This window comes from Drosophila elegans, unplaced genomic scaffold, assembly GCF_018152505.1.
Source record: "Drosophila elegans isolate 14027-0461.03 unplaced genomic scaffold, ASM1815250v1 contig_149, whole genome shotgun sequence".
NCBI lineage: Eukaryota > Metazoa > Arthropoda > Insecta > Diptera > Drosophilidae > Drosophila > Drosophila elegans.
In genome coordinates, this window is record NW_024545513.1 from 23178755 (window position 1) to 23399710 (window position 220956).

Below are 220956 nucleotides of genomic sequence, written 5' to 3' on the forward strand. Positions count from 1 at the left end.
GTAAGATGTGGGTTACAAGCCAATTATTTTTGAAAAGAAAGAAATCTAAAAATTTTACTTCATTTTATGGATCGATACAGTTCAATCAAACATTTTTCAACTCTTCAAAATAGAAAACCTCACACGACCTGAAATTTGCATTGCTGCTTTCAATATATATATAGATACTATATAGAGAGGGAGAGACAAATCGGGCAACAGCAACATCGGGTGAATGGGAAACCAGTGTTTACTTTAGCCATGCGCAGTATCTGCAATGCGCGGCACCCCCAGCAACAGGATTACTTTTTCATAGGCAGAAGTAGCATCTGCTAGCACCTTCACTTTCCATTCGGTCCATATACTCATATACCCTTGCAGAGATACTTTTTTGTCGAAATTCACATCTAGGACTTTTGGCAAAAAAAAAGAATACTATAGTTTTTTTTGTTGTTACTTGCTTACAATAACACGCATAGCTAAAATAAATTGTGTTTTGTCAATTCTGTTTCCCCAGTCAATTCTGAAAAAACTAATTTGATGACCAATTTTTTAATTGACCTATTTTGGCTTAGTTACAACAAAAATAAAGAGAAATGTTTTAGTTTCTTATGTCTCTAAAATCCCAAAAAACATTTGTGTTTTGTATCAAAAGCCTGGGAAATAATTGTCAGAAGTTAGAATGTCATATGTACATCTTGGATTCGTGATAAAATTTGCAATCACTAAGCATGCACAGCTAAAATGTGTTGTTTTTCAAATTTTGGCAAAAAATGATAATGGTAACCCCTTACAAATAAATTCGAAAATTGGCAATTTTTTTATATTTATTTTTTATATCAAAGCAAAATGAAATTTTTAGTAGCTCGATCGGAATGGATTTTATAGGTTGCCACCTATATAAAACAGCCACTGGTTTGACTATGCGTCTTAATTTAGGTTACAACTATAAGTTACAACTATAAGACTCTTTATTTTGTTATATTGTCAAAAAAAAAACCAAAAAGACCGTAAAAAAATCAGTTTTTGAATAAAAACCTGGAAAATAATTGTCAGAAGTTAGAGTGTCATACATCATTGGATTTGTCATAAAATTTCCAATCAAAGGGCATTCACAGCTTAAATTTTTTCAGTTTATTAAGTTTTGGCAAAAAATTATAATGTAACCCCTTATAGGAAATGCGAAAATTTACCGTTTTAAAAACCACGGCATTAAACAGTCGGTTTTTGTATCAGAACAAAATGAATTGTTTGTAAATCGATCGGGATGGATTTTATAGGTCACCAGCTGTACAAAACAGTCAATTTTATGGCTTTGCCAAGTTTCTACGAAAATACTCTTAAGAAATGTTTGTTTTTATTAAATATCCAAAAACCCAAAAAATGGATTTAAAAAATCGGTTTTTGTTTCAAAACTCTAGCAAGAAATGGTCAAAGGGTGGAATGATATACATCGTTAAATAGGTGATAAAATTTCCAATCGATTGGCATTCACAGCCAAAAACGTTTATGTTTGCAATAAATGAGGATAAAGTTTGAAAAAAATTGAATAAAATGAATTTCACAAATCAAAATTTCCATAAGACTGAACGTTTTCAGCAGCTGGTCGATTTTGGAAAATTAATTTCATGACTTTTTCAAAAACTAAGCAGTTTAATTGTGAAAGCCATTTCGTTGGTTAATTAATTAATTAATACAAAGATGTATGACATTCCAACTGTTGACCATTACTTTGTCACAAAAACTGATTCCTTAAAAGTGTTTTTTTAGGTTTTTGCAAAATAAAAAAAAAAATTCTCAAGAGACATTAAAAACATTTGTCTAAAACTGAAATTGTTTAATTCTCATGTCTCTCTACATCAGCGATCACAACGGTCCAATCTATTGAGCATATAGGATAGTGAATTGCCGGCACAGTGGCAGCAAAGCGGCGGCAGAGCGGCGGCAGAGTACCTAAAGACTCAATAACTTCTAAAACAGTAGTACGATTTATGACCGAAACAAACATATAACAGCCCAATAACTTCCCTGTACCATGTCTTAAAATAAAATGTTAGACATTCGCGGTTTGTGGGCGTTGCGTAAGAAAACCTAGAATCTACTTGTCAAATCCCAAATCTGTAGCTTTTAAAGTTTTTGAGATCTCAACGTTAATGCGGACGGACAGACAGACGGACAGGGCTAGATCGACTCGGGTGTTGATCCTGATTCAGAATATATATACTTTATGTGTTCGGAAAAGCTTCCATCTGCCTGTTACATACTTTTCAACGAATACAATAATACCCTTTACTTCTACAAGTAACGGGTATAAATAAAGTAGCCTTTTTTAGTATTCGGAAAATATATCATTCTTGTAAAATATAATTTTTGTTGCTTACATTCGTTTAGCGGCTGGGACTCGATATGTACCTGCAAATTCAGAATTTCCCTCTCTATTACCAGCTTGGGGAAAACTATGTGAACTATTGACCTCTCGCTCTCTTTCACAACAGGGAAATATGTGAAAACAAGGCTATAACTGATGACCAAGCTGAAACTTTTTAGCTAACTACTTGTAAAATTATTCTGTAGGATATACCAATTTTTTAGTGATGTGGTCAATTTTGCCTTAAACGACGATGGTAATGGATCCTATCATGCCTTGTTAAATTATGTCGTTTCAATTCGAATAAAGTTTAGCTTTCAAAAATAACCAGTTAATAAGTTGGGACGACAAAATATTCACTTAAATTTGTAATCATATTCAGAAACACCTAAATTAAATATGTTATTATGCACAATACTTACTTATCTATTCAGAAATCCGGCTATATGTGTATATTATGTTTATGAACCTAATATAATCGAGGGGCTTTAAAAGTCAGTAAGAAAGTGTTGTTTAAGTTCAAGGCGAAAAAACCCTTGAGAAATCTTCGAAATGAAATGTTTCTTAATATTCCTTAATGGGGTAAAATTGTTGGGTTTCAACACAAACCATTTAGATGTTTTTCAAAGCATAACAAACTATATTTTTTTTTTTGTTGGCTAGTTCAAAGTCTATCATTTATTGCAATTATTCTTACCGTTGGCCGTTTAACAATCCAAATTGCTCCAGAAACGTTGGAGTCAAACTATGTATGTAGGTTCACTAGAACTTTATAACGACAGCGATATTCCAATGTTTGAGAACATTTTGAAGAGAATTTGTATATTTGCTTCTTCGCTTTCTCTTTCCAGCTTGTGTGTATATTGGATAGATCATTGGAAAGGGGTATGCATCGTTTTGACATTTATTTAGTAGTTTGTTTTATTTATCTAAATTTTTAGTTTTTAATTGTATCGGATTTTTATTCAGAAAGGCATGCTAAAATAATGCCCGTGATCGGGGGCCACTCGAAATCTCTATAAAAACCTTGGTGGTCCAGAATTGTATGTCCCGGAATGTTGTGGATGTGATGTTGGCGATGGCGATGGCTGTCCCTGCCGCAGCAGTTCAAATGGCGAATTCGATCGCTGCATGAAATGGTGATAGTTGTTTGTTGGCAGTTGGTGCTTCAAAAACAAAGTAAACAATTTCATTTTTAATTTCATTTAGGAGTGCTGTACAACTTACCTGTATATTCCGCAGAGTCATTGAGCCGACAGCACTTCCAATTATGTGAGGACTGGGGCCATCGCCTAAATCCAATTGCAAGCTCTCGGACATGTCGTTGTTGCTGCTAACAGCGCGTCCGCCCATGTTGCTGGCGCATCCGCCGGCCCCGTTGTTGGTCAGGTGGAGCTGACCCAGCGAGGCGGTGGCCATCGCCACGTCCGGCATCATTTCGGACAGATGGCTGTTGGCCGCGTCCAGGCCACAGGCGCCGCCCTCGGCGCCCATGTCCAGTCCCACCAGCCCGTTGCCGTGCGGGAACCGAAAGTCACCCTCGGTGATCAGGGCTGGTAGATCGTTGCGCTGGTGTGCCGCCGCCGCCGCCGCTGCCGCCGCCGTGAGACGCGAGTAGCTGCACTGTAGCGTTGGCCCCGATCCGGAACCCGATCCGGAGCCCGATCCCGATCCCGAACTGGATCCAAACGCATTGGCCACACCGATCAGGCCGTTCGAGTGGTGACGTGGAAAGGTGAGATTTCGACTGTAGCAGGGATGGACTGCATCGTTGCCGCACGACGTGGCCGCCGATGAGGAGGAGCCGCCGCCGCCGCCGCCGCCACCGCCGCCAAGGGGCGACAGGAATGCCGATGGCACGGCAGTGTGTCGCGGAACGGAGCAAGTGGCCGCCGGCGAGGGTGGCGGACTTTGATCCTCGTCCTCGAGCAGGGAGTCATCCTTTTGCGAGGTCGACGCACCGCCCGTCTCCTCGGCATGGTTGTCGTTCCGGCCCTGATGGTTGCTCTGCAGAGCGATCTCTAGCAGGTCGGACACCTCGTCGGGCAGATTGAACTCCCTGACCACCCGCAGCCGGATTTGCCGATCGATTTCGCTCTTCGAGGAGAGCGGCAACAGCAGAGCCCGCTGGCACATGGGCGACTGGCGCAGCTTGTGCTCCCGCTTGCGCATGGCCAGCAGTGTTTGGTTGTCCGGTGGCGGAATCACGGCGGCGCCCACTAATATATCCACATTGCCATCAGTGCTGCGGTTCTCTACGGTGCTAAGATCACTATTCGCCTTTGAGTTCATGTGCGAGACCATGTACAGCGTGTCCGGGATGTCGGGAGGATGTCGACACCGTCGCATTCGCATCAGTTCGACCTGATGGTGCGACGACGACATTCGATCCTCCAGCAGCGCCTTAACCTCCTCAAAGTAGGGCATAAACAGACGCGGTCGCACGTACAATCCCTGGTTCTTTCCCCCCCGAATCCAGGCATTGATCCGCAGATTCTCCCGCTCGTCGCCGATCATGTGCGAGGGGGGAGTGCTCACGAGACCCCGTCGTATTGCCTGGCAGAGGACCTCGCAGTGCGGCGGCAGGACATGGTCCATGCGCACCAGGGGCAGCAGCTCCGAGAGGATCTCGCGCAACTCAATGTCACTCAGGTCCCGCTTCTTCACACCCTTGCGTGCCACCGAGTGGGCCGTGTGGGACAAGAGATTGGGCTCCCTGTCCTCCATGCGCCGGATGAGCTCCTGCTCGCCCCACTTGAGGACGGCCTGCAGCACCTCCAGTTCGGAGGCCTGCAAGAAGTTGCTGTGCAGAATGTGTATCAGCTGCGACTTGTCCAGTTGATGCAACACCGGCGACGAACTGACGGCGGCGAACTCCTCCCTCAAATACTGACAGGCCTGGCGAAAAACCCAGGCGGATCCGTGCGGCTGGCAGCCCCACTTCAGCACTGTGGGCAACGTCTCGATGGACAGCCACTCGAGTATCAAATCCTCACAGCCCTGCGCCAGTATGTCCAGCTCCAGAAAGCGCCCGATCTGGTACAGCTCCATGGCCTCCTCGAGGGTCGTCGGTCGCACACGCCCCGTGTTGGTCAGGGCATGGACCTCGCCAAGCGAACCGGCCGATGTGCCCGATCCCACGCCGCGCAAAATCAACGTCAGGTCCACCGAGTCCAGGTAGATGGCCTGCAGCAGCACCCGTGCATATCTTTTTGGTATAACCGTCTCGTCCAGCACGATGCGTGTGGGCACGTGCAGCGAACGCTCCACATACTCGTCCATGTTGCGTGTACGACGCGCGATTAGATTGCGGAAAAACGGTGAGCGTGCACTCAGTATCGCTTTATGGCAAGGAAGCTCAATCTTCGGCCGGAAGCCGTACTCCGAGGTGCCCGAGTCCTGTCTGAGATAGTCGTTGCTTCCGTCGGCGGTGAAGACGAGGGCGGCGTCTGCATAGTCGCCGGTCTCCAGCAGATAGCGCAGATCATGCTCCAGCGGATTGGGAGTGCCAAAATCCTTGCCCAGCTGGCGCAGCAGGCCAATGTCAATGTTCGGATCGTGGGGACACAGATCACCGGTGTATAGGTAGCGCAATAGTGACGAGAAGAGCTGCACATCGATGGGCGATGTGGGCAACTCGAGACATATGCGCGCCCCGAAACCGGGACATCCGGCCAGCAGATCCCGAAAATATACACAACGGGCCGACAATATCGAACGGTGGACCGAGAATATCGTTCCGCGAAAGACAAGATCACAATCGGTGCACAAGTTCTTCTCATAGATGGCAGCCAGATCCTGCTTGAACGTCGCTGCCGGCGGACGGGCCAGTTCAGCTTGCACCTGCAATCGAATTGAGAATATCAAGTTTAGAAGCTGTACACCAGTTGATAACCCGACAATGTTTGCTAACCGACAAATCCCTCAGCGCTGACAGTGCCTCGAACTCCTCACACAATGCGGCCAACTCGACGGGCGCCCAATCGGACACAAAGTCGCGCAGGACGCGTGCATGGTCACATGCCTTCGAGGAGCGCCGTCGCCGTATGAACTTGCGCTTGAGGGTCGCGAAGCCAGTGGCCCGCTTTCGCCGCTGATCGCGATGGTAATGTGCTCCTCCGCTGATCACGATCCCCGGCGCTCCAGTTGCATTCCCGCCGCCACTGGGGCCACAGCCACTGCCACTGCCAGTGCCACCGAGGCCATAGGCACCAGATGAGGACATATCCGGCATGCCGGCCGATAGGTTGCCATTGGAGCTGCTGGAGTTACTGTTCCCGGCACTTCCCGATGAGGCCACCGTCGGATAACTGCTGCTGCTGCTGCTCGAAGTGTTGGCTCCCATCTCGAGTGCTTTGGCTTTGGCTTGAACTTGGACTTGGACTTGGACTTGGGATCTGGCTCTGACCGAAATCCAATACAAAACTGGATGCGAGCGCGATACCTTTTGTGAGTGTTCTTATGCAGGGCATGCACACTGGATTATATGTTGTACTTTCATGCTTAAAAACGTTTGGCTGCCCTTCTCTATATGCTTAGTGGCAGAGAGTTATCAACAACCGGGTTCTGAAATTAATTAAGTAATTAAACATATATATGTATATAAGGCATGGTTTGGACGAGTTTGAAGCAGGAAAATGTGTCAAGTACCTTATTTGTGCATTTTTTCTTTCAGCATCCTACAAATTCAGCTTTTCGGACTTCGATCTGCCTGAATCTGAACCCTCAACAAATCGGTGTCTTCTCGTGAACATGATAGCACGCGATAGATATATCTGTAAGTTGGAAAACCAATGCATTACGTTAGTGGACCTCAAAAAACTTTCTATAAGGATCGAGAATATTATCTTACTTATATGTTTACTCTTTCTGTAATAAAGAATACTGAATATAGATCAATATTGAAACCTCTAGGGTTGTGCCAATAAATCATATTATCTTTTTTAAGACCCATTCAGCCCAATTCATTAATAAATTCTCTTTTAATTTGTTGTTTAGTGATTTGTATTCTAAAGAACTTATTTACCATTTGAGCTAAGCCGGAAAATGAAAATAAAAATTGCTGTTTTGAAATGTTCACGATAATTTGACGATATGACGAATTGCTTTAATCATATTGTCCATGTTTTATTATTTTTTTTTTTAACCGGAAGTTATAAGAATGAATTTCAGAATCATGGTGCTACGGTCGTATTAAGCAGATAATTTTGTACAAGGCCTTACAATTTTTATAATCTGTGTAAATACATATAAAAGATGAAATATTAGACAAACATTGTATCTGAGCAATTGATTATTACAATATAAGAGGCGTCATCATATCGACGAAACTTCCATAAATAATGTTTATAATTTTAAGGTTTATAACTTTAAGAGAAATTAGGAATGTCATTTATTTAAATGCAAATACACCTTATTTTGTGTGTGGTGTGTTTAGAAAATTGGTACATTTTACGTTTTGCTAAGTGATGTTCCAAAAAAAAAAGTGCAAGACAAACCTTTGTTAGTTTACATTAAGAAATAAATTAATAAATTAATAAACGGGAAACAAGTTATTTAGGATTCAAATTATGACCACGCCTTTGCCGCCCTATGAACCACACAGTTCTGAATTCGTTTTAGAATAAATAACTTTTGGAAAAAACCAACAAGACATTTATGGAAACAAGTTAAAGCACAAATTATTGTTATGCACTTTTTACAAACCTATGCTTTTGGCGTTCAGTCTTCGAAATCCAATTGTTTATAATGTTTTATGGAAAGGCATACTGATTCCGATTTGCCAGCTTAAAATATGTCGGTAACGAACGTTGGCAAACTTTAAACACGCATTTATGATTATATTTGCATCACTGGTGAAAAGTGACCTAGAACAGGACCGTTAATGTAAATATTAGCACGTATATTTTAATGAAAATTCATAGGTACATACATACCGACATGCCCAAATAAACAACGCAAAGTGCTGTTATATTATGTAGGTTTTATGAGTATTGTCTACATTGACCCACATATGTATGTACCCATAGGTATATATGTGCGTATGTTAAAATGTAAATGGGACGTTGGCGTTCCAACGAAACAATAAAACAAATTGTAGCAAATCGGGGTGACTTTTGTCTTGTTGGAAAACTATTTCAGATTAGAAAAATTGTAAGAAATCATGACAAATTTTTTTTTTTTCTTTGAAACCTTTCTCTGGTACACTTTTCAAACACTTAATATTTGTTTCGTTTCAATAAAATTCACTACATACATACATACTTATGTATACACGAAGTTGCCAATACGATAGTCAAGTTGACATGGAGCGTCCCATATGCACATATATACACACATAACAAATAGTTTTGCTGTTTAGGCATATACACATTCTAGTAAAAGTTACTGAACATTTGTGACCGTTAGATAAACTCATTTGTGTAACTCATTTATGGACAACATTGAAAATTTAAATGTACATATACCAAAAATAGATAGGCATACATATGTATAGAGAATCGCACTGTTGCACATGTGCAACTGAACATCTATTAACATTTTAATACATGTGAATATTGTAGTTTAAACTCCGTTAAAAAATGCTTTAGTATTAACGAAAGTATCCAAACTGTGTTGACACCGTTTACAATTATTAAATATTAATGAGATCCGCACATATATTTCCACATATACACATATATACCAATATGTATACATTTTATGTTCACTCTTCACATACGTAAGATGAGAATTCTAAATTCTGTTGCTGGGCACAAAGTTTTCTTACATTAGCGAACAGTTAAACAAATCATTTATTAAATCACTTGGAAAACATACTCTTTGTTCGCCACTTCAGAAATACACCAGTTATAGCATTTTCACTTGACAACTTAAACTCACATAAGCAGGAACAAGAAGTCGATACTTGTTATGATGGATTATGTTCAATGGTTACAATTGCATGTCCAATAATTCACATTTTATTTTAGGGTTTCATCAATTGATTATTTTATTTACATGCCAGTATTAAAATGTTCTGAAAATAAGTGTGCCCGTCTTTATTAAATTATCGACAAAGACTGGATACCAAACGATTAAATATCGATACCGATAGAAACGCTCCCAAAAACCCATTCAGTTAAAGTTTTGTACTTGTTCTCACATCAGCGAAACTCGATTGTAATACACGCTTATTCACACTACTTATTTGCTTATAAAAAGTATCGATAGTCAATTATTGTTTAATAAACTCGTAGTCACAGTTTTTATTAGGAATTTAATAAACGCAAAATCTATTACTAATAAAAACCTTATTTTCAAATACTAAGACTTACCTATCGAGAACTTTTTATTTGCAAATAAGCCAAATTGACAGTGATCCCGTCACAACAAAGCTAGACAAATATGTTTTTAACTACTTAATTACCTTCGCAGTTATTATTTATTTAATTTGTTTATTTTTGGCTGTCAACAAACTCATCTGATTGACAGTGAGCCCGTACCATAATTCAGAGTCTGGTCACACCACAAAGATTACCCCCCGTTAAATATGTGTTCGACTTCCCACAAAACTCATCCCAGGGGAATGGTTAGGAGTTTTCGAAAATGTCAAACGTCTATTCTCACAAATCACCAATTCATCAAAAAAGGGCCTACGTAGAATACGTGAATACGTAAAATCTGACTATTTATATTTTTTTCACCTACACATACGAAATACGAATCCTTTCGGCAAATATGTAGATGTATAAATGTAATAATAGATTTAGTAGTACCATAACACTAATACGGAAAGGGAAGGAGTATTTTAGGAGTACAGACTATTATAATGTTTGTCAGATGTTTTTATGTATGTACATACATATATGTATGTACGTGGGTAGCATCACCAGGCATATTTGTAGATAAACTTTTTTGCCTCTTTCGAATTTCGCTAATTAGCTTTCGCAATCTTATAGCAGTCATATGTATGTATATATGAACACACATACGTGTATGTACATATATTTGGCATACTGACCCTGGTCCTTCGCAGTTTATTTGCTAAGTGTAAAGCTATCAACAAAAACTTTCTCAACATTATCATACCTATGGAATGTTATATCATGCAACAAATTCATGATATGGAAAATAACAACATTTTTGTTCTCTATAAATTTACTAAAAGCTTTTGCTCCAAACGACGTTGCAAACTAATGCCAGTTTAAGCTCTTTCCTATACCCGCGATTTTGGGACCAGTCATGGATGCTTTAATTTCATGAATTCGTATTTGACAAGCGTAAGCGGACTATTTTAATTTCACGCATTCATAAAACTTTCATCATAAAAACAGGTCATAAGTACATAGATACATACATATGTACATACGAAGGTTTTTTAGTGCATTACCTGAAATAAGTAATTATTGTTTAATCCTGTAACGTTTAAATTGGGTTAATTTCTTACATTTTTGGGCTACGATATATGTAGTTAGCCCAGCAGACAGCCTTTCCTCGAAGACCGTTTTAGAAAAAAGCTTTGCCTCACCCGGTTCGTATCGTTCGAAAACCAAATTACAGGAAAAATTACCATTAGCTTTATCGCCATTCAAACATTCTTATCTATAATTGGGGTTATAGATTAATCATTTTTCCCTGGTAGCAAGTTAACGTCCTATCGTCAAATAAAAATGCAAAAAATTGTATTTAAATGCGTAATCATGGATACTTTTACAACTACACACAGAGTGAAATTTTATTCAACAACAGTTAACATATTTATGCATATATGGAGGTATGTATTCAAATTTTTCCAATATAGCTGGCAAATTGAAGAGCAAAAACAGAAGCATATTTAATTGCGGATAGTGATGCTCCACCGGGGAGCACAAGCATTATGTGATGCCATTTCTGGATATTTCTGATGTCTCGCTTAATTTACCGCGCTACTAACTTCAATATGTGCGGGTGGTTAATCAATTATTTAATCCTTGGATTGCATATACTTGATCAGATCGATGACGCGGTTGGAATATCCAAACTCGTTGTCGTACCAAGAGATCAATTTAACGAACTTGTCGTTAAGAGAAATGCCAGCCTTGGCGTCAAAGACAGACGAGTGGGTGTCGCTGAGGAAATCGGTAGAGACGACCTCCTCGTCGGTGTAGCCGAGAATTCCCTTCAGAGGTCCGTTGGCAGCCTCCTGAACCTTGGCCTTGATCTCATCGTAGCTAGCTCCCTTGCCCAGACGGACAGTCAAGTCGACGACGGACACATTGGGAGTGGGCACACGGAAAGCCATGCCAGTCAGCTTGCCGTTGAGAGCCGGGATAACCTTGCCAACGGCCTTGGCGGCGCCAGTGGAAGCTGGGATGATGTTCTGGGCAGCGCCACGACCGTCACGCCACAGTTTTCCAGAGGGACCATCCACGGTCTTCTGGGTAGCGGTGGTGGCATGGACGGTGGTCATCAGACCCTCCACAATCTCGAAGTTATCGTTGATGACCTTGGCCAGGGGAGCCAGGCAGTTGGTGGTGCACGAGGCGTTCGAAACCACCTTCATGTCCGGGCTGTAGGCCTCCAAATTGACACCGCAGACGAACATGGGTGCGTCGGCAGATGGGGCCGAGATGATGACCTTCTTGGCACCGCCCTTCAAGTGAGTGGATGCCTTGTCGATGGTGGTGAAAACGCCAGTGGACTCCACAACGTATTCGGCACCAGCGCTGGCCCAGTTGATGTTGGCCGGGTCGCGCTCGCTGAAGACGGTGATCTTCTGGCCATTGACGACCAGGAAGCCGCCCTCGGCGGACACGGTGCCCTTAAAACGTCCATGGGTGGAGTCGAACTTGAAGAGGTACACCATGTAGCTGACATCGATGAAGGGATCGTTCACAGCCACCACGGAGGCGCCCTTATCGATGGCGGCACGCAGCACCAGGCGACCGATGCGTCCAAATCCGTTGATACCAATCTTCGACATGGTTAACTCTTTGTTTATTCACTGTGTGAAATAAAAAGTGAAATCTAGTTAGTATTTGACTTGGTAGTTATCCGCGGAGAGAAGAGGTCCAGTACCTATCGGCTTGCCAGCAAGGAATCGACTGTGATAACTGAGAAATATTGAGCGTAGACCTAGGCGAGAAAATTTTCAAAGTCAGATGAAGGACGTTTCTGTCACACGCAACCACCACAAAAAAAAGCTTTTGCTCTCAAATTTATATTAAAGCTGAATGTTACCCAGTAGACTTTCTTATTGCGATTTTTTGGAAATCGGATGTTGTTAGCAAATTTATATATATTTACGTGACATTGAAAATTATCAACAGGTAAGAAAAAAAAAAACGAATACAAACGAAGGAGTAAGAAAACCATCTTAAAACCATTACGCTAGATTATTGTATGTATGATAAACATACAAAGTTGAACCGAATTTGGTTTTTTAATTATCCCGATAATGTTAAGCAAAAAATTAGTTTTTAAGTTAACAAAAAATTATATACTGTAAAATTATAGTTGACCACACAAAAATTGCAAATATTTTTTAATTGGTTGCCTGAAAAATGTTTGCTATGTTATACAATTTGCTCAATTTTGTTACTGGAATTTTTGAGCTTTTGAGAGAGCAAATTTTGCTCGTCATACACACATGCGAATTTTGTATTTGAATGTATGTACATACATTATACATAAGAATATGCATTCATACTAAGTGTGGTTGCCGGTAGTTATGTGCATATGTTTGCAGGTACATATGTATATAGCCATGTCTTGATGAATATTAATTGGAAATAATGAATATAAATACTAATGGTACTTTGTATGCGTGTATAAATATGAACAAACTTAATGATATAATTTGGAACTATACACGTATGTCTTATGTACTCATTTGTACATAAATATGTATATAATTACATATACATACATATTGTTTTAAACTGCAGAAAAATTAACATTTGAAGGTCATATGTATATTCTTAACTGCTCGAATATGAGAACACTCAGGTAATGCGTTATATACTCAAAAATTATTTTTTGTGCATACGTAAATAGATATGTAATGCCTATGCAATCAAAGCGTCATTTCATAAAACGGTAAAGCGCAAGATAAACAATTAAGCCTAGTACATAGCGTATTGTACATACATGGGTACATTCATCTTAAATAGGTGGCAACGCTGAACTAAAAACAAATTTTAACCTACATATATAAAGCCCACTAAAAGCTTGTGCCAACTTTAAACTAAATAAGAAAATATCTATTCAATTTCCCAGTTAATATCTACTTTAGTATTGGTTATTTTTTATCCTGGTGGCCTATCGATAAATAACTGACAGCCAGTTCTGCAACGCTACAATTTCATTTAATAAATGGCTTATCTATTTTTTTTAAATTTTATTCTATCTTTAATTTAATATTCCCTAAACTCTGGAAAATTTTCTTAAAATTTTGTTTTAAGGGTCGGCAAGTTTAATGTAAAACAAAATCATATAAATAGTCATTCAGTTTTATTTTTATAAATTACGGTAATTCCAACTTATATCTTACACAATAAAACCGATATTTTTTCGCAACTGTGTTGTTTTCGATATAACGTCGAAGTCTTTTTCTGTTTTGCTGGTTCTATCAGCTTGCATAATAATATATACCTATAATACTTTCTTTCCACTAAAACTTAGTTTTTGTCGATGTCTATGCAGCCAATTGACGGATTTCCATATAAAGCAACGCCTATTTTAAAAGTTTGTAGAAGCCATATATTGCCACTACAAAAATACTTAATTTGTATTACACATATAAACCTCGAATCTCCAAAAAGTATGCTCATATTAAAACATACAAAACTTGAATCTCATATTAATGTTTGCTTCATATATTCATGTAAAATTGAATCAAATTAATTAAAATTTTTAATTTGATTTATATAGACTGTATCTTTTTATTGTTGGGCACAGTATAAATTTTTTTGAAAACATATGAAAAGATATCGATATATCGATATTTTAGAGCGATATAAAAAATATAATTTTTCTATAAAAACAGAATATTATTGATAAGATTTCTTAAATATATTCGACATTTCTAATTTCAAGTCCGACTTTTCCAAAAAAAAATGTAATACATTGTGTAGTGCATAAATAATTTGGAAATTTTTTTTTTGCAGCGCAATGATAAATTATCTTGTTATATTGCTTCCGGCGCATTAAACTTAAAGTTCCATACTCCTTCAGAGACAGATTCATTATCCACACTTACTGTTTTAAAAATTTCTCATCTAACTCAACATCAAACTGGGATGTTAAGTCCGCATGTCTTCAATACACAATATGACAACAATATGACTTTTTGTTCATTTTAATAATTTCCAATTTGTATTTGGCGGGACTTTTAAAAAGGAATCTGTTGTAAAAGAAGCTTTTTACTTTTTATATTTTTATCACTCATACGTACTGTTGGCCTTGATAACAAAATTTATTTTGATACGTTTAGTTTCCTAATATTTTGATTTGTCGCAGAGTTATAAAGGCCATTAGTTACTTTTTTTTAAATACTTGTCATAGTACACAAGCTAAAAATCGCATCTATAGATTTTGGTATGTGCATTGGCTTCAGTTTGTATCACTCATACGTACTGTTGGCCCCAATAAAAAAAAATATTTTGATAGTTTAATTTCTTAATGTTTTTATTTCTCGCAGAGTCTTAATAGTTACTTCTGGAAATACTTGCCAGAGAACACAAGCTATAATAATAATCCGATGAAATCCATTCGATTCTTCTAGTATACTTTCAGAACTATCATTTTGAAAAGGATTTACTCGAAAGTTGACCTCAAAAAATGGCTAAAAACGGCGCCGGCTAAGAGATTTATGGGAACTGGAACTGATGACGAGCTCATCGGGTCGCTTAATGTCCTCCGACAATCAATAATTGTGAAATGGTTGAACCGCAGGAGGTTCAGCAGGTGGTATTTGACCCGAGGCAAATAGAGGGTTGTTGATCCCCGACGACATATCCGGTTTGGCAACCTAGAAACCTCATTACAGATTGACGTCACGAGCTGCAAAAAAGAATTTATCTCCGGTTACAGGCTCGAATCCTGCTCCTGCCCGAAGATTTTTTTCCAGCAAATCCTGAACATAATCGTATTATTTTTCTAATGTATCAGAACAATAAATTCTATTTTGATATTAGATCATTTAAAAAAAATTTTAAATCGAAATGCGGGTATTTATCATTATGTGAATATCAACACAGCTACTAAACAACAACTAGAATACATTAAAAAAAAATAAATAAAAATATGAATAATAAATATATAATAATAAAAAAAATGTTAGGCGTATCAATAACAAAAACTTTTTTAATTTGATACTGAAACTAATTCTGTTACTAAGTAAAAACCGTCATTTTAGATTCCTTTTTTATTTAGTTATCCTTTATTCTGTGCGACAATAGCAACGCTCTTCTTTAACTTTATTCTACAATCGTTCCGCATCCTGTATAACTTCCAGACTGAATTATCTTTTAGGACTATAATGTTGCGGCAAGTCAAAGTAGATATGAAATGACCAAGTGTTTAATTGAAAAAAATTTAATTTGATTGCATATAAATGTATGACTATTAGCATGCCAGTTTTATTAACCCGTTAATCCTGACAGACCAAACTCTTAATTAATGTTTTTCGGCATGTACATATGTATGTCCACACGTACATTAAATGATATATGTATGTAGCATTTGCTTAACACAATTTTCTTTATTATTTATTCTAGATATAACGCTGAGTTGACGGCTATGACACAAATTATAAATTAATGTTAGTAATCTTCAGTTTTCAGTTTTAAATATGTATGTTTGTATGTATGTTTATTACATGACCATGTTTTATTTAAATTTCAATTGTTTGTTGACAGCATTTAATTATTGTTAATAACTAATTACAAATAAACCATTTTATTAAATTTGTCGCTTTAGGTAGACAAATAAAACAGTAATTAAATTACAATACATATATGCGCATATATATGATCCTGTGGCATATACATATAAACATAACGTATACATAATTAAATTTACATGGAAACACACATACATAGAGAAGGGTTCTGATATTAACATACTTGAGGATGCGTGTACCCATAACAAAGTACTCTAACAAAAAAAAAACAGTTAAAAATAAAAAACACGTTACTATATTCCTTTTTGGGCTGTGATAGAAAAATATTTTAATTAAACTTACTGCTGGAGTAAAAAATTCCTGACAATTCGTAAAGTGCGTACGTAATTATTATTAACCTTAGATGGACTTACTTTGTCGATTTGACTACGCAAATTCACGCAATTTTCATTTTTTGCAAAATAGACAGACAAACTTGAACTATTCCTTGTTTGAGTTAAACAATAAGATTATCATATTTTTGTTATATTTTATTATTTAAATGTTACAAAGTTTTCTTTTCATAATTTATTCATAGTTTTGAAACAGCATTAGTTTTAAAATGGCCGTCCAGAATGTCCAGAATGTACTCTAAAAATAAGTAAGTCCATCTATGGTGAAAAAGCAGAGCTCAAATAACTGCAGCTGTTGTAAGCTTACCAATAGTTACACATATACATAGGAATATTCGGTACAATATTATCAAGCATCAAAAGTTGGTAAAAATACACAATTTTGTCCATTTTAAATGTTGATTTCGATTTTTGATTGGTATTGGTAATTGGTATTGGTTTAGGGTTTCTCGTTGCTTGAAAAACTATTCACTTTAAATCACAATTTACCTATCGGACCAACATATTATTGTAAAAAAATACTACAAGAAGGTCAATAAACTATTCAGTTTATTACAATTTTTAATGAAACATGGTATTTGTAGGATTTCAGAATGCTGGAATTGGTTTCCGCGAATTTCCTATTTCCTATTACCTCTTAAAATTAATTAAAAACAAAAAAAAAAAGTAGATAAGAACTTGATGATTCAGTATATTCGTAAGACAGCAAGACAATATCAGTATTTGCACAATATAAGCTTTAGTTTTTGCATTCTACAATCATTTTTGCATTTTCAAACCTCATATAAGCCATATTTGTAAAACCTCATAAGAATTTAGGAGAACAAATGAACAAAATTCAACTGTATCAATTGTAGTGAGAGGATGAATTGAATGCTCAAATTATTTCCATGATGCTTTAATGCCCTTACTGCCGCAATTCTATGAATGTATTTGTTAAGATTTTGTTAAACATTTATAAATGTATTATAAGATTTAAAGGTGTTTTTCAATTTATTGTTATAGCTTATATGGCCATCATATTATATATAAATAGTTTTCCACTTTTTTCACTAATGCATAGTTTACATATATGTTATTTAAATCATTCTTATTTTTGTTTGTATATAAATTAGGGACTTAAACATAATAAGACAAAAATTTGTTATAGTGTTTTGTTTACTTTTTTCATTACTTGATTTATAAAGTTTATTACGCAATTTTTTTTGTTTTGTTTGGTTTTGTTTTGTTTACTTTTAGGTTTGCCGTGATTTCTTTTTTTTTTTTGTTGTTTTTATTTTTTAAATGCTTTAACTTTATTTGACTTCCCTTCATCAGGATCCACATTCTGAAGTTTATGTATTATACGCAAAAGAATATGTATTTACTTGTTGACATACATGATTACAATGATACCTTCTTTTTCTTTTACAAAGTGCAAACGACTGACTGACTGACTGACGCAATACGCAATACGGTGTTGGCGAACTCCTGGGAGTTCCATCAGTTGCACTCACCACTGAAATACGATTCGAACTAAGTTTAATTTACGTACTTTTTAAACTGTAGCTGTAACCGGAATTCTGACTAAACAACTGACTATCAGCGGGCCCATCGTTTTCGTTTTCGTTTTCATTTTTGTTGTTTTTTCTTTTTTTTGTTTCAATTTTCCATTTACACTAATAATATTCTTGTATGCGTGTGTATGTCTATTTGTATGTTGCTGCGTATGTCTGCGGTTTTTCTTTTCTTTGTTTTTTTTTTTTTTTTTTGTATAATTTTAGTTAATAAGTATATAGCAATATAAATAATGTTGTATATAAAGTTCTTTGTTGTTGTGGTCTACGTTCTAGTCAACTAGCTGCGCCCACATATTCAAAACGTCCGGCACTCATTTAATATTAACCACAGAGGTAACACCGAATCATCATTTACATTAGATCACAATGTAGATGATGGGTGGTGAAACACTATCCGCAGACTGCGCAACCGTTGACCTGACCCCACCCCACCCTTTAATGCATTTTGAAGTTATTTTTCTTTTTTTTTTGTTTTTTTTTTTTTTTTTTTTTTGTTTTTGTTTAGTTCCATACACGCAAGAAGGAGTCCCACGATCCTGTTGCCACCGCCATGCCGTTTTCGGTGACGCCCAAACAGGATACACGGTTGTCGTGACCGGCGAGTATGCCAGACCGTTCAGCTTTCATCGTGTCCCACACATTGCAGTTGAAGTCGTCGTAGCCCGCTAATAACAGACGGCCGCTCTTCGAGAATGCCACAGAGGTGATGCCGCATATGATGTTGTCGTGCGAGTACATGGCCAGCTCCTGATCGGCACGAATGTCGAAGAGTCGACAGGTAGCGTCGTCCGAGCCGGTGGCAAATGCTTGTCCATTGGGGAAAAATGTCACCGCATTGATATCAGATTCGTGGCCGGGGAAGGTCTGTTTACAGACTCCTTCCCGTATGTCCCAGAGCTTGGCGGATGCATCGCAGGCACCGGAGACGAACGTTTTGCATTGGGGAGCCAGCGAGAGCGCCATCACATCGCCGGTGTGGCCCAGAAACGAGGTGACCTGCAGGCCGGTCTCGATGTCCCACAGGCCGCACGACATGTCACCGGAGCTGGTAACTATCTGATTGTCGTCCAGGAAGCGGCAGCATGATAGATAACCACCATGGCCCGGCAGCTCTCGGGACACACGAACATTACCCTCTCGCGTCTTTAGGTTGTAAATTGAACACATGTTGTCGAGGCCACCGCAGGCCACATAGCTGCCAGATGGAGCGTACGCACAGGTCATCACCCATGAGGATCGTAGTGGAATGGCGTGGACTTTGTTCGTGGTATGCGAGTCCCACACGATTAGCTTACCGTCCTGTGAGGCTGACACGAGGTTCCTGGAGTCGTTGCCCCAGTGCATGGCGTAGATTTTCGCCAAATGGCCGCGTAATGTACGCCGGGTACGCATCTGTATGCGGCCAATGGGTTCCAGAGAGGAGGCTGCTTGCAACAGGGATGTGTCGCAGGCGGCCTTTCGGGCATCCCGTATGGCATTTTTTAGGGATTCGGCTTCCTGCCTGAGACTGTCTAGTTCATTCATCTTTTCTTTTTATCGTTGAGACGTCTTTAGCTGATCCTTGCTTCTGCTTCTGCTACCGCTTCTTGTGCTTCTGCTCCTGCTGCTTGTGCTACTGATTCTTCGATTCGAGTTTCGGATTTGTGTGGTATAGTAGTATAGATTTATTTGTGCAACCGGCGTTCCTGATCCTGTGCTCTGCTTTTCCCCACTCGCTGTCGCTTTGGCTTCGCTTTGCAGATGCTGATGCTGATGCAGTGCTATATAGTATTGAAAAGTAAACAAATGTATATTCATAAACCTGAACATTGAGTGTTCGGAAAAGATAATGGTACTCACGCGAATTTTTTTTGTAAGCTGGCCAGAAGCTTATGTGAATGAAAAGCTTTTTATGATCACGCTTGCATACGACGATTAGTTTGTGCACTGTCTAGTATGGATAAATCAACCGATTCTGCAAGAGTTTCGTTTTAGTTTTGGTTTGATTTTGGTTTTGGTTTTAGTTTTGGTTTTGGTTTTAGTTTTGGTTTTGGAATACTATTCACGCATTCTATTCTTGTGCATTAATTCAGACGTTTAAGTTTGTCTTCTGTTCTGCCAATTGAATTATTTGATTTTTTTTTGGTTTGGTTTGGGTTAATACAGTAGTAATGTTGCTGTAGTTGTATGAATGTGCGGTTGGTGTATTTAGATCCCTGTAGAAAGTTTGCTTTGTTAAATATACTTTGCGCTCATACTTCAACTATGTTATAGTGGAAAATTCGGAATCGGATTCCTATAGTTATAGCACCTGCGATTCGATTCGTAAGGTTGGCGAAATAACTGTGCAGTCGGATATATCTTTTTTAATTTTTTTCGATAGTTTCAGTTTCACCAACCTTGCTTCGAGCAGTCTCCTGCCTTCCCTTCGTTTCGGTTTCGTTTTCGATTTGTTTAAATTGTAATTGTCTCGGATTTTAATTACGAATTACGGTCCTAAGCCTGCGCCGCTCTGCTCTGCTCGGTTGCCTTCGTTTATTAAAAACTGATTTGTTGTTATGGATATTTAAAAAAAAAAATTATCTTGAGTACAACAAGATGAAAATACAAATTTTTCTTTATGTTGCCCGTCCTGTCGTTTGGATTTCTCGCCACTGTTGGATAGAGGATAGGATATTCCTTTTGCTTTTTTTGTACACCAAAATTGCAATTTTGCACCACCACCGCTGCGTATACGCCGAACTGATGGGAGTAAGCAGCACGACCAGTGATACGCGCCGTGCGCAATTGAAAGCGCGGCAGCAAAAGCAGGTCAGAAGTCCCCGAAAGCAGGCGGTGAGACAAAAACAGTAGCGATGAATATTTGTCGCATTCGCACCAATGCCGATAGCGTAAGCGCACACATGACAAAGAGTAAGAAAGAAATAGATAAAAAAAATAATCAATTTTAAACATTGAATTTTTTTTTTTTACGGGAACAAATAAATCATTTTGTATGCCGAAAACCGTGTACGAAAACTCGAAACTGGGCCCTGATAATCATATATGTAAGCGCAAAATACTGGGACTGCATCTTCATACCTCGAGCATGAAAATTTTCATTTAGCACATACACACACATTACCATAGATCAGTAATTTTTCTATCAATTTTCATTCACAGGACTGAATACGTTGACGAGAAACGTTACTTACACGCAAAGTTAACTTTATACGCAAAACAAATTCCCGTCTTCAACTACACAAATAACTGAAAATTCTGTTAACGATGCCACCAATCTGTAACTTTTCATTTGCACTCTACAATTGGCAGCCAACACCTAGAAACAAATTAAGGGTGTAAGAAAAGAGTATCGATGTACTCGGTTGTTATCGATAGTGTGGATACATATTCGGGAACATACTGGATTCACACTTTGGGAGGAGAGAAAGATGTATCGTAGCCGATTTTTATTTAATTTAGTTTGTAGTATTCTGTTTGTATTTTTATTTTTATATACAAATTAAAATACAAAAAAGTAGTACAAAATATAAAGTAGAAAAATTTAAAGGAATGTATGTGTTAGCAAGCAAGAACTGTTGTTCATCAAAAAACAAATAACTGAATATTTTAGAAAGAATTGTGCAGGCCTAACGCTTCTGCTGGGATTTTCAGTTTTGCATGGTTCTTGAGATATTCAGCAAAACGTCTGCCGCGCAACCATAAAATTTTGAAAATTAAAACGCTCAAAAAGAAAACTTAAGAAATAAACTGTCAGGAGTCATTATAAAAATGGAGAATTTTATTAATTATCTGTTTATTTTAAAATGATTATTATCGAGAAAAAGAGTTTCAAATCTGTCTATGTCGGAACTATTTCCAGGGAAGATTTTGTGGGATTATCGTATAAAAAGTTGTATCATCGATACATCGATGGAAATACTTCTTATATATCGATAAAAAAGTTTCCCACTACCACTACCCTACTTGAAATGAATCACTAAAACGAAATTTGCACAATTTTATCAGTATTTATTTTATCAAAAATTTAAAAGCTGTAGCGTGAGTACATGTAATATTTGGAGATGCACCAACAGTTTACATCCATAATCAAAAGCAAAGAGGATATGTCTTTTGATTCATCCCAGCGAATTATTGTAGAGTTTACTGAATAAAAAATATTATAAATATGCCATTTTTTAAGGTTCAAATAATTTTGTTATGATCGAGTTGTAATCGATTTAGTTTCTTTTCTACGGGGGTAGTTTTGGTATTTCGGTAAGTTTTCTTAAGGTGTTGAAAAGTATTTCGGATGTTTGCAATCGCGGTCACACTTTTGCCGTCTGTTATTAATAATTTATTGTTTTTTTTTGTATATATTGTTTTAAAATATGTTTAGGTTGGTTTTTAAGCAATATAAGTCGAAAAGTAGCAGTCCTGATTTAACGGATGTGATTAATGTTGATGATATTGACATTAAGCAGAATGATCTACATCAAAATTATGTGAGTCTCGACCGAACCGAAGAGACCTGTTGCAGTTGCAATTGCATATTATTTGAATTTCTATTTACAATCGCAGAATGTTCAACTTTTAAGTATCAGCAACGAACATAATGTTCAGATGATTCCCGGCATTAAACGGCCAACAGATTGGCGAGCTTATGCTCTGACGCATCATCCTGGCATTATCATTATTCGAAACCCATTTACAGAGCGTGGTCAACGTTACTGGACTGCTCGATGTCTACGGGACTATCCACGAACACCAAATATTGTTAACCTGAATGAAAGACTCTTTAATGATGCAGTTAGATCGGACTGGTGGAAACAGCTTGATCAGTGCAGCGATAGTGACGAATTCCAACGCATGAAAGCGGCAATGCGTTGGACAACATTCGGATATCATCACAACTGGGACACGAAGCTTTACGATGAGCAAATGCAGTCACCGTTTCCAGAAGATTTGGGCAGTATGTGTCGATTGTTTGCAACCGTGTTGGGCTACTGCGACTTTAGGCCGGAAGCTGCTATAGTAAATTATTATCCGGTTGGTAGTACTTTGTCGGGACACACTGATCATTCTGAACCTAACAAATCGGCCCCATTGTTTTCGTTAAGGTAAGGTACATGAAAAGGGAAACACCCCTCTTTACTCACTATGATTATATCTTTATCAGTTTTGGTCAGACCGCTATTTTTCTAATCGGTGGAACGACTTTAGAAGAAAAGCCCAGCGCCATCTATCTCCAGAGTGGTGACGTTTTAATAATGTCTGAAGCATCGCGCCTGTGCTATCACGCCGTACCCCGTATAATCAAAACTCAAAAACTTTGGAATTCGACGCTGACAAATGAAGATATCAATGATGCAGATAATGGATCAAATCTGTTGGATATGGATCTATTCAAAAAAGTGGGCGACTCCAACTTTTGGCAGCCTTTTTCAAACTATATTGATGATTCACGCATTAATATTAATGTACGACAAGTGTTAAACCCAGGGGATGTAAAGTTAAGTTGAAATAAAAATATATTATTTATTTTATATGACGAATGTGTCAGCGTCTTCAGTCTATTTTTGGAGCTGTATCGGACTTGGTTCGGAAAAAACTTGAGCTTGACTAATGTGATGTTTTCAAGGGTATATAAACGTTGACTTGTTGTATTAAGCTTACTTTTTGTTTTTAATAAATATACAAATTTTCACATTAAATGAACCTATAGCAAACTGTCAACCCAATTATTCGCAATATTTTGCCCACCACTAATTAACGGTTAACGGTTATCTCAACTACACAAGTAAGATTTTGGATTTTGTTTGTTTTAAAATATTGAATAAATTTAATTTTAATGGCATTACAGGAATAATTGAGTTTATATGTTATTTCACATATAATGATCCTATAGCAAATTGTCTAACCCAATTATTAGCAATATTTTCTCACCACTAAATAACGGTTAACGGATACCTCAACTATGTACATAAATAAGATTTTTGTGTTTGTTTGATTTAAATTTAATATTGAATAAATTAAATTATAATTGCATACAAGAATAATTGAGTTTAAAAATTATTTCTTACCAAATATGTTAGATACGTTGGACATGTAAACATGAATTAATTTTTTCATCAAAATTATTTAGAAAATCGACCAAAAATTTATATTATCAGCCAATCTTTAAATGCGATTATTTATTTGTTACCCTTTTTTCCATATTTTGATAGTTATTGAATTTTTCAAATAACAGTCTTTAAACTAGTTATCATAAAATGGAAGCATTAAAAAACGTAATATACTTTAGTTAATCTTTATTATAAAAATATGCATAGATATTGCTAAATTCTGAAAACTACGAGAGCTGTTTTGAAGTACTTTTAACAATATTGAAAATGTAATAAATGTAAATATATATAAATATCGATGTTGTTATCGAACGTGTCAGTGGACGCTTCTCTAGTGGAAACGAGCCTAGTTCGTGAATGAGTATTTTTATCGAAAGGTTTTAATATTTGGACAGATGGAAAGTATTAACGGTCCAACGGCGGTCATACTAAATACCACATTTTAAAATAATAAACGATACGACGCCGTGAAATTACAGTGAAACAACGTGAATAATTGTAAAAAAAAAACGCAAATGTGAATAAATTCAGACTTGCAGTTCATATGTGAAATATCTGTGACCTTATTTACAACACACATACATAGATGTACATATGCAAGCGCGAGTTCTCAGTTTTATATGCTGGCATAGAGAATGTTTAGCATAAATTCAATATCGTGAGCATTTTCCCCAGCATTTTTTAACCATTTTGGATGGATGAGCATGTCTATGAACAGACCCTCGAATAACTGCAGCCTCGAAGTAATCAAAAGCACAACTGCCGCAGTTGGTAATTTAAACGAAACGCTCGATCGCACCGAAAATGATGCGACGCACCCAATATTGCGCAGTGATCACCGACATCAGGGTGAACTGGTCCAATGCTTGACGTGCCGCATGCAATTCATGAGTTTCTCCTTTAGCGACATTTGCGCACACTACATTTTTACGCACAATCGCAAGAATTTCAGTTGCTACGCCGCCAATTCGTACAAGTGTTTGTACTGTACGCGCGACGTTCATTATTTCCAGCGAGCCGAGAAATCGAATCCAGAAATCTATCACTTTTGTTCGCCGCGTAAACAATCTTAAACTTAATAAAAAATGGCGAGTGCCAGTGCAAGTGCTAGCAGTGAAACGGGCGACGACCTATTGGTGTACGATGGGAACTCCGAGTCGGAGGAGTCGGAATATTCGGAGCAGGAGGACACCCAAGATGGCGACAAGGAGTCGACCGGGAATGGTGCACTCACCCTAAACAGTAACACCGACTCGGGATGTCCGCTGGAATCTTCGCTGCAGGATTCCAAGTCGGCGGGACAAAGAGGTGGTCAGAATAAAAGTGCGAATAGCATTGGGGCGGTGCATCCGAATTACGGATTTGGCAAGCGGTGGTCGAAATCGGAGGACGTGCTGCTCAAGTCGCTAGTGGAGAAGCATGGCGAGAACTGGGAGATCATTGGGCCGCACTTCAAGGACCGACTGGAGCAGCAGGTGCAGCAGCGTTGGGCCAAAGTCCTCAATCCGGAGCTGATCAAGGGACCGTGGACGCGGGACGAGGACGACAAGGTGATCGAACTGGTGCGGAGTTTCGGGCCAAAGAAGTGGACCCTGATAGCCCGCTACCTGAATGGGCGCATTGGGAAGCAGTGCCGCGAGCGGTGGCACAACCACCTCAATCCGAACATCAAGAAGACAGCCTGGACCGAGGAGGAGGACAAGATCATCTACAAGGCTCACATTCGGCTGGGCAACCAGTGGGCGAAGATCGCTAAACTCTTGCCCGGACGCACTGACAATGCCATCAAAAACCATTGGAACTCGACGATGCGCCGCAAGTATGATGCCGAACGCAGGTCGGTTAATGCATCTGGCGGTGACTTGAAGAGCTCGCGAACTCATCTCATCACATTGATCAAGTCCGGTGGCATCAGCAAGGGACAATTTAGTTTGCAACAGAAGATTGGATCTGCTGACTCGGCGGCCGAATCCAATCCAGTTGTTAAACCCGAACAAACTGATGGCATGTCTCAAAGTAAAGTGAAAGCCGAGCTAACCGAGTCACAAGATTCTAATGCAGGTGAACATCAAATGGGTTCCTCCCTAGCCCACAACATGCCGCATTCAGTTATGAAAATGTCGCTGCCGCGCCAGACACCAAACATATTGAAGCGTACTCGCAAGCACATTCCCGAAACCCACCTTCAGGCTGGCCCATCGAATGGGGTTTCCCAGGACGATGTGAAGACCAACAGGCTACCGGGCTCGCCGGTCATTACGCCAATCAAATCGCTACCATTCTCACCAAGCCATTTCCTCAAGTCGCCATGCCTGACCACATTTGAGGACATGAATTTGCCAGCCAGTACTCCGGTGGCCAAGGTCTACAATCGTGTGGGCATGGAGATCAAGAAGGAAATGGAAAGTTCGTCCATCGAAACGCCACATAAGAGTAAGTATACACACACATCTTGTTTGTACATGTGTGCAGCAATTGATGATCATTTTACGTTTTTACGTTTAGGTCAACTTGGACCGCGTACGCCAACGCCCTTCAAGAAGGCCCTCGCTGCCATTGGCAAGAAAAGGGCAGGTCGCCAATATGAACCGTCCAGTCCGTCTAGCCTGGTTGAGGATCTGGCTGAGATCATCAACGAGGAACATCTGAGCAATTCGCTAACCACAAACAATTCAAATGTTATGGGTGGTGGTGATTCGTTCAACGCTGAAAACAATACAAACGGTGTGGGTCAGCAGCAGTCGCCGCATTTGAAACGTGCCAGAAAGTCACTACTTTCGACTTGGAGCTCCAATCATCTTTCCAATGGGGCCACCGCTAAGAAGATTCAACCTTTCGAAACCGAGACGCCCAGCAAGTTTCTCACTTCGCCAAGCAATATTCTAAAGGACACGCTGTGCAGCGAACAGGATCTTCCGTTCGACGAGGGCCGAAAGGAGAATAGACCATTCCATAATCGCAGAAACTACAAGTTCCGTGGTGTTTTGTCCTACGATCATGTCATTGATCCCAAATGGGCACGTGTGGCTTGCGGCAAAACCAAAGATCAACTATTTATGGAGGAGCAGGCATATGCTTGTCTTAAAAATCTTTCCTGTGTACCGCGTTCCCTAAACTTTGAGAAACAAAAGTGTATGGTGAACTCATTTGACCGTTATGGGTCGCTATAAAATTAAATTCTTGTTGCTATATGAGGTATTAACACATTGAATAAGTTTCATTTCTTAAATCATGTAGATATGGTTCCTTAAATTTCTACCGAATTTTGATTATATTTTCGATTCATGAGCAACGCATTTCAAAATAAGAGTATAAATACTAATTTGATGGTATTATTGGCACGCACTTTGAATTTTATCCCATTTTTTTCGTATATTTAATAAATAAACAATATTAAAGTAATAAAACAGCGTTAAGAAAATGAAGTGGGCTGTTTGGGTAATTGGTTTAATTGTTTAATGGCAAGCAATAATATTAAAGTCGTCTACAATCAAGGATTATGCTCCGTAGACTATAAAGATCCGGTCAAACCGCTTTCCTTATAAGATATACAAGGACGGATGGGGTATATATATGTACATATACATTTTTATATATGTTTGTAGCTTGGGATGGACCGTCCGTAAGCTTTGTTGTTTTATAAATCAAATACACTTTAACCGAGCTTGGTTGTTTTAGGAATTTATCAAATTCTAAACAGGACAAGTAAATGCTATGGCAGCCTTGCTCAAATAAACTTTTTTATTTTTCAAACGATTTTAGTGGGGGTTAGACTGCAATAGAGATTATTGAAAGATTTTCATTTTCATTTGGCCCCAAATTACATTTTAGTAAAAATAAAAAGTTAACTACTTATAAGTGCACAAGTAAGAATAAGTATTTACTAATGTTAACTTGGTACGGGTATCTAGGTACTCCCCAAACAAAACAGCTTAAATATTGTTTAACTAATATCTCTGTTTAATAAGCTTAAATATTTTGGCACCAGTTGCTCAGCCGAGTAAGGATCAAAATTAAAAGTCTCAAAAAACTGATTGCGGTGCCGGCGAAAGGCTCTCGGATTTCTGCACCAATTTCGCAGCTTCTTGACCAGCGAGTTGGACGTGCCGTAAAGGTTCTCCTTTGGATAGATTTCGGGGTACACCAGTTTATTGGGGGCAATGGGATAACAGCCGCAGAAAGTGGCCTCCAGCATGGCCACGCCAAAGAACTCGTGATCGGCAGTGGATATGACTATGTCACTGGCGAGCAGTGTCCTTACATATTCCTCACGCTCCAGATGGCCAAAGTGTACGAGCTTGGTGCCGAGCTTTTCTCTTATATTCTCAAATGCCGCTGGAACCTCCTGGTAGCTCTCGCCACAAATGGTCACCTTAAAGTTCACATCACTCCTATTGAGTTCGCAAAGCACCTCGACCAAGAGCATTGGATTTTTATCGTGCTCCCATCGATGTGGCCATATAAGGTGCAGGCACTCCTGATCCAGATCCAGATCAGAATCCCCATTTCCGGTTGGCCTCCTCTTTGGCATGCTGTTAAAGTTAATGGGAAAGTACAGCACATGGCATTTCTTCTCAATTTTCTCGCGGATCTGCCTCACTTTAAAGTCAGGCTGAATATTGAGAAAGGGCTGCACATTATCCAGAAACGATGTGCGATTGAATTGCGAATTGAAGAGCACTATATCCGCGGCGAGACTAAAAGGTTATCAATTATATAGATTGGGTAAAGGAGAACCAGATGAAGTGGCTCACCAGGAAAGGATCTCGTTTAGACCGTATTGACAGTCGCGCTGTTTCACCTCTTGCACCGGATAGACCAGCTGGTTTTCGTGAAAGTAGATAATCTTGCGACACTGGCCGAGATCAGGTCGGATGCCAATCAGCTCGGCCAGGCTCAAAACGGAGCTGGCAAACAGCACCCTGTATTCGTGATCGAGGGGTATCAGCTGCGAGAAATACAGTGCGGAGGTGCGTGCTCGCCAGTGCCATTTCTTGGCGGGCAGGCTGAATAGCTCATAATCTGCCGTGCTAAGACCTGCGAATTATTATTATTATTAAGTGGTCAGTAATCCATCAGATCCATCTTGGCGACATACCCTCGATCAATGTGTTAATCAGCTGTTTGTGGCTGCCTCCGTAGAACGGCTCGATAATCAAAATATGCGGCTTGGCGCACGCCATGATTTCGTAAAGTGTGACCGTAGAATAGTAAAAAAAATACCATCCGATTTTCAAAATAATACAAAAGCTTTTTTAATATTTTAATTAATACAACTGAATAAATTTGCCTTTACTTATTAATTTACTTATTTATTCCTTCTTCTTATATGAATATGTGTGGTGGAACAATAGAATCATACACTAATATGCCATTAATAAATAAATTTATCGAATCTGTTTGGGTATTTCCTAAACGACTGAATCTCGGAGTTGCTGAAAATGGGTTGCTGAACTGCTAAAATTTCAGCAATCGCTTAGAAAAAAACCAAATTGCATGTTTCTGAGCCAAATTCAAAAGTAATTTAATTTAAAAGCATTTGTAACACATCAACATATTTCATGCAAAATGTCTAAAACCTGTTCAATGCACGTATTTTAAGATTTAAGATCGATCGAGTAAAAACAGCCTATTATTTGACATATAAATTATCGGTAACAGCTGTTCAAACGCAGAACTGAAAAATAAAATACTGACAACTGGAAACCGAGTCTAATTTTGCTGTTTTTTTTTGCACATACACTGGGCACACTGTTTTTATAAATGCAAAATGAGTATGTATAAGTATTTACCATCGTGTCGTTATAGGAAAATTAAAAATTGTGTCATCTCGGGCAAAAATTAATGCTTAAAAACTAAGTAAAACGGAGAAAACGCTTTTTTTTTGTCTGCAGATTATACCTTCAATCGATATTAAAAGTTAAACACGCAAATTAAGCTTAATCGCGCAAGCACTGTATATCCAATTCCATCTATCTACTTATGTGTATATGTATGAAGACATTGATATAAAATAAAGAAAGGAAGTTTAGCATAAGCAATCATAGATGTAATACATATTTAAGTGCATACAAGTGTACGTATTCGTAATCTATACTGCTTTACTCTATTTTAGTGTCTGGACATTAGGCATCAACATAACTTATTAGTGCGCAGATATTGGAAAAACAAAAAAAAAAAGCAATCACAATAAAAGCTTCAATCGAAAAAAAAAAAAACATTTTACATAAAGTCATTTGAAAAACAATCCAACGAAAGCCAATTAAAATTCTAGTGTTGAACCGAGCGATGTAGTCGAATTACATATGTACATACATACGTACATATGTATGAATGCAATAAAAATAATCGAAAGTTGCACCAATTTGTATAAGGAAAATAATGAAAAGTTGGGAATATCATAATGGCTTTTGCAACTGATGATTCCGATTATTATTATTGCCAACCCAAGAAGTTACCCCTATGCAAATATACTGTGCAGTTAGAGAACTGCTGCACGTACATATGAACAGAGTGAATTGCCAAAGGGTAAAAAGCTACTCGCCATGTCGTTAAGGTCTTCGGTTGAAAAAACACCTACAACGGCAGCAGTTAAACATCAACAGCAACAACAACAAAAACAACAGCAACAACAACAACAACAGCAAGAGCACACCATCGTCGCAATTGTAGCAGGTCAACAAAAGCGGAAGTCGCTCAATTCCAAGCGTTCGTATTCCCTATCCTCGAGCGGCTCATCCACAGCCTCCTTGGGAGCCACAAGGTCCGCGACATCACCATTGGTAACCGTTACCGAGAAGAGTACTGCGAATACGAATACAACTACAAATACCCAGGCGCAGGCACAGTCACAGTCACAGGTCCAGGTCCAGGGTCAATCGTTTTTGCCCTTCTCATCGTTTTCATACTGCACCGATACCATAGCAGCAGTGCATCATCAGCGCCAATCCTACGCCCTGGTGCAGAAGCCCCCATCGTTGCGATACCAGGGGAAGCCCCAAGCACATCCACATCAACATCCACATCAGCACCAACTCCTGGCCAACTTCTCGCCCACAATGACATCCTCGGAACCGTCATCGCCCTTGGCTGCCGATGGATCCGCCTCCTCGGTCCTCGGCCCCTCCTCCTCCTCCACCTCGGAGGTTGCCTCTTCGCATTGTTGCACCAATGTCAAGGCCAGTATCACTCCGTTGGCAACACAGAAAATGCACCGAACAATACCATCTGATAAAGTAAGTCTTACGTCGCCTATACATATTTATATAAATATATCGTTTTAAGCTGCAGAGGGTATTATGTATAATATTATTCGTTGAGTAAAAGGTGCAAGGAGGTCTTTCAGCCCCATACAAAATATACATATAAACTTATCGATAATAGTTAATATTTATTAGGAATAGTTTCGATTTATTAGAAATAATTGTCAGTTTTCGATGAAGTGCCATAACAACACTAATACCAAATTTGACCTTTCTGTGTGTAAAATCCCAAGGCTAAATTTGTATTTGCTTTCTTTTTTTTTTGTGCATTTCACCCTCCTTGGTTATTCCTAATTATCATAGTTACACACAAACCCATACTTTATTCGATGAACCAAAGAACATGAAACTTCTTTAGGGCTATATTTTAAGGACGTTTTCTGACATATTCCACAAGCAATAAAATAAATAATTGGTTGACTTTTGACCAACTAAGCTAAAAAATTACGCAGTGCATTTGTACGGTCTAAGACTTGTTTAAGAATTCGCGATCTAACATTTTTATTGTTCGGGATACATTAAGGCAGATCAACAAATAAGTCTATCTAATAAATGTAAAAAAAATTAATTTTCTTCACTTTGTATATCTTAATAGTTTTTTTTTACTTATATAAAAACAATTTTTGCTTTCTTTTTATAATCTTATAAAAATTGAATGACTGTATGCGTAACTGTATTTATCAGTTATACTGACCGACTTGTTCTTCGCGTTTTTTTGTTTAAACTTTTACAATGATTCTTACGCAAACATGGGCAAATCAATTTTGAAAATCTCTCGGTTCCGAAAGCTGTAATTTAATTCAATGCTTTGGAAGGGTCATTATCATTATGTATAAATTATCAACATAGATTTTTGATTATGATGGTCACTATCCTAATATAAACGATGGAAAATTAATTTTAGTTTTATTACAAATCGCTTGAAAATGCTTTCAATGCTTTACATTTTTTTGCTTTGGTGTGCTGTCGCTTTTAAAATTTTTGAAACCGAAAGCAAAGCAAAATCAGAAGGAATGAATGCTTCTGATTTTTCAACTAATTTTCAAAGCAATTGTTTAGAAAAATATGCAATTTTAAACAATGCTTCGAGGTTGATAAAATAGATATGTTTAACTTACTGAAATGAAACCCATTTTTTGAGCCATTCAGTCTGAAAAATATCGTTCGCAGATCATGGAAAAATATAAAATTTGCTTTCAAATTGCTGACAGCAAATCAAATACTTTCACAGCAGCTCGAGTACTTTTTACAGCAAATTTAAGTAAAGAATGATACATTTTTTTTTGCATTGTTTTTATTTGAAAATTGTGTTGGGCTCACAGCATAATATGGTTGATTTATGTGCTCATAATTTTTCAAGCATTAAGAAATACAGGTGATTTTATAAATTGAATAATAGGCTTAATATATATACGAATTCGAATTTATTGACATGTATTGTATGTATTTTCAGATAAACCTTCGCCTCATACTTGTGAGTGGTAAAACAAAAGAATTTATTTTTAGCCCGTCAGATTCCGCAGGTGATATTGCACAAACAGTATTTGATAATTGGCCAGAAGGTTAGTAAAACAGTGTAAATGTTCATTCACTTACTTGTAGTTCCAATTTTTTCTTTTAAGATAAGCTTAAAGTATGGTTTAAATCCTACTTTTAGCATATACTATACTACAAATCGGGACTTAATTTGTTATTGGCGAAACTGACCCCGTAAACCATAACCACAAATATGCTAATGAATCAATCCAGTTGTTTAATCATTTATAACAAGAATGTTACAGAATTTACTTCCGCTTGAGATACACTCTATTCCCATTTTTTTAATGGTAGAGACCTTAATCCTTCGATGATTTGAGATCAACGATTTAACTAAGTTTCCAAACAAAATGGTTTAATCTTAGACAATCTTAATTTTTTCCGATCATAATTAAAAGTAAAATAATTTATGAATACAATATTTTAAAAACACTTTAACGTATCAGCTGGTATTTCACATTGCCACCTTGCTCACATTTTATTTTCGAACAAGTGTCAGGGATGCCATTTTTTTAATCCGAATTCGCGGACAACTTACAGACAACCTAATGTATAAATTTTTTTAAAATTGCGTTTCATTTTTACGATTACCCAGCTTATGCGTTTCGAAATGATTTAACAAAGGAATGGTGATTACGTAAAATTTACCCGTGAAGTAATCTTATTTTAAAGCCTCTTATTTGCCTTTTTAATACCCAAATCTCCATTATTTGAATTATTTTATTATTTGACGGAATAAAGTGTGCAGATTTTATATTCCTTGCATATTACAGCACTGAAGTCAAGACCCTTTTTTATAAAATGTATAATACATATTTTAATACTATTCTTTAATTTTCTAGATTGGACTCATGAAACTGTAGCGAAAGCCGAAATCTTGCGTTTGATTTATCAAGGTCGTTTTCTTCACTGCAATGTAACCTTAGGAGCACTGGGACTTCCATTAGGCAAAACGACTGTTATGCATTTAGTGCCACGTGATAATTTGCCAGAGCCCAATTCGCAAGGTATGTTTTTTGAATAATATAAAATCAAAATTTACAGTGAAGTTACGAGTAATAAAATTAAATAGCTTGAGCCCTAAGTATTCGAAAACAAACTTAAAATCTATTGAGATTGCGTTAGTCAGTTCGTAAAATTTAAAACATTTTTTTGGGTCATTGAAAACAACTGTTGTCAAATAAATCTTTAATAAATCCAAAAACTTTGTCCTAGAAAAATACAAAAGAATCAGGTTAATTTTTAATAAAAAAAATATTGACTGCTTCACAGCATATTCCAATCCCATTAAATTTTTATTACAAACATAACATTTATTTGAAATGTAGAAACATAAAACCAAATAAAAGGAAAAGTCTGAAAAATTAATGACAAATCGAGGCTATATTAATTGTGACTTGCTGAAGCTATATATCATGTCATCATGTCATCCATTTGTTTATAATTGGATTTTTCTCTTTTTTAGATCAAAGACAAAATAGTAAAGGCGGTTCTGGACGATGCTGTTCCACAAATTGCTCTATTTTGTAACTAAATTATTATATAATAGTGTAATATTTAAACTAATTTGAATTATAAAATAATAAAAAAAAAGTATATGTATAAATTACATTTTTGTGCAGTCAAAAAAGTATATTTATTAAAATATAAAAATGTATGTCTGGATGAACAAGGCGCTTTGTTTAAAATATTTATGTACATACAATATATATTTTATATATATACACACAGGAATTCATGAGCATGTGCAAAATGCCTATACTCTGTATTAAAGTTGCTAGACTGCATATTTATAACATGTAACATACGAATACAATGCTAATTGCTTTTAGAAATCGGACTTGTTAACCTAATTAGAAAAAGAGTAATAACAAAACTTATTTCAAATATGTCAAAAATATTGAAAAACCCAAGTACGTGAAAAAAAGATAATTTCCCCCTTGCGTTCTGCTTTTAAGTGTGCGTCTAAAAACAAAAAATAAGCATATACTTGTCAGATCGATTCTTTAACGCGATAAAGAATATTGAAGAAATTTTTGTTCTGTATATAAACATATTTAATTAGAATTTAAGTGTTTTCTTCTGTTAAGTTTTAAAATATTATCTGTAAAGTCTAACTTAAAGTCAATGATAAATAAATAATCTAATATATCCTTAAGTTTATTTTATATTGGGCATTTTTGAAGTCATAATATAATTGGTCAGGATTTGCGTTGCTGTGGTGACAATTGGAAAAAAATATTTTCCAGGATTGGAAGATTAAACGATACTGAAATAATACTAATTTTAACTGGTAGCTTGCTTCAAAGAAACTTAAACTTTCCAAGGCGTCTCGATTTGTGTTATTTGACTTTAGCCCGTTTTTAAGGTTAATAACAAATAAACTCTATTTGCATTTTTTGTTTATATTTGCGTTTGGAGACAAGACATTTTTCAGGAAGTATATTATACAACAAAGCTTCAAAACTAACAGCTGTCAATCGAAAGCCGGAGCATACAGATTTCAAATAAGTTGATTAATAAAATGATTGAATTATCAATAAAGTCTTAAAGGCTGAAATATGTTTATTATATGATCAATCGGTGTCCCGGTTGTATGCACATAAATGAAAATAAAAAATACTCTTTTATGTTGCAAAACGTAAAAGCGTACGCATGTGCACCTGAAAGACCTTATTTTGTGTTTAAATTGATAGCAAATCCAAATCTTCTAATAGAAAAAAGTTTAAAAACGAATCATATGTTTCATTTCCACCGTTCTAATTTCGTTGCTTTGTCATTGACGCTATCTTGGCGCACTTTATACATCCTTATGTACATCACATGTAGTATTTGCTGCCAGTCAGTTGGTATATTTCAGCACAACATTTTGTGGTCACACTGGGCAGATTCAGAAAAAGAATATCTTATTATTTTTTGTGTAGCGTGAATATATTTCGAATAATCCGATCACAATGACTGCCTGGAGAGCTGCCGGAATTACGTAAGCATTATATAAGTTTCTATTGCAATATGTTGTGATAGTTTTCATTTACAACGAAAACACATTCAGTGCAGTGCCGCATTACATAACATAATTAATAAAAATATTTCTGATTGCAGCTACATCCAATATTCCAACATCGCCGCTCGCGTTCTGCGTGAGGCCTTGCGGACGGAACTCCGTGTGGATGCCGCCAAACGCGACGCCAGCCATGTCAAGTTCACGCCCTGGGCAAATGGCAGGCCTGCACGTACGTATTATCCTTTAACTTTTGGTCCATGCCCATTTTGGCGAGGTAACTGACCTGCAAGGCAGCAGGCATTATATAAACCAATATAGGGTATATATGGGAAAAGCTGCAAATTGATGCAAAAGCATCATAAATAAGGGTTACAAGCTGTTTACCTGACAGTCCTGACCGTTTTCTCGTTTTCGTGGTAGGCTTAAAGTAAACTGAGAAATGTTTACAATCTAGTAGTTGTAGCATAAAAATCTACTTTTAGCTTACCATGTACCCAAGAAAACGGGCCTTAAAGCGTTTAAACATTTTGATTATGATATATGATTGATAAGAAGAAGTCTTATTAGCTTTCGAATAGCGACATATGTATATACTCATACCCTCCAGATTCCAAACAAATTTTAATCAGCTTCTATTGGATACACGCTAAATTCAAAAAGTTTCGGCCCAAATATTGGAACATTATCTGATATAAACAAGTTTCAATTAGCTGCTTTTGGTTACAAGTTATAAATCGGTAAAATACAGAAAAATCTCGCTGCCAAACTAACTTTAACTTTGAATTTTTCTGTCGGACTCAACACTGGTATTAGGTTTATAGTCGTGTTCAATTAATATTTGATATTTCGTCACATTTATATGTATTTTTCAGATGAAAAGGCTTAAAAAGTGTTCCATCAACAAATTAATAGTTTCAAAACTGTCGTAAGTGCCTAGCATTGCTCGGCTGAACCCCAATGTTTGCATAAATCTCGAAAAAGGCCTATGTGTTTTTAACTTTGTTTTCAAAGTGCCAAACTCTGTTTCAAACTACTAAGCATGTACATGCAATGTCTTAATATATATTCCAAATTTCCCGCTCCAAAGTTTACAAACCAACCGACTAATAACTATGTTATTTGAATAATTAAACTATTTACTGTGCCCATTGTTAATCTATTCTATTTTTCCTTGTTCACAGAGCGCCAAACCACCCAATCGGAATCGTAGATGCTTCTCAGTGGCCCCCAATACATGATTTGCACCAAAAGTAACATCTTTCAATGCTGCAATGATTCCAAAAACGAAAAAATTTAAATAAAATTTGAATTGTTCAAACAAGGCTTTTGCGTTAATCTTTTTCGTCATTGGGTTATTTTTTAAAGCTGGCTTATTAGCTATTTAAGCCCCCAGCAGTTAGGTACTATTCAATTTTAATAAAAATATAAAATTTCTGCCAAAAGATGCATTTAGTGTGAACTGATACAAAATAAATTTTCCATCTGGATGGATTAATTACAATGAAGTTTTGTTAACGCGACTAAGAAAAAATTTTTTTAAAAATTTTGTACACACTGCTGAACCAATTGAATTGTTACTTATATTTTGCGCTTTACATATAGACATTATTTATGTTAATTATTATCCAGTTAGTTTAGTTTAATTTAATTATATATTTTTAAGGTAGAGTATTTTGGATTATCCTTCAAAAATGATCGTTTTGCTACCACTAAGATCGATCAAACTGCCATCGAAGTGCTAATTAAATTGCAATATTTGTATGCTGATGATGTCGTACTGTTTTCTATGTCATCGGATTCGACCTTGCAATGTTTGGCGGCATTGCAGTTTCCATCTTAGATCATAAGTCCTTTAGAATGGCACTCTTTGCATTTTTCAACTTATCAAGGCGTTTCAATAAATGGTTGTTTGACGTTTCGGCTTCTTCCAGTTTTTCCAAAAGTTCCCGATGCTAGCATGTGTAAGGAAAATAGTTAATTAATAAACACGCTTATAAAGTCTTCTTTAGTCGCATCTGATTGAATTTGCATTACATACCTCACGCTGAAGCTTACGGCGCTCGACTTTCAGCTCAGCCTCCGCCTTTTCGGCGGCTTCCGCAGTGCTTTTGTATCGTATTACTTGAGTCTCTGAACGGGCTAAGCTCGATTGCAAATTGGCGATCTCCTGTTCAGCTTTCTGCAGCTTATATTTATGGTCTGAAATGATTTTGTTTGATTCCCCTGTCGGATAATATAAGAATATAAGACTCATAATATAATACCAATATTTTGCAGCTGTATTTTACCAACTTGCGATAGTAAAACACAATGTTTCTATTTATGAAAAAATTATAGCTCTAACAAACGAATTTGTTGGCTGATTACTATTACTACTTTAAATTGTTCAGTTCATTTGTTTATAGAATAATTGTCTAAAATTTGGAAAATGTTCTGCTTTATATTGACAACAACACATTTTCAATAAGGTTTCGGTGAGCTAAATTACATTTTTGGAGAGAATTTACCCGATAGATAGCTTGTTCATAGCCAAAATCAGATTCAGCACACCGAAATCTGTTAGAAATGTTTTACCATTCATAAATTTTTAATTTATTTACTTTAAAATTGCTTTGAGCGAATCTCGGTATCTCTGTAAGTGTCCAAAATTACCAATTAGATGAAGCAAAACTAGTTGTCGTGATTAAAAAATTAGAACCTTGTGATAAACGGCTTCAACTATAAAATAAATAAGTTCTACTGTGCTTTTTAAACTTAAAAGTCGGTGAGTTTAAAAATTTCTTCAGAGTGGGGTTTAATTAAAATATTTTGTTTACAACTTTATTTGTGATTATATAAAAAAAAATGGATGTGATGGATTTACACATAAATGCAACAAAATTATCAATAGAATCAGAAATATATATATTTTTCCCTATTTTTAATTTTGTTTTAACAAAATTAAAAAAATATATATAGTTTTAGGGAAATTCTGATACAGATAAATTACCAGGGAAATGCGACAGAAAGTTATAAAATTATGTATATTGAAGAAATAATATATGTTTTAAAAATTTCTTCATTTAAAAAACAAACAACTCATAATATATTAATATTTTTGTGACGTCAAATTGCTAGTTATTCACAGACACCGGGAAGACATTACGTGCGAAAAAAATAGTTGTCGTTATGTAATTTTGGTTAACATACGTTGGGCCTCGTAATCATTTTCATCGCCAAAGGAACCCTGCGATGAACTGCGACGTCCAACGGTTCCATCACTTTTATACTCCTCAAGCTGCTCGTGAAGCTTTTGCACTTCGGATAGCAGTCGCTGTTTTTCGTCGCTAAACTTTTTAAGTCTTACATCTGAAACGAAACGAATGGTTAGGCAATGATTTTGGGGCATGGCTTCAACAGCCGGAGTGACAATCACCTAAAGAACCCTGAACGGACGCCAAAACTTTAGCATTCTCAACACTCACTAGAGCTCGTTTTGCATCGCTGCCATCGGCATTTTCAACTGCCACAATCAAAAGGCCCTGTTCGGCTATCAACGAGTCGCGCTCATTTAACTGTCCTTGCACTAGCTTAAGCTCGAGATTGGAGCGGTCCAAGTTCCGTTTGAGGGCGTTGCAATCACGCATCTTCTCCTTGAACTCGCGCTGCAGTTGGGCAAACGACTCTTCCATGATTTCGCATTTGTCCTTCAGCAATTTGACTTCGTAGGCCTGTGAGGCACGATCGTTGTCCAACTGGGCATTCGTTATCATGGCTTTTCGAAACCGATCCTCAACATCCTAATAAAAAAAAATAAATAAATAACAAATATGCTTAGTAAAACTGCAAACTGCAAACTGCAAACTGCATAGAAACGAAGTGAGTCTACATACTTTAAGCTCGTGCTTGAAGTCGCGAAAACTTCTTCCCTCGTCTTCCACGGAGTCCTCACTACTCCGCCGGGATGCTGAGGCACGGGTTACATTTAACAGTCCGCCGTAGGCGAGGCGTACCGGATGCACCGAAAGCGGTTCGCTTCCCACTGCGGTGGCGTTTTGCATGTCAAAGACACGGTCAGCGCTTATTTCCTGCTCCTTCTGCTGGCGCTCGAGCTCCCGCATACGAATCTCGCGGGCTTCAGCACGCGCTTGTCGACGAGCGGCCAGTCGTGCTTCGGCCTAAGAATAAGCATTTCAATTGTATATAGAGTTAGTACATGTTTTTCTAAAATTATAATGTCAACTGATACAATGTCACTGATAAAACAGTGTCACATTAACTAAAACTAAATGGAATACTTGCCTCTTTTGTAATTTGATCCAGCGCATTATCTTCGGCATTGATTCGCATGTTGTTCCGTCGACGACCAGTGGTGCTGATACTTTCCATTGAAACTGAACTCAATTTTAACTTATTTCCTTTATATATATCGTAAGCGGTCGGTCACTGGTAAAAATATGAATAGCTTATTAATTAAATACTCTATAATTAATTCCTTAGAGTAATGGGTATTTCACAAATTCCTGAATAAAACTGTATACAGTTGATTGAGTCGGAAAAACTTTCTCCTCCTTCAAAGTTTTCTGCCTTATTGCAAGTTATTAAAATAAATAAAAGTTTTTTAAATAACTATATTATAAGTAGAAGTAATAGTAGAAATATGTAAGTCAACTTTTAACTATTTTTTGTTTTATTTAAATATTGGGGTTCTAGTTTTAAGATTACAAAAAATTTAACAAATATAACCATAAAATCAAATACAAATATTTTCGTTATAGTACGTAAAAATTTGTAGTGGCAATAGTAATTAGAAAACCATAGTTTAATTTTTGGCTGTGTTATATATCAAAATGATGTGTTAAATACTATATATAAGCAAGGCAAATACATTATTACACAGGAGTAAAAAATATACATTTGGCAGAATGTTTTAATGTGTCAAGTGGAATATGGCTATTAATTTATTGCAAATATTCATGCAGTTAAGGCACAATTGTCTATGAACTAACTTTAATTTGCAAATAATATTTACAATTTACTTCACAGAATGCCAAAAGAGAGTCGAAGAGTGGAATTAACAAATTTCATTAAACGAACCATAACAATTATGAACAAACTCCAATATTTTTGTTTTGTTATTTCTGAAAACGGGGACTCATTAAAACCCAAAATTTTGGAATGTTTTTAATGATAATATGCGTGTGATATGGAAAGCTTATCATCGGACCACAACTTGTTATCTAGTGGGGACGACTCACTTATGTAAAAAACGGGGGTATATGCATACATATGTATGTACATACGTACATAGACAACAAAAGTATTGGCGAATGAGATAGAGTAAACTTTTTCTTTGCATTGCCTTTTTTCAACTTTAACAAATTCCTCGTCGACACTTCGTAATTAACAGCACAGGAACTCAAAAACTATTAAATGCATGTCCTATTTATAAATAGGCAGTTTCTCCTCAATGATGCTCATCCCCGGAAAATACTTTTTTTGGCCACTATTTATATTTGTAAAAAAAAAACCGTATGCACTGCAGTTTTAATTTTAATGGGAGCGGCGTTACACACATCTGTTTTCCCTAATTCATTCATATGTATCTACCAATAGAAGAGTGCATCACAGAAGCACTTTAAGTTGTTTCTCTCATTCCACTTGAAATATTTATATACAAGGTGACAAATACTGTAAATTAATTAAACACACATACACATAAAAATTTAAAGAGACACCTTTAGCGAAAGAACAATCACAATTAATCACAATAGAGATGGGAAAAACATCGATGTATCGATAAATATGAGCAGAAAAATAAAGTTGTTATACTCCATTCTCACAGTGAAACATCCACTAACACGGATGACTTGATAAATATTGTTGGATTTACTGTAAAATTTTAAACAAAGAATTAATACTGCGATCGAGCAGGCCCAATTATGTAATGAAAGTTACTATTATTAAAGTATTCTTACAAAATAACCACATTGCCATATCATAGGATTGAATGATGACTAGAACACTAAACCATGAGGCAGCGTCCTATTTAAAAATCAGTTTTCTTGTTAATGGTTTTATCCCATATTAAAAAAATTCATTCAATTTAATGTAGCTACGAATGCCGTGTGAAATCCAGAGTTTATATGTGAATACTGTATTAAGCTGAGTTAGAAAATGTGAGACTCAACATGGGTTATCGATAGGCAATTGGTGCACACTCCTTGCCATCCATGTGGCACCGTAGTGTTGTTGTTATTAATCAGCAAAGCAACAAAAGTAGAATTTGGAAAGATGTCCGAGCTAAATATGGAGCTAAAGAAACTCAGGGAACTGGTAAGCTGACAATTTAACCGGATTTCGTTGTCACGACTGAATGACATTGTCATTGTAGGAACTAAAGACGAAATGTCTTGCAACCAGAATACAAACTACCAAAAATTGCAATGGTGAGCTGGACGTCGATCTGCTTCAGCTTCAAATTGAGAACAAGAAGCTTAAGAACCGTTTGTTTATTCTGAAGAAGGTAATTATTTTTACCTCCGAAGCATGCTTACGGAACTAAAGTGCTATTTTTCTATTCCGTGTAGTCCATAGCTGAAGAATCAACTGCCGGCGGCGTGCAGCCCAAGGAAAGTTCTTCAATCACTGAGCATTTGGAAAGCCTGTTTGCCCAAGCGATTGCATCAGCTTTTCCGGAATATCGAGATACGCCCGTCGTAATTGCACCGGTTAACAGTTCGTCTGCCAAATTCGGCGACTATCAGTGCAACAATGCAATGGGATTGTCGAAGAAATTTAAAGAATCCGGCATTAGCAAGGCGCCGCGTGAAATTGCAACCGAGCTGAAAGGACACTGCCCACCATCGCCAATTATAGAAAAGCTAGAGGTAGCTGGGGCTGGTTTTGTGAACGTTTTTCTGAGCAAGTAGGTATCACTGTGGTTCATATTTCTTTCAATTATATTCATTTTCTATCCATTTCTACAGAGACTTTGCAGCTCTAGCGTTGAGCAATTTATTGCGCGACGGTGTTAAGCCCCCACAAGTGCCGAAAAAACGTGTCTTGGTTGATTTTTCCTCGCCCAACATTGCCAAACAAATGCATGTGGGTCACTTACGATCGACCATTATTGGCGAATCGGTGTGTCGCTTGCTAGAGTTCCTCCAGCACGACGTGATCCGTATCAACCATCTTGGGGATTGGGGAACACAGTTTGGCATGCTGATTGCTCATTTAGAAGATCGTTTTCCCAATTATCTGAACGAAAGCCCGCCTATTAGCGATTTGCAATTGTTCTACAAGGAATCAAAGAAGCGGTAAGTTTCGCAACACTCCACCAAATGAAGAAACTTTCAAATAATGAATAAAATTTCTCCACAGATTCGATGAGGACGAAGAGTTCAAAAAGCGAGCCTACAGTCGCGTGGTTTCGTTGCAAAAGGGCGTGCCAAACTCGATTAAAGCCTGGGAACTCATTTGCAATGTTTCACGCAAGGAATTCCAGACTATCTACGAGAGATTGGACATTAGCATTCAGGAGCGTGGTGAATCGTTCTACCAATCCCGCATGCTGTCTGTGGTTGAATACCTGCGAGGCAAGGGTTTGCTGGAAAAGGATGAAGGTCGTGAGATCATGTGGCCAGACGACACAAAAACCGGCATTCCCTTGACCATCGTGAAATCGGATGGCGGCTTTACCTATGACACCTCCGACATGGCGGCCATCCGTCACCGCGTCGAGGAGGAACTCTGCGATTGGATGATCTATGTGGTTGACTCTGGACAAAGTACTCATTTTCAGACAATCTTCAAAGCTGCCGAACGCTCTGCCATATTGAATCCACGCACCCATCGTGTGGATCATGTCCAGTTTGGCGTTGTCCTGGGCGAAGATGGAAAGAAATTCAAAACTCGATCGGGTGATACTGTTAAGCTTGCCGATTTGCTGGACGAAGGAATGAAACGCTCATTGCAGCAATTGGAAAGCCGAGGACGCGACAAAGTACTCACACCTCAAGAGTTGACCGACGCTCAGGAGTCCTTGGCTTATGGATGCATAAAGTATTCCGATCTGTGTCACAACCGAATTAGCGACTACATATTTTCGTTTGACAAGATGCTTGAGGATCGTGGCAATACCGCTGTTTACTTACTTTATACGTACACACGCATTTGTTCTATTGCGCGAAACTCCGGCGAAGACTTTTCCAATTTGGCTGAAATACTCAAGAAGGTCAAGATCGAACTGGCCCACGAAAAGGAGTGGAAACTAGCAAAGACTCTTCTGAAACTACACGACATACTGATTAAGTGCACAAAGGAACTTTTTCTGCATTTCTTGTGTGAATTCTGCTATGAGGTGTGCACGGTTTTTACTGAGTTCTATGACTCTTGTTATTGCATTGAAAAGAACAAACTTGGCGAAATTATTGAGGTGAACCACAGCCGTATTCTACTTTGCGAAGCAACTGCAGCTGTGCTACGTCAATGCTTTTATATACTGGGCCTGAAACCAGTTTCAAAAATGTAAACTTTCGATTTCTGACATAAAATGGACACGAATAAAAATTTGAATTTTTGAAGCAAAATGGTTTATGTTTGAAAGGATTAGTATTTTGGTTGATATCAGTACTTCAAAAGTGTATCAATAACGACCAGACCATGTGATACGTTTTTAAAAACCTCCTCGGCTAATTTCCCAATTCATTTTTGGTAATTGGGGTTCATTTTTTGCTGTCGTTCTGATAATTAAGAACCTAAGGGACATCGATTTTTTATATCAATTTTACATACCAAGCAGCATACAAAAAAAAAATAAAATAAAGTTTTTTTCTTTTAAAAGATCGTAACTTTTATTGCATGAATTTAATCCATAAGCCGTTTTCTCTCAAATACAAATTTGTTAATAAATTTTATTTTGAGAATGAATAAAGTTTTTAGCTCGTTGAATGGGATTACACATAAATTAAAAAAAGTCACTAAAATTACCTTGGCAGGTGAGAACACGTCAAGTTAGGTCAAGATCGAATAGGTTTGGGAAAAAAGCTTAACAATTTGATGTATCATATGCGATGCTTATTTTTTAGTTAAAATTTATACAAGTTCAAACGTTCTGGCGCAGTTTGGCAAAATCATTATACACCTTTATTCTATTATCTGATCAGAAAAAAAATCCTTGACTAGGTACACGTTTACAGGAAGATGTTAACAGCACGATAACAGCTGTTAGGAATTTACATATTTTGACCAAATTTTGGAGTGTCAGGTGTTCAAAATAAATTGCAAGTGGCTGTTTTCCAAATCAATTATTTTAAAGAATGTTTTCGTGATTGAAATAAGACGGATGCTGTAAGCTGTTAATTGTTAGGTTTTTTACACCACAAAACCTTTATAATCCAATGCAAAAAAATGAGTCTGTCGTGTATTTAACCTTTTCTCAATGAGACAAATCCTCAATCATTATCTCGACATTGTCTTTGCGTGTAAATAAGCCAGTATGAATGTTTCTAAGAATTTCGGTGCTATCCGATATTTAGAAAATGGTTTTCCCAATTGGAAATATTCAGGACAAATTTCCCCTTCAAAATTTTAAAACGCAAAAATAGGTGTTACTTAAAATAAGTTATGTTCGCTTTTTAACAAATATCTTTTTATTCTTGAAAAAAAAAATCGTTTTCAAAGTGCACATAATTTGTTTTTCATAGGTTAAAATAATAACTGATGTCAACAAAACGGTGTAATCGTACTAAAACTGAAAAGCAAGTGAAAACAGTAGCCTGCCCAGTTAGAATAAAAAAATCGATAGTTTTGATATACTTTGTGAAATATCGATGTTCTATCGATGTTTTTTCACTCTACATTATTGCCCATTTCTCGTATATATCGGCATTAATTGTATAACTTTCACACCTCTACCCTGTCTTTCAGTCAGTATTTAGTCAAACAAAATAAACTACATTTGTTAGAGCTTGATAAGAATTCAGTTTGTCTTCTGTGTGTGTGCCCGTCATCAAGCAACAAATCGACGTATTTTTTGGAGTATGCTCGTACATATTTGTAAATTACCGCAAACATACGTGTTCAAATGCAGTTAAATATATAGTTTTATAAAGCGAAAAAGTTGATGTTGATATTCCAGTGCACAAATTTTGTTTATAAAATCTCAGCGTTTTCCACCGATTTTCCATTTATTTAATTATGTTCTTGTTTATGTGGCATATTGCGGCATTGCATGTGTGTATGTGTACTCCCACAGAACGGGAACAATCGCTGCTTAAATAGATATACACAAGTTAAACCCAGATTTCGGGTAACATTCGATCTTGTCTTGTTCTCATAGCAAGTGCATAAAGTAACATTTAATTCGATTTTTCTGCCTACATCTACCGCTGCATAAACGAGAGCAAATTCGTGTACATGTATTAGTCAGTGACTAATTGTTCAAAGCGCAACTCAACATGGCTGACTTTACTGTGGTGAGCAGCGATTGATGATAATGCTGCCTCTTTCTCTTTTCATTTCGAGCATTCACAGTTTTCGCTCTCGCTCTCACCCTCGCTAACGTCAATAAAAAGTGCTGGTAATTTTCCCGTCGAGTCGACGACACACGAACAGCAAAAATACCGATACAAAGGATTAATCGAAAAATTATTTCGTTTTATTTTGTGCAGCACAGAAAAGCAAGAAACAAACATATGTACAATGTGTACAATGTACATCGTCTGTGTTTTTAAGGGCGTCTACGTACATATGTTCGTATGAATCTTTATCTTCGGAGCAACTTTTTCATTCGCTGACGCTGTCACTTTCTATCAACAAAATAATAACGCCCACAATTGAATTTTCCAATTCTTGCCGTATCACTGCTGTCGTTAATGCCTATAATTTAATTTTTTTTTTCTCCGCGCAGCTAAAGTGTTCTAATGGAGACCCAATCTTAAACAAGGAAAACGATTTAAATCGAAAATAACGTTAATAAATAATAAAAAATCGAAACGAATCAAAAACTGTTGAAAAGAGTGTGCAATTAAAACAAAAAGGAAAAAAATCAAAAGCGTTGTTTTTGCAGAGATAATATTTACATTGTAAACGTCTGTCAAAAACTAGACTTCACTTAGTCAAGATGACGCAACCACTGCCCATCCGCTTTCAGGAGCATTTACAGGTGAGTAATAACGCAATATTTCGGGTTTTACATCCATAGGTCTTGTTGGAGCTGCAGCCCTCCAATTGGTCTCCGCACGTTGGTCTGATCAGAACACCCTGCATACCGATTTCACTACGACACGGTTTGATGAGTTCCCCATACATTTTCACGTGGGCAGTTGGTTACCTGTGAAAATGATTTTCTCCGAAAGAGTCGGTTGCTAGTTGCTAGAGCCAATTTAGAAATGTAAATAAGCAATACCTCTTGCGTCAAGTGCAAAGACTACAAGTCACTTTCTAACAAAGACTATATAAATTCTAATCAGAGAATATTTTGTATGGGGAATTCTAGCGGTAGACCCACATTTTTTGGTGTACACATCAAATCAGGATTCTAGTTTAGATCTAATCAGACTTCCGCCTATAAAATGTTATACGATTTCAAGCCTCTCTTTTCTTTTTTGTTATATCTATTATACATAGAGTACATGGGTAAATGCGATTATAATAAATACAAAATACAAATCTGATTAATCAATCTAACAGTATCCGCCTATTTATTTGTTCGTATCATCGAAAGAACATTTAAAAATAACATTTAAAGAGTCTAACTTTGTTGTCCTGTGTGGTGTATTATCTTTGCTTATTATTCTCCCTTTATCTTAAACTAAATACCAAATGTTGTATCTTTCGCATAGCTCACAAATGTCGGGATCAACGCCAATTCATTTTCATTCAGCACGCTCACGATGGAATCGGATAAGTTCATATGCGTGCGGGAGAAGGTTAATGATACTGCCCAGGTGGTCATCATTGACATGAACGATGCAACCAATCCCACTCGGCGTCCCATATCGGCGGACTCTGCGATCATGAATCCAGCTAGCAAGGTCATTGCGCTCAAAGGTAACAAAACAGTGACAGGCTAGCCGACCGACCAACTTCCCGATTTTGGACTACCACATGGGTTGTCCAGTTTCTCTAACTTCCAACTAAGGAGTCCTTTTCTCAGAAATCTCTAAATGCTTTAAAAACCATTTACAAAGTGCGGTCCATTGAAAGTTCTTCAAAGTTTGTTTTTTGTTATAATTAAAGTTGTTACTTGTTTAAAAGAGAAATGACAACTATAAGGCTAAAATAAATTCCAAACTAAAGACGGTTTAAGGTCGGCTGGCATTCGAGACTAGCAAAACGTATTTACTGAATATTTCTTTCAGCGCAAAAGACGTTGCAGATCTTTAACATCGAAATGAAATCAAAAATGAAGGCGCATACCATGAACGAGGACGTTGTGTTCTGGAAGTGGATATCCCTGAACACCCTGGCACTTGTCACAGAGACAAGTGTATTCCATTGGTCGATGGAGGGCGATTCGATGCCGCAGAAGATGTTTGACCGCCATTCCTCGCTGAACGGCTGTCAGATCATCAACTACCGCTGCAATGCCTCCCAGCAGTGGCTCCTTCTCGTTGGCATCTCGGCCCTGCCCAGTCGCGTTGCCGGTGCCATGCAGCTGTACTCGGTGGAGCGCAAGGTGTCGCAGGCCATCGAAGGGCATGCGGCCAGCTTTGCCACCTTCAAAATCGATGCCAACAAGGAGCCGACCACACTGTTCTGCTTCGCAGTGCGCACGGCCACGGGCGGCAAGTTGCACATCATCGAGGTGGGAACGCCGCCGAACGGCAATCAGGCGTTCCCCAAGAAGGCTGTCGACGTCTTCTTTCCGCCGGAAGCACAGAATGACTTCCCGGTGGCCATGCAGGTATCGGCCAAGTACGACACCATCTATTTGATCACCAAGTATGGATACATTCATCTGTACGACATGGAAACGGCCACGTGCATATACATGAATCGCATATCGGCCGATACGATCTTTGTTACCGCACCGCACGAGGCCAGTGGCGGCATCATTGGGGTCAATCGCAAGGGACAGGTGCTGTCCGTGACCGTCGATGAGGAGCAGATCATTCCGTACATTAATACGGTTCTCCAGAATCCCGATCTGGCTCTGCGCATGGCGGTGCGCAACAATTTGGCCGGCGCCGAAGATCTCTTTGTGCGCAAGTTCAACAAACTCTTCACCGCCGGCCAGTATGCCGAGGCGGCCAAGGTTGCCGCCTTGGCGCCGAAGGCCATCCTGCGAACGCCACAGACGATCCAGCGTTTCCAGCAGGTGCAAACCCCGGCTGGCTCGACCACGCCGCCACTGCTGCAGTACTTTGGCATTCTGCTCGACCAGGGAAAGCTGAACAAGTTCGAGTCGCTGGAGCTCTGTCGCCCCGTCCTGTTGCAGGGCAAGAAACAGCTGTGCGAGAAGTGGCTGAAGGAGGAGAAGCTGGAGTGCAGCGAGGAGTTGGGAGATCTGGTCAAGGCCTCCGATCTCACGCTCGCCCTCTCCATATATCTGCGCGCCAATGTGCCGAACAAGGTAATCCAATGCTTTGCCGAGACCGGACAGTTCCAGAAGATCGTCCTCTACGCCAAGAAGGTCAACTACACGCCCGACTACGTGTTCCTGCTGCGCTCCGTCATGCGTAGCAATCCCGAGCAGGGTGCCGGTTTTGCCTCCATGCTGGTGGCCGAAGAGGAGCCGCTGGCGGACATAAACCAAATCGTGGACATCTTCATGGAGCACTCGATGGTGCAGCAATGCACGGCATTCCTGCTGGACGCCCTCAAGCACAATCGACCTGCGGAGGGTGCCCTGCAGACGCGCCTGCTCGAGATGAACCTGATGTCAGCGCCCCAGGTGGCGGATGCGATCCTGGGCAACGCCATGTTCACCCACTACGATCGGGCGCACATTGCCCAGCTGTGCGAGAAGGCGGGTCTGTTGCAGCGTGCGCTGGAGCACTACACCGATCTGTATGACATCAAGCGGGCCGTTGTGCACACACACATGCTGAACGCCGAGTGGCTGGTCAGTTTCTTTGGCACCCTGTCGGTGGAGGACTCGCTGGAGTGCCTGAAGGCCATGCTGACGGCGAATTTGCGTCAGAATCTGCAGATCTGTGTGCAGATCGCCACCAAGTACCACGAGCAGTTGACCAACAAGGCATTGATCGATCTGTTCGAGAGCTTCAAGAGCTACGATGGCCTGTTCTACTTCCTGAGCAGCATTGTTAACTTCTCGCAGGATCCCGAGGTGCATTTCAAGTACATCCAGGCTGCCTGCAAGACCAACCAGATCAAGGAGGTGGAGCGCATCTGTCGCGAATCGAACTGCTACAATCCGGAACGCGTCAAGAACTTTTTGAAGGAGGCCAAGCTGACGGACCAGTTGCCGCTGATCATTGTCTGCGATCGTTTCGATTTCGTTCACGACCTGGTGCTCTATCTCTATCGCAACAATCTGCAAAAGTACATCGAGATCTATGTGCAGAAGGTCAATCCCTCCCGCCTGCCGGTCGTTGTCGGTGGCCTGCTCGACGTCGACTGCAGTGAGGACATCATCAAGAATCTAATCCTCGTCGTCAAGGGCCAATTCTCCACCGACGAACTGGTGGAGGAGGTCGAAAAGCGCAACCGTCTGAAGCTCCTGCTGCCCTGGCTGGAGTCACGTGTCCACGAGGGTTGCGTCGAGCCGGCCACCCACAATGCCCTGGCCAAGATCTACATCGATTCGAACAACAATCCGGAACGCTATCTGAAGGAGAATCAGTACTACGATAGCCGCGTGGTCGGTCGCTACTGTGAGAAACGGGATCCGCACCTGGCGTGCGTGGCCTACGAGCGTGGCCTGTGCGACCGCGAACTGATCGCCGTGTGCAACGAGAACTCGCTGTTCAAGAGCGAGGCGCGCTATCTGGTCGGTCGCCGCGATGCCGAACTCTGGGCGGAGGTGCTGTCGGAGAGCAATCCCTACAAGCGGCAGCTGATCGATCAGGTTGTGCAGACGGCACTGTCCGAGACACAGGATCCGGATGACATTTCGGTGACGGTGAAGGCATTCATGACGGCCGACCTGCCCAACGAACTGATCGAATTGCTCGAGAAGATCATTCTGGACTCGTCCGTGTTCAGCGATCATCGCAATCTGCAGAACTTGCTCATCCTCACCGCCATCAAGGCCGATCGCACGCGCGTCATGGACTACATCAATCGGCTGGACAACTACGATGCGCCGGACATTGCCAACATTGCGATCAGTAACCAGTTGTACGAGGAGGCCTTCGCCATCTTCAAGAAATTCGATGTGAACACATCGGCCATCCAGGTGCTCATCGACCAGGTGAACAACCTGGAGCGGGCCAATGAGTTTGCCGAGCGCTGCAACGAGCCAGCGGTGTGGTCACAGCTGGCCAAGGCCCAACTGCAGCAGGGTCTGGTGAAGGAGGCCATCGATTCGTACATCAAGGCCGATGATCCGAGCGCCTATGTCGATGTCGTCGATGTGGCCAGCAAGGTGGAGTCGTGGGATGATCTGGTGCGCTATCTGCAGATGGCACGCAAGAAGGCACGCGAGTCGTACATCGAGAGCGAGTTGATCTATGCCTATGCGCGCACTGGACGTCTGGCCGATCTGGAGGAGTTCATTTCGGGACCCAACCATGCGGACATCCAGAAGATTGGCAATCGCTGCTTCAGCGACGGCATGTACGATGCGGCCAAGCTGCTCTACAACAATGTCAGCAACTTTGCCCGTCTGGCCATCACGCTGGTCTATCTGAAGGAGTTCCAGGGCGCCGTGGACTCGGCACGGAAGGCCAACTCGACGCGCACCTGGAAGGAGGTGTGCTTTGCCTGTGTGGACGCGGAGGAGTTCCGGCTGGCGCAGATGTGCGGCCTACACATCGTAGTGCATGCCGATGAGCTGGAGGACTTGATCAATTACTACCAGAATCGGGGATACTTTGATGAGTTGATTGCGTTGCTCGAATCGGCACTGGGCCTGGAACGGGCGCACATGGGCATGTTCACCGAACTGGCTATACTCTATTCAAAATTCAAACCTTCCAAGATGCGGGAACATTTGGAGCTGTTCTGGTCACGCGTCAATATTCCAAAGGTTCTGCGTGCCGCGGAGTCGGCCCATTTGTGGTCGGAGCTGGTGTTCCTCTACGACAAGTACGAGGAGTATGACAATGCGGTCCTCGCCATGATGTCCCACCCCACGGAGGCGTGGCGCGAGGGACACTTCAAGGACATTATCACCAAGGTGGCCAACATTGAGCTCTACTACAAGGCCATCGAGTTTTATCTGGACTTTAAGCCGCTGCTGCTGAACGACATGCTCCTTGTGCTGGCCCCCCGGATGGATCACACTCGTGCCGTCAGCTACTTCTCCAAAACGGGCTACTTGCCACTGGTCAAGCCCTATCTGCGTTCGGTCCAATCTCTCAACAACAAGGCCATCAACGAGGCCTTGAATGGACTCCTCATCGATGAGGAGGACTACCAGGGACTGCGCAACTCGATCGACGGGTTTGATAACTTCGACAACATTGCGTTGGCCCAAAAACTCGAAAAGCACGAACTTACCGAATTCCGTAGGATTGCTGCGTACTTGTACAAGGGTGAGTGGTCAATTTGAATGGGCTGGATATTTTAGAACCCCTTGTACTGATCGATTATCGATTATTTGTACAATTCCAGGAAATAACCGCTGGAAGCAGAGCGTTGAACTCTGCAAAAAGGACAAGCTCTACAAGGATGCCATGGAGTATGCCGCCGAGTCCTGCAAGCAGGACATTGCTGAAGAGCTCTTGGGTTGGTTCCTAGAACGCGATGCTTACGATTGCTTTGCAGCTTGTCTATATCAGGTGGATACTTAAAATAAACTAATACCGATTGTGGTTTTTTATTAATCCGGTTTTAATAACTTCATTTTTAGTGCTACGACTTGCTGCGCCCTGACGTAATCTTGGAGTTGGCTTGGAAACACAAAATCGTGGACTTTGCCATGCCCTATTTGATTCAAGTAAAGTCAATCAAATGTTTTATGCAATTACACCGTATTCATTGTGATTATATTGCTTAGGTTCTGCGGGAATACACCTCGAAAGTTGACAAACTGGAGCTGAACGAAGCTCAGCGCGAGAAGGAAGACGATTCTACTGAACATAAAAATATTATACAGATGGAGCCACAGCTGATGATCACTGCTGGACCAGCAATGGGAATTCCACCACAATATGCACAGAATTATCCACAAGGTGCACCGACAGTAACGGCGGCAGCAGGACGCAACATGGGCTATCCCTACTTGTAGAGACTAGATCCAGGAAAATCATCAACACAACTTTAAAAACAAATGTATCAGCATTAAAGGAATACCAATAAAATAAGTGAAATAATCTATTAAATTGCATGTGCGCCAAAAATTACCAAAACGAAAACCACACCGTAAATATAAATTCAAACATTGTTAGATTAATGCAATGCAATTAACGATCCAATTTTGGGTTTCTTTGTAGACAGTATAAAATTATATGTTTTGATAATTACAGCACTCTTTATTCAAATATAACAGAATATATTACTTTTTATCATAATTAACGACGTTATTGTCAGTCGATTAAAGTATTCTTTTCAATTGCAGAGGGTTTCTTTAAGGTTGGATTTTGTTTGCAATAATTCGAAAACCAAACAATATTATTTTTAAGGTTGAGACGTTGCAGTTTTGTTTCAAAATATCTCTGCTTTGAATTTCAAATGAACAAAATGATGATTGTGGAGAGTGAATTGACCATTTGTATACAAATGTATACCCTTTTAGCGGGTACTATAATCAGAGGTTTACAGCGCATATAAAGTTATACATATTCTTGAACAGTTGTGTTGATATAAGCATTTCCGTCCTTCAGTTTTCACGCAATCAGTCTTTCTGCTTTTAAGCTGCCCGGATGAAGCTTTCGCATACGAAAGTGACATAGATAAAAGATAATACCATAAAAACCGATACATTCTGGATGCTTCTAAAAATTAGTCATATAAAATTGCGGAAATTAAATCTTACTTTTGGAATTCGGCCTTAATAAGCGTTATTTTTTAAATTTAAAAGGCGGTGAAAATAAAGTTTAAACAATTTTGCAAAACCAGGAAAAACTGAGGCAGTTCAAAACTCTTTCTGGATTGTATGTATCTTCATTATCGTAGATTTCTTAAAGATTTCTCTATGTTTTTCTAATGCCTTTGTATATCTTTGTATAGCTTGTTCTTTGTGCCTTTCGTCCATAATTAAACAAATTAAATTAACGGAAATCAAGCAACTTTGTATTTTTTAAGATACTACAAATTAAACTCGAATCATTCTCTTTCATCTTTAGCCTTTCTTTTTAGCTTAAAGCTTTCAAAAATCCATTTCAAGCGGGCGACTTTTTTTAGGGTATATTTTTGAAAATGTTCTCCAATTGCTTGTAAATGTATTCTAACTTCCGTTCAGGTTGAAATAAAGATATGATGGTGATCGTATGTTGTATTTGCAGAATTTTCAATCATGTTTGATTTAAGAGCTAAAGCAGCTTCTTTTCAGGTCGGAAATGTCCCACTCTCTGTGTTGTTGACTCAAAATAAATACAAATGTGGAACACAAAATATTTCCGCTTTTCAAAATAGCAACTTGATTTGATTTGACAGCTATATGATATAGTGTCCGATGGTCTTGAACTGCTTTAAAAAATATGACATGGCTACAAAGTTGAAAGTAAGTCGCCAATTGGTGTGATACACGGACAGAGCAGTTTATAAATTCTAGTTGAATAATCGAAAGGATATTAACACAAAAATAATGTATACAGATATCCGGGCTTTATATAGCTAACGATTGAATTACGATCAGCAAAAAGGCATGTTGAAAAGAACTCCACTCCTTTTTGAATCGGTGTGCTTAGCGTACATCAACATAGCTGAAATATATATAGTAATAATAGTAAAACAAATATATAATATTGCGGAGAAAAGGCAACAAAATAAAAACCACAAATTCAATTGTATATATTGATTGATATTCTCCAAAAATTCTTTGATCCCTGAATTGCGGCGGTGGTGGATTTGGAAACATTTTGACAAGAAAAAGATGCGTTTAGTCAAGTTAAGTTCTGAATTTAACTTATTCGGCTGCTACAAATTTTAAATCAAAGACTTTCGGTTAAATTTGAATTTATTATATTTACTCTCCACCTATATTTTGCCAACCATATTCATTAGTGATCTTTAATAATAATATTTTTAAGTCTATACCTTTAAAATATTGTTTGTTGCTGGTTTTCTTAGCTCTCGAAATAAAATTCAACTGTCATTGTTGTGGAACTTTTTAGTATGCAATCATATTATTCTTTTCACATTAACTTATCTTATCTACGAACAAAAAATGCGTATTTGTTGTAGTCGTATATACTTTAGAGCATAAATATGTTATATTATTTGGTAAATATATATGCGTAATTGTATTATTATTATTATTTAGATAATTTTAATTAGGCTGTTTTACATTCAGAATACATTTTTGTTATCATTACTTTTTACGTTTTAGTTAGATCGGAAAATAAACCTTTATGTTATGTTCTTCTGCTTTAGCTTCTGCTTCTGCTTCTGCATTTATGTATGTATAATTTCTTACAATTTGGACATTTTATGTGTTCGAGCTTGTCTTCGGTGGATGCAGAAAATGGCTAATTACATACCAGTTGTATTAAGTTTATAATATATGGGCATTTTTAATACTAATGAATTTAAATCAGTAATTAATAATTTAATTAACGGTGGATCATTCGACACATGCTTAACTCAATTACTTACATATCCATTTTAGCCACTACAATACGAATGGATAGACAAAAACCATCGCGTAACACACAACATCATCATCATACACCTCTAGCCCTTTCGATTTTTCTCTACCTATCTCATCCCTCAACTGCCAGGATCTGCCAGCCAGCCAGGATTTCAACTAAAACAAATTTGAATATACTTTGTTCTGAAGTTAGAAGTTAGAAGAAGGTGCCTCATCTAGCTAGCTCCGTATCAGTTTTCACTCCAGCCAGCTTTCTAAACTAGTTGTCAACTTGTCACACCTCCTGTCTGTCTGTCCGCACACTGTTGCTAAATGAAAGTGGATGAGCTTGAATAAAATTAAAACACTAACATATTATTTCTATACAATTTGTAGCCTTATGTAAAAGCATTTATAAAAAAAATGGCTTAATCCTATTTGCACGTTTTTATGCATATCTAAATGGTAATTCGGAAAACTATATGTATCTGTTTCTTTCGCGGCGTACTTTGTTTCAAACATGTTAGTCAATTTTCATACTCTTACTTTCCTATTTTAAAATCAGCGCGCGACGAGTCCTAAATATTTCCTTTCTTTCTTTCTTCCTTTCTTTCTTCCTTCCTTCCGTTCTTCTTTTCTTTCTTTGTTTGTTTGTTGTTTTTTTTTTTTTTTTTTGTAGGGTTTTGTAAAGTTTTCATAAAAAAAATTATACACAAAAAATATGTTTTAAGTAACTTTGAGATCATTTAAATGTATTTTTTTTATGTATGTATATAGTACAATTTTACAGAAAGCACTCTCTATGCTGAACTAAAGTCGGTTGTTCGAGTCTTTCAAAATGATTGTAACATAATATGATACACATTTTTATTATTTTGAATATAAAATAAAAATAAAAAATAAAAATAAAAATCTGATTTCGATACTGAACACACCACTGAACAATCAACGTACTGAGGCTGTTCCGTTGTCACCTGCCATGTTAGTTTTTGGGTGGAAAACAAAGAGTTCTGATGGTGTTGGTTCCTATATTATTGCTAACCCTTAAAGCTAGCCTCAACCTCACTTAAAGGCTGGTTGGTAGTAGTATATGGCTCACGGCTCACGGCCTTTGTTACTGATTGCGATTCCGATTTCGATATCGATATCGATTTCGATTCCGTTTCCAATTCCAATTCTAATTCCAATTCCGAATCCGATACCTTCGCCAGTGGCAGTGTCGGTGGCATTGCATTGTTCACCTCACGCAACAGGCGAAATTGCTGCGGTTCATCGAGTCCAAGTTCAAGCTTGGACTCGCCACCAGCCGCTTGCTTTTCGCCAATGCTGCTGAGATTGAGTGCTGCCGCCGAGCTTCTTTCAGGTTCCGAATATTCATGAGCGGACAACTTCAGGAACTGCTCATAGCTCTGCTGTTTGTGTTCCTGCTGTTCATGCTGTTCCTGCTGTTCCTGCTGATCCTGTTGCTCAGCCTCAAATGGTTGTTGCTTGTTGCCGACGCCGATGCCAATGCCAATGCATAGGTAGGCGGTATGTTGCTGCTGGAGTGTGGACTCTTGTTCTACGTTGTTCGGAGCAAGGCTTGATTCCGAGTCTAACTGGTAACTGTTGTTGTTGTTATTGTTATTATTATTGTTGTTGTTGTTGGCTTGTGACTGTTGTGTGGTTGTATAGATGACCTCCTCCACTTGGAGTGCCGTCAGGGCACCGATTTCGTTATGTTGTGGCTGTGGCGAGGTGAGGGATTGCTTGATTAGTGTCGTTACAGCTGACAGATTCCTATTCTTAATATTGCTGTTGCCACATTTGAGTTGCGAGTTGCAGTTGTTGCTGTTATTGCCGGTGTTGTTGTTGTTGTTGTTGTTGTTGGTGTTTGTGTTGGTGTTGCTCATACCAATCTTATTGTTGCTGGCATCACTGCTGGCTATCGATATCGTGTTGCCCAGATCAATACTCGCTTTGCCATCGCAATTCTTGGCGGTACTATTATTATTGTTGTTGCTGTTGTTGTTGTTGCTGTTGTCGATAAACTTGTGAACGTGTGTGTTGATGGGATGCGCAGACAGGTCAGGCTCTGCTCCATGCAGCTTTTGCTATTCCTTAATCAGACGGTATATGTGGTGGGTGGTGCCGCTGTTCTGAGCCGCCACCTCAAAAACATAGGCTATGCACAAAAGAGTCTCCTGCGTTTCGCGTGCTCGCATTACCTGCAAATAAAACGAAGAATTTAATATATGTACATTCATATGCTTGACATATATGTAAATCATTGCAGAACTTACTTGCAATATTGTAAAGTTCTCCAGCACACTGTTCATCATGTAGCGTTCCGGCAAGTTCTTCAGCTTCTGAATGAAGTTGATCATGTACTCGCACATCGGTGATCGCTGAATACGGTAGACGTAGCGATTGTTCTCCAGTCGAGAGTACTCGCTTTCCACTTTCTCCACCACCTGCTTGCCAAAAGAGCAAACGATCGTGGAGCACACGAGCACGACATTCTCGTTGCTTTCATATCTATGGTGGAAAGGATTCAGAATATTATTACAAAATTATGTTGTACGCTTAGGTTTAGCAGACCTTAAAACTAAGTAAATATTACCCTTCAAATCTGAAAGCTATTTAAAGCTTGAGAATACCAAATGGTACTAAGTTGGGTCATATTTTAAGTCAGTATTTAATAGCAACTTTAACCTTTTGTTACTGAGCCAAGTTATCAACATTATTTGCATAACATAAAATTTGTCTATCACAAGACTTTATTAAAGAAATTAAAGTTCTGTTTTATGTAATTGTTTTTTAACACCTTTGTGGATTCTTGGTTATTACTTTAACTTGGAAATATTCACATATCGTATTTTTAAAGTTTAGTGCTTTATATATATTATTGTTTTAATAATAACTATTTTTTGTTTGTTCAGTTCTTTAAAAGACAAATTTACACAATTGTACATTTAAACATATGTCCTATTACGAAATTATCTACATTTAAAAAAATATGACTAGGGAGTTGTTTAGAAAAACCTGAAAAGCGATTTATGATTATGATTAGGAATTTATAGGAAGCTAGATTAAAAAAAAACAGCTAGTGATTTATGATTCACCACTGAATTCGGGGTGACTACACATAAAAAAAAACTGTGTTGAAAATAAGCAACAGACAGTTTAAAAGTATAGGTGTGATTTCAATGCTAAATAATTTAAGCCCTGTTTTACTTTTTTTTAGTCCATCTAAGTTTTGTTTTATCACTTGTATTACCTATCTTGTTGAGAAATTTAAGCCCTGTTTTACTTTTTTTTAGTCCATCTAAGTTTTGTTTTATCACTTGTATTACCTATCTTGTTGAGAAATTGTTCATACCCAATAGTTCAAAATTCATGCAACACTTTATTGAGTGTCTAGTGTAAAATAAAAACTACTGCCATGTATTATATAATCGCTAATTGTTATTGATCTGTTATCTGTTATCTGTTAAGACTTACTGGCTGGTTACGCCATAGAAATCACCCGTTTCGCTGCCGGTCGTCAGGTCGGTGTTTAGGTCCGCCCAGCACTTAACCAGGTAGAACGCATTCTGTGGACCCTTTTCGTAGAGATCTTTGAGCCCCCCGGACTTTTCCGGAAACTTGTCGAATATCTGTCGGATATCGACAGTCTGCAAATTGCAAAGAGTTGTTAGTTCTGACTTATTATATAATTTATTTTGATAGAAGTATGGTACTTACCTCAAGCAAGGGATCGGAAAAGGATGGCTTGCCGCCCAGTTGAACAAACAGGTGACGGTTATACTGCAAAGGAATGTGGATAAATGTGAAATTATCAATCATAAATCATAAACTGGCAAAGGAGGAGAGCCCTTTGGACATACCATATCATCTCTCTGGATTTCCATGAACGCCGTGAACTCGAGTAGGCGGAATTTGTGCGTGGCAATGGCTCGGCCCTCCCAGGGCAGTTGTGAGGGCGGAATGCCGGCCTCGTCCCCGGATACGGCCGTCGAGGGCTTGCCGGCGGGATAGGGCGGCTGGGCGAAGGGCTTGATGCTGTAATCATAGAAACTATTGGTCAATGCAAATGCGTTGTATAGCCAATTCGCCGTCGGGTGGTGCTCGATGCCAACTTACTCTTGGGACGTGCTCGGCTGGAGTCCTGGCTGCCAGAATTGCTAACGGGCGAGCGAGCGAGAGAGCGAGAGAGAAAGAGAGAGAGAGAGAGATATAGGGTTAGAGATTAATAGGGTTACCATATGCGTGGTTGTATACCAAAAACAAGTGGATGAGGTAGATATACATAGGTACAAGTACGAGAGATGGTTAAACATATGGTGCGGCGACTTGTTAATCAACTGTTTCACTATAAGACATACCCAGCGATTTCAATGTTACATACGTACAGTATAGTTATAGTTATAGTATAGTATAGTAGTACACAATATAACATACATAACTCTAAGTTAGGCTCTATTTTCGTCATCGTCATCGTCATCGTCATTGTCTTCGTCTTTGTCTATATATAGTACATATTTTGTTTAGCAAGTTCAAAAAGCAAGGAGTTTTATCTTTTCGAAAACTGTTCAATGAGCAAGCGAGCGCATTAGGGTTTGGCTTAGCAGTACAACATGGGGCATGGGGGCATGGGGGCAAATCGTCGATTTTGAGTAGAGAGTAGTGATGATGGCTGTGAAGTGGAGTGAAGTGGAGTGAAGTGAAGTGGAGTGGATGCATAGAATGGATATGGATATGGATACAGATCATCGAAGGCGCACAGAGCAGAGATTGCAGCATATTGCACATACTAATTAAGTGAGAACGGCGGCGGTCAGAGTACACATACACACACACACACACACACACACATAACAAAAAGCCAAGTAAGAGCATTGCAAATCCTAAATGAGCATTGCAGATTATGCAGTGGTTTGGTGGTTCGGTGGTTTGATGGTTTGGTGATGGTGGTTTTTGGTTTTTGGTTTTGGTTTTGGTTTCGATTTGGTTTTGGTTTCGGTGCTACCCATGAGTTTGCAGAGCGTCTTTGGTTTGGAATTAATGCAACAGCGCGCAGTAGTAGTAGCTTGGTAATGAGTTGCGTGTTTTATTTTATTTGGTTTTGTTTTCGAACGGTATGACAGCATTTGGAAATCGAGTTGGAAATAATAACAGTAGCTTACGCCAGAATACAACGGCGGGTGGTGCAGTGGCACCGGCGGCGGAGGAGCAGGTGGTGGCGTCGCCGCTGTGGATCCACTTTGAGCCACTGAATCCACATTGTCCGTATCGCTGAGGCGATGTTGCTGTTGCTGCTGTTGCTGTTGCTGTTGCTGCTGCTGCTGCTGTTGCTGTTGTAGGTGATACACCGCCGCAACGGCTGCCGCATGTTGGTGATGGTGATGGGGATGCATATGACTATGCGGTAGGTGCGGCGGCAAGTTGGGATGCGAATGCGAATGCGAATGGGGATGTGAATGGGAATGGTGGTGGTGGTGGTGGTGCTGATGGTGCTGGTGGGCTGGTAGGTGCGCATGGTGGTGATGGTGGTAGTGGTGCTGCTGCCGTGGCGAAGGAGCCAAAGTCGGCGGTCCGGAGGTGGAGGCGGATGAGGCATTGCCCATTACCGCGGGATGCCGATGCAGGGGCAGGGAATGGGTCAAAGAGAGATGCCTCGCATGGTGGCCAACTGCACCGCCAACTGCACCGCCAAGTGCACCACCAACTGCACCACCAGACACCGACGACACCGATGATACCGATACCGATGCCGATAATGCCGAGGCGGCCAATGCCAGATTGTTGGCCGCTTGGGCGGAGACGATCTGCGAACTGGTCATTGTGCTCATGACCTGCAACGTCTGCTCTTTCTCATTCAACAAATGCAAGGACACACCATTGGTTTCCTGGAAGAGAGTTTCAGTTGGGTTTTGTGATTGGAATTGGGTGTAACGGGTGTATCGGGTGTAACGGGTGTAACGGGTGTATCGGGTGTAACGGGTGTAACGGGTGTAACATATGCCTGCTGCTGCTGCTCCTCCTGCTGCTTGCTGTTTATCTAACACACATCATCATCATCATCATCATCATCAAACACACTCAAATTTGTGTTCATTGTGTAAGTCAAGAATCGAAATCGAAATTGAAATCGAAATCGAAAAAGGGAGAACTTGACATTGACCCTTCAATTGGGACAACAATCAGTGGATACTTTTCACCTTTTTTTGCTCTCCTCAATGCTAGCCCATTTTTAGGGTGGACCTTGAGGACAAGTTTTTAGCTCGGCCTTGCTTTTCATGCTCATATTTTTAGCCCTAAGAACTAACATTTTCATTGTTTTTTTTGGAAGGGGGGAGTCCTACACGAATCTGATCTGAGAATATATGTCTACCCCACCGAAAAGATATTATCTCGATTTCTGAAGCCACTTACAACTTTGATTTTCGCCTGGATCTCGCGGAGTTTCCGCCGAGCAAGCACTTGGATGTGCGAGCTGACCTGTTTCCTGGTTCTCGTCTTGCCCGTGCGCAGTTTGATGTATCGTGCGATCAGTTCGTTGCGACCTGTAATATGCAATCACACAGAATCATCAGTAAATAGGTATTTTTAATAGGCCTACATTTGGCCTAATCCTACGGCATACATGGTTATTAATTTTTAATACGTATATAGGTACTTTTGTTCAAGTTTTATACGGGAAAGAGATTTGGCAAAAATTCAAACCCTAAACCACAGTGTACTCCTGAAATCGCTTACATTAAAAAATTGATTCCAATCGACTTTGCTTGAAAGTATGCACACTATTTACATATATAATATGTTCTCTTAAAACTTTTTTATTCTATTTTGATACCTTAACTTTGGCGCTAAAACATAACAGATTAGAAAACAGCATTTGCTACGAAGAAAAAACATTCCATGCTCTTTTTCTTTCAAATAAACTATTATTCGTAAAGTTAATAAGTTGTGTTTGCTTTTCATTTAATTAAATATCGAAACAGAAAAAGAATCTAGAGTCGGGAAAAAGGTATCAATAAAAAAACTGATCTTCAAAACAGATGAAAAAAACACGTCGAACTGGTTTCTAAACAAAACTAATTTTTCCATACAATGCCTTTGGCATCGGAGTTCTGAGTTCTGATGGCACAACAAGTAAAAGAGAGTCCAAATAGAGAAAAGTCATGATTATAACATTACAGCTGACTATATCTGAACAAAATTAGAAAACACTGGAAATCTGCTATTCCTATTATGTAAATATTAGTGATACAATTTACTTATTGTCATTAGACAGATTGTAAAAAAAATTAAAAAAAAAAAAAAAAAAAAAAAAAAAAAAAAAAAAAAAAAAAAAACTTTGCAGCAGTATACAAATTATATCGTTTTGTCTAGTCTACTCAGACGTTAAGTAAAGTCGAGTGGAGTGAGTTGTAAACAAAGTACGGATAACTAATTTATCTGGGTAAAGTGGTGATTACCAAGATATATGTTCATTCATGAGCACTTACCGTACATTTTACCCTCGTCGGATAAGATGATTTTTCTACGTCCGCACGGCGGATAAATAGATAAAGCCTCTTGAAAGCTCTGTTCGATGTCTGGGCTCCATACACCTTCGGCATCAGCGGACGAAAGATCCTTTTCGTCCTAAAATAAAATGTTTAAATAAAATGCATTAAATTAAAATACATTAAATAAAATGTTTAATTTTGGGTTGATTAGAACTAAACAACAAGGTAAAAATTGATGGATTTCATAGAACAGAGAACCACTTTTGATAAATAATATTTTAAGAGTATTAAGTTACATATTTAAGTATGATGGAAAACATTTTAAAGCTTTGAACTAATGCCGTTTAAAACGAAAACACAAACTTTAAATGTCAAACCACGTTTCAAACGTCTATCTTTATTGGCATTTCAAAATTTCTTAGACACACTTAATAACATGCAAATAAATCATTAGATTGGTGTGTACAATAAACGTGAAATGTAAAAGTAATTAATTTTAAAAACAATTTTTATTTATCTGTTTTTTTTCGATTTTTATTACACAATGTAAATTCTATTTTTGCTCAGAATAAACAGTTTAGTTACCTAATTAACAGTATAATCTACAGATTCTAAGGAACTAAAAAGGCAACATAAAATGAGGTAATGTACATAGACTCGTTCAAACCCTACTGAGATTGTCTTAAATTGGTGTATTCTTTTCATGCCCTAGCAAATCTGTGGGGACCACAGTTTATCAGAAAAAAAATAGTATGACTCAACGGAAAAATATTATTCTTATCTATCCACCAAGTATGAATCATAGCGGTGGTATGTGCGTTCACTAGATTTAGATTTGGCCCAGTATATTCCCAAGATTTGTATTTAAATTTGTTCTGCCCGAACTGATATTAAAGTCCTCGACTCATATACAGTGGTATTTAAAATTCAATGTGGTTCGAAGTAAATTAGTTTTTAGAGACAAATTAGTCACAGTGGGACATTATTTTTATAAATAATATATGGACTTCATTTTTTGTTTTTAATAGACGACTATATCATAAAACCACAATAGGCCATTAAACAGAGTTGGCAAATTGGCATGCCTATTTTGTTTTAAAATATTATAATATTATTAATAGAGGGTAGCAGAACCCGGAGTAAATCATAAAGAAACTTGACTTTAGTGATTTTCCCCTGTAAGACATTTATTTTATGTTTTAAAATGATAAAAAAAACGGAATCTTAAAAATTCCTGAGAAAGTTAAAATTATTAAATATCATTGAACAGAAATGTATTAATAAGTATAATAAAAGCTGTAAGGACACAACACCTACGCACTGAAAAAATGTGTTCTTAAAACTATTTGAAGTCGGGTTCAAAAATAAAACATCGACTATTTAGGTTTATTAATGCACGAATCTCAAACATGCTGATCTCAAAGAATGCTGCCCATGTTCCATAAACATTGACGCAATAGTTATACATTTTAATAAAATTCGGTCTTGCGCATCCGAATGAAAATCACAAATGTCCTTTAAAAATAATATGTTGAAACAAGGAATATTTTCCGCTATCTCATTCTGAAGAATCATTGTCGTTTTCCCGATTTCTAACTCTTTAAACATTTTATCACAGTTTTTGTGTTAAATCAAACTCCGGTTTGGGCTACCAGAACCAAAAACTAATGGATGTACTATTTTCTTATAAAATATCTAAATCGGAGCTTTAAATTGCTTTACTAAAACAGTTTTTTTTTCTAGTAGGATCGTCGTTACAAAAATTTGATTTGCCTACTATGTAGATAATTGATTAGGCATCAAATGGTTATATGGTTACAATTATTAATTAAAAAATTGGCTAAAAATGTTTTAGTTCTAAAATTAAAAATTCAAAATATATATTTTTAATAGATAACTCTCAATAGCTTTTTTTTTGTACAAATTGCAGTCAATTTCAGCAAACGATTCTAATTTTATGAATTTTGTCATTAAATTTTTGTCGTAAAAAAAATGAATAAAATTTTAATTTTCTATTAAATTGTCTCCTCTAGCGAAATGTACTTGTGTTTTCATATTTAAAAAATTAATGGCAAAGTCTGAATTTATGACGTATAAACAAATGGACCGTATATTGATTCGTGATCTTACATCGCTCATATCACCAACATCCAGGTTTTTACTATCCACCATGCTGCCATTTGTGTCTGCCGATCCAAGTGCACCTGGAGGACCGGCATTCACTGGTGTCCACGGTGATGGTATGGTGCCGGGTCCAACTGAAAACAAAATAAGAACACAACATTTATTATAAAACAAGTCATATTTTTAGATGCCCGCCCAAAAATCACAAACATAGCACTTGTGTTTTAAGATTTAGATAAGTAGAAAAAATTATAATAAAAATCACTATCTAAACTTGTTCCCTTTGAAAGTTCAAACAAGTCAAAATATTTTTCTACTGGCCATAGATACTACGAATGCACGATAAATTTATTTTATATATCTCAAACATCTTTAAAAAAGTCCGACTGTTACCAGATAAAAAGAGCAGATAAAAAGTCGATTAATATTGATTCAGTTAAACCTTTTTAATGATATCAAAATCGGACTATATCATACAGCTGTCATGTAAGCAACCACTCTGATTTCTTTAGATTTATATTCATATCAATCGGTTTATACGATTTTAGTTATTCGTTTTTGATTTTAAAAAATCGATCGACCATTTTATATGGCTTATAGGTTCATTTTTAGAAAAAATATACTTTTAAATATATTTAAAAATAATTTATATATGTATGATGTATGACTTTGATGATATGTTTCGATTTCCGACTAAAAAAACTATCCTATAAAAACGATCGAAAAATGTTTAAGTAAATATTTTGATGAGTATACGTACTCGTATACGTAAAATATAAACCCTTCTGAATGCCCTTTTCTTATAGTTATCTAAATTTAACATTTAACTCGTATATGTACATATATATATGAATATTTTTCAACCTGAAGCAAATAGAAACTTGTATAGAAATTATTATACTGATATTAAAAAATGAATTGACTTTTTGGCTTAACTTTTAAGATTCCGTAGACATTTGTTAACAACTCTTATAAGCTCACACATAAAAACTGAAGTAGACAGTGTAAAAAGTCCAGTTCAGTCTATTAATTGTGAGAATATATTTAAATTCAAGTCCAAGCATTAACACAAACGTACAAAAGTATCAAAAAGTTGTTAGAGATAAAAGAGGAAACGTTGATAGTGCGCAAGAAGCGTTTGACTCATCTTGACTTTGGCGCAGCTACTCACAAATACTGGTTTTTATCGATGCCGACTTCAGGCAATCATTTCATGAAATGGGGAAACAAGTGTATGCATAAAAGCAGCACCCGTGTTCCATGTATATTAACACACTAACACACGAAAGTTGGCGATGAATTCAGCGGCATTTCGTGAAACCAACTCGATTCGGTAAATACAGAAACGCAACGATGATGTGAAAAATTGTTTTTGTTATCAAAAAGCCCGCCAAATGTTTCAACCCACAGTCAGCGACGAACAAAATGAATGTCTATTTAATTTCAACCTTAATTGGGCCGATTTTAATACAACATTTGTATCTCTTTGTTGGTTTAAGATTCGGCGCTCAAGCTTTCGATACACAAAGACTTTTTGAATTGAATTTTGTATTTTGGAAGAGATTTTGTTTGTACACTTTTTGGGTCGAGATCAAAAATATAATTTAAAATTCAGACTTTATAATAGATAAATACCAAATAGCAGGTTTCTAAATTGGTTATTTTTAAGAGGTCAAAATCTTGCTAAGGCTCCTAAGTAGATGGTGAGTAAACAACATTGCAGCAACATTCGTAAACTTTTGAAACCAAATTCACATTCCAATCCAAATTAATTTGATCCCTTCTTTTGCTTTATTGAATGCCATAAAAATGTTATACAAAATTCCTTTCAAATTTTAAAGAATTTTCTGACCACTTCTCCTTTTTACGTTTCTTACAAAAATTGCGCTGTTGGAAAGGTAAACAAACGAGCCTAAAACTTATTTTAAAATTTATTCATGTAGAAAATAAACCAATTTAGTATAATATTGGGAACTAAACACGAAAGGAAATTCGTTTTGTGGTACCCAAAAAACATTAAATTATTGTGTTGCATTAGATAAGTTGTAAGTTGTAAGTTTCCACAATCAGGGTCAAATAAAATCAACTTTTTAGACTATGATTGACTACCCGGAACATCATCATATTGTTTCCCGGCATTTCTCTGTTTACGTTTTCGTTGCGAACGTTGGAGTTTTCACTGTGAATGTCAAGAATTTAGGGCTGCACGGGAAAACTAACGTCTGAATGTTGCATAAAACTGGAGGAACAATTTTTAATAATGCAAAAGCTTATGGCCAACCAGCCCATCCAGCAAATGGATGGTGGGTGTGTCTCTGTGGGAATAGGGTGTGTTTGGGTATGTTGTTTTTGCAAAAATGTATGGAACAGGTGATAATTGAACATATAAAGCTCAGTCAAATTATAATTTTAAATTCTTCTTTGATTATTTTAAAGTTTAGAAATACCGAAAAATTTTCCTATCATGATTTATAATTATAAATTGAATTATTTTGGATTAATTAACATAATCAATATGATTTTAAATTTGAGTAACAATCTGCGATATTCAATACGAATAATCTAAGAGATACAGGTTTTTTATTGAGTACCAATGCCATCCTGTCCATCCACTCACCCGATAATGATTTGAATTCCTCGAGGGAATCTAAATGATTGGAGAAGGGCGCCACTTTAAAGCCGATATCCAGCAATTGTGTATCAAATAAATTTTGAATTTTTTCTTTCAATTCGAAACAAATATTTTTAGTTTAGAATTTGCACTGGTGAGAGTCTAAATCTATATCTATCAAATCAAACATTTCTCTCAAAGTTTTGCTTTTATTTATCTTTATCTGTATCTTTATCTTTGTTTTAGTTGTGTTTTAGTTGTGTTTTAGTTATTTTTGTTGTTGTTGTTTTTGTTCGACTTGTTTCTTTCACAGCGTCAAAAAAAAAAAAAAAATACGATCCCGGACGGCATGAGCAAAGGGGGAAAATAAAGTAAAATGCGATGCGTCTGGTTAAGAGAAACGCGCACGTCGAACTGAAATGTGCCGTAGCCGTATACCGTATAGTTTCCACATATTTCTATTCTTTGTTTTGGCCGGTTCCTTTTTCTGCCCCTGGGCGCTGGTGCTACAGCTAGAGCTACGCCGCTGTTTCGCCCATAAACCAAACCAACCTATAGGGATGGTTCTAGGTATTTGTGAGACAGAGGATAGAATGCAGTGGCACATACCCTCGCAGCGTACTATTGATAGAAGCCTTGATATAGTATAGTATAGGTATAGTATAGGTATAGTATGATATAGTATGGTATAGTATGTGGCATCAAGTGCGACTGAGGCCGCATGGGTATAGTGGATATATGTATGTATGTAGAATATGCCTGAGGAGGCTAATGGAAATTATCTAAATTTCCAAGTCGATCGGAGAAGGAGCCAAAATATCCAAAATCCGCTCGCCAAACGCGTTGTATGGATGGGTCATTGTAATAATGCATGTACTGACACAGCCTGCAACTGCATAGTATAGTGCAGAGTGCAGAGTGCAGGGGTTGGTGGGATCGCTTTAGGGGTGAATGTGCCATTTTTCCATAATCTCGCACAACACACAATTCAAAAAGCCGAGCAAAGGGAGCGGAATAGCTGAACCGTGCATTAATGTTATCACATTGAATTTCAGAATTTCGACAGAAGCGTTTCAGGATAATTTCCAATTAGAAAACTAGAAACAGACTTTTGTGTACGGTCGTTCGGTCGGTCGGTCGGTCGGCCGTTGGGTCGGTTTTTCGGTCTACTCTACGCTTGAACTCAATTTCCTTCTGAAACTCGCAGCTGCTCGTGTTCAGTTTTAATAAGGGAATGTGTGTTTCGTTTTCCTGCTTTTCCATTTCTACCCTTAGAAGCCGCATTTTTGTTGTACGGCAATTGGAATTTATGGTATGCATTCTGCTTTTTCATTTTCTTTATGTATGCTCCGTCGCCTATACATATATGCATACACATATACATATACATATACATGCCTGTGCCTTTGCCTCCTCGACGGGACCTTAAACAGCCATATGATGACGTCCTTAGCACACTCAGGATCAAAGTTAGGATCCACAAAACGTATTTTAACAGCATTAGATAATATAAGTGTATCCCTGTTTAGGGGTGTTCTTATTTTAGTCGGAAGTTAGCAATGCACGCCTTTTAGACCCTTTAAAATACAGACATTCTTGACCTTTGCTTTTTTACAATAGGCTTCGGGATCTGAAGATTATAATGAAAACGGTCGGTCCATTTATAGGATAAACTAGCAAAATCAATATAGAAATAAGTTTCTAATTTAATAAAAATCGGAGTAATAAAAATAGGGATTTTTCAAATAATGACAAACAGATTTTAGTTATAATTGAAAGATTTTATAAGCCGAAGAAGTTTCTTTTTTGTTCAAACTTAAAATGTATCTAACCCCTCCCAAAAGTCTTTATACACCTAATAATAATTACTACACTAGCCAACATTTGTTGTCTTCAGTGGCAAGTGGAGTGGCAAAGTATTCTTAAAAATGTATCATAATTTAATTCTGTTAACTAGAGTCATGGTAAAAGGAACATACCAAATATTGTTTAATATAATTTCCAACAAAACAATTATCTTCTGTGTACCATGTCTCAACCCTTAAAATGACCCACTCATTCGCGCCATGAATATTCTGAACTCAGAATGGGGGTGGCGAATTCGCCAAATTTGTAAGGGCTAGAATGGATTTTATTCTGAAGTGCAACCAGAAAATAATTATTAATAAATCAAGTATGTTAAGCATTTTAAAATTGATTACGCAATAATGCTCCTTAAACATCAATGAATATTAAAACAACTAATATTTGCTAGTAAAGTAAAGAAGTAAAAGTAGGAACAAGTATTTGAGGGAGTGAGATGCGGAACAGGGAGCATAATTATAAATAAATTAATTTTTAAAAATATTTTTGAATTGTACTTTTATTGGTAAAGATTTTCGTTTCGAAAATATAAAGTTTGCGGCCCAAAAGACTGTTTTAAGTTGAAATCATTATTAATTCCTTGGTGTAATGCATTAAAGCTTAAAAACACCTTTTACGATCCTGACAGTCATATGGTACTATTAACACAGAGAATATAAAGAACTCTACAAAATCTAGTCATTTCAATTCAAAGTGTTATGGTCTTTCAATGTCGATTTACGCCAAAAAATATAACCGCCGTACGATCTTAGTATAATCATAATTTTTATAATTAAATACTGATGTAATGAAATAAATAAAAGTGTAACACAAATGTTTCATTTAGCTTTGTTTTTAGTAATCCATCAGAAAATAATAAAGTATTTTAAGAACAATTATAACGACTTTGCAGAGTATTAATAATTAAATTCTTTATTACACACACTAAATATTTTAAGTTGGATTTTCCTACGAAATGAAGAAGCCATTGCCAACCATATAAAGCAAATACATAAATATATATTCCTGATCAGCAGCATCTCTAGACATGTCTCAAGTTTTTATATTTGTCTTTCTTAGTAGATCTTTGACAATTATCTCCTTTTTATATTGCAGGTATAAAATAAATTTATGAGAAACATTTAAGAGTTCAAAAAAACATTGGTAAATATTATATAGCTTTGTAAATATTTAAAGAGACTTTTGAAATTAAGCATGTTGATAAGTTTAACATTAACGTTTTACATCCGATTTGGAAGCAACTAGCTAATCCTTTTATCATATTATAGACAGTTACAGTAAAATGTAATTCTATCCAACAACAAAATAGTTTAAATGACGACTATGCAATAAAACAAAAGTCATGCAGTTTACTTCCAGAGTTTGTAAATCAAAATGTCTGAAAATCTAAATCGTATTAATTGGCCATTTCTTTGAGTCATGGGCACAGTGGTCACTCGAAACAGTAAACCAAACAAATCCTAGGGTGTTTACTGTATAAAATTTGTTCACTGTGGGACAGGTTTTATGTGGATATCTTTTAAACTAAGCAAGTACAGTAAATAAACTGTAACATTCATACTTTACGTATAGTTTTATGTTTGGAGATCTCTTACAGCGCAAAATCGATTATCATTATGCAATTATATACAAAACACCTACACTTGTGAAAAAAGGCGTGCTCGAAAGCCGATCGGTTTGTTAAATATGATCCGATATGATACTGCAAAAGAAAACATAATAACCCGCTTGATGGGTAATAATAATAAGATATTGTAGCTTAAGCTTTGCCATGCAATTGAATTATTCATCTTGGCAATCGAAAGTTGGCTTCTTCGTTTTGGATATATGTATGTATGTATGTATGTATGTAGATCGGATGTTCTTATGAATGTATGTTTGTATGTATGTGTGTATTTATGTATGCATGGATATAAAGCAGTTCTGGTCTCTGTTTTTGTTTTTGTTTTGGGTGACTTTCCTCGTGAACTCTCTTCTCTCCACTCTCTATGTGTGCTTTTTTTTTGTTGTTGGTAGGGAACGGGAATTGGACTGCTCACGAGGAAAGTCACCAAAAGCAAAGACCACCACTCCGGGGGGTGATTTCTTGGTGACTTGATCTTGGCGATGGTGATTCGGATTCGGATTTGGATTTGGATTCGAATGTGCAACGGACCTGCCTGTTGTTCTGTTTTCTCCGCAACGTCCAACTCAGTGCAGCCGAGGTTGTTCCGCAGTTGCAGCAGCCCAGTGCCGCAAGTGCTCGAGCTGGTAATGTTTTTCATGCAGCCAGCTTACTTTTACTGTGCGGCGTCGCCTAGTTCACGGAATTAAAATCTGTTGGCGCTAGATTTAGACTCTGATGTCACCACCGTCACCGTCACCGTCGTCTCGGCTGGTCAAAGGCACTCTTATTATTATTATTCGTATTCGTTTGTAACAGTTAGTTAGATTTTTTGTTGTTTTTTTTTTTTGTTTTTTGTTTTTGCTTTCGGCAAACAAGTAACAGGCTTTATATTATGGTGTTTTTATTATCTATTCCCGTGATAACGGCGGATCGTTGTGGTGGAAGCAGCGTCTGGACTGGAAACCCTTTTGCTTTTTGGATTATGTGGCTTATTCGATACTTGTTTTTGCACTACTTTACTTTTTCTCGACTCGACTCGTATCGAATCAAATTTCGATTCTACGTGTATACACCACACATGCATATTCACATACTTACATCTGCAATAATTCATGAATCGGAGTTCTTGAGGAAGTGAGAAAGATCTTTTTCATTTCAGGCAACATCTTTTACTCGCCTCTCATTCTCATTCTCTCAAACACTCCCACTCTCTATCTCTCTCTCTCTCTTTTTTTCCCTCTCTCTTTCTCTCTCTTCCTCGCTCTTCCCCTCACTGGCATATATATATATATAACTGTGTATTCCGTAGTAAGAGTATGACCAGCTTTGTACAATATCGTAGTCTTTGTGCCAGCGAGAGTGTGTCTGTAAGCCTTTCAGTGGAAATAAGGCGCAGCTGCGGCAATAAGATGAAGAAAGAAGAATGGCCACCAGAGAGCAAACTATTGGATAGGTTTGTCGCTTTTTTATACATTTTAACGTTTAACGTTAGTTAATGGGGAGAGCAGAGGAGAGGAGAGCACGTAATTGAGACGGGGCTTTTAGCGATGACGATGACGATTGTGATGACGATTATATGGTGTATGTAGCTTGTAGTCTGCAGTTTTCATCTGCTTAAGCAAATAGTCTGTTTTTCTGCACAAGTGCAGTTCTAATTGTGTGTATATGCGACGACTACTGTTGTGAATGTGCAAAAGCATTCGCACATGTGTGCATGCACATCACATGTATGTACATCGCTGTGTATGTAGATATATTTATGAAATACTTTTTTTTTTTTAATTCTGTTTTGGGGCACCTAGAGGTATAGGATAATTTGGCTAAGAAATCACACACATTCATATTCTTGGCCCCACGCCTACTGTTTATGAGATACGTGCAAGAAAAAGATAAAACAAAAAAAAAATCAGAGAGAATAAGAGAGAGAGAAGGGGAACTAAAAAGTGGCCACGGTCGCATATTTAAACAAATCTTCTAAAATATATATCTTTGTAGATAGATAACATTAAAATACACAAAACGCATTGGAACAGAACAAAATGATAAAAAAAAAGAAAATAAAACAAGTCCAAATCCAAATCCAACGCAAAGAAGGAAAATGTATTTAATAATCTTAAACCCACGCACACTGTGACAGCCGCTCACGGCTGTACGAAAAGGGGGCTGAAATGAGAGGAGGCGAGGCGGCGCACACAACGATGACGACAACGACAACGAAAACGAAAAATCGCGGAAACACTGCGAAAAACGCAACGCGCAGAAGCGAGAGAAACTCATCGACTGAATCCAAATTCGAATCAATACAAAGAACGACGCCGACGTCAGCGTCGATAACACTAGCTGGCTGGTCTGGTCTGGTCTGGTATGGTTGTTGACGTTACGTTGGCTTGGCCTGGCTCTGGCTAACTCATTCTCTGCTTCTGCTTCTGCTTCTGGCTCTGTTTCTGCTCTTGCCGAGGATAGCCGACTATATAGACGACTTCTGCCTCTGCCCTGCCAGCATAACTGGTGGATCTGGTTGTTTAGTTTCCTAACCTAACACCACACAAACGCAACCAAAACGCTGCCTACGACCACAGACGCAGATCACAACCCGATCAAACCCCCAAAACCGAAACATCACCATCACACCAGGCACCATCATACCATTACAAGTGCACTGCTTAAACCCCACACTCAGGCAATTGGGGAGCCAGAAGAGAAAAAGAGCAAGAGACGTTATTACTCAACGCCCGCTCACGCTCGCGCTCTCTCTCTCCCTCTCTCTCGCTCTTACTCTCTCTCTCTCTGCCTCTCTCACGACGCCGTCGGGTGTGACTAATAGTCGCCGAGCTTGATGCCGCTGGCGCCTTAGCGCACGATTTCGATTTCGCTCACTTTGTAACCCTTGCATGGAATAGGGTGTTATAACTTTGGCCAGAATTTCGCAACGGAAGTCCTTCGTCACTCCCCACTCTCTGACCCCTTCAAACAAAATAGCGCCTTAACGAGGTGAGTAACCAGTGACGATCGCAAGTGCAATGGCCAAGATCCGCTCTCAAATCATGTGAGGCAAATGGCTAATACTCCGTTAACTACTTTTATTTTGGGGACATCACATTACGCCCATTTGGAATATCATTTCGATATATCCATTTTTATCTTGCGATATTCAGTTCTGGCGATCGATCTCTAATTTTCTTACGATCTACATACATCTTTATCTGATTATAACATGTTGCCACATTTGACTTTTACTACCTCCTAATTGTAGATCAAAAGGGTATATTGCGATCGGTGACAAGTAGGTTGCGGGTAAGAGAAAGCATTTTGCAGCCCATATAATATGTATCTTCTCGTTTAGATTCTGAATGAACGTACATTTTTGATTAAAAAAAAAAAAGGGTTTTTTATTCTATCTATCGTCTTACTAAAAATTATAAAATTATAAATCAAATATTTAACAATATGTTTAAAAATTATTATCAAGATATGTACATAGCATGGTCAATGACGCCACTGTATAATTTTTTTGAAATTGCTTCGCAAATTAACGGGTATCTAATAGTCGAAACGCTCGACTACAGCGTCTATTCTAGCTTTTTCTTGGAAAACCACGTATATACAAAAATAAATCTGCGCGACGAACTTTTAAAAAAATTATAAAAACGTGTCAATATGTAATTTTGGTTCCAATAAAAATAATACTACTACTGAAATCCCCAGCGAATTGGAAATTTACCCAAATCGAAGACAAACTCAACTTTTAACCGTATAAACAATAGCGTGATTCAATCTTAGGGTAAGCAGACTTTGGCAAAATTAGATTTAATGATCTCCCGCAATAACCAATAGCCACAGAAACACTTAAGCTGCATTTCTTTAAACACGGTTTTATGCGACATTTTTTCTGATAGGATATATCAATATCGACACCCTTGGTGATGCTGATCAAGAATACAATATTGTACCTTCTATACTTTCCGAGATCTTGACAGATCGATCTCGAGTTTGGTTCAAAGTTTGGCCCCTTTCATTGCCGAAAATCGCGTAGTCTATTAAAAAATAAGAAATCAAGTCTAATTCGTATTGCGCATGCGTACAGGCTACACTTTGAGTAACGGATTAGTTAAAGACAACTTTTCGATTTTCAAGAACAAAACTTTAAATTAAGTTTAGAAAAGTTAAAAACATTTAATTCTAAGTTTAGTTAAGTAGTTTTAAAAATACAAGATTTTAAATTATTACTTGTACCAACATCAATACAAATATTAAATTTCAAGCCCAGTGTAGAACATAACTTTAAAGATATATATATAATCCGACTTATTACAACAAATGCTTATGTATCTGTAAGTGTTTTTTATTTTATTATCAATAAAAAAATTGTTGTAGAAATGCCATTCCGCTTTCATTTCCTTACAAGACAAGCCATTTTATACTATTGGAGTAACATTTTAAGGATCTTCATAAGCAAATGAAGTGATACACTCATTTGGAACATGTGAGCCTAGAAAAAACTGTGCCTTCTTAGGATCATTAACCTCCACAATCTGTCGCAGCAACCAGAGGCGATTGTCCTCGCTCCTGAAAGTCGAGAAAGGACTCCGGTTCCAGTCTGATGTATCTGCCGACGGGCAATGATGGCTTCAAGGTGCTTGTTTGCAAAAGATGACTTGTTCCACGGTCTGGATGGAACAGAGCATGTCCATAGACGATGTTGCGCTCGAATCGAATATATGTTACACCTGCGTCCTGGTGGGTATCGAAAGGATGCTTTCAGGCGGATGGCCCCTTGGTTCAGCTGAATGCCGCCTCTTGTCCTCAGAAGGTACATAACCAGGTCCACTATCATGTAGTCCTGCCTGTGGTTCTCCAGCACCAAGGTCTGTTCCCACTTCATCGCCAAAAGGGTGCCTCCTGCGAAAGCTGCTCCGCTCTACAGAGATAGGGCGTAAAGAGGTGACTACCTCGATGGAGCAAATCGGATCCTTGGCTATCGACAGGGCACCAGATGCACTTAGCGATCGTAGAGCATCACATTGTGCCTGGCCAGCAGGATGCCAGCCCGGAAAAGGCCGCATGGAAAGAACAGGAACATGAGCTCCTTGGCGGAACCAAAATCAAGGCTATTCGTATTCTCCCAAGGAGCGTCTCAAGTGCTCGTTGATGTGGTTACGATTAATGGCTAATGGAAACCAAATGCGATAGAGGTGACTCTTTATCTGGGCCGCCGGCACCGATCCTCGACCCTGGGCCGCCATCTCGACCAGGAGGTGCTCCAGCCCGTCGAAGATCTCGCCCAGTTGACGCACCTGCTCGGCCACGGATAAGTCGCTGGACATCCGTTGGCTCTGGAAAGCAATGCTGGTGTTGCTAATGTACCCAACGGTCCCTATCCTGAACCTACTTCACCGGCCCATTCGGCATGAACTTCGATGCCCGAAGTATGTGGACAGTTGAATAGATCGAGTCTTTGACTTTTTTCCTGTATTTTCGTGTCGAAATACATAGATATGATTGGAATGGTTTTGATTTATTCTCCGTGACCTATTTTATGTTGTAAGCACTTCAAAATCAACTTTAGCCTATTCCAGCAGCCTAAAAAGCGAGAGTCAAATATTTTGCCGCATATTAACAAACGGATTGAAAACCGAACTTATTTTTAGACCTAACTAGTAAAAATTACAACTAATAAATTAGACAATATCGTTATCTAAATATAATCATAAATTTGTATCCGCACAGGGCAACGCAGATTTCTTTCTAAAGTGTGTTCGATTTCCAGGATATTGTACTGCAGCTTTGATAAATTTTCTAAATCGAAATTCTTTATACTTCTTATGAATTATAATAACGTCCTGCTTGGAGCAGGATAATATATGCGGAAATAAACTAGTCGATTAATAATCCAATATATTTTACTTTAAATGTTTGCCGTGAATTGAAAATCCAACAAGCTAATCTCCACTAGAGATCTCCATTAGAGAACCTTTAAAGGCAAAAAGGTTCGAGATATTTAACCTGCTATGTTAGATTATTTTTAAAGTTATGCATTTATGCACACTCCGAAAACTAAATGGCCTTAATTTTAGGACAAAATTGCCAGTTTCTATCAACAGGTTAAAATTAAAGAATAACGTTTTAGTCGTGGCAGCTTTTTATAATCTATAAATTTAAATTTGATACATTAACATGTTTACATTTTTGTATAAATATTTTTGGCAAGGTTTATTCTTTTAACAAAGAATTAATATTTTAATTAATGCAATTATATTAGATGAGATTAGATGACTACATCTTAAAGCTGGCATTTGTTAATTGTACTAACAGTCTAGTTTACAAAGCTTACTTACGCAATTAAAGCTATTAATCGATCTGGCCAAATTCCATAATCAAAATTTGGCTTTTATGTGCGATAAATATGATGATATTTTTACAAATAACATATAAATCAATTTTAAAGTTAAAGAGCTATAAGGCCAAAAATTAAATTATTTATTTTTTAAAAGCTAATTACAATTTCATAAACATTCAGAATTTTGTTGCACTACAAATTATTCCAGGAGTTATATGTTACATCGAGAATAGAAGTTAATGATGTTGTTTAAAATCAACTAAATAAAACCAAATAAGTCTGTTAGCATACATTTTTTTTCTAATTCGAATTTCATCTTTGTAGTTTTTTTTTTCCAAACCAACTGATTTTCGTAGAGTCTAGTAATTCTCACTTTTTAGAAAAAAAAACCTTTGATCGGTGCATAACTTGTACCGCACATACCGTAGACAATTTACCGAACTCAAACTACCTTTCGATACCGTTTAAGCCACTTAGTTTTAGAACAACAGCAGCTGTCACGTTCCGCAGACATGACAAAACGATCATTTTGCAATTGTACACGATTTACTTTTCCATATACATAATACAAACCGTTAAATGCGACATAACTCAACTGTTCGTCATTGAAAAATGCACAAACTTCTTAGTATTTATAAACTAAAAGAACCAAATTTGTATAAAGTATGTAGGAAATATAAACTTTATCATTTCTAAAGGCTTATAAAAGAATTTATACTGCTAAATATATATTTATATTTTTTTTTTTGTAACAATTGTAAGCAGTTTTACCTTTATAAAATTATGGCATAAGAACCCTTTAAATGAACTTGAATGTTTTAATTTATATTAAAAGTATTAAAATCTCATTTAGCGACCAAATTTGCATTGAGGATCCACAGAATAAAAATGTGGCATGTTTCAGAAATCGCTTTTCACTGTCTCATCTAGAAATATCTCTTAACCGACTCCAAATAAAATCCTCTCGTTCTTGACCTTAGACTATTAGCAGTTCTTTTTTTATATATTACCATTTGTTTATAAAAAACGCAGCTGACTAGCGAATACCGATCATATAAGAATGATGAAACTTTGCTTCTTTATGTACATACATACATACATCGTCTTTCCGAATTAAGACTCTGTCTTATTGATTTTTAAACAAAAAAAACAAAAAACATTTTCAAATGGAATATTTACAGGGTTTTTTTTTATGTATATAAACGATGTGGGAACTATTTTTTTGCTAGTTCCTGCAATGTTAAAAAAAATTGGTACATGTTTTAAAGCCCTTTTCCACTTGAAAGAAGAAACATATCATTTTTAGATGAATCATCTTTTCAAATTTAGACTCAAACAAAAAATTTTAATGTTTGCAGAGGTTATGTACATATACATATATAATTAGGTTTTTTTGTATACCGATTTTTTTTCTCAGTACCCCCTTGAAAAATTGGCATGAATAAACTTTGCAATAATATAATAGTATTGTATTGCAACAAAAAAGTAATGGAACCTTTTTATTTTTTAAAAGGCCTTTAGACTACTTGAAAAAAAGACACTTTGCATCCTAATATTCATATATTGCCTTTTTAAATTTAGACTCAAGCCAACCATAACATGAAACATTTTAAATGAAAAATTACCAATATTTATAAAGGTTTTGTAGATTTTAAAAGGTTTTTTTTGGTATTTATAGGGATTATGTGGGACTAAAAAAAAATTGCTAAGAATAAACTTTGCTTCCCAACATACATCGTCTTTCCGAGTTTAGACTCTTTCCTGTTTATTTTTGCGAAAAAACATAATGGAAATATTTTTTCAATAAAAATGTACCATATTAAATAGGTCTTTTTTAATTATTTATAAAACATGATGTGGGCATTTTTTTTCAGTACCTCCTGCAAGGAATACACAAATTGGTAAGAGTGGTTGCCTGAACATGACTTTGGCGAGTTATTACGAAACATTCGCTGAATACAGCGGATATATATCTCTACCCAAATGCGAGTTTCAAGCAGATCTTTGGTCCAAGTCGGAGCAAACCAAGGGGCAAACCATTCGTCTGTGTAAAAGAAATTCTTTGTCTCATACCAGCGAAGATACGAGCGACAACAGGAACGGCAACAGAACGGAAAAACGGCAAACGGCACAGAAGAATCGACGGACCGGGAACCAAAATAAATGCGCAATGCATACATGGAGCGCACACGAGAGCGGGACGGCACTACAACGTGACATTCCTTAAATTTTTGTTTGTGTTCAGGGAACATTAAAAAATATTTTTATCTTGTGCAAAAGAACCAACTTCTGATGGGAAGAATCCTTTTTTTCAAGTTTGCTGCTTTTGCCGCTTTGACGATGCCGACGATGCTGCCGTGCTCCGCTTCTTCGCCGCTGCTTTTGTAGTTTGTAGTTTTAAGGGGGAACTGGAACTGGCCAAACCGAATCCCGAAAGTTTCTAGGGAAGAAGGAACTAAGAAAAATGTACAGTGTGCCGAAGAATTCTCTTCAACATTAAACAAAAAAAAAAAACTATGGAAAAATGTGCCTACAAAGTTAACAAAACCTATCCATCGAAGTTGTCATTTCGAACCAAAATTATTAAACATATGGTTTTTATAAAATATGAAAATATTTGCATTTTAAAGCTCCTAGAAGGAACTAAGAAAAATGTAAGGAAATGTTAAAGAAATTTTAAAAAAATAAAAAAAAAAATATAATGTTAATAAAACTTATCTATCGATTTGTCATTTGGTAACAAGTAAATTTGTACATATGGTTTTTTAAAAAAATGTCCTTTGTAGTTTAAAGGGGGAACCCTGACGGAAGTCCTTAAGTTTCTAGGGAAGAAATAACTAAGAAAAATGTAAGTGTTTGCTGTAATCTTTTAAAAATTAAAAAAGAAATTGGACCTATGTGCCTACAAAAGTTAATTAATTCCTACTTATTGAATAGTAGTCTGGAACAAGTTAATTGAAACATATGGTTTTTTAAAAAAAAATATATTTTTTTTGTAAGCAAGCGATGTATGGTCACGTAATTGCTTCCAATTTCAAACTTATATATTGATAATGTAACTTCGTTGCTTTCGAATACAGAAGTACTAACAATACCCAGCTCTAGCATTAACCATATACATACGTACTGTAATAATTGTAATATTCCAATTAAAACTTTGAATATAATTTCCAGTGAAAATGTGAATGTAAATTTATAGAAATATATTTAATTTTTACAAATTTTGAAAATCTTTTTAAAATGTTAATTTGCTGGTATGATTTATTGTGAACAATTTGTAAAGCAGACATTTCCCAAAATATACCTATATATATATATATATATTTATACAACAGACCAACAATAGTTTTTTTCATGAAACTAAAGCGATAAGACCAATTTGTTCAAGAATAAATTTGTCGCTCAAGTTTGCTAAAAGCTTAGAAAAAACAAATAGTTATTAAGTTACTAACAAATTGATTGTACTGCATGGATTCTACATGTAGGATTGTTTTCTTCGCCTTACTGATCGAACTTGCTATCACGGAGAAGTTAACGTTTTGTATTGAAGTAGCGTCATTTAGTTTATGCTGAATGAAAGGCTTTACATTTATATTGGAAGGCATTCAACTCTTTCAGGGGACTTCCTTTAATGCTTTTACAGTCATAAGCTTAGATCGAACTTAAACTGCATCGACTAAAGCATTTTCGGATGCTATAATACTATCACTTAACGAGTAAATCAACGGTTTTACGCGGATATCCGAGGTAAGAAGACAGTGCCATTCTCTACATTTGAAGAAAACATCTCCTGCAAATTTTGGGTACCACATTGAAATAGTCAACTCTAAGAAAAATTTGAGCAAATTCGGGCTATTGCATTTTTGAGAGCCTAAGCATAAGCTTTAAAAAAGACTGTGATGACTTATGCGGTCAAAGCATGCTGTCAAAGCATGAATTGGCGATTCAGGAATGATCAAATAGGCTATCGACTGTTAAGTAGATTTATTATGGATTTGAATAATGTTATCTATACTAGTATATTCTGCGGGCATGATATGGTAAAAGCTTGAATTCGGTCAGTTCCAGGAGCTTTTTTTGTGTATCACCTACTTGCAAGACCCAGTTCGTTCTCTAAAGAGTTTCTTAGAATTATTTTGCTTGCAAAATACACCTTTTTACTCCAGCTTCATGTTGATAAACCGAGAGAGTCGTGTGTACTCATCATTTTTTGATTTTGCATTGTTTAGCTCTCATTCAACATAAATATAAGTAAGCCTTTTTAAAAAGACCATTGATATTATAACATAAAATCTAAATCAATCATGTTTTTAACATTGTCATCGTTGGGGGCTTTTGTTAGTTATTTCTGGTTCTTAAGTTGTTATCAGACACTTTTTTAATGTTTTAGGTTAAACTAAATGTTATAAAAAGTTTTACCGTTTCCTACTTTGCAGATTGAATTCCGCATATTGCATTTGAAGATCCGTGGATTTTTAGTTGTTAAAACCTTGGAAAAGACGTCGTTTTTAAAATTTCTTCTTACTTTAAAGTTGGTCTGGCATCACTGATCGGAGTACCCGCAAATTTTCTTGGGCATATCGAAAAACAAAAATGGCGACTGGCAGAGCTTTCCGAAAAATGAACAACAATCTTTAATTTCTTTAATCCTTTTATCAATTAAAAAAACATATTAATATTGATTTTTAACTATGATTAAAAGTGGTTACTTTTTAAGCCAGCAGAATTTGTTTCTAATCTTATCTTTGTTTGCCGAAATTTTGAAATTTGAAAGGGCTCTGCGTAACAATCAATTCTAGGGGATATTAAAAAAGTATTTAACATATCTTTTGATCATATTTATGATACAGAAACAATTGTTGGTTGACTCAGAGTGTATGGCGTTCATAGTTGAATTAACTTGTTATTCTCTTCTTTTACATAGCATCTTGTTAATGCATTTAGTTTTGGCTAAATTACTTAAAAGTGAATGCATATGAACCTTTTTTTTTTAAGTTAAGGTGCAGGATCATTTCTGTTAGTCTTCACATGCTTCGACTTCAACTAGAACACATTTTTCGAATAAATTTACACTTAGCGATCATTGGTAAAAAAAAAAACTGTTGTTGTAACCCTGCAGATGCAGAGCTATTATTATTTAAGTAAAATGTTTTATGGGGACATTTTTGTCCCTATAAGAACGTTTTTGTATTTTTGATCATCACTAGACGAGTCAATTTAGCCATGACTGTCTGCCCGCTAGTCTATTTTAAAATCTAAGGAATACGGTTTTATTTTTAAGTATCAGACAACTACATCATATAGTTAATCGAGAAATAATAGGATAATACGCTTAACATACATACATATACGCATATGAATCGAGATATATGTAGATATTTTTACGATTTCAAAAATACATTTTAAATTTTATAAAAGACGCAACGACTTAATCATTTAGCCGTCATAGGGACGTTCAAATATATATTTATATATATATTATATATATATAGTTATTTGAAAGAACATAACATTTCTGTAAAAACCTGTTAAAAAAAATATAGAGCTACAATTAAATTTAAGCTTCGAATTCTAAGGGAACACAATTACAATCTGTGTGTTTGAATTCTTTGTGGCAGGTTGCCGGCGGCAAGTTTGAATAAAAATCTGATACTTACTTTTGTACAAAAATTTTGAGTAATCACAATCCATGTTGCATTTGTGTGAAGATGTTGATGATACACGTGGCCGTTCTTAAAATTGAGGTGGTAATGATTGGGAGCTCGAGAGCTCGAATCGATTTATTGATTGAGTGCTGATTAAGTATTCACCGCACCTTTTTGGGTGCCGGCTCTTGGACTTTGTAGAGATAGAAAAGAACACAGCTGCGACAGTTGCTCAGAAGAAAGCGATCCATCAGATGGGCTAACCGCACTTAGCATTTTCCACCTTCGATTAGGACGAATCTCGCGATTTCTTTGGTTCGTCCAGTTACATGACCATTGTGTCATAAGCCCGGTTTATCGGTTTCAACTTGCATTTGTTTAGTTTGTTTATTGTTGTTTTGTGTAGTTTGTATTGTATTTCTATTTCTCTGCTGCCTTTGTATTTCTCCTTTCCGGGGGCTTTATATTGGTTATTGGTGGCGAATCATCTGTGCACTTTCAAAGACTGATAACACTGCGTATTATTATTACACGGTTTGTCATTACTGCAATTTGAATCGACATCCAAATAAGTATTACATTGCGCTTTTTTTGTATTCTTATGGATTGGTTTTGCGAACTCTTATTTTCTGGTATTTACACAGTAGTAAAACACTAACAGATACAATAAAAAAAAACTCGAAGGTGCTTATTGTATCCAGATTAGAAATTACACCGACTATCTAGAGGATTTTTTTTTATTGCCATGTGCACGTTTTTGTGGTTAACGTTAAAAATTAATTTAATATCGTTCTTATTTAGGCAAGATTTTTACAGTGACTCAGATGTCTTAATAAATTAGTTGCTTGGTTAAATTAATGCACTGCGGAAAAACAATAACAAAACAAAAACAAAAACAAAAACAAAAGATAAAAAAAAATGTGCTCAGTAGGTTAGGTGTTGGTATTATTTGTTTAGTTTTTGTTAAACTCGCTTGCTTGAAGACGACGTCGAGAGGTGTTTTTTTTTTTTTTTGAAAGTGGGTGCAACAGTTGTGCAGCTATCAGCGCAAATGAATCTCAGCGGTGATTCATAAGCTGTCAAATAAATGCACACAGAAAAAAAAAGATGTAAAACGAAAAAAAAAATAGAGTGGCCGAAAAGCGCTCCGAATTACCTGCGCATTAACAATAACGGCGCGAATCGGGATACTACACTACTATGCACTCTCTAGTTTACACACACCACACACACACACACACACACAAGCACACACGGAGGCAAATTTACACTGGCTTACATGAAATGCAATTATTATTTTACTTTTCCACGGTCTGTTTGAGATCCGGTTGCAGCTTATGCGAAGCTAATTAAACTAAACTTTGTTTACCCAACAGGAACCCATTGTCGTAGGATCCAAAAACCCATACCCATCGATAATGGTAATACCATGCGTTTTTCCGAGCTATTTATAAGTAATCTGTCATTTGGAGACAGACAACATGATGATGATTTCCTTAAACTTTGCGCTTATTTTTACCGGCACTCTGTTTGGACTACTTGTACACCGAAGAAGATAAAACATATCCGACGGATGGGGAATGGAAATCGTCATTAAAAAAAAACCGCAATTCTATTATATATGTTTTGCTTTTTTGCTGCTGCTGCTGCTGCTGCTGTCGATGTCGCTGTTGCTGTTGCTATTCGTTGTTTGTGTTGTTGTTGTGCATTCGGTTTTAATTTTAACTAATGTTAACTAGCTCTCGCAATCGAAATAACACAGACGCAAACGATGGCATAAACAGAACTACCAATGAGAAATTATCTCAAAATGTATTTCAGGCAAAAAGTAAAACAGTAAAAGCTCCTCTCATCGAGCACTCGCACTCGCATTCGGATTCGCATTCGGATTCGCATTCGGATTCGCAAACCGACCGACCGACCAGCCGAACCGAGCCGAACCGAACCGAACCGAACGAACGACCACCGCAACCGCCCCGAAACAAAAGCAGCAGAGAAGAGAGCGGAAAAAAGTGAACGAGCAGGCGTACATATGAGTAGAAACTGACAGCAAGAACTGAGTAGAGTACCAGAGTACCGGAGTTCCCCCACCCATATCCCATATCCCCTACCCCCCCATACACCCCCGGTGCCCATACCGAACATATCCAAGGGGAAAGCGCGAAAGGGGCGAGGGGTACATTCCTGCAGCCTCAACAGATTGTTGGATGCGCGAGTGACCGTTTGCTGCCACCTGGTTATCGAAGCTTCAACGCAAAACACTCAACGAAAAAATACTCGTTTCGGTATATTTCCAGTTGCTTTTTAATCAACTTCGTTTAAAGTTTCAAATACCATTTTGGCGGGCAGATGCTTTTCAATGATGGTAAGAGCCGACTTAACGTTCTAGTTTGAGAAATTTATCATGCCGCCTGCTTACCGACGGAAATTACTCGATTAGGCATATTTTCGGTTGCTTTTGAAGCAATTTCATTTCGGTGGGCAGTTTCATTTCTATTATGGTTAAGGTTCTAGTTTGAGAAAGTTAACATGAAGTGACCATTTGCTGCCGCCTGGTTTCGAAACTTTAACGCAAAACTTCGAAGGAAATAATTATTTTCGGTATATTTTTAGTAGTTTATTGAGCGACTTCGGTTGGAGTTTTAAATATCATTTTAGCGGTCATTTTGGTAAGAGCCGATCTATTAATGTTATGTTAAGTTAACATGAAGTCAAATTGTTCGCTTGATCAATGTGAACTTTAATTTTCGAACAACAAATCTGTGTCACACGAGCCTTAAGCCATTTTGGACTGCCAAACCTGAAAAAGAAAAAACTCTTAGATATATTTTTCATTACAACAAACTCTAATCATAAAATTGTGAAAGTAATTGTTTTCGTAAGAGCCAATTAACCCAATGTGAAAATTTCACATAAAATTTCGAAATCATATAAAATTTTAACAGCAATGCATAAAGCGTTTTGTGAAAATTCAGCTTTCGAAACGTGACAAGTTTTTACCAATTTAACTCAGCTCCTATAATTCTTTGGGTACTTTCTGAAAGTAATAAAAATAACTTTATTTTTAATATTACTTCCAAAAGCTGAACTCTGGATTCAAAGATAAAGCACTAAATTTTCCAGTAGATGGCGTTTTTACCATATAGCATCGGATGATCTCATTTCTATATCTATTTCTGATGCCGTAATAATTTAGATTCTTAAAACTATTTCCACCAAAGGATTAATGCGTTATTTACTCTAACAATTTAATTAAATTGTTATTAAGTTATTGCCTATCGATTACAGTTTTTTTTCCACCCCCGTTTTCAGGATCTTTAAAATACACTACAAACTTCATTTAGTGTCGTGATTTTCACGTCATACACCTTAATAAACATATGTATATACACATATAATTCATAAACTCTTTTTTAAGATGTTTTTTAGTTTTGTTAAGATACTCTTGGTTAAAGAGTAATGTCGAAAAATGACATCAAAAATGCGTTTGACCGTTTTATTAATTAAAAATTGATTTTTTTAAGGATACATCTGTTTGGAAAACTTTATGAAGAAATTATAGCTGAAGTAATTAAGGGGAGAGGCATTGAAAGTAGAACAGCGCAAATGCAAGAGTGTTTGAGTGAATGTTTACAGCGCATGAATTAATTTTTCCATGTTTTGACTAGCGTTGTGGTTGTTCTTCGAGCTGAGGATGAGGTCCGCTCAAAGATGTACTGAATCGAGTCAGGTTGAGTGTACTAAGCCTTTATTATCAAACACGGTGCAGTTGCAGTTTAATATTTGACTTTGAAGCGGGAAAAGCGCGCGCACAATATAGGGAAAAGCTGGGCTGAATCAGCGTTGAAGAGAAAAGCTCTTGGCTTATTTCAGCTAGGACTGGGTGCATTGAACTTACAGTTCACCTGACAGGTGAACCAAACTGGTTATACCTGAGCCAGTGACTGATTCCCAGGAGGGTTTTTGGGTCTGGCCGATCTGTTTGGCATGAAAAAGACTAAATTATATACAAAAGATTGTAAAAAATAAACCCCAGGTGGGTTTATATCTTGTTCTCTAGAAATATAGAAACATCAAAATAATCCAAATCCTAAGAATAACGGTAAGACCTATGGCTTCATTATAATTATAACAAATCTTTTCCAAAAACGCCGGTTTAAAAAAAAACAGAACAACGAAATTCAAACAAATTTGGAATTTTTTTTTCCGAAATTTGAAATAAGTTGTTTAAGTTTTACCCAATATTTGAACAACAAAAAAAAAATAGTTGTTTAAACAGAAAAATAAACAACCATTTTTTTTTTTAAATTTATTTGTGTCTTGGTGGCATAGACTTGAATTTATTTTAAAACCAAAAATTAGCTTTATTTATTCTTCATATTTTGACTTTAATTAAACCAAAATCAATACAAATACATGTCTTACGTGTCGGATGAGTAATTTTGTTGCAGTTTTAAATAAGTTATTAATAATGAAGTTTATTTTTCACTAAAATAAAAATATATTTAGGGTAAATATTAATATGGGTTTAAAAGAGTGTTTTTAAAATAAAATTCAATTTACACATTTGAGTCGGCTAGAGCCTCGTTTACCAAAAAAATTGCCTTGCTTTGTTGAAAAAATCTAATTTCTCCCCCGTCTGCCACAATTTACCCAAATCTTTTTGCTATTTAACTGTAAAAACTGTAGGCATTTGCTGAAATTCCCACGCTTCGAAGTGGAATATTTTAATTAATATTATGTTTCATCAACTGACTGCCTTCGCAAAAGCGGCGGCGGTGTAAACGGTACACAACAACATTTCCGCTATTGAGATTTTATGCCGTAGTGTGAAGAGGGTGTTAATGTTAAGACTGGCTACGTTCATCGAAACTAACTGTTTATTGGTGAAGGATCGATTTTTTCGATAAACGATTTATAAGTTACAATGTTGTAATTTGATTATATTTTAACTTCATCCATTCACTGGCAATTCAAAATTATTGGCGCCAAGCTTATTATTTATACATATGACAGTGGAGTGTATCATTGGCGTTCCATTATAGCTTTTACCTCTTTTCGCAAATAAAATTATGGAATTGTTTTTGTTATGAAAGTGAAGTGTTGTGGAATTGTTCGAAACAAGTGTTCTAAAAACAATCGATAATGCCAAGCAGAGCCGAAACTCGATACTTGGGTTGGGGCGATCGACACTTTGACTGCCCTGCCCTGGTATGCGTATGACAATAAATTATTATATGTATATATGTAAGTAAATATATAATAAAAAAAAGCCCCAGCCCGAGCACTATCCTCTAGAACATTTCACCACAGCATATAATGGTGGGAAGTCTCCGGAACATCCTTATCTTATCGTGCGTGGTGGACACGGGACGACCACTAATCAGAGGAGAGTATTGCTAACTCACAATATTATTGATAAACAAAGCTAGAGGCTAGAGGCCAGCGTCACACGTTAGCTCTTGTTAGCCCAACCGAAAGAAGGAGATCCAACTGTCGGCCATGTCCGAACCAGGAATCAGGAAGCTGAGTCAGGAGCGGACCCGTGAATGGCTGGCCAACCAGGCGGCCTCCGCGGAGGAGGAGGATCTGGAACTGGAGTCCATCGCGGAGTCGTCGGTGGTGGACAGCCTGGACTATGAGTACACCGAGTACGGGCAGGACGAGGAGGATGCAGACCAGAACACCAGCGAGGAAATCAGCACCATGACCTTAGGCACTCAGATTGGTAAGTTCACTTTATTATACCAGTTACTTTGTATGTATAAAAAAAAAATTTATAACAGGTAGAGGGAAACGTTTCTGACCCTATAAACTGTATATGTTCTTGATCAAAATCAAGCCATTTCCGTCCGTTTGTCCACCCGTACGAAAAGAATTAGGATTTAACATGCAGAATTTTGGTATACTTCACTAGTTAAATTGTACATATGTGTTTATTCGGGCCATATCGTTCAACTTCTACCAAATTTTCCAACTCGAACCAGTATTTTAGAACATATTATCGTAAATGTAAATTGTTGGATACTTAAAAATGTGAAGTTCCGCCTGCAGTTCGGCAGATGGCGCCACCTAAAACCCGTTTTGTTTTTTTAGAGATTGTTAAGTTGAGTCACGGGTATATCTTAGTGGGTGCCCCACTATAGCTTGTTACAATTTAAAAACTAGCAAATCAATATCTTCTATATCCCATAAAGCCACCAAGAAACACTCGATCATTAGCGACACAATACGCGATCTCATGAACTCGATCAACAGCATTCAAACGCTGGGAAACGTCAACATCAGCAACTCAACCAACGTCCATATCGGCAATGTGACCAATATCAATGGCAACATACAGATCATAGCCGACAGTCTTGGCCAGTCCCGAAGAGATCGTCGTAACGCTTCGTCTCCAAAAGCTCCCGCATCGAACTGCAATACGCAATTCGACGAAGATTGTCAGGATGAGTCGGAAGAAAGGATACGCCCAGATGTATTTATAAGGCGCCAAAGTAAGTTCAGCTACCGCAAAATATCCCTTGACATCTAAATACTACTACATATTTACAGAATTCAAAATACCAAAGGAGCTGTGCTCCATAATTCCACGACACTCCTGGCTAGCACAAATGCCCATGGAGGATCCGATACCTTTGCAGCTACCCGTTAAATATGTGGTCATCTGTGAGTAGTTAGTTAATCCTGAGTCGTAAAATACACCTTTAAGTTTAAAGTAACCTCCAACTTAATTAAATAAAAAAATTTCTTAAACTTTGTAATGGTTTAATTTAACTTAAAACATAATCCAATCGCATTTAAGTTGAAAGTAGAATATATAAATGGCATATATTAAGGACCATTCCTAACATTTTCGGTCTCTTTTTCCATTGTAAGATAGAGCTTTCTCGATGTCTTTGTTGTCCTTATAATTATTATCTTTAAGTCTATTCCTAGCATTTCTCTCTTTACTTTTTTTTTATAAAAGCTATTAAGAAAAAGCTCTTTAAAGACTTTGTTGTTCTTCTATTTGATAGGACCCTATTCTTATTTTTTCTGTTTTATAAATCATAGGGGAAATGTAAATGCAAAAATATTGCATCTATATTATAGTAGTAGTAGAATATAATCTTAAAGACTATTTTAAGCATTGTCTTTTTTATCAAAGCTATTGCTATAAAGCTTTTTAAGGGATTTGTTGTCCTTATATTTGTTCTACAAAACTTAGATTAAATTTAATTTCAATACATTTACTAAAATAAAATAATTTAAAGAATTTTTTTTTTCCAATTTACAGTACACACTGCTACCGAGAGCTCAGAGAAACGCGCGATCAACGTGAGACTTATACGAGATATGCAAGTGAGTGCTAAAATGGGACCTTTAAAAATAACAAAGTCTTAAAAAACTTAAAAATAAATTTGAATTACATTACCCTTTTTGTGTTTTCAGTGCTTCCACATAGAGTCGCGGGGATGGAATGACATTGCGTATAACTTCTTGATTGGCTGTGACGGCAACATTTACGAGGGTCGCGGCTGGCGAACCGTGGGTGCCCATACACTGGGATACAACAAGAAGTCGCTGGGCATCAGCTTCATTGGCTGCTTCATGCGGGAGCTTCCGACGACGGACGCCCTCAACATGGGCCGCAATCTGCTGGCCCGCGGCGTAGAGGATGGCCACATCGCACCCGACTACCGACTCGTTTGCCACTGCCAGTGCAATTCGACGGAGAGTCCTGGCCGACGATTGTACGAGGAGATACAGACGTGGCCCCACTTCTACAATATCGAGGAGGAACAGCAGTGAAGGGACAAAGCAAGGCACATAACTTCATGACTTCAATGCACCTGAGTTGGGCACACAATTACCTGAGTTCAATTCACCCTAGGCTTATATCACACCGTTGAAAATACAACTGTTATGCGTAGCATTTAATTTTTACTTTTGTGGAATTATGACAAGGAATTATGGCCACTAGAATTAAATACATGTTTCATAATCTTTGGAAAATTCATTTTTTGGAGCCAAAAGTTTTTGTTTTGGGGAAATTAATGTATTTGACATCGCAAAACAGTAAAACTTGATGGGCACTTGAAACAAATATAAATTTGTTGCTTTTAATGGTTCTGACTAAAGACAAAATAATTATATTTTTTATTATTTAAAATTTTTAACAATACTTTATAACTGAATTTTGAAAAAAACACTAAAAAATTGATCAGCGAACGTTATCCAGGAGCTATATTTTAAATGCTTATCATTTCTATTTATGTAATGTTTGATAGTTAGTTCAGATAGGCAATATATGTACATAATCCGTTGGCCATAATAAATTAATTAACAAAATAAAAAGGGACAGCAGTAGCGGTCTCATTGATAAGAGTGAGCTGGAGAAGTGAAAAACAATGTATTTTTTTTATAAAACATTTTTTAATGAAAACAAAATCTCTTAAATCCAACTAAACTTTAACAACTGCATTAGAAATGATTTTCCTTAAAGTTTGCCGGGGCTCTATACTGCTCCTTAATGTGAGCCCGGTAGTCCTCATCATCGTCGTGGCACTCCTTGAAGCATTGAGTGCAAAATAGGTCGCCACCACATCCCTGGCAACGGAAATCGGCGTCTTCGTTGCAAATATTACACCAGGGTAGTTCTTCGGTGCCGGTACTGGGCACCTCAATTGCAGTTTCACTAGCTTCATTTTGCGGCACTGCCGACAAGTTCGATTCGTCCACATACTGATGATAGAAAGATAATGATTTAGCTATAACTTGAATCGTTAATTATTTTATTTACGTAATTAATGAATATGCTATATATTGGGAAAGGTATGCAATTTTGGGAACCAGCTAAGGTACAAGGTATTTGCGAGAATAAAAACCTAGGTAAAGTTAAAGGTACACGGTGTATTAAAAGGAACAAAACAGAATACAAAAAAAATGTTTTAATTTCATTTTTTTTATCAATTCGGGATGAATAAGATTATGTAGAAGTTGCAGTTGCATTTTTTATAAGCACCTAAAATACCTAAATAAAATATCAGATTAGGGAAACATTTAAAATATAATAAATAACTAATTAATAAACATAATCTTCAAGATGTAGAAACTATGTTACTTAGAATAAAAAATTATGAAAATTCAAAATCAAAATGAAACAAAAATAATTTAGTACCTAAATACCCAGTTTAAGTAAGGCAAAAAGTAGCAAAGTTTAGGTATAAGTATCTGTATCTAACTGTGAAAATGAGGCGAACTGAGAGCATGAGTGGAATGTTGTATATTGGTATACTAACCTTTTTCATTATATTCCTTAAAATGGTCTCGTCATCCTCTTCTTTGTCCGATAAGTTACTGCTCATATGGGATCTCGATGGGCCCGCAACGGAATCGACTGGTGTGTCGCGGAGTGCTAGCAGTCGTCGCTCAATCTCGGAAATTGACTCATCCCGTTGCTTGTCAATGTTTTGATCCAACTGGGTTTCCTCCACAAACTGAGCCAGCAAATCCCTCATTTTCTCCTGGTCATTTCTTTGGTCAGTGGATAGGAGCAGATCCTTTCTATCGTAGTTGACTTTATGCGGCATGCCGGTCAGGTTGGCGAGACGAGTGCGAATCTCGTCGTCCGTGGCATCCACTCTTTTGTAGTCCTGCATTCGCTTGGTCAGTGCACTATCCAGGTTTTCATCAATATCTCCATGGTTTTTGGAACTCGGCGATGAACCAACTGCAGCACTGGCTGGCACCAAAGCCGCGGGCAGTTCCTCCTGCGGCAGGAGATCGCTGTGTTTGTCAGGCAATGAGTTATACATTCAGTACAAGTACATATGTTATGTGCACCTACTCAAAGAGCTCGTCCAGGGCGCCCTCTGAATTTTTCGATCCCGGCGATGAGGGCTTCGCCAGATGCAATTTGGTGACCAGCACCCCGGGCAGGGCATCACAGTCTATCACTTTTTCGGCATCGGCGCTCGCCTGCAGCTTGGACAGCCTGTCGTAGCAGATGAGGCACACGTTCAGCACCTTTCCCGTGTGCCTGGGCACTGGCATCGGCCTTTTCAGGCACTTGGAGCAGAACGAGTAGCCGCAGTTCGGGCATCCATACTATTGGAGATTTTGGTGATTATTTATATGTAAACTCTTCTAATCCATCTGAGAATTAGCCATAGGACACTTGCCTCTTTGCAGAATAATCCGTATTTTCGCCCACAGCCAAAGCAGCTCATAGTAATGGGAAACCCAGATTGCAAATCAACATAAAAAATAACAAATACATCGAATTTTTTTCAAATTAGTTACTTCCAGTTAGGGATGGTCGCGTGAGCGACTCTTAAACAAAGACAAGTCACGACACTTCACGCGAACTAAGTTTTGGTGTATGAGGTCGACAGAATTCGATTAAATAATATTAAAAGCACACAAGCAGGAGATATCAACTACTCTTGTGTAAAGTGGCCTAGATTCTAGATTTCTATTCGAATCTTTAAGAGAAACTGAGAGTAGTCAAGGAGTGGTAGTTCTATTTCTCAGTGTCTTTTCCCATTTTTTTTTTTGGTAAGTTTTATAAAGGCAAAAACATATATTATTTTTCATAGGAAACAAACATATATATTTATTTTCTTTACGTTGTAAAGTTATTTATTAGCACTGTGCAACAGCTGATATGTCAAAAGCCCAACCATTCAACTGGCGGAATGGTTGGGATTTTTGACAGATGTGAAACACCAAATCTCACTGAGCCACTATTTAAAAACAGCTGACAATAGCGCCAAAGGAATATCATTCTTAAGGTAGTTTTTAACTTTAAATAAGTCTTTACATTCAATAGAACTTTTATATATTTTCGTCCTGAGCGATTTGATACTCTCTAAGGGTTTGTTAATAATCTATAATTTTACGTACATTAATTTTAATAATTCACTCTTTTTAATCAAAAGTCGATAGCACGGCATGATCCCGGATGCACATTCACTTGTTATCGATTGCCGACTCGGACTCTGCCCTAGTGGAATCGAGGCCTAATAAAAACAGATATTAAACGATAGGGTAAAGGTCTATCGACTGCCGTGGGGTATCGTCATCGCAATTGTTTTGAGGTGTCGAGAAGTCAATTGATAAATTACCGTTTTTACCATAATACAATTACAATTAATATCTAATCTAATCAACCACCTTGATAATATTATTTGACTTGATCTGTACAATATTAAGCACGGCAAGTAACTCAAAACAGATGAGGAACCCAATTGAAATGAGAGCAAACCAGTCGGGTTTAAGAAGCAATACACTTGCAATGTTTTATTGTTTCCAATGCGCATTTGTAAAAACCTTTGAATTGCATTTGATTGCAATCGCTGGCATTCAGTTTTTACATACGTATGCACGGAGTGTTTTGTGAGTGACAAAAATAATAAGTAAATGGCCTATAAAAACCGTTGCTCTCTAACAAGAACTGCTGAAATACATCATGTGACTTTTATGCCTTGTACCAATCGCTAATTGCGTTGAACGGGTATATTTTGTATTTGTTTAAAAGTATGTAACAGGTAGAAGGAAGCTTTCGTGACCTTATAAAGTACACATATGTGGTATATAAGTACATATGCGTGTACATATGTATACCCTGTTGTTCGTCAGGTCAAGTTTAGAACTATGTACGTAAATTGCATTTTTCTGATGAATAGTACGTGGCGTTTTCCTAGGTGAAAAGTCAATGCATCATTACCGTTAGCTGCTGAAAATGATGATGGGATGGGTAATATGTCCTCTATGCGGTGGTAATGGGTACAATAACAACTCCTCCGTCAATTTGAACAGATAAATGCTGATGGCTATGAAACTCGTAGCAACACTTTGAAATTACGTGTAAAAATATTTAATTTAATTAAGTCATTTGTCATATTTACCCCGCCGAGCATAGTTTGCACTCAGATTTGTTATAGGTATTCACTAATCTGTTAGATCTAAATGAACAAACTGAATAACAGTTGAACAGAAACTCACTGGAATTGAATTAATTTATAATCATAGAACTTTGTGTTGCAGCTCGAACGATTGATTGGACGTTGACTAGCATTCTGGGCATAACACCATGGAAGAGCCGAAAATGGCAAAGTCACCGGACCTGCCCACCACATCATCCGGATCATCCGGATCCACTTCGACCGAGAACGTTGGCTACGACAAAATAGCCTGGACCAGGGATATCACAGAGCCATTGTCGGAGGAGTCATCCACCAGTCAATTGCGACCGCTGGGCACATCGATGTCATCTGATTCGGCGGCAGAAGCAGCGAATACATCCAACACATCGTATTCCTTTACCGGGAACTACCTTTCCGGCGGCAACATTGCCGACCTAAAGTCTGGCGGCACCTCTTCGTCCGCTGGCCCCGAGAGTGCGTCGAAATCCAACGAGAAGGAACAGAGCAACAAGGACCAGAACGATGAATCCCTTTACGAGTGCAATATATGCCTGGACACGGCCAAGGATGCGGTGGTCAGCATGTGCGGACATCTCTTCTGCTGGCCCTGCTTGCACCAGTGGCTCTTGACGCGACCCAATCGCAAACTCTGCCCCGTATGCAAAGCAGCTGTCGACAAGGATAAAGTCATACCGCTCTACGGAAGGAATAGTACGCATCAGGAAGATCCTCGGTATGTTCTCTTTTATATATCGGCACTGTTCTGTGACTTACTTTGCCTAGTGCAAAATCAAAAGCCTTCCTAGTAGCCCAACTAGTTACCTCAAGAAAGATTAATTATTAAGGTCTAGTTTTCAACTGAATCGAAACCAACACAACTTTACAAAAAAAAAAAATAGTTTGTAAGAAAGCCGTAAAGAATTTAAAAAATATTTCAGCAGTTGTAAAAAGGTTAATCTCTCATCATTGCAATAATATAGTTTTTATGATCACAAAATTTGAGAAAGCCCTTAGGAGCTGAAAAATATTCCAGCAATAATAAAAAAAAAAGAGGCAATCTCTCAACTTTGCAAAAAGTTATTTTTATGATCAAACATTATTAAATGGGAAAACAAGAACGTTTCCGCGTATTGATTTTAATTTGATTAGAAATCAAAAAAGTTAATTATTATGGTCCCAAAGAATTGGAAAACATTCCAGAAATTGTCAAAAACTAACTAATTTTTATGATCGGAAAATATTCTAGGATTGATTGATTAATTTTATACAAATCATCCATCTACTCTATCAAAATAAAAAATATTTCAAGTTTTGTCAAGATCGCTTGACTCTACTTTCATTTTTGAAGTATTAGATTCAAAATTGTTTATCACACTGATCATACATTTTTAATTGTTTTTAAAAATAGATTCAAACATGGAACTTTTAATTCGCCATTTCAGAAATAAAGTTCCACCACGCCCTGCTGGTCACCGTACAGAACCAGAGCCTGTTCCTGGTTTTCCTGGATTTGGATTCGGAGACGGTTTTCACATGTCCTTTGGTATTGGCGCTTTTCCCTTTGGATTTATAACTTCATCACTTAATTTTGGCGAACCGCGTCCTGCTGGTAAGTTATTCCCTCCGCTGTAACAGATACATTGTTTAAATATTTTTTGTAACGATCTTGTTCCAAATTCAGCTGCTAATCGTGGCACAACGCAATACGAGGATGAGCAAACCCTTTCTAAGCTGTTTTTGTATCTGGCCTTTTTGTGTATCGGATGGCTGCTTTTTGCATAGCAAGCTGCTGACGCATAAAAACCACAAAGCGATAACAAGAACGTATATTCAAATGTGTATGGAATGCGTCCGAAGTAGTCATATAGCAGTATCCTCCAGTTAAAGCAACAATATTCTTAAAAACGTTGGGTAAAAATCGTTGGTGTGATTAATCAAAATAATTGGAATACTTTTCGGATTAAACTGTACTTCGAGCATTTGTAAAAGCGTTATTGACATGTGAAATCCGAAAATATTTCATCAATTTCGCGTGTCCCTATGACCTTCAACATACCAGATTGAAAACTTAAAATCATTTCTTCGGTATGTTCTCGGATTGCATTGATTTAGTCAAAAAAAAGTAGTTGTCAAAAAATGTAAAAATATAATTATAATAAAATCAATTAAAAAAAAAAAAACAAAGGCCCTTATTTTCAGGAATTGTACAAATGCTAAAAACATTGCATAGCAGGGTAAAATGCAAAAAAAATAATTTATGGTTTACACATTATTTTTGTTTTTGTTATATATTTAGGAGGTTAATTCTTGGGTGTTCTTATGTAGCTGAAACTTGGTTTGTGAATCGTCTGTGTTAAGTTGTATAATAAATACTGCTTTCTATTATAAGGTTTTTTTTAGGAGAAAGGAGAAATTTATATAAGTTGAGAAAATAATCCGGCTGTTGTTGTTTTGAAAGCCATTCAACTTCCCAACCTTTAGCAAAATATCGGAATTATGTCGCAACTAAGCACATATAGACAATGGGCAAAAAAGATAGATACGAAAAATTGTAAAAAAAGTAATTAAGTTTATTGCTTAACATTAAACTGCACAACATTCTTGTTAACTTGCAATGGCCGTTGCCTCAAGAGCAAAAAAACACATATAATAAAACCGGTCGCTACTTAAAATATCTTAGCTAAGCTTGGCGTTCGGCGAAAGGGATTCCACGAACTGGACGAAACGCTTCCAGCGGTTCGTGAATTGGTGGACGTCTTCAGGTGGAGCTTGGGCTTGGCCGCAATACTTGTGGGACTGGGAAATCCGGATGATATACCCGATGAGCTGGCCGCCGATAGCGTTGATAATGAACCTTTCGACGACAATGGCTGGGTGTAAAAACAAATGAAATTGAGTGTGTAATTCCGGGATGTGCTCAATGGGACTAACACACCTTCAAGTAGTTGCGATCCATGGGCGTTATGACCCTCAATTCAAGTGTGGAGCCACAGGACTGTATTAGCTGCACCACCTGCTGATGAGAGTACCACTTAACATCCATGCCGGCTATTTCGACTATGAAATCTCCTTCTTTGATGCCGCCAAGCTGCAACGACATTGAACCACCAAAATCTGCAGTCAATCTGGGTAATCGAACACAGCACCATTTACTTACGTCGGCCAGCGAATTGATCTCGACATGCGCAATGATGACTGGTGCATCGCCGCGCACATGAAAGCCGAAATTCTCAAACTCTTCCTTATACAGATTAAATCCACCATCGTGCTCCTCGTCATCGTTCTCCAGCGGACACTTATTATTGTTGATGGGGGGCACGTTGTGGTACGAGGAGGATCCCTTCTGCAAGCGCACACATCTCGGCGCTGTCCAGTGGCGTCGCGCAGAAAATATTGCAATGGGTCCGAGGCGCTTGAAGGGATCCTTAACCTTGTGCGATGTGAAATCGGGTCCCGTCAAGGATAACGTAAATTTTGAAGAGGCTGAGGATGGCATAATGGTGAAACTTCGTACAATTATAGATCACATGGCATACATACCTTCAACGACCCGCTCCAGAAGGTCGCCCTCTTCGATGTTGTTGGCCGACGCCTGCAATCTGAACTTCTCGAACTCCTCCTGCGACTTGGAGTGCAACTCCTTCATGACTTCAGTAAGCGACGTCTTGTTCTTGAGAATGGACAAACATAAGTAAGGATATCATGTATACATGTATGAAACAGAGTGTGATGAATTGAGAGTGATATTAAAAGAAAGCTTTCATAAATAACATTTTACTTTTTATCTAATAATTTATAGCGATCTAAAGCTTAAAAAAAAATCCCCTTTCCATTATAAAAAAAAAGTGGTTTTGCAGAAAAGTAACTTAAAACCAGCTCACTTTAAACCCATTTCTTTTCTTACAAATATCCGATTCGGAAAAGGCATGCTTTAAATTTCTATTTATAAATGTTGACTGACAAAATTTCAAGCAATTCTTTTGAACATTTAACTAAAACCTTAGCTATCCGAATTCGAAAAGGCATAAATATAAAGGTGTTTTGGTTTCATTTTCTACAAATTCGCACTTAAATGTTGGTTTGTAATTTTATATTGTTTTTTTTTTTTATTTCATACCTTTAAAAAATTGTTGTTTTAAATATTTAAAAATCTGCATTTAAATGTTTTTTGTAATTTTTAAACGATTTTCTTGAAATTTTTATGATTTGACCTTAAAGCAGTATTTATTTATTTAATTTATTATTTGTGGTTAATTTTCTAAAAATCTTCGTTTAAATGATGACTGTTAATTTTTAATCGTTTTTTCCGAACTTTTAATGTTGTATACCCTTTTTTTCATATAAAAGATTTGATGAAAAATATGCAACTTACTCTGCTTTTCAAATATTTAAAGATATAGCAGATAGAGAAGTTTTTTCGTTCTTATTTTTATAAACTGCAAACTAAGTTACAAATTCCTTTTAAATTTTTGACAACGATTTCTTAAGTTTTCTCTTTTCTGCGGCAGCCAGTTAAAAACAGATAATTAAACAGACTCTATAAATAACCCAAAAAAACCCATATTTTTGGGTCTTACCGTTTGGAGGGACCTTCCAATTTACATTGTATTTACCTTTAGGTACCGGCACATCCGCTGCAGTCGCTGGGCTTCCTCGTTACTGGCCAGAGCTTCCTTCAGGTGGGCCAGTTTGTTAGCGACGGAGGTGGCGGCCTCTTCGCTGGAGATGCACTCCACCTCCTGTGAGTTGCCAATGAACGATTCGGAGGACAGTCTGGGTTGGTCCTTTTGGGAGGGCAGGGATACCTTCAGCTCCTCCGTTGCATCTATGCTGCGTGCCTTGTAGAAGTGTGCGAACGCTAACAACGCGAATGGCGGTTAGAATGTGGTTTACTTCAAATGATAGCACCTCTAGTTACCTTTGTAGAGTTCCGCCTTGACCGGCACCAGTCCAGCCCAGCACTCGGGCAGATAGGTATGTGTGTCGTTCGCCTGGATGTTCTTGTGCATTTCATTGTACTCGTGCGATATCTGGGCAGCCTCTCCAGCTAGATCGCGATACGCCTGTCGCGGGATTGGATTATATATGTATATAGTATAGCTGGGTAATTCAACAAACTGTAACACCTTTCTTATTTATATCTAATGTGGCTTACATTCTTCCTAGTGTAGAGTGAATGGTATTCTATAAAATGATGGCGATAGCAATAAATTACCACTTTCTGACTTTAATTGGTTTACTCATGCACTTTACTTTGGTCAGATGTTTGTAACGCATTGAAATTGGTAAAAAAAAAAAAAAATACCAATTGATTGCAACTTTAATGCTGAAATCTAACATTCTTTATCAGGAATTTGAAACATTTTTTTTCTTCAGATTTTGACAAAGGACTGATGACCTTAAAATTTAATCCCTGTTTGATTTTGAAAAATTCCTTTTTTTTTTGCAAGTTTTTCCATTTTCATAAGGGATCATGATTTTTTTTTTTGATAATTGGGCTTAAACAAAAGTTTTTTTATTTATTAGGAATTTTAAACAAAATGCAATTTTTTTTTAATTTATTTGCGTTGTTTGACTCTTTTGGGCAGCTTATAACCTAATCGATCGTGCAATGTATTCTATTATCAATATGATGTATGGAAGGATCGATTACGATTTGTTTTGGAAGGGTGTTAACCTTCCACCAATAACGAGAGACCAGATTAACCGACCAATTTGGTATATTATCAATTTCCTGTCTTATAATTGATAATACTTACACAACTGAATTCGGTGAGACCTATCGCCTCAATTTGCAGCTGTAGCTTCTCAAACAAACACTCCCGGGCCTGGGAAAGCATTAGGGAGACGAGGACATCAAGGACCTGCGGTTTCAGGTCCATCGAAGGGGCATTGGTGAACGTGTCGTAGATGTGGCGAAATACTCCCGCGGCACGTAGAAAACTATCGACGGCCAGGTCGAGGCCCCGCTCGGTGGTGCGATCGTGGCGGGCACCAATCTGGGTGTATATGCCTCCCAGGTTGAACAGGGTGCAGGCCTTCTCGAAGGCAATGGTCCGCTGGCACGAGGGCACGCCCGTAAGTGAGTCATACCACTCAAAGTACACGCCCAAATTGCGATCCGGCGGAAAGAATCGACGTTCCACGTAATACAGCGTGTTGTAGTAGCGGAAGAGCAAGGCGACTCCAAGGGCGTCGCGTGATGGTGTTTTGGATGCCTTAATTGAATCGGATCACCATCGAATCATTTCTTACTTCTATGCTATTGAGGGACAAATCACTCACCTGTCTCGTATCCGTCATATCTGCTATGGCGTCTATATATATGGAGGGCTCCTCGCTGTAGTGCTCCAAGATAAAGTCCGAAAATGGTTCCATAAAATTGATTTCCTTGGTTTCCTTCAAACCCAATGGTATCATGGGCATAATTCCATTATGACTGTTGAATATTTACAAGTGAATCATTCCAAATGTGTTCAACGAAATTATTTATCGTATATCACAAATTAAGTAACATTAAATGAAAAGTAATATTTCCTTGATATATGTATGTTAATAGGTGTTTCTGGTGCACTCCTTAACAATTCTTTATTTGAAAAACTATTTTAAAAAAATTTTTTTTTAATAAATAAAAAAGTTTTGAATTTGTTTCCTTTTTTAATTTTAAGATATAGTAACAGATAAAAATCTTAATACAGTTTTTAACATTTTCTAAGATAAATCGTTAGACCAAGAAATAATTTTGAAATGGGTGTTTGTTTTCGTAAGGTAAGAAATCTTACCTTTCACTTTGATAGATTTCCACCGATGAATTCAATTCGGCTAACTGCTCCTTCAGCAATTGCAAATTTGAATTGACGAAGCTCAGTTCCAGGGCGACTGTGTCCCGCAGTTTGCGGTTTGAAGTGGCCTTAAATGGATGGAATTTAAATTGAACTTTAATGTAACGGATTTGCAAATGTAAGCGAAAAGATATATACCTTATATAGATTCTCGGCTCCAGCTCGAAGGCGCAGTTCCTTGTTTATCTCTTTGTTTAATTTGCAGCGCTTGTTTTGCAGTTTGCTTCGGCATGTTGCAGCTCTTGGATCGGAACCCTGAAGGATATAGATGGTATAAAGTCAGTTAAAAAAAAAAAAATCTCAAAAAAATATTGATTATTAAAAAAAGTTCTCTTTTAATTTTGACTTTGTAACATTTAAGGTTCCTCTGTATGTTATAAAAATCACAAATGATATCCTCTAGCTCAAATTTGTAAATTATTTATTTTAATAGTAATTATATTATAACTTGAATTTAACACCCCCAAGCATTTAGCTAAGAAAGTATCAATGCAGGTCCTCGAATGTCCTTAACTTTGTTTTTCCATAAGGCTTTTAGTCGGAAAACTTAGACAAGGCTTTTGATATAATATTACTGATATTGGTATACAAAACATAAAAGCTATTTAATTCATGACTTTTCACGATTTGGCTAATCGTTAAGGATATAAACTTATATACACTTACCCGAACGAAACAAAACGACAATTCATTTTGCTTCTCGTCATCTTCATTATCCTCGTTCTGCCCAAAACTGGCGTTCTTTCCATCCATGTCTGTATCCATTTTGAGAGCTCCAATATTAAACATTTCCGGATCCAATTTAACTCCTTTTGACTGCCACAGCAGGGTTGTTTACACTATTCAATAATAAACTACTTTTAGTTTAGTGTTTACTACATTTGAATAATTATTGTAAAAACTTTAATGGGTCACTCACTCTTATAGCTATTCTTTTTTTTACACAATAAGTGGGTCTATTTTAGATCTTAAGATCGTAACCACAATATGTATTGATCTTATTGAAATTGAATTCCAAGAAAAAAAGCACTCGAATTCTTAAGCTTCACATTGCACCTTTGACTTTGAAAACATGACGAAGAGAATCAAAATATCAAATACTCCTGCACTATAAAAAAAAATATATAGAACGGATCTATGACTTGTAAATGGTGTTGCTTTGATTTATATTTATTTAGTTATATGGTTCAAGTCGCCATTGGTAAGTTTTTAGGAGGACGAACTTTAGTTAAATAGTGTTTAGTTTAATTTTGCTAGTCCTACTTATACTAGTTCCTTCCATAATGATCCTAAAATTGCATTCAGATTTGTTTTAGAAATAATGCATTTATCACAAATTGTCATTAGCTTTATTTTGTTTCAGTGTATTTCAAGTTACAGGGGATTTGCATCTAACAGATAAAGTTTTCTAGGACACAGAGATTGGACTTTGGTTGGGAGAAATTTATGGTACACCCGCGAATAAACCAATCGAAATCTTGGGCCTACACTGAAAAACAATAGGAGTTAATTTGCATTTATTGATCTTCCTCTTTTAATTGCTGCATTTTTCGATCTTTTGTTATTGTTGTTGTTGTTGTTGATAAACACCTGTCAGCACGTCGGTGATATTTTCTATGTTGATTTCACGTATTCAAAGAGCCAATCAGATTTATAGCATAAAACACAAGACACAAAACACAATATCGTGAATGGGGATCATATCTTTAAAGGGGGGAGGTGTTTCGCCACTAGTTTCACTATCTTATTCTGGCGTTCCAGCGTCTATGACATATTTATGATAATCCGTTGCGTTCCACATCATCAATAGCATACTTTTAAAGCACTGTTATGGCACAATTATTGTATATACATATTTACATTGTGCGGAGTATAAAAAATTCGTGGAGTTTTAACAAAAACTCGCAATGGCCATTTGTTGGCCACAAATTGTCACAGTTGTATGTAGTTGTAGTTGAGTGCTTCTAATCAGTGTAATATTATTTACACTGATTAAAAAGCATTTGAATTTATTATCAGATATGTTCAACTGGTCGCCACTACACTTTCCACTATTACCAAAAAAAAAAAAAGCAACAGGTTACTGTTACCTGTGGACAACCGAATCGCCAGGTACGAGTTTCCGAATCACCGTAAAGTCTCAAACTGGTTATTTACTCAAGCCTAACTATTTGGGGCCAGTGTGACCGCCACCTGTCCGTTGTAATATGCCATCCGGTTTACGAATACAAAAAAAGTGGCTTTAAATATTTAAAAAAAGTTTAAACACATTTTAAGCCAACTTAAAGCATATATTCGTGACTGTTTCGTGTGAAAATATGGTTTGACTAAAAGTTGATTGTTAATTAAGCTGTTCTAAAACTATTTTTATAATCTTCGTTAAAATAACTAACTTTTTATGTAAACATATTTTTGTTATCTGGTGTGAACCTGTTCTATCGCGTTCATTTGATTTGCATTACTTTTTTGACAAGCCAATCGTTAAATTAAATTAATGTAAGCAAACTAAATAAATAAAAAAAATAAACGATTTACTTTGTTACATATGTTTAATTATTAATTATAATTGACATTTTTTAGTTTACGTTCGTATCTTGGGTTAAAAACCCTTTAATTATTTTAATCTAACTTCGTATTTGTTCCAATTTGAATCTAACTTTTTTTTAATTTCCCAATTTAATTACTTAAAAAACCGTAGACACGATTAGCTTAAGTTTTTATTGGTTTAAATAGTCAAATATACGTTTGACGGTTAAATATTTTGTTTCAGTTTAGCCAGTGTGACCGTAAACCGATAACACATAAAACTTTCAAGAAATAATTGAGTGAAAGTGGTATTATTATTTTTTGAGCCTGAGTACGCCTTGTATTAAATTTGAAATCTTGTCCTCAAATCGTATGGAACGATAACATATCGATTAATGTCATCTAAGCAAAGCGGTAGACTTGTTTATTTGTGAAGCCAAATATGGACCTGCAGGGATTTATGCAGCAGATGTACAGTGGTGCACCGGCCATGCCCATGATGATGCCGCACCCGCTCCCGCTCCCGAATGGCTACGGATACGGGATGGCCCCTGGACAACAGCAGCCCTTTTGTCCGTTTCCCCCCAACGGAAGCTACGGAAGCAACTACGACCGGATTGTGGACAAACTGGAGGACGAAGACGAGGAGGAGAACGAGCAGCAGCGGACGCTCTTCTGTGGAAATCTCGACGAGCGCGTCACTGAGGAGATCCTTTACGAGGTCTTCCTGCAGGCCGGTCCCATCGAGGGTGTGCACATACCCACGGACAACACGGGGCGGCAGAGGAACTATGGCTTCGTTACCTACCAGCACCTGTGCGCTGTGCCCTTTGCCCTCGACCTCTACCGTGGCTTGGAGTTATTCAACAAGAAATTGACCATCAAACAGCGGGGCGTCGACAAGGCCAAGCAGTCGCCATTGCCATCGCCATCGCCATCGCTATCCTTCAACCAAAGTCGCCTGCGCAACCCGTTCATGGTGGAGTTGCCATCCCAAGCGCCGCCTACGGCCCTGCCCCCGCACCACTATCATCGCCACAGTTTGCATGGCGCCAAGCCCTACGACCGCAATCCGTTTGGCAACAACGGGGACCAGCGGCGCCGCAGCGACAGCTCCGCAATGGAACGCAGCCGGCCGAGGATGCAGCCGCAGCAGCACCACCAGCACATGCAGGGCGGGAGCAGGAGGTCGGACCAACGGCACAACAACAAGCGCCGATTACTTTAGAATCTAAGTAGCCTTTAATTACATCCATAAGTTAGTATACAGTCAAGATCACCAAGGAGTCCTCATGATCTTGTTTATCCAATCACCTTAAGTGTTAAGGATTCCGCCCAACTCCTAGTGTCTGTAAGCTGGCTATCGACACATGAGACTAAGAGCAAGAAGGTACACAAATTTCACTGTTTCATAATATTTTCACTCCCATCTTAATAGATGGGAGTCAATCTTGGCTCGTGCTCCCATCTTCGTGATTCAACTGAAACCAACTTGCAAGAAACGCAATCCGTACGGAAACATACAAAACAACATGGAATAACATGAGAAACAACAATGTATTTAGTAGTCCTTAAGGTTAAAAATACATAAGCCAGGTTGCTTACAAAAAATACAAATATATTGAAAGCAAACCCCACTCTTAAATTTTAGAATTTTGGTCAAAAAAAGCTAAAGAAAGTCGCCAAAATAGATACCGTCAAAAATTATGGATTATTTTTAGGCGCTTCTTACAAGGCAAATATCAGAAATCTTAAGAACTATGTTTTATTATCGACTATTCTTGTGATTTATGGGTCTGGCGAATCTTTTTTATACCCTTGCAGTTTTTTATAAGTTTGCAATGCAGTGAAGGAGACATTTCCGACCCTATAAAGTATATATATTCTTGATCAGCATCACTAGGCGAGTCGATCTAGCCATGTCCGCCTGTCCGTCCGTTTCTACGCAAACTAGTCTCTCAGTTTTTAAGCTATCTGCATGAAACTGTTCCAAAAGTTGTTTTTCTATTGCAGGCAGCGGATCGGACGATCGGAAAAATAAATGAAAAAAGTTATAACTGTGCTGTTTTTTAATCTACGGCTTAAATTTCATCAAATTCCGACAACTGTATCATATAGCTCCCATGGAAATAATCAAAATATAAAAAAAAAATTTAACTTTTTTTACATAGTAATTTAATGGTTCAGAATTACGCTTTTAATATTATTCAAATTGGAAAACGTTATCGTATAGCTGCCATAGAAACGATCAAATAATTTAGCTGAAAATCTTTATATCCTCAATGTGTTTAGATATATACGCAAATAAACAAAAATTCAAATGTTTTCAAGAATATTCCATTTTTAAAATAGCTGCAAGGGTATATGAACTGCGGCTTGCCGAAGTTTGCTTCCTTTCTTGTTTTTTTTGATTAAAAATGCAGCAATTCATAACAAGGTAAACTTTGGAAAAATTTATTGAATTATTCAAGGGTAGTAAGTCTTCTTGTATCTGTTCTCCCGACTTTTACCACGGATCGCCCGTGGCACGTACACCTTGTCGTGCTGGTCGAGTGTTCGTCGCCAGGGATTTACTTCCCGCTCAAAGAATCGACGTTTGGGCTCCATGGCCCGATTGTTATTATCAATCTTGTATATTTTCTCCCACATGTAGAATTCAGGTATCTCCAGATGACGCGGTCGGTTTGAGGCCAGATATTTAAAGGTCTTAGCAATAAAGTCACGTTGTTCGGTGTTCTCATACGCGGATATGTCGGATGCTACATACGGCTGTAGCTCCTCGTTGGTCCTCTGAATACTTGGCACGTTGGCATAGAAATTCAGCAGCTGCCGCAGTGTGGCATCGTTGAAGTCCACGCACTTGCCGTTTGTCGCAATCTCTGCGTAAAGTGGCAGAGGCTTCGTTCCGCGACAGAAGTTTACGCGCGGATTATCATCCTGGTGGTTGCCGTGCAGCAGCAGCGTATTCAATTGATACTCGTAAAAGCTCCACTCCCTGCCGTTCGTGATTACAGTTTGGGTGTTCATGGGATAGGTGAGTTCGTTGTAGGTGTTGAAGCCATTGTAGTTGGCCTGGGCCAAAAGCCATGCATAAGACGATTTGATGGCCAGCGAATGAAGAGCCTCCTGAAGATCGCGTTCGCCAAACGATTTCGGTCGCAACTGGAAGTGAGCCCGCGATTGAAATGAGAGCAGTCCGAAGTTCTGTTCATTACCCTTGGGCCAATAGCCTGGCACATTGGTGGCATGCTGATGCTTGGTGCTATAGCCAAGGGTGCGCGGATCGTGCTTAAAGCGGGGCACTTGTTTGCTCAACTCAATATCCTCGCTTTCCGCTGGCGTTTTCCAAGGCAGCAGTTGCTTCCGATGGCGCAGAGACAGATACGGTGCTCCCGTGTACTGCACCAATCGATCTACGCTCTGGTTTGCATCTTCCTTTTGCCACTCCCTGCCTTTCTTGGAGTTGCGCACGTTCTTGGGCGGATCTACGCCGCCAACCGCCCAGAAGGCTTCGTGGCGCGGATTGTAGTCGACCTCGACCTCATCCAAATGCTTGTGCTGCTCGCTGAGAGCCTGCAGCACGGCTCGGTTGAGCTGTTCCACAATGATCTGCGTCAGCATGCGCTCCTGTTCCACGGCACTTGGTTGGCCACCATTGGTTAGCTTCTCCAGATGCCTGCGCTTGGTAATCAAAAGAATATTTATTATATCAGAGCGGCTAGTTTATGATATTGGGCCCCTTTTGCAACAGCTGAATTCTCATCTGGGATTTATAGTGGGCCAATCAGATGATAACTCAGATGGGTTAAAAGGCGGCCTTTGCCTGACTCACTTGTAGTAGTCATGTGCAAACTCAAGGGCTTCAATGACATCCTCACGGACCGCCTTAAAGTCAGCATCCTCGCTGGGCTTGTCGCCTTCTTCCTTGACCGCCTGTGATCCTGATCCTGATCCTGTCGCCTGTGGCAGATCCTCCAGCACAGTTCGCGTGTAGTGTTGCGTGAGCGGCAGTGCATTGTACGGAATCTTGGAGTCGTTGAAGTCAACCACTTTGTAGCCGTAATAGCGGGGCATATTTATTTTGATTAGCTTCTCCTCCACCGTCGGCACCTTGCGAATCTGCTCGTGCCACTCGGAAGCATCTCTTTGCTTGCGGGCCTTGAACGACGGATTCTGGATCTCCGGATACGCCGGCTCCGCAGAGTACTCCGAGTCCGCCACATTCGCTTGCAGCGACTGTCCGGCCAAACAGCGCTTGTACGTCGTTCGCAGGGGGTTTACAAGGCTCAGTCTCAACATATCGCCAACTTCAACGCAAGTTGCGACTTACGTTTTGGGACGAACAAAATTCAGTTTACTTAACAGACATAAACGAGGTTATGTCATTACTGTTGACGTAGTGTGACCGAATATAAGCTTAAATGTCACTAATAAATGCATGCGTCTATATAGCGACGGTCAAGTAGCTACGGAGGTGGAACGATGGAATGTGAAACAAAGGGGGTTTTTTACTTTTCATTTTCTGGCATAGGTTTCCTTTTTAGCTTATTCTTTATAACTTTAGATAAAGATCGAATGTTGGGTTCGATTCCAAGTATTCTATGACATAATCACATACTAAAGGAGCCAAGGCTTTAACGTACATACTTAACTTACTTACTTATTCAGCAATCGACTAGGCCGTTGGGAATAACAGCATCTGGGGGCTTACACGAATTGACACTTTTTATTTCTTAAAATTAGAAATCATAGAAGGTGCTTACTTTTGAAAGGCCAATCTTTAAAGAATCAACATGGATGCCATGTAGTGCGAATTCTCATTTTGTGTTTAAGAAATGTATTTTGGTTGCATTTTTAAATGTATACCTTTAATTTACCTTAACTTTAAATAAATAAAAACTTGATTTGTTCCCTGTTTAAATAAATAAAACGGATAAATTTTAAATAAAACAATTTCAAAGTTGCTACATCACCGTTTCAATTTTGATGCTTATTTGAACATTTAGTATATTTTTTCTGAGAACGTTGGCATATTTGAACGGTCTTGCTGCGGTCACACTAATCGCGCATTGCAAAAAAAAATATGCACAAGTCCAGTCAAGTCAATATTCCGCATAAAAGCTAGTTAAAAGAGTAAACAACATAACGGCGCCGTTTATGCGAACATCTATCGATTGTGTTGCCTACCACTACCACCGACATCGACATCGAACGCATCCTGTGCTGCTTGCAAACTGCGTGCCAGAGTAAATCCACCGGGACGCAGCAGAAGCCAATGCGCTGTGGTTCAGTCCGCCGCCTCATTCATCCGCATGCTGAATCCGAATCCGAATCCGAGAAGAAGTCCCAATCCGAACTCTCCAGCAAAATGAATCCCTGCGTGCTGCCCACTCCGTTGCCCGATTTGGATGGCGACAAGCGCTGGCACAGCATACACCGCCGCTTCCTCTCCGACTGTCGCGAGAAGGATCCGGACGTCATATTCCTGGGCGACTGCATTTTCGAGGCGGTCCAGGATAGCGAGGCGTGGAACCAGTACTTTGCACCGCTGCACTGCCTTAACTTTAGCATACGGGACGATTGCACCGAGCACGTCCTCTGGCGCATCGAAAACGGAGCTCTGGACAATGTGAATCCGAAAATCGTGGTCCTCCATGTGGGCACCAACAATGTGAGGAACAGTGCCGAAGAAGTGGCCGAAGGAGTTCTGGCCAACGTTTCCAAAATACGCCAAAAGCTGCCCAACGCCTATATTCTTCTTCCCGTAAGCGATCTCTATCTCTATCTACCCTACCCAATTATGTGTGACTGACTTTCTACTACTTCTACTACTACTGCTGTTACTTTTACAGTCTCTTTTGCCGCGAGGACAGCAACCGAATAAGCTGCGCGAAAAGAACGCGACCATAAACGAACTGGTCAATGGACTGACCAAGGGCCAGTATCGCGTACAGACAGTTGCCATTGATACGGGACTGGTGCAGAGCGACGGCAGCATCAGTCATCACGATATGTTCGACTATAAGAACCTTACCAATGCTGGAGCGAAAAAAATTCTTGAACCCCTATACGACTTGCTTTCGCAGATTCTCAACGAAAACGAACCGGAAAACGATCTCACACCCTCCGAATAAAGTATAACCATTCAGCTATCATCTTCATCATCAACACGATCATTATAATAACCCATAAACAATTCCCAGAATGAATTAAAACAAATGTATTTTTTGAAATCTCAAAAGCAATGGAGCTGCGAGTAAATCTCACAATTAACCATAAGTTTTCTTATCGAATAGTAAACATTCGCATTATACCATTTGCAAAATGAAAAAATTTCACATTTATTTATAAGACAAAACATGATTGTAACTGTTACCCAGCAAGCATCAGAAAAAAAAAAACTTCTTAGTTATTTATAAAATATTTGCTGCAGCCAAAATCATATTCCAAACAAAACAATAGCTGTTACCATCTCGTTATTAAAAGACATTTAGTTATAATAATTTCCCTACGAAAGAAATATAAAAAGCTTCGTAAGCCTTAAAATTAAACAAAATATTGAATTTAATAAGCGTCCAAAATGTTGCGGTTTTTTAGTAGCCTTGCAAAAAAATGTGAAAAGAAAAACGATTTTCTTGAGTTTTATTAAGGGGTTTGATTTATTTTTAATTATTTTAATAGTACTAGTTTGCAAGAATACAAAATATTTAAGAAGCTCCTATTGTCTATTTCGGTAATAGTAGTTGATCTTGTGCTTTAGTATAAAAAATTAAAGATTGAGAGTAAAGTTATGGGTATTCAATATGTAAGAACTTTTTTTGGTTTCCGTGAATTTTTTATTTTCTGGGAATTTTATTTTCCAAGAAATTTGTATCCCATGATTTAAGGAAACAGACTCAGTAGACTTGGAAAGTAATAGATTGGAAACAATATTTATTAGTGCTCAGTATTTCATTTAAAGTATTCACAAAGCTTCAAAATATTCCTGACGAAAACAGGTTTGGCCAGCAACTTATTTAGATCAAAGACACAAAGCTGCGTATTCCCGGAAAGCCCCTTCTGCCGTGCACGCTGTTCTGCGACGGGAGTTCTTTACTAACTGTCACTAACTGTCCCCGATCCAGTACAATCACCATGGTAAGAAAGTTATCCTTAGGAGCTACGTGGGTCTAACGCATCGAAAAGAAGCATTAAAAGTTGTATTTTTTTAACAATATTTTTGCTTAAATTATTTGGTACATGTTGATACATTTTTGCTTAATATTAAAACAAAAAGTGGTGACAATTTTTGAAAATATATTTAATTCTTTGGCGTTTTAAAAAATTATATAGTTATTTAAAAGTGAAAACTAAATTTTTTTATTTTTAATTTTAAAGTTGCATGATTTTTGTTCGTGGAACCTTTTTATCTGCTCGACCATGTCGCCGACTAGTACACCCTGGTGTACATGGAGCACCATCCGGAGCATTTTGGCCAGGCAAATGTTGCGGCGATCATGGAAAAGGTTCGCTGTGCCCTCAAGAATCGCATGGTCGAGCTTGTGGGCTTCTGTGTGGCGGACTGTCACGATTTGGAGTACAAGCGGGATGTGTTCGTGACCTTTGAGAGCCTCAAGGAAGCGCTGATCGGCGCCATTGGCAGCCTGATCAGCGACCACGAGATGGAACACTTCCATCACATCAATCCCACCAACCAGTCGTTCATGCCCGACCTCAACTTGCCCCTCAACTTGCCATCGGCGACCGAGAAGAACAATGACACCATTGGGAGGTCAGGATAATGCCACCATCGGTGGCTGCCGACCCGGAGTTCCACAGGCATGAGAATCCACAGCACGTCACGTGGTTAAAAGGTTCATATTAAGGGGCTAGGCGATCGGGTTTTATTAAGTTAGCTTGGAGTATTCTTTGGCCGTTCCACATTATCTGGTTGTTACTTATTTTTTCGGGTTAAAAAATATATCTAAAAATCTGTGTTTAGTTTGAAATATTAATGTGGGACTAAACCGTATTTTATTCATTTTAGCCAGTTAAAAATTTAAAATTTTTGGTCGGACTGATTGATTATTTAAAGGAATTTAATTTCAACAAATAGGAATTTTTAAATAATTCTTAAGGCTCTTTTTTTGTTTTCTTTAATTAATAATAATTTACAAGTTAAACTTGAGACAAAAATGAAATTATAACAAATATATGTAACAATGAATTGTTATTCAATTGTTGTGCTAAACATTTTTTTTGTTTTTTGTACTCTAAATGTTATATACATTTTTAAAGAAGATGTTTTTCCCCACAAAACATGTGTTCTGTTTTTTTTTATGTTAAAAAATGTAGGTCCAAATAAAAAAAAATTAAGATAAGTCAAACTAAAAACAAAAATTCAACTAAATTTGATATTTAAATTCTGAATTTAATATAGAACTCTCAATAAAATATTTTGTGTAAATTCATTTATAGTATTTATATTGTAATATTAAAAAAATGTAGGTTGCTTAAAATGATAACTAAATATGTTAACAAGGTATTCGGTTAGGCAGTAAAATAATTTTTTTTTCTATCTAAAAATAATTTGTTGGCACAAACTAAAACTAAACGAAATTTAAGCATGTGAATTTACTTACGACTCTAAAAACCGCATTTACAGTTGCGGTAAAAATATTACCATTTTCATTTTCTGATAAAGCTTACTTTTTACTATACACAACAAAAAGACAAAAGCATTTTATTTTGATTCAGTTCTAGGACAGTTATAAATGTTAATGACTTACCAAATTTCACCTCTTAAAAAAATCTATAAAAATATATCGAATTTTGAGAAAATCACTGTAAGATTTAATGTACTTAACTTAGGCTAAAAAATATTTATTATTTGAATTAGTTTTAAAATTTTAAATGTTAAAAATCGTTATTTTTCACAAATTATTTCAAGAATTATTTACAATATATAATTAACGTTAAATGAAGTATTGAATGTTAGTAAGTTTATAGTATTATCCTGCAGAAAAAAATTTTAAGGTCGAATTCAAATTACTTAGCTTTAAAAAAAAGGTAAAAAATGCTATTATTTTGACCGTAGCTGTATATTATCGGTTTAGAATCACTAGACAAGACGAAACAAGTAGCTACGCAAAGTCTTTTAAAAATTCCAGGACTTTTTACATATGAATATGCCATAGGAACGATCGGAAAATTAGTAGGAATATCGAACTATATTGTTTATATAGCACCTTTTTCTTTAGTTAAATTTCTTTTTTTTATTATTACTTACTATTATAAACTTCGGCATTCCGAAGATTGCTTTCTTTCATGTATAATCCGAAATGATATAACATTATCTTTGATTTCTATTTGAATGCAATACGTTTATCAGATTGTGATTATAAAACATAAAATGTATTTAAACACACTGACTATATTATTTTATTTTTTGGAATCCCATCGTTCGAGAATTGTGTCTAATTCCGGCGAGATGGGCAATTAAAGACATCGTCTCGATTTTGGCAGGTTTTGGTTTCCCGATCGAACCACTCATTCCTCGGGCAATTGTGGCGCTTGGCCCGATTTTTCTGGCAGATATAGTAGCGGCGGCAATGTCGCGGATCCGTCAGATATTCACCATCCTCTACACCACGGCAATCCTGCGAAGATCTCAGTACATCCAACCCAATGGGCATTTCCTCGTACACATCACTTGGCGCCGGGGTTACGGCCTTTGGTTTTTTCGTTGTCGTTGGCGGTTTGCTTGTTGTTGTGATGCAGGTGGTGGTTAAGGGTCCAACTGTCGTTGCCGCCGCCGGCACCGGCCTCAACTCTCCGCCACCGCGATCGCCGTTAAAGCATCTAATCAAACCGGGTAGGTTGCAGGACTGAATCTTCGGGTCGAAGTACAGCCCACTGGAGCACTCCCGCCGGATGGCCTTGCCCCGCTGGCACATATAGAAGCTGGAGCAACTGGCCGGGTCCGCAAACGAGAGATCATTGAATCGGTCCGAGCACACGGTATCAAGTGCCTCGATCAAGTCAACCGCCGAGGAAAGTGCGATCACAAGCGTTAGAAGGCGTACATTGTCTGGAGATTGGAAAAAAATCGGAATACAATATAGTTTAAGTCGCGACAATTATTGTTTTTACAATTATCTTTTCTTATCAATTTAAGCTTTCACCTTTCACCTTTCAGTACAAAGGTAATTAAACTCAAGGGGAGTTAGGAAACTTGTATATTTTGTATTATAGCAATTAAGATAGGCAACATATTTAAAAAATTACAATACTCAAATATACCATTACGAATATTGTAAGTTTTAAATATAAGGTTAATTAATATTTTAATTTCACACAAAAAAAAACAAATTGACCTAAGGCATTTTTAAAATTTCTGAAATTTAGGAATAACTATTCATAAATTCTAAAACAATTCCAAACATTTTTTGGTAATTTTGTACTCTGGGGCTGTATTTTTTTTTGTTTTTTGTAAGTAGAAAAGGCTTTGATAATTTTAGTTACAAATTTCGAAGCTATGATGATTGTGTTTTGTTTGCTTCGCTGTTTTGAAATAAACTGTTTTAACCAGTTTTTCAAAAATCCTTCTTTCCTGCAAGTTCCTTTTAAGCCAGTCGTAATGACCGAAACGGACCTTCCTTTGCAACTTGGTGTTTTTTTTTTTATGCTACTCCATATTTCACGGAATGTAGTAGTTTCTTGCGATTTTAGCAATTCGTTTTTTATTTGATCAAAATCGGACCTCTATATCCTTCATAGAATGGGTTTAATCCACCTTTGCTAGAGTGCCGAAGCTGGGAAATATTCCTTCAATTCCGATTGATTTCTTAAGAGAAATTATGTTAATTTTTACGTACAAACTTTCATATTGCTTAAAACCGCTGGGAGTTTTTGTTTTAAGAACGAGACAGTTCTGTCAGTGAGTCGTTTTTATAGTCGTTTTCTTATCTCCGGCAGACATTTACATGGCGCACAGCATCTTCTTGAAGAAGACACGGCTAAAGCAAATACATTTTGCGCGTGCTTCGGAAATAGCGTTTATCACAAGTGAAACCATTAGGAAATTAAAAGGGAATATATTTTATCAGTGGGAAAGTTTTCGTCAATGAAGACGCCTTTTAAATTGTTTGCATAGAAGTTAAGCTTTCAAACATTTAAAAAAACAAACCTTATGCAAACAAAGAGGTATTTACTTTATTATACTCTTGCAAAGGGGAATTCTAATTGGCATCTAAATTTATATTAAAAATAAAATATCAATGTTGGATTGCAATCCTGATTACTTTGAACGAAGGTTTTATAAACTACACTTGCACTGTTTAAGTCCGGCAAGCCGAAGTTCATATACCCTTGCAGCTATCGCAAGAATTAAATATTTTTGAAAACATTAAAATTATGATTTACTTGCGTATATGTTTAAAAACATTGAAGCTATGACGATTTGCAGCTTAATTATTTGATTGTTCTTTTATATATTTTTATTATTTGTATGGGAGCTATATGATATAGTCGTCCGATTTTGATGAAATTTAAACCATAATTCTGAAATATTTAACCATTGCTATTTGTCGAAGAACTAAAAAAAAAATTAAAAAACAGCAAAGTTATAATTTTTTTTCAATTATTTTTCCGATTGTTCCTATGGGAGCTATATGCTATAGTCGTCCGATTTTGATGAAATTTAAACCATAATTCTGAAATATTTAACCATTGCTATATGTCGAAGAACTAAAAAAAAAATTAAAAAACAGCAAAGTTATAATTTTTTTCAATTATTTTTCCGATTGTTCCTATGGGAGCTATATGCTATAGTCGTCCGATTTTGATGAAATTTAAACCATAATTCTGAAATATTTAACCATTGCTATATGTCGAAGAACTAAACAAAAAATTAAAAAACAGCAAAGTTATAATTTTTTTTCAATTATTTTTCCGATTGTTCCTATGGGAGCTATATGCTATAGTCGTCCGATCCGGCTCGTTCCGACTTATATACTACCTGCAATAGAAAGACAACTTTTGGGAAAGTTTCATGCAGATAGCTTTAAAACTGAGAGACTAGTTTGCATATAAACGGACGGACAGACGGACAGACGGACGGACAGACGGACAGACGGACAGACGGACGGACAGACGGACAGACGGACATGGCTAGATCGACTCTACTAGTGATGCTGATCAAGAATATATATACTTTATAGGGTCGGAAACGTCTCCTTCACTGCGTTGCAAACTTCTGACTGAAATTATAATACCCTCTGCAAGGGTATCAAAATATAAAATAAGTTGTATATTTAATGGAAATAAAAAACCACATTTATTTGATTTTTACAGCTTTGTTTCTTGGATAGTTATCACTGAAAACCCGTTAAGAAGAAAATGACTCCTTGGGCACTTCCTCGGGACTGATATTGAGAAATATGTAATTTGTGGACGGCTGGGAAATTGTAAAGGAGTAAAAATGTTGTTCGTTAAGCTGAAGAATTTTAACAATTTGCGCCATGGAATACTTTTGACGTGACAACCAAAACCAGGCCTTCGGCAAGCGTACAGTCCTGTATGCAAATAAATACGATTAGTAAGGGGTTTTTTTTTTTTTTTTGAGTGCTTACTCACTTAATAATTGCTTGGGGAAATATTTTTTCGATGAGAGCACATAGCTGTAGGTATTTCCATCTATCCGCACTATCACTGTGTATCCTCGAGTAATCTTGATAACCTGAGCTCCTTTGCAGCTTCCCAAATGCGGACATGTCTTCGGTTTGGGACCCATCTGCCAGTGTTGTCATTAGCACATTATCAGTGGCCACGAAATCGATACTGGTCTCGATGACAAAGTACTCTGAGTGGTAGTTCAGCTCTATTTCCTGTCGCTCCCCAATGGCGGCCATTCTTGGATGATTGAGGGCAGCCATTCGCAGGGCCGGTGGAGAAAAGTCGGTGTCGGAGCAGGTGTAGATCACAGATTTACCTCGTTGGCTCACATCGTAGATTCGGCGGATCGTGTTCCTCCGGGAGAGTACATCCAAATGGGTAAATGGGTCGTCCAACAGGATGAGATCGGCATCGCTTAGCAGTGCAAGGGCTAGGCTTAGTCGCTTCCCTATACCGCGACTACAGACCGAAAGCAATTGAAACCGATACTTGTGTAGACCAAATATTTTGCACAGTGTTGTGGCATCCGATGCTAAAGTTTTGGCCACTGAGCGTCGAACTCGCAATAGCAATGTTATACTTTCCAATATTGTCAATGTCTGAAACGTGTTAGTTTCTTGTGCACTATAACCAGTCAGATTGTAAGCTTCCAAGTTTTTCGCCTTCAGCGGCACCCTATTTGAGCATACAATTCGTCCTGAGCTGGGAGAGATAACACCGAGTATGGTTTTCATCAGAACCGTTTTTCCAGATCCATTTGTCCCGAATATGCTTAGCACTTGATACCTAAGAACATAATACCAGAATTTTGGGTCAGTTAAAGGAGTTGCGGAAACTATCATCGGTTAAATGAAGTTTACCCTGCATTTATATAAAAAATGGTTTGCAAAAGTTGTCCAATAACCGATTACTTCCAGGGTCTTGTTATCAAAACGAATTTAACCTATACGATCGATTAAAAAAAAATTGTCTTCGTCTTCAATATACAAATTTCCTCAAAAAACAATCGGGTTTTAGCTGGCACCATCCTATGAACTGCATTGACAACACTAACACTAACCGCAAAGAGCGACCCTATCGAATGCAGAGCAGCGGCAGAGCACGACACGAACAGTATAAAACCGCTGTCTGCACACACACATTGACATACTCACACAAATGATGTGTGTGCATACATGTAGTATGTGTGCTCTTCGCTGCTTTTCGTGCACGAACTCCGTTATTTGAGTATGCGGTTTTATAATATAATATTATATATAAATACTTTATAACAAACAACTAATAACTTCTAAATGAATAACTAGATTTTGAAAATGTATGTATCTACCCATAGATATAACCGAAACACACAGAAACCGCCCAATGACTAAGGTCAATCAGGTCTCACAGTGACATGACAGATTTTTGCGATTTGTGGGCGTTGGAGTGGGCATGGCCACGTTTTTAAATAAGCTCTAACTTTTATAATTTCCGTGGTCTCGACGTTCATACAGACAAACGGGTATAAAAACTAAATTAAAAATGTACTATTAGTAAATTTCATACCTATTGCACATAAAGTCAATATGTTTGAGTGCCGCCTTTAAGTCAAAGAAAACGCTCAAGTGTTCCACATGCAAGACTTTTCTCTCGATATAATTACGTTCCAGAGTCCGAACACGGGACTTTTCCAATATCCTGGTATTTTCAAGATCACTGGGCTGGGGAATGTGCAAAATATTGTGGAAATGTTGGCTATCTGGACTGTTCGAATTCAATGGTTATTGTTATTCAGTATCTACACATAAGACAACCCCAACTTACTCATTGTCATTCAAATATTTCCGTTGGCGTGGCGTGTGATTTACCAAATGTGACTGGAGAAAAATGAAAATTATGATCCACACCACGATGGTCAATACGTAAACGCAACTTAAGTATCGGAAGTGATGAAACTGCTGTGCTCTGGTATCTATAGTGAAATTAAGAAGTTAAATTCAAATAAGTACCTTTTTTTTTTTTTTTTTTTGTAATGTATATGTATATTTTTATTATTCGATTAGCACACTGCTACCCAAGTGGCAGCTTAAATCTAATCAGTCTATAATCAGTACCTATGTTTATAAATCAGAAAAATGAAAAATGTGTTGCCTAACATGAAGGCGTCCATTAAAATACTTCTTAAAAATTATTTGTTTTTAATATGTGTATTTTTTTAACTTGGGAATCGGTTCTTTAATCTGATCCATAAAGTAGGTCTTAATACATAATATTTTATATACACAATATTAATATGTTATATATTTTACAATATATATAGGGTGTACCATCTTAAAATTCGCTCAAAATAATGTTATTTTTGTGAAGCTTTTAAATGCTGATAGTTGTATAATATTAAAGGTAAAAAACAATCTTACCACAACAATTTGGAACACTCTGGCACTGCGCCGAATAGACACTGGTCTCATAAATTTGCATATCGCTGCAAAGCCAAATTTTCTCCGATAGGCTGGCAACGCGCATTAGATTGTGCAGTAAGGCATAGAACGGATGGAAGTCGAGAAGAAAAAATAAAAGGTCATTGGATTCTGCGGTCAGGTTCGATTCCCATACAGCAAGGTAAATCACAATGCCAAGTGTGTTGAAGGCGAGTACGAACAGATAACCCGTGTAAATCTTTCGCAGGCCGATGGATATAAGGATGTTTGTGCTGAGCACACAGATCGACACGATAACCAAGATATAGGAATAAAGCACTGTCATTCGAAGGATGCACGGTAATTAAAAAAGCCATCTAAGTAGGACACCACTTACCGAAAATATCAGGATTCATTAGTACATCCCACTCGAGGAATAGGACGGCTATGTTAAGCGGAAAAATGGTCACTGACACCACAACTATATCGTAGATTAAAAACGCCAGTATCAAAAGGCTGATCCGCATCCCAGAAATCAGTTCAATATAGTTATAGCGACTTTCGCGATTCAGTGCCATGTAAAGCAGAGGGATGCTCCAAATGAAACAGAAACTGAAGCACAGGCTGCAGGCGAATATCAAATCGATACCATCGGTGTTCAGATGCAACTGCAAAGTATGCACCGTCGAGAAGGGCAATGGATCGATTTCCACCTTTATTCCCGAGTCAGAGCCTAGAAAGCCACTGGAAAAGTATGCAAAATTATAACGACATACATGTCAAGCATATGGAACGTGACGAAAGTGTACAATCGAGTGCGCTATAATTCCCAACGGGTTCTAGCCGCGTGAAATCACCAAAAACAATTGCTGAAGAACAATTGTACACCAAAGTCGCGCTCAGGCAAGCATGTATACAAATCTTGAACTCAATAGATCGTGAACATACACTGCCAAGGAATTCATTACCATGGCCAGACTGTTGGGTGCCGAGTGGGGCCATTTGTTGTTGAACAGAGCTTGGACCTCGCCTTCGGAAAATATGGCAGCCGCCAGAAAGTCCAAGTCGGACAACAATTTGTGCCTATGGACATGCCTGCGAATGTACATGGTAATGTCGTGACCCGGATTTAATTCAATGGCTCCTGTCTTGGCGTACTCCTCGCTCGCCCTCACAAGTGCTGGTGATGCTGGTGAATTTTGTTGAAAGATATTGATAACACGGTCACGGTCACCAATCGGAAAACTTCTTCTATCCGGTGGCTGGGAAGTGTCCCAAAAATATGGCATACAAAGTGTCCAAACGGCCACCGATGCGGGCAAAATAAATTTCAGAAAGGGCAAAAACCAGTTACGAAAATCGGCGATCAGGCGCTGGCGAAGCACCACCCAAAGGTCCCGGATCAGTGAGGTATACCTCTTCTCCAGCCGGCCCTCGATGCGAAATATTTGGGATGCAGGGTTTTCCAATTCAATACTTGACTGCTCATGGCCAAACAAGCTCAATAAGATGTGGTCAAGGCTGCATGCCTGTAGTTGAAACCTGTATATATTCAAGTTCTCTTTGCTATTTGTCAAGTTTTCGAGCAATTTAATTAACTCAGTTTGGTCTTTATATTTAATTAGAAAGATCGCGGAATAACCAAACCTACAGTCCAGCTCAATATTAGCTACGTATTTTTCCAAAAAGAGTTGCACTTCTGCGAAATTACAACTTTCGTTGCCATAAATAGTCTGTTGGGATACCTTGATAGTAGATTTGTAACAAGTAATTAATTTAACGAACTCACCAATCGATAGGCATTGTCGAACGTATTGCACAACGATTTTTCAGTTCCATATGAGAGCAGCTTACCCTTGGACAGAATAGCAATGCGATCGGCCAGATAGCTGGCTACTTTTGGACTATTGGTAGTGAAAAATACAGTGCGACTTTTCTTCTCCTCCTGGACAAAATCGAGGAACAGCGCGACCGTGGCCTCATCCATTCCATCAAAGGTCTTGTCGATGATAACAATGTGTCTTCTTCCAACGAAAGCACACAGGGTCTGGAGAATGAGTTTCTGTCCGGTAGTGAGTCTCCTGACCTGTGTTTTTTCCAAATTCTCCATTTTCAGTGAGCGAAGATAGGACTCAACTTCTTCTTTGGCTTCGGTTTTCTTTAGACCTCGCAATCTACTGAAAAATACTAGATGGTCGAACACTTCGAGCTCGGAGAACAATGTGTTGCAGGACATGGCCGATGCGGCATTTTTAAAGGCCTGCCTTCTATGAGTACCTACATTAAAGCCAGATATGAAGACCTCTCCCACCGAAGGCTGTGTCAGTCCGCACAGCATCTTCATTATTGTGCTTTTTCCAGACGCATTATCACCCAATAGTGCCACCACTTCTCTGGGATATACATCGAATGTGAAATCACGCACCGCAAACTTTTTCGAGTACTTTTTCGATACGTTACGAAACTCAATTGACGCATTATTTTCGTTCTTTGAATCGACGCTTTTTCTTTCCGGCTTTTTGAGCCATGACCTTTGACCGTTGCCTTCCTGGATTTTTTTGTATAATTTGGTCCTTCGAACTTTTCGACACATTTTTTTAAAAACACCTCCTAAATAAGCGCTTGCATTGGATTCCAGGATCAGGGCGATTAGCGTGTAAAGTAATGTCTGAAAGTAAAAACATCCAAAAGGTACGACAAGTCCAAGGTCAGAATCCATAACTTTGTAATTGATAAATTTTCTACTTTTCGTTTTTCCCGGGTAATCCTCGATGTAAAAGAATTTCTTCAATCCGCGACTGAACGACACACTGCAGAGAAGTACTGTAGCTATTACATAAAACACATGCGGCAGTTCAGAGATCAGCTCTTCATCGGACAAAAATGGTAGCGGCACAAGGATCCATATAATTGGTACCACAACAATGGCAACTTTTGTGTTGCGTATTGCTGATGATATGAAAATGATAAAACTGGTTGCAGATACTCCATATGAGATGAAGAAAAATAACAATATATGCCAAGGACTTTTGTGCAATATTCCCGCAATTCCATCCCACGCGATCTGAAAATAGGGTAGTTAACTTTTTGACTCGACCAAGCAATTATAAGCCTGAACCTTGAGAAGACATGTTATGAGGACCGAAAAAATCAGGAACTCAAGGAATCCATTAAAGAACCAGGCTGCAACTTGCAACATTCCACTGGCGTTGCTGTTCTGCATCGCAAAACGTTGTCCAATCTCGCGCTCCTTCACAATCAGCTGAAAAGAAACAAAAGTTAAAAAATATTTTTAAATAAATATGCCTATAGCAAAAAGCGCCACTCAACTGGTGCGGCAAGCAAAAAAAGATATAGCGCCATCTGGCGGTAAAGTAGTAGCTAGCACAGTCGTCATTGAACAATATTAACGAAATTTCTTAATAACTTCTAAAATAAAATACTATTTCAAATAAAAAAAAAATAATAATAATTTGCTTTAAGAATGCAAACAATTTTGTAATAAATTAAATTAAATTTTTTAAAATTCTTAAATTTATTGTTCCCAAATTGCACTAGTTATGCGCAATGAAAATCCATTTGAATACCTACATTTTGTGGTACACCACCCCTTATATTTTATAGAAATAATCATGGTTATTGATATTGACAGCTTCAAGAAAATGAATGAAAAACAAACAAACCTTAACGAGAACAGCGACAGGAAACATGAAGCCAAGAAGAATCAACAGTATGGCCGAAGTGTCTAATCTATCGAAAACTAGTACATTAGTATTTTCATTGAATCGCCGCATATGGACTTTGGGAACTCGCAGTGGGCTGTACGCACTCTCCAGGTATTTGTTGCTAATATAGTACTGCAGGGCTACAAAACCCTCTTTCAAATAATCCGAATAGCTTTCCTCGTCGTCCTCTTCGTCATCGGAACTTTCAGGATTGACAAGAAAGTTGATTTCCTTCCAGGTGTCGCCAATCCAAGTGCTCTCATAGTTGCGAAGCTCCGATGGCATAATGATCGCGAAATGCATCACCTTTGGTAGGCCATTTTTCGAGGCATCCGCATCGACATTGTGAAAGCAAACACTGGCCATATAATGTTCGGCAGAAGCGTGGGTTCGCATCTCATGGCAAGTCTTAAAGGGTACAATATTTTCTGCCGAGATGCTCAGTTGCGCCACCACAGCCTCCATGAGCACGGCGATGGCAGCATTTGAATTGGGGGCATATGCCACTTTTATTTGCGGTATGAAGACATTTCTTTTAAAACTGTAAGAGGAAAAAAGCTTTAAAAATATCAAAACAAATTTCATATTATTGTTATAATTACTTTTTCTCTTTCGCCGCCACTAACTGACGGCGTTCGTTAATTTTTTTGATCAGCGGCAACCAATTTAGCTTCAATATTGTGCCTTCCTCTTTGACTGAATAGTATCTCAAATGTTGTTCCCGTGAAAGGCGAACGGATAAAAGGAATGAAAACGAAATCACAGGCAGCAGTAACGACAGAAACAACACTAACTTATTGTCCTTTTGTTTTTGAAAATTCTTCCAAACCAATAACCAAAATATATATAGAGTACTGCAAGCCATTTAAATACAAAATAATTATTTATTTTTTAAAAACAACGACACAACCTTTTTAAGTTTCACATTTAAAATGACAGGTAAGGCAATTCGGGTTTTCTTCTTAATAAACTATATAAACTATATACAAAACTGGCACATATTCTTAGATATGCCAAAATGAAAACATAACAAATGGCTAATCCTACTCTATTTACACAAAGTTATAGTTTGTAGTCCGCATCCGTAAAAATACATTCGCTGGCACTCGTCTATAAGCATTCCCTTGACATCGGCTATGCAGGTATATCCAACTCGGCTATATTGTCGCGTTCTGAGGTTTATTCTATAGATCTGTCTATCTATACTGCAGGTATAGGCAAACATTTCGTTGGTGCGACAATGGATTGCTAAAGCATTTACTTGGGCATTGTGAAGACCTTGAAATTCGGTTTTATATTCCACTCTATTGCTGTCCAAATTGAGTACTGTGTACTTAATATTTTCATCATCTCCACCTGACAGTATGTGCAATATGTGCTTATCAACGTATATATCTATTGTATTTATTCCCGTCACATGCAGTTGAAGTTGAACAGATGTTGTGTGTAGTGTTTGATCAAAGCCGTAGATTTCTCCACTTGTTGTTGTGATTAGTACTAATCTTTTGTTACTAATCCATTGCACTGTCAGCGGGCATCTTTGTATATCTACAAAGGAAATAAAACTAAGTTCGCTTGGATTTTTGCAATTCCAGGTATAATGGGTAATTTTTCCATCAGCGCCTGCCACATATATGGAGAAATCATCCGCAGTAGAATGCTGGGCTATATCAATGGCCATTAGTCGAGCTTCGATTGTGCTGCTCTTAGAGGCAGTTATATTTTGCAGTGTATGTGTGGACAGTTCGGTTATGTAGCACTTGTTTGAGACGCTTACTTCCAGTTGGCTTATACAGAGCTGGGATCGACCTCCAACTGAAAAGATCAACCATGTACTCGAGTCACTTTCCGACCTCCAGAGATGAGCCTTTAAGCATCGAACTGTTGAAATATGAGAGTGCAATTCCGCACATTGCAACAATGAATCATTGAGTATTTTCGTGACTTTTATGATATTATCATCGCCAGCGGATATGATAATAGGATTTGCTTGACTTTTGTGGGCAAGCAGACGAATAGTGTTGCAATTTCTGGTGTGCCAGGTATTATTTTGTATGTCTTTTATTCCACTGACGACGGCGACTGTATCGTAAAGTGGACTGGTGAGGAAAAACACACGCTTTTGCTTCACATACGCTATGGAAAGTAAACCATTACTAAGTCGGTAGTCCCAGCATCGATTGCCTCCGCCGCATTCCAGCTGTAGAAGGACATCGTGTTGGCGTGACCAGGCAACAATGTGGTTATCGTTAAAACCCAAAATCAAGTCCTCGCAAGGAGCTGCCTCAACCCAAGCCAATGGGATACTTTCGCGTTGTCTGACAGTCAAAGTGCAGTCCTTTAGTCCAATGTGTAGATATTTGAGGAAAGCTTCGTGGCCACCGCTCATTACATTTGCAAAGTCCTTATTGGCACTGAGTAGTTTAAAGAAATTGGCACCCATTTTACCGTGCAAACACTTAATGGTATCCTTCAGTACGAAATCATTTCCAGGACTACGGTGGTACAGCATGACATGACCCCTACGATTGCCCAACAGAAGATAATGCTCGGCAACAAGCAAGGCAGCTGTTATCCAAGGCTCACGGTCATTGAAAAGTGCAATATGGGAATCTATGCCCAGTTCGTGGGTCTTCAATAGGAGACAATAGCCCAAGTTATCGGATACAAGAAAGAGATCTCTGCTCAGAAATTGAAAAGAGCGAATGGTGCCCTTCATTCTGATGCCATCAAAGAGTTGCTGGAAATCATTGGTATGTTCATTGAACCTGTGAATTGTTATTCGCCGATGACCACAGGTGGCTATAAGGCCGTCAAAGACCTCTAAAACCGTTCGTTTGTATATTGGAAAGTCATTTACCATTAGCCAATTGTTTTCATGAGGAGCATCCGACAGTATTCGGGTATAATACAACCGATTCGAGCTACTTAGGCCAACAATTGTGTCAGCATTTAGGAACTTAATGTTTCTGGGAAACTCATTTGCTTCACCCAAACCGTTCAGCATAATGGGGCGATATTTGTCTCGATTGAAGATTTCTTTGAGGTTCTGACCAACTAAGTTACCCGTAGAGCTGGTACTATAAAGCGTGTGTTCGTCCTGACCAAATCCCAATCCCCAAATGGGTGCTCCGAAATGTTGACGGCGTTTTAACAACAATTCACCGGATCGACTCCAAATGCAGACATAGGAATCCTCACCGCCACTAGCCACAAATATTTGACCATCTGCAAGGGAAAATGATCTATGGTAAATGAGTAATTATGTTTGCTATTAAAAGCTTACCAACTTTAAGGATGCTAACGCACATTACACGTGAACCATGGCCGAAACAACTGAACATTGGTCTAATTTCAGCGGTTGTCCAGTCGCCAGACTTTTTGATATTCCAAAACTTTACCGATCGATCGTCCGATGTTGTTACCAATAGTTGTGATACCAAATCAAAGTCAATGGAGTGGATCACTCCGTTGTGCGCTTGCAGACGCAAGAGCAGTGGATATGTTTTTAGATATGTATCAGATTGCGATTCTATGGGAAACTGAGTTTGCCATAGCAACAATTCGCCAAAGGCATTTCCGCTTATTATTGCCAGTTCGTTATAGCAATTGCCATGCAAGCGGGAGTAATAGAGAATCGAGCTGTCCGTGCATCTGGCTAATTCCAAAACTTTACAGTCTGCACCGGATGCAATATCAAATTCCAAATATAGAAGTGCACTATGCGAGGTGTGCAGGACAAATCGTGTCTTGGCTGTTGCACTGTCGTCTAAAAACATGGCCGCATTTATCCAGTCTTTGGTTTCGCCCTCGTAAATCAGCTGGAACTGGTCCTTCTCACCATCCGAGGTACACACAATAAGCGAGTATTCATTTTCACTATAAATCAGTAGTGATCTTTGTGATTGTTTCAAAGGACTCCACGCAAATCCACGAACTTTTCCCTCACGCAGGCGAACCGGCATCTCGACTTTGCCATATGATTTGTATAAAACCGCCTGGTCGCCATGGCCTGTGTATACAAAAACCCACTATTATTGTCTATTAAAGTGCATTTAATCATTTTACCCACCAACCAATATGCAATTGGAGGACACATGCAAGCCAAAAGCATCGGATATTAAAACCATAACTTTATTTGTTTTCCTTACACACGCTGGTTGATAAACACACGCAGTTCAGTGTGACCGTGCCTTGACTACATTATGTGCGTCAAGTTAGCGTCGAAGGAGTGTAAGTGGAATGGCGGATTGTGAAACAGTATTTTGAATTTTTAAATTGAGTCGTTAAGAACTTAATAAGCTTTGTAATTAAAGAAAAGAGAGCATACAATATATGTATATTCCTATATAAGAACAATACGGCTTACTTTGCGTTACGGAATTAACTATGTCTGATTTTTTTCAAAGGCTTTCCGCAAATATAAAAACTAACAGATTTATTATAATTGCTGCAGAAAAAAAACTTAGATTAAAAAGTTCTAAAATGTAGAATTATTGATCAATTTGTTCTGCTTAAAATTAAGCGGTAAGACGCCAATAAGATTATTATTTGCGTAAAACGAATAACACAAATTGATCTAGATATTTTCTCGATTATAACAAGCGGAGTGTGAATATTCTCCAATTTAAGATATTCCATATTGAGATGTATAGCACTCCTCATCAATGCCTCATTGTAACAATACGAAAATGAATTTGATTTAATTTATTAAAAATTAAATAAAAATACTAAAACATCCTTCACATTCTTTTAATATTGTCACTAAAAATGTAATGTTTAAAGCTAAGAAGATCCGCTGCTCGGCAGCAGATTCAGGGAACTGGATATAGTTGGCTCAATGGGAGGCACCTGTTTGTCCTCGTGATGTTGCAGCAACTTGAAGATGCCAGTTCCTATGCCCGCAGGCATGCCCAGGATTATGCGTTCCGACACTCCATTGATGGCGTCCGTTTGGCCGTAGTATGCGGCATCGAACAGGTGGTCTGCCGTCTTCTCAAACTGAAATGGTTTCCATGACCATAGGATAAATTTGAATGCAACAAATAGTTATATAGCGACTCCTTACCGATGCCAAATTGAAGACGCTTTCACGCATTTTGGCCAGGCCGTGCCGAGTGATGCCCAGCACTTCACCACGCGCCGTCATTTGGCTGGCCAGGAGCATGATGTGGCGCCAATCGACACTCATGCCATGCCCCTCCATGACCTCCGTGATTTCGCTCATGATGATGGTCCGGGCCGCTTCGATGCCCAGCGTTTGATATATTTCGCATATGTTGTTGCTGCGCGTACGCTCGCCCACCACACCGAATGTGGCGATGACATCGCGAAGTCCGTAGCCCTCGATGCACAGCTTATATGTGGGCGGCTGGCGGGCATCGTCGACGGCAATCACAGCACGAGCTATGTTCGGCAGTCCGGCCACAACCACATTCTGCAGACTGAGGGCCAGACGAGCCAGTTCGGCGTTTATTGTTGCCGTACGCGTGGCCTCGACGCGCACAACAATCCTCGAATGCTTCGCCACACTCTGCACTTGGGACGGCTTAACCCGCATCCGTGACTTCAATATGCTAAACACAATCGTGTCCAGGTTTATGTGCAGACCCAGAAGCTTAATCCTAGCCATATCGATGCCAATCGCCAGGTAGCAGCTATAGGGTCCACACACCACCTCCACATAGGAAGATAGCTCTGCCAATGTGGTCTTCTCAATGCGCGCCTTCACTTGCCTGGCATATTCCATGCTGTGATTGTTCGCCAGTTCCGCAGTTATGATTGGCGTCGATATGGTTTTCGTCGCATTAATGATCTCGACTATACGTGGCACACCTTGGGTGATGTTCATGGAGGCAACGCCAGCAAAATGGAACGTCTTCAGTGTCATCTGAGTGCCCGGCTCGCCAATACTCTGCGCGGCTATGGCTCCAACTGCTGTGCCGGGTTCGCTGACGGCGCGATTGTATCGATCATTAATGCGGCGCAAAAATATGTGTAGCTGCTCAGCGGTGATGCACTCGATCTGGTGGCATATGTCCTTGTATTTATCATAGCGTCTCTGCAGTTGGGTAATGCGTTTGCTCACAGTATTAATGTGATTTCTGCAAGATAAAGTTCGATTTTAAAACAAACAAGCAAAACACTTCAAATACGATAGAGTACACATACCTAACGTCTGTTTTAAAATCCTCCCGAGACTCGACGAATTCAGAGGTCTTCAAAAGGGATTCCAAGGTGTCGGGAATTTCGGAGCCCAGCAGCGGACGTTGCTTGCCATGTGGATGCTGAGCACGCAGACTGTCGTATTGATGGACCAGATCGACTGGCTTATTCCGGGTCTCCATTGAGACAGGATCCAGGCCATCGCCGCCATAAATGGTGTCCACCATTTCGTTGACTGCATTGCGCACCGTACCGTCATAGTGAACGACCAGATCCTCGAGGCACTTCACCAACCGTCGCTGCAGATATCCAGTCTCTGCCGTCTTCACGGCCGTGTCCACCAATCCCTCGCGTCCGGCCATTGTGTGAAAGAAGAACTCCGTGGGCGTGAGGCCGGAATAGAAACTGTTCTGCACAAAGCCTCTGGCCGCAGGAATGGCAGCTAAAAAATGGTAACTATTAAATATGTATTCCATGTCGAAGGCCACCACGACCACCACGATCACCACCACTTACAGTGCCTTTCGAAATGGGGAAGCGCACGATTCTCGAAGCCGTTGGGCACTCGCTTTCCACTTATCGCCTGCTGGCCAACGCAGGCGATCATCTGCGAGATGTTGATATTCGAACCCTTCGATCCACTGAGCGCCATGATCAGCGCACTATTCGTGGGATGCAGCTCGGCAAAGCATGTCTTGGCAGCCTGCTCACGGATGCCCGACAGCTCGCGCAGCATCACCGCCTCCAGGGTCTCCTCGGGGGTGCAGCCGGGCTGGCACTGCAGAGTGCCCGCCTTCAGCTTGTCGATATACTCATTGCACTTGGTGTATCCGTGTTCCAGCAACACCTCCTTGTGCTGCAGAAGCTTTTTGCTGGGCGTCACGTCGCTAATGCCGAATGAGAAGCCACGGTTCTGCAGATAGTACGACGTGATCTGAAAAAGTACGTTTAATTTAATGTTTATCTTTGCATCTATAGCATTAATTGGCTGGGCTACTGTGATGGAACTCAAGTTCTGTGATGTAAATTACACTCGTTTCTCATATAATAAAGTATGTGTACAAAAGCAGGATCTTAGAAAGCTAAAGACAAGATTATCGTACAGACTTCTATGAAGATCAGTTTGACATATTTTGATATTTTTTGCATATACTTAAACATTTCATCAAAGTGAGTTAATAGAACACGCGACAAATTTATTGCAAAAAAACATATTTTTATTTAAAATACATTTTTTAATTTGCTTTTGAGGTGGACCCTATAAAATTCATTTTTATTTTGCACATTAAACTATTCAGGGTGGTGTTTTTGGGCTCTTTTTATTAAATGTGTTAAAATCTGTGGTGCAGACTTGTCATAAGAGTCATAAAAAGGTATTTCCCCATTTATTTTTAACAAATGATTTTTCTAATTTTTCTATTCCACAGTTTTTTCTTTTAACTTTTGTCCATTTATTGTTTTGAGGACAGAAAAATTAATCAGTACGAAATGTATGCAAAAACAGATGCAAAGAAGTTTTTATCAGGTGATAAGGATTGCCATATAACATCATAAAATTATCAACAATGTGTAAAATAGGCATGTCAGCTGGATGATAAATGGGAATCGAACTCCTCAACTGTGGCACTCGTATGTTAAAGTGTTTAATCTTAAGATAAAGGACTGTATATAGTATTTATGGTCGAAGATATTATTTAATTAACCTGAAATATAAATACCCTTTAAGAGTATAAATATTCTCGGGCATTGAGCGGATTGAACCGTGCAACTAGCGGATTGATATGAGAACTCCTTTAATAGGCAACCATTTTTTACGGTCGCTAAAAATATCAGTGACAACGTATCAATTTCAGAGCAGTGCATGTTCTTAGAAGCAATTAAAAGTCAACTTTAACAACTGGGGAATTAGTGAATGATAGCATTCCGCACTGTAAGAGAACGACCCACGTCGAATTTAGTAAGTTAAGTTAGCAGTTAATCTTATCGGAAAGTCAGTCACATTGTTAAAAAAATTTCGTGCAAAATACAGATAAAAGATAGCTACTAGTAGAATGCGTCAAGGAAAACAGTGGTGTGAAATCAAAAGCCAACTTCCGACAGACAATAAAGCACGAAGAAAGCCATGGGCACAAATTACGAGAGATCCCTAATGCTAATTCTATTGGCAAATATCACCGTTTTTGGCCTGCAAAATGAACTGCCATCAAGGGATATAGTAAGTAAATGGCAGCATTTCAAATTTCATTTAATTTAACTAGTTCAATTTGAACAGCAAGGCCGAATTATATCGGGAAGTCAAGCAAAAATTGGACAATTTCCATGGCAAGTCATTCTGAAGCGAGACGAATGGGATGATCTACTGTGTGGGGCATCGATAATATCCGAGAACTGGGTTCTAACGGCCGCACATTGTGCATCTGGCCATGACTCCCTCTTCCTGATGTTCGGTAGCGTTCAGCTGAACAACGAAGGCGCCCAGAACATGACCTCTACGAACATCTTCGTCCATCCGAACTACAACGAGAATTTGAACAACGATGTGGCGCTGATCCTGCTGCCAGAGCCACTGCAATTCTCGAGCAATGTTCAGGCCATACAACTGGTGGCGGAGTCGCAGGAGTCCAACTCGTTTGTGGGCACCACAGCCACCGTGGCCGGATTCGGACTGATGGACGACGAGTATCTGGACTACTCGCCAACGCTCTTGTTCGCCCAAGTGGAGGTCATCGACAACAAGGAGTGCCTGCCCATCTTCGGCACCGCCGTCGTCCTCTACTCGACCATGTGTGCCAGAGGCCTGGGCGGCAGCAACATGTCCATCTGCAGCGGCGACTCCGGCGGACCCCTGATTGCGTACAACAGCAGCAGCGGACAGTGGCAGCAGATCGGCATCAACTCGTTCGTCGCCGAGGATCAATGCACCGCCAGTTACCCATCTGGCTACGTCCGTCTCACCTCTTTTCTTACGTTTATTGCCGAGACAACAAATGGCGCGGTTGCAAGTTGAAATCGAAAATCTGAAATCCGAAGCGACTTTAGCCAAAAGTAAAAATAAAGCATGGACATAATCAATCACTGCTGTAATTATACCCGTCAATCGTGGAGCAAAGTGGTACAAGTATATTGGATATAGGATATTGGATTTGTGGAAAAATATAAGCCCCTCTTGCCAAATATTTCGCCTGCAACATTTTGTTTTTATTAATTATGCAGTGAGTAGCTCACAATACTAATTTTATTATTAGTAGACTTATTTGTAATCTGATTATGACGTATCTACGACAGTTTTTTAATAGTAAATAGTTTCCAAAATAAGTCTTCTCAGTTTGAGAAAATCTAAATCAACCTTAAGACCTTTTCAAGGCATTTATTTTTTCTACCTACTATTTTAAATTAAAATATAAAGCTTTCAAACGAAATAATCCATTTTGTTTTATAGTTCAAGCAAAAACGTGCACACATCTTTTCTACCTCATGAACTCATTCTTGTTTTTGTTAAATCGGATACTGTTTCATTTAAAACAATTCTGCAAATAAGCATTACAAAAAAAAAAAAATTTACATTTTTTTTAATTTGCGTACTACTATTGAAATGTTTTGAAATCAGGGAAACAAACAAAGATTCTCAGAAGATTCTTTAAGTAACTTATTACATAAAACTAACAATATAAAAAAGACATAGACTGCTATGCTACTTTAAAACTTTTTCACTGTATGTTCCGATCCTATAGACTGTACTTGAGGTTTACTATATACAAATATTCATTGGAATTAATAGAAAGACGAGCTTTTGCAAAAATATTGACTAAAATTCAACAAATATATTGAAACAAGCTATGCCTCAGGAATGAACTCAGGAATGAGTGTTGACTTGTGTTCTATTCGGTTTAGTTAGTTGTAAAGAATAGTACGTACCCTGGCTAATCTCCACATCGCCTTGGTGGCATGCAACTCGCCAAAGTCTCTCAGCAGCAAGTAGAAAATGCACTGTTTTGTGCCAGATCCCATGGTGGCCTTGTCCATAACACCGCACATCAGTTCCGAGTTGCGAATGTGAACCCCTGGCAAGAGAGAACAATAAAACTAGCTGATTGCTCGACCAACTGCTGTACTACTACATGGCTACTCACATGAATCATTGCTGCACAGATCCATGTTGCGCGTATAGTTTCGTCCTTTGTTGACCATATTGAGACGCACCTCCGAGTCGTCGTTGGGTCGCATCAGCAGGCTAAACATTTGTTTGCCCGTCCACAGACGACGTGGCTTGAGCAGAGCAGGCGGTGGTAGCTTTATGTGCATCGTGGAGTCCTCGCTGGCCAAGAAGCATGCGGCCAACTGCATGGCATCCTCCTTGGTCAGGAAGACCTCCTTCTGGGTGAGCAAGTAGCCGCCGGTGATGAAGTCCTGTGTGGCGGCAATCAAAATCTCACCGTTCTTTGGCGTCACCAAATTCGATTGGTTTCCCATTAGGATTAGGGCCTCGGCTCTGGCTTCCTCCGTTTGCGGCAAGTGAAGGTTCATCTCATCGCCATCGAAATCGGCATTGTATGGTGTACAGGCGCATTCGTTAAAACGGAATGTCCTCTGTGGCTGCACTTTGGCGCGATGGCACATAATCGACATCTTGTGGAGCGAAGGCTGGCGATTAAACAGCACAATATCATCGTCGCGCAGATGCCGTTCCACGATGTCACCGCACTTCAGCTCCTGGGCCACTTTTTCACGATTGCCATAGGCCAGGTACTTCTTGAAACTCGATCCCCGCTGCTGCACATAGTTAGCGCCGGGATGCAGACTCGGTCCGTTGCGCACTAGCTCCCTCATGTGCCGCATATTGGCTGGATTGACGCGCTCTGGATAGGTCAGAATCTTGGCCACACGTACTGGAACGCCCACCTGATTGATCATTAGGTTGGGATCCGGCGAGATGACAGTGCGCCCGCTAAAATCCACTCTCTTCCCGGATAGATTACAACGGAAGCGACCCTGCTTACCCTTCAGTCGCTGTACAATGCCGCGTGTGGTCTTCTTCGGTGCCATATTGATGGGTATGCCGCTGATCTCACTGTGGAAATATAGAGCCACGTGGAGCTGCAGGAAGTCCCAATCCTCGTGTATCAGCTCGATCTTCCCACCAGTGGCCATGTGACGCTGAATTACATCATTGATCAGCAGGATTTCACTCTGTTTCATGGTCAGATCGTCTTCGGTGGTGCCCGCCTTCACTTCGGACAGAACCGAGGGACGAATGCAGGCGGGCGGCACAAAGACTCGCGTCACAATCAGATGCTTTGGATGGGCATCGTGGGAGCACATGCCCAGCAGGGCCACATCCCTCTGGGGTATCTGTTCGAAGAGGTCGAGCACCATGAGCGGCGTTAGCTCCTCGGCTGTGCTGTAGTTGCCCAGCGTTAGATTGAGGTCTCGATTTGCCTCCGTGGAGCGGAGCATTTCGTTCATGTTGCTGGTGAACAGTGAGTCCACCTTGCGTCCCTTGTACGGATCATGCAGAATCTTGAGGAGGCCGGGGCCCTTCTTCACGCCACCGTTCGGGGAGCCACAGTGCGGGCACTTGGTCACCTTCTTGGCCTTGGCCAGCATCTGGACGTGCAGCGCCTTCTTGCCCAAATAGGAGAAGTTCGGATTGTGCAGCTTCTTCTCGTACAGCTGCCTGTCCTCGGGCTTGAGCATCACCTGGGCACACGCCTTGCAGATCATCTGCAGAATGTTGATCGTGGAGCGAAAGTGCCCAATGTGGAAGACCGGCAGGGCCAGATCCAAGTAGCCAAAGTGACCGATGCACTCGTTCAGCCCCTGGCCACAGGTCTCGCACATGGCGTCCTTCGTGCTGATCCCCATCCGGCGGTCGAGCACTCCATACGGCACCGGTTGCCTCTGGGCCTGGTACAGATTCTTCGAAATGATCCGCACCAGGGCCTCCTGCTGGATCTCATCCGCCCCGCTGATTCCGAATTGCACATGTGAACTGAAGGGATTTGGTTAATTTCACTTCATTTCATTTCATTTACATCGGAGTCCGCTGTGACTTACATCTTCTTGTTCAGCGCAGAAGCGCGAAACTGTTCCTTGGGCATGATTCCAGTTCGATTTCACTCTGTGATCTATTTAATTTAATATATTTGTTTACAAATAATTAACCGGCACGATGTTCCTAAATTCGATTTAGTGTGACCGGGCAAGAGTAATCGATAACCTATCGATATATCAAGGTAATCAAAACAGGTTTACATCAAAATAGCAACAGTGAGATGCGATGAAAATGGAACGGTATTTTAGTTTTTGATATTTTTTTTTTAAATAATGAAGTGTTGGTAATTTGAATTTAAAGTTTGAAATTTCTTCACTCAAACACTCAAGAGCCTTAAATAAAATGCATTTTCCACTTAATTATAAAAAAACGAAATGTATTAGACCATTAATGTTGTTAGGTTTTCGGGTCTTGTATTTGATAAAATGTTGTTTTCCGTTTTGGTTTAATCAGCTTGTTCAGCTGCAACAGTCAACAAAAAGCAATCCGTTGACTTATTGATAAGCACCATTATCCCAAATGAAACAGAACTAGAAATGAACTTCCAGGACGTTAAGTATATAAAAATTAAATTTCTTTTATTTTCAAAACAACAGACAAGATTTCTATAATACCTTAAGTACTAAAGTTATTCGTTTTCATATGTTATCGACTCGTTTTTGAAGTCGTGCACCTTCTCATACCATATATCATCGGCAGATTGCGGTAGCTCCCCGTAAAACGTTGGAAATGGCGGGGCTTCTTTATTCTTTCGCAGTGGCAGTATGGTATCGTATATGTACACCAGACCTCCGGTGGGACCGGGCACTGAGCTGCCTTGCACCCACATCACGTTGTACTTTGTGTTAATACGCCACACACGAAGACCCTTGATAATACGCCACCGATTGCCCATATGTCCGGGCATCTTTGTACCGGGCCAGACGCGGCCCTTTTCGCCTCCTCCGCCAATGTTACCGGCACGGCGATGTGTCTTGGTGACACCGTGGGATGCAGGCATTCCTTTGAAGCCGTGACGCTTGACAACGCCTTGGAAACCATGGTCAACTCTGTACAAGAAAACAATTAAAGCAAAAGGATTAAAAAAAAACATGTATTAAATATAACTTTTTAACAACCTTAATACAAATCTTAATGACCTGACTCCTACGAGCCTTCTTTAGCGATGTTTTTGGAAAGTGTTTCGCTCGTTTAGTTGGCATTAAAGAGTATAAGTGTTTGGTTCTAAAGGTAAACATTTAAATAAAATATTTGACAAATTTTAAAACAATATAGTTAAATGAGTAAAAGCGGTTTTGAAATTTTTGCTTTCTTCAACTTAGAGATTTTTCAGATTTCCTGTTGCCTGATTTCTTATAGTCACCTTTCAATATAACTTAAAATTGTACCTCTTTTATACATGAGTAGAAAGTTGCATCAGTACTTATCATAAAAATAAAGAACTATTAAAAATGGTATACATTTTCTATGTTCTATAATCGTTTTATGTTTGGATTGACTTTAGTTTTAGAGGTGTTTGAAATTGATAAAACGAAGGATTTTACAATTTTTGATAACAAGAAAGAAAGCTTCCCCTATCAAAATAGATCAAAGCATTTGGACAGATTTTTTCTATTACAGCTATGGTATAAGTAGTTTTTTAAAAATAAATAATTTTTTAAAACTAGTATAGACTACTTACGTTTTGCCGCGAACATCGACAAAGTCACCAACGCCAAAGTGAGTTACATTCAAGGGAGTTCCGGGCACTATTTTAGCCTCTGGTGAAACTATGAATCGTGCCAGGTTTTTCTTGGGCGCAACACCCGAGTCTCGGAAAATCCCAGAGTACTCTTTGGTCAACAGAGCGGGATTTGTGGTCTCCGCGCCGACGAGAATGCAACCGCGCTTGCTTAAATTGTGGACATTGGGTGGCTGCGCAGGTAAATACTCCTCCGGAGGAATGTATTTAATGACATGGTTGTCCGCAATCTGCAACAGAGTGGTCCGTATCCTTTCGCCGTTTTTAAGCCACAAGGGATATTGACCAATTTTGCGGGCTATCAGGCCGCACCGCCTTAGGCCCGGGTTCCAAGATGCCTCATTCGCGGCTGCTTCTTTGGTCTTGATCAAATTCTCCTGGACATCTTTTTTGATTGCTGGAACGCCGAAGTTTTCACCACCCAATTCATTGACAAACTGTTTGTTCTCTGCTGTCAGATGATCATCGTACCTCTGCCGCATTGGAACGTAAATTAATAGTTTGTATAACTACAAAAACATTAATACAAGCAACATACTGTGACTTCTTTGCGCAAAAACCATTGAGGATTCCGCAGTCGGGGTCTGCTCAAATGGCCCTTTTCACGCACCTGCGTGACCGCAACTCCACAGCCACCACTAAGCCTGAATAAAGAAACATAAGTTAAGTGTTCGTTCTGTTACCAATAGTAGTTGTACCAACCTTAGGCCCATTAGTTGATGGATAACACTCCGCATCATACTTATATAATATAATTTAACAATGCATAAAAACGAGCCGGTCAGGACTGGCCAACAGTGTGACCGCAGATAAAAACATACTGCTTAAATCATATAATATACCGAATATACCATAGAAATACCATTAAAAAATATATGGGGTGTTCCTTGCCAATATAGTTAAATTGCAGATTATATGACTTTTGAAACAGAAGGACAAAACAAATTTTAAACTATTGAAAATTCACCAAAAGATTCTTTTTTATACTTTATTATTCCGACTAAGGTATGTTATTATTTAATTATCTTAATTTCTTATACTCATTTTCATTAATTATTATTTTTTTCCTGTTGCCTTGAAAAAAAAATTCCATCTTTCTTTCACACGTGCATTGCATTTTGCGCATAACCAAACTAAAGATAGCTTTTGATATATTTTAATATTTTTTGCGTTTTTTACATGAAATTTATATCTTATATTCTGTAGCAAACAATAGTAAAGTATCATTTAATAGCGTTAATTTTCTGTCAATTTTGGAAAAACATTTTAATCCGGAAATAATATTTGCGTGTTTTATGGGATACTTTTCCCAAAACATTACTTGAACTTAATAACCCTTGAATATAAAAGCTCGCTTCTAATAGATCTTATTAGCGCCAGTCTACTTACTCTATTATCTTTTATTTCGTAATGCCACGATTCAATTTCTGAGGAATGGTTGGAGTTCTGTGAAAATGTGAAACGCCGACGAACAAATGCTGTAAAATATATCAGCAAGTTTTAAAAATAAAAGACGTTTTATTGGATACCACGAGCCATCTGAGCCCTTGAGGAATATAGTAAAGCTCTTCCTATGAGTTATATGCAACTGACCACCTTCTGAGGAAGCAATTAAATACCAAAACCCCTGTTCTCACTTTCTACGCCCCTGAATAATACAAATTATAGCGACGGATATTCAAAAAACAAAAATTTGTTTCTTATTATTTTATAGTGAGTGCTCATATTTTCATTGTCAAGATGAAGAATTTTGAGTCAAATTATAGACCATACGTTTAACGGATCTCGGTGGGAAGAGGCTATTTAATTTTTGTCCTGGGGCTTCTCTGTGTAAAATCGGTCGCCAAAAACAAACACTAATTCGGAAAGTATCACTTTATAAATTTTTATATTGTTTTAAATTACATATTATGGCTGTAAATGTGAATAATGAATTGGTGCATGGAAAAAACTACACGAATAGCAACGTGACAACTAAAATTGGAGTACATGAAAAATTTTGCCACACCAAAAACTTATGGACCATCCCACAAGATGATAGTGGATGTGTCGCCGTGGGAATGGGCTATCAGATGCGCTTAACAGCACATTTAAAATACTTAACAGCACTTTTGGATAACTTGTGTATTTTTATCAGACCTACATTAATTTTTTTTTTTCTAATCGGAGATTTAACAGTCGAAGTAATATATGTGCTGCACTGGAAAACAATAAAATAATACGTGCAATTAGGGTTAAATATTATCCGTGCATTGATACGAAACTCGCGACGCGGTCAATTAACGTTTTAAGAGCAACATTGGCTATTGGGGAAATTACTCATACACTAATGTTTACTCTGTGAGTAATTTTAACACGGTACAAATGTGTGTGCGGTTGCGGTACGCGAAAAACTACCGACGGTTGCCTTTCGTAACTAAGAGCATTTCTTTTTGTATAAGTGAATTCCGATGGGCTAAAATCACATAAAGAGTGTTTCAAGTGATCCAATAGACGATTAATTTTAAGGATTTATTTATTTGTGATTCCATATATGTGCTGGTGTGTATCTATGTATATGTATATATTATTTAGTTTATTAAACAACTACATGTATACAATATAAACAAAGGATTTAGTGTTGCAGTTGATTTTCGTCCAAGGGGTATGTCCGAAATCCGAATTATGGTGTTAGTGGCCTCGCAACCAGTTTTTAGATGAATGTTTACATATGTACATCGAAATTTAACAAGTTTATGCAAAAAAATCTCTCGATACGCCTCATATTCATATAAATAGTGTTGCAAAGTGTGAAAATAAGTTATTTACCACCGACTTCAATTTATCATTAAGGGGAAACACAAATAAAAGTTATTTTTAAACAAAACATGTACACAATATCGCCACAATATAGGCGGTGTATGTACATATGCAAGCATGTTCGTACATATGTACGTGTAATCAACAACTTAAGGCTGGAATAACTAAGAAAAGCGATAAGATAAATTTAAAGGCAGAATGGTTAAGTGTTTTTAAAGCCTTAAAAAAATAGCATAACTAATTCTTCACCATGAAGTAAATTGAAAACTAGACTCGAAAATGCATAGCAACAGCTGTCTTTTTTTTGGGTGTTTTGCATTCCACAATCACGCTCCGTCAGCTGATGTTTCCCAGCTTAATTTAGTATTATAATAATTTATTTATTTAACTAATTAGACATCAATGTTAGACTTAATAATATGTTTTCCGAGCACTGGATCCAGTGACCTTCGTCTCCAGCTGGAATTTACATTATCTATATATAATGTATAACCATTTGTATATACATATATTCTCATACACAAACAACTTTCGTTTCATTTTTGAATTTTGAATTAACACAACAAGTAGAGCTACAGAACTCAATTTTTATCAAATATCCCTACACTACGTTCAGATACAAATATTTTATACATTTTGCTATGCACTGATTTCCCTTCAAGTGAGTAAGTAAACAAAAATTATTCTTGGGAATTACTGAATTCCATTCGACTGTTATCTATAACGTTTTTCCGGACATCATGAATTCCATTTGCAAACACCCTTAAAAAAACTTCTGTGACACCAAAAGCTAGTACTTTTTTCCAGAGAGTTTATATATTTGATTATTTTTATTATTATTTTGTTTGACAGTTTATTTAGCATTAAAATGCGAAGATTAATTTTTTATATAAATGTTAATTTTCAATAGTTTTATTTGGAGGTTGATAAGGAATTCACGTGAACTTTTCCAACAGGTGGTCGATGGTTAGAGGGCCTTCGAGCCGGATAAAAGCAACACCCTTGTCTACCGGTTTATGATGGAAAGATTATTTTTGTGCAAAATGGGTGCATTTTGGGGCATACATAGATGAATCTGATCTATTTTTTTTTCTTGTTTAGTTATTGATTATATATTTAGTGGCAACCTATAAAATTTATTAATTACAGTAATTACAGATTACATTTACTTAACTCATATGTACGTTTAAATTTTCTCATAGGTTAAATTTACTGCTGAATTGCTGTTTAATTGCTCCTTTGAAATCGAAACTTTGGAATAAGGAGTGTTGTTGTCTTTTTTAACCTGATTCTGCCATTATCTTCGATCTTCTAACCTGATTCTGCTATTATCTTCGATCTTCTAAGGGAGGAAGGATTGGATTGATCTGTACATCTCTATTGTATGGTAGTTGTGTTTGTTTAATATGACCGGCTGCTTACCAGACTAAAATTAGAAAACCGATATTTATGTTTGGGAGCATTTTCCATGTTAAGCAGATGGTTTCGCATGTTGATTGGAAATTATCTCATTTCATCAAGTCAGTTTTCTATTTATGTAATAGAGGGACTTATCAGCTTGACGCCTAGTTTGATTTTGATAGGGAGCTGACTAAGGGGTTATATATTGCAAGTGTGGTTAAACATGCCTCTGGTAAACGCTTGTGTATTCGCGAGTGATAAGAAGTCTGGGAAGGTGTTAGTGTACCGAAAACAACTGCTGATGAGAAGGAATCGAAAAGTAGTCGCTGACTTACCAATTTTTATCTAGCCCATCGGTCTAATTAATCTCATTGTATAATCGTTCTTTAAACACTATGGATCTTTTCGTTCTATCCCTTGTCTTAATGCTTGTGACTTTGTTTGGCACAGTTATCAAAGTTTCCAATTCCACCGGAGTATATCATTTTGGATCCCACCCTTAAGCTAAAATCCATTCTATCCATCTTGCATGGCCAAAAATACAACAACAATAATATTAGTATTAATAGTTAATTTACAACTATAAAAAATCCTACAATTTGTGCAAACTAAAGGAACACTCCAGAATAAACTGATGAGTGAGTTAAGGATCTGGGAAGGAGATATTACAGCTCTTCTCAAAGAAGACAAACTAAGCATTAAAACTTGATTGAGTTGAAATCATGTTTTTAAGTCTTTTATAACACCCTAGAAGAACTGGACACAATTGCGTTTAGAGGTCTATTGAGGAGGAATTTGTCAGTTGTCGACAAGGACACTTCATCGTATACGTTTCTGTTTAACTATAACTTTTAAATAAACGATTTATTAATAAACGTTTAATATTTCAGACACAAATGGCTGTGATTTTTTGGTTGCAACGCCCAGCTTCGTCGACAGTTCTTCGAGTCCTCTTTGATTGATGGTGGTGCCCACCTGTTGACCAGAATTGTGAAGAACAAGGAGCTTGTTATGTGGGGGCCTACAAGTTCGGAATTACACAGTTCCTCTAAAACTTCATTTTCAAACGGCCATGAAGCTGTGTCTGTGCCTTCGAATCAATCCCGATCAATCGCTGTTTCTCAGTGGCTTGAAACTTCAAACTCTTTTATTACATTATCGGCTTCTAATGTGACGCGATCCAGAGAGCTACGAAGGACCTACTTCTGACAGCTTAAAAATCCTTTCATGTTGAGGTACAACTGGCTTTATATGTCTTGTGGCTCAAAATCTTCGTTTCAAAAGGATGAGCTGGACAGGACCAAAGCAATCTGATCAGCATAATCGAATCGTCGACTTTTTGCCCCGTTTGATTTCCGACTAGTGTGAAATTCTGAGCAAGGATTCCTTCCCTACTCCTTATAAAACTAAAATAAATCACTCAAATTGTGTGTAAGTCACTCAATTGTGTGTATCAATCTTAACGCGTTGACTGGGAAACTTTTTAGTGTCGAATGTGAGCCTTAATAACTGTAATCAAGAGCTCATCATTGAAACATCTCAACACCGACACATCTTATTATTATTTTAATTGGCTCTGATCATTGAGACACGTTCTTTAACAACGTGGAAGCCATGATAAACCTCAAGCAGCAAAAAATCGTTTCACTGGTTGAAACGATGCAGCAGCAGCCTCAAAATATACAAATACCATTTCACTTATACATTCAATATAAGTTTATGTAAAAGATTTCCCTAAAAGTATTAAACTTAGCTACTTCCTTACATCTAAAATAGTATTCACAATTAGACTTAATTAATTTAAAGGCTTTTTAAAAGTAACTACAAAAAATTGATTGTGAGACGTAAAAAACAGTTGACCAATTAAAATAATTACTTTTAACAATTTGTTATTGACGAATGAATTGCAAGTTAGTTTAGTTTCTATGTAACTACGCGTTATTCAGTTGTGAAACCTATTATTCAGACCGCAAACCTTTGTTTATATGTATCAAAATGTAATTTGTATGTATGAACAGAGAATAAGTAACTCTTTTGTTCAACGAGTAACGTGACAATATATTAAAATTATTTTTGCATCAGTTATATCCACAGGAACACCAATATGCATCGTCCAACCACTGATAAAATGTATTTACACTAGAAAGTAAATATTTAAAAGGAGTAATTCTTGCTGTAAATGTTGCAAACACTGCAGTTTCAACGCCTGACAAATATACACAATATACTGGCAATTGAGAAAGAACCGAACTCTGTGAATACAAAACCGGCCTGAAACTCTTCAATATTATTAAAGCCAAAAGCAAACACAATGGGCGGCGGCAAAAATATACGCCGCGGCTTGGAGCCACTGGAGTTTGAAGAATGCATCGTCGATAGTCCAGACTTTCGCGAAAATTTGAATCGACATGAAAAGGAACTGGATCATACTAGTCATCAAATAAAACGAATAATCAAAGAGGTCAAAGATCTTATGAGTGCGGCAAAAAGTAAGTGAAAATAAATCGAATTATTTAATTTAACTGGCTTTTTAAATAGTGACAAAATAAAGTATTCGGCCTTGTCACTAAGGACACTAACCGCTCTAATCTTTTGTACAGTTTTTTCAATTAATAATATTTAATAATGTCAATTTTGGCAATTCTCATATAATCAGTCGTAAACTAAGTTTAAAACAAGCCTTTTCATTCACACATGTTCTTTATATTGACCTATTTTTTTTTGTTTTGAATATGTAGCATAGAACCAAATCAGTTTATGGTTTTAAGTAAACTAACCCGCTAAAAATGTTTCGTTTCACAATAAAAAGATTATCATTCGCAAATCAGTCTGCAACAAAGTATGCCATTTGTTTTTAATAAAACAAATCATTTTTAAATTTGTTTAATCATTTTTACTACGTACCGTTTCATAACTTTATTTTTTTTTTAATTTTTGAGAACTAGCCAAGTTGTTTTTGATATCTTGTATGTAATGCGACAAACTAAGTACTGATATCCTTGAATAAAGCATTATTTTATTAATATTTTGCTTATCCTGTAAATCAGAAACTTTTTTTCCGTCTTTTATGCTTTCGGCATACTATATAAACCTGCAAAATAATGATCGGCGTTCAGCAGTTGATACAGGTACTCTTTAAATTGTTGAAATGATTCGCATATGCGATTTGGGCATTTCCGGCGTACATTACGATGTGGATACCAATCTACTAACCGGTGGGCTTCTATTGCAATCTTCTTAAATAATTTAATTTAATAAAAATCCAATTTAATCGGCTTTTACCAAATGTGATAAAATTAATTAGAGGCGGTGTTAAAGTTTTAGTTATTGTATATTACTATTGACTGATAATATGCTTAAACAACAGTGCAATGCAAATTAAGGTGTTAATTGGGTTTTACAATTTAAAACGTTTTATTATTTTTGTTAAATTAAAATAAATATTAAAGTAATAGGCTCCTTAGGGAGAAAAATCTGATTAAATAAGTATATAAATTAATATATTTTTGTTGTGAGTACTCCCCTTATCATTTGTTATTTATTTTAATTCTTTACCAAATTGTCATTACATTTTTCCAGTGCTGTCCACTAGAATGAAACAATTGGCCATTTTACTTACCGACTTTAACTTTGAGTGCATAGGCACTGCTCAGACTGACGATGAAAATGTCATTTGTGAAAGCCTTAAACGATTCGGTGCTATTATTGGCAACATTGAAGATGAGCGTGAAAAAATGGTAAGTCTATTGACTGTTTAGTGGCGGATCTTTGCAGTTCCATAACTGCAGTATCTCCAAAAAAAATTTGATAGAACTCGATCCGCCACTGCGTTATCATATTCCGAACTCGTTTGATTTCATCCGAACAATCTATTACTTAGCTTACTCTCGCTGATAAACATATTATTGAGTCTCTGGAGGATTTTCGAAAAAAGCAAATTGGTGGCGTCAAAGAAAACAAAAAGAAATTTGATAAGAAAACGGAGAAATTTTGTCAGTCGCAGGAGCGTTTCCTGAATATGTCCACAAAAAAGCCTGAAAATACTATACAGGAGGTAAGTCATAAAAATTTGAACATTTTCCACTGACCTGAATCAAAAAACTTACGAAGGGAAAATCCGCGATACAAAATTTCGATCAATAATATATTCTCCTGTCATTTTTGAAGTGGAATTTTCATTTGGTAGGCTGTTTGGATTATTCGAGTATAAGGCTTAAATGAAAAAAAAATGTTGTTTAAAACAACACAATACAAATTGTATAAATACCCTATTAAATGGGGCGAAACGTTCATGATGATATAGATCAATAGGCTTTCTGCCGTTTCCGTTTCAAATAATTTAAATTAAATTAAATATTTGACATTAAATTTATTGTATCTGTTAGTGTCCTAAAAATCAAACAAAAACAAAACAAAACATACAAACCGCTGAAGAAATCTGATTCATATACAATTTTAATTGCTACATTTTGTACTACTCAAAATTTTTTTAACGAGTCTGCCCAATAAATTATCGTAATAAGTGCTAGGAACTCGCCCGTAGAAGTCTAAAATTCTGTGTTGCGTTGAAAATTGTGGACCTGTGCCAATATTGACCAGTGTTTTACAGTGGAAAATTCCTGTAAGTTCAATGGTTGTTTCTTCCAATTTTAAAAATAAAAACATATACAACTAACTGTTTAGCAAAAATTGAGACAGTTATCGACAGCAATATAGACAATATGTAAAATATAACAAAGTAAGTTGTTTTCAACACGCGAATCTTATTCTGTTTTGGTCCTTCGACCCTGGACTTTTGTAATATTTTGGGAGGCAGCTGAAAACGAATCAAGCCAGTTTTTCTCGAGCATGTAAGATTGTCATGTAAAAATTAGCTTGCTGCAAACATATCAGAACGCTCAATTATAGCTTATTATTGGGTTACAGTATTAACAATATTATGCACTGGTTTCTCTTGCAGGCTGATGCTAGTTTGGGCATGCATGAACGCGAGTATATCCAAGAGTCACTTAGCTATGTTTTGCGCATACAAGAAGTGCAGGAACGAATCAAATTCGAATTTGTCGAAATATTGCTTGCATTTATTTCCGGCTGGTTGGTCTTCTATCACACAGCACACGAACAGGCGGAAGATCATCGCGACTACCTGCAGGATTTAAGGCACAAGGTGCAGAAGGTAAGATGTCAACAAAATACACACAACTTTATAGTTCTTGCACCCTGTTATCCTTTAACTAATTGCATTTTGCCTAACTACATTATGAATCTTAAAAAAATCACATTATAAATATAATTGTTGTTTAAAAAGTCACAAAAGTTAATAGACTTTCTTTCTTTCTTACTACATTTTGACTAAGTCTTACAGTCGTCTATCAAAACTTTTCTCGATAATTTTGCTATTTGCTTGCAGACTCGGGAAAATTTCGAGGAAGCACGCGAAAAAGTGACTGAACTAAAAACAAAGTACATGGAAAAGCGCACAGTAAGTGGTTAAACGAAATGTTTATAAATGATTTTCTAACGTTTATTGTTAACAGAAACCCGAGGAAATTTTTACAAAACGCGGTTACCTATTTTTAATGGAAAAAAGTACGTTATTTAAATTACATTCACATTTATATGATTGTTTTCTGGTTGAGGACTATTTTTTAATATAACATATAACATATTTTGTTGTTGTTTATTTTTGGTGCCAAACTGAGCATTTTCGAAAAAGAGATATATTTATTCGTACACATATATTTTATTATAATTAAAAAAATATTATTTTTTTTATAATTCCAACACTAGTCAAAACATAATGTTCGTTTACAAAAAACAAACAAAATATAACGCCATTGAATTTAATAAAAAGTGATTTATTTGAGAAGTAATCAATAAAATATATTAACGAAATTCACTGCCATCAACTAATTCCTTATTGCGAACGACTTATAGGTTCCATTCTGAAAATCTCCCTTTTAGAGCCATTCAAAGCCACTTGGACAAAGTACTATTGCACATTCAAGAAGCAAAAGCGGGAATTCACCATGCTGCAGTTCAATCAAATGAACCACAATTTCACGAGACCCGAGGCTCGCGATGACGAAAAGCTAACGCTTTTCTCCTGCCAGCGACGGGCGTCGGAGTTTGAGAAGCGCTTTTGCTTCGATTTGACGTTTAAAGAAAAGCCAGGAGTCGTCTACACATTTCAAGCTTTAAGCGAAAAGGATCACCGGTACTGGATTAGTGCCATGGATGGCACGGAGCCAGTGAGTTAATTAAAATAAGTAATTAAGGAAGAGAACACAAGATTTGACAGCAGTAGCTCCAACCTAAATTTCCGCATAATTACATACCGATTTCATCAAAATATGTTACATTACTTCATATATAGCATTATAAGTAATTAAAAATTAATAGGCGGCTTGCTACCGAAATCTCTTCCAAACATATAACAAAACCTTAAGCATTATATATAATATTCCTATATTATCTTTCTGTACACAGACTTACTTGGCTCCCGGTAAAATCAAAGTCAGCGAGGCATATCATCTGGATGAACCCGGATTCACGTTCATTCGCAAGTGCATCAAGGTATTGGAAATCCGTGGTCTGGAGGATGAAGGCATCTATCGAAAGAGTGGCGTTGGAACCAAAATCAGCAAGCTGTTGGCACTGGGTCTGAATCAAAAGGAAACGGACGATGTGTTTGTCGACGACAAGTACCGCGATTTAATGGAAAGCAACACCATTGCGAGTGCCCTCAAAATGTATCTCCGGAATCTTAATGAGCCCCTAATGACGTATCAGTACCACAGTGACTTTATTGAAGCAGCAAGTAAGCCTCGCGAATTGCCCAATCATTGTTCCACATCATTTAAAATAAACCTTCGCAGAGCAAGAAACCCTTAATCAACGCGTGAATGAGGTCCACAAGCTGGTCTACAAATTACCACAGCCTAATTTCCAGATGCTAGATATGGTTATTTGTCATTTAACAGAGTAAGTAGTTATCTAGATATAATAAATTAGTTGAAGTGAAAAAGGGATTCACATATTTATACAATACTATCGTTTATCTATTGTATATATATAATTTATGTAGCGTTTAATTTCTTTGTTTGTTTCGTGTTTCAGTAAGCATTTTTTGTTAAATTAAAATCTACGTATTTTGCGAGACGTTTTTATGTACCAATTTTTTAAAGCAACTCTTATACAAAATTTTAACTTTTAGAATTTACAAGATTGAGAGTATAGAACAAAATTTATATTTACATTTATTTTAAAGACAAGCTAAAGCTAATTGTCAGATAATTTAGTTTCCAATAAATTATTTGAACAAATTTTTTATTGCATTATATATTAATTCATATTTTTTATTAACCTTTTAGAATTTACAACAATGAGAGTGTAAATGAAAACAGAATAATGGCATTTCTTTTAACGACAATATATAACTTTAAAGCTGATTGCCACGATTTAGTTTTCAATAATATTTTTTACTATATAAAATAACAATTTTTACGTATGTTTCAATATTTTTTTTTAGCGTTTCACGCAAGTACGAAAAGAACAAAATGTCAGTATTTAATCTTGGAGTGGTTTTCGGACCAACTCTGTTGCGCCCGCGCGAAGAATCAGTTGCCGCCATATTGGACATCAAGTTTAACAACATTGTCATCAACATCCTGATTGATAACTACGAAAGGATATTCAAGAACAAGCCCAGCGCCGATGTGAAGGGACCACCGGAGGCCACGAAAACGCCAAGTATCATGTACCCCAGTCGCAGCAGTCCACCGACTCGGATGCCACGGGCATCTCAAATAGGAAAGGCTGCTTCCACGGGTGCCATGGGTAGCAGCAATACGGCCGGCAATCCCATGTTCTTAACGCAGCAGAAAATCTACCGGGTGGTGAACAAATCCAATTGCACAGAGCCCACAATGTCATCCAGCCTGCAAAATATTCCCAATGGCGACAACTATGTGCTGGGCATGACGAGCGGTGGATCGACCGTAATCAATAGTGGCTCGGCTGGTGGTGGTGGTGCTGGTGGTGGTGCTGGCTGCATATCCCTGTCGCCGCCGATGCACATGCTGAACGGCATACTGTCGCCGACAATTGGCAGCATCAATAACCTACACACCATATCGAAGAACGAGGCCAGCAGCCGACGCTACGTTCCCAGCTCCTGCACCGATGTCGATGTGGCGCCCGACTACGGGATCATAAGTGCCAACAATGGCGGCGTAACGTCGCATCACGCCGTACCCGTGAGCAGTACGAGCAATTTTCGGCATCCGGAGTACCTGATGACCGCCACGGCCACTCCGGTGGCGCAATCGCAATCGCAGTCCGGTTCCAGCAATCACATATACACGAACACCTCTGGCGTTGGTGGTGCTGGTGGTGGTGCTGGTGGTGGTGGTGCTACCTCAAGCAATCGTATTAGTCTAAGTAACGTTTCCCCGCCAAATACTGCGATGCGAAAGGAGAGATTTCTGGGCAGCGGAGCCAGTGGGCCGCAGCAGCATCCGCCGGTGCAGCGCGGACTGCACTCGTACGGCCAGACAAAGCACTATTCGCCCCTGATGCCCACCTCGACGTCGAGCTCCAACGACAGCGTATGTGATTCACTCTCCTCCAACAACGGCCTGGGCAGCAGCTCCATTGTGGCCAACAGCAGTGGGAATGTGACTCAGCACCTGAACACTCGCAACTCCAATGAATACGCACTGATAGCGTCGCAGAACTCGTCGCTGTCGCCCCTTCTGAATCCCACCTGCGACGAAGTCGTCACGGCAACCACGTTGCCCTCAGTTAGTCTCAGTTGTGGCGGCTCCGCCAACGAAAGCTCTGACTATCCGCCTAGTAAAATGCATCGCAATCGTGACATCAACCAAATAAAACGCGATTTGTCAACGGGCACAGCGTAAGTCGACATTTTAAAGAATCACTTTTAATTCTTCTTTCTTATAAATCTTATTTTGATTTCTCTTTTTTTACGTTTGCAGTCGTGTGCGCACACTTTATGCTTGCATGGGAGAAAGTGAAGGTGAACTTTCATTCGAGCCTAACCAAATAATAACCAATGGTAAGTGCAATCAGCAATAGAAGCTTAAAATGCTGTCTTGCAGCAATAAATAAGAGAGTCAATGATTTATGGTCATTAATGTGTAACTATACACATTTGCTTACAAAATATTATATTTACATTTTACAGACATTCATTTCATTGCGAAATATATAAACCATTACCTAGGCTTATTTTAAAGGTTTTTAAAGTTATTTTTCTTGGAATGTAGGGGCTAAACCAATTTTGTATTTTACATTTTCAAAATTTTGAAAACTCTTTTAGATCATTTTGTTTTTTTTTTTGAGTTTAAGTAACTGGTTTTAGCTTAAACTTCAAATAAAAAACGTAAACCTTAATGAAAGACTATTTTTTATCTAGTTACTTTTTTTTTCTAAATTTTGGACATATTTTTATAGCGCTAGGAACTAAAATATGATCCCACACCTGAAATAACATAGTTAATATTTAATATAATCTAAAGAGAATAGGTGCATTTTGTATATCTACACATATATTTTTAAATATATAATCTTACACCTGAAGAGCGTGATTACGAAATCCAATATTAAAGGTTGTTATAAAAATAATCCAAAGTCATTTCAAAAGTCGTTTCGTAAAAGTGGAAAAATGCAATGTCAGATTATTAACATGTGATTCATTTATATTCTTTTAGTTCGGTACTCCCACGAACCTGGCTGGCTGCAAGGTACCCTAAATGGTAAAACAGGACTCATTCCGGAGAACTATGTGGAACATTTAAAGCCTCATCATTAGATAATGAGTTTAAAGAGTTCTCGCTTATTTTTTGCATTCGTCGGTAGATAATATTAAAATGAAAATTAGGAAATCTGAAAATAATCGTTGTGTAAAAATTAATTTTTGATTATGTACCCTTAGGGTTTTACATGAGATGTTTTTCATTTTATGCCAACCCATGAAACCACAATCTTACCTTATAAATATGTTAACCATTATATTACCATGACCATAAAATGTACTTATTTTTAATTATTTAATAAGGAGTATAAACTCAGTGCAACGGCAAAGATTTATTTACTAATTGTTACGCTCTTCATTTGTTGCTTATTTATACATAATTCACGTAATTTGTGCAAAAATGGATTACATCGTATCTAATATCTACTACATATACATTGTATAAAAATAAATAGCAGTGCTTCGATCACTTAAAATGTAAACTTTAAACTGAAGTCTGCCATATATCATATCAAACAAAAAAAAAAAAAAGAATAATAAATATTTTCTTAGCAAGGCAAAGAAAACGTAGAATGTTGAAAAAGTTGTTTGATTCTCAGCAGTTTGCTCCATAAATCAAGAAATTTGGGTAAAATCAGAGAAACCTTGCGGAACAAATCCGTGCAGAAAATCAAAAATATATATGTTATCTTAAATTTATAGGGAGGGAGTAACTGCTTTAGCAAATTTTTCCCAGATTGTTAATTATATTCATACAAAGGTCGGCTGATACAAAGTGAGTAGTAAGGAGGCGTCAATCTTTTGATGCGTTGTAAATAATTTTTGACTACATCAACCCCATTCTATGGTACTAAACCGCTATTGTTTTCTTTGCACAAAGCTTTGTTTATGTGCATAAATAAACAAATTTTAAAACGTAAAACAGACATCTATTGTCAAGCTGTAGCTTTTAATTTTCTCCTTTGTCATGTAAAATGTTGCTCCAAAAACAAATGTTCTTCAAAGTTGCATTCAAACGATCACATTCCAAAAATCACAAAAGAAAAATGGTTTGAAATATTTGAGCTACAATACAATGTAGAAATTTTGTGGAAAACCGAATTTTAGTTAAAAACAATATACGTTTTTTTTAAGTTAACGAAATAACACTCACTATCTAATTTTGACTTTCTAAAACTAAACATGAGTACTACAAATTTACTTACCTATTTGCAAGCCAAATCACGAAATTGTACAGCCCTCATGACAAACTTCTTTTTTGATATTTAAAAACCTTAACGTAAGTTTCAAGATAAAATTTATTTTATCATTTTTTCTTCAACGGATTCTTATATAAATAACATAAATAATTTTATATATGAAAATGGTTGCGATGTGAGTAACAAAAAAAACCCGCAAACCTTTTTGGAGTATTTGAAGAATACGCTTTAAGGTTGAGTTTTGGCCATCAAATCGCGCAATAAGTGGTTTTCTGCTAAAAAAATAGTCCCATAAATAATCCTCTTTGATATCTATAATTTAGCACCTGATATCATAATTAAATTTATTAAAAATATGTGATTTCAAAATAATTGTTTAGCATTTTAAATGGAAATTGAAGTTTCGGAAAAGAGTGTGTTTTAAAATTACCATCAGTTGTCCAATGGCAAGCCATTAATCAGTAAACTATTCTCATCGTTTAATTCTCTTGGTCCTTCACCGACTTTTGTGTGAATTATATATCTAAAAGCGTTTCTTGCACTAACATCTAATGAATCGATTTTAGTTTTCGCAGCATCCCCAATACGATGAATATTGTCAGCTTTTGGGACGGAAAGACCTCGTAAGTACGTTGCACTGTCGTCAGAATCACTTGGGAACACCCTTTGAACGGCATTCAACAGTTCGGGAACATTTTCCTCCAGAACGTATAGACAAGCATTTGGTCCAGCATCAAAAGTGTAAGCAGCATGCAAACTTCCCATTATCTCGTTGTATTCGTGTACAAAAGATGCAATCTTGTGGGACACATCGTTCATATACACGCATGGCGGATAAGTGTCCAGTGCGATGGCATGAAACTGATTTGAGTCCTTCATTGTGATCTCTGCAAATGTTTGAAAGTCGCGACTTTCAATTGCTTCCGTCAATTGCGCAATCCTCTCCGGAACGACTTTATCCGCCCGGTGCCGGATTAGTTGCGACGTGTTCACACTTTGTTGCATTCCCTTGGTCGAGGCAGTCTTTTTCCGTTCATCATTGACGACCAAAATGAGTACATGCATGTTGGGCCAGTGCTTTGACGACGCAATTGGTTTGGCCACCGAATCACTGCCATTGGTGAGCTCGCCACGGTGCCACTGGACAAATCCGCCATATAGGCTGCGACATGCCGATCCACTGCCCTGCCGGGCCACCGTGGTCAGCTCCTCGTCCAGCGGGATGTCGTACAGACGGGCCAGCGAGTACACGAGGCAGGCATAGCCAGCTGCACTGGATGCCAGTCCAGCGGCGGTGGGAAAGTTGTTAACCGATGCTATGTGCACTTTCCACGATGGCGACACTTTCTGGGAGCCATTGATCAGGGCCAGTCGATGAACTGAAAGTATCACAAATGAGGGAATGACGGTATTGTGTATGAATGCACACTCACCTTCTTTTAAGCAGCGGGTCAGACGTGAACCCTCCTCGAAGGGGACCTCCTCTCCATTTAACCACATTCGATTCCTCTCGAAGGTTTCCGAAGCGGTAACTGTGGTCTTGGCGCACAACTTGATAAAGTGCATAAAGAAATATATTTAAATACAGTGCGTAAGAAAATATATTTAAATACATTAAAGTCTGACAATGCACGTAAAATCTTATTCATTTGAATTGAATAATCCACTCAAGTTGTCTATAATTTTCTAAAAACATATTTTTTTTATACAGAAATGCACAATGCAAATGTTTTTAGATATTACTTGGAGAAGCAAACAAGCATATTAATTTATATTAAAAAATATTACCATCTCGAAATGGTAAACAAACATTTGTTCAACAATTCAATTTAAACTTTAATTCACATTTTCTAGAGAATATTCCAAAGAATTGTTTACTTGGTATTACAAATTTCAAGACTTTTTTTATTAATTTGGCATCAGAAATGGAATCCAACAAGTTGTAGTTGTTGGTTAAACAAACAGAAAAACTCAGCCAAAGAAAATGTGTGGAAAAGTGAAATTCTCAAAATAGAAAGTTTTTGAATAAAGGCTTGTTCTATTTACTTTCGCGTGTAAATTGGAACGGGTTTTAGTTTCAGGTTTATTAAAAGTACATGACATAACATTTTATATCATCCATATGCTAATTCACAGAAATAAAGAGTTTCGAGCTGTTTACCCGAGTTTTGGAATATTTACCTCATCAGTGCTAAGAGTCATGCTAATAGAGTCATTAATGGGCAGTATTAGTTCTTCGTGACGCTTTCCCCCTATAACAAATAAGCTTAAAAATTATAGCCTTTGCGGGATAAATTACTTACAATATTTTATTAGAGCTATATTCACAGGGGCCACACAAGTTACCGAAATCATCTTCAGAAAATGCACTTATTTACAGAAATCCACTCAGCCTTTAAGTTTCGGCGAAAGCGACAATTAGAGGTGGGGAAACCTCGATGCCAACATCAATATTGTAAAAACATCGGGTATCGATGTTTGGCGGGGCAACATAGATGTTTCCACCACTACAAATGACTCTCTTACTCTCTCCTCTCTCATCAACGTTTTCTTAACAGAAATGTTAAATCGTCTTTTTCATGACAGAAATGTTGAGCGACAAACTGTTGACTGCAACATTAATGTGACCGAAAGTGGTCTGCTTAAATATACCATCCCATGTCAAAAATATACTTGGGGTATTCCCTTTATTTCAAATTTCGAAATTTGTTTGTGAAGGAAGGAGGAATGGCGAGATGTGAAACACGTGTGCTTTTTTTTTTATTTTAGTAACTAAAATAGAATTTGAGTGTACATTAAAAAATTATATCTGAAATATCGTAGTCAAATATTGCATCACGCATTGTACCGAATCTCATTAGACTGTAAGTCGTTTAAGATAATGTTTTTTTACGTTGATATCTTGGGCCAAAAAGAAATGTAAAACAAAACTTTTATTTCAAAATTCTTATTTTAAAAGTTGCTAAAATAAGCTTAATTATTGTGGAAGTAATTCCAATAGCGAATTCAATGAAATAGAAATTTCCTACCCAAAATATGTATCAAGTTTTAGGTAAATAATTTCAACAAAATACACTTCAATTAGTTTTCGATTTACGTTTTTATTTTTAAACCAATGGTTTGTAGTAAGTAAACATTAGTCGTAATAAAAATAGAGAAATACATTAGCGATAAGTATAGTGCTGCGTATGGTTTTAGATTTCTTTGTGAATACTTGCAGTCGCAACCGTTCCAAGTTCGTGTATTTTCAAGTTATGAAGGTATATATTTTGGTTGTGGTGTTGTTGTGGGAGACGCGGGTTGAAGAGCAGGCGGTGCATTAACTTGGTTAACGAGAATGAATCGGATGGAGGGACGAAGGGACTAGCCCTTGAGGCTCGTCATGCCCGCACGCATCACCTCGTCGACGAGCAGCAGGTTGCTGGCGATGATCGAGCAGGAGTTGAGGATCTGCTTCTTCACAATGTAGTTGTCGTAGACGCCCAGATCCACGGGCTTCATGGGCTCGCCGGTGGCCAGGTCCAGGCCGACCAGTTCGGGGTTCAGGCGATCCTCCACCGTCAGCTTGACGATTGTGTCCTGGGCATCGTAGCCGCTGTTCACGGCCAGCGTCTTGGGGATGACCAGCAGGGCATCGGCGAAGGCCTGCACAGCCAGGCGGGACTTGCCCTTGATGGTGTCCTTGAAGGCCACCAGCTCGTTGTAGGCGCGCACCTCGAAGGCGCCAGCTCCGGGCACCAGGGCCTTATCGGCAATGGTGTTGTTGATGGCCCGCAGACCGTCCCTAATGGCATCCTTGATCTGGGTGATCGTGTGCTTGTTGGGACCCTTGATCAGGATCGTGACCGACAGCGGATTCTTGCAGTCCTCCACGAAGGTGTACTTGTTCTCGCCCAGCACATGCTCGTAGACCACGCCAGCGTAGCCCAAGTGCTCCTCCTGCAGATCGTCGAAGGAGTTCATGGCAGTGCCACCGCAGGCCAACGCCAGACGCTCCATGTTACGCCGTTTGGCGCGACGCAGGGCCAGAATGCCCTCCTTGGCCAGAGCGTCCAGGGAGATGGGATCGATGCCCTTCTGGTTGATCAGAACGAAGGTCTTGTCGGTGCCATCGCACACGGAGCGCTTCAGCTCGATCACCTTCTTCACACGCTGGTCGATGAACTCCCGCTCGGCGCGCACAAAGGCCTCACGCTCCTCGGCGGTCTTGTAGAAGAAGCCCGAGTTGACCTCGGCCTTCTCGTACTCCAACGAGACATTGGCCGTGAGAATGTAGGCGTTCTCCAGGCGCTTGGGCATGTCCGGATGGCGGGCACCGTGATCCATGACCAGGCCACGAACCAACTGAGTATCGGTGTCGGTCTTGTGCTGCATCTCCATCAGCTCCACCATGTGCAGGTCGACGGGCTTGGTCTTGTCGGCACTGGCAATGGTCAGTACGGCATCGACGCAGACATCGGTCAGCAGATCGGCCAGGGCGGGATGCACCTTGGTCTTCAAACTGGTGTTGGCCACCTCGACGAGGCTCTTCTTGTTGATCTCCACGGGCACCTTGACCTTGTCGAGCACCTCCAAGGCCTTGTCGCGGGCCTTCTCGAATCCCTCGGTCATGATGCGCGGATGCAGTCCCTCCGACAGATAGATGTCCGCCTGCTTCAGCAGCTCGCCAATCAGCATCACAGTGGTGGTGGTTCCATCGCCCGTGGAATCATCCTGGGCAGTGCTGGCCCTGGCAATCATGGAGGCAGTGGGGTGCTGGATCTGCATCTCGTGGAGCAGCACATTGCCGTCCTTGGTGATCTTGATGTCGCCGGCGCCGGAAACCAACCTGCGAAGTTTCTGGAATTAGTATGCGTATTTCACACAGCGCGTGAGAGTCACGCCTTTTTCTGTCTCACTTTCTGAATCGCACAGGGATGAATTTGCATTTTTAATGCATTTTCTCACTAAAACAAAGCCTGGCAAGAGCACTATGATTTAAGGCAAACGTTTAAAATGATTAAAAACACCTAATTTTATAGCTTTTTGGTTTCAAGTCGCAATCATTGACTCTCTCTCTCTCTCTTTCTTGCGATGACGCATGCCGCTAGTTTCGCTCTAACCTCAAACTTGCGGTTGCCGCAGCTGTGGCCAAAATGTATGTTTTGTGCCATATAAACTCAAGTTTTGACTAAAACTGCTGTCACAACTTAAAACAAAGGATATTAGAGGCAATGTCCGGTTACTTACATCTTCACTGTGCCCTTGGGGCCCAAATTGGTGCGCATCACATCCTGCAATCCCTTGGCGGCACTGATATTGATGGCCAGAGCCTGGGCGGCGCGGGCGAACTCGGCCTTGGGGTTCAGCAAGCTAATCGAAGCCATTGCGTCACGCAATTAAACAAAGATTTCCTTTAGTCAGTGAATTAAAGCAAGAAATCGGCACCAAACGAATCACGCTGTGAATCGAAGAAACCAATGGACAAGTGTGACCAGGCAAAAACAAGTAGAGACCTAAAAACATCAAAAGCTCTATCGATAGTATCGATAAAAGCTCCCCGGCCAATTGTTTTTGATGACATTCGTTACTATTCGGAATATTATAGCTTTGGAGGATTGTTGCGAAAAGCCATATAATATTGGCTTAATATGTTTTAATAAGTTAATATAATTTTTTATAAAATAAAAAACAATAAAATATATTGATATAGCAATCAAATAGCAATCAATAGCCAAAGATATGTAAGATATTAATAACAAAGTTATATTATTTGTTTTCCGTTCGAGGCTTATTTTTCGTTACTTAAAATTTGTTCAACATTTTGTTTTTATTAAATGATTTTCGAATTCATAATTATTACTGTCTAACTATTCAAAATAAATCTAATAAATCCAAATACATAGCACAATTTATCGATAGCTTAGCTAGAGACGATGCTGATTAGCAAACATAAAGCAACTGTGCGGCCAAACCCCATCTCTAGCACTAACACCAAAAAAACAGCAATTTTATTGGCAAAATCGGAGTAAAGTAAAATAAAGCAGGATATTCGAGTGCGCCAACGGCAGCGCAGCGTACTGAGAGCCCCAATTGAATCGCTAGCGCGCATCGGACAGGACGAGGACCCGCAGGCGGCGCGATGAGTGTCCTGGCGTATCCACGTACCAACGATGAGGAGATTTTCCGTCACTGCACCAAGGACTGCGGAGTGGTTACGGCCACGGAGGACTTCCAGTACTTCGCCCTGCGATGCATCTTCTGCAGCGAGAAGTTCCTATACTTCGACTCATTCATCGGCCACATGCAGACGGTGCACCTGGGCGACCAGTCCGTGGCGAATCCCGCCTCCGTTTCGCGTTCGGGCTTCAGTCTCGGCGAGCCGATGTCCCTGTCCAGTCGCAACGGCGACCTGCCCAACTTCCACGAGATCGAAGACTTAACGGACGCGGACACGGCGCTGCTGGAGCCCCAGATGGTCATCAAACAAGAGCTGCAGGAGCTGCCCTGCAGCGAAGATGATATGGCCGGTGACGAGGATGACGACGACCATCGGCTGCCCGATTCCGATGCCGGCGATGATGAGGACGAGACCATACTGCCCGAGAGCGATGTCCCGGTGGTCAGCTCCGCGCCACGGCCGCGCAAGAAGGTCACAAAGCAGCGCCAAATGGACATCTCCAGCGAGGCACTCATCGTCGGCGACGGCGACTCCTCGTTCGACGACTACGGCGATCCGGACAACAGCTACATGGACGACAATTCCGGAGAGTACATGGACTACAGCGGCTTCGACGGCGCCAACCACAGTGGCCTCGGTCCCGAATCGGACTTCCTCAGTTACGATGAGATGGTGGAGGAGTCCTTGCTGGGAGTGAGTTATATTTGTATATGTACATTTCGCTTTTATCCAATTGGGTAGTTTTAGTTGATTGGTTATATATTACATTAGCTATGAGTTTATTGAGTACCTTATTTTGTCCGTATGTTCATAAATACTGATAGTGCTGTATATTATTATTATATACTTCCATTGTATTATACTTTCATTGAAAGAATTTAAAGTATTTTAAAAACTATTTAAGCATACGATAGTTTTGCATATTTTATTACAGTGCTTTCACCCTTAATACTCTCCAATTTAGATATATACAACCAGTTTTATTTACAAATACATTTTATAGTTATTAATGTATGCTAGATTTATAAGGTTTATGACTAATAACAATTCTAAGATATATTCTTTTATTTTACATAGTTTAAACATTACGTAGGCATTCGATTCAGTTTTGCATATTCAATTACATGGCTTGCACCCTTAATACTCCCCAATTTACATGTGTACACCCAGTTTTGTAATGATTGTCTTGCTATTTTCCCACCCTTCAGCGCGACCGGGAGGTGACGATGCACATCAAGGACCGCAAGATGATCCAGTTCCTCATCCACTCGTATCAGCGCAACCCCTTTCTGTGGGACCACGGCAACGCACAGTTCCGGGATCGCGTGAAGCGCGCCCGCTTCCTCGACTGGATCGTGCTGGAGTTCAAGAGTCGCTTCAACATCTCGCTGGCCAAGGACGCCATCACCCGCAAGTGGGACAACCTGCGGACGGTCTACAAGCGGGAGTGCAATCGCATGGCCCTGGAGAAGACCAACATCAGCACGCTGTGGTACTTCAAGGAGCTGCACTTCCTCAACGAGGTCTACAGCTACAACGACAAGATGTCCGATGCCGTGGTCAAGGTTAGTGGTTCACTTTTATCGGATAGCTATATAGCATAAGGATTGGGATCCTTTAGCATTTCTTACTTCAAGAGTAGTTACCAATTTAGCAATTGTTTATTATTTGTCTTTGATATTTTTTAATATTTATCAGCCAGTGTTTACATTTATGGCATAAGAAGATATTTAAGATTTTATAAAATTCGGTTGACTTTTGTCCAAATACTTCAAATGCATTTTTTGGGTTGCCAAAGTCTTTTTTACATAAAGGTCTTGTTCGAAAATACTATTAAAAATGCAACGTTACTTCATTTTTATTTAAAAACAAGACTCGTCGTGTAATACATTGTGTTATTTTTTTATTGGAAATAGTTTTGTTTGTTCTGTATTAGGTTTCTAATTTTATACATATATTATGAAATCATTATATGATGTTTTTAATTTAAAAATTCGATATCCAGAAGGACTTTCTACTTGGTTTTAAGGTAAATTATAAATTAAAAAAACTGTGAGTACTCGGCAGAAAAGTCTGATTATTCACACAGTAATTTTATTTACCTCAACTGCTAATCATAAATTCCTCACCAGAATTGTTGAGTAGATGTAGATGATGGTTGGGGGTGGCAATGTCCGATGGATAATCAATAACTCTTGTTTTCCCCGGCAGGAAACCTCCTATCGCCGCCGCTTTTCGGCCATTTGGAATGACACGTCCACGTCCAAGCTGTTGAGCATGGTGAAGCGGTACCAGTGCTTCTACAACCGCTTCGATCCCGACTACCGCAGCAAGGAGCGGCGGGGCGAGGGACTCCACCAGATGGCCATTGAGCTGCAGCAGCTGATCGACGTGACCACCATCCAGATCTCGAAGCGCATCTCGCAGCTGCGGTTCGATTACTCCAAGCAGAAGATGGAACGCCTCAATAGCGAACGCCTGGGCAAGAAGTTCATTGCCAACTACATATACTACGACCAGATGCACTTTATGGACGACGACATACCGCCGTTCAAGTGCCCGCACTGTCCGGAGATTGTGCAAACACTCAGGGAACTGGACCTTCACATGCTCACCCACCAGCCCAGTTTGGGTGGCGGCTGCTACTGCAACATTTGCAGCATTCAGTTCCACAACGCCGAGGAGTTCGACAGCCACAAGCAATTGCATTTGCGCGGCGTGGCCGAGGTGAAGTTCAACTGCGAACTGTGCACGGCCAGCTTCCGGGAGAAGGCCAACTATGATGAGCACCTGCGGCGTCACAACGAGGAGCTGTTCCTGCCCTCGCTGGCGCTGAATCACAGCATCATGGAGAGCGGCGTTGCGGAGGAGGAGGAGGCCAGAGCCGAAAGCGAGGTGTCCAGGGGCAGTGGCAGTGGCCGGAAAAAAAGGGCAGGTCAAGCGTCCAAGTCACCCGAAGTCCTGGCCGACGATGAAGATCCAGTTAGCGGCGGAGGCAGTGACATTGCCAAGCCGTACGGATGCGAAGTATGCCGTCGCAGTTTCGCCACGCCGGGCCACCTGAATGCGCATCGAATTGTCCACCAGGATGAGCGGGAGCGGTGCTACAAATGCGACTATCCGCAGTGCAATAAATCGTTTGTGGCGCGCAACAGCCTGTTCGAGCACCTGAAGCAGCACTACAGCAACGAGGAGTTCAAATGCGACATCTGCGGCAAGACCTTCAAGTCGACAAAGAATCTGCAGAACCACAAGCAGATCCACGACAAGGTCAAGCGCTACGTCTGCCAGATTTGCGGCTCGGCGTTCGCCCAGGCTGCCGGTCTCTATCTGCACAAGCGTCGCCACAATCGACCCAACGGAGCCGTCGGCGCCGTCGGACGTTCGGGCCGTAGCAGTCTGTGAGATAGGGAGTGGGAGAGGGACAAGGACAAGGATAAGGATAAGGATAAGGATAAGGATTGGTACAAGGCCAAAACCCGCGGTCGGGGGCGGGGTCGTGGCCGCGGGCGTGGTCGCTATGTCAAATAGGGTTTAATGTAACTGAAACTGCAATTGCAACTGTAACTGTAACGTCTTTAAATTGCCATTGCAATCCAGGCAGCTTAGTTAGCTCGTTTAATATTAGTTTAAGACTCACTCGATGTTCAGCCCTATTCGCCGTTCGATTCGGTTGGAGTTTGAAGGTACTATAGTCACAGAACTAAAACTAAAGGGTTTTCAGTGAGCAAACCCAAGCACTTTACTAACAAATATTTTCAAAGCATAGAAAAGAGAAGAGAAGGTGAAAACCTCTAGTGTTTCCTTACAAAATTTTTAATGCGAACCTGTTATTGTGTCTGAATCGAAATCGCGAGCAGGGTATCTCTTGTATTATTTTGTCTAATATGTTTCAAATTAACATAATTTAACCTTAATTTAGTTGTATTTTATAGGCACCGACATACCTGTAGTCGTACTTAAAAGCGAAAAGTATTTAACAACGCCCATGAATGCAACTTTAGGCTTAAGCAAACTGGCCAACATTTCCTTCCACTTTCCACTTTGATTCTTGAGTAAGTTCAAATGTAGACAGAGAAAGAGATAGGAAAGTCCAGAGGAAAGAAAGAGAGAGAGAGCGGTTGATCTGATCGGTACTTATAACAATTAACAAATACTTAACAATTCTGTGCCAACTTTGAGTTCTTCTCCTCAAAACCACAACACAAAGAACGTAGTTAACCATGTAAGAATTGCAAACATTCCTCCCCGTCCCCGTAAATCGATGTGAGCAAGCCGAAGCATTCCAGAACTAAGTATTTCATAAAGTATTCTATATACTAACTATATATATTTATATGCAAAAACTACAAGTGCAAAAGTGCAGACAACCATTTGCCATTACACTGACACTGACACTGACGAACAGAATATAGAAATCCAAGCAACTCGAGCCGATAATTAACAGCAATAACTAAGTTACTAAGCATCTAACAAACAATTAAATGTAAGCCACTAAAAGAGAATCGAACATACACACACACACACACACACACAAATGTAATGTGCAGTGCGCGACGGAGCTGTAGGGCAATTGCCACTGCCCCATGGCACCCCGAAACGCACTGTCCTCGAACGACTGAATCTGTAATACACTTCGAGGCGAGTTAGATTCTCGAAAATCGCGCCGCTTCGTCCTGTAATCGTAACTAAAAACGTATTCGTAATCCCATCTGTAAATATATAACTCGAGCGGGCCGTCTAACTATTAACAGCAGACATTAGCCATCGCCATGGCAATATAGCATACGGAAACGAGAGCCCAATGTTTTGGGTGAAGCTTCATTTAGGCCTAAGTTCATTTAGCACAATTTCGCAGACTTCGATCTGCTGCTCACTCGTGCGAAATTAACAGAAATTAACGAAGAGACCGCTTATCAAGGCTTCACGCCGATAGCAGATTGAATTGGATTTCTATGCAGTGAGTTGAGCATTCAAACAAATTGTGAAATAGTTAACAGCAACGAGGAGACAAAAAAAAAAAAAAAAACACAAAAGCCAGAGGAGATTAATAATCAGATGAATCGTAACAAAAGTGCGCTTCCAGGAGAATCAGACGGAAACAAACACAACCTACAAAAAAAGCAAAGAGAAACTCATCCGATAAAAACGAAAGATTAATACAAAGTAGCAGCATAATGAGTATTTTTAGCCATAAGCAACGTCTTCGTAACATGTAAATTAACTGAGAGAAAAAACAAACAAATCACAATTTTATTTATCCTAGTAATATCAAATGAGATTTTAGTACGATACAATATACACACACACATATTCGAAGTATTCTCGAATAAATAGGTTTAAATAATATAAAAACTAAAAAAAAAACAAACAAACCCACTGAGTTTTATTTACCTAACTAATATCTATTTATCCGCTGCTTTTCGCTCGAAAACGCTGCTTTTGAAGACTTCTAGAAGTGTTACCACTTGAATTTGCCTCCAAAGATAACCGATGACGTCTTATCATTATCTTTACCGTTTTTGTCGCACGTCTGGAAGCTATATGCGAGTTAGGCTAGACGCTTGGGATGGACGTTATACTATGAATCGCCGCGTTTGTTTGTTTATACCATTTAAATAATATATTTTTAATTGTGTTGACGTCACAAAATGCGCCATGTCATGCTTAGTTAGGAATTCCGATTTAATTGGAATTTTGTAAAAATATATTAAACAAGTTTAAAACAAAGTCTATGTGAAGGGGTTTATAGAAATATTTTAAAGTTCTGAACCATTTTACTACTGACCTTTAATTTTACAATTTTTTTTATCTAGAAAAAAATTTTAAATATAAAATAATTTGTTTAAATGTGTTGAAAATTCTAAATGATAAGCGATTTAAATCCTTATCACATTTTCACAGATTTTATGTATTGCATAATACTATTTAAGCGGTTTTAAATACTTAAAAAAATTCTGGATTATCTTATTTCCAAACAGCTTAGTTATATTTTTAATAATTTAAATTTTTTCTAGCTTTCAAAGAAATTAAAAATTCCTCACTAAGATTTACAAGAATTAAAATTACAATTTCAGTGTGATACAGGCACTTGGAATATATAGGTATATTCACCCTTCCCCATCGAAGTTCTAGGCACGTGCCGTCACCTCCTAGAATCCGTTGTTGTTAACCCATTCGATGGCATATTTTTCTGGGTTATTATCATCACAACACTGGTTGGCTTTGGGCTTTAAAGACATACATACATAGAAGCGATCACTTGACAGGGGCGTGTTTTTTAAAATATGTATTATAGTCTGCGGTTCATTTCACCATTGCGTTGTGGAAAGCCGGCAGCGTGCCAATTTATATTTTCGTTGCGATAATTAGCACCCCGCCTGTGTTTTGATCGATCCGATCAATTAGCAACCCGCGAACAAGCCCCTCGACTTCTACTGGATTCTAGGGCTCTCCAGATACGTCGAATTTTGGCTGGATGGGATTTCTAATTTCGGGTAAACACATTAATCAGCGTATAGTATATATAGCATGCGTATGGGTACACAGTAAGAAAATCAGACCAATATCGAATCGAAAGACATAGGTCAAATGTTTAAACAAGAAGAATACAATATTTGTTTAGATAAGATAAGATAATAGTTACAAAATTAGTACAATGTTTTGAAGTCTGAATATTTCGATTCAAATTGAATGACACATTAAATATCAATGCTAATGTTTTCTTTCTGTGTACACCGATAAGATAGTCCAGAGGAAAAGAGATTTGTGTTTTTAGCTTTCGAACTGGGCGTTCTTTTAATCACTTTTTAGCCATTACTCACGGCCCGAAACAATCAACAATTACAGTACAAGTAGTATATACAGCCGGCTGAGGTCGGACAGAATGAGGGATTCCGGAATTTCGGAATTTCGGAATTCCGGTTTGTAATCGGGTTGTGGTTTTGGGTAATGGGGCAATGTTGTGCCCCCCGTGCCGAGTGTGTCCAACTCGGACACGATTCGCAGGTTGACGGACGGCACCAGGTTCTCCTGTTCTGATGCCCCTTGACTAGAGTGCCTAAATCAGCTCGCCGTGCTCGTTCACCTTGATGACGCGGACGCGGGCATGTCGCTCCGCCAGCACCTGGTCGATATTCTTGCTGGTACTGATGCCGGAGCTGATGCTGCTGTCGCCGTCGCTGCCCGTGAAGAGTCCCAGGTTGTCCTTGATGAGGTGGTCGACGGCACAGCCGTCGCACTGCAGGATGACCACGCCGCTGTAGTAGGCCTCCTCGCTGATGGTCTTCGTGTTGCGGGTGTTGCACAGCTTGCAGCGGTACACCAGCTCCATGCGGCGTTGCATGCGGCCGAAACGCTTCAGCGTCGTCGGCGACAGGGAGCCGTTCGACTGCCCGCTTCCGGAGGCAGTGCGTCCCAGGTCAAAAGGCTTGACCGCGAACTGGCACGCATCGAGGATGGAGCGCGGTATGGAGAGTGGGGCGGGACGGGGCGCCTTCAGCTGCTGGTCGGCATCGGTGGACAGCGGCACGGCGTCCACAGCCTGCTGCTGCTGCTGGGTGGCGTTGAGGATCGCGTTCTGTCCATTCTGGCGCAAATAGTTGAGAGTTCGCGATGTGAAGATGTTGCGCAATGCGTTCATGTTACTCCGCTTTCAGTCTGTTGCACAGCGGCGTTGCTTCCTTCCTTCTTTTCTCTTCGCACCCGATGCAGTGCGTCCTTAACTTGGCGCTGCACGTGCTGGATGTTTGGCTAGTTACTGGGTTTTGTTATCCCCAATTGGGGTACAAATGTCTCGAATGGGAGCAAGGAGAACAGCTGTTCTCTATCGTTATCGGAACAGTGCTGACGGTCGGCTGGAAAAACTAGCTATTTACTGCTTACACACAGTGCTGGCAATTCAACTGTTTTGTAGTCAGTCAATTACAAAAAATGTTTATTTCTCGGATCTTACAACTGTGAATTCAGGAACTATGGTTTTCATATTCCAAATGATAAACAATTACTCTTATTTGGAAAATAAAAAAAACTAACCCAACTATAAAAAAAACAAAATTAAAGAAAAAAGACTACAAAAAGTGTCGTTCAAAGAATTCATAGAATAATTTGAAAATAGCTAACAGCTCGATAACATACTCATCACGGCTGGAGCCTATCGTTTCCGATAATCACAACAACGAACAATCGAAACGCACCGTGCCGGCTATTATATAGCCACCATAAACGATACGTTACCAAACCGATTTTACAGAAATGGCCATCTAGTTGCTCCTGGAGAATAAGTCAAAAGAAACGCCATGAACTTAGCTCGCCTGGGATTCGAGCAGTTGATGCTGCGTGGCCTCCGAATGCCGCGCCAGCAGCTCCAGACGCAATGGATGATGAACCGGCGGCGATGGCTGGCCAGTGAGGCCACCTCGACGTCTACGGCGACAAATCCCGCCTCTCCCGCTGCTCCAGCACCGAAGAAACAATCGCATAGCCCGGTGAAACCTCTGCCGCTAGTCGAGGAACGTCTGGAGTCCGTGCTGTCGCCCATTCGCACCAGGATCCTGCGCAAGAAGCGTCTGGCCATCGATGAGCTGTCCGCCCTGGGCTTCCTCAACACCCGCGGCTACACAACCGCCGAGGAGTACAACCTGGAGGATCTGCAAATAGCGCTCCGCCAACAGAATCTGTACGAGACGAAGCGTTTCTTCTCCACGGACAACCTGGATGTGGAACAGAATGTGCTCTTTGTGGCCGCAAAGTATCCGACCAGCCAGCAACCGCGCGAGATATTCTTTTTCCGTGAGGGTTCGGTGGTCTTTTGGAACTGCAGCGACATCGAGACGAACAATGTGCTGAGCTTCCTGCGCTCCTTCGAAAGGGAATCGTATGTGAGTGCCCTGGTGCATGGGGAGAGCGAGGTGATGCCGTACACCTATATTCCATCGACGGCGGTGGATGTGGAGGGCGATCTGGTCGCGGAGAGCAGCGATTTCAATGTCACGTCGCGGGCATTCTTCCAGAATGGCAAGTTCTTTGTCACCGCCGATACGGATAGCTTCCTCTACAAGTACACCTTCTCCAATGCGATGGCGCAGTCCATAAAGCTGGGCATTTGGGAGGCCACGCTGGATCGCTACATAGACTCCATAGAGCATCTCACCGAAGATTTGAAGCGCGGCCGCCGACTGAGAATTTCACGGGCGGCCATGCTGCGAAAAACCGGCGAACTCTTTGCCCTGCGCCATGTGATCAACCTGTCGTCGGATCTGCTGGATGCTCCCGATTTCTACTGGGATCGCGAGGAACTGGAGGCCCTGTACCTGCAGGTGTGCTCCTACTTCAGCATCTCGCGGCGCACCAAGGTGATGAACGAGAAGATCAACCATTGCGTGGAGCTGGCCGAACTGGTGTCGCACAACCTCAACGATGCCCATCACATCCGGCTGGAGTGGATGATCATAATCCTGATCATGGTGGAGGTGGGCTTCGAGATTCTGCATTTTGTCAGCGATCACAATGATCCGCATAAGCTGGAGATGCTGCCGCTGGCGGCTCCTGTCGCCTCAATTCCTAAATAGAACGTAGACTTAGTCGAGAGTTTTTGTAATGTATTCGTATTTTGGCCAAAATATAGCATTGTTAGCGTTTGAGTCCAGAAAAAATGTCACAAACGATTTAAACCACTTGTGTTTTATGTGTATGTCTCAATCTTAAGAACACTATCTTAATTATCTCAGAGAAGAGAATCATTTATTTTGAACATGTTAATTTTTTTTTAACAATTTTTTGAAAAAATAACTTCTACAATAGTTTTCTTTTTGAATCTTAAAATATTAATAATGCCTGCGTATATGCTGATAAGCAACGAATCTATGTCAACGGTTCTCTGATCTATTCTATGACAGCTATTCTCATTCGACTTTTTTAAAAATTATATTCGTAATTCGGAAATCGTATTAAACGAACTAGAAGTAAGGTCAGAAAAAAAATTGTTTTCGCTGTTTTTCATTGGAGTTATGTTTTTACGATTTCAAAAAGACATTTTTAGTTTTATTACCGACTTTATCATAAGTCTGCCTTAGGAACGATAGAAAAATGTATAGGAAAATCGGCATGTCAAAATTCTCTTCCTTTTTTGTTTAAACGTGTATATTAAAATAGAAAATTTCTTTAACTAACTTTCAAACTTTGGTATACGAACCTTATTAAACGAGCAGATAACCAGTAACGGATTCCCACGTTTTAAATTTAAACTGACATTGTGCACAGTTTTGTACTAGTTCCGCTTTTCAACAACACGTTTTCGGAACCAGTTCCGTCGCACCCAGGCCAGCTCTAATTTCGATGCCTATCGATATCTCTGGCAAATGTGAAGTTTATTCATTATTGTGAACAGTTTTGACATCCCACAACAATTTCTCAATTCTTAGCACTGCCCGCCGATGACCCGCCCAATCGTTGGTATTTCGCTACATCGCGCACTCTGGCCACACTAGCCCTACACTGTTGCATTTGCATTTGCCCCCAGAGAACAGAAAAGCGAAGCGAAAATAAAGCTGGGCGAAAATAAAGCCAACCAAATGGTAGGCTAAACAACCGTATCGAGTGAACCTACCTGAGCACCAGTGTCCCATCGAGTCCCAGAGAACGAGGAGGAGCAGCTGGAGCACCAGGTGACCACCACCAGCGGTAAGAGAAGTGCAGCGCAGTGCAGTGCAGTGCAGTGCAGCGGACATGAACGAAGAAATCGTGCGGGAGCGCAGCGGCGGCGAGGAGTCCTCCGTCGTCTCGCCCAAAACTGCATCATCGGCAGCAGCAGCAGCAGCAGCAGCGGCGGCGGCGGCGGCATCGATGACGTTGGCCTCGGCGGCCTTGGAATCGCACACGACCGCCAGCGTCAGTAGCACACCCCCGGCAGCGCCAGCCCCACCACCAGTGGAGCAGGAGCAGGGGTAGGAGCAGGTGGAGGAGGAGCAGGTGGAGGAGGAGGAGGAGGAGGAGGTGGAGCAAGTGGTGGTGGTGGAGCGGAAAGAGCAGGAGCAGCGGGAGTAGCAGTTGCATCTGCGTCCGGCGGGCTGTTGCAGGACAAGCTGCCACTGCCACTGCCACTGCCACTGCAGCTCCAGCTGAATGCCACCGATATGCGCGAGCTGCGCGAAATCAAGCAGTTGCTGTGGGGCGACAATGTGCGCGAAGATGTATTCAAGCGTTGGTCTCAAGGTAACTACCCAATCAACACCATCCCCCCCCACCCACCACACCCCGCACAAAGTGCACCACCCCCACCCACTGTGGGACCAAAAGCGCGCCCTTTTTTTTTGTGTGCCCAGCAATGGACGAATGTGGCGGGTATGTCCAATGTCAAACTCAACCCAGGTCATATTGTTCTGCTGTTGACATTAACATTTTCCGTTTAAAATTAAAGTCAAGATTATAGTTATCCTAAATGGCTAAGTCAGTGAAAATTAGCTGTCATCGTAGCCATTTTTAAAAAACTTCTGTCAAATATAAAGGGTCAAACTTTTTTTGCTTTTATAAGTTTTAAATTAATTTTATAATTTTCTATTCTGACCATGACTTTGCAGTTAAAGTTAAGGAAACACTATCTTGCTATATTTGCTGTCATAATAGCCATTCTTAGACATTTCTCTTAAATATTTTGACTGAATCAACTTAGCATAAGACCGACACTAAGGGTATGGCTTAGTCGAGCAAGTAAAAGCGGACATTATCGTATACATAACTAACAAACAACAACAAATTCACGTAAATGCCTTATCACTCAATACCAAAACTTATCCCAGGTCATGCTCAATTTGTTTTCTGCTTTATAATAAGACTTCAAAATAGAATTGTTTTCCCTCCATTTTTTTAAGTTTATAATGGCTTAAGCTTAATTATGTAAAAGTACAAAATGTTAATATTTTATTCAGATTTATTATTTTTTCGATAAAAGCCCCAACAAAGTTCTTGCTAAGCTATAAATATTAAAATATTTGTGCAAAATGCAATCAAAACTTGTTCTGAGGTTGAGGTTTTAATATAATATTTTAGTATAAATTAAAGTTGTAAGGAACGATCAGGGTATTCACATTAAAACTTATCGCGCGACTAAGAGTTTATAAATAAATTCTGAAAATATTTATCAAATTTAGTTAAAAGCTTTTATTTTTGCCTCCTATTTTAGATTTTGATTCAATTCAATTTAATTTTGTTAGTGTTATTAAATTGTAATCTTTAAAATGGTTAACAAACTATTCATTTTACCATTTTACCCATTGCTGTAGCCATTATTTACCCTCCTAAAACATTATTTTCTGCTTGGATTGACCCCAAATGTAACCCCATCCAGGATTCGAGTTTAGTAAAGTGGAACCGTCGGCATTGGTGCAGAAGCAGGGCGGTCCTTGTGCTGTGATAGCGCCGGTGCAGGCGTACTTGCTTAAGATAATTATCATGGACATGCCAGGCGTAAAGCTGTCGGAGGTGGGTGTACCTAATCTACAACTAGCGCTCCATGGAAACCCTATTCATTCTACCTCATTCCAATCAAATCTAGATTCCCTACGACAAATGCCAGAACCTGTTGATCCAGGCATTGTGCAACATCCTGAAGAATTGCAGGGCGCCGCGCTACCGCATCGTCCATCTTATGCGCCGTCGTGGAAATGCCACAGAGGCTGGTTCAACCAAAGAGCGCTCGCCAGGCGTCGAGGGAGGATCTGCTCCGGCTGGCCCAGCCGGATCGTCGGAGTCGGCTGCCGGAGCTCCGGTGGAACTGGCGGCCGAGGCCACGCCCGCCTCGGTCAACGAGATGTCCCTGGAGCAGCTCGACAATGATCCGCATCGCGAGCTGTCGCCGGATGAGTTCCACGAGCGCCTGCACACGCTCCACTTCGAGGACATCGCCGCCGTGGCCCGCTACTATATGGAGAACTATGGTCAGTTGGCGCACACATACGGTGTGCTGCTGTTCATGTACTCGGTGTTCCTCACCAAGGGATCGGAGCTGGTGGCCGCCGACATATCGGACACGTCGGAGCCGCTGATACACAGCACCTACGGCTATGGCGCCCAGTCGCTGATTAACCTGATGCTAACTGGCCGTGCGGTGGCCCATGTCTGGGACAATGAGCAGGATGTCGGCGGACTGAAGCTGCGCGGCATCTGCGAGCAGAGCGACATCGGGTTTATAACACTGATGGAGCAGATGCGTTACTGCACCGTTGGCTCCTTCTTCAAGAACCCACGCTATCCCGTCTGGGTGATGGGCTCCGATACGCATTTAACCGGTTAGTCATTCCAGCACTGCCTTTGTTTGCTCTCTCCATCAATTCATCTAACGCTGTTATCTTCCCTTAGTTCTGTTCAGCAACGAAAAGAGGCTTGTCTCGCCGGAGACGCCCTCGGAGATCGGTCGTCGCATCTTCAAATCCTACGACCCGGAGGGCAACAATTTCATATCGACCACCATGCTGCGCGAAGTCCTCGCCGCCTTGAACCTGGTCAGCGAGCCGGCCTAGTAAGCTTAACCCCTAACCCCTGTTGTTCGTGAAAGCCTTAATTTTACCGATACCCTCTTGCAGCGTGGGCCTCATGCAGAAGCGTCTGGACCCGGAGAACTTGGGCATCATACTGCTGAACGCCTTCATGGACGAGTTCTTCCCACTGGAGCGCCGCTCCACGCCGGATACCTTTGAGTTGATGCACTACAACGGCATACCGGGCTCCAATGAGAACAACAGGGTGAGCAACCAAAACTCTTGTCATACCAATGCATCCCAATCAACATTGTTCAATGAATTTATTTTGAAACGGATTAAGGAAACTCTTAAACAAATTTAAAGCCGGTATTTAAATGAGGAAAAAAAAAGGTTTATGGAATAACTATTTAATTAAACTGATAAAAATGTTGAAGGTACAAAAAATATTTCGCCTGAAATTAATCATTTTTAAAGTTTTTTTTATAAAAATAACTAAGTGTTTTAGCTCGCTAAGCCACTTAGAGATTATTAATAATTATATATAAAAATTAATTTAAAAGCGGAAAGCAGAAAATCTGTTTAAAGTCTTAAAATAATGGTTTTATTATTATCTAAAGGCAGTGTTTTAAGTAGTTTGCACTGTTGACAAATTTAAAAAAAATATCTATATTATTAACGACAATAAAAATGAATAAATGTTGAAGGAAAAATAAAACAATTTTCCGGTGATTTCTTAATCATTTATTAGGTTATTGTTTTTTCAAAGTTTTGTAATAAAAATAATGTTGTGTGTTAAAGTTCACCTAAATTGCCTTAAATGTGATAAAAAAACAAGAAAGAAAGCAAACTTCGGCAAGCCGAAGTTCATATACCCTTGCAGCTATCGCAAGAATTAAATATTTTTGAAAACATTAAAATTATGATTTACTTGCGTATATGTTTAAAAACATTGAAGCTATGACGATTTGCAGCTTAATTATTTGATTGTTCTTTTATATATTTTTATTATTTGTATGGGAGCTATATGATATAGTCGTCCGATTTTGATGAAATTTAAACCATAATTCTGAAATATTTAACCATTGCTGTATGTCGAAGAACTAAAAAAAAAATTAAAAAACAGCAAAGTTATAATTTTTTTCAATTATTTTTCCGATTGTTCCTATGGGAGCTATATGCTATAGTCGTCCGATTTTTATGAAATTTTAACCATAATTCTGAAATATTTAACCATTGCTTTATGTCGAAGAACAAAACAAAAAATTAAAAAACAGCAAAGTTATAATTTTTTTCAATTATTTTTCCGATTGTTCCAATGGGAGCTATATGCTATAGTCGTCCGATTTTGATGAAATTTTAACCATAATTCTGAAATATTTAACCATTGCTTTATGTCGAAGAACAAAACAAAAAATTAAAAAACAGCAAAGTTATAATTTTTTTTCAATTATTTTTCCGATTGTTCCTATGGGAGCTATATGCTATAGTCGTCCGATCCGGCTCGTTCCGACTTATATACTACCTGCAATAGAAAGACAACTTTTGGGAAAGTTTCATGCAGATAGCTTTAAAACTGAGAGACTAGTTTGCATATAAACGGACGGACAGACGGACAGACTGACAGACGGACAGACGGACGGACAGACGGACATGGCTAGATCGACTCTACTAGTGATGCTGATCAAGAATATATATACTTTATAGGGTCGGAAACGTCTCCTTCACTGCGTTGCAAACTTCTGACTGAAATTATAATACCCTCTGCAAGGGTATAAAAACAATGAGGTTTTGCTAAAAAAATATTGGTAAGAATAAAACAATTTTCCGGCTGATCTCTCAATCATTTAATACATTTTTTTGTATAGGAATAAGTGTTCCGAATTGTGAAACCTTTTAGCTATTATTTATTTATTCTTTTTTTTTACCTTAAATCAACAAACATTTATTTAAAAAGTTCAAACCTTTTGAATAACAGTTTTATATATTTATTGTATTCCGTTGTAGGTGCGCTACTATTGCGGCTCGGCCATTCTGCTGGAGGGCGACCTGAAGTCGATCTGCACCTCGAACCCGATGGTCACTTGCCTGCAGACCAAGTGGCCGAACATCGAGATCAACTGGCACGATGTCCACATGCCCTCCTTGAATTGACGCCGTCAAGGGGGCCAGAACAAACAGCAGCAGGAGCAGCAGCAGCAGAAGCAGCAGGGGAATGCGCGTAAGAAACACAGAACACCAAAAGGACGAGGGGACAACACAGAATCTACTGGGCCGTCGAAGAAAACACAGCTGTAGTCGCAAGAAATGCGACAAGATGGGATTGCACATTTCTATTTCAAACACCCTTCAATTGTTGGTTTTTTTTTTGTATTTTTTTGAGAACAAGCTGGAGTGGAACGCACCAAACAAACAATTAAAACAGAAAACATAGCAGCTAAACACTAACAAATGCGCTTTCAAAGAGAAGCTGCAGCCATGTTGAAGAATCCGCAGAAGCATAGAAGATTTACGCCAAGCGTTGACTCACAAAACACTCAAACACATAAAACACTCCATATATGCATTGCTGTATGCAACATGGACAAAAAACAACAAAAAAAAAAAAAACAACAAAAAATACAAAAGAATCAAAGAAAAAGAAGGGAAAACGAGAACCTACATGTAATATGAACTAAATCTTAATTTCGAACATTGTACGTTTAAATTTGCATTGCAAAAACGAAACTCAACTAAAAATACAGGCAACACAAAATATACCTTTACAAATAAACTAAAACTAAAAGAACAAATCGTAATTGAAAATTAGACAAAGCAAAGCGAGGCGGTGTATGAAGCGAAATTATAAAACAAAATTTGTTTTTCTTGGCCTTTTAACAAATAACTTGTAGTGCTAAACAATTTAATATAATTAAATAAACACAGCAGATGCATATAATAAACATGGCGAGAACAGGGCAAATTAGTAACATCAAAGCGAAAGAGACAGGAAAAGAGAGAGAGATAAAGAGAGAGAGAGAGAGAGAGCAAAGCAAAGATTACTTCAACGTGAAAAAAAACCAAGTATAAATTTACAAAATAATAACTCAAATTAAAATAAACAAAACAGAAAAAAAAAAAACAAAAACAAATACAAATACACAAAATCCAATTAAAATGTTGTGCATTTTTTTATATTGCGGAGTAAAGTGTCACTTTTACGACCTTCTTTTCTCAGCTGAGTTTTTGCTATTTCCCCACTGCACTTTTTCCAAAAGTGTCAAACATTTCAATGGTCATAAACAATATCTATGTGTGTTTAAATAAGCGTCCAGAAATGGCTTTAATAACCACCTTATATTTAACACCCCTATCTTAAACGATTTCTGGGTAATACAAGCTACATCCCCTTCCTTTATTGTAGATATTATAAAAGATCGGTTGATTTAATCATATATGGCTATGATAAGAACGAACATTTGGACCCAAAACTTGTTTTTTGTTTTTTTTTTTGGAAGAACTTTTCCATTACATGTGATAACCCAAACACCAAACCTAACTTGATTCAGCTTAAGATCGTTGCACATAAGTATTAATACTGAAAATTGGGTAGGCTAAATCACGTCCAAATCCAAATTATACATGAGATCCTAGGACTTCTTAAGTTGTCGTAAAATGTTTACAAATTATTCCATGTTGCCTGAGTTGCTTATTATAGGATAACTAAACATAAACAATAGCCATTCTGAATGTATTTATTGAAATAAAATTTAATTTAACATTATTTTCGGCACTAGGTTTCTTATAAAACTGTTCTAACAACGATATAATAAATCTACTATTGAAAATATAACAAATGCTTTATTATCCTATCCTTTTTTTCGCTTCGCTTCGCTTCCATTCATCATGATCTCATATCGTCTCGGCAGCGCCCCCGCTCAGAACTCTCTAGTTTAATTGGTTTCCATAAGCATTTACAATAGAATATATAATCAGTCATTCACTTTGGGCCTTTTACGACCATAACTTTTATTTAGAACATATATATTTATGCAGTTGATATTCACAATTTTCATATTAGGAGAGAGAGGATGCCTCCACATCAAGGTGTATTTTAAATCAAATCAAAAGCTTACTGCTAACAATCGTCTAGTAATGCTTTCGCCCACGTCCTCTCGTCTGCTGGTCGCCCATGAAGATCTGTATGTCAAGTCGATAGTGACGTGGCTTGCGGTAATGCCGCCTCTCCATCTCGTCGTCGGGCATCGGATCTCATTTGACGTCCAGCAGACTGCGCTGGAACATTTGCATGGCCAAATTGCGCAGTCCGTCGCCCACGAGGGGCACACTGCGCGGAAATTCGCACTCTCTGGCGGGCAGACCGCACAGCTGGCGGCGCAGTCGCAGATCCTGGCGAGCACTCAAGGCGCGACTACCCGGACCACACACATTGCCCACCAATCGTTGACGTTCGGCGGCCGCATTGCGCAGACCCATCTGCACGCAGGCCAGTGGCTCCAATTGCTGCGGACTGGCCAGGAATTCGCGGTAGTCGAGCAGCGGCGAGGCAATCTTGGCCGGCGATGGCTGATCCTGGTCCCCACCAACGCCATCCAGATCGCGTTCCCTTTCGCGCAGCTGGCACAGCTCCTTCTCCTGGATCAACTGCTGGCGTGCCTCCTCCATCACGCGACGGGCGTAGCTCTCGCCCGCCATCCCGAACGATATGCCCATGTCGAGGAGGACGCGATGTGGCTGCCACCGCTGCTTGGCGGAGGTGCCCCGGTCGACGCCCTGCTGTGCCGCCTGAGCCTCGGACGCCTGCTGGCGGGTCTCCGCTATCAAGCCCTGCCAGTCCACGCCCAAAGCATCGCCAATGCCTGTGAAATGGGATGAGAAATGAGTTTTGGGGGTGAATAAATCATCACTATAATATATACAGTTGCGGTCAAAATAATAATAGTTTTTTTACCTAATAGGAAAAGCAATCGAAAACATTTGGAAATACTTTAATACATAACACACATTTATCATATGTATATTATTTTAAAAAGATTAACACACAAAATTGTTTTTAAATTATAAATTTAAATAGCGCAGATACTAAAAAATATTTTTATTGCAATATAAAGTGCAGATGAACGAGATTTTATGATTATTTTTTAAAATTGTTATAAAATCAGTCAAACACTGTAATAACTGCTGTACACAGTTTTGATTTTCCTTAAAAAACTAAAACCATATCAGAGATTTCTAACCTTATTTTGTTAAGAGGTAAGAAGACTTTATAATAACTTAAGCTGTCCTATGCTTTGTCTCACTATTATTATTTTGACCGCAGCTGTATGTATTGTAACTTTTCCGTGTCACGTGACTTCCAATTTTCATTTTAAGCTTTTGACACTATTGTGCCCAAAATGATGTCATCGGTGGAAAATGTATTTGTTATGTTTTTGGACGTATTATTATATATTACCGATACGTCACGTTTCAGGCTCTCCTCACTTTTTATTTATTTAATTACATTTTTATTTGTTTAGCTATAAACAAAAAACCATTTAAAGCTATGTATATATACTTTATGATCGGACATCTCACTTCTATTTTTCCCAACTAAAAAGGCGGATTGTGGGATGAGCAAGCAACCTATTTTGCAAATAGCTTTAAAAATATATGTATTTATATGATTTAAAAATTTGATCCGCATTGACGTTGCTTTGAAACATCTAGAAAACGTCTTAAATCAATAATACTTTTAAGCCATAAGCCTTGGAAATTGTTGTGAGTCACAACTATAATTTCACTCACAATGTTTATTGTTATAATACAAGTATTTGCAGGAGAAACATAATGTTATATGATTACAAAATTATGTCTGCATTGTCTTCGACAAAAATATTTTAAAACCGTAAGCCTCGAAAAGTTCTATCTAAATCACAATAACACCCAACACTTAGTTTCTCTCACCTTTGTGCCGAGCATCCTCCTCCAGCTCGCCATCGGATATCTCCTCAAAGTCCAGAACTTCGTCCACCTCCTCGCCCTTAATCGGATGACCACCGGCCACGCCATGGAGGCCCTCGTTCTTGACGTCCTCGGCATTGGTGTCCATTTCCTGGTCCATTTCAGTGGGCAACTCGCTCTTGGGTCGCACTTTGTCCGTTTTGTTCAGGATGTCGTCGTCGCTGTCGCTAATCTCGCTCAGCTCGCCCTCAGCGGCGCTGGTGCGCAGTGGCTCCAGCTTGACAGGATTGCCCTCGGAGGTCAGCGAATGGTTCAGGTTCTGAGCCGGTGAGTCCTGGGCACCCAACTCTGGAGTGCCTGCCGAATCCTCTGAGGCTTCTTCCTGCTTGATGCACACCGTGTTCAGTTTGCTCACCTTAAAGTAAGATTATTGCATTAAATATAAACACATCGAAATCGAAATTTGAAAAGGAGAATATTTAATAATGGATTCACCATCTTGCCAGCTTGATAAGCTTTGAAAGAATGAGCTAAGTAGCTGCAAAACAAAACCTTTATACTCATCAATGAAAAACGAAACCATTATCTGTTTGGATTTAAATTATTTACACCAACAGCCAATCAAATCATTACCCAATATGCAGTTATAAACAAAACATTTTTGTATACTATCAAGTAGTAGATAATAGAAAGAATTAAAACTAATTGATTCAATTCGAAATCATAAACAGTCCAGAAAAAATCAAAATATGATACAATCTGCAGTTATAAACAATCTTAATGCCTGCCAAACAGTAAGCATAAAATTTAAATAGATTTTAATATATTAAACTTAACACTTAATAAAGGATGAGTATTATATATATATTACAATCTAATTTTTGCCCTAATTTAATCACATGTTAAAATTTAAAAAATTGAAATTCTTTCTTGATAAAAATATTGTAGACAAAGTCGGAAACATATAAAATATTTACAAGAACTTTAAGTTGATGTTCGATATTTTGTGGTCATGTTTACAAATTAGGTAACCTCTGTGTTTTGTAATTTTTTTTTAAATAGTACAATTAAAAAAATAAACATTTACCTTCCCCCTAGACCGTCGGAAAACCTCTAAATCTAGGGGGAAAAACTAAGCTGGCAACACTGACTGAGCTATAGCTTTCAGGCTAGTAAGGAAAAACGAAACCACTGTCTGTTTTGGTTTTAATTATTTACCCTAACGGACAATCAAAAATTACTATGCAAGAGTGAATAATTGATAAGCATAAACAAATTTAAAAAAAACTTGAGAGTTAAAAGGATTAATTTTGATTTTAAAAATTTACATTATATATTAGAACCTTTATAATCTCCAAGTTAAATTAAAAACTGAACTTACTTGAGCGAGTATTCCGGGATTTGTGGTTGCATTGGCGGCACTTTGAGCCGCCGCCTTGGCCGCGGCCACTGCGGTGGTTGCAGCAGCCACGGCGCTCGCCTGAGCGGCTGCATTCGGCTTGCCGGGATTGAGCAGGGGATTCAGGAGCGGCGTCTGCGTGGGCGACACCAAAGGGGCGTGTGTGTGCTTCTTGAGGAAAGCGGAGCTGGAGCCGGATCCGGAGCCAGAGCCAGGTAGTCCGCCATCTCTGGCGCCCATTCCGCCGCCATCACCTCGGCCACCGCCTCCGTAGGGCAGCCTTTTGTGGGGAAATCCACGCGAATAGCCGCCTGGTGGCTGCACGGGCAACGTCATCAGCGGTGGCGGATGCGAGCGGTAGCCGCCGGGTCGATCGCCATGATCGCCATGTGCGCCGTGGCCACCGCGCCGGAATCCACGGCCCGATCCTCGTTCGCCTCTGGGGTGCACATGGTGATGTGGCGAGGCTGGATGTGGATGAGCTGATGGCGGCGGGGCATCGTCGTTATCCCGCCAATCGCCGCCAGAGTTGGACGACTGCTGTTGCTGCCAGGCGCGCGGCTTCTCCCGCTGATCGTGCTCCAACCAGGCGGGCTCGTTTTTAATCGATGGTCTGTCGTTGCCAACGCCACCAACTCCTCCATCCGGACGCTCCTCGCGATCCCTTTCGCGTTCCCGATCGCGCTCGCGCTCTCGTTCCCGCTCCCTTTCCCGCTCGTCGGCATCCCAGTCGGGCTCCGAGGCGGAATGATGCTGCTGCTGCGGCGGAGCTCCTCCGCCTGGATGTGTTGGTGGCTTGGCTCGCTTGGGTCCGCCCACAAAGCCACTGGGTCGACCCGGTGTGCCACTTGGACCGCCGCCCGGACCGCTGCCGCCACCGCCGCCGCCCTCCTCGTCCCAGTCGCGCTCCCATTCCGCACGGAAGTCGCCACGCGGTCCAATATTGCGCTCCCTCTCACGGTCGCGTTCCCGCTCCCGATCTCGCTCCCTGTCGCGGATCAGGCGCTCCCGCTCGTCCGGATATAGCCCTTCCTCGGCCTCCAGGTCGCGGTACTCGCGTCCCTGCAGCTCCCGCTCTCGCAACTCACGGGCCTCCAGCCAGGCCTCACGTTCCCGCGAGGAATAGCGGGCATCCAGATAGGCGCGCTTGTAGGCTCTAAAATAAGGTATGTGTTTAAATGGAGCATATAAGATTGGGGTGCAAAAACGACAGGGGGAAAGACAGTAATATCTCATGGGTTAACCAAAAAGGTAATTATTTAAAAAGAAAACGGTTAAGTTTTTAGTTTCAAAGTAAATATGTTCATACAACATAATAGGGCTTTAGGTAGCGCCATCTACCGAATTGCAAGGTCAACACCACCGTTTTTCAAATATGCAGTAATGTCATAGTTAAAACCTTCTTAATAACTTCTAAAATACTGTTTCGATTTGGACAATTTTTGATCTGTCGATAGATATTGACCGAATAGACATATACACCCAACAACTTCTACCATTTCTTAGAGTGACGTGACGGAGATTTGCGATTTGTGAGCGTTAGAGTGGGTGTGTTCAAGTTTTTAAATAAAATTTCGCTGTGTGGGAAAACCTAGAATCTGCATGTTAAATCACAAAAGTCTGGCTTCTATAGTTACGAGATCTCGACGTTCATGGCTAGATTGGCTAGATTAATGAATATATATTCGTTAAAGAGTTGGAAGTCGGAGTCCTTCCACCTTTCAACAAATACAATATGCCCTTTTGCTCTACGAGTAACGGATGGAATTACCTTTTCCAGGAAAGGAATCGTACGGTCAACTCACCTTTCTCGCTCCTCCTCGGAGTACATTTCGCGGGGATCCCGCATCCTGGGCGCATAGTGATCGGGCAGTGGACTAAGGTCCCTGCGCCGATACCTTCGCATCTCGTCCATCAGCCCATGGCCATGTCGCTCCTCCAGATATTCCTGCTCCCGCTCATAGGGATCCAGTTCCCGTTTGTCGCGCACATGGCGACCGCCACGTTCTCGTTCCCGCTCCCGTTCCCGTTCGACGGTGTCCAGTGATCGCTCCCGACTGCCATAGGGCGGCAGATCCAAGTCGCGCCCAGGACCGCCCCGCTTGCCGCCCTCCTCCTCCTCCTGACGGCGCAGTTTCTCGCGGGCCAAGCGTTCCCGCTCCCGCTGACGCTCCTGGCAGCGAGCCAACGCCTCGGCGCGCTCCTTGTCCCTGGCCGCCTCCCGCTCCGCTCGCTCGCGTTCCCGATCCCGGCGATCTCGTTCGCGCAAGGACAGGTCATGGCGTTCGCGTTCCCTTTCCCGCTCTCGCTCACGCTCCCTTTCCCGCTCCCGCTCCAGGGACGGAGTGCGTCCGCGTGCCCGCGTCTGTATGATGATCTTCTCGCGCGACATCAGCTGGTGGTGCATGCGCGAGGACGAGCTGCTGCCTCCGCCTCCAAGTCCTGATCCCAAGCCTAGTAAACAAGGTAAGATTTAGCTGGTTAAACAAACTTTTAACTAAATTATCTTACTAGGTGTTTTAGTAAATAATAAAATTTAAGTATATTTTAAATGGTTAAATAACGTTTTGAGCTATGATTTTAAAATAACGATTCCATCAGAGAATAGCTAGCTAGCTGTCAGTCAAATGTTTGACACTAGCAAAATAATGAAGTTATGAAATATTTTTAGGGTTGCATGTCTTTCAAAAAAAAATAATAAATGTTTGACAGTTTAAGACGTTTTTGCTTGACTAAAATGATTTCCTTTATATTATATTCAGTTTGAAAATTGTTACTATAACATATCGATTTGCTGATAAAAAAAATAATTATAAAATATCTTTTTGTTTCATAGCCACTATTGCCACCTTTCAAAAATCAGTAATAATGCAAACTTAAGAATAAATACGGAATAATTTTATGGAAATGTTTAAGATTAACGTATTATTATTCGAAAACTACAAGTTTAAATCAACTTTTTCAGGTAAAATAGTCTGTTACTATGGTTACAACCCTTTTAAATATTTTACTAAATACAGATCGGTAAAATATATACTGCTTAAAAACCTAAACATATATACACATGTTAAATTTTAATAGTTATATTAAAAGGAACATAACATTCATTAGAAATTAATGGTTTTCGGCAATTTTTTTAAGTGTGTGATAGAAACGATGATTAGAGAAAGGAGATTATTAAAAGATACATAAATAAATATGTACAATTTTATAGGAAATATCTAAAGAGAACTTTATATTCCTTGAGAAAATTTGGTAATTCTGCTTAAAGAATAAGATTTTGTGAGATATAAGTAAAGTAACTTGAGTAACAACTTTCAATTCTTTCTTTGTGAGGAGTTCAGAAATTTCAGAATTTCTTTGTGAGGAATATTTAAAGAGAGCATAAATTAAATTTATTAATAATAAATTTCTGTTCTTTGACAATATATGTTTTTCCTTTTTTAAGAGAACTTTTTATTCTTTGAAAATATATGGTTTTACTTATTTGAAGATAGGTTTTTGAGAGGAATATTTAAAGAGAATATGTTATTCTTTAATAACAACTTTCTATTCTTTTAGGAAATATATGGTTTAACTTGTTTAAATATATGATTAAGTGAAAGTCAAGTAAACATGTTGTTCTATTCTTCAGCCAACTTTCTGAGGAAGATAGTTACCTGGACTCTTTTGCCGCTTGCCCACGATGTCCTGGTGGATGCGTATCTTGGTGGTGGTGGTGGTGCTGCTGCTCGGCGGACTCCGGCTGCTGCCCAAGCGATGGTGATCCCGCTCCCTGTCCCGCTGGACGGCCCTTAGTTTGTCCCGCTCGCGCTGCTCCTTGCTGGCGGCCCGCAGCCGCTTCCGCTCGGCCAGCTTCTTGAGCTTGGCGCGGGTGGTGGGCGACAGGGAGCGATGGACATGGCCGCTCAGGGCGGCGGCGGCCCTCTTCTTCAGACGCGCCTCCTTTAGCTTGCGCTTGATGTGATTCCGCTTGGCCACCAGTTTCTTTTGCACGTGATCTCGCTTGTCCCGCTTGCGCCGCGATGTCTCCTCGCCGGAGGAGCTGCCCCCACGCCGTGAGCTCTTCTTCTTGCGATGATGGCGCTCCGCGGATCGCGGATGATGGCCATGGCCATGGGGATGTGGGCCATGGCCGTGGATACCGCTGCCACCGGGGCCGCCCACGCCGCCGGGTCCGCCCACACCGCCACCGCCGCTGCCGCCTACGCCCACACCCTGCTCGCTATCGGAGCTGCTGTAAGAGCTGCTACCGCTGTCCGAATCCGAAGTGGAGTCCGAACTGCTTGAGTGCGTCGCACTGTGGCGGGCGGCCTTCTTGTAGCGGCGCAGCGACTCCTTGGCCTTCTTCTCCATCGCCGCGATCTCCGCTAGCCTGCGCGCCTCCGTTTTGGCTGATTCCTATGCGTTTTACGTGGAATATTATGATCTTTTTGCTTTGTTGTCCAATTTTCGTTTTGCGTTTTCTTCGTTTTGGTGGCCCTTCCACTTCTTCTTCTTTTTCGCGTTTACCGATACATAACTGTGCAGCCTATCGATGCCAGTGTTGGCTAACGCGGTGGCTGCTATCGATATTTATTTTGAAAAAATAAAACTGCTTTAACTGCTTACATCAAATAATTGCTGTTTTTAAATGGTTTAATAACCAATTTGCACAAACAATACTCGAAAATTGAAAAATTGGCTCAATTACATTTAAATACATTTTAAAAACTTGTCTCTCAATGTGTAAAAAATCGGTTTTTTTCTTTTTATCTTGTCCAAAGTATATATTAAACTGGTTGCTTACAATTAGTATCTTAGATGACCTTTGTTACCTTATTATATGGCTAAAAAAAAATTTTATAAATTATACATTTTTTTCTAAATTTAAAAAAAAATATATATAAATAATTTAACACCGATTTGAAGACCAAATGAAATATACATGCTAAAGAATTTTGTTTGAATAATAGATAAATAGATAGTTGCAGATTTTTTGTCCATCTTTTTCACCTTCACAGTAGGAATTTAGTTAATTTTAATTTACTAACATAAATAGTTAAAAATAAAATATATGTTAAGTCCCTAACAAAACAAGAAAAGGAAGCAACCCTTGCAGCTATTGCAAAAATTAAATATTTTTTAAAACATTAAAATTATGATTTACTTGCGTATATGTCTAAAAACATTGAAGCTATGATGATTTGCAGCTCAATTATTATATAGTTATTTTATATATTTTTATTATTTCTATGGGAGCTATATGATATACTCGTCCGATTTTGATGAAATTTAAACCGTAATTCTGAAATATTTAACCATTACTATATGTCGAAGAACTAAATGAAACATTTTTTATAAGTTATAATTTTTTTTAATTTATTTTTTCGATTGTTCCCATAGGAGCTATATGCTATAGTCGTCCGATCCGGCTCGTTCTGACTTATATACTACCTGCAATAGAAAGACAACTTTTGGGAAAGTTTCATGCAGATCGCTTTAAAACTGAGAGACTAGTTTGCGTAGAAACGGACGGACAGACGGATAGACAGACGGACAGACGGACAGACGGACATGGCTAGATCGACTCGCCTAGTGATGCTGTTCAAGAATATATATACTTTATAGGGTCGGAGATGTCTCCCTCACTGCGTTGCAAACTTCTGACTGAAATTATAATACCCTCTGCAAGGGTATAAAAAACAAAATAAATACGTATATATTTAGATTAAAATCAACTATTGTATTTAACAATTTTTGTAAACAAGCCAGCCATGCCTCTAAAATCAAGTCATAATCCCAGATCAGTCCCCTCTCTGACTTAGTTTTGATACGAGTTTCGGCATAACAACACACAATATCTAACTCCCTCTCAAACTAAATATAAAAATATTTTTTTTCAAGCTAAAATTGATTAGGCTTTTGAAGAAGCCCCTAATTTGAGGTCTCAATCGGGAAAACCAATGAATCTGCTGCGCCGGCAGCCTCGGCTGCTAAGTAAACAGGGCACGTGGCTGCTGAAGGGCTACGCCGCCACCGGAGATGTGTCCGAATCCGTTTCCTGTTCTGCGCCGGCTATGTCCACCGTATCGCTATCCGGACCAGCGATGGCTGCCGCCGGCACAGTATCCGTGGTATCCATGGTATCCCAGTCCGCCCAGCCCAGTGGCCAAGGAGGAGGGCAAGGAGCAGGACCAGGATCAGGTGGGTTCAATTTCCGTTAAGAGATTTACTTGAATTTTGAACACATGAAAAAGGTTTTTTTATAAGTCACAAAATAATATTTTTTGAGTTTTTATTTAGTCACCCAGGAGTACAAATTTAAGCAAAATAAATAAATTCTATTTTAGAGGATAACAAATAGGACTCCAAATATAATTCATTATTTTCAGTTTTATCGGTTTTTCTCTAAAACAATTATGGCCTTTCTTTAAATTTGTTGTGCAGAAATAATTATTTTTCTTAAAAAATATATATATAAAAAAATTCAATATTTTTTAAAGATTTTTTTTCATAACGCGTTTTTGGACAAATAAATTTTAGTAAATTTAACTGTATTTAAAAAAACAGTGTTATATATAATTGTTACGTTTTTTAAGCAAAAAAACAAAACTTGTATGTCGCCGTGTCAATATCGGTTTTATTTTGAGCACCAAAAAAAATGTATTAAAAGTTATGACAGATTTTTTTTTTGTCTTGAAAATAATAATCCATTTTTAGTTTTTTTGTGCAGAAATGTTATTAATTATAAAAATAAGAGCTTTAAAAAATCATGGAAGATATTAATAGATTGATTGTAAAGAATTTGTTTCATTTATATAATTTAATTTAATTCAATTTTAATATTTTATTTTCTGTCCCTTTACTTTCTATATTTTGGCTAACCATTTCCCCAGGAGGAAGAGCCCCCAGAGGATCAACCGGCGGAGGATCAACCCCAAGAAGACGGTACTCCGGGAGCGGAGGAGGAGGAGGGCCAGCCCCAGCCCCAGCTGCAGCCCCAGCAGGAGCAGGAACAGAAGGAGCTCCAGCCCCATCACCAGCCCCAGCAGGAGCCGGAGCCGGATCCGCCCAGCCCGGAGGAGCGTCCGCCGGAAAGCCACCTGGGCTACCACCTCTACCGCCTTCGCCACCGCCTGCCGCCAAGGCCAAATCCTCCACTCCTCGGATGAAGAACTTCGAGATCTACCGCTGGAAGCCCGGCGATCAGCCGCAACTGCAGACGTACAGCGTGGATCTGGAGAAGTGCGGCGCCATGGTGCTGGACGCCCTGATAATGATCAAGAACGAAATGGATCCCACGCTCACCTTTCGCCGCTCCTGTCGCGAGGGCATCTGCGGCTCCTGTGCGATGAACATCAATGGCACCAACACCTTGGCCTGCGTTTCCCATATCGATCAGAACGAGAGCAAGTGCTGCCGCATCTACCCACTGCCGCATCTGTATGTGGTGCGGGATTTGGTGCCGGATCTCAGCCAGTTCTACGACCAGTACAGCTCCATTCAGCCCTGGCTGCAGCGCAAGGATCTGAAGAAGGAGGCCGGAACGGCGCAGTACCTCCAGTCGATCGAGGATCGCCAGGTGCTCGATGGCCTCTACGAGTGCATCCTGTGCGCCTGCTGTCAGACATCCTGTCCATCGTACTGGTGGAACAGCAATAAGTACTTGGGACCAGCCGTTCTCATGCAGGCCTACCGCTGGATCATCGATTCCAGGTGAGCTTTAAATGGGGTTTTCTTGGGAAAGGGGTTTTGTTCTTATTTCTTTATTCTGCTTTACAAACTTCTGACCAATTTTTAAATATACAAAAATATATATAAACAAATTTTAAAGTATAACAAATTTCTGGCAAGAATTAACAATGAACTTGTTGCTAAACTCCTTCGATTAAAATGTTGTGACATTTTTGAAATTTTTATTTTGGAAAACAGGACAGATACCAAAAACATTTTCATTCCAATTCGAAGTGCAGATAAACGATGATTTATTCTTATTTCCTTAAATTTACTACAGCATTTCAAAAAGTGAATTTTAACTAATTTTTTTTTAACAGTATTTTATTTTCTTTAAAAACTATAACCATGTCAAAGGGATTTTAAGTCTCTTTTGGTTTATTGTTTAGTTAGCATTATAATATGCATTATAAAATGCCTTAAAAGTATGTTTTAAGCACATTACATTTTCCCACTACTATTATTTTGACCGCAGCTGTACATTGTAATGTATTTGATTATATAATATATTGTCAGGAAACTTTAATGTCTTTGCCATCCGCACCCCCAACTCAGTGCTGTTCATGATCTTCAACAAGAGTAAGGTAAAAGATGTACTTATGGAAAACTGAACTTCGATAACCAAAAGTCACGTGGCGGTGAACGCAACAATTTGTATAAATCAATTTTATGACCAAAAGTTGCAGATCATAATAAAGATACAATATCAGGAAACTTTCCAGCAAAAAGATTCCTTATATCGGATCATTATTATGATCTTAAACTTTTGCGCTTAAAATCGGTTTATTCAATTTGTTGCGTTCCCCGCCACGTAATGTTAGATTATCGAAGTTCAGTTCTCCATAAGTACAAACTTTAGTGTTGCTTCTCCAAACGATTATGAACATCAGTGAGGTGGGGGTGCTGATGGCAAAGACGAACCGCCTGTTGGCGACTCCTTGACTCCTTGGACAGGCAGAGACTTGTTAACTAGGACATGGAGCTATTATTATACGATTGAGGTGTCCAAGTCCGTGATTCTTCAGCTTGCTGAATGGCAAATCCAAGGGCAGATTGGTCAGACCATAGACAGCGTGGTTGTTCATCTTGCTTGCATTAAAAGTTGCTCCGTTGGAGTAGCCTGAGCTCCAGAAACCGACTCGCCCCAAGATGTCGTCGATCGTCGTGGCCCCCACGTTCTCAAATAGAATGTGGAGCACTTGTCGTAGCTGGTATCGACACCACCCGAAAGTATCACCCACCGATGACCTATAGATCAGTGCCAGCATGGCAGCCACGACGAAGGGTGAGAAGACAACGTGGCCATGCTGGTTTTTCGACTTCATCAATTCCTGGAGCTGGTGGGCATTGGGCAACCATAGGATGTCCGTGTGCCAATAGCAGGATCGTTAGAAAAAAACTATTTTAAGAAGAATTATATAACGCTGCCTTTAAGATGATTTCACATCTACACCCATCCGCCTTACTTGCCATTTGTTCTTATCGCTGGCTTCCTGCTCAAGAGTGAATTAAATGAATTAATAATATTTCATTCTTCCGCTCCGCCGACCAGCTCGTTATCAGTTGCGCTTCGAAACTGAATGTCAAAAAACATATCAGCATAAGCAGAACAGAGCCAAGCTACACGACTACAAAACTACATGGCTACATGGCTACACACAAAGAAAAAGAAAGCAACTTGTTTATTGTTAAGGTTGCCTTTAATTTTGCAAAATGGTAAATTCTCCAGATCATAGCTAAGTTCTCAGAAAAACAATCAGTTAAAACCAGAAACCATAATCATTATTAGTTTTATAATTAACATTTAACATTAATTAACAGTTAACATTTCACTTTTTTTCTTATTTCTGCAATGAAAATCTTTGTTTTTGAATTATTTAATAAAATTAATTATTTTTGATAAAAAAAAAAATAAATAAAAATTAGGGATTCTTAGTTTTTGTACTCAAAGTAAATTGTCAGTTCTTGTAAAAAGATCACAAAACTACACTTGAGCGCTTTTTTCGCTTTTTTTTTCGGCTCAATAGGAGGACAATTTTTTTAAAAGTTGTATCAAGATAGCTCTAAAACTGAGATGCTAGTTTGCGTAGAAACGGACAGACGGACGGATAGACTTACGAATACATATACTTTTACTTGGTTGTACATTTTTTTTACTGAAATTAAAAAAAAAATTTACGAATTAAAAAAAAAAAAATACATCGTTAACTCGTAACTTGTGTACAGAAATAGTGCTAAAATTTCAAAACGACCTGAGCAAATGTTTCGAAGTTGAAGATAAAATTTACACACAACATTATTTAATGTTATGCGTCCATTTACGAATTTCATTTTTCAACTTAATTTTTAAAACCATACTCCCTCCCTAATCCAACGCTTAACTAACTGAGACATCCCCCCAGGGACGAGGCCACCAAGCCGCGACTGGACTTCCTCAAGGATCCGTGGAAGGTGTACCGCTGTCACTCCATCATGAACTGCACCAACACGTGCCCCAAGCATCTCAATCCCGCGCGAGCCATCATCCAGCTGAAACGACTTCTGGTGGGACTCCAGAAAAAGGCAAAGCCTCAACTCCAAACAGACGCCCTCTTTCAGGCGAAACCCTAGATTTTGTACTTTGAAAACCTCGACATAACGTTATTGGGATAAACACTACACACCGGAAACACAATCCTACCCCGAACTGATCTGATCACTCTCGACCATAAATCCAAAAAAAAATATAAAATAGGAAAGGTAGACACAACAACAAAACAACATAGCAATGTAACAAATACGAACAAATCCTTAAAAATTCTAAAAAATATAATCACGACTTACACTATATATTTTTACACAGAGCTTAAGAATGAAATCACACTATGAACAATTGGTTAACCAATTGTACGATAAAAACATATAATAAAATAATAATAACTAAATTTAAAATTCCCTTTTTTTAAATCAAAATGTTTGTTTAAAAACAATATTTCCCTGGTAAAGCAAAACAATTTATTTGATTTTTCATAAACTTAATTAATTAATTAATTAGGGACATGGAAACAATTATTTAATACAACTGATAAAACATTTTTCTAAACTTATATTTATATATTTAGATAAGGGCTTCGTTACACAGTTTAATTTCTTGTGTGGTATATATTATATATTTAGAACTTTAATTTTTAAGCAAAAATGAAAAATAAGCAGTGCCAACAATTTCCAATCGATTTTTCTCGAAGGATAGAACAAGTCATCTATTAATTGATCAATCGAAAAACAATCTTACAAATGCGAGGATGGGTATAAAAAAATAGAGATCGTTGGGAAGATGGATTGCAGTTGGACAGATGAATCAAACTGATCCCGATTCCGATCCCAAGCACGCTCAGCATTGCGATGAATCCCCGGAATTTCCAGTCCCAGCCCCTCCCAGTCATCGTCCTCCAGAACCCGTGTTTGTCTGCTATTTCTGCACTTCACGTTGCAATTAAGTGGGAAAATGCTGTAGCTATGTGGATGTTAATGTTCGTGTCTGCACCAGTCCAATCCAAACAAATAGAGAATGAAATCGGATGAAATGAGCGACTTCCCACACTTAAAAAAAAATCGATCATATATTTAATGTTTTTAAAAACGAGTATTAATACAAGTTTTTTAAGGCGCTCTTAAACAGCAGTAATTATTACTAGAACAAAGCTTAAACTTTATAGATACATATATAATTTTTTTTTTTTTTGATTTTTATACTTTTATAATTTAATTGATACAATTGTGCATTATACTGATATTATCTCTTCCATTGTAATACAAAAAAGTTATCAGCACTGGCTATAAATAATGAAATGATAACTGAGCAAGGAAAATGTGTTTAAAAAACCAGCACTTAATTTTATTAAAGTTCCTAGAAACTTTAGCATGGCTAAGATTCATTCTGAGAGTATATAAAAATGGTTTTCTGTGCACGCAAAGAAGATTGGTTTTCCAATTGGTCCGAGGATGGAGTTTTTGGGGGGCAGTGAATGAAACCAACTGTGAAAACGGTCCAAACGTCTCGATGGGAGTCTATAAATAGGCCAACGCAAATCTTCCGTCGGGCAGAGGAATTGGAAATGGAGTGACTCGGGTTCGGAATGGAATACTTTCGATGTTGTTTTCTTTAAAAATAACAAGCCCCTCCGAACTTGTCAGCAGCCGTCGCAAAAACGGGGAAATGAAAGCAAGAAAAGCGGGAAAACTTGTCACGTTTTCATTTACACAACTTGCACTTTTCATGCTGTTTTCTAATGTTCAAATACCCTTCGAATAAGTCGCTATAACAAGCAATCCTTACTTTAAAGCCCACCCTTAAGTGAGTAAAAAAAATTATTAAAAACCAATAATTAGTTCTAATTATTATATATTCGCTTGAGTTATTTATTTGTTTTGAAAATTTATTTTTACCTTTAATAAAGAGTATCAAATTGGGCGGCTTCCGCACTTGATATATATTTCGTGTTTATTTCTTTAGGCTGCGACAACACTCAATCTCCTTGACACTCAATCGAGCTGACAGGCACAAATCAGATGAAAAGCCTTCGGCAAGAGCCCCAGAAGATTAACCAAAAGCCAGTTGATCCGCAGTTTCCCATTCTGGTGCCGCTGGAGAACCATTCCGTCCGATTCTCCAGAAGTTTAGGCCATCAGGAGCTGCGAGGCGAGGAGACAATTAAAAGGCTATTCCAGCAATGCGCCCGTTTGCACCTGCCGTCCAGATATCAGCGACAAACGACATTGTCAACAATGAGCCAGCCGAGCACGATTGTTACACTGGCCAGCCAAAGAAAAATACATTTAAATATCAGTTGACAAAATGTTCACTCGTTAAATTAAAAGTTAAATGGTTCATAGGTTACAGAAGCTCGAGCTAAAGGTTGGTTATATTTACACATGGCATTGTTTTAAACATTCGTTCAAAAATGTGTTTAATAATATCAAACAAAAATACAATTAAAGTCAACTATTAAGTAATAATACAGTCCGAATATCTGTCGAGAAATGTAGTATTAATAAAAATTAATCCTAAACTTTAAACGTAAATAAATAAACATTGTATTTCAAACCAACTTTGATGGAATACACATTTCTTAAGAAAAATCATTATTTAGTAAAGACTACATTATTTTGATTATTCGAACAAGACTCTGGAACTGTTGTTCTATATGAAGATTTATTTAAAAATATTTCAGTTTAAGGGGAGGCAATAATTCGTTACTGTTTATTTTATTATTAAAATTTGTTTGTTACTATTTAAATAAATTTAAAAGAGTACTTTAAATTCCAAGAAATTTAACTGTGTCCGTTGTTTTCTTACAGAAAAACTGAAATTATGCAGAGGACTAGAAAATTAAAAACAAACAAATAATATTTTATTTGAAAAAAATTTGTTTAAAATGTATATTTTGTTGTTTGGTGTTTTTAAAAATAAATACATCACACACACACACAGGCTGACGCACTCCGAAATAATGCTTATGTTGGGCTGAAGTCCCCTGCTCCTTTGTCGCAGCTCCAAGGTGTTGAGGCCGTTGACAATGTGGAACAATCCCCATAATTCTCTCGTTGCTCCTCCTGTTATTATTTAAGCTGCAAAGCCGCCGCTGACAACTGACAGGTGGAGGAGCAAGAGGAATGGAACCGAAGCATCAAAAAGCCAAGAAGCAGGCATTTCCCGAACACATTTCGTCATAGACACGTGCTGGAATTAGCAGTGTGCGAAAGGGAGGGTCTGTCAGAGTGCGAGGAGGATGGGAGATCGATCGCTTGAGATCCCAAGATAGCAACTACTTAAAAAAGATAAAAAAAAATATACAAATTTGTTAATTAGGGGAAGCAGACCAGCACTTTGCCCAAATAATGTTTAGATTTTAATGCTAGTCGATTATACCAAAAATACCATTTCTTAAAAAAAAAAAAAACTAAAACGTTTTAACTGCAGACAGCTGTAGTTTTGATCCGTTATTCATAAAATCCAACAAAATATATAAAAATTGTGCTAGAAAAAGCTGAGCTAGCAACACTATTGGAGAGAAAAGATTCCTGCCTCTTGCCATTTAAGTTGATTGCCACTCTGCGGCTACCATAGTTACAGATGATATAAAATCGCCAAGATTTATGGCTTTTAAATTTCCATTCATGCCGGGATCTGGCTGATTGCTGGCATCCAGAGCCAAAAGCGGATGCACAAATCAATTGTCATTTGGCATGGAGCGTTGTCGAGGAGAGTAAAGTTACTCGTAAAATGAAGTTTTCAATAAAAAGTGTCCACTACTGATTGTCCACTTCATGTCTTAATAGTGCCTTTCCTAGTGGTCCGTTCTTTTTTTCCTCGTTAGCAAATGCTTTCATTTACGCCCCATTCGATTGCTTCAATAACGAAGCTGTAAATGCATTTTTTCAAAATTGACTCAGTTAGATGAAAACCCATGCGAATGAATATCGATCGAGATCAGTCATCGCTCGACAATTGAAAGAGTACGACCAAAACGAATCTCTCGTCTGAAATATATTCGCCATTCTATTTTCGAAACCCACAGTCATATTGTTTAAAGGCAGAGAATCGAGTCCGAATAATAATGCAAAAGCTTTCATTAAATTTTCTCAGAGTATATTGCTTCAATGAATCACATATGATTGATGCTCTATGATTGTTTAAAAAATTGTCAACATACAGAGATTATTGGTTCACAAAATATTAAGTTTACAAAAGAAATATTTAAAACAATTTTGTAAAAAAAAAATCTTTAAAAGTATGATTTTATATTTTAAGAACCCCTAAATATAAGCAGATAAATCATCGATAAGTTGGAGATTTAACCAAAGCCAAAGCTCTTGTCCCCTTGAATGCGAGCCCCAGTTTTCAGGTGGGCGAGGGCATCTGAACTTGGCCGATAACTTTCTGGCCAAAAGCTTTGGCCCCAGTCAGGGCCTAGTTCTCTTTCTCTTACTCTCCCTAGTTTTCTCTGACTAAACTGCTTGGATATGTAAATGAATTACTCGTAAATAGCTAATGTAACTACGAAAATATTAACATATGCGCAAGTGGGTGTCGGCAGCCCACACACGTAATACACTGAAACCCACAATGATGCACTTATAAACATATGAGCTCTTAATTATTTATTTGTTTCATGATTTAAAACTTTACTTCTATAAGTTTCTTGCTTGTTTTTGCATTTATTTTTTGGGCCAGTTTTTTATGAAGACTTTTAAATCTGGTTTTTAATGCTTGTTAAGAAAATTCAAAAGGCAGAGTTCCAGAAGATACAATATTCCATGATTGGGATATATTTACCAAGTTTTGATACCATTACAAGTTTTTCCTGTTGAACCGAAAATTACTTCAATTATTTTGATCCATTAATCTATTAAAATACTTTACTTTATAGTTTAATATAGCATTTAAATATTCAATATTTTATATAGGTCATCTTAAATTATAGTTTAATCTTTTGGTACTCAAAGCTTATGGCAAAAGTCAGAGTAGTGATTTAGTTACTCATATAAAAGTGATCGTTTAGTATTTTGAAATGTGTAGAATTGAAAATATCCTGAATACATTTGGCTGATTACATTTACCAGATAATTCATTTTTCAATATGTTTTAAATATTAAAACGATATTTCTATGTAAAATTAAAAATATCCTGCTCACGCTCCTTACTCATTGCCATTAACCTATCTAAAATGCCTTCTTTCCTTATTGGTAGATACAGTCCAAATATTCAAACGAGATTTCTGTATAGGACTGGAAATACTCTGACTTTTTTTTGACGTTCTTTAGATAAGGGTCTGATTTATTTTTAAAAAATAAAGCCGCTTTCGCCACTAACTTAACTTTAAATCTATCGTTTTTTATCCTGTTTATTTTGGATCAAGGTCTATTTTTTTTTTTTTTTGTTTTGCTAACTAAAGCTGTTTTCTGCGAGTGTAGGCAACGCATTCGCCACGTGCGGAGCGTGTAAAAGCTGCAGCTCGAAAGAGAGAGCTTTGTGGCGGCGCCTACGTCACAGGGCCGCTTTTTGGGGGGCGGGCGAGCTTTTGGCGCCTAGAAAACAACCCCAAAGCGGCACCGCGAATCAGTCGCAAAAAAGTGCCCGTCGCCAGAACGCTGAAAAAATAGCAAAGAATTGAGGGATAAATAAATAAATAAATAAATTCGAAACAGAAATAGTAACTGAGTGGTGACAAGAAGCTGCCGAAAAGCGAGCGCTGCCGCATAATCCAAATTTTTGTGAAGGATATAGAAAGGTAGTTAGCATACATATTTTTTGTTACTGTGCCACAGAGTGTATGTGTGCAAGTGAGTGTGTGCCAAAGTGTGTAAGAGTGTGTGTGTTTGACTGGCAGAATCTTCTTGCTCTTGTTTGTTGTTTGCATTTTGGTCCTAATACTTGTTACCATTTACCTGCATCAAGGAAACCGCCGAGAGGATAACGAAAGCGCAGCCCCCGCAAACTTGCGACCCCCTCCATCAGTCCATCAATCCATCAGTCCATCCAGCCAGCCAGCTATCCCCATCCAGGTATCCAGGAATCCCGGCGAGAAAGGTGACCAAAAAAGAACAGGAGCAGGAGCAGGATCAGGATCCACATACAACCGAAACACAACAAACCCAAAACACACACTCCACAAAGATGTCATGGAGATATGCGGTAAGCGGAAGGACAATGGGAAATAGAGGGTTAAAAAAAAACAGTAAGAGTGGGCGGATAAGGGTAGCAATAGGAAGTGAACAGCACACTGAGGAAAAACTATTCAAAACTATGTTAAGCGCAGGACTAGTTTTCAAATGGAACGAGATATTAAATAATGTTCAAAACGTGTTCAAAATTCTTATTCAAGCTTTCGACACCGAACAAATTTTACAATAACAATATAATACATACCATTAATTATTTAAACACAATTCCTACATTGTTTATTATTTATTATTACTTTTTTTTATAATATCTAAGATTTCAAAATATAACGTAGTGCATAAATTATGCTCTTATTAGTTAATTTTATTACTGAGTGAAATATACATTTTACAATAGACATTTCAAAATCAATGATTTTAATCTCTTTCAAAGGTAATAAGGACAGGCAAAAAGGCCACTTTCCATTACACTAGCTTACAAATTTTGCCTTTTTGTTAAGATCAACGTTAATATCACATTTTTATGGTTTATTTGAAATCGCTGAATACCCTGAACTTACTCAAAAATAAGATAAAGCGCTGATGGTCAACAAATAAATAAATATTAAAAAGAATACAAAAAAGTGCTTATACCTTCATTGATTGCAGTCGTATTTTTTTTTGGAAATGTCCATCTATACTTTTTAAAATGCTTGTGATTATGATTGTAAGAAAAAATTGGTTTCCGGCAAATATCTCAAGAAACGTCCATTTGAATTTTTGGTTTTTGACTTCAGTTTTTTTAGCGACACCGAATTACCCAAGAAAATTATTTTTTTGCGTACGTGTTTGCTAGTGTTGTTATAAACTTATTGAAGCAACATAGAAAACATTCGCACAGTGTATCGAGGGGAGGGAGGCGTGGCGCAGGCTGGTTTGACAAGTGCCGCGTGGCAGACTTTTCGACGCTGGCTTTGGGCATCTGTCAAAAACAGCTGATGACGAGCGATGATGACCTTGACTCGCCTCAATCTTTGCCCATGTCGTGGTTTCTCCCGCTCTGCTGACCCAATTTGGCCACCTCTTTTTTTTACAACCACCCACTCACCCACCCACTTCACCTATAACCCACAAAGAGCGGCGACAAAAAAATCAGGGTAAGGAAAATAGAATTTGTTCTATTTTCTCTTTTCTGTGGGACAGAGGCCTTGGCACACGTGTGCACCACCCACCCACCGCCCATCTGAAGGCCTCTAAATGCTAATGCAAAGTTCAAGTGCCTTTCCAAGGCGTGGCACCGCCCAACCACCCAACCACCCAACCACCCAACCACCCAACCATGCAACCATCCAGCTATCCAACCCTCACCAAAAACCCACCAAACTATTCCCAACATGTGGGTCGTTAAATAACCATCTTTGTCTGTGGCTTTTGTCGGGCGATTATCCTGGCATTAACTCGGTTTTGGCGCCTAATTTTTTGGGTCACCATTGCTGGTTGGACTGGGTCACCCATTCAGAGTTGGCTCTGTCCTTGGACTTACTGTTCGAAGGGTAAATGCTTGCAAGTATTGCAACAGCCTTTCTATTTCTAAAATACCTATCCTTCTCAAAAATAGGTTGTTAAAGAATTTTTGAATAAAATAATTATAAGCCTGAAGCTAACCAGTAAAAATTATAACAAATATCGCACGTTTGAAGATTTGATAAATATAAAATATTGGAAAAAACGTTATTTCTTTCTTTAGATTCATTAAATTAAATACATTTATTATAATGAGAATTTTATTTACCTAATGAATTTATCTGGTCGTTTTTCAACTGATACTTTTAACTTATTTCAATATTGAATGCAAACGATCTTAACAAACATAATTTATAAGAAAGCTTTAAAAATCGTTTCAGTTCTCTTATTTTGTTCTGAAATATGTTTTAATAGATATATATGAAATGAAATAAAAAATTTTATTTTCAATTTACTTAAATAATAATCAAATAAAATCTAAATCATTTTGCAGTTAACATGTAATCAACAGTTTTTTTCTCGCAAAAATATGTTATCAAATTGTCTGCGCTTTGGGTAATTAAAAAACTCCCACTAAAACCATTGAGCCTAAAAAGCCAAAGCGAATTAGTGACGCTGCGCTGGATTTGATTGACCCAAAAAAGGCGGATCGGTGGTAATAGGCTTTCCGCTTTTGTGGGCTATCTAAAGACGATTACTCATACGCCGCATGGACCAATTAAGTTGATTATACAGAAACGTAGAATTAAGTGGGCCAACCAGGAACACCCAGTCAGCCATCCATTTCAGTATCCCAGTGAACTTGAGGCCCCAAATCGAATGCAAAAACTTAATGAATTCAAAAGGCAGTGAAGCGAATTAAGTTGGTGGCTCAAATTAATTGTTCGGCTTCCGTGTAATGGCCATTGTGAAGTGCTGTAAATTCCGTAGCAGATAAACATATAGCCACGGTGTATATATAGTACTACTACTACTACCACTACTACTCGTATATATATTTATAAGCCCCAGAGCTTAGCTAAAATGTCAATGTCATCGCCGTTTTCCGCTGCCAGTGCGGCTGGCTCAGTGTCAAGCCCATCGGGAGCGCTAATTGAACAATCGATAGAGCACTGTATGGACATATAGACGTTTATACAATGTATACAATATATTGTAGGTAAATACTATATATAGCCGTTTTGTGCCGATTGTGGGCGTGTCGCATCGCAGCTGTTGCGCCTGATTGAGCTGAAAGCGAAAGGCAAACGCTTTGAGGTGCACTGAACAAAAAATATAGCAAATTGTATTGGCTATCAGTTTTATAAAAGATACGGTCAATTCGCTTTTTAACAAATATTTTTGACATATTTGAAACAATTATTGTTGATCGCATCGCTGGGAAAATCATTTTACTATTAACAAATTCTAAAGTTAAATCTTAAATCTCTAGAGATTTGAAATTTAGAGTTTATTTCTTGCGGCATTCCTAAAGATATCTTTAAATATTTCTTTAAATTTATTTTTCACCCATTTTTAAAACAATTAAACCTGGAAATATTTGGCTTAAAATATTTTACTACTTGACAATCGAGCGGCAATTATTTGTTTAATTGGACTTGTGATAACGATCAGGTACAATAATAAATAAATTTTTATATTATTAATTTATAAAATCTTAAGATATGAAACAATTTTGGACCGCGATTTAAATTTCTAGTAGTTTTAAGTCGCAAGGAAATAATTTAAGTATTTTATTTAAACTTTAATTTGTTAAAGCAGCAGTTCTTTAGATATTACGATTCACTAAAAGATGCCGATTCCAATTGTGTTTGAAATTTATATTTTTTAAAATGGAAGATTCTATATGTGTGTGTTTAAGACTCTAAAACTTTCTGTGGCTAAAAAATGTACATATAAATTTTTAAAAGCCACAGATAAAGGTGTAAATACAATGTTTTGAATTGGTTTCAATTTTAAAGATTTAAAGCGAAAAGCTATTTTTTTTCTTTCTCTGTACAAACTGAAGCTGGGGCAAAGGCGGCGACTTGAAAGCGATTCCCCATTTGGGCCGAGCTAGAAAAATGGGGGAAGCGTTTTACCCAAGCTCAAGGTCGATCGGCGATCTGTTGTTTTCGTTTGGCGATATTAATCTTGATGGGGGAAATGTCTTTGGAATTGGATTTATAATCTCAAATAGTCAAAAAGCCCTTTTTGGTGCTCAATATTATATAAACTCCACAATTATAATCTCGATTTGGAGATCTGGAACCAATTTTTAAGCCCCACTTATTTGCATTGCAGCTGCATAATTTGAGGTTCGACTTTGGATGAGCGACAGGCAGACAGCTATTTGATGGGCTATTCGGATATATATACATAAATTTGCCAACCCATAAACGTGCCCGCCTTAAAAGGCAAATTAAGCATCCACTGTATTGCGCATTTAATTGAAAATTTAGTTTTGCAATGTGGGAAATTGTTTTGGCTTCGTTTGTTGATTTGCTGGCTGCCAAAGTTTTTCGCGCTCTATGTTGGGAAATCAGCTGAGGAATGTCTCTTTCAGTTTTTTTTTCATAATTATCTGGGGAATTTTGTTTACATTTTCTGATTTCTGTATTCGTAGTTTTTTTTTGTTTCTTTTCGGAATTGGGGGCATTTCGCGTTGGTTCGTTGACTGTTTAATCAATAACAAAAAAGTTACTGCAGGATACTGGCTTGCATGTCATTGTGATTTGCATTTGTCGAGTGCCCAGAAACTATGCAGATTATGCAGATATATAGATATATGCGCAGACAGATAAGTATATGTGTCATACGAGTATATGTATATGTATTTGATTTATCAATGCCAAAGCCAGACGAAAAAAGCTTGTAAATTTCTTTTTGGTCGAAAATTAATTGTTGCTTTTGATTTTGGCTTGCGTTAATTTCCAACATTTTCAAACGAGAATTTTCACACTTGAAAAATGATTTTGGGAAAATAGTTGTTCGCATTTCATTTTCCTCGTTCTAGTGTTTTTCTATTTCTAAGAATTTTCTGTGCTCAAGGCCGAGCAAGTAAATCGAAGCGAATGAATTACAAAAAGTTTTAATAAATGTATCGATGGAAAATGTCAGCAGATGCTGCTGGCAACTATTAACATATTAAATATTATTTGTTGTATTAATAAACTGCTGGCAAACAGCTATTGTTTTTGTTAATGTTAGTTGTTATTAAAAAAAAATTTTTTACTTATTTCATAATATGGTAATATACAATTCTTTTTTATACCCTTGCAGAGGGTATTATAATTTCAGTCAGAAGTTTGCAACGCAGTGAAGGAGACGTCTCCGACCCTATAAAGTATATATATTCTTGATCAGCATCACTAGTAGAGTCGATCTAGCCATGTCCGTCTGTCCGTCCGTCTGTCCGTCTGTCCGTCTGTCAGTCTGTCCGTCTGTCCGTCCGTTTATATGCAAACTAGTCTCTCAGTTTTAAAGCTATCTGCATGAAACTTTCCCAAAAGTTGTCTTTCTATTGCTGGTAGTATATAAGTCGGAACGAGCCGGATCGGACGACTATAGCATATAGCTCCCATAGGAACAATCGGAAAAATAAATGAAAAAAAATTATAACTTTGCTGTTTTTAAATTTTTCTTTTAGTTCTTCGACATTTAGTAATGGTAAAATATTTCCGATTTACGGTTTAAATTATATCAAAATCGGGCGACTATAGCATATAGCTCCCATAGGAACAATCGGAAAAATAAATGAAAAAAATTATAACTTTTTTGTTTTTTAATTTTTTGTTCAGTTCTTCGACATATAGCAATGGTTAAATATTTCAGAATTATGGTTTAGATTTTATCAAAATCGGACGTCTATATCATATAGCTCCCATAGAAATAATAAAAATATATAAAATAACTATCAAATAATTGAGTTGCTAATCATCATAGCTTCAATGTTTTTAAACATATACGCAGTAAATCATAATTTTAATGTTTTCAAAAATGTTAAATTCTTGCAATAACTGCAAGGGTATATGAACTTCGGCTTGCCGAAGTTTGCTTTCTTTCTTGTTTTATTATCTTTTTAAAAAAAAGAATTATTTAGTTCTGTAAATCCGTGACATTTCAATTCAAAGTAGTTAACCATATTCTTATCCGAACTTTTCTAAGACGCACGTTTCTTTACTACAATTAATTTATTCTAAATAACGATTAAGTGAATTTTGTATCTATTTTTATTTCTTTTCAAATAAATATTTATTTATTTTTTTTTTAAGTTTTTTTTTTTTTGAATCAGTGACATTTTAGGAAATTTTTAACAATCTATTGATTCTTGAATACTAATAGGTAATTGTAGTTATTAATTTTTTTTATAAATTTGTAGATTTATTTATTTCTCAAGAGGGTTTTTCTTTGCAATACAGTTCTTTCAAGGTAATATATATTTATTAATTTCTGAAAAAAGGGTTTTCTATCCAATAAGTACCATTTTAGTAGAATTTCTATAAAAACTAATTTACAACCTTTTTATCCCAAAGTACTTATAAATCATTATTGTATTTTTACCTTCTTTCAAACAAATACAGATTTCATTGGTTTTTCTAACCAATCAGTGACAATTTAAGGGTATTATTATCAAAACTTTAATGTCCTGAAATCACTTAAGAATGCCTTTTAAGCCAAGAGCAACACTATTAAATAATAGTAAACGGCAAGCTGACAAGGCTGACCGCATAGTTTTCCTTCACGTCCTTCCTTAGTTAGCTTAGTTTATTTAGCTGATTGCATTGTCTAGCCGCCACCCTTCCTTCCTTAGATCCTTTGATCCTTGCTGCATGGCCCACTTTGTGGCTGGCATTGTTTATACCCTTGCAGAGGGTATTATAATTTCAGTCAGAAGTTTGCAACGCAGTGAAGGAGACATCTCCGACCCTATAAAGTATATATATTCTTGATCAGCATCACTAGGCGAGTCGATCTAGCCATGTCCGTCTGTCCGTCCGTCTGTCCGTCCGTCTGTCCGTCTGTCCGTCTGTCCGTCCGTTTATATGCAAACTAGGCTCTCAGTTTTAAAGCTATCTGCATGAAACTTTCCCAAAAGTTGTCTTTCTATTGCAGGTAGTATATAAGTCGGAACGAGCCGGATCGGACGACTATAGCATATAGCTCCCATAGGAACAATCGGAAAAATAATTGAAAAAAATTATAACTTTGCTGTTTTTTAATTTTTTGTTTAGTTCTTCGACATAAAGCAATGGTTAAATATTTCAGAATTATGGTTAAAATTTCATCAAAATCGGACGACTATAGCATATAGCTCCCATAGGAACAATCGGAAAAATAATTGAAAAAAAATTGTAACTTTGCTGTTTTTTAATTTTTTGTTTAGTTCTTCGACATACAGCAATGGTTAAATATTTCAGAATTATGGTTGAAATTTCATCAAAATCGGACGACTATATCATATAGCTCCCATACAAATAATAAAAATATATAAAAGAACAATCAAATAATTAGCTGCAAATCGTCATAGCTTCAATGTTTTTAAACATATACGCAAGTAAATCATAATTTTAATGTTTTCAAAAATATTTAATTCTTGCGATAGCTGCAAGGGTATATGAACTTCGGCTTGCCGAAGTTTGCTTTCTTTCTTGTTTTGCATTTAGTTTGCTGCACTTCCTGCAGATACACTAATGTGTAGTATGTGGTTTGAGGCAAACGGAACCAGAGAACTGTGTCAGGCCCTGAGGTCAAGCATATGCCCAACTGTTGCCACCTGCGAGCCACAACTTGTGGATGTGCATGTGGATGTGGCTATGGGTGTGGATGTGGATGTGGGTCAGGAGGTGGCCCAAGGGCTGACCCACCCAGTGGTGCCAAAGGACATCAATCGCAATCGAAACGAGATTATGACATCACTAAATTGCTGCAGAGTAAAAGCCGCCATGGATAACTAGTTTAGATTGCATGGGGGGAATACAAAACTTAATGAGATTTTGATGCAGTGTTTAGAAAGGTAATGAGTTTAGTATATGGTAAATAATCTTAGGCAACGTATAGCTGTTAGCAAAATTATTTAATAAAGTTATAATTTAGTTTTCAAACAAAGGGTATATTTACCTTTTCGGGATGTTGCAACTTTTGATTTTGAAACAATAAAGCTCATTAAAAATAATATTTTGTTGCTCCTAGAAGCTTTGTGAAATATATTAAAACATAAAACCATTACAACTTTTAACTTAACAGTTATACTGTATTTTGAAAGCTTTTCGTTTTAAAATTTCACTTTTGCAGGGAACATTTTTAAGCGTATGAATTTTATGTTCAAACAATAACGTAAAAATAGAAATAAAAATTGTTGAAAAAATATTCAATCTTTTTTTTGAAATGTATAATATCAAATAATTATAAGTCTTTAAAATATATTTATTTTATTTATTAATTAATTTATTATAGTATTTTGTTAGCAAGCTATTAAGATGCATTTATTTTTTAAATGCCACTTTTCTCAGCATACAAAAGAACCAGTAGTTTTCTCCCTTTGTACACACACCTCTCAGGTATTTTTGCCCGTTGGCTGTCTGTCGACTGTTTTCAATGCGGCTATTATAAGATACCAACGCTTTCAAAGCTGCCAATAAATTCACTCACACGAATCGCTCAGCCATCAGCCATCAGGAATCGGAATTGTAATCGTAATGGTAATGGGAATGGGAATGGGAATGGGAATGGAAATGCTATATAGATGCCACGAATTGGCTATATATGCTGGCGATTAGACGGGGCACCGTTTCAACATTCAATCATGCCAGTGTTTTCCACTCGCTTTTCGATTTTATTTCCATTTGGCGTTTGCATTCTGTTGTGCTTCGTATCTGGTATTTTGTTTTTACCCCTTTGGGCTTGTCGTGTCCAGCTAATTGTCTTGTCATGCGGGCCTCCCATATATAAATAAATGTATTTATATATATATAGTATAAGTATAGTATAGTATGGTATAGTATAGTACAGAAGAGGGGGCGTGGGATGAGTCACAGACAACAACAAATTCGTTGCTGGGTTCCACTTGCTCCAATAGATTTTTTTCTCTTCATTTTGCTGCTTTATTTTTCACTGTACATCGCGATGAGTAATTTTTTTTTCTATCAAGTATTTTTAGATGCAAATCAGTGGTGGGAGTGTGGGCGGGAGCGTAATTTTCTTGGCAAGGGGGACAAGGTCAAGGCGCAGCATCACACTCACCTGAGCAAAAGCAAAAAGCAAAAGAGCTTTCCCTCTATTTCCGTTTCCACCTGATATAGAGCAAGTTAATGGGGATATATTTAGGTTTGGTTCGCACTTTTTTCCGTATTATATTACCCCTTAAAAATTTTGTGATTTATTTAAAACCTTTAATTTAATAATCATGAATTGTGTACAGATTTTTTTTGAAAATCTTTATGTTTAAATGGTTTCCAAAATGTTTTGAATTTTATTGGTTTGCCATTTTTTCTTCGAAGACAATTAATTTATTTGGCATATAAAGGTCACATGAAAACATTTGGTCTAAAAAATAGTTTTTATAAAGTCTACTAAGAATTATTATGATTTTTTATGATTATTTTATTAACCTTTAATCAGTATGTTTTTAAAAATCATTTCCCATGAAAAACTATTATTTTGACTATTTTAAATAGTGATTATTTGACAGATTTTTTTTTTAATGGTTAAGTTATTACTTAAAGTTTTTCAAAACTTATTTATACTTATATATTATTTTAATCCCTTTATTTTTAATCTTTTAAATCTTTTTTATATTTATTTGGCCCGTTCCACTTGCCACATAATGATTATATTATTTACAAATACATAAACCATGATTCCCTGACCGATGTTTTATTGTATTTCATTATTTTATTGCATCATTTCTAGTAATTTTAAATTTTATTTGACAATGCATTTTTTCAGCTTCTTACGGACCGATACAGCAGCAGCATCGGCGATAGATATAGTCCCCACTATTATCAGGTTTGTCCCGTTGCATGAGGGTTTAATGTGGATTTTTGTGGCCTGATTTGTGATGTCTGAGTTCTGAAATTTTTAGATATATGTATATATAAACATATCCAATGAAATTGTGCGGTATTAATCTCTGCTGTGTTTTGTGACACCGAAAAAGCTTGCGTTTTTAAATGTTCAAACTAACCCAAGTTGAAAACTAATTTTGCGCTACATGTGTGCCTGCCGCACACATAACACTTTTCGAATCTGCCGGATATATGGGCCATGGCGAAAATAATGCTATAAATAATCTCCACATTTTGTGCGCTTTTCATCAACAGATTTAGAACAATTAACCCACACACACCTTGCGCAGACAAGAATCTCAAGCTATAGATATATATTTGTATATAAATAGCTATATGCCATAGATCAGTCACAATAGATCAACGGCAAAATGTTAAAGAACTCTGGCGACAGATGCTTAAAATGTTATAAAATATATATGATTTTCTCTCGATTCCACCATTTTGGGGCTATTCGCCTTCGTTTCGCTCATTTTCATTTTCAGGGTCGCATGCCGCGACAAAAAGCAAAAGTTTGCCGAAACGTGAACACCTATCCTCAGACCTCCCCTAAACTGTCCCCAAAGTGATTGTATTATGACAAGTCAGACAGTCAATAGCCAACAAAAAAAAAAAATAGTATAAAATAGGTAAATAGGGAAAACAAAATACAAAATACAAAAGGCAAGACAAAGTTTTCACTTTCTGTCCCTGAAATTGTCAGACAACGAACGCCATTTATATATATATGTATATATATAAGGCGACCTCCCTTATCCGTCTGATTTGTCATCTTTTGTAACCAAATTGCGACCTTCGCCTTTGCCATAAATCTGCAGGGCAAAGCATATTATTTCCTGTTTTCCTTTTTTTTTTTTTTGGTTTTTTTTTGGCAATTGACGTTGGTCTTGTGATGTCATTTGAGGTGGGGGGAATTTCTCAGAAGCCTGCCAAAAATGTCCACAAAATCTAATTACCTAAGTAGTAGTTAAGCGCTTTTGGTCGCAGCTGCTTATATACTGTTTTTTGGAAGCAAGAAACTGCTTGTTTTAAAATCTTAAACAAAAAACAGCTTCATTTATATTAAACAATAATGAAATCTTAAATTTTAAGTTTATTTAGATAAATTTATTTGAACAACGTAACAAAATTGCATATCTTTTATATTTTAGTAAAAAATTATATTGAAGAATTCAATGCGATTGAAATTCTATAATTTGTACGTTTCAGATGTACCTTCTCTAATTTAGACATCTTGTAAAAAGTTCTGGAAAGAACAAATTTTTGGTTTTTACGATCCATAAAAAAAAGCAATTAAATAATGGAAAATATTTATATATACCTATATACCTATTTTTTCTTTGTTTTTTTGAATACAAACAGTTAATGCAAAAAATAAAATTTGAAATTAAAATATTCATTTTTTTAAACTAAATATTTTTTTTGTTTGTTTCAGTTGTTCAAGCTTATGCTCAAGCTGTAGAATAAATTAAACGAATATTTGGCAGGGTTTTGGTCATTATCACCTGAAATTTGCAGGTATTATTCTTAAATAATCAAAGGCTCAAATTAAAAAAAAAAAAACATTTAAAACCGAGTATAAGGGCTTATCTTTAACAAATTGTGAGTCGTTTTATTTGTGTAGCATGAAGAAATCAATGGTTTTTTTGGGGATTGCCCTAATTTGTTGGGTGTTTCTGAGCATTTAGACTTGTACTAATTTATTTGTAATTATGTTGCAGTCGCCCAGCCGCTTGGAGACCTCCGAACAGACCACAGGACGCCAGTTGCAGCGCGTCCTGCACTACTCGATGGCTCCTAGCCGGGCACTTCCAGGACTCAGGCGCGCCGAGTGCGCCATCCACGACGTTGACTGTGATGAGGTCTATCCGGGCATCTACATTGGCGATGCGTAAGTCTTTCATTCAGATCATTCTATACATATACTCTCAAGCACATTATTAATATCTCATTTTAGTGCGGCGGCCAAAAACAAAACGTATCTGAGAATGATGGGCATCACCCACGTCCTGAATGCGGCCGAAGGATGTCGCTATGGTCAGGTGGACACCGGTCACAGTTACTACCGGGATATGCCCAGCATTAGGTAAGGTATCCCAAAAACTGGGCTAAAAAAAAAACCCAAATGCTAAACCGACAAGAGGCAACAACATGAACAATCGAAAGGAATGCAAATTCTCGAAAACTTTCGCTCTAAATTTGTTCATATTTTGTTTTAAATCGCACAGTTTACTTTTGATTTGATTTGATGCACCACTTAAATTTTCCATATGTACATATCGAAATTTTCTTTGAAAAAATATTCCTATTTTTCTTTCTCTTTTTTTAATCTTTTCTCCACAATCGAAAATACCATTTGTGTACCATTTATCCATTTACATTACTGCACCCAAAAATCATCGATTATAAACAATTTCCTACTCAAAAATCATCGATAACTCATTTACATTAATCATTGTCATCACGATTTTGGCTCAACTTTGTTGTTGCTGTTTGTTGTGTCTTGTGTGTTTGTTTGTCCAAAAGACGCGGCCATAAGGATTGTGTTTTTAGGTACATGGGCTTCCCCATGGTGGATGCCCCAACGACAGACATTTCTCGCTATTTCTATGTGGCCTCCAAGTTCATCGACAGCGCCATCAGCAGCGGCGGTAAGTGGTGAGGTAATGGGTTCAGAGTAAGCAATTGGATTTTGCAGAGTTTAGACAAAACCTTCACCTGGGAACTACAAAGAACTAACGAAAATTGAGGGCAATACATTAATTTTTTCACTTTTATTTTGTATATTAATATATTAAACAAAAGATAAGAATACATTTATACCATTGAGACTAAAAAATAGGTTAGGAACTACATTTGTTGCCATTCAAAAGCAAACTAATGAGCTGAGGTGCAAACCATATTATGCATTTGTACCTCACTCTATATAAATGGTAGATACATATGTGGTTTGGTGTCCCCAAAATCAACTTTGACTAGCTTAGCAAAAAAAGTAACACCTTTAAACAATGTTATTTGGCCTTATAAAATACAATTTTTAATACTAAGTCTTTAAAATCTGTCATTTTAAGTTATAGTCTACTTCAAGCTTCTGTAAAAACTAATTTAAAATTGCCTTTTAAGTAGTTCAAGCTGCAATAAATATAAAATCGTCATTTTCTGCTCGTTTAGAAATTGTTTAAAATTACAAAATTAATAGTCAAGCTTTAAGCTTAACAATATAAGATTTGTCAATCAAAACGATCATTTAAAAGCTTCCAGGATTTTGAATTGCAGACAATTATACAAAAGGTTATAAAATTGTCTTATGCCTTAAGCTAAATATGAATTTAAGGATAAGAGAAACATTTAAAGTATATCCATAGCTCGGAAATGTAATACAGAAAGGTGTATAGTAACCCAAGGTAGTGAGGTTTTAATTATTTCCAAGCTTACTCTAGATCGTTTAGCCTCTATGGGACTGACAAAAATAACGAATATTAATTCGGTTTTGTGCTTCCACAGGCAAGATCCTGGTGCACTGCCTCGTGGGCATGTCGCGATCGGCCACCTGTGTGCTGGCCTACCTGATGATCTGCCGGAAGATGTCGGCGGTGGACGCGATACGCACGGTGCGGATGAGGCGCGATATCCGGCCCAACGATGGATTCCTGCAGCAACTGGCCGATCTGGACATGGAGCTCAAGAGGAAGAACCTGTATCCCTACTAATGGGATTCAGTTGTCGGAGGGGAGATTCAACCAAAGAACGATGGAGAAAATGTGAGGAAATGGGAGGGAAACTAACCAAAAAAATAAGAATATTATTATGAAACGAAAATGAAAATGAAAATGAAAATGAAAATCGTTGTTCTAAACAAAAAAAAATTGAAGCCTACAAAGCTAACGACTTATAATGGTAACTTGGTCTTCTGATTATATAAACTGTTCATCCCCAAAGAAACTGTATAATCGCGGCATACCCATATTGTAGGACTAATATATACAAGCAGACAGAGTCAGAAGGGAATCAAGTTATCTTCACTCTCACACACACTTAGAGACCTAGAATTGGTAGAGCCACGATCGAAGCAATACGAGGCGATCAACCTATATACCTTGCCTATATACCTAGACATACAGATTTATATACATGTATTCCGGACCCACATCTCTACTCGTATTTTTTGTAAGGCTCATCTGTGTTAACGTTCTGTTCTGTTCTGTTCTGTTCCATTACCATAACAATCCCCTTACCTATATCCCCATATCCCTATATCTATCCCCATTACCCATTACCCATTACCCATTACCCATATCCCAAAATCAACTCTTCCAAAACCCAACCATATATATGTCTACATATATATGAAGAGCTGAAACTAGATCATGAACAATGTTTGCGGACACAAACGTAACCAGATGCATATATACTGATATATAACTGTGTAACGGATATACAAGCATGCGTTATATACACCTATACCATATATATACTATATACACCAAGTGTGGACAATGTAATAAAACCAAATTCATATTTTCTAGAACATGTACGGTGTTTAAGAGCAGACGAAACAAATAACTAAACCAAATCAAATGAGCAGAACAAGTAACAAAAAACTAAAACTATACTTAAGAAGTGATTAATAATAAAAAAAAGAAACAAAACAAAATATGAACAAAGTTATTTAAAGATCTTTTGAAGACATTCAATTAAAAAGCGCTTACTGGTTTGATATGTGTTCGGGGTTGTAATTTCTTAAGCTTTTCATATAAATTCTATTTTAAAAATTCTTAAATGGAAATTTTTACAGCAAAAATATATTCATATTTAAATAGGTTTTCTAGCTCTTAGATTTCATTTCTGCACTTTTCGCTTTCATGTCTAAATAGGTTTCTATATTTTTTGAGAAAGTTAAAATGTCACTTACTATTTACTTTTTTTAAATGTGTTTTTGACTTAATTTCATTGAAAGTATCTCAATCTTTAGAGAAAAATTTTACTTCCTTGCAGTGAAATATTTGTATTTTCATCTTAAAATAGATAAAGAAAGTGAACTTACTGTCTTTTTATTACCTTTTATTTTAATAATGTCCTTTGGACACCAAAAAATGTAACCTTCAAACAAAAATAATGCCTTTTCGTAGTTTAAAAAAATCTTCGATTTTCTAATATTTTTATACTTGCAGAGGGTATTATAATTTCAGTCAAAACGTGAAGGAGAACTTTCCGACCCTATAAACTATATATATTCTTGATCAGCATCACTAGAGTCGATCTAGCCATGTCCGTTTGTCTGTCTGTCCGTCTTTTTCTACGCAAACTAGTCTCTCAGTTTTAAAGCTATCTGCATAGAACCTTGCAAATGTTGTCTTCGAATCGGGCGACTATAACTTATAGCTCCCATAGGAACAATCGGAAAAAAAATGAAAATAAATTATAATTTATCTGATTTTAATTTTTCGTTTATAGTTTTTCGATATTAAGTGATGACTATATCATGTAGCTCCCATGGGAGCAATCTGAATAATACAAAAAACAAATGAACAAAAATTGTAACTTCTCTAATTTGCAATTTTTTTTTTTGGTTTAATAATTGAGAATTATGCTTTTATTTGCAAAAGCTGCAAGGGTATATAGACTTCGGTTTGCCGAAGTTTTCTTCCTTTCTTGTCTAATCTTTCTTTGTTTTTGATTTGGTTTTTCAATAGCTTTTCCTCTTCTTTGATTTCTTTGCTTGAGAAAGTGGAATTGTTTTATACATTTTCTAGAGCATCAAAATACTAAAATGGTTCCAGTTCTTAAATCACTTCGACCTGTTGGTGAAGTGTGAAGGAAATTGAATTCGATTTCCCCCATTTGGCCGCTTTCCCACCCTTTCCCCACGAACACGATTCGATGGTGTTGTGGGGTCTCGGGCATTAGCTGCGGCTGCTAAATGCCTGGAAACACCTGCAGAGGCATCTTCTTATCGGAGCTCTGGTTCCAGAGGTTCCAAAAGGTTCCAGAGGTTCCAAAAGGTCCCAGGGCTGTGCTCACCTCGGTGCGTAATTAAAACAGATGATATTGGCTACCTGGAACTGGGGCTGCTAACCGCATAGTTGACCCTAATTTGGAACTATCAATAACTGAGGAGAACTGATCCAAAATAAAAAAAAAAAAAATAAAAATGAGGAGGAGAACCCAGCGGAGCCACCACAAGATGGACCAACAACAAGGGACGCTAAGATTTCGATCGTGCGCACAGTCAAAACAATAAAATTAATGTCTCCGCTCGGGTTCACGGGGTTCACGGCTGGGTCGGGATCAGCGGGTGCCACTTAAGTGATCCCGAAATGGAATTCGGAATTCCACTAAACCCTAAACAGGTAGCAGTTGTTAAAAGTCGTTGAACAACAAATGGAACAACACCGTTTTTCAAGGTACGAGCACTTCTAGCGGTGACCAGACCCCACAACAGTCGGTTTAGGCTCTTAGATGCCATACTAGGCTAAATGAACTCGACTTTGGCTGATAGGGTATCTACGAAAGTTGGTATACGGGGTGCCAATACATGAACACGTATTATAAATAGTAAATCAATGCACTGTGTGTGGTAGTGACTATTGTAGGGCAGAAACTTTGACTCAGGTTGTGGGATACCTTTACTAACTTGACTTAAGCTAAAATGTTTTTATTGAAGGGATAATACATATATGAACATAATTCGTAAATTGTTAATCAATAGTCTCGTACGACTATTTCCATGAAAATTGGTATGCACACTACAATTTTAGTATTAATGCGTAACAAAAATATAAGTTATAATTTTCTCTAACACAAAATTGAAAGTTTAACCTAGCTGCTTTTAGATATTACATTTTTCCCATACAAAACTAACACGAAATGAATTGTAAAATGCATAAAAAATTTCTAAAAACAGTGTGTTTCGAGGAGCACCATTAATTTCTGAACTGGTCAAATGGCAAAGAACACGATGTCCAGCGGCGATGACGTTCTTTTCGGCTCACATTTTTTTTTTTGGTAGTGGAGATGGCTTAACTAGTTTTTCGGTTTCCCAGGCCCAGGACTTAAGCCGCTAAAAATCATTTTTCAAAGCCCACACTTAAGACCCGCACTTCATGGAACAGCTGGCCCCCTGAGCCCTGGAATATCATAAAGTCCATATATCTGTACAAATATCCCTCTGCTCCAGGGGGTGACACATGCTCGGGACTTAGCATCGGGAGTGGGTAAATAGATGAGGACTCTATGCACATGAAACAATTATTATTATTAATAAGTTAGTTTTGCTCCACGTGCCACCCTTCTCTGTTCCCTGTTCTCTCGTTCTGGAATTGCGTTGTAAGATTAAGCATGAAAAATGTTACGAATTTTCCTCTCAGATATAATTAATCTTCATCTGGCTGGCGCTATGTTCGCCTTTTCATGTGTGGATGTGGGGGTTCGAAGGATTTCACATGCAAAAGAGTTAAATAATTATAAGTACACACACTACTTTGGCGGTGGTGAGGGATGGCAACCCTTTGGTACACTTGAATAAAACAATATCTTGATTTAAGAACTTTTAAGGGAACTCTTTATTTTCTTTTTATGTGATAAATGCACAGAAAAACTTTTATTTTTTACCTTTATTGTGCATAAAATAATGTATCATCCATTTTAGTTTAAAAAGTAATTGTTTAAAACATTCAATTTTGTAAAAAAAAAAAATTAATATTAATTGAAGCTTTAATAGGTATTGAAATAAATTAATTATGTAAGTGAAATATTTATTTGTAAGACACAAAAATATATAACTATCAGAAATTGAACTGCAACTTGTTGACATCGAATTTTTCAAGTGTATTTCCCCTTCGAATTGTCCTTTTAAGCTCTACAAATAGTTGATGGCCCGGCAGCTGTGTCCTGGCGAATCAGGAGCAGATAGATTGCGATGGTGAGTCCAGGTTTCCACTGGCACAAGGGGAATTACCTTGTTACGGGTTTGTTTGAGCACCTGCAATTGTTTACAAAGACCTGCATACGCAGTTTTATGTTATTTATTTCTTTGCATTCACAAATATTTCGTTTGTGTTCTTGTATAGGTTTTGTATCCCAAAACAAAAGTATTCCACATAAAATATATTATTCAGAACATGATTATCAGAGGGTTTATAAAAATCAGTCTCTTTAAAAATCAAATAAGTAAATTTGATAAATTTAACATTTTACTCGAATTAATATTTATCTCTACCCTGGAAACCCCTTAAAAAAATCATATCAAAGACTAAAATTTATTTTCTTTCATCAATGGAACATTTAATCCGTTTTTTTTTTTGGCTTCCATTGATTGGCCCTTTTTATATAAGTATTTTATTAATATCTTTGCAATCTCACTGAATGCAGAAATGTGTTCAATTGAAAGCGCTTAATTAAATTTACTTACAAAATAATAAAAGTTAAGGAAATGCCAATTAATTTTAACACTCGAGCACTTTTTAAAAGGTTGCTTTTTTTTATTTTTTGAATTTATTAATGAGCTCAGGAGCTTTGGGAGTCCCAGCATTTTGGGGGGCTTACAGTACACAAACTCACGCAACTTAAGCAAATATTAAATGCATTTTGGCCTTTTCCAACGAAAAATGGGCAAATTCAAAAGGGAAAATGCCAGATGGAAGTGCAGAGATGGGAAATTTGTGGCTGCTCGGCGGAGTGAAAAACAATAAATAATGCAGCCAATTAAAACTTTGGCTGTTTGGCTTCAAATTCAACACCAACAGCAATAACAATGCGTTGGACAACAACAGCAGCAACAGCAAAAACAAATGAACACATAACAACAAATGCAATAACAACTAATTGACAAACAACAGAAAATTGAATGCAATAAAGCACATGGCATGTGGGTTAACATACATATATATACATATACGGCTCTGTTCCGATATCAGCTCAATTTATATATGGGGATATGAATGTATGTACTAAGTGTGTGCGGATATATGCTATATGTTCATCTAGCTGGTTGGTGTGATGTGATGGACAGACAACAATCAATTAAAAAAGAAAAGAATAAACAAATTTGTGGAGATAGCTCAACTCTGGGATACCCGGTATTATTTATAAGTTATGGTATCTTTAATTTTATCCTTGATTTTTAAACTATTTAAAACAAAAAATTTTATTTAATAGATTTAAATAAAAAAACTGTTTGTTTTTGTCATATATACTCACAATTGTGGACTTTATTTCCCTAAATAAAATATTAAAGCAATTATAAAATTAAAAATAATTACTCTTGATCTTAAATTAATGGGCATATACCCCATTATTAGGTTTATAATTACTTTACTACTTGATTTAAGAAAATGCAATCTACCATTCCTTGATTTTATATTTTTTTTCTGGCTGAAATGTATTGAAAGGGACTTAAAAATGTAATTCAAAAAGCTACCATTATCTTTTTGTAAATTTATAGTCCCTCCCTTTTTCCAAAAGGGTATCGAAAAAAGAAAGAAAACCAGAAAAATCAATGCAATTTGACAGGAACACGGCGACGCAGCAGCGGCCATCTGACCGAGGAAAAAAAAAATAAAACCAGCTACGGGCTGTCCAGCCTCTCGGCTACTCGAAATTATTATTATAAACTTCTTCACTTTTAATGGAATTGTTATCAAAACACATTAAAAACGACAGACAAGCAGAATGAGTGAGTGAGTGCTTGGTGAGTAGAAGGGGGGGGAAGTGGGCAGGGGAAGGGGTTTAAGGCGTTTGGGAGGGGTGGGTGTGGCAGGGGAAGCTATACGGACACGCAACCCGAACGCATCGCAACGAGAACCAATCAAATGCACTTTGTCAATGCCAATTCACACAATAAATCTACAGCCAGATAGCAAAGTGCCAGACAAGGATGAGCGCTGGGGGGTAGGGGGGTTCGAGGGGGGTCCCCAGATGTGCACAGCTGAAAATTAGTACAACTTTGGTAATAAGAAATATGCTATAACTTTTACATTTGAAACACCACTGAATTCTTTTTGTAATGGGCAAACGGGTATCGTTAATAAGAATTTAATAAAAATTTATTTAAAATGTTAAAATAATACATATAAATGTGCACAGAAAATAAAATGGAACCAAGAGGAATGCTTACCTTGGATTTTTTTAAGCCAGTACCCTAAACAGGATAAATTACACAGTTTAAAACTCCTACCACGAATTTAATTATTTCAGTGATTAGTTTCGGTGATTCCAAACATTTTCATGCTAGAAAGAAAAAATCGTTTAATAATTTTTGTATAGACAACTGTAATGGTTACTAATACCACTAAACAAGATAGATATTCAAAATCTCCACTTCTGGAGCAATAACTTGGTAAATTAAAATGTTATTTCGATGTGATAAGCCTAAAAAATGTATGGCCCAATATTCAAAAAAAAAAGTATTGTTTTTTATAATATAAAGTTGCAATAGGTCAAAATTTAATAATCCAAATATATTTACAGCAGATATGGTGTGTCGATGATGTCCATATATTATATTTATTTCAAAAATAGTTGACATTATTAGGGGATCTAAAAAATCTTAAACTATCAATTATTTGTCTCAGTGTAAAGTGGAGAGTCCGAGCCGGTAAAACGGGGAGGGATGCTGGTATGACAAAGAGAAGAGCAACAAAAGAGCAAAACATGAGAAACGATTTGGTAAAAAAAAGAAAAACAATAACCGAAAAATGAATCCAAACTTAAGCGCCAAGCGGCAACGCTTAAAAAACACTACACAACAAAAGGCTGGTTAAATTAGAAGACATAAACCATATTTTGGTTTTAAATTTTGTATGCTCTTTTTTATTTTTTTTATTAACATTTACATATTTCTATTTCTATTTGAATAACCAATAAATACGTCTAATGTATTTGTTCTTTTTTAGTGGGTATTTAATTTGTGCCGTATCTAATCATATATTTTTTAATTACTCTCCATAATTATTTGTTTATTGCCTATAATTAATTACTAATATTTTTTTATTCTTTATTTGTAATAAGCAATTACTTGCATTTTAGAAGAAGCTTGAAAGAATTTACAAATATATTTGTTATTGGAAGTTGGTATTTAATGTGTGCCAGAGTAAGTAAAACCATATTATTCAAACTGTTTATAATTATTTAGTTAGCAATATTCAATAGCTAATTATGTATTTTAACTTATTTACATATTTACTTTGTTCATATAGTAATTATCAAGCCTCCTGAGAAATGTTAATAAGTGTCAACAATAAGTAAATAAAAAAAATAATAAGAATAATAATAATAAAAATAGTTTCTAGAAATATAAGTTTGCTTTGTTCATATATGTAGTTAAGATAACATTCAAGCCTTCTGAGAAATGCTAATAATTGTAAACAATAAGTAAATAAGTAAAAAATAAATAATTAGCTATATAATTACAACTTTAAATAACAAAAGTATTTGCAAACTCTAAGTCCCTTGTAATCCGGGATCCAAAACCATCGTGGGACATTGACCCCGACCCCAATGATAGCCACGTGCCCCAAGGCTAAGGTGTCCATGGGGACCAGGAGATGACTGCCACATGGCATGGATGCCAGTGGATAGCTGGTGGAGCTTTCTACCTGAGTAAATTGCGACCACGCCCACTTCACCGGGGGGCAGATCAGCCTGCTGACACCTAACTTTGTGGGGATCCAGATCTGTATGAGAGGTTCAAGGATCTGGCACAGCTGCTTCTACCATTAGAGCTCATTATGGTCGGGAATACTCCAAACTCCTTTCTTTGTCTGACACTCTGTTGATTTCTGCACTGACATTTTGTGTATTTTGCGCTGCTCATTAATTTCTTCCTTATTTTTTTTTCGTAGGTGTCTAACCAAAACTAACAAAACAAAAAAGAAAAGAAAAGCAAAAAATATACAAAAAATTTGGACACGCTTCGTCGCCTTGGAAAAAATAAAACGAAGAGTGGAATACAACGAATTGTCTCTGAATTAATGTTGAAAATTAAAAACTTCACACGCACCTTTCTCGACCATGAAAAAACGCGTGCGACAAACCGATATGGAAGTGAGGGAGAAATAGAAAAACAAAGAAATAGGGAAATACAAAAAAGAAAATGGTAAATGGTAAATGGTAAAATAGCAAGATAGATGTTCTGACTGAACCCACCGAAGTTTGATCGACGACACTACGAGATAAGACCCATGAACACATGAGCCCCAGAGCACCAGAGCAACTAGCAATGCAGAAGGGCACAAATCTAAGATGGATATCTAAGTTTAACCAGAATCACACACTGAACTTTGTTGACCCCTTCGGGCGCATTTGGTAATACTTGAAAGTAGTTAATGAAAGCCAAAAGGGGGAAAGTTTTCGGAGTAATACCCACAGACTGCCAACGAATCATAGCATTCAAAAGCTTTAAGAAAAAATGGTTTTCAACTATGCTACCTGTATGCCTCGCCAAACTGTATAAATTAAACTTTTTAGGTTACCTGCAAATTTGATGTTTGCTTCTTTGACCGAAGGCTATAAAAGCCCTTTTACACAGGAACAAAAAATGTGGAAATTCATGAATATTATAGAGAATTATTAAATTTACTTCTCAGTAGTTATAACTATATTTAAGTGTTTACCAGTACGATAATGGCATCAATGGACTTATTTATAGGAGCATGTCAGATATATGTCAATTCAAATGAGCATTGAAAGCTGGAAATAAAATTAAACGAATTAATGGGAAAGTAAATTTATTTCGAATAGTTGAGCAGTAAAAATTTTTTTCTAACATAGTTTACTAAGATTTTATAATTATATATAAGTGTATACCAGTGCGAAAAACAAGATTTTAACAACAATTAAATTAAAAAATAATAGAACCATTTCTTTATATATATATTTTCATAAAGCTTTTATAAAAATAGTAAGCTATTGCTCAAATGATTTTATAGCTTAGCTTGCAAAAATTACAATTACATAATTCTGTTTGGCAAAAAAAAAAAAATGTGAAAAAAATCGATAGTTTTTTCTTAATTTATTACTGTGTAGGCCTCGAGCCTTCCTACGCTTGCTAATTAAGCAAATCGACGCCAAGTGCGTGTTCCGCGTTCACATCCGTAGGTGCAAAGGGAAGAAGGGAAGGGGCTGAGGGGGGTTGTCAGGGGTATGACAAAAGGGGGTGCGCGGTCGGGTGGGGGGGTGTCATGCGTCAGCGGAGAAGGGAGCAGGTGAGGGGGTGAGGGAAACAATGAGAATGCGTGGCTGATGAATTACTTGCGAGGTGGAGTGTGAACAAAAGGGGGATGAGTGAGGGTTGTTGCGGGGGTTTGGGGGGTTTCGGGGGTGGGGTTAGAGGAGGTCAGAGCTTGAGCTTGATCAAGTGTAGGGCTTAAGCCCCCCTTCCTCCACCCCTCTTCTCACGATTCTCCCCCCACTGTGACGAATTGCCAAGCTGCCCCTGAAAATGCAGTTCAGCCTTTGAAAAGTGCAACAAGCGCAAAGAAATGAAAATAAAATAAAATAAAACGCAAAAGGACGGGGTTTTTCTAATGGTGATCAATCTTGAGGGCTTTGACTGGCTTCCATACTTACGTACCAACATTCATATAGTTATAACCACCTACCCTCTTTCTGAGGACTCGTGTGCTTTGAAAATATGTTTTAAAAAATTAACAATATCGTTAAATTACATCTTTAAGGAACTAAAATTAAATTAAAATAAACTTTCCAATTATAGCAAATTTGGTAAAACAGAAGAAAATTAATAAAAAACAAAAATAATAGCCTCTTTATTAAGTATGTAAATATTTTGGTCTAACATTATTAAATATTTGTGGGTATAAAATGAATACCTTTTAAAGGGTATTTAAGCCAGTATATATTTATTAGGTAACAAATCCTATTGTGGGTAAATCCTTTTGGCCAAAGCTTCTGGCGTATTTCACATGTCCGCGTAACGCTTAATAATTTGACAGCTCGTTTGACAGATGGGCCAAAAGCCCAAAAGAAAGAACCGAGAAGCGCAGACTCTCAATAATAAATTAGCTAAGAAAAAAAAAATGAAAACGAGTCAGACGGACGGGGGCAACCAACAAAATGTAAACTGTAAATGGAACAAGAACTCAACGAGCGACAAATGCAATTTGGGAACGCATTTCAGCATTTCACGAGGACTTCGGGCCCAATTCGAGTTTTGCAGTTTCGCCATTCGCAGTTTCCAGCTCGCAGTTTTCAGTTTGCAGTTTGCAGTTTTCAGTCTGCCTTAATAGCCATTAGCTGGGCAATTTTCTCAGTTCTCAGCGCAGCAACATACACGGCCAGACGGACTCACACATGTATGAAAAATTGGCTGAAACGCATAAAAAAGTGCGCGTGCAAGAAGCAAAAATCCAGCGACAGGAAGCGGAAATTGATCGAATTGTCTGATGCTGTGTTCGAGCTGCAAAAATCATCCGCCATGTTGGTCGGCTACTTTAATTATTTTCTTTATTTCTGATAAGAAAATAGTTGAATATTGAGTTTAGGGAACATTTTAATGATTTTTATTTTATTTTTAGCTAAAGGAAAAAGTTTTGATGATTCCTCTTCTATTTAAAGCTTAACTTGTTTTAAAATAAAGAAACAAAACTTTTCTGACAGTTGTTAAAAAATATGTTTCAATTAACACATGCCTATATTGTCTTAATTTTAAGCTTAGAAGATTATTCATTAATAATATTATTTTCCCTGCGCGCCAAATTAAAACGCATATTTAAATCGATATTCACAAAAAAAAACTAATGTGATATTAATAAAATTTCTTAAAGCCCCACATATTTGATTACAAATATTTGATTTTATTTAATTTTTTATTTCAGTTCTTAAATTTGTTGATTTTTACATGATAAGGTAGTAAATTTCGCACAATCGTAATTTTTAACACAACAATTTCTATGTTGGATAAAAAAGATAAGCTAATTATAAAGATATTTTGAGTAGTGAGAATTTCGGAAAAAAAATAAATAAAGTCAACCCAAAGACTCAAGACCTAGTTCATACTACATATACTACATATACTACATATTTTAATAAATACATTTTTTGTACGATTTTTTAATAAAATTTTATTATCCGAATGACAGAGCATCCCCTTCATCCAGCCAGTTAGCCATGGGTATGCATACAGTTGGGGCAACCAGATACCCTCGACCAGCTGCAATCTATCAACCGACAAAACGCCTGCAGACAGAAGGAAGCGGACTGCACACAAAAATTAAAACAAAACAGCAAATAAATACCGAAACAAACAAAAAATAAAACGAACCAGCGACCCGAACAAAAA

General features: G+C 38.2%; 38 protein-coding genes across 65 annotated transcripts; 19 read left to right on the forward strand and 19 right to left on the reverse strand.

Annotated features, from left to right (window-relative positions):
- Positions 1–3250: 3250 nt before the first annotated feature.
- Positions 3251–9395, reverse strand: LOC108134884 (BTB/POZ domain-containing protein 7). Of its 5 annotated transcripts, none has more exons than XM_017255381.2 (7): positions 9167–9395; positions 8284–8479; positions 8054–8214; positions 6998–7122; positions 6261–6913; positions 3575–6190; positions 3251–3513 (listed from the first exon to the last, which is right to left on the reverse strand). In XM_017255381.2, exons 5-7 carry the CDS (start codon positions 6690–6692, stop codon positions 3364–3366), a joined length of 3198 nt encoding a protein of 1065 aa, XP_017110870.1. In that variant the 5' UTR covers positions 6693–6913; positions 6998–7122; positions 8054–8214; positions 8284–8479; positions 9167–9395; the 3' UTR covers positions 3251–3363. The 5 variants fall into 5 exon arrangements, with proteins under 5 accessions (XP_017110870.1, XP_017110871.1, XP_017110872.1 ...); XM_017255382.2 differs by having other exon boundaries at positions 8280–8479; XM_017255383.2 differs by lacking the exon at positions 8284–8479 and having other exon boundaries at positions 9230–9395.
- Positions 9396–11008: 1613 nt separating this feature from the next.
- LOC108134862 (glyceraldehyde-3-phosphate dehydrogenase 2) lies at positions 11009–12486 on the reverse strand. Its single transcript, XM_017255347.2, has 2 exons — positions 12386–12486; positions 11009–12311 (listed from the first exon to the last, which is right to left on the reverse strand). Exon 2 carries the CDS (start codon positions 12288–12290, stop codon positions 11292–11294), a length of 999 nt encoding a protein of 332 aa, XP_017110836.1. The 5' UTR covers positions 12291–12311; positions 12386–12486; the 3' UTR covers positions 11009–11291.
- Positions 12487–15908: 3422 nt separating this feature from the next.
- On the reverse strand, positions 15909–21481 carry LOC108134861 (guanine nucleotide-binding protein subunit beta-1). 2 transcript variants are annotated; one of them, XM_017255346.2, is made up of 3 exons: positions 21336–21481; positions 20002–20116; positions 15909–19922 (listed from the first exon to the last, which is right to left on the reverse strand). In XM_017255346.2, exon 3 carries the CDS (start codon positions 19684–19686, stop codon positions 18664–18666), a length of 1023 nt encoding a protein of 340 aa, XP_017110835.1. In that variant the 5' UTR covers positions 19687–19922; positions 20002–20116; positions 21336–21481; the 3' UTR covers positions 15909–18663. The 2 variants fall into 2 exon arrangements, with proteins under 2 accessions (XP_017110835.1, XP_017110834.1); XM_017255345.2 differs by having other exon boundaries at positions 20002–20357.
- A 938-nt stretch (positions 21482–22419) lies between these two features.
- Positions 22420–23666, forward strand: LOC108134822 (nucleic acid dioxygenase ALKBH1). The gene is made up of 3 exons (XM_017255276.2): positions 22420–22625; positions 22702–23240; positions 23300–23666. Exons 1-3 carry the CDS (start codon positions 22512–22514, stop codon positions 23640–23642), a joined length of 996 nt encoding a protein of 331 aa, XP_017110765.1. The 5' UTR covers positions 22420–22511; the 3' UTR covers positions 23643–23666.
- A 960-nt stretch (positions 23667–24626) lies between these two features.
- Positions 24627–25318, forward strand: LOC121467888. The gene has a single exon (XM_041710584.1). It carries the CDS (start codon positions 24944–24946, stop codon positions 25316–25318), a length of 375 nt encoding a protein of 124 aa, XP_041566518.1. The 5' UTR covers positions 24627–24943.
- Positions 25319–25330: 12 nt separating this feature from the next.
- On the forward strand, positions 25331–27652 carry LOC108134909 (myb protein). Its single transcript, XM_017255421.2, has 2 exons — positions 25331–26678; positions 26751–27652. Exons 1-2 carry the CDS (start codon positions 25331–25333, stop codon positions 27413–27415), a joined length of 2013 nt encoding a protein of 670 aa, XP_017110910.1. The 3' UTR covers positions 27416–27652.
- Positions 27653–27951: 299 nt separating this feature from the next.
- On the reverse strand, positions 27952–29429 carry LOC108134830 (glycosyltransferase-like domain-containing protein 1-like). The gene is made up of 3 exons (XM_017255289.2): positions 29344–29429; positions 29000–29282; positions 27952–28942 (listed from the first exon to the last, which is right to left on the reverse strand). The coding sequence occupies exons 1-3, from the start codon at positions 29426–29428 to the stop codon at positions 28189–28191; spliced, it is 1122 nt and encodes a 373-aa protein (XP_017110778.1). The 5' UTR covers position 29429; the 3' UTR covers positions 27952–28188.
- Positions 29430–29959: 530 nt separating this feature from the next.
- On the forward strand, positions 29960–34632 carry LOC108134923 (BEACH domain-containing protein lvsD). 4 transcript variants are annotated; one of them, XM_017255441.2, is made up of 5 exons: positions 29960–30019; positions 30361–31480; positions 32961–33069; positions 33886–34050; positions 34509–34632. In XM_017255441.2, the coding sequence occupies exons 2-5, from the start codon at positions 30791–30793 to the stop codon at positions 34571–34573; spliced, it is 1029 nt and encodes a 342-aa protein (XP_017110930.1). In that variant the 5' UTR covers positions 29960–30019; positions 30361–30790; the 3' UTR covers positions 34574–34632. The 4 variants fall into 4 exon arrangements, with proteins under 4 accessions (XP_017110930.1, XP_017110927.1, XP_017110928.1 ...); XM_017255438.2 differs by lacking the exon at positions 29960–30019 and adding an exon at positions 30026–30294; XM_017255439.2 differs by lacking the exon at positions 29960–30019 and adding an exon at positions 30026–30237.
- A 1259-nt stretch (positions 34633–35891) lies between these two features.
- On the forward strand, positions 35892–37368 carry LOC108134908 (protein stunted). 2 transcript variants are annotated; one of them, XM_017255420.2, is made up of 4 exons: positions 35892–36026; positions 36146–36276; positions 36920–36972; positions 37229–37368. In XM_017255420.2, the coding sequence occupies exons 1-3, from the start codon at positions 35998–36000 to the stop codon at positions 36931–36933; spliced, it is 174 nt and encodes a 57-aa protein (XP_017110909.1). In that variant the 5' UTR covers positions 35892–35997; the 3' UTR covers positions 36934–36972; positions 37229–37368. The 2 variants fall into 2 exon arrangements, with proteins under 2 accessions (XP_017110909.1, XP_017110908.1); XM_017255419.2 differs by lacking the exon at positions 36920–36972.
- Positions 37369–37605: 237 nt separating this feature from the next.
- Positions 37606–41813, reverse strand: LOC108134906 (leucine-rich repeat flightless-interacting protein 2). Of its 2 annotated transcripts, none has more exons than XM_017255416.1 (7): positions 41743–41813; positions 40329–40472; positions 39920–40204; positions 39463–39826; positions 39237–39395; positions 38086–38270; positions 37606–37999 (listed from the first exon to the last, which is right to left on the reverse strand). In XM_017255416.1, the coding sequence occupies exons 2-7, from the start codon at positions 40413–40415 to the stop codon at positions 37889–37891; spliced, it is 1191 nt and encodes a 396-aa protein (XP_017110905.1). In that variant the 5' UTR covers positions 40416–40472; positions 41743–41813; the 3' UTR covers positions 37606–37888. The 2 variants fall into 2 exon arrangements, with proteins under 2 accessions (XP_017110905.1, XP_017110906.1); XM_017255417.1 differs by lacking the exon at positions 41743–41813 and adding an exon at positions 41637–41725.
- Positions 41814–42244: 431 nt separating this feature from the next.
- LOC108134936 (probable arginine--tRNA ligase, cytoplasmic) lies at positions 42245–44617 on the forward strand. Its single transcript, XM_017255459.2, has 5 exons — positions 42245–42362; positions 42421–42552; positions 42617–42954; positions 43016–43345; positions 43410–44617. The coding sequence occupies exons 1-5, from the start codon at positions 42321–42323 to the stop codon at positions 44557–44559; spliced, it is 1992 nt and encodes a 663-aa protein (XP_017110948.1). The 5' UTR covers positions 42245–42320; the 3' UTR covers positions 44560–44617.
- A 1336-nt stretch (positions 44618–45953) lies between these two features.
- On the forward strand, positions 45954–53482 carry LOC108134851 (clathrin heavy chain). Of its 2 annotated transcripts, none has more exons than XM_017255315.2 (7): positions 45954–46067; positions 46939–47193; positions 47873–48080; positions 48392–52693; positions 52773–52939; positions 53011–53097; positions 53158–53482. In XM_017255315.2, the coding sequence occupies exons 2-7, from the start codon at positions 47152–47154 to the stop codon at positions 53386–53388; spliced, it is 5037 nt and encodes a 1678-aa protein (XP_017110804.1). In that variant the 5' UTR covers positions 45954–46067; positions 46939–47151; the 3' UTR covers positions 53389–53482. The 2 variants fall into 2 exon arrangements, with proteins under 2 accessions (XP_017110804.1, XP_017110806.1); XM_017255317.2 differs by having other exon boundaries at positions 45962–46085.
- A 4496-nt stretch (positions 53483–57978) lies between these two features.
- Positions 57979–84117, reverse strand: LOC108134852 (protein scalloped). 9 transcript variants are annotated; one of them, XM_017255320.2, is made up of 12 exons: positions 73718–73918; positions 72140–72546; positions 65517–65644; positions 63384–63522; positions 62308–62438; positions 61059–61781; positions 60016–60056; positions 59760–59949; positions 59617–59679; positions 59374–59546; positions 58173–58407; positions 57979–58097 (listed from the first exon to the last, which is right to left on the reverse strand). In XM_017255320.2, the coding sequence occupies exons 2-12, from the start codon at positions 72246–72248 to the stop codon at positions 57984–57986; spliced, it is 2046 nt and encodes a 681-aa protein (XP_017110809.1). In that variant the 5' UTR covers positions 72249–72546; positions 73718–73918; the 3' UTR covers positions 57979–57983. The 9 variants fall into 9 exon arrangements, with proteins under 9 accessions (XP_017110809.1, XP_017110811.1, XP_017110813.1 ...); XM_017255322.2 differs by lacking the exons at positions 72140–72546; positions 73718–73918 and adding an exon at positions 83585–84117; XM_017255324.2 differs by lacking the exon at positions 72140–72546.
- Positions 84118–88717: 4600 nt separating this feature from the next.
- On the forward strand, positions 88718–91570 carry LOC108134910 (peptidoglycan-recognition protein LE). Its single transcript, XM_017255422.2, has 6 exons — positions 88718–88819; positions 88886–89300; positions 89770–90069; positions 90128–90241; positions 90852–90916; positions 91007–91570. The coding sequence occupies exons 2-6, from the start codon at positions 89075–89077 to the stop codon at positions 91364–91366; spliced, it is 1065 nt and encodes a 354-aa protein (XP_017110911.1). The 5' UTR covers positions 88718–88819; positions 88886–89074; the 3' UTR covers positions 91367–91570.
- Positions 91571–91970: 400 nt separating this feature from the next.
- On the reverse strand, positions 91971–93897 carry LOC108134911 (abscission/NoCut checkpoint regulator). Its single transcript, XM_017255424.2, has 4 exons — positions 93739–93897; positions 93405–93664; positions 92857–93343; positions 91971–92299 (listed from the first exon to the last, which is right to left on the reverse strand). The coding sequence occupies exons 1-4, from the start codon at positions 93784–93786 to the stop codon at positions 92039–92041; spliced, it is 1056 nt and encodes a 351-aa protein (XP_017110913.1). The 5' UTR covers positions 93787–93897; the 3' UTR covers positions 91971–92038.
- A 718-nt stretch (positions 93898–94615) lies between these two features.
- LOC108134938 (E3 ubiquitin-protein ligase RNF185) lies at positions 94616–97632 on the forward strand. Of its 2 annotated transcripts, none has more exons than XM_017255462.2 (4): positions 94616–94775; positions 95606–96217; positions 96927–97093; positions 97166–97631. In XM_017255462.2, the coding sequence occupies exons 2-4, from the start codon at positions 95652–95654 to the stop codon at positions 97264–97266; spliced, it is 834 nt and encodes a 277-aa protein (XP_017110951.1). In that variant the 5' UTR covers positions 94616–94775; positions 95606–95651; the 3' UTR covers positions 97267–97631. The 2 variants fall into 2 exon arrangements, with proteins under 2 accessions (XP_017110951.1, XP_017110952.1); XM_017255463.2 differs by having other exon boundaries at positions 94624–94656; positions 97166–97632.
- A 401-nt stretch (positions 97633–98033) lies between these two features.
- Positions 98034–104520, reverse strand: LOC108134924 (rhophilin-2-A). 2 transcript variants are annotated; one of them, XM_041710430.1, is made up of 12 exons: positions 104417–104520; positions 102993–103165; positions 102465–102581; positions 102267–102394; positions 101770–101923; positions 101244–101702; positions 100403–100547; positions 100098–100342; positions 99025–99154; positions 98642–98967; positions 98420–98572; positions 98034–98354 (listed from the first exon to the last, which is right to left on the reverse strand). In XM_041710430.1, the coding sequence occupies exons 2-12, from the start codon at positions 103113–103115 to the stop codon at positions 98151–98153; spliced, it is 2184 nt and encodes a 727-aa protein (XP_041566364.1). In that variant the 5' UTR covers positions 103116–103165; positions 104417–104520; the 3' UTR covers positions 98034–98150. The 2 variants fall into 2 exon arrangements, with proteins under 2 accessions (XP_041566364.1, XP_017110933.1); XM_017255444.2 differs by having other exon boundaries at positions 102993–103167; positions 104421–104439.
- A 675-nt stretch (positions 104521–105195) lies between these two features.
- Positions 105196–106484, forward strand: LOC108134818 (RNA-binding protein 7-like). The gene has a single exon (XM_017255271.2). It carries the CDS (start codon positions 105295–105297, stop codon positions 106078–106080), a length of 786 nt encoding a protein of 261 aa, XP_017110760.1. The 5' UTR covers positions 105196–105294; the 3' UTR covers positions 106081–106484.
- A 794-nt stretch (positions 106485–107278) lies between these two features.
- On the reverse strand, positions 107279–109245 carry LOC108134925 (39S ribosomal protein S30, mitochondrial). The gene is made up of 2 exons (XM_017255445.2): positions 108685–109245; positions 107279–108528 (listed from the first exon to the last, which is right to left on the reverse strand). Exons 1-2 carry the CDS (start codon positions 109149–109151, stop codon positions 107319–107321), a joined length of 1677 nt encoding a protein of 558 aa, XP_017110934.1. The 5' UTR covers positions 109152–109245; the 3' UTR covers positions 107279–107318.
- Positions 109246–109917: 672 nt separating this feature from the next.
- LOC108134819 (platelet-activating factor acetylhydrolase IB subunit beta homolog) lies at positions 109918–111482 on the forward strand. The gene is made up of 2 exons (XM_017255272.2): positions 109918–110616; positions 110705–111482. The coding sequence occupies exons 1-2, from the start codon at positions 110128–110130 to the stop codon at positions 110984–110986; spliced, it is 771 nt and encodes a 256-aa protein (XP_017110761.1). The 5' UTR covers positions 109918–110127; the 3' UTR covers positions 110987–111482.
- Positions 111483–111532: 50 nt separating this feature from the next.
- Positions 111533–112797, forward strand: LOC108134843. Its single transcript, XM_017255304.2, has 2 exons — positions 111533–111989; positions 112230–112797. Exon 2 carries the CDS (start codon positions 112301–112303, stop codon positions 112631–112633), a length of 333 nt encoding a protein of 110 aa, XP_017110793.1. The 5' UTR covers positions 111533–111989; positions 112230–112300; the 3' UTR covers positions 112634–112797.
- A 1396-nt stretch (positions 112798–114193) lies between these two features.
- LOC108134832 (chitin-binding domain protein cbd-1) lies at positions 114194–115738 on the reverse strand. Of its 2 annotated transcripts, none has more exons than XM_017255292.2 (2): positions 115709–115738; positions 114194–114921 (listed from the first exon to the last, which is right to left on the reverse strand). In XM_017255292.2, the coding sequence occupies exons 1-2, from the start codon at positions 115716–115718 to the stop codon at positions 114308–114310; spliced, it is 624 nt and encodes a 207-aa protein (XP_017110781.1). In that variant the 5' UTR covers positions 115719–115738; the 3' UTR covers positions 114194–114307. The 2 variants fall into 2 exon arrangements, with proteins under 2 accessions (XP_017110781.1, XP_041566604.1); XM_041710670.1 differs by lacking the exon at positions 115709–115738 and adding an exon at positions 115594–115701.
- Positions 115739–117200: 1462 nt separating this feature from the next.
- Positions 117201–124492, reverse strand: LOC108134811 (cholesterol transporter ABCA5). The gene is made up of 11 exons (XM_017255266.2): positions 124230–124492; positions 123586–124168; positions 123021–123164; positions 121692–122966; positions 120851–121635; positions 120300–120646; positions 119903–120241; positions 119310–119457; positions 119052–119249; positions 117468–118292; positions 117201–117406 (listed from the first exon to the last, which is right to left on the reverse strand). Exons 1-11 carry the CDS (start codon positions 124490–124492, stop codon positions 117220–117222), a joined length of 5094 nt encoding a protein of 1697 aa, XP_017110755.2. The 3' UTR covers positions 117201–117219.
- A 48-nt stretch (positions 124493–124540) lies between these two features.
- LOC108134820 lies at positions 124541–127803 on the reverse strand. 2 transcript variants are annotated; one of them, XM_017255274.2, is made up of 3 exons: positions 127700–127803; positions 126914–127639; positions 124541–126855 (listed from the first exon to the last, which is right to left on the reverse strand). In XM_017255274.2, exons 1-3 carry the CDS (start codon positions 127755–127757, stop codon positions 124676–124678), a joined length of 2964 nt encoding a protein of 987 aa, XP_017110763.1. In that variant the 5' UTR covers positions 127758–127803; the 3' UTR covers positions 124541–124675. The 2 variants fall into 2 exon arrangements, with proteins under 2 accessions (XP_017110763.1, XP_041563000.1); XM_041707066.1 differs by having other exon boundaries at positions 127704–127777.
- A 516-nt stretch (positions 127804–128319) lies between these two features.
- LOC108134874 (DNA-directed RNA polymerase III subunit RPC1) lies at positions 128320–135981 on the reverse strand. The gene is made up of 7 exons (XM_017255366.2): positions 135847–135981; positions 133923–135781; positions 133708–133853; positions 130309–130726; positions 129799–130234; positions 128696–129731; positions 128320–128628 (listed from the first exon to the last, which is right to left on the reverse strand). Exons 1-7 carry the CDS (start codon positions 135888–135890, stop codon positions 128413–128415), a joined length of 4155 nt encoding a protein of 1384 aa, XP_017110855.1. The 5' UTR covers positions 135891–135981; the 3' UTR covers positions 128320–128412.
- Positions 131845–132864, forward strand: LOC108134875 (brachyurin). Its single transcript, XM_017255368.2, has 2 exons — positions 131845–132007; positions 132065–132864. The coding sequence occupies exons 1-2, from the start codon at positions 131915–131917 to the stop codon at positions 132797–132799; spliced, it is 828 nt and encodes a 275-aa protein (XP_017110857.1). The 5' UTR covers positions 131845–131914; the 3' UTR covers positions 132800–132864.
- A 415-nt stretch (positions 135982–136396) lies between the features above and the next one.
- On the reverse strand, positions 136397–138404 carry LOC108134947 (39S ribosomal protein L3, mitochondrial). Its single transcript, XM_017255472.1, has 4 exons — positions 138288–138404; positions 138124–138229; positions 137526–138058; positions 136397–136893 (listed from the first exon to the last, which is right to left on the reverse strand). The coding sequence occupies exons 1-4, from the start codon at positions 138323–138325 to the stop codon at positions 136473–136475; spliced, it is 1098 nt and encodes a 365-aa protein (XP_017110961.1). The 5' UTR covers positions 138326–138404; the 3' UTR covers positions 136397–136472.
- A 1334-nt stretch (positions 138405–139738) lies between these two features.
- Positions 139739–152140, forward strand: LOC108134905 (rho GTPase-activating protein 26). Of its 2 annotated transcripts, none has more exons than XM_017255414.2 (13): positions 139739–140126; positions 143868–144274; positions 145365–145522; positions 145666–145839; positions 146746–146961; positions 147196–147267; positions 147323–147374; positions 147723–148036; positions 148275–148605; positions 148664–148769; positions 149317–150702; positions 150785–150864; positions 151520–152140. In XM_017255414.2, exons 2-13 carry the CDS (start codon positions 144097–144099, stop codon positions 151618–151620), a joined length of 3168 nt encoding a protein of 1055 aa, XP_017110903.1. In that variant the 5' UTR covers positions 139739–140126; positions 143868–144096; the 3' UTR covers positions 151621–152140. The 2 variants fall into 2 exon arrangements, with proteins under 2 accessions (XP_017110903.1, XP_017110904.1); XM_017255415.2 differs by having other exon boundaries at positions 147750–148036.
- A 933-nt stretch (positions 152141–153073) lies between these two features.
- LOC108134948 (diphosphomevalonate decarboxylase) lies at positions 153074–155216 on the reverse strand. Its single transcript, XM_017255473.2, has 4 exons — positions 155066–155216; positions 154944–155014; positions 154196–154313; positions 153074–154141 (listed from the first exon to the last, which is right to left on the reverse strand). The coding sequence occupies exons 1-4, from the start codon at positions 155115–155117 to the stop codon at positions 153195–153197; spliced, it is 1188 nt and encodes a 395-aa protein (XP_017110962.1). The 5' UTR covers positions 155118–155216; the 3' UTR covers positions 153074–153194.
- A 627-nt stretch (positions 155217–155843) lies between these two features.
- LOC108134921 (T-complex protein 1 subunit zeta) lies at positions 155844–158246 on the reverse strand. The gene is made up of 2 exons (XM_017255436.2): positions 157992–158246; positions 155844–157590 (listed from the first exon to the last, which is right to left on the reverse strand). The coding sequence occupies exons 1-2, from the start codon at positions 158126–158128 to the stop codon at positions 156126–156128; spliced, it is 1602 nt and encodes a 533-aa protein (XP_017110925.1). The 5' UTR covers positions 158129–158246; the 3' UTR covers positions 155844–156125.
- A 457-nt stretch (positions 158247–158703) lies between these two features.
- Positions 158704–164297, forward strand: LOC108134896 (putative zinc finger protein 840). Its single transcript, XM_017255398.2, has 3 exons — positions 158704–159615; positions 160131–160487; positions 161134–164297. Exons 1-3 carry the CDS (start codon positions 158884–158886, stop codon positions 162325–162327), a joined length of 2283 nt encoding a protein of 760 aa, XP_017110887.1. The 5' UTR covers positions 158704–158883; the 3' UTR covers positions 162328–164297.
- A 1396-nt stretch (positions 164298–165693) lies between these two features.
- LOC108134919 (DNL-type zinc finger protein) lies at positions 165694–166760 on the reverse strand. Its single transcript, XM_017255433.2, has one exon. It carries the CDS (start codon positions 166562–166564, stop codon positions 165983–165985), a length of 582 nt encoding a protein of 193 aa, XP_017110922.1. The 5' UTR covers positions 166565–166760; the 3' UTR covers positions 165694–165982.
- Positions 166761–167079: 319 nt separating this feature from the next.
- LOC108134918 (required for meiotic nuclear division protein 1 homolog) lies at positions 167080–168593 on the forward strand. The gene has a single exon (XM_017255432.2). It carries the CDS (start codon positions 167220–167222, stop codon positions 168489–168491), a length of 1272 nt encoding a protein of 423 aa, XP_017110921.1. The 5' UTR covers positions 167080–167219; the 3' UTR covers positions 168492–168593.
- Positions 168594–169323: 730 nt separating this feature from the next.
- LOC108134898 (ubiquitin carboxyl-terminal hydrolase MINDY-3 homolog) lies at positions 169324–176223 on the forward strand. Its single transcript, XM_017255401.2, is given in 7 exon segments — positions 169324–169812; positions 169815–170133; positions 171266–171399; positions 171473–172205; positions 172276–172435; positions 172500–172659; positions 174402–176223. Coding segments are annotated over 7 exon segments (1818 nt in total). The 5' UTR covers positions 169324–169647; the 3' UTR covers positions 174549–176223.
- Positions 176224–176372: 149 nt separating this feature from the next.
- Positions 176373–184241, reverse strand: LOC108134891 (fl(2)d-associated complex component). The gene is made up of 5 exons (XM_017255394.2): positions 183396–184241; positions 181542–182190; positions 179719–180892; positions 178341–178752; positions 176373–177253 (listed from the first exon to the last, which is right to left on the reverse strand). Exons 1-5 carry the CDS (start codon positions 184090–184092, stop codon positions 176646–176648), a joined length of 3540 nt encoding a protein of 1179 aa, XP_017110883.1. The 5' UTR covers positions 184093–184241; the 3' UTR covers positions 176373–176645.
- Positions 184242–185558: 1317 nt separating this feature from the next.
- LOC108134945 (succinate dehydrogenase [ubiquinone] iron-sulfur subunit) lies at positions 185559–190360 on the forward strand. Its single transcript, XM_017255468.2, has 3 exons — positions 185559–185922; positions 186615–187434; positions 189855–190360. Exons 1-3 carry the CDS (start codon positions 185682–185684, stop codon positions 190060–190062), a joined length of 1269 nt encoding a protein of 422 aa, XP_017110957.1. The 5' UTR covers positions 185559–185681; the 3' UTR covers positions 190063–190360.
- On the reverse strand, positions 187674–189013 carry LOC108134946. 2 transcript variants are annotated; one of them, XM_017255471.1, is made up of 2 exons: positions 188923–189013; positions 187674–188851 (listed from the first exon to the last, which is right to left on the reverse strand). In XM_017255471.1, the coding sequence occupies exon 2, from the start codon at positions 188775–188777 to the stop codon at positions 188418–188420; it is 360 nt and encodes a 119-aa protein (XP_017110960.1). In that variant the 5' UTR covers positions 188778–188851; positions 188923–189013; the 3' UTR covers positions 187674–188417. The 2 variants fall into 2 exon arrangements, with proteins under 2 accessions (XP_017110960.1, XP_017110959.1); XM_017255470.1 differs by having other exon boundaries at positions 188919–189013.
- A 5184-nt stretch (positions 190361–195544) lies between the features above and the next one.
- LOC108134916 (dual specificity protein phosphatase 3) lies at positions 195545–210315 on the forward strand. Of its 3 annotated transcripts, none has more exons than XM_017255429.2 (7): positions 195545–195722; positions 195890–196126; positions 205543–205602; positions 207383–207552; positions 207619–207747; positions 208188–208312; positions 209166–210315. In XM_017255429.2, the coding sequence occupies exons 2-7, from the start codon at positions 196109–196111 to the stop codon at positions 209369–209371; spliced, it is 708 nt and encodes a 235-aa protein (XP_017110918.1). In that variant the 5' UTR covers positions 195545–195722; positions 195890–196108; the 3' UTR covers positions 209372–210315. The 3 variants fall into 3 exon arrangements, with proteins under 3 accessions (XP_017110918.1, XP_017110920.1, XP_017110919.1); XM_017255430.2 differs by having other exon boundaries at positions 195546–195722; positions 208215–208312; XM_017255431.2 differs by lacking the exon at positions 205543–205602.
- The last annotated feature ends 10641 nt before the right edge of the window (positions 210316–220956 follow it).

Coding starts and splice junctions, on each gene's coding strand:
- LOC108134909 (XM_017255421.2), top strand. CDS start 25,331: ATGGCGAGTGCCAGTGCAAGTGCTAGCAGTGAAACGGGCGACGACCTA. Junction 26,679..26,750: donor CATCGAAACGCCACATAAGA/GTAAGTATACAC, acceptor TTTTACGTTTAG/GTCAACTTGGACCGCGTACG.
- LOC108134862 (XM_017255347.2), bottom strand. CDS start 12,290: ATGTCGAAGATTGGTATCAACGGATTTGGACGCATCGGTCGCCTGGTG.
- LOC108134811 (XM_017255266.2), bottom strand. CDS start 124,492: ATGGCTTGCAGTACTCTATATATATTTTGGTTATTGGTTTGGAAGAAT. Junction 119,458..119,902: donor GAGTGTTCCAAATTGTTGTG/GTAAGATTGTTT, acceptor ATTTCACTATAG/ATACCAGAGCACAGCAGTTT. Junction 117,407..117,467: donor TTTCCCCAAGCAATTATTAA/GTGAGTAAGCAC, acceptor ATTTGCATACAG/GACTGTACGCTTGCCGAAGG.
- LOC108134820 (XM_017255274.2), bottom strand. CDS start 127,757: ATGGTTTTAATATCCGATGCTTTTGGCTTGCATGTGTCCTCCAATTGC. Junction 127,640..127,699: donor CTCCAATTGCATATTGGTTG/GTGGGTAAAATG, acceptor TTGTATACACAG/GCCATGGCGACCAGGCGGTT. Junction 126,856..126,913: donor CGTTAGCATCCTTAAAGTTG/GTAAGCTTTTAA, acceptor TTTCCCTTGCAG/ATGGTCAAATATTTGTGGCT.
- LOC108134908 (XM_017255419.2), top strand. CDS start 35,998: ATGACTGCCTGGAGAGCTGCCGGAATTAC. Junction 36,027..36,145: donor TGGAGAGCTGCCGGAATTAC/GTAAGCATTATA, acceptor TTCTGATTGCAG/CTACATCCAATATTCCAACA. Junction 36,277..37,228: donor GGCAAATGGCAGGCCTGCAC/GTACGTATTATC, acceptor CCTTGTTCACAG/AGCGCCAAACCACCCAATCG.
- LOC108134884 (XM_017255385.2), bottom strand. CDS start 6,692: ATGGGAGCCAACACTTCGAGCAGCAGCAGCAGCAGTTATCCGACGGTG. Junction 6,191..6,260: donor CAGCGCTGAGGGATTTGTCG/GTTAGCAAACAT, acceptor ATTCGATTGCAG/GTGCAAGCTGAACTGGCCCG. Junction 3,514..3,574: donor TGACTCTGCGGAATATACAG/GTAAGTTGTACA, acceptor TTGTTTTTGAAG/CACCAACTGCCAACAAACAA.
- LOC108134918 (XM_017255432.2), top strand. CDS start 167,220: ATGAACTTAGCTCGCCTGGGATTCGAGCAGTTGATGCTGCGTGGCCTC.
- LOC108134911 (XM_017255424.2), bottom strand. CDS start 93,786: ATGAGCTGCTTTGGCTGTGGGCGAAAATACGGATTATTCTGCAAAGAG. Junction 93,344..93,404: donor GCCCTGGACGAGCTCTTTGA/GTAGGTGCACAT, acceptor TGACAAACACAG/CGATCTCCTGCCGCAGGAGG. Junction 92,300..92,856: donor TAAGGAATATAATGAAAAAG/GTTAGTATACCA, acceptor TTCTATCATCAG/TATGTGGACGAATCGAACTT.
- LOC121467888 (XM_041710584.1), top strand. CDS start 24,944: ATGAGCATGTCTATGAACAGACCCTCGAATAACTGCAGCCTCGAAGTA.
- LOC108134891 (XM_017255394.2), bottom strand. CDS start 184,092: ATGGAGAAGAAGGCCAAGGAGTCGCTGCGCCGCTACAAGAAGGCCGCC. Junction 178,753..179,718: donor ATCCCGGAATACTCGCTCAA/GTAAGTTCAGTT, acceptor TCTTACTTTAAG/GTGAGCAAACTGAACACGGT. Junction 177,254..178,340: donor GGAGGATGCTCGGCACAAAG/GTGAGAGAAACT, acceptor CCCATTTCACAG/GCATTGGCGATGCTTTGGGC.
- LOC108134896 (XM_017255398.2), top strand. CDS start 158,884: ATGAGTGTCCTGGCGTATCCACGTACCAACGATGAGGAGATTTTCCGT. Junction 159,616..160,130: donor TGGAGGAGTCCTTGCTGGGA/GTGAGTTATATT, acceptor CCCACCCTTCAG/CGCGACCGGGAGGTGACGAT. Junction 160,488..161,133: donor TGTCCGATGCCGTGGTCAAG/GTTAGTGGTTCA, acceptor TTTCCCCGGCAG/GAAACCTCCTATCGCCGCCG.
- LOC108134921 (XM_017255436.2), bottom strand. CDS start 158,128: ATGGCTTCGATTAGCTTGCTGAACCCCAAGGCCGAGTTCGCCCGCGCC. Junction 157,591..157,991: donor CCCAAGGGCACAGTGAAGAT/GTAAGTAACCGG, acceptor GAAACTTCGCAG/GTTGGTTTCCGGCGCCGGCG.
- LOC108134925 (XM_017255445.2), bottom strand. CDS start 109,151: ATGTTGAGACTGAGCCTTGTAAACCCCCTGCGAACGACGTACAAGCGC. Junction 108,529..108,684: donor TTTGCACATGACTACTACAA/GTGAGTCAGGCA, acceptor TACCAAGCGCAG/GCATCTGGAGAAGCTAACCA.
- LOC108134919 (XM_017255433.2), bottom strand. CDS start 166,564: ATGAACGCATTGCGCAACATCTTCACATCGCGAACTCTCAACTATTTG.
- LOC108134851 (XM_017255315.2), top strand. CDS start 47,152: ATGACGCAACCACTGCCCATCCGCTTTCAGGAGCATTTACAG. Junction 47,194..47,872: donor GCTTTCAGGAGCATTTACAG/GTGAGTAATAAC, acceptor TCTTTCGCATAG/CTCACAAATGTCGGGATCAA. Junction 53,098..53,157: donor CCATGCCCTATTTGATTCAA/GTAAAGTCAATC, acceptor TATATTGCTTAG/GTTCTGCGGGAATACACCTC.
- LOC108134874 (XM_017255366.2), bottom strand. CDS start 135,890: ATGCCCAAGGAACAGTTTCGCGCTTCTGCGCTGAACAAGAAGAT. Junction 135,782..135,846: donor TCTGCGCTGAACAAGAAGAT/GTAAGTCACAGC, acceptor AAATCCCTTCAG/TTCACATGTGCAATTCGGAA. Junction 129,732..129,798: donor GATTTTAAAACAGACGTTAG/GTATGTGTACTC, acceptor TTTATCTTGCAG/AAATCACATTAATACTGTGA.
- LOC108134924 (XM_041710430.1), bottom strand. CDS start 103,115: ATGTTTAATATTGGAGCTCTCAAAATGGATACAGACATGGATGGAAAG. Junction 101,703..101,769: donor ATATGACGGATACGAGACAG/GTGAGTGATTTG, acceptor GATTCAATTAAG/GCATCCAAAACACCATCACG. Junction 98,968..99,024: donor TCTGGAGCGGGTCGTTGAAG/GTATGTATGCCA, acceptor TGCCATCCTCAG/CCTCTTCAAAATTTACGTTA.
- LOC108134843 (XM_017255304.2), top strand. CDS start 112,301: ATGGAGCACCATCCGGAGCATTTTGGCCAGGCAAATGTTGCGGCGATC.
- LOC108134936 (XM_017255459.2), top strand. CDS start 42,321: ATGTCCGAGCTAAATATGGAGCTAAAGAAACTCAGGGAACTG. Junction 42,363..42,420: donor TAAAGAAACTCAGGGAACTG/GTAAGCTGACAA, acceptor TTGTCATTGTAG/GAACTAAAGACGAAATGTCT. Junction 43,346..43,409: donor TACAAGGAATCAAAGAAGCG/GTAAGTTTCGCA, acceptor ATTTCTCCACAG/ATTCGATGAGGACGAAGAGT.
- LOC108134818 (XM_017255271.2), top strand. CDS start 105,295: ATGGACCTGCAGGGATTTATGCAGCAGATGTACAGTGGTGCACCGGCC.
- LOC108134910 (XM_017255422.2), top strand. CDS start 89,075: ATGTCCGAACCAGGAATCAGGAAGCTGAGTCAGGAGCGGACCCGTGAA. Junction 89,301..89,769: donor GACCTTAGGCACTCAGATTG/GTAAGTTCACTT, acceptor TATCCCATAAAG/CCACCAAGAAACACTCGATC. Junction 90,070..90,127: donor TGTATTTATAAGGCGCCAAA/GTAAGTTCAGCT, acceptor ACATATTTACAG/AATTCAAAATACCAAAGGAG.
- LOC108134938 (XM_017255462.2), top strand. CDS start 95,652: ATGGAAGAGCCGAAAATGGCAAAGTCACCGGACCTGCCCACCACATCA. Junction 96,218..96,926: donor ACGCATCAGGAAGATCCTCG/GTATGTTCTCTT, acceptor TCGCCATTTCAG/AAATAAAGTTCCACCACGCC. Junction 97,094..97,165: donor TGGCGAACCGCGTCCTGCTG/GTAAGTTATTCC, acceptor TTCCAAATTCAG/CTGCTAATCGTGGCACAACG.
- LOC108134945 (XM_017255468.2), top strand. CDS start 185,682: ATGAATCTGCTGCGCCGGCAGCCTCGGCTGCTAAGTAAACAGGGCACG. Junction 185,923..186,614: donor AGGAGCAGGACCAGGATCAG/GTGGGTTCAATT, acceptor CCATTTCCCCAG/GAGGAAGAGCCCCCAGAGGA. Junction 187,435..189,854: donor CGCTGGATCATCGATTCCAG/GTGAGCTTTAAA, acceptor ACATCCCCCCAG/GGACGAGGCCACCAAGCCGC.
- LOC108134948 (XM_017255473.2), bottom strand. CDS start 155,117: ATGATTTCGGTAACTTGTGTGGCCCCTGTGAATATAGCTCTAATAAAA. Junction 155,015..155,065: donor TATAGCTCTAATAAAATATT/GTAAGTAATTTA, acceptor TATTTGTTATAG/GGGGAAAGCGTCACGAAGAA. Junction 154,142..154,195: donor GACCCGCTGCTTAAAAGAAG/GTGAGTGTGCAT, acceptor TGATACTTTCAG/TTCATCGACTGGCCCTGATC.
- LOC108134852 (XM_017255320.2), bottom strand. CDS start 72,248: ATGAAAAACATTACCAGCTCGAGCACTTGCGGCACTGGGCTGCTGCAA. Junction 65,645..72,139: donor GAAAACAGAACAACAGGCAG/GTCCGTTGCACA, acceptor TTTTGTTTTCAG/TTGGACCCGGCACCATACCA. Junction 59,547..59,616: donor TTTCCGATCCCTTGCTTGAG/GTAAGTACCATA, acceptor TGCAATTTGCAG/ACTGTCGATATCCGACAGAT.
- LOC108134947 (XM_017255472.1), bottom strand. CDS start 138,325: ATGATGCGGAGTGTTATCCATCAACTAATGGGCCTAAG. Junction 138,230..138,287: donor CATCAACTAATGGGCCTAAG/GTTGGTACAACT, acceptor TTCTTTATTCAG/GCTTAGTGGTGGCTGTGGAG. Junction 138,059..138,123: donor TTTTGCGCAAAGAAGTCACA/GTATGTTGCTTG, acceptor CCAATGCGGCAG/AGGTACGATGATCATCTGAC.
- LOC108134822 (XM_017255276.2), top strand. CDS start 22,512: ATGTTTAGGTTGGTTTTTAAGCAATATAAGTCGAAAAGTAGCAGTCCT. Junction 22,626..22,701: donor ATGATCTACATCAAAATTAT/GTGAGTCTCGAC, acceptor TTACAATCGCAG/AATGTTCAACTTTTAAGTAT. Junction 23,241..23,299: donor GCCCCATTGTTTTCGTTAAG/GTAAGGTACATG, acceptor TATCTTTATCAG/TTTTGGTCAGACCGCTATTT.
- LOC108134875 (XM_017255368.2), top strand. CDS start 131,915: ATGGGCACAAATTACGAGAGATCCCTAATGCTAATTCTATTGGCAAAT. Junction 132,008..132,064: donor AACTGCCATCAAGGGATATA/GTAAGTAAATGG, acceptor CAATTTGAACAG/CAAGGCCGAATTATATCGGG.
- LOC108134946 (XM_017255471.1), bottom strand. CDS start 188,777: ATGAAGTCGAAAAACCAGCATGGCCACGTTGTCTTCTCACCCTTCGTC.
- LOC108134916 (XM_017255429.2), top strand. Junction 207,553..207,618: donor GGCATCTACATTGGCGATGC/GTAAGTCTTTCA, acceptor ATCTCATTTTAG/TGCGGCGGCCAAAAACAAAA. Junction 208,313..209,165: donor CAGCGCCATCAGCAGCGGCG/GTAAGTGGTGAG, acceptor GTGCTTCCACAG/GCAAGATCCTGGTGCACTGC.
- LOC108134830 (XM_017255289.2), bottom strand. CDS start 29,428: ATGGCGTGCGCCAAGCCGCATATTTTGATTATCGAGCCGTTCTACGGA. Junction 29,283..29,343: donor GATTAACACATTGATCGAGG/GTATGTCGCCAA, acceptor AATAATTCGCAG/GTCTTAGCACGGCAGATTAT. Junction 28,943..28,999: donor CTAAACGAGATCCTTTCCTG/GTGAGCCACTTC, acceptor ATAACCTTTTAG/TCTCGCCGCGGATATAGTGC.
- LOC108134906 (XM_017255416.1), bottom strand. CDS start 40,415: ATGGAAAGTATCAGCACCACTGGTCGTCGACGGAACAACATGCGAATC. Junction 40,205..40,328: donor TGGATCAAATTACAAAAGAG/GCAAGTATTCCA, acceptor GCTTATTCTTAG/GCCGAAGCACGACTGGCCGC. Junction 38,271..39,236: donor AAATGATTACGAGGCCCAAC/GTATGTTAACCA, acceptor ATTATCCGACAG/GGGAATCAAACAAAATCATT.
- LOC108134923 (XM_017255441.2), top strand. CDS start 30,791: ATGTCGTTAAGGTCTTCGGTTGAAAAAACACCTACAACGGCAGCAGTT. Junction 31,481..32,960: donor GAACAATACCATCTGATAAA/GTAAGTCTTACG, acceptor ATGTATTTTCAG/ATAAACCTTCGCCTCATACT. Junction 33,070..33,885: donor ATTTGATAATTGGCCAGAAG/GTTAGTAAAACA, acceptor TTAATTTTCTAG/ATTGGACTCATGAAACTGTA.
- LOC108134905 (XM_017255414.2), top strand. CDS start 144,097: ATGGGCGGCGGCAAAAATATACGCCGCGGCTTGGAGCCACTGGAGTTT. Junction 145,840..146,745: donor CTGAAAATACTATACAGGAG/GTAAGTCATAAA, acceptor TTTCTCTTGCAG/GCTGATGCTAGTTTGGGCAT. Junction 150,865..151,519: donor TAACCAAATAATAACCAATG/GTAAGTGCAATC, acceptor ATATTCTTTTAG/TTCGGTACTCCCACGAACCT.
- LOC108134819 (XM_017255272.2), top strand. CDS start 110,128: ATGCGCTGTGGTTCAGTCCGCCGCCTCATTCATCCGCATGCTGAATCC. Junction 110,617..110,704: donor ACGCCTATATTCTTCTTCCC/GTAAGCGATCTC, acceptor TTACTTTTACAG/TCTCTTTTGCCGCGAGGACA.
- LOC108134861 (XM_017255346.2), bottom strand. CDS start 19,686: ATGAATGAACTAGACAGTCTCAGGCAGGAAGCCGAATCCCTAAAAAAT.